Source organism: Elgaria multicarinata, chromosome 23 (assembly GCF_023053635.1).
Source record: "Elgaria multicarinata webbii isolate HBS135686 ecotype San Diego chromosome 23, rElgMul1.1.pri, whole genome shotgun sequence".
Classification (NCBI taxonomy): domain Eukaryota; kingdom Metazoa; phylum Chordata; class Lepidosauria; order Squamata; family Anguidae; genus Elgaria; species Elgaria multicarinata.
This window is the reverse complement of record NC_086193.1, coordinates 2993340-3276426: the sequence shown is the minus strand read 5'-3', so window position 1 is coordinate 3276426 and position 283087 is coordinate 2993340. Positions and strand designations below refer to the sequence as shown.

General features: G+C 48.9%; 10 protein-coding genes and 2 non-coding genes across 15 annotated transcripts in view; 9 read left to right on the top strand and 3 right to left on the bottom strand.

Annotated features, from left to right (window-relative positions):
- UHRF1 (ubiquitin like with PHD and ring finger domains 1) overlaps positions 1-3140 on the bottom strand; it is a 25035-nt gene extending 21895 nt beyond the window's left edge. Inside the window, exons 1-2 of the mRNA XM_063147039.1 lie at positions 3100-3140; positions 72-237 (exon numbers count right to left, since the gene is read on the bottom strand). Of these exons, the coding sequence (XP_063003109.1) occupies positions 72-224 (153 nt within the window). The 5' untranslated portion in view covers positions 225-237; positions 3100-3140. The remainder of the gene's footprint in view (positions 1-71; positions 238-3099) is intronic.
- A 15295-nt stretch (positions 3141-18435) lies between these two features.
- On the top strand, positions 18436-24318 carry ARRDC5 (arrestin domain containing 5). Its single transcript, XM_063147311.1, has 3 exons — positions 18436-18685; positions 20771-20979; positions 23839-24318. The coding sequence occupies exons 1-3, from the start codon at positions 18436-18438 to the stop codon at positions 24316-24318; spliced, it is 939 nt and encodes a 312-aa protein (XP_063003381.1).
- Positions 24319-31154: 6836 nt separating this feature from the next.
- On the top strand, positions 31155-43551 carry LOC134413182 (perilipin-3-like). Its single transcript, XM_063147310.1, has 7 exons — positions 31155-31281; positions 32763-32958; positions 34866-34948; positions 36824-37334; positions 39999-40198; positions 41740-41871; positions 42919-43551. The coding sequence occupies exons 1-7, from the start codon at positions 31234-31236 to the stop codon at positions 43549-43551; spliced, it is 1803 nt and encodes a 600-aa protein (XP_063003380.1). The 5' UTR covers positions 31155-31233.
- Positions 43552-48998: 5447 nt separating this feature from the next.
- TICAM1 (TIR domain containing adaptor molecule 1) lies at positions 48999-55327 on the top strand. Its single transcript, XM_063146904.1, has 2 exons — positions 48999-49097; positions 52774-55327. The coding sequence occupies exon 2, from the start codon at positions 52962-52964 to the stop codon at positions 54990-54992; it is 2031 nt and encodes a 676-aa protein (XP_063002974.1). The 5' UTR covers positions 48999-49097; positions 52774-52961; the 3' UTR covers positions 54993-55327.
- A 7455-nt stretch (positions 55328-62782) lies between these two features.
- On the bottom strand, positions 62783-65789 carry FEM1A (fem-1 homolog A). Its single transcript, XM_063147042.1, has one exon. It carries the CDS (start codon positions 65550-65552, stop codon positions 63609-63611), a length of 1944 nt encoding a protein of 647 aa, XP_063003112.1. The 5' UTR covers positions 65553-65789; the 3' UTR covers positions 62783-63608.
- Positions 65790-117806: 52017 nt separating this feature from the next.
- Positions 117807-117879, top strand: TRNAV-CAC (transfer RNA valine (anticodon CAC)). The gene has a single exon. It is a non-coding gene; the product is annotated as a tRNA-Val (tRNA).
- Positions 117880-118191: 312 nt separating this feature from the next.
- TRNAG-UCC (transfer RNA glycine (anticodon UCC)) lies at positions 118192-118263 on the bottom strand. Its single transcript has one exon. It is a non-coding gene; the product is annotated as a tRNA-Gly (tRNA).
- Positions 118264-119363: 1100 nt separating this feature from the next.
- On the top strand, positions 119364-172465 carry DPP9 (dipeptidyl peptidase 9). 2 transcript variants are annotated; one of them, XM_063147213.1, is made up of 27 exons: positions 119364-119563; positions 122692-122781; positions 127562-127818; positions 129054-129166; positions 131755-131928; positions 133153-133321; positions 134955-135068; positions 136438-136566; positions 137711-137772; positions 139377-139477; positions 140145-140322; positions 140878-141043; positions 142180-142259; positions 142701-142853; positions 145838-145973; positions 148031-148176; positions 150287-150433; positions 151724-151876; positions 153544-153686; positions 154260-154371; positions 162449-162592; positions 164413-164535; positions 165234-165392; positions 168893-169120; positions 169610-169778; positions 170684-170798; positions 172130-172465. In XM_063147213.1, the coding sequence occupies exons 2-27, from the start codon at positions 122726-122728 to the stop codon at positions 172227-172229; spliced, it is 3627 nt and encodes a 1208-aa protein (XP_063003283.1). In that variant the 5' UTR covers positions 119364-119563; positions 122692-122725; the 3' UTR covers positions 172230-172465. The 2 variants fall into 2 exon arrangements, with proteins under 2 accessions (XP_063003283.1, XP_063003284.1); XM_063147214.1 differs by lacking the exons at positions 162449-162592; positions 164413-164535; positions 165234-165392; ... (2 more) ...; positions 170684-170798; positions 172130-172465 and adding an exon at positions 155338-156862.
- A 5556-nt stretch (positions 172466-178021) lies between these two features.
- On the top strand, positions 178022-187798 carry LOC134413181 (procathepsin L-like). Its single transcript, XM_063147309.1, has 8 exons — positions 178022-178036; positions 178128-178268; positions 179190-179312; positions 181488-181646; positions 182713-182937; positions 184593-184758; positions 186702-186816; positions 187702-187798. The coding sequence occupies exons 1-8, from the start codon at positions 178022-178024 to the stop codon at positions 187796-187798; spliced, it is 1041 nt and encodes a 346-aa protein (XP_063003379.1).
- A 1509-nt stretch (positions 187799-189307) lies between these two features.
- EBI3 (Epstein-Barr virus induced 3) lies at positions 189308-199224 on the top strand. Of its 2 annotated transcripts, none has more exons than XM_063147038.1 (7): positions 189308-189447; positions 190148-190217; positions 192216-192458; positions 192927-193041; positions 194697-194869; positions 196534-196697; positions 198669-199224. In XM_063147038.1, exons 1-7 carry the CDS (start codon positions 189427-189429, stop codon positions 198819-198821), a joined length of 939 nt encoding a protein of 312 aa, XP_063003108.1. In that variant the 5' UTR covers positions 189308-189426; the 3' UTR covers positions 198822-199224. The 2 variants fall into 2 exon arrangements, with proteins under 2 accessions (XP_063003108.1, XP_063003107.1); XM_063147037.1 differs by having other exon boundaries at positions 192213-192458.
- A 2679-nt stretch (positions 199225-201903) lies between these two features.
- YJU2 (YJU2 splicing factor homolog) lies at positions 201904-212743 on the top strand. The gene is made up of 8 exons (XM_063147068.1): positions 201904-201974; positions 204153-204253; positions 204802-204946; positions 205700-205834; positions 207547-207728; positions 209363-209483; positions 211084-211237; positions 211821-212743. Exons 1-8 carry the CDS (start codon positions 201951-201953, stop codon positions 211946-211948), a joined length of 990 nt encoding a protein of 329 aa, XP_063003138.1. The 5' UTR covers positions 201904-201950; the 3' UTR covers positions 211949-212743.
- Positions 212744-241818: 29075 nt separating this feature from the next.
- Positions 241819-270226, top strand: SHD (Src homology 2 domain containing transforming protein D). Of its 2 annotated transcripts, XM_063146968.1 has the most exons (7): positions 241819-242202; positions 252127-252256; positions 254117-254344; positions 257963-258046; positions 261972-262155; positions 265414-265533; positions 270023-270226. In XM_063146968.1, the coding sequence occupies exons 1-7, from the start codon at positions 241873-241875 to the stop codon at positions 270207-270209; spliced, it is 1263 nt and encodes a 420-aa protein (XP_063003038.1). In that variant the 5' UTR covers positions 241819-241872; the 3' UTR covers positions 270210-270226. The 2 variants fall into 2 exon arrangements, with proteins under 2 accessions (XP_063003038.1, XP_063003039.1); XM_063146969.1 differs by lacking the exon at positions 257963-258046.
- The last annotated feature ends 12861 nt before the right edge of the window (positions 270227-283087 follow it).

Sequence of the window (283087 nt, the reverse complement as noted above, 5' to 3'; positions counted from 1 at the left end):
TGCTTCACGCAACACACAAATTTCCAGCAGGTGTAGGAAATAGTAGGATTGGGGAAATGGGGATGGGGTACCTGCTTGCCCCTGTAGAAGAGTCTTTGTCTATCAGGGGCCACCCTGAATACTTCGTCTATCTTCTGCCGGAGTTCTTCCACCTTGGTGAGCTTGGAAAGAGAGTCCACTCGATGGGTCTCTTTCCCATCCATGGTGCGCACTTGGATCCACATTGTGGTGGTAGTTCTGTGAAAGGAGAAGTACAGTCAACAGATTACAAACATGGGAAGGAAGTTGGGGCAGAAGGGGAAGGAGATGCAAGAGCTCTCCCTGCAGTCTAGTGGCACTGTCTCCCATCCTATTCCCAAACAAAACGCCCCAATACTGTTAATTTTATTTTAAATGGTTTTAAGACCACCTTTAATGCTTTCCTCGCCATCACTCACTCATCAACCCATCTCCACCTAAGCTCCATTTGCACTTTACTTTGCCTCTCGAACGGTTTATCCCACTCAGTTTAAAATAAAATTTAATTCTGCAACTTTTTTCACTCCAATACCACTATCCTATCCCCTCTCAATGGAAGACACACCACCATCTCTTCCCATCCCAATTCCAGAAATATGTCACCCTGTACAAACGCCATCCCAGCCCCAAACCCAGAGCAAAAGGGGGAGAACCCTCTCATTTCCCCAACGTAATCCTTGATAGCCTCAACAGAAGCTATCCTGACATATATCCCAAAAAATCCTATAAACATCTCTTTTCCTGCCACCCATTGCCCCTAATCTGGTGTCCTGATTCCAGAAACTCCTATCTCACCTGAAAAGTTTCCCTGCCACTTGGCCACTTCACGCCATGAACTCTCTCAACCCTGCCAACCCCAAGTAACCATGGACCACCACACCCTTCTTGCACAATCCTCTTTTCCTCCATCTTTTCCTCCATAGCACTCTGGACGCTCCCACCCAATCCATTTCTTTTCAATGAGAAACCCTTCCCAGCTTTACAACAATATTTTATAGAAGGGTAGGGCAGCTGAGTCAAGATTGTTTTAAAATGAATTAGTTGGGCTTTCAGCAAATTATTCAGCCCTTTTTCTTGGCATCTATTCCCCCCCCCCTTCCTGTGTACTATTTTTGCTTCTCTCTTTAGCTCTAAATGGAATTGTGGTCAGATACATGTATATTAAATTTTCATGGTGTCAACTTTGTCACCACTTTTAAGCTGCCCATCACACTAATACAAGGTTAATTACATAGAAGCAGGAATCCTTAAAATATAGGAAGTTTTTAAAAGCTGTTAGGTGGCGAAGAAAAAGATAACAGAAGAATTTTCTTATTATCTAGTGAAGGCATTGGGCTCATCTTATTTATTTTTCTGCCATTTTAAGGCCTCCCCCTTCTCACACATTGCCTACCAACTCATCCTCCCAGCCCTGTATTTTCTCACCTATGAGCCCCCTAAGACCTCACTCACCCAGCCTCCCACCCCACTTCCTGACCCTCAAGCCCCCCCCTCAATATTCTTATCCCTGAGCCCCCAAGGGTCCCTACTGGACCATCAATCCCTTCTCCCCCCAACCATTTGTCTCACCATCCCTCCAATACCACCACCCCCGGCTCTGAGGGTTTTCTGTCCCCCAATACCACCCCAGCTGTGAGGGTTTTCTGTCCCCCAATACCACCCCCGGCTCTGAGGGTTTTCTGTCCCCCAATACCACCCCAGCTGTGAGGGTTTTCTGTCCCCCAATACCACCCCCAGCTCTGAGGGTTTTCTGTCCCCCAATACCACCCCCAGCTCTGAGGGTTTTCTGTCCCCCAATACCACCCCCAGCTTTCAGGGGTTTCTGTCCCCCAATACCACCCCCAGCTCTGAGGGTTTTCTGTCCCCCAATACCACCCCCAGCTCTGAGGGTTTTCTGTCCCCCAATACCACCCCCGGCTCTGAGGGTTTTCTGTCCCCCAATACCACCCCCGGCTCTGAGGGTTTTCTGTCCCCCAATACCACCCCCAGCTCTGAGGGTTTTCTGTCCCCCAATACCACCCCCAGCTGTGAGGGTTTTCTGTCCCCCAATACCACCCCCAGCTCTGAGGGTTTTCTGTCCCCCAATACCACCCCCAGCTCTGAGGGTTTTCTGTCCCCCAATACCACCCCAGCTTTCAGGGGTTTCTGTCCCCCAATACCACCCCCAGCTCTGAGGGTTTTCTGTCCCCCAATACCACCCCCAGCTGTGAGGGTTTTCTGTCCCCCAATACCACCCCCGGCTCTGAGGGTTTTCTGTCCCCCAATACCACCCCAGCTGTGAGGGTTTTCTGTCCCCCAATACCACCCCCGGCTCTGAGGGGCTTCAGTCCCCCAATACCACCCCCAGCTCTGAGAGTTTTCTGTCCCCCAATACCACCCCCGGCTCTGAGGGTTTTCTGTCCCCCAATACCACCCCCAGCTTTCAGGGGTTTCTGTCCCCCAATACCACCCCCGGCTCTGAGGGTTTTCTGTCCCCCAATACCACCCCCAGCTGTGAGGGTTTTCTGTCCCCCAATACCACCCCAGCTTTCAGGGTTTTCTGTCCCCCAATACCACCCCCAGCTCTGAGGGTTTTCTGTCCCCTAATACCCCCCCCAGCTCTGAGGGTTTTCTGTCCCCTAATACCCCCCCCCAGCTCTGAGGGTTTTCTGTCCCCTAATACCCCCCCCAGCTCTGAGGGTTTTCTGTCCCCTAATACCCCCCCAGCTCTGAGGGTTTTCTGTCCCCTAATACCCCCCCCAGCTCTGAGGGTTTTCTGTCCCCCAATAGTTCCCAGCTCTGAGGGGCTTCTGTCCCCCAATACCCCCCCCAGCTCTCAGGGGTTTGTCCCTCCCAATAACCCCAGCTGCCTAGTTTGCACCCCCATTCTCTCCCCATCACCCACCCCTCCCAATTAATAGGGTCCCCATACTTGAAGGCCTCCCCATTTTTCCTTTCGCCACACGAACTCTCCATAGGTCAACAACACCCCCCCCACACACTCCATTTTAACGACTCCCTTCCCCCCTGCCGGTGCTTCTCCTTCCACCCCTTCTTCCCAACAAGCCCTTGGGGGGGGACCCATTTCTCTTCCCTCCCCACCTCAGCCGAGCCTCAAACGACCCCTCCGAGCCGGTCGACGGGCAAAATGCCACAGCGTGACCGCTCAGCCTAACTTCTCCTCCCCCCCTCCTCCTCCCGCATTTTTCCCCTTAGCGCCGCCTCCTGCCCCGCTTCGGCTTCCCCATTGGCTGCTTCCCCAGAACGGCGCCAGCGCTCATTGGCCGCCTCCCTAAAAACCTTCGGTTCCCTCTCAGCAAGTTTGTCTGCGCTCTTCCTCCGCTTACCTGAGGGAAAGTTTGCCCTCGCGGACCATTTGAGGCGCGCGCCACAAATTGAAATAAAAAAAACGCCCTGGCGCGAGGATTGGGAGGCGGAGCTCTCGCGAGATTATGCAAAAATTGTAGGGAGGGGCTGATAGGGAGGAGGAAGGAGCGATTTAAAAGAAAAAAAAGACTCCTTAAAGCGACAGGCTCCAAATTACGAAATGTTTGAAAGCAGAAAATAAAAATATTTGCATTTTAACAATCTTCGCACCGCTGCTTTGATTCTTTTTATATATATATATATATATATATATATATATATATATATATATATATATATATATATATATATATATATAGTAGTTTTAAACTTTAAAAATGCCATCTTGCATTTTATTGTTTTGAATATTTTTATGGGCTATTGGACCCATAATAAAATTATTATTATTATTATTATTATTTATTTATTTATTTATATAGCACCATCAATGTACATGGTGCTGTACAGAGTAAAACAGTAAATAGCGAGACCCTGCCACATAGGCTTACAATCTAATAAAATCATAGTAAAACAATAAGGAGGGGAAGAGAATGCAAACAGGCACAGGGTAGGGTAAAACTAACAGTATAACAGTATAAAAATGTAATGAGTAAATTATTAAATAAATAAATAAAAACAACCCCCCCCCCCAAAATCGTGAAGCACTCTCTGTGACACAAAAGACAAGAAATTAAAATATTTCAGCTGCAATACTAAACACTGAAAAACACCCTTTCCAAAATTGTATTTCTTTGCACGTAAGCATTTAAATCACTTTTAATCGTTTGCATTAATACCTGCAAGTCGAGCTACAATTAAAAGCGCTTTAAGTCCCATCAATTTGAAGCAAATAACGTAAATCATCGTTATTGTTTCTGAAACCCTGCTTTCACTCCCCCCCCCCCAAGAAAAAAAAGAAGGCTACAATCCTAGATGAACTCTTCTTGGGAGTAAGACTCATTGATCCCTGATAGGATTTACTCCTGAGCAAACAAAAGTCCAGTGGATTTCAATTACATTTACTTCCTAGTAGAATCATAGAATAGCAGAGTTGGAAGGGGCCTACAAGGCCATCTAGTCCAACCCCCTGCTCAATGCTGGAATCCACCCTAAACCATCCCTGACAGATGGTTGTCCAGCTGCCTCTTGAAGGCCTCTAGTGTGGGAGAGCCCACCACCTCCCTAGGTCACTGGTTCCATTGTCGCACTGCTCTAACAGTCAGGAAGTTTTTCCTGATGTCCAGCTGGAATCTGGCTTCCTGTAACTTGAGTCCGTTATTCCGTGTCCTGCACTCTGGGAGGATCGAGAAGAGATCCTGGCCCTCCTCTGTGTGACAACCTTTTAAGTATTTGAAGACTGCTATCATGTCTCCCCTCAATCTTCTCTTCTCCAGGCTTATGTGCAAGGAGATCAGACGCTTCGATTTATGTTTTAACTAACCAACCTTTATAGTTATGTCACGATCTGGACAAACCGTCCTTAGTCTTAACTACGGCTTTGGGAAGCCAGCCAGCTTCAAACCAGCTTCCATAAACCGCGAGTGGGGAAGCTTTAGGTCTCCAGATGTTGTTGGGAGTCCAACTCCCATCATCTCCAACATATACACTAAGAACGTAAGAAGAGCTCTGCTAGATCTGACCAAAGGTCCACCTTGTCCAGCTTTCTGTTCAGTGGGAACCCACAAGGACACGAGTACAACAGCACCCTCCCACCCATGTTCCCCAGCAACGCAGGCTTACTGCCTCTGATATTGTAGGTAGCACACAGCAATCAGGACTAGTAGTCATTGATAGCCTTCTCCTCCAGGAATTCATCCAACCCCCTTTTAAAGCCATCCACATGGGTGGCCATCACCACATCTTGTGGCAGTGAGTTCCACAGTTCAACTCTGTGCTATGTGAAGAAGTCCTTCCTTTTCTTTGCCCTGCATCTCCCACCAATCAGGTTCATGGGATGACCCCTGGTTCTAGTATTTTGACAGAGAGAGAAAAATGTCTCCCTGTCCACATTTTCCATACCATGCATAATTTTGAACACCTCTATCATGTCTCCCCTCAGCCTCCTTTTTTCCAAGCTAAACAGTCCCAGCTGTTGCAACCTTCCCTCACAGGGGCGATGCTCCAGCCCCTGGATCGTTTGAGTTGCAATTTTTCCAGCTCTGTAATATCTTTTTTTAGGTGCATTGACCAGACCTGTACAGTCTTCTAAGTGTGATTATGCAGAAGATTTTAAATAAGGGGAATATGATCTTCGCAGCTTTATGTGAGACTATTTTTGAAAATAAAACAGAACCACTGAACATTACTGCCCTTCTTCTAAAAATTTAGCACGTTTCCAGTCTGTCCTGTAACGCCCTTAAGAACAGATGTGCCCAGTTGGAGGTTTGGACTCTGGTGTCCAATGTCAGTATCATCCTAGGAGAAGCAGCCCAGATATGAGCATGACGCATCTCCCTGGCAGAACCCTGACATTAAAAACAGGGTTCTGGGTATGAGGCACCAATAAGATCAAGCTTTAATTACAGCTTTCCTCCGGAATGTCATTGTAAATTGCAGCTTACATACATTGGGCTGTTCACGTTGTTGCTTTAATTCCTGCTCCCCAAAGAACTTCCAGCTGCAGTCAGAAACTTCTCCTGTATAAAAGCCCCTAAGCCAAGTTTGCATCACTGCTTGGCACCGCGTTTAGATTTGCACCGTGCGAACAGTGTTTGTATTTTATCATTACACTTCTATCCCGTCTTTTTACCTCTTGCAAGGTAGTTTACAAACTCTCCGTTTTGTCCTCACAACAACCCTGTGAGGTAGGTTAGGCTGAGAGCCAGGGACCAGCCCAAAGTCACCCAACAGAGCTTAATGGCAGAGTGGGGAATAGTACCTAGTCCAAGACTAACCATTACACCACACTACACTCAACAAACCACTGTCCCTATTTATTTCTAACTCACCTTTCCCCCTACGGACCTCAAAGCAGCAGACGTAGACTCCCTCCACACGTTTTCCTACCAAGAACCCTGTGTGGTAGGCTAGACCGGGAGGGGGCAACCGGCCCAAAATCACCCAGTGAGCTTCACAGCTGAGTAGGAGGGATTTGAATCCGGGTCTATCCATTCATAGAATTATAGAATCACCATATGGGGAAAAACTCCCCTGCTTGATAGCACTGCATGATAACACTCTTCAAATACTTAAAAGGTTGTCACACAGAGGAGGGCCAGGATCTCTTCTCGATCCTCCCAGAGTGCAGGACACGGAATAACGGGCTCAAGTTAAAGGAAGCCAGATTCCGGCTGGACATCAGGAAAAACTTCCTGACTGTTAGAGCAGTACGACAATGGAATCAGTTACCTAGGGAGGTTGTGGGCTCTCCCACACTAGAAGCCTTCAAGAGGCAGCTGGACAACCATCTGTCAGGGATGGTTTAGGGTGGATTCCAGCATTGAGCAGGGGGTTGGACTCGATGGCCTTGTAGGCCCCTTCCAACTCTGCTATTCTATGATTCTACAAAGAGGTTCTTGGTCACATATAAGTTTCTAGTCCTCTTGATGAAAACTTCCCTGCAGTGGCTGCATTCTAAAGAATTCTGGCTTGTTGTAAACAAGCCAGTGTGGAGCGGCTAAGCAAACTGCAGGCTTCCATCCGTGGTTTGTTTGTGAGCGCTCTCCTCGGACAAGCCAGAGTCTTTAGCCAAGAACAAACCATGGTTTATAACGCTGGCTTGTCTGGGGAGAGACAAGCCACAGTTCCTGGTTCACACTTCATGATAAACAAACCACGGGAAGAAGGCTTGCGATTTGTTTAGCTGCTCCCAAATCGGAGCCATCGAGCAAAATTATTTTAAGTATCAAGACACAGCCAGCAAAGTAATAGCCCTGATGTCAGATTCTGAAACACAAACCGCCCAGAGAGCTTCAGCTATGGGACGGTATATAAATGTAATAAATAAAATAAATAAATAAACCTCCCATTGCGTTAGCTGCAGATTAATGATTACACCTACTACACCATCAGTGTACAGCAATATCCGTCAAATGATCAAGAAACAGATTCTCAAAACGCGTGTCCCAGGACTAAAATGTCTAATGACTGCTCTAGGATACTATCAATAATCCTATGCATGCAAAAAAAGTCCTACAGCTCCAGCATCAACATGCTAAACAAGCCCAGGGCCGGGCGTTAGTTGCCAAAGCATAAATGGACTTACAAAATATTCAAAGGTCACCAACTACTTAGACAGTCATAAATAACAGAGGAAAATAAAAGGCATAAAACCTACAGTAGATCTTTCGTCATCACAAATTCATAGCACGGGGTGGGAGCGTAAAATCAGTTTATTTCAGGAAATTCTTAAATTACACCCCAAATGGTCTCTTCAATTGGTGTTAATGGAAGTTTTTCTTCCAAGCTTAATTGCATAAGGTGGGAGGGGACAATTGTCCTTTAGAAGGGAGAAATGGGAGAAAGGCCAGTGAGAAATTCCAAATTAATCTCAACTGAAGAGGAACTATGGATTTGGAATGATCTCGGATGCATTGCAAATTAACCGGAAGAATTTATTTGCGGTGACCTGGATGCAAAAATAATTTGCTGGCTGTGCCTTCGGTGAAATTTAAATAAATCCCACTGATAATTTCTGAATTGTCATACGCAGATGCAAACCTTATGCAGATGTGCTATCTTTGGGCCTGGGCTGCTAGCCGGGCAAAGGAAAATCTCCTGTGTATTTACATTAAATAGTTCCCAGGTTGCAGATTTATCAGTAGTCAGACTTGCCGCCTTAATGCCTCTTTGTTCTGTTGGGGCCTGCAAAAGGGCAATCTTGAAGGACCAGTTCGGCTGCTAGCCGCTCCCAACATCAGTAACCTATAAAGGACTCACGTGGGAGAGTGTTGTGCTTTGAAAGCCCGTAGACAGGGATGCAAAGCACATCCGCTCCGTGCCGGTGGGCATCTGTAGCCACTTTACCATTCCTCCAAGGAATTCAAGAGTGCAATTCATGGGAATTCGGGATCTTATCGTACATTAGCCTCACAACAACCCTGCAAGGTAGGTTGGGCCAAGGAGGAAAGGGAGAGGGACCATGCGCAGGCAACTTTATGTCTCTCTCCCTGAGAAAGTGGTGGCCAGCCCAATGTTGATGGAGTCAAACTCCCATCAGCCCCAGCACGTACGGCCAATGGCATTGGCAGTCCCAAAAACTCTGGAGGACCGACCACCAGTTCCCCTACGCCTGCTCTAGACGGAGACAACTGGAAGATTCCAGAGAAATCTGAAAGGGATAATGAACGATTACGGTTTGTAAACGCAACGAGAAGAAAACCGTGGCGGGGGTAGACTACCTGTGCAAGAAGCCAAGGAGATCCGCCGGCGCTTAGATCTTCATCAGGGCAGTATAAGAAAAGATCACTCTGTATTCTCCAGTAACAAGGGAGACTGGCAACAAAATATTGCGGCATGGAGTGCTCCTGTTCAGGGTTCCAGCCAGCCGGCTGGCCATGCCCATTTCCCTGTATGCCATTCCCACTTTCCCTCTCTGCAGTTTTCCAACGCCTTCCTTCCAACTGTAGCCCATAGAGCTGTTTGTTTTTCCCCTCCCCAACCTTTTGCAAGGGCTGGTGTTTCCTCCCTCTTGTGCATGTGCAACACAGTGTGGGATACAGAAAGCGCTGCACTGAAGGAATGAGTAAACTATTAGTATACACCGTATCCCACACACTGGAGTACGGAGAGCATTTTGGTCTAACAGTGCCCCCGAACGAAGAATCTAATTGAAATAGGTTGAACCTAATCAAGTATATATTTTTGTGCCCTTGACAAGGGGGTCTCCTCTTCTACGCAAATGTAAATAACATGCCGTTTCTCTGCAATTGGGAAACTTCTGAATGCTGTTTCCAAGCTCAACCAAGCTCAGCTCACTGTACAGCACCATGTACATTGATGGTGCTATATAAATAAATAAATAATAATAATAATATCACTGCCAGTCCTATACATCTAGGATTGGGGCCTTGAGCCTAGAGGCAGCCTGGAAAAAGGAATTATTTCCTGGAAGAGCACACAACTAGTTGGTGGAAGAGTCTGTTCATATTGAATTTGAGCCATTACTTTGCTTTGCTGTGTTAGGGTGCTTTTTTAAAACACGTTTCTTGTAAGCGCCATTTATATACAAAAAGAAGAAGCAGAAAATTAAAATGCAGATGGAACCAGCGACCTAGGGAGGCCGTGGGCTCTCCCACACTGGAGGCCTTCAAGAGGCAGCTGGACAAGCATCTGTCAGGGATGCTTTAGGGTGGATTCCTGCATTGAGCAGGGGGTTGGACTCGATGGCCTTGCAGGCCCCTTCCAACTCTGCTATTCTATGAAATACTTAAAAGGTTGTCACACAGAGGAGGGCCAGGATCTCTTCTCGATCCTCCTACAGTGCAGGACATGGAATAACGGGCTCCAGTTACAGGAAGCCAGATTCCAGCTGGACATCAGGAAAAACTTCCTGACTGTTAGAGCAGTACGACAATGGAATCAGTGACCTAGGGAGGTTGTGGGCTCTCCCACACTAGAGGCCTTCAAGAGGCAGCTGGACAAGCATCTGTCAGGGATGCTTGAAGATGGATTCCTGCATTGAGCAGGGGGTTGGACTCCATGACCTTAGAGGCCCCTTCCAACTCTATGATTCTATGGCTAGAATGTAGATCTCCTGATGTTTTGGACTTCAACTACCAGCATTCCTGACCATGGCCATGCTGGCAGGGGCTTCTGGGAACTGAAGTCCCAAAAATCCGGAGCTCTACCTTCTGCCAGCCCATGAATTAAAAAAAAATTGTTGACACAATACATAATTTTAGATTGTAAGCCTGTGGGCAGGGACTGTCAAAGAATACTTTTGTAAGCCGCCGTGAGAGCCTTTTTTGGCTGAATGGCGGCATAAAAATCCTTAAATAAATAAAATAAAATAAATACATAACCGTGGCCGCCAGTCCTCATGGTCACCCCACAAAGCAACCGGATTGCTTTGAGATTGAGGTGTCTTACTACCCCAAGCCACATTCAAAGGTATGTCTTCGAAAATATAAAATGTCCCAAAACCTGTAGCAAAGGTAGAAGAAATCTGCTTCCCTCTGCTGGTTTCTGTTGAAAAATGCTATGGGACATTTTTTTAAAACCCGTTCTTTCAACATCCGGCTGGGACAAAAAGCCCGCCCCCAGCAAAAAAATTCTTGTGGGGTAGCACAGGCTCCTTTTATTTCCCCCCATGAAAACTCAGCTTGGACGCTCTAGTCTGCCTTCCAAGATCAGTGCTTGAAGGAAATATCTAACCCCCGAAACGTCAGATCAGCAGAGAGAAAATCAATAATCATCCGTCAACCAAGAACTCCACTGGGAGGATGGGGGGGCATTTTTTATTATTATTTTATTTTGCCCCAGGGACTTTTTTGTGTAGGGACAGAAAACTCTCAGTGGTAAGTGGCTGAAATTTGGAGGCATCAACCAGGTTTGCCCATCGGCTGGGTTGTCATGAACGTGATTCCCGCCACTACTTTGCGAACGGTATGTTTCTCCATGGCGGGAACGGATCAGAAGGGGGGAACCATATTTAAAAACCCCAAACCAGGCCTCTTCCAGCTTGCAGACGGAAAAAGGTCCCAGGAAGACTACGCTGAACGTCTACTTCTGCGGAAATTCTGCAATTCAAAGTGTGTTTGTGTGCGGGGGGGGGGGGGGATATTTATCCGATGCACTTGGATCTAGTTCAGAGAATGACACACATGCTTAGCAGTGTAAGCTCCACTGAACTCAGTGGGGCTTCTCTCTCAAGTAAACCTGCATGGGGTTGCACGGTTAAAAAAGGATTGATTTATTTTATTGCATTTCTATTCCGCCCAACAGCCAAACCTCTCTGGGCAGTTCAGAATTAAAACCGCAAAACGCCTCTTGAAATACAAAATAAAACGCAAGCGCTTAAAACGACAATATTCGAGATTAGATCTTCCAGATGGGTTGGACTGCAACACATCTGGCACTGGACTCCAGCACACCTGGAGGATAGCCGGTCGGGGAAAAGCAAGATTAGACAGTCCCATAATCTTTACGTTTGGAACTGTTTTGAATGCAATGGTGTGTGTGTGTTTTTATAGTGTGTTTCCTATCGTGGTTTTGAGGCGTTCATCTTTTGTAAACCACCCAGAAAGCTTTGGCTATTGGCCGGTGCAGAAATGTAATTACTACTACTAATAATAATAATAATAATAATTACTAGAAGCACATCAGCAGTCATTAGCTATGAATTCTCTGAAGCAAACCTCCCTCTTCAGTGGCTGACCCGATGTTGGGTAACGGTGGTGCCGGAAGGCCTTGCTCATCCCTGGGCGTTTAAAAAAGCATATATCCCATCATGCCCGATCTTAAACCCCATTCAGAGCCATGAGGGGCACATGGGATTCCTTCACCTGCAAGACCGGCTTCTTTGTCCCAGCAACCCTGAAATACACCTGCACCTACTCCCTCACCTGCTGAGTCGTGTCCTGCTGCTAAAAAATGTCCCTGAAAGCTTCTGTCCCACAACAATGGCATCCTACAGAATAGACCAAGTATAGCCAATAGTGGCCCCGTTCAGAAGACACCTTAAACCATGGCTTTAACCACAACGGTTAAGCCAGAAAGCCGGGCCGTGTTCAGAAGACACCTTAAACCATGGCTTTAACCACAGTGAATAAGGCTTTTTGCTTTATGCACCACGGTTAAAGCCATGGTTTAAGATGTCTTCTGAACACAGCCCACCTTTCTGGCTTAACCACTGTGGATAAAGCCATGGTTTAAGGTGTCTTCTGAACACAGCCCACCTTTCTGGCTTAACCACTGTGGATAAAGCCATGGTTTAAGGTGTCTTCTGATCACAGCCCACCTTTCTGGCTTAACCACTGTGGATAAAGCCATGGTTAAAGGTGTCTTCTGAACAGGGCCATTGGGTTTCAGGCAGGAGTCTTTCCCAACGGTGTCTGAAGAAGCCAGCAATACATTTATGTGACTGCTGAGCTACAGCCTTCCCTTCTGCCTCAGAAATAAAGTATGTTTCTAGTCCTCAAGGTTCTTAAGTTAAGAGATAATTCAAACAAGAACATCAGAAGCTCTCTGGAGTGGCATTATAACCTTTTAGAATGGGAAAACGCTGAAGAAAAGCTGGTAAGCGGACGAACAATTGGACAGGGAAATGGGATGAAAACGGTTGGGGGGCAGAGAAATGGGATGAAGCCGGGGAAGGGGGCAGAGAGAGAGTGAGAGAGAGCCATCTTTCCCCACCCTACAACCCAAAGATGCCAGCAATCAAACCTGGGACCTCTGGCATATAAAGCCTGTACTTTACCACTGAGCGAATAATTCTTTAACTTATCTGAACTGCTACTTTCTTGCTGGTTTCATTTATATTTATTTGCTCTGTTGTATTGATTTAATTGCTTGGATCATTATTATTGTGTGTATATTAAGAAAGGGCACCCAGAGATCTAGTTGGCTACAGAACAGCACCACCCTATATAGGTCTACTCACAAGTAAGTCCCACTGAGTTCCGAAGTGAGTATAAAACCGCAGTTTAACTATGTATAGGACTGCAAGCTATTAGATTGTAAGCCTATGCGGTAGAGTCTTGCTATTTACTGTTTTACTCTGTACAGCACCATGTACATTAATGGTGCTATATAAATAAATAAATAAATAAATAATAATAATAATAATAATAATAAAGAAATTATAAAAATAAATTGTTCTTGTGCCAAAAGGGCTTTCAAAGCAACTCAGCACGTAATTGATTAAAAACCACTCTCAATTTGTTTAGTATGTATGTTTATGTATTATGGGGGATTATTTTATATTGTATTGTTTGGAAGTTTGGTTAATAAAAAATTTAAAAAACGGGGTGGGGGGGGGGGAAACAGGCTGGCAATCTAAAAAGCCACAGCAGGAAAGGAAAAAAGGGATGGGGAGGGAAGAGGAAAAAGGAAAGCACGTGATCTTTGAGCAGGGCTGGTGGAACAGCTGCTGCTGGTGACAGTTGTGGGAGGAGCCAGAAGCAGAGCATAGATCCTGTGCATATTTATTTAGAATCAAGTCCCACTGCACAATTTGGGCACAATCCTATGTATGTTCAGACAGAAAATCCTACAATCCTATGCATGTTTAGACAGGGGGGGGGAGTTCTACAACTCCTAGCAGTGCTGGTTGTGGAATGCTGGAAATTGTACGCTTTTTTAATGTCTAAACATGCAAAGGATTTCACCCTTAGAGAGCAATCCCACGCAAGTTTAGATAGGAAAAAAATCCTACATTCTGTAGCCAGGGAATTCTGGGAGCTGTAGGACTTTTTTCTGGCTAAACCTGCATAGGCTTCTGCCTTGAGAGTTTATACGTACATACTCCACCGAATCCTATGGGACTTGTGTAGGATTGCACTTGGGAGGCTGAAATCCTATATGCCCTTACCTGGGAGTAAGTCCCATTGAACTCAACGGGGCTTACTTCTGAGCAAACATGCCTAGGACTGCACTTTAAACCTGCCTGTTTAGCTTTCGCAGGACCAAGCTTTGCAAAGGTGACGATCCTATGCGCTCTGACTCAGGAGTAAGCCTCAGTGAACCCAGGTGGTCTTCCTTCTGATTAAACATGCAGCCGATCCACCCATCCTGTGCCACAGAGTCTACTTGGAAGTAAGCAAACCATCTGTCAGGGATGCTTTAGGGTGGATTCCTCCATTGAGCAGGGGGTTGGACTCGATGGCCTTGTAGGCCCCTTCCAACTCTGCTATTCTATGATTCTATGATCTTCCAAGTAACAATTGCTATTGCATAATGCTGTTCTATGGATTTTGTAGCCTTTTTAAAAAGCATTTGTTCTTAGCTGCTCTGCACCCACTTACCTGGGAGTAAAACCCATTGCACTCAATAAGGGTTACTTCTGAGTAGACATGCAAAGGGATTGCATTGCATATATACACCCTTCAACTGAAAAACAGGCTATGTCTAGGTTTTAGGCTGCAACCCAAAAAAAACATGCTTTCCTCGTAGCCCCATTGAATTAAATGGGATTTATTGCGGGGGGGGGGTTCAGTGGTTACAGGATCCCATTTTTAAGTGCAATCCTATCCACATCTACTCAGAAGTAAGCCCCACTGAATTCAATGAGGCTGACATCTGAGTAAACCTGGATAGGATGGCATTATAGCAGTGGGATCCTATACCGTTTACCCGGCAGTAAATCCCATTCCATTCAACAGGGCCGACTTCTGAGTAGCCGTGCACAGGATGGCGCTTATAAACAACATCAAAATAGTTTTGCAGCCTGAAAAAAAAACAGAAGCTGGAGAAACGAATAGAAAAGTGCAATAAACAAATTGTATTGTTTATTTATTTTCCTTGTTCTTCTGTACCCTTACGGGGGTAGGGGTCGTTTTTCCCCCCAGTACAAACATGGCGGACACCCTCCCCCCAAAACATTGCAACTTCCCTGGGCGTAAATCTCACTGCACTCCTTAGGGTTTACTTCTGAGTAAAGACATGCCATTAAGACCTCATGCAAGGGATTTTTTTTGGGGGGGAAAGGGGGCTTGATATTGAAAGACACTCACCTTTGCAAAAAAAAAAAAGCCAACTTTTTCTGCTTTTCTCCTTTTTCCCAAATCTCTTGCAAATCGGAAGGTGGGGGAGGAAGCGCCTTCCCAAAACACAAAATACTAGTAGTAAAAAATATAAAATTGCACTTCAATCACTTCCACAGGCTCAATGCAGATCTGGCGCGGAGATCGGGGGGGAGGAAATACAGATTTATATTATTATTTTATATGTAGATCACGAAGCCGGGCTGGAGAAGCGATGCGCGCCCAACGCAGCCCGCGCGAAAAGCGAGATCTCTTTTTCCCCCTTTGCGCCTCCCGGCTTTGGAGTTTGGCGGGGAAAATCGCAGGGTGGCGTTCGGAGCCTCCTGATTGGCTGGCGGTGGCGGGAATTCCGAAGAGGGGGCGTGGTCCGCTTGCTGCTCCGCCCCCTTGGCCGCAGCTGGAGGGCCGGCCGCGTGGTGCGCAATGAGGCATGGCGCCTTGCACAGGCAAATGCAAATGCGCCCTGGTGGCTCAGGATCGCCTGGTCTCCTGCCGGAAACTCTTGGTTTTTCCTGGCAGCCTTAAATAGGGTGACCCTATGGAAAGGAGGACAGGGCTCCTGCACCTTTAACAGTTGCATAGAAAAGGGAATTTCAGCGGGTGTCATTTGTATATATGCAGAACCTGGTGAAATGTCCTCTTCATCACAACAGTTCTCCAGCAAAGGAGATTGTTACCTTGTCATGGTGCTGGATGCCGTGAGCTAAACCGTGAAGGGACACCCAAGACGGGAAGGTCATGGTAGAGAGGTCAGACTAAATACGATCCCTGGGGAAGGTCATGGCAACCCACCCGTGAAAACTAAATGGATCAGTACAACCAGAGATATGTCGGTATACCATCGGAAGATGGGACCCCCCATGGCAACCAGCTTGATTGGTAACTGGCAAATAGAGGGAGAAAACGTGGAGGCAGTGACAGACTTTGTATTTCTGGGCGCAAAGATTACTGCAGACGCTGACTGCAGCCAGGAAATCAGAAGACGTTGACTGCTTGGGAGGAGAGCAATGACAAATCTTGATAAAATAGTTCAGAGCAGAGACACCACACTGACAACAAAGGTCCGCATAGTTAAAGCAATGGTATTCCCCGTAGTAACCTATGGCTGCGAGAGTTGGACCATAAGGAAAGCTGAGCGAAGGAAGATAGAGGAAAATTCTGAGAGTGCCGTGGACTGCAAGAAGATCAAACCAGTCCATACTCCAGGAAATAAAGCCAGACTGCTCACTTGAGGGAATGGAATTAAAGGCAAAACGGAAGTACTTTGGCCACATAATGAGAAGACAGGAGACCCTGGAGAAGAGGCTGATGCTAGGGAAAGTGGGAGGCAAAAGGAAGAGGGGCCGACCAAGGGCAAGATGGATGGAGGATATTCTGGAGGTGACAGACCTGACCTTGGGGGAGCTAGGGGTGGCGACAGCCGACAGAAAGCTTTGGCGTGGGCTGGTCCATGAAGTCACGAAGAGACGGAAGCGACTGAACGAATAAACGACAACATTTGTATATATGGAGAACGTGGTGAAATGCCCTCTTCATCACAACAGTTAAAGCTGCAGGAGCTATGCTAGAGTGACCAGATTTAAAAGAGGGCAGCTTTAACGGTTGTGATGAAGAGGAAATTTCACCAGGTTCCCCATATATACAAACAACTCCTGCTGAAATTCCCTTTTCAATACAACTGTTAACAGGGCCAGTGCTACCACAGAGGCCATTCAGGCGCCTAGAGCGCCAAGCACAGTGCAGCACTCATGCGCGTTGGCTGTTAGCCAGCCCGGCCTGAGGATTCAGCTGGGCCTGGGCGGGTGAGATGGCAGCATGCGCCCGCCCAGCCGAAGCAGAATGCGTCCGGAAGAGAGAGAGAGAGAGAGAGAGAATGTATGGGTGAATGGGGTGCATGGGGTCTTTGAGTGAATGCATGTGTTCATGCGTGTGTTTGTTTGGAGTGAGTGATGCTGAGTGTGTGTGTGTGTGTGCACGTGTGTGAGTTGGGGGGGATGATTTGGAGGTGATATTCCTATTAAATAATACATTTTAGACCCATAGACATTCCTTTCCAATTTGTTTGCTATAATTGGCATGACGTATTTCTTGCACTTTAAAATAAATTTAGCAGTTTCAAGTTTTGTGTTTATTTTTTCCAGGAAATTGATGTTCTTAAAAATCAAAGTTGGCATTTTTGGGGGCCGGGTGGTGAAAGTAGCTCACCTTGCCTAGGGTGCAAAATAGTCTGGCACCGGCCCTGACTGTTAAAGTAGGGTGACCCTATGAAAAGGAGGACAGGGCTCCTGCATCTTTATCAGTTTCATTGAAAAGATAAATTTCAGCAGGTGCCATTTGTATGCATACAATCTCCTTTTAAAGCCGTCCAAATGGGCGGCCATCACTACATTTTGTGGTAGTGAATTCTATAGTTTAACTATGCAGTGTGGGAAGAAGCGCATAGATAACTATGGAACTCTCTGCCACAAGAGGTAGTGATGGCCGCCAATTTGGATGGCTTTAAAAGGGGGTTGGGTAAATTCCTGGAGGAGGAGGCAATCCATGGCTACTAGCCCTGATGGCTATGTGCTACCTCTGCTATCTGAGAATACACCCTCCAGGTGCTGGGGAACCCTGACGGATGATGGCCCTGCAACCAACTCCCCCGAGGACTCAGACTCCTGTGGGTCTTGGCCTGGCGAGCCCCGGGCTTCTGGGGTCTCTGAGGACGACTCCTCAAGTGATGGCTTGACATACCTCTACCTGCCCCACGTCCAGTTCTCTCTACCCATTCAGGAATATCTTTTTGACCTCCAGAAATCCCTAAGCAGTTCACGTTTCAATATTAAAACCGCATTTTAAATGTAATGATTACAAACACAACGTTAAAAAGAAGTCCAATTGCAATCGAAAACGGGACAATACAAGCAGCAGCAAGATGGAGCTGCATGATTGATTTAATTACAAGCTGGGGAAAGCCTGGGTGAACAAGTGCATTTCCAAAAGGCATTTTGAAGGATGCCGCATTTTCTCCCTCCTAAACTGCACCGGGAAAGGGTTTTCCAAACTGCACCGGGAAAGGGTTTTGCCAAACTTCAACGGGAAAGGGTTTTCCAAAGTGGATGGGGAGAGGGTTTTCCAAACTGCATTGGGAGACGGTTTTCCGACCGAGACAGCCCGCCATTGAGGTATTGTACTGCATGGCACCATTCTGCTATTTTCGGAATGTCCAAACTTCCGGTAACCTCCACAGCTAAGGATTTGTAGGTAGTTCAGTGACACCCCTGCAAGCTACTGCCCTTCTGAATGTTTTCTTGAAATATGCACGCACAGTGGTGATGTCACAAACCCTCTGACATCAGCCAAAGCACCAGCGTCATAAACACAAGCCCTTAGGGGGAATCCCAGCTCGTGGAGATGATAGATCCTGAACTCCTCGGAGCCCCCATCCATGTCGGTGGTGAAGTCTATGCAGCTGGTCATCCCGAAGGAGGTATATGTGGCCGGCTCCGACGTAGTTGGGAAATTGGTACTGAGCCTTCACAGCACGCTGGTGGACCCTCTGATCAAGGTGGACCTCATCGGAAGGGGCTACCTGGAGTGGACCGAAGAAGCTGACGTCAAGAAGGATTACAGCCAGCCAGGGACCTGCGTCAACAAGGCCGATTACGTCCACAAGACGAAAACCTTCAAGATTGAGCGTGAGGGCAAAGAGGGTTCCTACTGCAGCTTAACTGCAACTTGGGCTAGATCATAGAATCATAGAATAGTAGAGTTGGAAGGGGCCTACAAGGCCATCTAGTCCAACCCCCTGCTCAATAGGAATCCGCCTTAAAGCATCCCTGACAGACGGCTGTCCAGCTGCCTCCAGAAGGCCTCTAGGGAGGGAGAGCCCACAACCTCCCTAGGTCACTGGTTCCATTGTCGCACTGCTCTAACAGTCAGGAAGTTTTTCCTGATGTCCAGCTGGAATCTGGCTTCCTTTAACTTGAGCCCGTTATTCTGTGTCCTGCACTCTGGGAGGATCGAGAAGAGATCCTGGCCCTCCTCTGTGGGACAACCTTTTAAGTATTTGAAGAGTGCTATCATGTCTCCCCTCCATCTTCTCTTCTCCAGGCTAAACCTGCCCAGTTCTTTCAGTCTCTCCTCATAGGGCTTTGTTTCTAGACCCCTGATCATCCTCGCTGCCCTCCTCTGAACCCGCTCCAGCTTGTCTGCGTCCTTCTTGAATTGTGGAGCCCAGAACTGGATGCAATACTCTAGATGAGGCCTAACCAGGGCCGAATAGAGAGGAACCAGTACCTCACGTGATTTGGAAGCTATACTTCTATTAATGCAGCCCAAAATAGCATTGGCCTTTCTTGCAGCCCTATCGCACTGTTGGCTCTTATTCAGCTTGTGATCTACAACAATTCCAAGATCCTTCTCGTTTGTAGTATTGCTGAGCCTAGTATCCCCTATCTTGTAACTGTGCATTTGCTTTCTAGATGTAGAACTCGGCATTTATCCCTATTAAATTTCATTCTGTTGTTTGATAGACTCCAGCCTATCAAGATCACTTTGAAGTTTGTTTCTGTCTTCCAGGGTATTAGATCGACACAACTGCTTTATAGCTGTGTTGAAGTGCGCTGATAACTGTTGGAGCACAGGACCCATTCCATACACCGTTTTCATAGTGTTATTTCCTGCTTTTTATTCCACATTTGTAATGATTTGACTCAGTGTAGATCTGGCCCTAGGACACTGCAGTTTTGGGGTATTTATTTGTGAAAGAATGAATGGCCTACAACGCTTTAAGAAGATATTTTGAACCTTGGACCTGATCCTGAACAGGACATACGCTAACCAGGGGGTTGGATTCCACGGCCCCATTTCCAGTGCTATGTTTCCATTTTCACCATTTTTATCTTCCCCAATTAACAACGTCCTCTAGGCAGTAAACCGTAACCCACCCAAGTGTGGCAAATGCCCCCACCCCAAATTGCATGGCACAACAATAAAGGCAAATGTGCCCCTAAGCATGGGCAGAGCGACATTCCTTCACGGCTGGGAAATTGCCACAACGGGCCCTCGCTCGGACGCTCTGGAGGCCATTCCAGCCAACAGAGGGTAGATGGACATTGGGTGCTGCCCTATATGGAGTCAGTCCCTTGGTCCACAAAGCCCAATATTTTCTACACCAAGGCTGGAGAACCTCTTTCAGCCTGAGGCTGAAATTGAATTTCAGAGGAGCTCTCAGGTCGCGTTCCAGGGGTGCGCGGAGTGAAAGACAAAAGGGCAAATCAAATAACTAAATAAATATCCGACAGATAACTCCTCCCCCTCCGCCCCCTAGTTCAAGGTCTGCCCGAGAGGCCCTTCCGTATGTCCCACCACCAAGAGCTGCTGGGTTGGCAGGAAAACAGGACAGGGCCTTCTCTACGGCGGCCCCCGATTGTGGAAAACTCCCCCTGCAGAAATTAGACTGGCCACATCTTTGTGTAGTTTTAGGACGGCTGTTAAAACCTTTAACAGCATGGCTTTCAAACGATCACAAACACATTGACCGCGCTCTCCATTTTAAAGAGGCTGCACGTGACGTTTTCCCAGTTTCTAAATTGCTTTCGGGTTCTAAACCCTAAGTCACCATGGGGGCCTATTTGGCGGGTGGGGGGTCGACTCAGAAGTGCCTCGATAAATAATAAATACAATAGATCCGTTTCCCTGACCTCATCCTGGGCTCGCGACCCAAAGAACGCTGTGTGCGAAAGCGAGTAAAATTGAGCGACGTCTCTTTCTGGCTGCAGGGAGTTGGCTTGGTCCAGGTGTCCACACGTTTGACTTCCACTTCGTCTTACCTCCCAGGATCCCGTCCACCTTCACAAGCCGGGTCGGCCGGATCTCCTACTTCCTCCAAGCCATCTGTGCTACACGGGAACTCATCCTTGGGAAGGAGAAGAAGTATCTCCTGGTTCAAGGGACGTCCGTCTTCCGGCAGGACACTCTAGAATCCGAGGTAAAGCCTTGCAGTAGCAGCCGGCCACTCCCTCTCTACAGGTGTCTCTTTTATGCACGTAAAGAAACAATGTTTCACAACATACCTCCAATTTTACACACACAGTTAAGGTATCTAGAGAGGTAGGAAAAGGAAGGAAAGGAACCTTTCGCTGACGTTTTCTTGGCAGGCCTTATAGCGGGGTGGTTTGCCGTTGCCTTCCCCGGCCATTATTCCCTTTCCCCCAGCTAACTGGGTACTCATTTTACCGACCTCGGGAGGATGGAAGGCTGAGTTGACCCGAGCCGGCTGCCGGAAACCAGCTTCCGCTGGGATCGAACTCAGGCCGTGGGGAGAGTTTCAGCTGCAGAAACTGCTGCTTTACCGCTCTGCACCACACGAGGCTCACATGAGAGGTAGGAGATAACCCAAAAATAATGATCCAAAAATTGGGCATTTATGGCACCAGTGAAAAAAATCATATGTGGAGTCAGAATCGTAGATTTGGAAGGAGCCTCTAAGGCCATCGAGTCCAACCCCCTTCTCAGTGCAGGAATCCACCCTAAAGCATCCTGACAGATGGCTGTCCAGCTGCCTCTTGAAGGCCTCTAGTGTGGGAGAGCCCACCACATCCCTAGTTCATGGGTTCAACTGTTGTACTGCTCTAACAATCAGGAAGTTTTTCCTGTTGTACTGTCGTACCGCTCTAACAGGCAGGACGTTTTTCCTGATGTCCAGCCAGAATCTGGCTTCCTGTCACTTGAGCCCGTTATTCCATGTAGTCTCTCTTAAGTAACTTAATGGAGTCTCTCTAACAGTAACGTCCTGACTGTTAGAGCAGTACGATAATGGAATCAGTTACCTAGGGAGGTTGTGGGCTCTCCCACACGAGAAGCATTCAAGAGGCAGCTGGACAACCCTCTGTCAGGGATGCTTTAGGGTGGATTCCTGCATTGAGCAGGGGGTTGGTCTTGATGGCCTTGTAGGCCCCTTCCAACTCTGCTATTCTATGATTCTATGATTCTAAGTTGCAGAGATCTACCCAGCCCTGTTTCTTAATTGTGTCCTGTGAGATCAGACATGTGACCACGGCTATGTTCGGGTGGACATGCCCTGTTGGGGCTGGACACGCCCCCTAGTGGTGCAGACATGTTGATGGGCATGCCCCCTTGGGAGCCAGCCATGTTGTCCTCCTTTTCGGTTTCCAAAATATGGTCACTCAACGTTTCCTTAGACAAGGGACGCAGCAAACAAAGTCTCGGAAGGCCTGCTCTGTGCTGAGATCCAGAGTTCTGTTTTGCTTCTCTCCGTAGTCACCGCAGCCTTCTAAAATACCAGAAGCCCGTAAACAAAAATGGGTTGGACTGGACTCTACTTTCTCAAAAATGGGTTGGACTGGAGTTTTGGGTGACCCTATGAAAAGGAGGACAGGGCTCCTGTATCTTTAACAGTTGTATTGAAAAGGGCATTTTAGCAGGTGTCATTTGTATATATGGAGAACCTGGTGAAATTCCCTCTTCATGGCAACAGTTAAAGCTGCAGGTGCCCTGCCCTCTTTTGAATCTGCTCAGTCTAGTATAGCTCCTGCAGCTTTAACTGCTGTGATGAAGAGGGAATTTTACCAGGTTCTCCATATATACCAATGACACCTGCTGAAATTCCCTTTGCTATGCAATTGTTAAAGATACAGGAGCCCTGTCCTCCTTTTCATAGGATCACCCTACTGGAGTTTCAAATACTTGAAAGGTCGTCACACAGAGGAGGGCCAGGATCTCTTCTCGATCCTCCCAGAGTGCAGGACACGGAATAACGGGCTCAAGTTAAAGGAAGCCAGATTCCGGCTGGACATCAGGAAAAACTTCCTGACTGTTAGAGCAGTGCGACGGTGGAATCAGTTACCTAGGGAGGTGGTGGGCTCTCCCACCCTAGAGGCCTTCAAGAGGCAGCTGGACAACCATCTGTCAGGGATGCTTTAGGGTGGATTCCTGCACTGAGCAGGGGGTTGGACTTGATGGCCTTGTAGGCCCCTTCCAACTCTGCTATTCTATGATTCTATGATAAAGAATAGAGTAGGCCAGAAGTCAACATGCATCATCATCATCATCGTTATTATTATTAGAGTCCACCTTTCCTGCAGGTTGCTCATGGTTCGGCTCCCCCACCCCTTTTATCATCCTAACAACCCTGTGAGGTAGGTGAGTGGGAGAGAGGCACTGACCAGCCCAATGGGGATTTGAACCCGCTCCTCTCCAGTCCCAATCTGACCACACTAATAACAACATCGCACTGGCCCTTGATAGAAGATAAGTACTAGGCTAGATGGACACAGTGCAGACTCCCTATTTGGGAGTGGAGGGCACTCCTCTGTGAGTCTGCCTTCTCACCGACGGTTCTTCCTCCTCCTCTTCTTCCTCACCATGGCCACCCCTTGCTTACTTGACCAGAGAGCCAGGCAGACACCGCCACCGTTGTCTGGGCCGGAGCGAGAGCTAACAGAACAAGCTGGTTGCAATGGTGGAAGTGGAGGAGAAAGTCCAGGGGGATCTGGTCAGTGGATCCCTTCTGGGGTGCCATCCCTCGGCGAGTGCCCCACCACGCCCGCCCTTGACGCCAGCCATCGAAGCTGACCCAGTGGACTGGAATCCCTTCTGTTTCCTGTATTGATGCAATGCATTTATACTGCCCTTTCCCCAAAGGAACGTACATAGGTCTCCCCTGCCATTTTTCTCCTCACCATCCTGGAGATTGGGATTGGCCTATGGCCGCCTGGTGACCTTCCCGGCAGGGTGGCGGGATTCAAACGCTCCTCTCCGAGGCCTGGCTCCAACATTCTCACGCCGTGTGTGTCCTCTCTCTCTCTCTCTCTCTCTCTCCTCCAAGTACCCCTTGGTTGTGGAAGTCCAAAAGATCCTTCTGTACAACTGCTGTCTGAGGAGCGCGCCCATCACCTTGCGCATCTCCCTGGGTAAGAGCGTCTATGCGCCCGGCGACGACGTGCCGTTCACGACGGAGATCAGCAACCAGACGGGGAAGCCCGTCAAGAAAGTGGTCTTCGCCTTGCACTCCGTCGTGGTGTACAAGGCCTTCAACCTCCGGGCTGAGCGTTGCACGCTGCAGCAGCGCGAAGAGATGATGCGCTTGGAGTCGCACATTGAGCGGGGCGCCTGCGAGGTCACCCGGATCCACAGCACCTTCGCCCTGCCCCAGGTCCTGCCCGTCAGCACCTCTTCCAGGTCCGATGACATTATGGACGTTGGCTACGAACTCACGGGCATCGTCCATTTCCCCTGGTGCATGAGCACTGTGGTGGCGAAAATCCCCGTCGTGGTTAGAAACGACGTGGCCGAACCGAGAGAATGAAGGAACGGAGAGAACCTCCCGCACCTTTCAGCCCAGAGACGTCCTTCGCCAACCCAGGGAGTTTGTGCATAAAGGCAGACATCCCGGTGCGTCGGAACAATCCGGATGAATTAAAAGTTTGGTATTCGTGTACATTTCGAGGACTCTGGTTTTGATTTGTGCCGGCAGGGGTGTTGCTAGGAACTGAAAACATTCGGGGGCCTAGGCCCGCATGACACGAATCTGCATCAATTCTGCATAGGCTATGTATGCAGATTCAGAACGATTCACTAGTTGTTGTTTTTAGATTTCACAGGAGGCAAAAACCAGCCGATTCAGGTCTCATCCAAATGGCCTCACATCCAGTCCTTCAATTAATTTGTCCCCCTGCCCCAGATCATCCCAAAGCAATGGATTTTTCCTGTATTGCCGTGCACGGAAATATGGAAGGGTGTTGCAGCACGTCAGAAGGGGAGAATTAAGCCTTCCCCCGCTTTGAATCTTGCCCCCTGCACGGCACCAATAAGCAGCAGAAGAAAAGTTTTATTAGCACTCAGGGTTCATAGAATCATAGAGTTGGAAGGGGCCTCTAAGGCCATCAAGTCCAACCCCCTGCTCAATGCAGGAATCCACCCTAAAGCATCCCTGACAGATGGTTGTCCAGCTGCCTCTTGAAGGCCTCTAGTGTGGGAGAGCCCACCACCTCCCTAGGTAACTGATTCCACCGTCGCACTGCTCTAACAGTCAGGAAGTTTTTCCTGATGTCCAGCTGGAATCTGGCTTCCTTTAACTTGAGCCTGTTATTCCGTGTCCTGCACTCTGGGAGGATCGAGAAGAGATCCTGGCCCTCCTCTGTGTGACAACCTTTTAAGTATTTGAAGAGTGCTATCATGTCTTCCCTCAGTCTTCTCTTCTCCAGGCTAAACCTGCCCAGTTCCTTCAGTCTCTCTTCATAGGGCTTTGTTTCCAGACCTCTGATCATCCTGGTTGCCCTCCTCTGAACACGCTCCAGCTTGTCTGCGTCCTTCTTGAATTGTGGTGCCCAGAACTGGAAAGCAGGGTCCCTTTCTCCCAGGTTGATGTGTCTTGGCGTGCATCATGCGCACACCTAAGTGTCATACCCATAATAAATGTGACAACGATCAAACACATATTCTGAGCCTCACGATTGCCGCCTCCAATCAAACCATTCATCCTCCATCTGACATGCTCTGGCTTTGCGCATGGCCTCCCTTTCCTGGAGGCTTCTGGGATAGATATCCGCTCTCACCTAATCCCAGAATCCAGGTAGCAACAGAAGTTAGACGCCTGTCGGCAGTTTCGAAACATGCCCTTCCTTCGGCTTTCGCAACCGCCACCTCCCTGTCGCCTCCCCATTGGCCAGAGGAAAGAAAGATAATTCCTTGGTCTTCTTCCACCCATCACATGCTTAGCAATTACCTATATTAGCAGGTGCAGGCGAAGCAAGTCGGCACAGGATTCTGTCGTCGGAGCCAGGAGAAGAATTACGAGGAGACGAGAAAAGCGCAGGTAGGAAAAGCTGGCGTGAATCGTGTCGGGATGAGATGGAAGCTCATGTGTTTGAAGAATCCTTTCAAACCCCGCTTGGGGAATTTGAGAGTTCCTCTACATCGAATCGTTCCGGGGAAGGGGCGGCATGGCACGGGAAGCTAAGCTGGGAGGCCCGGTCAACTCCTGGATGGGTGGCCGCTTGGGAACCCCACGGCAGGGAATAAAAGGGCAGAGGAGGAGCCCTGCTGGATCTAGTCCAGCGTCCTGTTCACACAGTGGCCGGCCAGCTACCCATGGAGGCCCTCAAGCAAGATGTGAGTGGGAGACACAACACACAAGGAAAAACAGATGGGGAGGGAAAAGGAAAAAAATAATGAAGTCACATTTCAGAATCAGTAAGCGATTCTGCTGGCACCATGGCCGATGGCTGGTCAGCCAGTGTGTGAACAGAGTGCTGGACCAGATGGACCCTCGGTCTGATCCAGCCTCACGGCTCTTCTGATGTTCTTATGACGGCTCCCTTAGATCACCTTCTGAATTCTTGTACCGCATCTCCCCTCCCTCTGATATTTGGCAAGTGTCCTACACGACACGGGGCCTTCTAAGTGGTAGCGCCTAAATCCGATAGCATGTTTTCACCCCACTACAGGTGTTAACTAGCTCGCGGACGCCAGGCTGTTCGTTGTCATCCACACTGCTCTGCGAATGGTCACTGTACTTATTTCGCCTCTATTTACGCTTTGACTTCGTCGTCACAGCTGGTATTTTGTCCGTTGCGCCTCATGCGTACGCCCATTTCCCCCCTCTTTCTCTCTCCCCATCGTGTGTAGATATAAACCTGCTGACACTTCACGCATCTGAAGAAGTGGGTTTTGGTTTATTTATATACGTATTTATTTCAAGGATTTTAAAAAAGGATTTAAAGTATTTTTAGTTTAGTCTCTAAACGCCGATAATAAATTTGGTAGTCTTTCAGTGGGGCGTCTGGCTGGCCCCTATGGGAACTGAACGCCAGACTAGATAGCCTTGGGCCTCATCCAGGATTGCTTTTCTGGTGCCTTCCTCGCCCAGCCTTCTCCTTCACCTGCTACCTGGTACTTTTGAAAACCGGTTATTGCAAAGATTGTATCTGTGACAACCTGTCTCTCCCGGCCGTTGCTATTTTATTGTGTGTGCAAGAGAGTGAATGTAAAGGTGGATACCTGTAGGCTTGCGTGCCGCAGCCTCTCCACGCCGTTGTATAAGTCCAGGTACGGTGTGTGGTCCGTGTGGGAATCCGAAGCGTCCTTGGCCATGTGCCGCTAAGGCTCGGTCCAGATCTTTCCCAACTGTCCGCCCATTTGAGTCACGCTAAATATAGCTGTGGCAACCACCAGCCATTACAAGGTTGCACGATACGGCTCTTGCATTCCCCTGGGTTGCCCAGACTGCCCACGCATGAAGTTGGGCAGTAGGGGTGGCGCTTCTAAGATGGACAGAAACCCTGGTCGGCGGGGCGGGGGGGGGGGAGAGGAATGCAAGTTTCTTTCCTATGATGAGAGATTTATTTATTTATTATTGCATTTATATCCCGCCTCTTTTTCCTCCGAGGAACCGAAGGCAGCGTACATAATCCTTCCATTTTATCCTCACAACAACAACCCTGCGAGGCGGGTTGGGCTGAGGGTCTTTGACTGGCCCAAAGCCACCCAGTGGGTTTCCACGGCCGAGGGGGGGGACTTGAACCCGGATCTCCCGACTCCCAGTCCGACACTTTAGCCACTAACTACACCACACTGGCTCTTACACCACACTGGGTGTAAGACGGTGCTGCCCAATGGTTAGCAACACCCTGCAGATCGTAAGACGGTAGAAACATAAGAAATGCCATGCTGGACCAGGCCAAGGGTCCATCCAGTCCAGCACTCTGTTCACTGCTGTTGACCAGGGACCCACAAACAGGGCATGGGTGCAATAGCACCCTCCCTCCCATGTTCCCCAGCAACTGGTGTATATATGCTTACTTTCTCTGATCCTGGAGCCATCAGGCCTAGTGGCCTTGTGGCAATGAGTCTTGCAGTTTAACTCTGCACTGCGTGAAGAAGTCCTTCTGGCTGGGCTCCCATCCGCCCCAGCTAGCACAGGGATGATGGGAGCTGTGGTCCTCCAAAGCCTTGTGGAAATAGAAGAATGCTAACCAGCACACAACTGCTAAAATACGAAATGATGTCAAAAGAACCGAGGTAAACAAACATTTTATGTGAACGTATTAATTGTGCCGTCTCACACACCAAGCGCAAGAATATAATAATGGTTTGCAGAAACTAAACAAGTTGTTTACAATAACCGAGCATAAATAGTTTACAAAGACTGAAGGATTAACTGAATAGTTTGCAATAACTGAGCAATTACAGGCCTCCGGCTTCCCCCCACCCTGCCTGTTTCGCAAATGCTTCATCAGAGTCAGAATAGCAGAACAATGTCACAATGCTTGTGGGGGAGGAAAGGGGAGGATTTGTTGAATACGTGCCTCAGATTCAAAATTGGCAGCCAGTGGAGTGATTTTAATGTTGGGGTAATATGCTCACCCCTAGATGTACCGGTGACCGACCTGGCTGCCGTATTTTGAACTAGTTGAAGTTTCCGAACTAGGTACAACGGTAGCCCTATGTAGAGCGCATTGCAGAAGTCAAGCCTTGAGGTTACCAGCGCGTGCACGACCGTCTTCAGGTCTTCCGACTCTAAGAAGGGGCGCAGCTGGCGTATCAGCCGAAGCTGATAGCAGGCACTCCTGGCCGTCGCATCCATCCGGGCTGTCATTTGGAGTGACGGATCCAGGAGCACCCCCCAAACTGCGAACCCAGTCTTTCAGGGGGAGTGTAGCCCCATCCAGAACTGGCTGACACACCTCCGAACCTAGGTCAGAGCCCTTGACAGCAAGCACCTCTGTTTTGCCTGGATTCAGCTTCAGTTTGCTTTTCCTCCTCCAGCCCATTACCGCCTCCAAGCATCCATTCAGAGGAGACACACTATCCTTAGCTGATGCTGTTATTGAAGGCATAGAGAAATATATTTGGGTGTCATCAGCATACTGATAGCACCCCGCCCCATGCCTCCGGGTGATCTCTCCCAGTGGTTTCATGTAGATGTTAAACAGCATTGGGGATAGGATGGCACCTTGTGGTACTCCATACAACAGCTCCTCTTTTGAGGAGCAGCTATCCCCCAGCATCACCATCCGGAATCTACCTGAGAGGTAGAACCGGAACCACTGCAGCACAGCGCCCCCGATTCCCAAACCCCTCAGGCGTTCCAGAAGGATGCCCTGGTCGATGGTATCGAAAGCCGCTGAGAGGTCCAAAAGTACCAGCAGGGACACGCTCCCCCTGTCAATATTCAGGCGTAGATCATCCGCTAAGGCAACCATAGCTGTCTCAACTCTGTATCCCACCCTAGAGCTGGTTTGAAATGGGTCTAGAAAATTTGTATCATCCAAAACTGCTTGGAATTGGAAGGCAACTGCTTCTTTTAAACATGATGGAAAACTCCCCTCCCTGAGAGATGCATTAATAATATTTTGTAGTTGTAGACTAACTGCTTCGCCTCCTGGGCGACCAGCCAAGAAGGACAGGAATCAAGAGGAAAAGTTGCTCCTCCTTACTCGTCCAAACAGCTTGTCCACATCCTCAGTATTCACCGACTGAAACTGATCCAGTGTAATCCTACTCACAGGGTTGCTGGACACCTCAGCTTCAGCTTCTGTTATAACAACAGCGTCTAAATTGGCTCTTATCCGAGAGATTTTATCTGTGAAATGAGCGTTAATTGCGTCACAGCAAACTACCGAAGGCTCTAAAACTGGGTTCAGGGGAGGAGGTGCCTGGGTTAGGTGCCCCTCACCACCCTGAACAGTTCTGCTGGACGCGAATTCGCAGACGCGATGCGGGCCGAGAAGAAAGCTTTCTTCGCTGCACGCATTGCCATCCCATAGGAACGAAGGTGTTCTCTATGACGTGTCTTGTTATAAGCCACTCCGGGATTTTGAAAAAGGGGAAACGGGATATAAACAGCCTGAAATAAATGAAATCAGTTATGCCCGTTCCTGGGAAGATCAGACCTGCCCATGGTGACACATTCATCCTCGTTCAGGGGTAGGCGACCTGGTGCCTTCCAGAGGCTTTGGACTACAATTACCATGGTAAATCCTCCAGACAGGTTGACCTACTCCAAATTGCCCATCTCTGTTCTATTGTCTGTTCCAGCCTTCTCCAAGTTTCCCCCACAATAAATGTGTCGGACTACAACTCCCTCAAACCCCAGCCGGCATGATGGGGGTTGTAGTCCAACACATCCGGATGGCGCCAGGTTGAAGGAAGAACCCAGCTCTTTCGACGTGCCAAACCGGTGTCCTCCCACGGAGCGCCAGACCTGCAGTCATTGACCACTACAAAAATAAACGTATACTTTGCAACCTCATGACATCCTTGGAGTGCAAGCATGCTGCAAAACAGGATGCCTTTCCCTGTGTGTGTGGGCGATTTAGGCCATGGTGCAACCCTTTTACGTGCCGCATAAATCCATAATCCTCTCCCTGGTCCCTTTCCCGTAGGTTTTCAGGTGTCTATAGCCAAGCGAGGTTCTGTTTTCGAAGATAAAGATCGCCTCTGCATTAAGGGGAAATCGTGTTGCTTACCCTGGGCTTTGTGCTGCCTGTTTCTTTTGAGCGATTGTTCTGGGCTGCATTACACGGGCGGCGAGGGGCAACCATGTGCTTTGAATACTTCCCCTCTAAGCATACTCCATTCAGTTCTTGAGACAGCGCCATCTAGAAGCAGAAGTCCCTGCTTTCCCCCCGGATTATTACCACATTAAACGTGGTTCTTTTAATAGCAGGATTTCCAAGGGATAGTATGGGAGAAGTCCTGGTCGTTGACGCCATCGTATAATGGACCCACAAACTTCCGTGAGTGGCCAATCGTGGGCATGCAATAAATCACTCATTTAGAGGAGCCCAAAATCTGGAGGTATGACAGCCCACGGGCTTAGACAAGTGTAGAAATGGATTAGCCAGATCCATATGGATCAGTGGCCACTGCCCAGGATAAATGTGGCCCGTGACAAAACGCTGAAGCATTCCTGCTTTGCATTCCACCCTTTCCAAGGAAATGCCAAAAGTACAGACGGTGACGGTGAAGTTTAACTATATCTAAATAAGCACAGTGACAATTCAAGAAGCAGTGTGTTGACGATGACACAGACATTCTGGCATTGGTAAACGAATGAACCCACATCATGTGATAAAAAGCCATTACCTTGATTCAGGCCAAAGGAGATACAACCGAATTCCGTGAGAAGTTGCAATCCAGCAGCTTTGGGCTGAAACCGCCCTTTGCTAATCCGTTTTCCTGGGTTTTGGCTCCCTCTACAGTTGTGCTGGACTTCGCCATGGCCACGGATGTTAAAGAAGACAGCCCTGAGGCTCCAACGACAGAGGTAGGTAGAGATTTATTTATTTATTTATATATTATGGCATTTAATTTTATTTATTTTATTATTTTATTTATTACATTTCTATACCGCCCAATAGCCGAAGCTCTCTGGGCGGTTCACAAAAATTAAAGCCATCATAAAACAACCAACAGGTTAAAAGCACAATTACAAAATACAGTATAAAAAGCACAACCAGGATAAAACCACGCAGCAGAAATTGATATAAGATTAAAATACAGAATTAGAAGAATAAAATTTAAATTTAAGTTAAAAATTAAGTGTTAAAATACTGAGAGAATAAAAAGGTCTTCAGCTGGCGACGAAAGGAGTACAGTGTAGGCGCCAGGCGGACCTCTCTGGGGAGCTCGTTCCACAACCGGGGTGCCACAGCGGAGAAGGCCCTGCTCCTAATAGAAACCTGCCTCACTTCCCTTGGCAGGGGCTCACAGAGAAGGGCCCCTGTGGATGATCTCAAAGTCGGGCAGGTACATATGGGAGGAGGCGTTCCTTCAAATAACCTGGCCCCAAACCGTTTAGGGCTTTAAATGTTAATACCAGCACACCTTTCCCCTTCTAAGGAGCCCAATGAGGTGTACATAATCCTCCTCTTCCCCATTTTATCCTCACAACAACAACCCTGTGAGGTAGAGGTTGGGCTGAGAGTGTGTGACTGGCCCAGTCACCCAGTGGGCTTCCATGGCTGAATGGGGACTAGAACCGGGATGTCCCGACTCCCAGTCCAACCACTACACCACACTGGATCTATGCACTTGCGACCATGCAGTATAAATATGGCCCTGAAGCAGAGATGGTGCTATGCCTGTAGAACTCCACAACGCCATTGTCACCATCTGTTCTTCCTCCTCCTCCTCTTCCTCAACATGGCTCCTTCTTGCTTGCTTGACATACAGAAAACTGGGGAGCAAGGAGACCTGCTCTTCCTTCTCTGCACCCCTGTTGTCTGGGCCAGGGTGAGAGGCAGGTACCCACACACACCTGCCCTTTGCACCACCCCTGTCTAGGAGAGTTGTCGCTTCAGCGAAGAGGCACAGGAGACCTCAGGTTTCTGGCCTGGCTGGGCTAAACCCTGATACTCTGCCAGGAGGCAGGTTGGATTTGGGGAGTTGTTAAGGGCAGCCCAACGGGCAAATTTCACCCGGGTGGGGGGCGCACACAACTCACGGGGAAGTGGACAGTTCACGCCCCATTTTTGGAAATGAACGAACCGTTGCACAAACCTGTGGGGCGTCCGCTCCTGGAACGCCGTGTTCCGTTCCGGTCGCTGCGTCTGCAACAGCATATTGTAAAGAGTCAGAAATCCCTGGACACTCAAGTTCCAAAATGAAACAGAATTTTAAAAAGTGAAAAATTGAAATTGGGAAACAGTCACAGGCATCATCATCATCATCAATTTATTCCTTACCCGCCTCGTGGATCGTGTCCTGGCTGAGCCTGAAATACTTTCTCTTCTCCGTTCTCCTCAGAGCGTTGTGACCAGAGTAACCAACCTCCCTTTGATCAGTTCCGCGTACGACATTTGCGCCTCCATGTACAACTACGTCAAAGAGAACCACCCACTCATCAAAAGCACCTTCAACGTGGTGGAGGTGGTCGCAGCCGTGGTGGTCGGGAGCGTGGCCGGGGGTGTCCGACCGGTTCTCAGCTATCTTGGGCCCCAGGGTGAGTACAGAAATGCTGCCACTCGTGAGGGGAGAGGTGGGACAGGAGAACGGGGAAACGCCTTTAGTGGAATGCCTCATGCCTCTGGCATTCCGCTCAAAACGTGGCTCTCAGCGTCCAGTGTCTGGATTACTGCAATGCGTTATACGTGGGGCTGCCTTTGAAAACGGTCCGGAAACTTCCACTGGTACAAAATAGGGCAGCCCGTTTACTAACAGGGACTGAGCAACGAGACCACATCACGCCAGTCCTTTTCCAGCTTCATTGGCTGCCAGTCCAGTTCCGGGCCCGATTCAAAGTGCTGGTATGAACATTTAAAGCCCTAAATGGCTTGGGGCCAGGTTATCTGAAGGAACGCCTCCTCCCATATGTACCTGCCCGGACCCTCATCCTCAGGGGTCCTTCTCCGCGAGCCCCTGCCAAAGGAAGTGAGGCAGGCGGCTACCAGGAGCAGGGCCTTCTCTGCTGTGGCACCCCGGCTGGGGAATGAGCTCCCTAAGGAGGTTCGCTTGGCACCTACATTATATGCTTTTAGACGCCAGGTGAAGACCTTTTTATTTTCTCGGCATTTTAACAGTCTAGCCACTTAATTTTAACTTTGCTGTTTACAATTTGCATTTTAAATCTGTCTGAATTTCTGCATTGCGGCCCGGTTTTATCCTGGTTGTGTTTTGAGATTTTATTTTAGACTATGCTTTTATACGGTTCATTTTATATTTTGAATGGTTTTTGTGGTTTTAATTTTTTGTAAACCGCCCAGAGAGCTTCGGCTATTGGGCGGTATAAAAATGCAAAAAATAAATAAACAAATCAATAAATGTTGGGCGCTGAGACCCGGTGCTCATTCCGAAGACTGCTCAGGTTTCTAGACCTCAGGGCTGAGACAAGATATTTGCAAACGTGCATGTAGGGCTATGCCTTTACACCTGCCACTCACTGAGTAAAAGGCCCCCAAGTTTAAGGCCGTTCATATATTCCATTTTATGCCAAACGTGCTTTTGAACTACTCAGTACTGTTTCCAACATGGTTTTATTCTTAGTTTTGTTAGTTTTATTCCGTGAGCTGTGTTCGTGTCTTTTTATATGAAAAAGGTGGGATATAAGTGATTAAAAGAAGCAATATCAAATAAATGACAGTTATTACTTTTTTTAAAAAATGTTCCACCTTGTATAGGGTGACCCTATGAAAAGGAGGACCGGGCTCCTGTATCTTTAACAGTTGCATAGAAAAGGGGATTTCAGCAGGTGTCATTTGTATATATGGAGAACCTGGTGAAATTCCCTCTTCATCACAACAGTGAAAGCTGCCCTCTTTTAAATCTGGTCACTCTAGTATAGCTCCTGCACTTCAACTGTTGTGACGAAGAGGGAATTTCACCAGGTTCTCCATATATACAAATGACACCTGCTGAAATCCCCTTTTCTATGCAACTGTTAAAGATACCTCCTTTTCATAGGGTCACCCTACCTATGGGCACCAATGGGCCCGTGGGAATCTTCCTGGGCACGGTCTAGGGTGACCGTATGAAAAGGAGGACAGGGTTCCTGTATCTTTAACAGTTGCATAGAAAAGGGAATTTCAGAAGGTGTCCTTTGTATATATGGAGAACTTGGTGAAATTCCCTCTTCATCACAACAGTTAAAGCTGCAGGAGCTATACTAGAGTGACCAGATTTAAAAGAGGGCAGGGCTCTTGCAGTTTTAACTATTGTGATGAAGAGGGAATTTCACCAGGTGCTGCATGCATACAAAGGACACCTGCTGAAATTCCCTTTTCAATACAACCGTTAAAGATACAGGAGCCCTGTCCTCCTTTTCATAGGGTCACCCTAAATGATTTATGAATGAAATAATTTGTGAGAGACAGGCCAGGAGCTTTAAAATCTGTCTTGTTTACTTCTGGCTAGTTAACACCGTGAATAACTTTGCCTCCAAGAAACTGGATAAACTGGAAGAAATCCTTCCATGCCTTCATCAACAGAGTTATGAGGTAAGCGCACCTTAGCTAGACATTTCTCAGCAGAAATGCTTAATTGTGTGTTTAAAGGAGGGGTGTTGGATAGCTTTAACACGCCCAGTTGTTATTTTAATTTTGTATTCGTTTTATATGTTTTTAACCAGTTTTATGCATTTTATTGTGATGTTGTATTTAATGTTGTCCCCTGCCTCGATCCACAGAGAGAGGTGAGTAAGAATAAATATTCTATTCTATTCTTTAAAAGAGGGTTGGAAAAATTCCTGGAGGAGGAGGCTATCCTGATGGCTACGTTCAACCTCCAGTATCCGAGGCAGTAAGCCTGTGTGCACCAGTTGCTGGGGAACATGGGTGGGAGGGTGCTTTTGCACCTGTATTCTTCCAGTGCAGCCTTCCTCAACCTGGGGCGCTCCAGATGTGTTGGACTGCATCTCCCAGAATGCCCCAGCCTGGGGTTTCCTTGTTGATGGCTGGTGGGCCACTGCGTGAACACAGTGCTGGACTAGATGGGCCCTGGGTCTGATCCGGCATCAGGGCTCTTCTGATGTTCTTATGTTTACAGTGCAATCCTTTGCGTGTCTACTCAGAAGTAGGTCCCGTTGAGTTTTATGGGGCTTACTCCCAGTGAACTGCGTAGAGAATTTCAGCCTTTGTTAGGTAGCCCAATCATGTATGTATATATATATATATATATCTCCACTCAGAGATTCTCAGCTATTACACAGTACAAAAATGCAATAAAAAAATAAAAATGAAGAAGTTTATTTATTTATTTATTTATTTATTTATTGCATTTTTATACCGCCCAATAGCCGAAGCTCTCTGGGCGGTTTACGAAAATGGGGTAGGATCCGCTCCTCATCATGCTTAGAGTAAACCCATTGAAATCAACGGGGTGTTGCGTAGCCGTGACTGACTTGCCCCATTGCTGTTAATGGGTCTAGGGTCTAAAACTGAGTTACTGGCAATAAGAGCTTCAAGCTACGATAGGCCGGTATATTCTGTATTTTGGCCCCACCCTCTTTTGGTTAGCCCCGCCCCCGTTGCGTTCAGCTCCGCCCACCGCTGGATTGCAGCCCCTGAATCCCACCATCTTTCATACCACACACACAGATTTCTTGCACAACAACAGCAGGGAGGTAAGAGCCTGTTCCTGTTCCACACAGCCTTAAGGGACAGTGCTGTATGGTCTTTACATAAGAAAATCTGCGGGGTCAGACCCAGGGTCCATCTAGTCCAGCACTCTGTTCACACAGTGGCCAACCAGCCATCGACCAGCGATGAACAAGCAAGACATGGTGCAACAGAACCCCCCCCCACCCATGTTCCCCAGCAACTGGGGCACACACGCTTACTGCCTTGGATACTGGAGATAGCACACAACCATCAGGGCTAGTAGCCATGGATCACCTCCTCCTCCTCCTCCTCCTCCAGGAATTGATCCAACCCCCTTTTAAAGCCATCCAAATGGGTGGCCGTCACTACATCTTGTGGTAGTGAGTTCCATAATTTAACTATGTCTTTGCCTGCCAAGAGCCTCGTGTGGCGCAGAGCGGTAAAGCAGCAGTTTCTGCAGCCGAAACTCTCCCCACGGCCTGAGTTCGTTCCCAGCGGAAGCTGGTTTCAGGCAGCCGGCTCGGGTCGACTCAGCCTTCCATCCTCCCGAGGTCGGTAAAATGAGTACCCAGTGAGCTGGGGGAAAGGGAATCACGGCCGGGGAAGGCAACGGCGAACCACCCCGCTATAAGGCCTGCCAAGAAAACGTCATCCCTCCAAGAGTCAGTAATGACTCAGTGCTTGCACGAGAGGTTCCTTTCCTTTCCTTCCCTTTGCCTGCCACCTCAATTACTTTCTGTTGCCTATTGGTTTTCCTCCTCCACCTTCTTCTAGATCATTGAAGACGGCGTCACCTTGACCAAATCGGTGGTTAGTTCCACAGTCAACACAGCCTTGGACGCCGCCACCGGCGCCCAAAAAATCGTGACAAGCAGAGTGACTGAAGCAATAGATCTCACCAAAGATATTGTCCAGGACAGCCTCACCTTGACCAAGTCGGTGGTGGACACCACCGTCAACACCGCCGTGAACGCCGCCAACGATGCCAAGGTGCTAGTGTCTCACAGGGTGGCTGACGTCGTCAACCTGGGCAAAGGGACGGCTCAAGACACCGTTGTCTTGACCAAAGCGGTGGTTAACTCCACGGTCAACACCGCCCTCCAAGCTGCCCACGGGACAAAGGATCTCGTCCTGACCGGTCAAGTGCAGAATTGCGGGGCTGTCCAGGAAGGTCGCGAGATGACCAGTCTCATCAGAGAGGCGTTGACAACTGGGATGGGCGCCATGTTGAATAAGACAGAAGAGTTGGTGGATCACTACCTTCCTATGACAGAGGAAGAACTGGGTAAGAATGGATTTTGATGCTGCAACATATATATTTTTTTATAAGTTCACTTTTTTCATTATTCAGTGTGGGGTAATTTATTGAAGGGGGATTCATTACAATTTGGTTCAGGATTAATTAATTAATTACAAATACAAATCTTATTCACGGCTACCCTGAATGGGTTTTAGCCGAACACATATTATCACACACATTATTACATAAAAAATTAAAATGAGCCGAACTCTGGACAGCAATTAATCCCATCAGCACACATCTTCTACAGTAAACACATCCCAATTTATTTGTTTTATTTATTTATTTTATTTATTTATTACATTTCTATACCGCCCAATAGCCGGAGCTCTCTGGGCGGTTCACAAAATTTCTCATTGTACTCTGTATATCTATGGTATATCTATTGTTTACAATCATCCACCTGAACGTGTTCCTTCCTAATTTTTGCAGCTCTTACTACAAAATAGGCCAAATTCAGTAGGGTCGATTTCTCTGCCGTTAGTCGGTAACCTAATTTCGTTTGGTCTGTTAAATGCACCATAGGGGCCAAATACCTAGCTAAATATTTATTCCTAGGGCCATTGTATAATCTGCAGTATAATACATAGTGAACAGAGTCCTCCACCTCTTGTTCTCCACAACAGCAAATTCTTTGATCTCTGGATATATTATTAAATCTTCCTTCTCTACAATTCGTCTGCATGGTCTGCATTCCCAGGCTTGTAAGAGCTTTGCGCAAGACTGGATTCGTAATTTCAATTAGGCATTTTTCTTCTCTGTGGTTTAATTTTATGAATGGATAAATATTGGAGAATTTGGAAGCTTTAATTGCATCAATATCAAGAATATCAAGGACATCAGAAGGGTGGATTCCTGCCTTGAGCAGGGGGTTGGACTAGATGGCCTTGTAGGCCCCTTCCAACTCTGCTATTCTATGATTCTATGATCTAGGGAGGTGGTGAGCTCTTACTAGAGGCCTTCAAGAGGCAGCTGGACAACCATCTGTCAAGGATGCTTGAGGGTGGATTCCTGCCTTGAGCAGGGGGTTGGACTAGATGGCCTTGTAGGCCCCTTCCAACTCTGCTATTCTATGATTCTATGAAGAGCCCTGATGCTGGATCAGACCGAGGGTCCATCTAGTCCAACTCTCTGTTCACACAGGGGCCAACCAGCCGTCGGCCAGGGATGAACAAGCAGAACATGATGCAACAGCACCCATCCACCCATGTTCCCCAGGGATTCATTAATTAATTGCAGGGGGTTCATTAAAATTTGGAGCAGGATCTGGGTGGGAATTGGGAAATTAATTGGGCTGATCCACCCCCTCTTGGTTTGCGTTTGGGTTGGCACTCCTGTCAATTTTTTGAAGCTCTGATGTTGCTATTTTTAGGCGTGCCTGAGAGCTGGGGGAATCTACCAACCACTATTTTTTGCATTCCCCCCCCCCACAAATTAATTTTAACCGCAGAGGAACGACTGATTTGGGGTGGGCTATAAATTAATGGAAAACTTTATTTTATTTGAGACCATTTGGATGAGCAATTAAGTGCCTGGCTTTGCCATTTAAATAAATCCGAGTTATTATTTCTCCCTAAATATGAAATCTATAGGTATGAAGTGGCACATGCAAACTTTATGCAAATTCATACCCTATGGGCGTGGCCCCTGAATCATTTCAGTGTCTAGCAAGGGCCCTTCTAATAGCTATCTCAATTCTGCAAGTGCGGATAATGAAGGATCCAAACCAGTACGAGAAAGGCTTTGGGGATTATTTAAACCAGCGTTTGCAGGGCTACAAATAATCTTTAGGGGAAAGAAACACTAAGTGGCAGATGGGACCCTCAAAACAGCCTAGTGAGGAGGACTGACAGTATGAATCAGCGACAGAAAACTGGGTAGAAGAGGGAATGCAATGGAGTTGCCTGCAGGAGGGCCTGGCTGGCTGGAACCCTGAACAGGAGAGCTACACACTGCAACACTTGGTTAGAAAAAAACCCCATCCCAAACACACCCAAACTTACCATCATGACGACAATGTGAAATTTATATTTAAAATATCAACTCACCAACGACATAGAAGTTTTTACATCTCTTGTACTTCCTTCCTTCCTTTCTTAAATCCTCAAGTTTTACATGAACACAATATAACAAAGTAATGGTAGAGATCGCCTATAGTACCAGGGGGTCGCAACTATGTTGGCCTCGTGTGTGAAAGCTGGTTTTGTGGGGTGGGGGGGGTGTCCAGGGGGCACTGAGTAGGGAGATGCACAGACACCTACTGGGGGGGGGGGGGGTCACTGAGTAAAGGAGGGGGCTGGAAACTCCTCATGCTCCTAGTGCCCCCTAACATGACCGGTCAGGAATCAGAGAGAAGGGATTCCTTTGGTTATCTCCATCTCTCATTGGAGATAACCAAATGTCTGGCAGACTGTCAGAAATCGTTTGGCGGGCCACAGGCGGCCCACGGGCTACACCTTTTGCACCCCAACCTCTACTGCACGGTACACGTCGGGGGTGATTCTCTCCGCCCCTTTCTCCAACCAGATTAATCCAAGCCCTTCAACGCCGCCCATAGCACCACTTTCGTTTTTGTTTTTAAATACAATTTGGGAGAATCTGTCAGGGGAACACTGGCTTACGCTCTCCTGTTGTCAACTTTTCCCTCAGTTAAGCTGGCCGCGGAGGTCCAGGCCGGCAGCCCAGCTTCCGTCGACGAGCAGCAGCAAAACCAGAGTTATTTTGTCCGCCTGGGTTCCCTCTCTAGTAAAATCCGCCACCGGGCCTACCTGCATTCTCTGGACAGGCTCCTGCTCATAAAGGAAAACACTCAGAATATACTGTCCCAGCTCCAGTTAGTCATCAACCTGGTAAGTCCGGCTTCTTCGCCAATTCGTGCAGTCCTAGCATGCGCCCCGGTTATGTGACCATGTGCCCCGTTTTGCACATAAAAGCATCAGAAGAGCCCTGCTGGATCAGATGAAAGGCCTATGTAGTCCAACGTCATGTTCACACAGTGGCCAACCATTTGGGAAATCATTTTGAGGACACTGAAGAGTGGCCAGGGGAGAGTGACCAGGTTGGTGAGGGGTCTAGAGACCAACTCCTGTGAGTAATGGCAGAAAGAGTTGGGGACGCTTAGCCTGCAGAAGAGGACATTTAGCCCGGAGAAGAGAAGATTGAGGGGAGACATGAGAGCACTCTTCAAATACTTGAAAGGTTGTCACACAGGAGGGCCAGGATCTCTTCTCGATCCTCCCAGAGTGCAGGACACGGAAGAACGGGCTCAAGTTAAAGGAAGCCAGATTCCAGCTGGACATCAGGAAAAACTTCCTGACTGTAAGAGCAGTACGACAATGGAATCAGTTCCCTAGGGAGGTTGTGGGCTCTCCCAATTACATTTTTTTTAGTTTGTTCAATTAAACATAATTGATGAACTTGATCCAGTGATATCATCTTTTCAAAGTCTGATAGGCATTTAGCAAGAATATTAGATATCACATTTAGTAACTAGGGTAGAGAGTACCTCACTATTCTGTAAGTTCTTAATGTGATGGATGGGCTTGATGAAGTGATACCAGTTTCCCAATGTCTGGTTTCAAGTCACTTAACATGAGTCTTAAATCACCACGTTTAGTAATCTGGAGTCGATTTCTTTGCTTGGAGAGAAGTAGGGAGACCACGCTAAAACCACATCCCACCAAATATGATGATGGAAATGCAACCAGGAGCTTCTGAATCACTCTCCATAGTGCAGGGTAGTGATCAGAAATTTCCTTCTGTAACCAAAACTCCTGGTACGATTCCTTAAACTTTGGCTTCAGCTCAATGTCATTTTGTAGCTCAATTGGCCCCTCTAAATGGGAAGCACCCGCCATAGAGAGAGCACCTCTGTTTTGCAGCCAGCATGGCGGGGCACACCAAGCAGGGTATGTCTCTTCATTAGCGTTTTGGTGCTTTTGAAACATTTCAACTCACCGTTAAAAGGACTCTTCTTAAACGGTATTAATACATGTGTGGATTCTTCCCCTATATGGCTTGGGACCAAACTACCTTCTCCCATAAAAATGTCCCCGGGTTTTAAGACCTTCTGGAGAGGCGCTTCTCGGAAAAAAACACCTCTCGAGTGCCCCCCTGCCGCCCCCTTGCCTCTTAGCGCCCCCCAATGCAATCCCACCACCCCAAAGGGGGCAGTATCACCCATTTTGGGAACCACTGATTTAGACGCACAGGGATTCGGCCATGACCAGCCTGGATTTTCGGGCTGCTGTAGACACGGCCTAAGTTTTCAAATAAATAAATAAATAATCAATAAATGCAAAAGTAAACCAGTGCCGTTGCAGAAATGGTTGGTTGTTTTCCCACACTCTTTTGCTTCCTCCCCACCTCCACCCCCACCCCCCCTTCGCAGGTTGAACACCTCAAGGAAGGTGTGGGGCAGAGATTTCAGGAGGCTCAGCAGAAACTTAACCAACTCCTGTCTGAGTGGTTCCAGACAGAGCCGGGAAAGAGTCAGGACACAGGAGGAGACACACCGCCAGAGGTAAGCCCTCGCCCCTGTAGTCTTCAAAAGCAGTCCTACAGGAAGGCCGCCATCTTTAATAATAAAAAAAGGGGTGCGTCTGTCTGTCCGCCCGCCAGCACCAGGCCGTGAAACCGAGACACCTGTAATCTGGCACGCACGTTAAGGGGATCGGAGGGGCATGTGCACCTCCGTGTTAGTTTGACGTTAAAACGCATTGCGTAATTTTAATTTCAAATGGAGCTATACATACTAAAACAAAACAACTAACCCATGGAAAAGTATTAAGAAACACTGGGTAACGTGGGAAATGTACGAAGTCCTTGAACGACGCAGACGTCAGCAAAAACTAGGAGTATCGTTCCTACTGATAAAACTTGGCACACCGCCATGCCTTGAAAAGAATATCAAGAAGGTTGAGCCTTGAAAGATCAAATGTGCATAAAATAACCATTGTAACCACAGAACGGGGCTCATACGCCCTTGCTGGTATGGGCCTGAGGCAATTGCATCAAATAAACGCGTTTTGGGAATCTTACCCCACTTCTCCATCTCAAAATTGACTCTCAGCTGGGCAATGAACTTCCTCCAAAGACAGAACCGGTCTTTAAGGTGGAATCCTGCATTGAACAGTGGGTTGGACTTGATGGCCTTAGAGGCCCCTTCCAACTCTACTATTCTATGACTCTTCCTGCTCTTACCACAGTAATATAAATATTTAAGACTTTAACAAACGCATAAAATTGAAATGCAAACTAAATCGTCCACGAACAGAAAACATACCGCTATCCCAAATGCGTTTCGACCCACAGGGTCTTCGTCAGTGGGATATATATATATATTTACAGCATTCTAGCCTCAAATACAAAAGATTTTAATTAACTCAGCGATTCCATTTGGACCCAGCGTTGGTTCCTGTGAACCTTATCTGTGTCTGTCGGCTTGAGGATGAGTCCGAAAAAAAACGGGGGACTTAACGTTCCCTCCAAAAACCAGGCGGCAGCATTGTCTATTTATAATAATAGCAATAGCAGTAGTAGCAGTGGTGATTTTGCGTTGTCTCTGCAGGTGGAATCGCGCGCCCTCGCTATGCTTCGCACCATCACTGAAGACCTGGCTCCGGCCTACGTGCAGCTGGTATCAAGGATCGGGGGGTTGCCCAGCCACCTCCACAAAAGGATGGACAAAGCCATCTCCAACGTCCGCCAGCTCCACGCCTCCTTCTCTTCCGTTTCGTCCATCCAGGACCTGCCTTCCGGCGTCCTGGCTCAGAGCAACGCCAAAATCGCCCAGGTCCACGAAGCCCTGGACACGCTGGTGGACTACATCGTGCAAAACACGCCCCTGAACTGGATCGTGGGGCCTTTCCGGCCCTCGGCAACGGAGACGGAGGATTGCCAGACAGGCCCGCGGGAGACGCCGACGGAGCCGGGGGACGCGGGCGGAGCGACGGTCACAGCGTCCGAGGTGGTGGAGGAGTGGGTCACGGCGCCCAAGCAGATGAAGGCGGTGCGCAAGTCGGCGAAGAAGAAAGAGAAGACCAGGGAAGCGGAAGACGCCGCCAAGGCGTTCCCGGTGGAGGAGTTCCCGGAGTGCCACTCGCCGAGGAAAGCGAAGAAATTGCTAGAGGTCGGGGAGGAGGCGAAGGCGAACAAGAGCGCGCTGAACCAGATCTCTGAAGTTGCCGAGAAGGAGCTTTAGGAAGAGGACTCCGGAGTCCTTCCCAGACATTCCTCCAAAATGACTCCACCGCCCTGAACCCCACTGCTTCTGCCTGCCAGTCCGCACAAAAAGAAGGGCTTGGGTTTCGCTGCCGTGGGGGAAAACGGCTTCTGGGCGAGGCCGTTCTCCTGCCTCTTTCAGGGGCTTTTGGGGGGGTGGGGGGGGGTGGCTTTCATATTATGACCTGGCTGCGTTTTCCCCACACTTCTTCTGCCTTTTTTTTTCTGATCAGGAAAACAAGGCATCAAGGAGGAAAGGATGGAAGAGCTGCGTGAGGCCTGTGGTCGGCAGCACTTGGAGGCCGCTGTTGAAGGAAAGGAAAATAACGTAGGGTGCTTGGAGCCCAGACTAGCCACTCCCAGTAGAGGGTGCCTTCTGCGCACTGAACACGCCTCCTTCCAGTCAGGACGGGGCTTCTATGAAAAGGGCTGGGTCCAAAGGTGTAGTGGCAAAATTTGGAGTGCAGGAGTTCGTCATGATAGCCCTCATAGCCACACCCCCAAGGAAGCCGCCATAGCCACACTTCCAAGGAAGCATCCAAAGCCACGCCCCCAAGGAAGCATCCAAAGCCACGCCCCCAAGGAGCAGCCATAGCCACGCCCCCAAGGAAGCAGCAATAGCCACACTTCCAAGGAAGCATCCAAAGCCACGCCCCCAAGGAAGCAGGCATAGTCACACCCCCAAGGAAGCAGCCATAGCCACACCCCCAAGGAAGCAGCCATAGCCACACCCCCAAGGAAGCAGCCATAGCCACACCCCCAAAGAAGCAGCCATAGCCACACTTCCAAGAAAGCATCCAAAGCCACGCCCCCAAGGAAGCAGCAATAGCCACACTTCCAAGGAAGCATCCAAAGCCACGCCCCCAAGGAAGCAGGCATAGTCACACCCCCAAGGAAGCAGCCATAGCCACACCCCCAAGGAAGCAGCCATAGCCACACCCCCAAGGAAGCAACCATAGCCACACCCCCAAAGAAGCAGCCATAGCCGCACTTCCAAGGAAGCATCCAAAGCCACGCCTCCAAGGAAGTAGGCATAGTCACGCCCCCAAGGAAGCAGCCATAGCCATGCCCCAAGGAGCAGCCATAGCCATGCCCCCAAGGAAGCAGCCATAGCCATGCCCCAAGGAGCAGCCATAGCCATGCCCCCAAGGAAGCAGCCATAGCCACACCCCCAGGATATATATTACTTCTTTTCTATCGTTCATATTAAAAGGAGGTAACCCTCTGGGTTACCACGCCCCCAAGGAAGCAGCCATAGCCACGCCCCCAAGGAAGCAGCAATAGCCACACCCCCAAGGAAGCAGCCATAGCCGCACTTCCAAAGAAGCATCCAAAGCCACGCCTCCAAGGAAGCAGGCATAGCCACACCCCCAAGGAAGCAGCCATAGCCGCACTTCCAAGGAAGCATCCAAAGCCACGCCTCCAAGGAAGCAGGCATAGTCACGCCCCCAAGGAAGCAGCCATAGCCATGCCCCAAGGAGCAGCCATAGCCATGCCCCCAAGGAAGCAGCCATAGCCACACACCCAGGATATATATTACTTCTTTTCTATAATTCATATTCAAAGGAGGTAACCCTCTGGTTAAAAAATTCAGTCGTAAAATGCCAGCATCCTAAACAAACGAGGCAACCACAAATCTCACAATTACGTTCACGGCATGACTACAGCTCTGTGTGCTGTTACCTGGGAGGAGGCCCCGCTGAGCTCAGCGGGGCTTACTTCTGACGGCACCATTTCAACTTGGCCTTGAGCTGTAACAAATGCCCTTCAGCCAGCTGAAATGCAGCCGTTCGCTTTGAACGAGAAACGTCAACGAACTTGCAAAGATGTTCCCATTTAAGCATTAGTGCGAAGTAGGGGCTCCATCAAAGAAAAGCAACAAAGTATCTAGCCTCTGCTGGATTATTTTTCCTCATTCTCCGGCTTCTCAGCTCCCGGTTTTGGAGGGGTCTTGGGCAAGGCACCCCCATGGGTGCCCTCCCTCAGTAAATCCTCCATACCGCCATTATCACCAGCTGCTCTTCCTCTTCCTCCTGGCTACCACTTGCTTGCTGAGCAGGCAGAGAGCCAGTGAGCAAGTGGGCCGTGGCGTCTCCTGCTCCTTCTTCTCACCACCTCCGGGACACCCCTGGGCGGGTCGTTGCACATTCTAAAAGGAACTCTTCTCGGGTGTAGGGCTGCAGCATGGCGCTGGTTTTAATTCAGAAACCAAAACCCAAAAAATGTGTCGGCTACCCCAAGCTTGGAAAGCACTGATTGAACTAGAGTAAGCGATATCTTGCGCAAGGACTGCTCTTTCTTTTCTGGGCTGATGGGTGTTTATTTATGTTAGAGAGAACTCTGCGTCCGGATTGTCCCCTACCCCGGGCCCCTTTATGTGAAGCCTGTGGCTGTTTAGCTATAAGCAAGTGGTGCTTCTGTCATCCATTCTTGCAACCCACCACGGAAGGAACTGGGACAGAGTGGAATCCGAACTCACCCTTCCTTGAAAACCGAGCGTCCTCATCAGTGCAGAGCTCAGCATGGAAACCAAATGGAAGGCCGAGTGTTTTCGAGCGAAAGGCTTAGCGGAAAAGGCCGGTTTGAGAAGGGATTTGAAGGTGGGGCCGCGCGAAAGCAGCGCTGTTCCGCTGTTCTAGGGAAACAGGTGGTGTCTGGCTATGCTGGACTCCGGTGAGCTAAATAGCACGGGTTCAAGTCTTCCGTGTAGCTCCTTGTCTCTCTCCCTTTGCCCTGCAGGAAAAAATAAATAAACATAAAATATATGCAGATTCCCTTCCTTCGTGTAATTCATTCCGTTTTTCGTAGTACAAAGCTGTTTTTCTTTGGGCACACTTGCATTTCTCCCTTGTTTTCAAGCACATAAACAGGTCTAGCAGGAGGAAACTTGTAATGAAATCTATGCAGATTTATTAGCCGGAATAAACCTCTGCTTAGCCCACCTGCCTACACGCTCCTCTTGCAGCCAAGAAGAAGAAAAACGGCCCACTTATAAAAAGTTTCTCTCCCTATTCACCCGGAAGTAGTTTCTGCTCGCCATAGGCAACTAGGAGTCGTTTTTTACCAATCTGGGTGGGAAAGAGTGTTCAGCGAGGCTCTTGTGTTCAGCAAGCAAAGTTTTTTAGCACAGAAACTCAGCGTGTGTGTGTATGTGTTTTAAAAAAATATGCAAGTTTCTCGCCATTAAGTCAAACCTGCCTGCGGTACAGTCCTTCCTCGATTGTACGACTTCAAATTGCCGGCGAGAAAAAAGCGTGTCTAAATATTTTCTCACGTGTATTTTCATTTAGTTACTTACCCCATTTGTGTCCTTCCTACTGGAACCCATGGAGATAACTGCTCCTTTTAAGCCTCCTCACAACAACCCTGTCAGGTAGGTTAGGCTGAGACTGTGGAATTGGTGCACACTCACCTATCACGTCTGAGCAAGGATTTTAACTCAGGCATCACGGCTGGGACAGGGACAGGAACCAGGAGGCACGGAACAAGCCAGGAGACAGTACCAAAGGCAAACCAGGCAGCGAGATTGAAGCCAGGCAGCAGAAATGAAGAATAAGGTAGCCGTCTCCAACTTCAGGCCCTCCAGATGAGCTGAATGAACGTGGGGGGACATCAAAGACGAACAACCACGTCATCTGCTCCTAAGAGATACCCAAACCGTTCAGTGGGCATTTTGATAGCAAATAATCAACAACTGGGAAGTATAAGAAACCAATCATTATAAAGGGAGCAATTCATTTTTGTGAACCGCCCAGAGAGCTTTGGCTATTGGGCGGTGTAGAAATGTAATAAATAAAATAAATAAATAAAATAAATAAATAAAAGACACAATTCTTAATCAAGGGGGGCAATTCATAAAAAGCAATTCAAAGTAAAGGGGGCATTTCCTGAAAGAAGCAATTCATAATAAAGGGGGCAATTCATAAAAGAAACACTTCGTAATAAATGGGGCAATCCCTGAAAGAAGCAATTCAAAATAAAGGGGGCAATTCATAAAAGAAACAGTTCGTAATAAATGGGGCAATCCCTGAAAGAAGCAATTCAAAATAAAGGGGGCAATTCATAAAAGAAACAGTTCTTAATAAATGGGGCAATCCCTGAAAGAAGCAATTCATAATAAAGGGGGCAATTCATAAAAGAAACAGTTCGTAATAAATGGGGCAATCCCTGAAAGAAGCAATTCAAAATAAAGGGGGCAATTCATAAAAGAAACAGTTCGTAATAAATGGGGCGATCCCTGAAAGAAGCAATTCAAAATAAAGGGGGCAATTCATAAAAGAAACAGTTCATAATAAATGGGGCAATTCCTGAAAGAAGCAATTCATAATAAAGGGGGCAATTCATAAAAGAAACAGTTCGTAATAAATGGGGCAATTCCTGAAAGAAGCAATTCATAATAAAGGGGGCAATTCATAAAAGAAACAGTTCGTAATAAATAGGGCAATTCCTGAAAGAAGCAATTCATAATAAAGGGAGCAATTCATAAAAGAAACAGTTCGTAATAAATGGGGCAATCCCTGAAAGAAGCAATTCATAATAAAAGGGGCAATTCAGAAGAAAGGGAAGCACAAGGAGCCCTGTGCGCACACCACAATATCCAATCATTTTGCTGCATTAGGAACACAGAAATTAGCGTTACCCCAAGTTGGGGCATCAGTCCATATAGCCTACATGGACTGCCAAGACTTCTGATGGGGGTCTTTCCCAACCTCCCTGGAGATCCAGGATGTCGCTTTAATTCAAGAACTGCAATTTTGCCATTGTAATATTTTACAATGAGGACCATGAGGACAATTCTATGAGGACAATTCTAGTCCTCATGGTTCTGTAAAGGGCCAATTTAAATAGGAACACAGAACACTAGAATTATACTTATTGGCCTGCCCAGATCAGTAGCGTCTACACGACTGTTCGCAAAACCCTCAGTTATCAGCCCTCGGTTAGGTGGGCCTGCTCAACCCCGAGGGGGAGGGACGAAGCACAGTTCCCAGATGCCACACCACAAACCATGGGTTATGGTTTCCCCAACCCAAAAGGATTCTGGGAAGTTTGTCTCAGCGAGAACTCTCAGAATTTGGTTAGCTAGTCTCCAGCCCAGCCTTGGCCAAGCTGGCAGCCTCCAGATGGGCTGGACTATAACTCCCATGGTTCCCAGCCGGCACTGGCTGGGGACCATGGGAGTTGTAGTCCGGCCCACCTGGAGGCCGCCGGCTTGGCCGAGCCTGGGCTGAGAAGTCACATCCGAGCCAGGAAATAGAAACTTAAGTTGAACTTTGAAGACAGGAGACCCACGTGGCGTTTTGATCCTCTTTCTTCCTGCTCTATTTTGGTTGGCTTTACTCCTCCCTTGTCCATCGTCAGGGGGAGGAGGAACAGGCTGGCTGGGTTTCTGTCTTTTGAGAGTGACGCTTCCGCCTCTCAGTTCCTCTTCCTCCTCTTCCTCCAGCCAAGCTGCTTTCCCAGGCACTGTGAGGCACTGCTGCCAAAGCCAGCTCAGAATTCTGCAACTTTTCTTTGGCGGCCGAGGTAAGCCGTGACACTCAGAAGGGGCCTGGGTTGTTCCTCCACAGCTCTAGGAAAGGGAGCTGGGCTATTTGGAGCTCAGAGAGAGAGAGAGAATAATCCTGTGGCTGAATGCATTGTTTGCACACTAAAGGTTCAATGTATGGCACCTCCAGATAAAACTAGCAAAACACGGGGAAGCAGTTCCTTGGTCCAAAGACCAGTGACCAAATCAGGTCCTACTAAACGACGTGTACTCGGGGTCTGACCGTGCCGGATTCCTATTTCGATCAGGCTTTTCTTCAGAACTATGAGGAGTGGAGTCTTTGATGTTAGGGGAAGAGCTGTGACAAGCCCGTCCCACGGCACCTCCAGGTAGGAAAAGACCCTGCCCTGAAACCGAAGACAGCCGCTCAGACATGTTTTGGACAACAACTCCCATCACGGCTATTCTGGCTAGGGCAGATGGGAGCTGAAGTCCCAACCACCTGGAGGGCACCAGGTTTGGGGAGCAGAGAAGCTGAGCTGGTACTAAGCTGCTTCCTGTGTCCGCCCGGCGTTGCTCCGGTGCCCGCCCAGCACCCAGGATCGCCGGAGATATCCACCACTTCCTCCCCGGCCCACCAAAGTCCGCTGTCTCCAGCTACGGACAGCCTAGCTGTTCGCCCATCAGGGCTATAGTAGTAGCCACGATGGTGACAGGATAAAAGTTGTGCAGCTTTCCAGTTCCAAGTTGGAAAGAGTAATTCCGAAACTTAGAATCATAGAATCGCAGAGTTGGAAGGGGCCTACAAGGCCATCGAGTCCAACCCCCAGCTCAATGCAGGAATCCACCCTAAAGCATCCCTGACAGATGCTTGTCCAGCTGCCTCTTGATGCCTGGAGTGCATAGAATCATAGAATAGCAGAGTTGGAAGGGGCCTACAAGGCCATCCAGTCCAACCCCCTGCTCAATGCAGGAATCCACCCTAAAGCATCCCTGACAGATGGTTGTCCAGCTGCCTCTTGAAGGCCTCTAGGGTGGGAGAGCCCACAACCTCCCTAGGTAACTGATTCCATTGTCGTACTGCTCTAACAGTCAGGAAGTTTTTCCTGATGTCCAGCTGGAATCTGGCTTCCTTTAACTTGAGCCCGTTATTCCGTGTCCTGCACTCTGGGAGGATCGAGAAGAGATTCTGGCCCTCCTCTGTGTGACAACCTTTCCAGTCTTTGAAGAGTGCTCTCAAGTCTCCCCTCAATCTTCTCTTCTCCAGGCTAAACAGGCCCAGTTCTTTCAGTCTCTCTTCATAGGACTTTGTTTCCAGACCCCTGATCATCCTGGTTGCCCTCCTCTGAACACGCTCCAGCTTCCAACTTGATAGATGGCTTCCAATACCTGCAATCCTGGCGTGCAGAAGACGGGGCAGAGTGACCTCCTGTTGCTCCAGGGGGAGGACTAAAACCAAGGGGTGGAAACGCCAAGGAATGTAAAGTGTTTCAGGGTGGAGCAGGAGGCAGTGGGTTCTCCTTCGCTGGAGGTGTTTAGCAAAGGCCGGGTGGCCACCCACCCAGGGACTTGACTTGCCAAAGGGTTTGCTTCAAAGTAGCGGCACGTCATCGACATGATGCAGCCGCCATTATGAAGCCATCCGGGGGCAAACCCCGGAAACTCTGCTGAAAAAAAGTCGGGCACTTACCCCAACTTTTTTGTCTGTGGAGGCGTGTCACAGCTGACGGTGCCCTGACTGGTTGCCATTAACTGGACAGGGAAGGGGGCGAACCTCCAGGAGCTCAGACGAGCCCTGTGCCTCCTGGTAAATAAAATAAAAAATAAAAACCGGGGGGGGGGGGGGAAGGAATAAGCAGCCAGAAGGAGGTCAGAGAGGTGGTTCGGGTGCCCTGCGTCCCTCTCTCCGTTCTCATCTGGCTGCCTCGTTCTTCCCCCTTCCCTCCTGGCGCTCAGCGCAGCGGCAACTCCGCACTTGCGTTCCTTCCCGTGCAGATGCCAGGAAGGAGTGCAAATGTGGGAGTGCGACGCCTCATGGCACCAAAGTGCCGCTGTGAAGACGGGGGGCCAGGATGCTAGAGCTGCACTTTGCATTGCAGCGGCTGCATCGCATAGGGGGTCAGACTACATGACCGCCAAGGTCCCTTTTAACTTCACGATTTAAAATTTACATTCCACTAACTTGAATGTTTGTTTCCCCCTTGTCAACTTTAATATTACCAGTTCTGGATCCTGTTATCTTTAGGGAGCTCAGAAGCCAGCAATAATGTGCGTGTGTGTGTGTGTGTGTGTGTGTGTGTGTGTGTGTGTGTAAAAACACACACATCTAGATAGAGAATTTTAAAAAGTGATACTTAATATTGCCTTAAAATCCATCCAGAAAGAGTTAAAACCAGGGCGTGTTTCATTTTCTAAACAAATCCTTCCAAGGTAATGTTGACAAAAGACACACACTCAATGTCAAATTCTGAAACGCAGCCAACACGTTTCATTTATATTTGCAGTGGGAGGAGGAATAATTTTGGATTACGAGTACAGAACTAAGCAACAGGGGGGGGGGATTTTAGGGAGATGCCCCCCTCCCAGTTTTACATCATCTGCAAATTTGATGAAGATTCCCCCCACTGTCCTTCTTGGGTGGGTGTGGTGTAGTGCCATTTTCCAGCTACGTAAAGACACACATTTGAAGAATGTTAGAAATATAGGTGTGGAAGTAAATTTATAGCTGAGCTTGAGTCAGCAGTGTGAGAAAGGCTAACGCAGTTCCGGGCTGCATTAGAAGAAGCCTTGCATCAAAGATGTGCAAAGTCCTTATTCCTTTCTACGTGACGCTAGTGAGACCACACCTGGAGTATTGTGTACGATTCTGGGCACCACCTTTCCAGGACATGGACAGGGTTAGAACAGGTTCAGAGAAAGGCAACAAAGGTGATACAGGGGCTTCAGGACAGACTGAAGGAACTTGGGATGTTCAGTCTGGAGGAAAGAAGACTGAGGGGAGACGTGTTAGCAGTGTTCAGGTACATCACAGGATGCCACAGGGAAGTTGGTGAAGAACTATTTCCCATGGCCACAGAAATTAGGACCCGAGATAATGGGTAGAAGTGACAGCTACTTAGCTTTCGATTAAATAGATGGGGAAACTTCCTGACGGTAAGATTTGTACAACAGCGGAGCAGGGCTACTTAAAAGATAAGGCCTTGCCCTTCCGGCTCAGAAATCTAAAAAGCCACGACACAAAAGTGATGAGGACGGAGGAGGAAAAAGCAGCAGCAGCAAAGTTGGGCGCCAAAATGACATTTGCTATAATGACCAGCGGAGATGGAAAAAATACCAGGAGCAAGGAGGAATGGCTGGCGCAGGGTGATTGTTGGGCGGGGAGAGCCAAAGGTAGCTGTTGTTTCAGCAAAGGCGATGGTGTGGCCCTAGTAGAGCTCTCTCCCTCTGCTCCGCAGCCTGATGGGGAAAGGAAGAAGTCGCTCCACCCACATTGGTTCTGGCTCCTGCCATGGTTGGTGCTAGCCTTTGTGGATCAATGCCCCCCACAGAAAACATGATTCCCCACCCCTGGTCTATGGGATGCTGGAATAATTCATCTAGGGGGGTCTGACGGGAGTAGTCAGTATTGCATCTTGAATCCCGTTCCGTCACGTGGGTTGCCCAAACTCTGCTAGAGCTGTGTTCAATATCCCTCCCCTCCTTTTTAATTTGCAGATCTGCAGAGCACCAAACGAACGAAAGAAGGCAGACTCGCCCTGCCTGGAAGGATTCGTGAAGATCGAAGCAACAAGACAGAGAAAGAGTTCTTGTTTGGGAAAGGGTCGATGATTCATCATGCCTAGCCTCAAATCTCTTGGCACTGTGTCGAGCCTCTCCCCTCTGTACCGCTGCCACTCCAGGTCATGACATGCCCTTCCCCTGGGGCATCGCCTTGCCGGCCGTTTCGCAAGATGGCAGAGAGCGCTGAGGCACGCCCGAGCATGGAGGGGATTTTGGGAGTCTTAGCCCGGGTCCCGGAAGACCGGCTGATCCGCTACAAACACAAGCTGAGCTGCATGCGGCAAGACCGAAGGAGCTGTCAGCTCCTGCACGCGATGATCCTGTTGACCCTGAGACGAGAAGCAGATGCCCGGGTGAGCCTGGAGGCTTTTGGGGATGATGCCGCTGCGGCCTGTATCTATCGGAGCCGCTGGGGCAGCCGTGAAGCAAGCAGGACCAATCCCATTCCCCCAACAGAAGAGGCAGGAGTGGCACTGGCCGTGGCTCGGATCTACTCGCTTCTGGTAGACGAGAAACTCTGCAGTCCCCGGACTCGAGATGGGGCCTACCAGGAGGCCTTCAAAGCCTACCAAGTGAGCGGCATCCAAGGGGCCAAGTTGAAGAGCCTTTCGGACGAAGCTCAGGAGAAGTGCGGGCTGGATTTTATGCTGACGGTGGCGAGCATTCAATTTGGCGCTCCAGGATCCGGCGCAGAGGGGCCTCTGCCTCGGGCAGCAAGGACTCCTCCCGTGCCGATTAACACATCCTGGGATCCCTCGGATCTACGATCCACCGGCAGCCCAACCTCCCTTCTCAGCCACCTAGAGATCAGCCAGTCCTTGACGGGGCAGTTCCTCACCGACGTAGTTGACCACTGCGGCATCCCCGAGACTGGCAACCCCTGTGGAAGTCCTCCCAGTCCCTCAGCGACTGTTGGTGAACAGGGAGCTGGTTTTGGCTCGCTGGGCAATTGCTACCCCGAGAGCCCGGTGCAATGCCCCGCACAAGCCAGGCAGCCCCCCCAAAGGGGGGCCACTGATTTCTATGGCGGCCATTCCCATGTGTCGGTTCCGACTCCCGTTAAAGTTGTGCAGCCTCTGGAGGCAGTTGTTCAGCATCCCGTAAAATGCACGGAACTCCCAAGCACGGGACAGCAGGATCTCGGAGGAAGCGTACCCTCAAATCGGCAACCCTCATTGACATCGCGATGCGGTTCCGGAGCAGGTGACCTCCAAAGGGGTGTAGGGGAGTCCCCTTCCCCGCCACAAAGCACCGGCCCCAGGGGACAGTCTCCTTCAAGCTCTGCTCCTCCTCCTCGTTCGGCAGACCCCTCGTCAACAGATCCGCCATGCGCCGAACAACCCTTTTTCACTTTCGTGGTCTTGCACGCCTCTGAAGATGAGGCCATTGCCTGCCGGGTGAAGGAGCGGCTGGAGACCATGGATGTCTCCAACGGGGCAACATTTAGCGAGGATTTCCTCGTCCCCGGGCACGGCCAACTCAACTGCTTCCAGGACGCTTTGGACAACGCAGCCTACACGCTTGTGCTCCTGACGGAGAACTTCAAAGGGCATCTCTGCGCCTACCAGACCAACGTAGCCTTGATGGACTCCTTCAGCCGTTTCATGAAGAACCACACGGTGATTCCGTTCGTGCCCAAGGAGAACCCCATCAAGCGAGCGGAGATGCCCATCCTGTTGGCGGGGCTGGTGCCGCTGGACGAGAACTCGCCCGTTTTTGCCACGAGGGTCAAGAAAACATTTACAGCGGCAGCAATCCGAGAGAAGAAACGCGCGTGGAGTTTGATGAGACAAATCCAGGAGAGAGAGCGATTGCAGGAACAGCAACGCAATTACCTGCAGGCGCTCCATCGCCTGGCTGCACTCAACGTCAACCTACCGGGCTTTGCTGGATTACAAGTTCCCCCTGGTCACGTCCCGCAACCATTTTCCCCTCCAACATTCACTGCTCCTGGGATACCCCAACCTGCACCTGACCTACCCTCCCTAACTCAACCACTGATGGTCTCCATGTCAGGTGGTCCTCAGCCCCATCTCATCATCCAGCACGCCCAAATGGTTCAAATCGGAGACTACAACCACATGCAAGTGGAGAGGACCAATGCGGTGCTAGGCACCGACGGTCAAGAGGCTGGCGAGGACTGGCGGATGTAAGACTTGAAAATGCCCCCTTGATTATCAAGTCCTTAAGCTCCATCCAATGAGCGTTTTATTGCCTGCTCGTTACTGGGCACTCATGAAGTTTGCTCAGGTCCCTCCCATGATGTTTTCTGCCTCCCGCGTGCCTTCCGCCCCTTCTGGCCTTCCTCGCACGACAAAAAAACCCGTGGTTAAGTCCGATGTATTTTTAAACTCGGAATTGCTGCTCTCTCTTGCTGTGTGCAGGAGAAGTAGCGCCATTAGAGCAGTGGACTCAATGGGCCTCATGCTCTTTGGGTACTTCCCCGAAGTAACTGAGGAATGAAAACATGGACGGAGAAGCGATGGTAGGGAGCGTGTTTCCCCCGGTGTGATGGAGCTCCTTATAAAAATAATAAAAATAATAATAATATACAAGTAAAATCAGTTCCGCACGCCCTGTCCCTAAAAGGGCATTGCAGAGCTGGGAGAGAGGAAACCAAAATGATCAACAGGTTTGGGGATCAACTTCGGTATGGGGAAAGGGAAGGGGATTTGGGATTTGTTTTTGTTGTTTTTTTAGAGTAGGGGAAAAGATGTAAAACGCTGGATATTGTTGAGAAGATATCGTCTCTCTTTGGTTTTCCATCCCTGATCAAGCCAAATACATTTAAAAGTTGACCCCGCACGCTTTTAACTTTTTAAGGCGGGAGGTGAAGATTTAAATCCCCAATTAGTCATCATTCAGAATAAAAAGGGTTGCGTTATGTCAAGGGGGCAGGACGACTCCATCTTGTTCCACCAACGTCAACCAACAAGAGTCCAGGGACTTAGAAGGTCTGATCTTTGAATACGGAGGTAACCGGAACATGCATCTCTTAAGAATTTACTGTGATACGATCCGTTAAACGTTGTACTTGAATGTGAACATGTGTGCCGCGATCACTGTGTAAGTTTGCCACACTCTTTGGGGGGGGGGAAGCAATAAAAAGCTGCTCTGATAAAGGATATTGTTCCTCCTATTGCACAGGTCTTGTTCTGGGGAGGCCTAAAAGATCTGGCACCAGTAGGTGGCCTGAAAAAGGTACGAGTGCCCAATGGTCTAAGGACGGCGACATCGATCCAATGGCCCTTAGGCAAATCTATGGTGTGACCAGACTTAGAATAGTGTGCAGTTCTGGTCATCGCACCTAAAAAAAAGATGTTGTAGAGCTGGAGAAAGTTTACAAAAGGGCAAGTAAAATGATCTAGGGGCTGGAGCATCTCCCTTACGAGGGAGGGTGACAACAGTTGGGATTGTTCAGCTTGGAAAAACGGAGGCTGACGGGGAGACAGGACAGAGGTATACAAAACTATGCGTCGTATGGCGAATGCGGAGAGGGAGGCATTTTTCTCTCTGTCGCATAATGCTAGAACCCAACGAGGTCCTTAGCCCATGAAACTGATGGGTGGGAGATTTTGGACAGGTAAAAGGAAGGCCTTCTTCACACAGCACAGAGTTAATCACTTCCACAAGTTATGGCCGTAAATGAATTTGCTTGGAAGAGATTGGATAAACTGGAAGAAACCCTTCCAGACCTCCATCGTCAGAGTTAGGAGACACAGCACCTTAATTAGACATTTCTCAGCAGAGATGCTTAATTGAGCGTTTAAAGTGTGTGTGTGTGTTGGATGGTTTTAAAAGTGGACTGGAAAATTCCTGGAGGGGAAGGCTATCAAGGGCTACTAGCCCTGATGGCTGTGTGCTACTTCCAGGGTCAGAGGAAGTAAGCCTGTGTGCACCAGTTGCTGGGGAACATGGGTGGGAGGGTGCTGTTGCACCGTGTCCTGCTTTATGGGTCCCTGGTCGACAGCCGGTTGGCCACTGTGAGAACAGAGTGCTGGACTAGATGGACCCTTGGTCTGATCCAGCATCAGGGCTCTTCATTTGTTCTTAATTAATTAATTAATTACATTTTTATACTGCCCAATAGCCGAAGCTCTCTGGGCGGTTCACGTCTTCAATAAAAGGCTCGTTCTAGAAGCTCCCTTTCGGTACTGAATTCTTGCATTCGGCGTGTGCTCAGAGGCACCGTGCTCCTTTAATTCAAAGTGTTTGTCTCTGCCCCTTAAACGGGGTTCAGGGTTCTCTCAGCCCAGGTGCTGAATACCATTTTGGAGAAGCACCCTGGCGCCTCCAGGGTGGGCTAGGAAAATGTCCCCTGTTAGAAACCCTGCAACCAGGCTGCCACTTAGCACAGGCAATATTGGACCGGGTGGAAGACACTTCAAACATGCTGCTGCACGGACGCTTAGGCCCACCAGGGCTAAGAGGGCCCTGGAAGGACGTGCTGTAGCAATTATGTCTTTCTTTCATTGAATCCGCTGATAGGATGAGTGCCATATCTGAAAGACATCTCAAAGTCTATCGTAGTACAAGATTCAAGGTGCCATCCTATGCATGTTTAGAATCATAGAATAGCAGAGTTGGAAGGGGCCTACAAGGCCATCTAGTCCAACCCTCTGCTCAATGCAGGAATCCACCCTAAAGCATCCCTGACAGATGGTTGTCCAGCTGCCTCTTGAAGGCCTCTAGTGTGGGAGAGCCCACCGCCTCCCTAGGTCACTGGTTCCCTTGTCGTACTGCTCTAACAGTCAGGAAGTTTTTCCTGATGTCCAGCTGGAATCCGGCTTCCTTTAACTTGAGCCCGTTATTCCGTGTCCTGCACTCTGGGAGGATCGAGAAGAGATCCTGGCCCTCCTCTGTGTGACAACTTTTCAAGTATTTGAAGAGTGCTATCATGTCTCCCCTCCATCTTCTCTTCTCTAGGCTAAACATGCCCCATTCTTTCAGCCTCTCTTCATAGGGCTTTGTTTCCAGACCCCTGATCATCCTTGGTTGCCTTCCTCTGACCACACAAAGTCGTCTACATATAGAGGTCATAGCTGGCTGGTGCATGCTGGGAGTTGTAGGACCTTTTCCGGTCTAAACAAACCTAGGATGGCGCTTTAAATGGACGCTTGTTCTGATTCTGCAAGGCGCTTCTGTCTGTCTGTCTGTATCCTGCTTTTCCACGGATACGAAGATCTGGAGAAATGCGTATTCCACCCACCACCACCCCCATGCAAAGGAATCTCCATTCCCATAAAGCCACCTTCCTCAACCTGCCCTCCCCCCAGCATCTCAGACTGCAATTCCCATCATTCCCAGTCGGCATTGTAGCCCAACACAACTGCAGGTCAGCAGGGGCAAAATCCACCGTAAGTCCTGCTTGGAGTAAACCCATTAAAACGAATGGGACGTAAGTGAGCCATGAAATAAATTCCTTTTATTTCTACTCTTAAGTAGGGTTTACGTTGCGTTTTGCCCCAGTTTGGGGAAGGCAAACGCCTCCCCCCCCCAATCCCACATGCAATAAAAAGACACTGAGGAGGATTTGTGTTTTTAGCAGCAAGACTTTCTTTTTCCCCTCCTTGTTCTTTCCCCCTTTTCTTTTTGAAGTCTCCATTTATTTCTTCCAAGTCAGGAGTGTCAGCTCACAAATTTTTACACATTCCGCTTCTGCAAGGTCACGTTTCCGCCCAACCTTCGCTGAATTACGCCCTTTCCCTTCGCAGCGGAAACGAAAGCAGCACACGCAGACACGCAACGAAACCCGCCACCTGAAACCGGGGCTTTATCAATCGGACTCTCAAACGGTTGTTTGCTTTTAACGCTGCAAAAAACTAAAACAGCAATGGCATTCCTCAAAGACCGCCCAGGGGAAATATATATATATATATATATTGTGGAGGCTTACGGTTCAGTACAGCTCTTGGCTGATGCGTTCCCCAACCTGGTGCCTTCCAGAACTTGTTGGAGAACCACTCCCAGAATTCCTGACCATTGGCATGCTGGCTGGGCCTGATGGGAGTGGAAGTCCGAAAGATTTGAAAGGCACATTCAGGGAAGCCCGGCTGTGCGGAGAAGCGCACGGCGCACTGCCCAAGGGCTTTCAAAACTCTCTGCGTATTCCGCCCCCTTCTCCTCCGGCGCTAACCTTCTCCGCTCACGTACCGAAGTCCTTTGCGGCCGCATCCAACTGGAGCCAAACTGGATTTGCGCTTTCGGCGGCCAACGCAGAGGTAGCGGGGATGCCCTTCACCTTGCCTGCCTACTCGCGCCGTGCGTTCACCTGAGCTCCTAAATGACAAAGAACGAAGATGGATTCAGATGACTCCTACCTACCCTGGAGTCCTCCCCCAGTGTACGCTGAGTTGCGTGGTAAACGCACTTGGTGGATCACATGGAACTGGGGTTAACCTCTAAACCCCACCTAAGGCGCCAACGAGCCAAACAGCATTTGCCAAATCAGTCTTGGGTGACGGAAGGATCTGTTACTGACGGTGAAACGCCGCTGGTGTCTTTCCTTGCCTTGGCTCACTCCCTTCCTAGCAAATACCAGCCACCTCCTAGAGCTGAGAGGGCTCAAAGACCATGTAACCAGGGTGACCCTATGGAAAGGAGGACAGGGCTCCTGTATCTTTAACAGCTGTATTGAAAAGGGATTTTCAGCAGGTGTCCTTTGTACGCATGCAGGACCTGGCGAAATTCCTTCTTCATCACCAGTTGAGTCTCCCGCACTAGAGTAATTCAAGAGGCAGCTGGACAACCCTCTGTTAGGGATGCTTTAGGGTGGATTCCTGCATTGAGCAGGGGGTTGGACTAGATGGCCTTATAGGCCCCTTCCAACTCTGCTATTCTATGATTCTATGATTCTATGTTTAGCCTGGAGAAGAGAAGATGGAGGGGAGACATGAGAGCACTCTTCAAATACTTAAAAGGTTGTCACACAGAGGAGGACCAGGATCTCTTCTCGATCCTCCCAGAGTGCAGGACACGGAATAACGGGCTCAAGTAAAAGGAAGCCAGATTCCGGCTGGACATCAGGAAAAACTTCCTGACTGTTAGAGCAGTACGACAATGGAACCAGTGACCTAGGGAGGTGGTGGGCTCTCCCACACTAGAGGCCTTCAAGAGGCAGCTGGACAACCATCTGTCAGGGATGCTTTAGGGTGGAGTCCTGCATTGAGCAGGGGGTTGGACTCGATGGCCTTGTAGGCCCCTTCCGACTCTGCTATTCTATGACTCTATGAAGCTGCAGGAGCTCTGCAATCTTGACCAGATACAAAAGAGGGCAAGGGCTCCTGAAGCTTTAACTATTGAGATGAAGAGGGGATTTCACCAGGTGCTGCATGCACACAAAGGACACCTGCTGAAATCCCCCTTTCAATACAACTGTTAAAGATACAGGAGCCCTGTCCTCCTTTCCACAGGGTCACCCTAGTATAACAAGCGGCAAAAGAACACCGGTGAGGTTAGGAGCCAGGAGATGTTGTGACCGCTGGTAACTGCCCTCCAAAACACTGCAGGCCGTGGTTCCGCTCATGCGCGCCTCTCTGCAACTGTGCCCGTGGTTTGCTGGAGCATGGCGGTGTATGCTCTGGAACAGGGGGTTCCTCCTTCAAGAGAACCTCACCGAAGTGAAGACCAAAGTCATTCCACGGCCAACTTCACTAGTCCTCCACCCACAATCTAAAACTTCACCACCACCCTTTCCCTTTTAAGATACAGCCTAAATTCCAAACATAACAACACGTCACGCCTGGCTCTTTCTTCTTCACAGATCTGAGAACGGGACTCTAAAAGGAATCAATTCGGCTGAGGAATATGTCAAGCCTGCCGGCTGCAGACGCTTCTTCTTGGGGTGAGACTGTGTGTGTGTGTGCATGTAGGGGGTGCCCTTGATTTGGTTTGGAGCCCACAGGGGCAGAGGCCGCACACCCAAGGCGGCACACACTTTTGGAGACGGCTTCTTCTGTTTCCCGGGGGGTCTTAAAATCAGCATTCCCAACTTCGTTCAGTAACTTCACTAGCGCCATGTGCAGCCATGGCTGTATTTGGCAGAAAAAAAGAAGAAAAAAGGGGGGGGCGGGAATATTTGTTTAAAATGACCAGATTAGCGCTAAATGAGTTTGCTTGTTTTAGAGCTCTATTTGATGCTTTCGTGGAGTGCTAAAAGGGTCAAAGGTAGCTTCAAAACTAGCACAATTTGACCAGTTTAGTGCCCTGTAGTGCTAAAATGGCTGTTTGAAAAATAATAATAATTTTTCCAGCACCCCAGACGGCAGCCTGCAAGGGGTGGTCCATGGGGTGAAAATGGCCCCCAGAATGCCCCCCACCCCATGGTTGCCCATCCCTGACTACAGGAAGTGGCTGCACAGAAGGAGCTGACCCAGGCATTAGCCGCTCTAGAAGACACAAACACCCACAAGAAATGACCTGAATCTCCCAAAATATTTCTGCTAAAAGGATGGAGCTACTTTAGGGTGACCCTATGAAAAGGAGGACAGGGCTCCTGTATCTTTAACAGTTGTATAGAAAAGGGAATTTCAGCAGGTATCGTTTATATGCATGAAGCACCTGGTGAAATCCCCTCTTCATCACAACAGTTACAGCTGCAGGAGCCCTGCCCTCTTTTGTATCTGCTCACTCTAGTATAGCTCCTGCAGCTTTCCTTCTTCATCACAACAGTTACAGCTGCAGGAGCCCTGCCCTCTTTTGTATCTGCTCACTCTAGTATAGCTCCTGCAGCTTTCCTTCTTCATCACAACAGTTACAGCTGCAGGAGCCCTGCCCTCTTTTGTATCTGCTCACTCTAGTATAGCTCCTGCAGCTTTCCTTCTTCATCACAACAGTTACAGCTGCAGGAGCCCTGCCCTCTTTTGTATCTGCTCACTCTAGTATAGCTCCTGCAGCTTTCCTTCTTCATCACAACAGTTACAGCTGCAGGAGCCCTGCCCTCTTTTGTATCTGCTCACTCTAGTATAGCTCCTGCAGCTTTCCTTCTTCATCACAACAGTTACAGCTGCAGGAGCCCTGCCCTCTTTTGTATCTGCTCACTCTAGTATAGCTCCTGCAGCTTTCCTTCTTCATCACAACAGTTACAGCTGCAGGAGCCCTGCCCTCTTTTGTATCTGCTCACTCTAGTATAGCTCCTGCAGCTTTCCTTCTTCATCACAACAGTTACAGCTGTAGGAGCCCTGCCCTCTTTTGTATCTGCTCACTCTAGTATAGCTCCTGCAGCTTTCCTTCTTCATCACAACAGTTACAGCTGCAGGAGCCCTGCCCTCTTTTGTATCTGCTCAGTCTAGTATAGCTCCTGCAGCTTTCCTTCTTCATCACAACAGTTACAGCTGCAGGAGCCCTGCCCTCTTTTGTATCTGCTTACTCTAGTATAGCTCCTGCAGCTTTCCTTCTTCATCACAACAGTTACAGCTGCAGGAGCCCTGCCCTCTTTTGTATCTGCTCACTCTAGTATAGCTCCTGCAGCTTTCCTTCTTCATCACAACAGTTACAGCTGCAGGAGCCCTGCCCTCTTTTGTATCTGCTCCCTCTAGTATAGCTCCTGCAACTTTCCTTCTTCATCACAACAGTTAAAGCTGTAGGAGCCCTGCCCTGTTTTGTATCTGGTCAAGAGGGCTACTGCAGCTTTAACTGTTGTGATGAAGAGGGAATTTCACCAGGTGTTGCGTGCATACAAATGACACCTGTTGAAATTCCCTTTTCTGCGCAACTGTTAAAGACACAGGAGCCCGGTTCTCCTTTCCGTAGGGTCACCTTAGGCTACGACGTATAGGATCATCTTTCACTCATTTTAAAGGAGTCCCGTTCTTGTCTGCAAACGTAATCAAAAATGCTGCCCTATCTCTCTTTTCTGGAGGCCAGGAAATAAGAGATTGGGATGACCTGACTTCAGGGCCGTACATGCTGGACTGGAAAGAAAACAAGCAAACATCCACCAATCTTTAAAACAGGCGGCAAAATCTTCGCAGGCGATATGTGGCCGTTCAAAACAAGAAACCAAACTCGGGAACACAATCAAACCGCACTCGGCTTGGTCAACCGTGCAAGCAGCAACTAAATCGCTTTCCGTTGAGCAGCGGGCAACCCGTCCTCTCTGGCTGATTACGGAGCTGAGCCCCCCCCACCCCCCGCAAAAAAAGAGGAAAGAGCAACTTTTAAGACTGTCCGCGGGGGGGGGGGGGGTTGCCTCCTTAAATCCTCACTTCTGCTCCTAGGTTTTCAAGGAGAAGTGGAGAGGGAAAGGAAAGGGTGCAAAACGTTGCAGCTCCAACCGGCTAAATTTCAGGAAGCGGAGCCAAGAATTCGCGCGTGTTCTTTCGAGGGTGTGGGGTCCCAGGCTGCCTGCCCCCTGGGCTCTCAGTGCTGGTTGGCAGAGGACTCTGCCACCTACGAGGTCAGGCTAGGCTGGGATTGGGGAGGGGGGGTTCTTCTGGGAAACGCTAAAGAGTGACTAAATGTAGCTGCTTGGCGTGCCAGGTCAGGGGTGTGTGGAAAGAAAGGGGGACTCAGGGCAAACATCTGCCAAAATGACGGGGCCTTGGCAACTGGCCGTCGATGCCGGGTGTTGGTGCCAGTCCTGGGTGGAGCAAAGAACAGCCAGGAACTTTTGTAAACGGGGGCGGCTAAAGGGAGAGAGGCTGCATCACCCGACCCAGCGCAAATGCAAGCTTTTAAAATGCAGATTGCAAGAAGACCGTGAGTCCCAGTCCAACCCCCCCCCTCCTCGTTCCCTTATTGAGATCCGGGAAAGGCTGCCGTGGCTCCTTCTAGTGGAGTTCAATGAAGGCTTCCAGCTCTTCCGGGATGAACCCCTTGTAGGGTATCTTGTGTTTATCCAGCGCTCGGGCCGCAAGGCACTGTAAGGTGATGTAATTGAAGGGCTGCATCATGGCCTTGGTGAGCAGCTTCTCGTCCAAGAGCTCGTAGGCGGTCTGCTTGAAGGCGTTGGTGGCGTCCATGTGGGCCCCGGCCTCCATGAGGGCGCTCATGATGAGCGGGCAGTTGTTCCGGGCGGCCACGTGCAGCGGCGTGTTGTTGTCGTAGTCGCGGCTGTCGGGGTCCGCGCCGCACTCCAAAAGGAGGTTGACCACGTGGAGGGAGGGGAACTTGCCCACCGGGTAGCGGCCCACGGCGGTGGTGTCTTTGTCCACCGCCATGTGCAACGGGGTGAAGCCGTTCCGGCCCCGGGGCCTGCACTTCAGCAAGCGGTAGATGGTCTGACGCTTCTGGTGCTCTTGTTCCGGGGCGCACTCCACTTTCTCCAGGAGGAAGACCAAGTGGAGGATGATGGCCAACGCCTTGGTGAACTGGGCGGAGTCGGCCACAGGGTCCTTCCGGTGCAGCAGGGCCCGCTCCACCTCGCGGACGCCTTTGCTCAGCACCCCCATGAGGTCGCAGAAGCCCAGCTGGGTGGCGAGGGTGCCCTTGGAGCGGTCCTGCAGCACGTACGAGAAGAGCTCGGCGAAGGACAGGAAGCTGCTCGCCGTCATGGGGCTCAGCGGCTCCAAGTTGCCCTGCTGCATCTCCAGCGCGTATTTCCACAGGTTGATGCAGCGCTCGAAGTTGCCCGAATCGGCGTAGACGGCCCCCCGGTAGCGGATGTAATACGAGGTGTCCGGATGGGACGGGCCGAGGACACGCTCCCGGATCAGCAGCGCTTGCATCCGCATCTCATCCGGGTCGGTCACCAAGGAGTCCAGCTCTTCCATGGTGCTCACCTCCCGGGAGTAGTCGTAAGCCAGCACCAACTGCCGAGGCTCGGGCTTGGAGAGGTATCGCCCGTCCTGGTGGCGTAGGCCCATCGCCCGCCTCCAGTGCTTGAGGGCCCCGAGGAGGTCGCGCCTCTTGTCCACGAAGGTGGCGCCCAAGAGCTCCAACGCTTCCACCGCCGCCTCCCGGGTGCAGTAAACCTGGGCCCGGCCGCCTTCGTCTTCCTCGCACCCCGCCTCGCCGGCTTCCTGCCTCGCCTCGGGCTGCTCCCCCAGCGCCCCCTCTATGAGGTATTCCACGATCGCGGTGTGGCCGGTCACGCTGGCGGCCAGCAGCGGGGTCATGCCGTAGCCGTCCTTCTCCATGCGCGCCTTGGAGCCCAGCAGCAGCCGCAAGATCTCCAGGCTGCCCGACTCGGCGCAGTCGTGCAAAGCGGTGTTGCCCTTGACGCTGCGGCGGTTCACGTCCGCCCCTCTCTCCAGGAGGTAGCGGGCGATCTCCGAGTGCCCTTTGTAGCAGGAAATCATCAGGCAGGTGTGGCCGTGGCGGTTGGCCACCTCCAGGTCGGCGCCCCGCTCCCCGACCAGGTAGCGCACGATCTCCAGGTGCCCGTCGAAGCACGCCGCCCGCAGCGGGGTGGAGTTGGTGAGCGTGGTCTGGTTCACGTAGGCCCCCCGCTCCAGCAGGCTGCGGACCACGTCCAAGTGGCCGGCGGCCGAGGCGGCCCACAGGGGCGGTGCGCCCTCGATGGTCTCCCCGTCGAAGTTGACCGAGCCGCCCGCGTCCACCCGGGCGCCGCAGTGGTCCAGCAGGTACTCCACCACCTCTCGGTGGCCGTGGCGGGCGGCGATGAGCAGCGGGGTGCCCCCGGCCCCTTCCCCGCCGCCGGGCCCCGCCGTCAGCTCCTCGAGTTCCTCGCGGCTCCGGCTGCCCAGCAACTTTTGCAGGAGCTTCAGCTTCCCTTCGCGGGCGGCGTTGTACACTGCCAGGCGGAGGTCCATGGTGGGGGCGCTGGGCACGGGGGCCACCCTGTCCCCATGGGCCAGCAGGGCTGCTCTTGGGCTAGCCCCTGTCCCAAGCCCCCAAATAGCTTTGGGGGCTCAGGCAAAGGCGGCTGCTGTGTGCCTGTGTCTCTCTATCAAGGCCTAGCAGGGGCCTTGTGGCCTGGTAGCCTAGCAACGCAGCCTCCTCCTTCCTGCCTGGCAGCTGCACCAGCAACCTTCAGCCTATTGCTCCCCACGACGCCATCTTAGGCGCAATCGGGCGAAAACAAAATGGCTGCCCCGGCGCTTTCTAGCTCTTCAGTGGGGCACGCTGGGAGTCGTAGTTTCTTTCCGTCCACCCGGCCCGTCGGTTTCAAGGCGGAGTTGGCCATCGGGGACTACGTTTCCCAGAAGCGGCAGGGGCAGCGGCGGTTCGGAAAGGGAGGTTGGGAGCGGGGCGCGCAATGGCGGCTGGGGAATGCGGTTCGGTAGCGGCGCTGCGAGCAGATTGGCTGCGGAACGCTCGCGGGAAGAGGCTGCGTTGGTTGGAAGGGAGGGGGACGGAGAGCAAAGGTTCCTGGGAAAGGAAGAGAGAGAGAGAGAGAGAGCTAGCGAACCTGGAGGCTTCTGGGAAATGTAGTTTAGCTTTACAGTATAACTAATTACCTTCTCCAACGTGGCGCCCTCCGGAGGTGTTAGACTACAAACTCCCATCACCCCCAGCCAGCTGGCTGGGGGTGATGGGAGTTGTGGTTCAACACGTTGGAGCAGGCGGATGAAAAATAAAACAAAGATTGGAGCCATAAAAGGCAAGAAATGAGAGAGCTTCGGCTATTGGGCAGTATAAAAATGTAATAAATAAATAAATAAATAAGAAATGCAAGTTTACTCAGAAGTAAGTCCTATTGAGTTCAATGGGGCTTACTCCCAAGTAAATTGGTATATAAGATTACAACCTTTTTTTTCTTTTCTTTTTTTTTTAAAAAAAAGCCATATAAAGTCACACAACCATCATTCCATTTTGTGGGTTTTAAACATTCCATTATCAAACCATTTAATTCTGCAACATTGTATTGTATTCTACAATACGGAAAGACCGTATTCTCCCTTAGGAGCCTGCCCTTGCTTTGAGATCTTCTGGAGAGGCCCTTCTTTCAGTCCCACCATCTTCACAGGCGCGCCTGGTGGGAACATGGGACAGGGTCTTCTCGGTGGCTGCTCCAGTGCTCTGGAACTCTCTTCCCGGGGAAGCTAGACTGGCTCCCTCCTTGGTGGGCTTTCGGAAGCAGGCTAAAACTTCTTTCTTTGGTGATTAATCTGGGCCTCCGTCTGCGCTAAGGACTTTTAAAATTATGTGTTTTAAGTGTATATGTTTTAGATTTCAGGCCATTCTTTCCCCTTTTTCCTACTCCCTACAAGAAAAAACAAAATGGTCAGGCAAGGGGGAACAAGCTATTTAGCCCCACTCCAAAATGTAGTGAACCTTTGTTGTTTATTCTTCGTGACTTCATGGACCAGCCCACGCCAGAGCTTTCTGTCGGCCGTCGCCACCCCCAGCTTCCCCAAGGTCAAGTCTGTCACCTCCAGAATATCCTCCATCCATCTTGCCCTCTTCCTTTTGCCTTCCACTTTCCCCAGCATCAGCATCTTCTCCAGGGTATCCTGTCTTCTCATTATGTGGCCAAAGTACTTCCGTTTTGCCTTTAATACCCTTCCCTCAAGTGAGCAGTCTGGCTTGATTTCCTAGAGTATGGACTGGTGTGATCTTCTTGCAGTCCAAGGCACTCTCAGCATTTTCCTCCAACACCCCAGTTCAAAAGCATCTCTCTTCCTTCGCTCAGCCTTCCTTATGGTCCAGCTCTCGCAGCCGTAGGTTACTACGGGGAATACCATTGCTTTAACGATGCGGACCTTTGCTGTCAGTGTGGTGTCTCTGCTCTTAACTATTTTATCAAGATTTGTCATTGCTCTCCTCCCAAGAAGTCAACGTCTTCTGTTTTCCTGGCTGCAGTCAGCGTCTGCAGTGATCTTTGCGCCCAGAAATACAAAGTCTGTCACTGCCTCCACGTTTTCTCCCTCTATTTGCCAGTTATCAATCAAGCTGGTTGCCATAATCTTGGGACTGCAATTCCCATCAGCCCTTGAGCTAACAGAACCAGTGGGGGCTGGGGGCTCTGATGCCAGGGGAGCTGTGGAACTGCTCTGGGTTTCAGTCAGAACTCTAAAGAGAGCTATCCTAAGTGCTGAACCCTATCTCCAAAATATTGGATTCCGTGGACTTTTTCGTTTCTTTTCGTTTCTGGAATTTTACAATTTCAAAAAATACATTTTTTAAAAAACACCTGACCAAGAACGCATATGTCTCCCCATAAATTAAGGCGCGAAAATGCACATTTTGTGAGGAAATTGGCAGATTTGGGGGGGGGGGTCTGGAAGTGCACATTTGCATAGGTTTTGGAAACTGAGAAAAATCCGATTCTGTCTACGAGCCATGAGATGGAATGCAAAGTGCCTGCCAATCCACAAAACGCAGATGAAACGGTTTTAAGAAAACCTGTACACAGGAGTCCACCATACCCTGCACAGGTTATCCACCAGAACAACCAATTCATTTCGGTGCCAACCGCAGGCCAGAAACCAGATTGAAATAAATTTCCCATCATGGGTGTCAGCGAAGAATGTCAGGTGTTGTTTAGCGTCCACCTGCACAAACACCTGGTCCCCAAATAGGCCAATATTGGGGCAAATTGTACTGCACTCGTGCTCTTAGGGACTGTGGGAGAAGCAGAAATCCCGCAGGGAAAACTTCACAGCTGTTATGCCTAGCCCTGCTCCCCCTGGGTTGGAAAAAGGTGTTTCAGGTGATCAATCTGAATCAGACTCTAAAGTAGAGGAAACGGAGGCAGCTTTCACAGGCTCTTCATCAGCTGGGAATGAACCAAGGGTAAACAACACACAGTCAGTGGGAAGCCAGTATTCTTCCAAGGGGAAGGGCACACACGCTGATCCTAGAGTATGCTGCAGACTAAAACAGGCGGAGCTAAAGAAAGGTGAGAGAAAGTCAGCCCGGCTGGCATCTCGTCAGAAGCTGCATCACAACCAGTCTCCCTGAAGTTAACGCGTATTGGGAAAGAGCTTTCCATTCTTCTTGAAAGGACAATTGTCTCACTTAGCTTGCATAGTTTTGCTTAGAAGAAAGTTCCTAGAGATTAGACTCTCTTCAAGTGGGAAGTGAATATTGCTTGAATAAAGCTTTGTGGATTACTTAGCAGGCCTCGTTATTATTTGCCAAGAAGGCGGGAGGTCTTGGGAAACACGACAACAGTCACGGCCATCCCAAGAACTTTTGCTGCTTGAGGCAGAGTAGCAAAGAGACCGCATTGCCCCGGGCCAAGTCAAAGTGCATTGTACCTAAGTTTGGCCAAGTTATTTTGTCACACAAGGTAGAAAAATCCCACAAGCACATCCCTAACATAAAAATACAATAAGAACAAAGTCAACAAGCAAACCCTTGAATAACAAATTGCCGCCCCTTCATGATAGCCAAAATGTGCCGCCTGAGGCCACTGCCTCACCGTGCCTTAAGGCAGGGCCGGCCCTGTGTGCAGCAATCAGGTACGCTTCACCCGCCGGAGCTCTGCTTGTCCTCCTGGTAGAGAAGGCACGAGAAAGGTGATCCCTCTTGAGAGCGTGGCTTTGAAGTGAAAGGCACCCTGGTGATGGATTGGACCATGTCATGTTGCTATGGCGCCCAGAGATGCTTTGACATTTTCATCTGAAGTGTCCATTAGCGAGAGACGAGCAGCAGGCTCCTTTCATTCACTTTGGTGCATCGGAGACCTTTTTCCAGCCTGCAAGGCGATCTAGATGTAGCTATTGTTATGCTCCCACAGCACAATCCATCAGAAGGATGGATTGTGGAGGTTGTGTGTGTGTGTGTTTGCGTAATCTAGATATGGTTTCCCAAATAATAGGGTGGGGGGGGGAAATATTCCGTCTTCAAAGCTCTGGAAAAGGTACGGGAAAATCGTCATTGGCCGCTATCGGCAGATGGGGAACGAACACCTCTATGATTTCTGTCCAACTTTCTGGGTGAATGTGAGACCCAAACCTGGCTGCAAAAGGGCTGCAGAGAATTAAAAAACCAACAACCCACCCTTGAGTGTTCGAGGGAGCATAAGGCGTGTGCCACGGAAGGTGAAAATCAACCGCTTTGACACGACTGCCAGACAGGAGGCTTAATTTCTTTCTCTAAATTGCCACCCATTTTCCGTCACTGACAGGAAGAGCAATTTCTGTGTTGGTTTGATGACTGCCGGGAGCAGTTAACCGACTCCCCCCCACTAGCCGACTGGACTTCGATTTGACACCTTAGGTTGACGCTTCGAGAATAACCGTACGGGGCTAAAGGAAGCCCGGCCTGACGAGTTTAGAAACCTGTCTTGGCAGTAGCTAGTTAATTAATTAATTTATTACATTTATATACCACCCCATAGCCAAAGCTCTCTGGGAGATTTACAAAAGTTAAAAAACAATGAACATTAAAAACAGATATACAAAATTTAAAACCACCAAAAGTATAAAAACCAACAACGTCCATTTAAAATAACTATTCTCAGGTCAGTTAAAAACTCAGCCTATTCTGTTAAATGCCTGGGAGAAGAGAAAAGTCTTGACTTGGCGCTGAAAAGATAACAATGTTGGTGCCTGGCGAGCCTCATCAGGGAGATCATTCCAAAATTGGGGGGCCACCACCAAAAAGGCCCTCTCCCTTGTTGCCATCCTCCAAGCTTCCCTCGGAGTAGGCACTCGGAGGAGGACCTTAGATGTTGAGCGCAGTGTATGGGTAGGTTCATGTCGGGAGAGGCGTTCCATCAGGTATGGCGGTCCCAAGCCATGTAAGGGTTTATAGATTAAAACCAGCACCTTGAATTGGGCTCGGAAACGTACAGGCAGCTAATGCAAGCGGGCCAGAATCAGTGTTATATATGTTTGTACCCTCTGGTTCCAGTTATCAATCTGGCCGCTGCATTTTGCACAAGCTGCCGCTTCTGAACCGTCTTCAAAGGCAGCCCCACGTAGAGCACATTGCAGTAGTCTAATTTGGAGGTTACCAGAGTATAGACAACTGAAGCCAGGTTATCCTTGTCCAGATGGGGGCGTAGCTGGGCCACCAAACGGAGTTGGTAGAAGGCGCTCCGTTCCACCAAGGCCACCTGAGCCTCAAGGGGCAGAGATGATTCTAGGAGAACCCCCAAGCTACGAACCTGCTCCTTCAGGGGGAGTGCGACCCCATCCAGAACAGGTTGAACACCCTCCATCCGGTCAGAGGAACCACCCACTAACAGCATAGTTAAGTGGACGGGATGTGGAAGGAGCAATTTGTGCCCCGTTACTTCATGAAGGACATAGGCGTGCACACAGCATGTTTCATTAGGATGTGTACCCAGGGAATTTTATTTTATTGAATACTCAATCATAAAGGACATTTTTGTGTTCATTTTATTTAACACTGTGGACACAGATGCCTTACACTGATGCTGTGTTCAGCTTGCCTGACTGTGGGAGAGCCATTGCAGGTGAGGGGAGGATCGAGGAGATGGTTATTGCTTCAGACATTAGGGTGTGCCTGGGCACACCCGGCACACCCCTTGCGCACACCTATGATAAAGGAATGCACAAAGCGGTGGATGCAGGTCTTGACCTGACATTTCAAGGATTTCTTTACCATCAGGGTCTCCAGGGGGAAAGGGTATCATGGTTGTGAGAGGGGAGACACTGAAGACTGCGCAGAAAGGAGACCTCAGGGGAAGTCACGCCAATAAATCAATGCCGGCCCTATCGTTGGGCAGAGTGAGACAGGTACCTCCAGTGGCCCACGCTGGCATAGGGCATGGGTGGGGATTTTATTTTATTTATCATTACATTTATATCCTGCCTTTTATACCCTTTGCAAGAAACCCAGGGCAGCTTACCAGGTCTGCTTCCTCTCTAGTTTATCTTACAACACCCCTGCGAGGTAAGTTAGGCTGAGAGGCCGTGATTGTCCCAAAGACACCCAGTGAGCTTCATGGCCACGTGGGGTTCTCGAACCCGGATCTCCCAAGTCCCAGTCCAACGCTCTAACCACAATGCTACACTGGCTCCCTGGTGTATGGTGCCGGTAGTGCCATTTTGGCTACGTAACGATCGGCACATGCCTCTGTACGCTGCTGTTAACAGGAATTATATAGATACATATGGAGAAACGTCCCATTGGAAAGCTCAGCCCCACCTGGGCTAACAGAAGTGCTGGCAACGATTCCGCTTAAATTAAGACACTCGCACAGCGTGGCCTCATGTTTGTGCCACGTTGGCTTGCTCCTGTTCATCTGGAACGAAGACGTCGAAGCTGATCTCTGAAAAGCGCACGGTCCTCCGACTGCAAATCCCGGCCGCTAGGTGATTTCGGTATTGATGGTCTAAAACAACAACCTGGAGACACAAGCAGCGTGTCCCATCTATTTCCCAGCTCTCTGTGGGCGCTGTTGCCCTCAATTTATGCGATAAATAAAACATTGAGGTCATGGCTATGTGGAGCATGGAGAAGGCCTTCAAGCTGGAGAAGAGGCTGGCGCATGAGACACAAATGCACGCTGTCAGCCAGTGTGCGTAGTGGTTAGAGTGTAGGTGGGGAGATCCAGATTCTAGTCCCCACTCAGCTCACTGCGTGACTTTGGGTCAGTCCTAGACACTCAGCCTAACCTACCTCTCAGGGTTGTTGTGAGGATAAATTAGGGAAGAGGATTGCGTATGTCCTCTTGCGATCCTTGGAGGAGAAAGCTATCAATGGCGCTAGTCTTCATATGGCTATGTGCTACCTCCAATGTTAGAGGCGGTATGCTTATGTACACCAGTTGCTGGGGAACATGGACAGGAGAGTGCTGCTATCCTGCTTGCAGATTTCCCGTGGGCAGCTGGATGGCCACCATGTGAACAGGATGCTGGATGAGATGTACCCTCGGTCTGATCCGAAGGGCTCTTATGATGTAAAGGTGGGATATAAATGAAATAAATAAATCAGTATTTGAAAGCTGCAGATAATTGGACAAACGGATGATTCCCAATACAGGCAATAAAGGGCTACATGGACCAAAGTTACGCGTAGTTAGATTTACAAAATGCTAAGGAAGATTGAGACGTTATTCAAACGAACAGGATTGACAAAATGGTCCACGTGAGAGAAAATGGCCCCAAGTTTCAGCGGCTTTGTATACGTGGCGGCTACACAAGTACGGGTTATTTATTTATTTTTATTTATTTATTTATTACATTTATATACCACCCCATAGCCGAAGCTCTCTGGGCGGTTTACAAAAGTTAAAAACAGTTATGCATTCGATGATTTGTGCATGCGAACGTTTGATGGGCATGGTGTTCCTAGGCGGCACATTTCTCATCCCACGGGTGAAAACGATCCGGGATAGAACCTGGCGTGAACCAACATGTACGTTTTTTTGCAGATTCAGACCTTTCTTGAACTAATCCGGTCATCTTAGGGCTGCATTCTAGAAACACACTTACTAACACGGCGACCCAACGGGAAGGAGGGCAGGGCTCCTGCATCTTTAACAGTTGCATTGAAAAGGGAATTTCAGCAGGTGTCATTGGTATGCATGCAGCCCTGGGTGAAATCCCCTCTTCGCCGCAACAGTGAAAGCTGCAAGAGCCCTGCCCTCTTTTGTAGCTGGTCACTCTAGTATAGCTCCTGCAGATTTCACTGTGAAACACACTTACTAACACGGCGACCCAACGGGAAGGAGGGCAGGGCTCCTGCATCTTTAACAGTTGCATTGAAAAGGGAATTTCAGCAGGTGTCATTGGTATGCATGCAGCCCTGGGTGAAATCCCCTCTTCATCACAACAGTGAAATCTGCAGGAGCTATACTAGAGTGACCAGCTACAAAAGAGGGCAGGGCTCTTGCAGCTTTCACTGTTGCGGCGAAGAGGGGATTTCACCCAGGGCTGCATGCATACCAATGACACCTGCTGAAATTCCCTTTTCAATGCAACTGTTAAAGATGCAGGAGCCCTGCCCTCCTTTTCATAGGGTCACCCTACTTACTAAGGAGGAAAGCGCCGTTGAACCCAGCAAGACTTAATTTTGGGTAAACGTTGATAGGATTGGGCTGTTGCTTGTTACTGCTGCCTGAAAGAGTAGATCCACCTCCTGCAACCTCACCCGCCCAGATGTGTTGGGCTGCATTGTTCCCCGCCAACGGCCCTTCTGGCTGGGAGTGATGGAAGCTGTAGTCCAGGACCTGGTGTTCACGGAGTTGAGTGCCCTGATCCAGAACCCCTTTAGATGCCTTCCCCCAAGGCCTGATGAAACTGGGGAGTCCATCACACCCCACTCCGTGTCACTTGCCTGATAGTAGAACCCCCTTGGCTTTCAGGTCAGATTGTGTGTGTGTGTCTTTAAGAAGGAGCGATCCCAGGCACAGGGAACTGTAGCGGTGTTGGGATGAACTGGACTGGGGAGGACATAAACCAACCTCCAGGTTTTGTCGGAGCAGGACGGAGGTCTTGAGAACACGACAAGACAACTGCTGTCCTACCTCTTTGACTCTGAAAGGTAAACTTGCACAACTCCCGTCAGCGAGCCAAGCTGCAGGTAGCAGCAAAGATCTCCAACACAGCACCGCCTTCACCAACTGACCAGCCGTGATTTCATTGGAATTCTCTCTTTTTAAAAAAATTAAAATATGATAATTTTGGAAGTGGAGTTTTATTCTTTAATCTGGTCTCTTGTATCTTTTTATTGTTCACCGCCCCGGTAGTTGTGGAGAAGTATATAAACGTTGTAAATAAATAAAGGAATAAACAAAACCCCTAGGCATGTTTAGACGCGGGGGTGGGGTGGAGGTCTGACGACTCCCATCACGCCCCAATATCCATCTATTCTGCGTCAGTTAAAAACTCAACGTATGCTGCTAAATGCCTGGGAGAAGAGAAAAGTCTTGACCTGGCGCTGAAAAGATAACAAGGTTGGCGCTAGGTGGGCCTCGTTGGGGAGATGTTTCCATAATTGGGGGGCCACCACTGAGAAGACCCTCTCCCTTGTTGCTCTCCTCCGAGCTTCCCTTGGAGGAGGCACCCGGAGGAGGACCTGAGATGTTGAGTGTAGTGTACGGGAAGTACGTGTAAGGCTTTATAGGTTAAAACCAGCACCTTGAATTAGGCTCGGATAGCTTAGCCTCTGGCCAAGCTTGCCTTGTGGAAAATCCCTTCCTAAGCCTGGTTCATTTTACTCAATCGGCCTCCTCTATCTTGACGCCCTTCGGACGCGGTTCCCCCGGGAAAGGATGCTCTGAAATGGTATACAGCCTCCCGTCCATTTCCCCTTCTGATGTCCGCCGATTTATTCACATTTTTATTTATTTCGTTCTTTTGTGCCCGGCCTGTAAAAAAAAAAGCAAACCCACCCCCAAAAGCAAGGCAATACAATGGCGGTTGAAACACAACGGCCCATTTGGGACGTCAAAATAAAATGCAGAACCTGTTCAGACGACACGCAAAGCCACGGTGGGTACGCATTTTGAGCTGAACGATACGGTTTAGCGCAGCCTTCCTCAACCTGGGGCGCTCCAGATGTGTTGGACTGCATCTCCCAGAATGCCCCAGCCAGCTGGGGCATTCTGGGAGTTGTAGTCCAACACATCTGGAGCGCCCCAGGTTGAGGAAGGCTGGTTAGCGTGTCGTGTGAACCTTTCTCTTCTCCCAGGCATTGAACAGCATACGCGGAGGTTTTTTAACTGACCCCAGAATAATTGTTTTAAATGAATATTGCCTGTTTTTATGCTTCTAATGCTTTTTAATTTTGCATATATGTTTTTAATGTTCACTGTTTTAATCTTTGTAAACCGCCCAGAGAGCTTCGGCTATGGGACGGTATATAAATGTAATAAATAAATAAATAAATAAATAACCATGGTGGCTATATAACCACGGTTTAAACCGCCCAGAGAGCTTCGGCTATGGGACGGTATATAAATGTAATAAATAAATAAATAAATAAATAAATAACCATGGTGGCTATATAACCACGGTTTAAACCGCCCAGAGAGCTTTGGCTATGGGACGGTATATAAATGTAATAAATAAATAAATAAATAAATAAATAACCATGGTGGCTATATAACCACGGTTTAAACCGCCCAGAGAGCTTCGGCTATGGGACGGTATATAAATGTAATAAGTATATAAATAAATAACCATGGTGGCTATATAACCACGGTTTAAACCGCCCAGAGAGCTTCGGCTATGGGATGGTATATAAATGTAATAAATAAATAAATAAATAATAACCATGGTGGCTATATAACCACGGGTTAAAACGGCTCACTAACCAGTTCCTACAAAAGTGTTAGTGGACAAACCATGGCTTAAGGTGTCGTCCGAACAGGTCTGATGCCTTTTTACCTCAGGTAATGGCGCCAGGATAGGTACGTGTTTTGCAGGGTGCTACATATTAAAAAATAAAAATAAAAATCCCAGCTCCCCAAACCCAGAACATTGGGAATGTCCATGTTATTCGACGTAATTGCACAAGACGCTGGTATGGCGGAACCGGAAGTGGCGTCACGGTGGGTGGCGGGTGCAAGTTGCTGAGAGGGAGTAGGTGGACCCGTGCTGGATGGTAGGCTGTGATTTGTTGTCTTCTTTGTAAGTCAGAACAACAAAATCACTAGTCTTCCAATCAGAAGCAGGCCAAAAACGATCCTGGCGTCCTTAGCGTCCTCTTCAGGTCTTGCTCCACGGCCTTCACTTCCTCGTAGACGGGGCTTCTTTCTGAAAAGAAAGTTGATGAGCTGTTTGAATCGGAGTTGGAAGGGGTCCTTAGCATAGGTGTGCACAAGGGGTGTGCCTGGTGTGCCGAGGCACACCCTAATATCTCAAGCATAGTTATGCTTGAAGTTATGGGGTTATTGAGTTGGGATCCAGGCAGGGAACCAGACACATTAGGAACAGACCTCTGACTGCTCTCACCTCCAATGGCCCTCCTGCATTCAAGCAAGCCAAACGCTTAGTAGGGCGTCAGTGTCTACAGTGTTTAAGAAATAAATGGATAAAAGAATGGCCTTTATGACTGAGCATTCAATAAATGTTTGCCTTTGAAAAAAGATCACTGGGTGCACATCCTAATTCTGTGCACACCTATATCCTTAGAGGTCTTCTAGTCCAACCCCGCTATTTGACGCAGATGCATCCCTGACACAGCGGAAATAGCTCCACCAAAGGAGAGTATTGTGTACAGTTCTGGGCTCCACAATTCAAGAAGGACGCAGACAAGCTGGAGCGTGTTCAGAGAAGGGCAACCAGGATGATCAGGGGTCTGGAAACAAAGCCCTAGGAAGAGAGACTGAAAGAACTGGGCATGTTTAGCCTGGAGAAGAGAAGATGGAGGGGAGACATGAGAGCACTCTTCAAATACTTAAAAGGTTGTCCCACAGAGGAGGGCCAGGATCTCTTCTCGATCCTCCCAGAGTGCAGGACACGGAATAACGGGCTCAAGTTAAAGGAAGCCAGATTCCAGCTGGACATCAGGAAAAACTTCCTGACTGTTAGAGCAGTACGACAATGGAACCAGTGACCTAGGGAGGTCGTGGGCTCTCCCACACTAGAGTCCTGCACTCTGGGAGGATGGAGAAGAGATCCTGGCCCTCCTGTGTGTGACAACCTTTCAAGTATTTGAAGAGTGCTCTCATGTCTCCCCTCAATCTTCTCTTCTCCAGGCTCTCGTGTCCTGCTTTGTTGGTCCCTGGTTGACAGCTGGTCGGCCACTGTGTGAACAGAGTGCTGGACTAGATGGACCCTTGATGGACCCTCATCCAGCATCAGGGCTCTTCTGATGTTCTTAAGTTGTGTAATTTCATCAGAAATGGATCCACGCAGCCCTGCGATCCAGGCCAGGGGAAACACTCTGTTCATCCAAGATGCTGAAGAGGCTCTCGCCTTTCGTGCCATCAAGTTATGCGTGTCTTATATCAGGCCGGAACAGATCACCCTAAAATCATCAACGCTGCAAGTGGGTCATGCACGCAAGTCAATGGCAGAAAGTGTGCAACTCCGACATGTGGGCCCAGCGGTAGGACAACTGGCATTTCCGCGGCAAAGAACCCAGACCCCATGCAAAGCAGGTCACTCGAGAAAATGAGCCAAGCCGCACGCTTCAGAGCAAGTGAGCCTACGGCAGAGAAGACAAAGCGGATGCAAAGTGGGTCGCTCGAGGAAGTGAGCCAAGTCACACGCTTCAGAGCAAGTGAATCTACGGCAGAGAAGACAAGGCGGATGCAAAGTGGGTCGCTCGAGGAAGTGAGCCAAGTCACACGCTTCAGAGCAAGTGAATCTACGGCAGAGAAGACAAGGCGGATGCAAAGCAGGTCGCTCGAGGAAGTGAGCCAAGTCACACGCTTCAGAGCAAGTGAATCTACGGCAGAGAAGACAAGGCGGATGCAAAGTGGGTCGCTCGAGGAAGTGAGCCAAGCCACATGCATAAATCAATTGAACCCGTGGCAGAAAACTGAAAAACAACGCAAAGCCGGCAACACAGGCCAAGCGCTCCACCTCTCTCATACATGAACATACCGTACGCAACTCTTTCTCGTAGAAATCCGAAGCAGCTGAGCAGCAAAGACGCAAACTCCTACACAACCCAGCATCTGGGCAACTCACACGTAACTCAATCATCCTCCCTTCCACCCCAAATGGAGATGTAGGATTTTGAACTAGGACTCCTGATGTATCTTTTTAAAGATAAAAAAAAAAAATCTGATCATAAAAATATCCCACATTTTCTTTGTTTTGGCTCTCAAACAGGAGAGCCCAACTTTGTGAATTCTCCCCGCCTCTGCTCAGCAGCGCTGGCTGGGAGCTGCCGGATTGTTTCGCTGCTGAGAATCCGCGGGGATGAACACAAATCCCATGCGGAGCGCGTCGCTCGAGGAAGTGAGCCCAGCTGCGTGCTTCATTTCATCGGCTGCCTGGGACCGGGGGTTTAAGTGGCTCAACTCAACCCACGGACCAGGCTAGCGCTGGTCCCATCATGTAAAAATCTCTCTCTGCAGGTGGGTGGCTTGGGGATTATGGGAACTGTAGTCCCACACAACTGCAGTGCCCCAGGTTGGAGAAAGCGGCCCGATTCTATTGCCAGGTCCTTTGTCCCATCTACCCGCAAGTTCCACAAAGAGAATGCAGAATAATAATAATAAAATGTCATCAGTGCAAACGGTGCTGCTGTTCATGAGACTTAATTGCTCTCAAAGAACCGGCTGGCAGCTACTCAGACACTTTGCGGCGAAAGGGTAGGGGTGGGTTTTTTTGGCCTTTTGACATATTATTGACAGGCACTTAATAGTTTCTTTTGTCAAAGAGCAATTTTATCCTTTCCAGTCTACAATTTCCTACTTTTTCCTTCTCTTTCTTCTGTCTTCCCCCCCCCCCCCTTTGGGGGAGCAAAGGAGAAGAAGAAGAAAAAGAGTTATTTTAAAATAAAGAGGCAACCTGGGAATGAACAATGGCCGGGCCATTTGCCTGAAAACCTGATGACCGTTTAGTGCGGTGGCTGAAAAGTGTTCCGAAGCCAGATCTATGATTTTGACCAGAATGGGATACAAGAGCCCAGATGCTGGATCAGACCAAGGGTCCATCTAGTCCAGCACTCTGTTCACACAGAGGCCAACAAGCCATCGGTCAGGGATGAACAAGCAAGACACGGGTGCAACAGCACCTTCCCACCCATGTTCCCCAGCACTCTGATACTGGAGGTTGCACATAGCCATCAGGGCTAGTAGCCCTTGATAGCCTTCTCCTCCAGGAATTGATCCAACCCTAGGGTGACCCTATGAAAAGGAGGACAGGGCTCCTGTATCTTTAACAGTTGTATTGAAAAGGAAATTTCAGCAGGTGTCGTTTGTATATATGGGGAGGAAAGGAAAGGAACCTCTCGTGCAAGCACTGAGTCATTGCTGACTCTTGGTGGGACGCCAGCTTTCGCTGACGTTTTCTTGGCAGGCCTTATAGCGGGGTGGTTTGCCGTTGCCTTCCCCGGCCGTGATTACCTTTCCCCCAGCTAGCTGGGTACTCATTTTACCGACCTCGGGAGGATGGAAGGCTGAGTCGACCCGAGCCGTCTGCCTGAAACCAGCTTCCGCTGGGATCGAACTCAGGCCGTGGGGAGAGTTTCAGCTGCAGAAACTGCTCCCTCTTCATCACAACAGTTAAAGCTGCAGGTGCCCTGCCCTCTTTTAAATCTGGTCACTCTAGTATAGCTCCTGCAGCTTTAACTGTACGACAATGGAATCAGTTGCCTGGTGAGGTTGTGGGCTCTCCCACACTAGAGGCCTTCAAGAGGCAGCTGGACAAGCATCTGTCGGGGATGCTTTAGGGTGGATTCCTGCCTTGAGCAGGGGGTTGGACTCGATGGCCTTAGAGGCCCCTTCCAACTCTGCTATTCTATGATTCTATGAATATAAGAGGCTGACTTATACTGAGTCAGATCATTGCTCCATTATTTATTATTATTAATTAATATTATTTATATATCACCATCAAAACAACCAATCCGTCTAGTTAAGTGTCTGTACATTGGCTCTCCAGGGTTTCAAAAGGAGGGTTTTTCCCCCCAGCCTGAACTGGAGACGTTGGGACTTTCTGAATGCAAAGCGAGGACTCTACCACTGAGCTACAGCCCTACCCGGATCATCTCAGCCTACACGTGGAGCCTTCGTTGCTTTGCAGTGTTTAAAAACAATCTTCTGCTGTTAACTTGACCTGCTCTCTCCCTCTAGGCAGCGCGACCAGAAAAACACTGGTGTATGAATCCGTAAGACAAGATGTAACATAGGCTATCCAGCAGCGAACGGAAACGCAGTCAGCAGAACCTACCTAGAGGACCTTTGAAGTCCCTTCAGCCCGATAGGTAGTATCCAATGTCAGTCCTATGTTAGGGTGACCCTACGAAAAGGAGGACCGGGCTCCTGTATCTTTAACCGTTGCATAGAAAAAGGAATTTCAGCAGGTGCGTGGAGGCAGTGACAGACTTTGTATTTCTGGGCGCAAAGATTACTGCAGACGCTGACTGCAGCCAGGAAATCAGAAGACGTTGACTCTCCTTCTGAGGGAGGAGAGCCATGACAAATCTCGATAAAATAGTTAAGAGCAGAGACACCACACTGACCACAAAGGTCCGCATAGTTAAAGCAATGGTATTCCCCGTAGTAACCTATGGCTGCGAGAGCCGGACCATAAGGAAGGCTGAGCGAAGGAAGATAGATGCTTTTGAACTGGGGTGTTGGAGGAAAATGCTGAGAGTGCCGTGGACTGCAAGAAGATCAAACCAGTCCACACTCCAGGAAATAAAGCCAGACTGCTCACTTGAGGGAAGGGTATTAAAGGCAAAACTGAAGTACTTTGGCCACATAAGGAGAAGACAGGACACCCTGGAGAAGAGGCTGATGCTAGGGAAAGTGGAAGGCAAAAGGAAGAGGGGCCGACCGAGGGCAAGATGGATGGAGGATATTCTGGAGGTGACAGACTTGACCTTGGGGGAGCTAGGGGTGGCGACGGCCGACAGAAAGCTCTGGCGTGGGCTGGTCCATGAAGTCACGAAGAGTTGGAAGCGACTGAACGAATAAACAACAAAACATTTGTATATATGAAGAACCTGGTGAAATTCCCTCTTCACCACAACAGCTAAAGTGCAGGAGCTATACTAGAGTGACCAGATTTAAAAGAGGGCAGCTTTAACGGTTGTGATGAAGAGGGAATTTCACCAGGTTCCCCATATATACAAATGACACCTGCTGAAATTCCCTTTTCTATGCAACTGTTAAAGATACAGGAGCCCGGTCCTCCTTTTCATAGGGTCCTCCTACCTATGTAGAGTGAGGGCCACCCATTCGGATGGCTTGAAAAGGGGGTTGCATGCATTCCTGGAGGAGAAGGCCCTGATGGCTGTGTGCTTATCTCCAGTATCAGAGGCGGTAAGCCTGTGTGCACCAGTTGCTGGGGGACATGGGTGGGTGGGTGCTGTTGCACCGTGTCCTGCTCTGCGGGTCCTTGGTCAACAGCTGGTTGACCACTGTATGACCAGAGTGCTGGACTCTTGGTCTGATAGGAAAATAGGAAGCGGTTGCATGATACCAAATTAGTCCATCTAATCCAGTATTGTCGACACTGACCGGCAGCATCAGCTCTCCAGGGTTTCAGACAGAAGGTTTTTCCTGCCCTACCCGGAGATACCTGGAATCGAACCTGGCACGGGCTCAGCAACTGAGCCACACAGCCTCCCCTGATCCCACAGGACTCTTATGTTCTTAATTTAAAAGCTTCTTCCTTTCTAAATGAGGCTGCTTTAATTCAAAGAAAACAGGACGAATGCTAAGCTCACTTTCGGTATGTTTATTGATTGATTAATTGCATTTTTATACCGCCCAATAGCCGAAGCTCTCTGGGCGGTTCACAAAAACTAAAAAGCATTCAAAATAGAAAACAAACAGTATAAAACATGATACAAAACACAATATAAAAGCACAACCAGGATAAAATTAGCAGCAGCGGAGAAATACAAATTTAAAATACAAATTAAAAACGGCGAGGTTAAAATTAAATTGATAGACTGTTAAAATGCTGAGGGATTGAAAAGGTCTTCACCTGGCATCTAAAAGCGTATAATGTAGGTGCCAAGCGAACCTCCTTAGGGAGCTCATTCCACAGCCGGGGTGCCACCGCAGAGAAGGCCCTGCCCCTGGTAGCTCCCTGCCTCACCTCCTTTGGCACGGTTATACTGAATTCTTGCACTTGGCACATGCTCAGAGGCACCCATGCTCCTTAACCCAAAGTGTCTGTCTCTGCCACCAGAACATTCCAGTTCTTAGAACAGACACATTGAAATGAGCAGGACTGAAGTCCGTTTCGGTGGGTCTACTCTACATAAGACGAAGATTGGATACTACCCTCTGATTCTAACCTGCAATCCAAAGGGGGTACCAACTTTTTCTTATTTTTCCTCCACTCGCAAGCACGGATTTGTCTTTGTGAGGCATTGGAGCCTCACAACGAATTATCTTTCGCCCACATTGGTCAAGGCCTAAATCAAGCCATCTTTTCCTCCAGCGTCTTGACCACAGCGAGGGATCGGATTTCGTTCCTCCGCAGAAATATTGCGTTTTTGCTGTTTAATGACCCCCAGCTGGAACCGCTGGGCCTCGCCACCGGCGGAGGACATTTTAAACAAGTTTTCCTCCTCTCTTGCCGGACAGACGCTCGCCTCACCAATCCCAGCATGACGGGAGCTGGCTCAGCATTGTAACGCTCGAATTAAGACGCTGCCGCCGGTGTTCCAGCAAACATCCACCGAGGCATGTGGGAAGTAACTGTCCTTAAACGAAAGGTCCTTCGTAAAAATGAAAACCTGTACCTGGACACGGAATAACGGGCTCAAGTTAAAGGAAGCCAGATTCCGGCTGGACATCAGGAAAAACTTCCTGACTGTTAGAGCAGTGCGACGGTGGAATCAGCTACCTAGGGAGGTTGTGGGCTCTCCCACACTAGAGGCATTCAAGAGGCAACTGGACAACCATCTGTCAGGGATGCTTGAGGGTGGATTCCTGCATTGAGCAGGGGGTTGGACTCGATGGCCTTGTAGGCCCCTTCCAACTCTGCTATTCTATGATTCTATGACCTCTCTCTCTCTGCGTGTGCGTAGAAATCCTAAAGAATGTCTTCCTTGGCTCGGATCTGGAAAAGCGAAAGAGCTGAGGATCCGACACGCCAAGACAACTAGGTGCCATCTGCAATGGCCCTGTTCAGACGACACACGAAGCCACGGTGGCGAAGTGTTTTGAGCTCAGCTTTAGGACTTAGAGTGTCGTGGGAACCATGACTTAAGTGTGTCGGGTGAGCCGTTCCTAACCATAGTGGTTACATCACCGCCACCATCGTCATCGAAGGCCAAGGAGCAGGGCCTTTTCTTCTGTGGCACCCCAGCTGTGGAACGAGCTCCCTAAGGAGGTTCGCCTGGCACCTACCCTATACTCCTTTAGCCGCCAGGTGAAGACCTTTTTATTGAACTTAGGAAACATCGGGGCCCGCTCCAGTTGGACTCCCCTCCTTCGGGAGCAGGACAATCCCATCAGCCCTTTTCCCAGTCCACTTAATTTCTCTCTCTCTCTTTACCTCTTCCCTCCTGAACTCCTTTTCCTTGTGTGTCATGTCTTTGTTAGACTGTAAGCCTGAGGGCAGGGACTGTCTTTTTTGCTAAGTGTAAGCCGCTCCGACAGCCTTTTTTGGCTGAGGAGCGGGGTATAAATATGATAAATAAATAAATAAATAAATAAATAAAAATATTTTATTTCCTCAGCATTTTAAGAGTCTAGTAACTTCATTTTAGCTTTGCTGCTTTAAATTTGTTTTAATTTCGGCATTGCTGTTCGATTGTATCCTGGTTGTGTTTTTATATTGTCTTTTATATTATGCTTATACATTAATTGTTTTATATTTTGAACGTTTTCTGTGGGTTTTGATTTTGGTAAAATGCCCAGAGAGCTTCAGCTATTGGGCGGTGTAAAAATGCAATAAATAAAAATGCAATAAATAAATAAATCATCATTATTATTATCGTTATTATTATTACTTTTCTATACCGCTCTGGCCTTCCTTCTTCTCACATCAGTCCGTTGGTTTCTGTTCACCACTCTGCCGCAAAGATCATCTTCTTGGCTCGCCGCTCTGACCATGTTACTCCGCTTCTGAAATCTCTTCATTGGCGTCCAATTCACTTCAGAATCCAATATAAACTTCTCCTGTTGACCTTCAAAGCTTTTCACGGTCTAGCTCCTTCCTATCTCTCCTCTCTCATCTCACACTATTGCCCCGCTCGTGCTCTTCGCTCCTCTGATGCCATGTTTCTCGCCTGCCCAAGGGTCTCCACTTCCCTTGCTCGGCTTCGTCCGTTTTCTTCGGCTGCCCCTTACGCCTGGAACGCTCTTCCAGAACATTTGAGAACTACAAGTTCAATCGCAGCTTTTAAAGCTCAACTAAAAACTTTTCTTTTTCCTAAAGCTTTTAAAACTTGATGTCGTGCGGACTTTATACTGTTAGTTTTACCCTACCCTGTGCCTGTTGGCATTCTCTTCCCCTCCTTATTGTTTTACTATGACTTTATTAGATTGTAAGCCTATGCGGCAGGGCCTTGCTATTTACTGTTTTACTCTGTGCAGCACCATGTACATTGATGGTGCTATATAAATAAATAAATAAATAAATAATAATAATAATAATAATAATAATAATAATAATAATCTGAAGCTCTCTGAGTGGTTTACACAAGATTAAAACATTAAAAATCGATATACAAAATTGAAAACCATAAACTGGTAAAACAGACAGCATATGAAGAAAACATACATTTAAAAACAAATTTGAGTTCTCAGCCAAACCGAAATATCTCTCTCTAAGGAGCGATTCAACATATGCTGCTAAATGCCCGGGAGAAAAGTCTTGACCTGCAAGCAAAAGGATTACAATGTTGGCACTAGGCGGGCCTCATCGAGGAGATTGGTCCATAATTCAGGGGCCACCACAGAAAAGGCCCTCTCCCTTGTTGTCGTCCCCCAAGCTTCTCTCGGAGAGGGCATCCAGAAGAGGACCTCAGATGTTGAGCGTAGTGTACAGGTAGATTTGTGACGGGGAGAGGCGTTCCGTCAGGTTTATACACGGTTTAAACACTCTCACTAACCATTTGCAGCTTAACCATGGCTTAGCATGTCATCTGATCGGGTGGAGGGTGTTCAACCTGTTCTGGACGGGGTTGCATTCCCCCTGAAGGAGCAGTTTTGTAACTTTGGGGTTTTCCTAGAACCATCTCTGTCCTTTGAGGCTCAGGTGGACTTGGTGGCACGGAGTGCCTTCTATACTGTTAGCTTCACCCTACCCGGTGCCTGTTTACACTTCCCTGTGCCTGTTTGCATTCTCTTTCCCTCCTTATTGTTTACTACAACTTTATTAGATTGTAAGCCTATGCGGCAGGGTCTTGCTATTTACTGCGTATAATCTGTACAGCACCATGTACATTGATGGAGCTATATAAATAAATAAATAAATAAATAATAATAATAATAATAATAATTCTACCAACTTCGGTTAGTGGCCCAGGTCCGACCCTATCTGGATAGGGATAAACTGGCTTCAGTTGTCTATGCTCTAAAGCTAGATTACTGCAATGTGCTCTACGTGGGGCTGCCTTTGAAGACAGTTCAGAAGCTGAAGCTTGTGCAAAATGCAGCGGCTTGATTGATAACTGGAACCAGAAGGTTTGAGCATATAAGACCTACTCTAGACTGCTTGAATTGGCTGCCTGTATGTTTCCAAGCCTGATTAAAGGTGCTTACATGGTTCGGGATCACAATACCTGACGGAATGCCTCTCCCATACACAATACTCAACTTCTAAGGTCCTCCTCCGGGTGCCTACTCCGAGGGAAGCTCGGAGGATGGCAACAAGGGAGAGGGTCTTCTCAGTGGTGGCCCCCCAATTGTGGAAACATCTCCCCAATGAGGCCCACCTAGCGCCAACCTTGTTATCTTTTCAGCGCCAGGTCAAGACTTTTCTCTTCTCCCAGGCATTTAGCAGCATAAGCTGAGTTTTTCACTGACCCAGAACAGATGGATATCGTATGTAATCTGTTTTTAAATTTTGTATATGTGTTTTCAACAATCCGTGTTTTCATCTTCGTAAACCGCCCAGAGAGCTTCGGCTACGGGGCGGTATATAAATGTAACAAATAAATATCTGAACAGGTTCCACTGACTGGCGTTTAAGCGTTTGGAGGTTTCATTGCAACCCCGCTTGCAAGCTTTCCTTGCAAGGTCGCCAGGGCCGGTGTCAAAGGTCAGCATGGTGTGGGAGCTGCCGGGGGCCACGCCGAGCAGGGCCCTGCTGAGAAGATTCCCCCTGGCATTGTTCCTCCTGTTCTTCACTGGAATGTCCACTATGGCCTGGAATATGGCGGTGGTAAGAAGCAGGAGACGCCGCAGCCGGCTTTTGCTCGCCGGCTAAGCCAACAAGCGCCGTAAGAAGAGATTTCTACGTCTCTATTCTTTTCGGAGCATAAAGCCAAAATGAGAAGCACCTTGCAAGTTTTGATCCCCTCGCTAAACAGTTCTGCTTTACTAATGCGCTAATCCTAAATAAGCTTACTTTAGATTAAGGTTGGGTTGAGCCCGGCTTAATCGTAAGAAGGTGTGGGGTCGGAGTGGGCGGGTCACGACCCCACGGCGCAAACCTCCGCAGACGGCGGACGAGTAAATCGGCACTTGAGGTCTGCACTGGGGTTGGGGAGGGGCATGGAAGAAAAAACGGGCAATGAAAATGTCCAGACCTGTGGATAAACCTTTCAGAATTCAGATTTGAATTTTTTTGGGTGGCGGTGGTATGGCATCAGTCATAGAATCATAGAATAGCAGAGTTGGAAGGGGCCTACAAGGCCATCTAGTCCAACCCCCTGGTCAATGCAGGAATCCACCCTAAAGCATCCCTGACAGAGGGTTGTCCAGTTGCCTCTTGAATGCCTCTAGTGTGGGAGAGCCCACAACCTCCCTAGGTAACTGATTCCTTCTAACAGCAAACCCCGTGGTGAGTGCCAACAGAAACAGAGCCAAATTGGGCCCAGGGTGAAACAAACTCTTTACCCACTCGCCTTCTCGTCCCCAGGCTAAATAAACTACGGTGCCATTGTGAAGGAGCTGGGAAAAATGCAGGAAACGGCGGCTCAGATAATCCAGGGATTGGAGCAGCTCCCCGACGAGGGAAGGATACAACAGCTGGGATTGTTCAGCTTGGAAAAACAGAGGCTGAGGGGAGACATGATGGAGGTGTACAAAATGATGCATGGTATGGAGAATGCGGACAGGGAGACATTTTTCTCCCTCTCTCAAAACACTAGAACCCAACGGGGTCCTCCCATGAAGCGGATGAGTGGGAGAATCAGGACAAATAAAAGCAAGGACTTCTTCACACTGCACAGAGTTAAATTATGGAACTCACTGCCACAAGATGTGGAGACGGCCACCCATTTGGATGGCTTGAAAAGGGGGTTGGATCAATTCCTGGAGGAGGAGAAGGCTATCCATGGCTACTAGCCCTGATGGTTGTGTGCTGTCTTCAATATACAAGGCAGTAAGCCTGTTTGCACCAGTTGCTGGGGAACATGGGTGGGAGGGTGCTGTTGCAATGTAGACACGGAATAATGGGCTCAAGTTACAGGAAGCCAGATTCTGGCTGGACATCAGGAAAAACGTCCTGACTGTTAGAGCGGTACAACAATGGAATCAGTGACCTAGGGAGGTTGTGGTCTCTCCCATACTAGAGGCCTTCAAGAGGCAGCTGGACAACCATCTGTAAGGGATGCTTTAGGGTGGAATCCTGCATTGAGCAGGGGGTTGGACTGGATGGCCTTGTAGGCCCCTTCCAACTCTACTCTTCTAGGATTCTATGTGTCTTGCTAGTGGGACCCTGGTCGACAGTTGGTTATGGTGGTAGTGATGAGGAAGAGGGGGAAGAAGGGCAGCTGGTGGAAATGGTGATGAGACGGTAGCCCACTGAGGGACTGAGACCCAAATTTGATTTTTTGGGGGAGAGGGTATATCGTCAGTCCTTCTAACAGGGAGGGTGTTTCCTCGAGGACTGGCCAGACATGTATCCAGTACTGATAACGAGGAAGAAAGAAAGGGAAGAAGAGAAAGCGGGTGAATGGAAGGAAGAAATAACGTAAAACGGAGCTAGAACTAACCATCAACACGGCCGCGGAGCAATTTTAAGCCACCGTGGGGGGTCCGTTTGGGGTAACAAGATTTAGACCATGTAAACGTTTCTTGCTTTTGTCGCGGAATCATTTATACCAGCCTTGCATGTAACCACTCGCTCGGTCGCCATAGGCGATAAAAGAATTATATGCAGGCGAGTGGAATCAGGAAGGGGCTGAGCTTGCAGAAGGAGCAGCGCCCAACTTAGAAATCAAACCAGCCATTTATTTCTTGCAAGACCGCATTTTTACTCATAAAAAGAGACACACACGCACCCCGCCAGCTGTTCTTATGAATAAAACACTGGCTAGCTATTATTATTATTGTTATTATGATCATGATGCAATAATTAGTATTTTACGTATTTTGCAGGCTAGTAACATTTCTGAGCTGCTTGAGAAGGCTGAATTTATATCCTGCTTTTCGACGTACAATAAACACCCATGGCGCTTTTACAGTTAAACTTCATCCCAACAACAACAAACTCAGTTAAGAAAACCTTGAAAAATTATTATTATTATTATTATTATTATTATTATTATTATTATATTAATGATAATAATATAGAGCACTAGCTGAAATGAAACATGGAATAGCCTCCCCCCCGCAAATGATGCAGAGACAAATTCCCTTCTCGACGCTACGTAATAACTTTCCGACGCAGCGCAATGGACAGTTAAGCATGCTCAAAGCTGCCATCCTATGCGCACTGACCTGAGAGTAAGCACTATTGAACAGGGTGGGCGTTACTTCTGAGTAAACACGCATAGGATGACAGGCTCAGCTCTTCATGTTCCACCATACATGAAGGATCTGGGTCAGCCTTCCTCAACCTGGGGCGCTCCAGCTGTGTTGGACTACAGCTCCCAGAATGCCCCAGCCAGCTCTGGCTGGGGCATTCTGGGAGGTGCAGTCCAACACATCTGGAGCGCTCCAGGTTGAGGAAGGCTGATCTGGGGTGGTAATATGCAAATGAGGAGGTGGGGCTAAGCAGATGAGGAGGGCGGGATGCACATGGCGTTCTTTTGCACCTGTCCGTCCTAAGTTCAATGGACGGGTTTATTGGGGTTAGGCGTAATTGTGTCCCCACCCTTCTCCAATAGGTAGACCGACAAGCAGAAAAGTGGGCACTGCAGCAAAATGTTGCAGTTCAGCATCCCAGCCAGCCATACTCTTCTTCACGATACTCCATTTCGTTCCCTTTCCTCGCTCCATTTTTCTTTTCTTTTTTTTTCATTTTTGCTACAACAGTCAGTGACATTTCGTAGCCAATACTCAGACCTTCAGTGGGCAGGTTTTTGGTTGGGGGTGTTGCACCCTCATTCCCCCCTCCACTCCAGACTTTTTGTACTTCTGCAAATCTTGGGGCTCCCCTGAACTCGGTGAGCCCTCCCTCCTGGGCATGGGTGGTGCAGGTTTCGTCTCACTCAGCCTGAACGCCAGGCGAAGACCTTTTTATTTTCTCAGCATTTTAACAGTCCACCAACTTAATTTTAACTTTACTGTTTGAAACGTGTATTTTAATTCTGTATTAATTTCTGCGTTGCTGCTCGGTTTTCTCCCGGTTGTATTTTATATTGTACAATATAGTATGCTTTTAAACTGGTTGTTTTATATTTTGAATGGTTTTTATGGTTTAAATTTGTGCAAACCACCCAGAGAGCTTCTGCTATTGGACGGTATAAAAATGCAATAATAAATAAATTTTAGTGAACCGCCCAGAGAGCTCTGGCTATTGGGCGGTATAGAAACGTAATTAATTCATAAATAAAATAAATAAATATAAATAAATAAATAAATGATAGGAGGACAGATACATGTATTTATTTATTTAAAACATTTGTATCCTGCCCTATATCACTAGGACCTCAGGGCGGCGTAGAGATAAAATTATACAATATAATAAATGCACACAGTAGAGGTTGGTGGCTCCGATTTTGGTGGGTCTGTGAATCTATTTCTGGGTTTTAGTCAGAATTCTAACAGACCTATGCAAGGTGCTCAACCCTGCTCCCAAAATAATTTCAGCACCTTCGATCGCTCCTAAAGAGTTCTGACTGAAACACAGAACAGATTCACTCCTCCACTGAATTCGGAGGCCTCCATTGGTTTCAGGTGCTCATTTTATTATTTGGACGTGAAAAAAAATTATTCTCCTTTCCTATGACAAAAAGAGGGCTTATTCCCAAGTAGATGGGTTTAGGACCAGGGCAGCCGGAGCAAAACCCATTTCATTCCCAGAGCCATGATTTGGGCCAGTTTAAATTGCACACGCTCAGGGTATGCCTTTTCTTGCTTTTAAATCAGGGCTGGTACATGGTTTGCTTGATTCACTCTAACATATGAGGAACGCAGATGCAGTTGTAAGCCATGGACAAAGTTGTAAGCCATTTGGAGGGAGGACGAAAATGTTCATTTGCGTGCTTCACAATTACTCTAACGGCACTCACGGTTCACGGATTCGAGTTTCCTGTTGGAGCTCTTCACTGAAACGGAACGGATTTGTAAATTTGCCGCTGTCGGATCGGCTGAGGTTTCAGGAGCATGGGTGCCAGGAACGGGGCCTTTTCGGTTGTAGCACCAATGCTCCGGAACACCCTCCCGAGAACCACCCCATACGGCCCTGTCGCTTTAGGACGCCTGGCACCCCTGTGGGATGGTGAACCGCTAATCTCGTCTTAACAGGCTTAATCGTTACTGAAAGCATCCTAATTTATAAAGACTGACCTCTTCCGGCAGGCCTTCCCAGATGTTTTTTAAGATGTCCAATTGTTATTTTAATATTGCATCAGTTTTATATGTTTTTAATGCGTTTTATTGTGATTTTGTATTTAATGTTGTTCTCCACCTCGATCCAGAGGGAGAGGCGGGTAAGAAATAAATATTCTATTCTATTTCCTAGTTTTGCGCTATTAGCCTCGTTGAGTTCCCGAAATGCACCCTTCCCAACCTGATGCACTCCAGATGTTTCAAATTTTTAACTCCCATCATCCCTAACATGGTCATTGGCCAGGGATGATGGGTGATGAGGTCCCAGATCTGGGGAGGGGGTGAGGTTGGGGAACTGCCCCTAGTGAAAGAAAATATGGGACAGATTTCTAATAAATAAAATCTTTGCTGGTTTCTTCATGTGCCAAAGAGACTCATTTAGCTACAGGACAGGAGTTTGTTCCAGGGAGCCAGACCTGTGCACAGAAAATTCCAGGTTCGATCCACAACATTTCCGGTGGGACGGATCCGGTCCCGGGTGGTGGAGAAAGTCCCTTCTCGGTTTGAGACCCCTGGAGTGTCTCTGCCCATCAAAGAAGAGAATATTGGGCTGAATGAACCTGGTCTAAACTAGATTCTGCTTTAAATAAACTCCCTATCCTGGACCCAGAGGACTAGAAACTTACTTTATTTTTAGAGGAAAGTCCAGCGCTCAGCAGCCGAGACCCGTCTTTACATGGGCATCTCCGGTTAAAAAGACCTGGAAGCAGGTGATGGAGAAAGACTTAATGGCAGAATCGTTTTTACTGCTTTTAAATTCTATACTGGTTTTAGCTTGATTCATGGTTTAATTTGTTTTTAGCGGTCTATATTTATTGTTGTATATTGTATAATTTTATCGGCACGCTGCCCTGAGATCCTAGTGATATAGGGTGGGATACAAATGTTTTAAATAAATAAATAAATAAATAAATAAAATAGGAAGGTGTCCCGACGTCCCGTACCAACTCAGAATGTTGGTCTACATACAGAATTTGACCGGAATCGCAACTGAATCTGCATCACTGATGGAACAACGTCTCTCGCTATACTTGAGAGTAGCAGAGTAGATTAGTGGGGACAGAACAGCCTAACAGAAAGGATTCAGGGAGAAGGGGGGTCTGCTGCCGCCCCCCAAGTACCTGCCGCCCGAGGAAGCCACCTCACCCTGCTGAATGGTAGGGCCGGCCCTGTAAACCCGGGCATGTCCACGCCAGGAAATTTGAGCCGCGTTTCTAAGGATTATCCAGATACATATTTCGAGGGGGTATATATATATATTTTAATCCTGATGGCATTACTCCACCCCAAAGTATCACCTCTGCTTTGGTTCCACTTCTGGGAAAAGAGAGGAGTTGCTCGATCGAAGCCTCTCTCTCTGCCTAAGATTTCTAGCGTCCTGATGTATTTCTGTAGCCTCTGATGTCTTTGTTTGGGTGGGGGGGGTCTCCCTTTGGGGTCTCTCATTTTTGGTGGAGTTGAGGGTCGCCTCTTTGGGTCAGAGCTGTTTCAGGGCCCGCAGAAGAAGAGAGGCAAATAAATGTTTGTCTGTAATTATTATTATTATTATTTTGGAGCTGTTCTTGTTAGGGTTACCGTGGCTTTCGGGCGGCTGCAGAACCCTCCGTCAAGTATAGTGGTTGATGAGGAACTTGAGGCTGAATATGGTCTTGATCCAGCCTTCTGAATTCCCCTGAGGGGCACAGTTTTTTATTTACTTCCCCCCCCCTTCTAAAAATGCCTTTCCAAAGCCTCAGTCCTTGGCAGTAAAAGCCTTAAACTAAAATCTGTTGGTATTTGACGCTCTGTCCCTTTTGCATTTCGACGCACTGCGGGCTGAAAGAGGTTCCAGCACCCCTGTTATAAAGCCTCCTTTAGGGAATGAGGTGTAGTGGTTAGAGCGTTGGTCTGGGACTTAGGAAAGCCGAAGTTCTAGTCCCCACTGGGCTATGGAAGCTTGCGTGGTGACTTTGATCCTGACCCTGACTCTCAGCCTGACCTACCTCACAGGGTTGTTGTGCAAATAACATAGAGAGGAGGAGAGACAGGTAAGTCACCTTGGGCTCCTTGGAAGCCAGGCAGGCTAGAAACATAACGAATGAATGAACAAAACAAACCCAATTATCTTAAGTAGATCTCCCTGCTGCATCCTAGGGATCTACTTTTTTCTTTCTTTCTAGAACTCCAAGATCCACTAACCAGGGCCAGGACACTTAGAATTAAGGGGCAGAGTGCCCCTGAGCATATGCTCAGCCCAAGAGTTTGTGAACAGCACCAGAACCCAGATCATGCATTGCCAAAAACCCACTCCTCAATTCCCCGCAAGGGTCTTTTCCCTAATTTGGGGAGGAGGAGGAACAGAGGAAGCTTTTAAATTGCTGCTACAGTACCCTGGGAGTACGGTACATTCAGGGTACCCAGGGAGTACCCTGGACTTTTATTATTTATTCTTTAAAAATACTTAAAAAACCCAAAATACATGTTTGTAGATTTTTTTTCCTGATCCATGTACACAAAGGCCTGTCTGGGTGAACAGTATTAAGGCAGTACCGTATGTGGAAGTGGGTAATTAGATTGTAAGCCTATGCGGCAGGGTCTTGCTATTTACTGTTTTACTCTGTACAGCACCATGTACATTGATGGTGCTATATAAATAATAATAATAATAATAATAATAATCATCATCATCATCATCATCATCATTTCAGGACATACGTGACACACGCATACTTTCCGCTTTATAGGTAGTGATTGATTGATTTATTATTTTTAATTCTTATTTTTCGTTTTCATTCATTTTTAAATTGGTTTTGTATGCCTCATCCTAAAATAAATTTCTCTAGACGTCGGGCCGTTTAAAACATTACCACAATGATACCAATAAAACTCCAGTGAAAACAAGCAAAGTCACGACTGATAAAACATGCCAACGCAGCACAAAATATTGTATCAGGGAGAAGAGGAGAAACCCGCATGGCCGGGGACTAAAGCAATAAAACACTGAGCTATTGAAATATTTGGCGGAAGCCTGGCACTGAAAGGAAAGCAGTACGGGAGCCAGGCAAGCGTCCCTCAGGAGTGCAGGAGGGTATTGGAGCCAACACCAAAAAGGCCCTCTCTCCTGGTGCTGCCCTCCAAGCCTCAGAAGTAAGGGGGACTTGAGAAAGGGCTTCTGTGGGTGACCATAAAGCAGAGGTGGGCAGAAGCTAGATCTCCAGATGTTTTCGACTCAACTCCCAGAAGCTCTGGCTGGGGCATTCTGGGAGATGCAGTCCAACACATCTGGAGCGCCCCAGGTTGAGGAAGGCTGCTCTAGATGGTGGACTACAATTCCTATCAGGCTGATGAGGGCTGATGGGAGTTGTAGCCCAATATAACTGGAGACCACCAACTCTCTCTCTCTCTTCCACCCACAGAGATTGGGAGCTGTCCAGGGTGCTGAAAAGAATAGCATGAACACTTACCTGAAGAATAAGCTGCATTGAACAACCGCTGGATTTACTTGTGAGTAAACATATTACAACTTTGAGCTATTCTGAGTTCTTTTGAAAGAGAGATATACACATAATAATAATAATAATAATAACTGTTCATCTGTATCGTGCCGCCAATATACAATATATAATAAGCATCCACGGACGAGATACTTGTGTGAATACTGTTATTCACTGCCCTGGAATCCTTTTGATGATGGGGTGTTAAGAAATATTTTAAATAACACCAGATCTGTCATAATCAATCTCAACTAGATCTGACGGACTCAAGTCCAAAAAAGCTTCTGCCAGAATTAATCTGCTAGCCTTTGGGGTGCCACAGGACTCTTTTTTTCCAGGGCAGGATTTTCATTTTGTTGCCATGGTCTAATTTGGTTAGACTCAGAAATTGGGTTCGAAAGACAGACCCCTGCCCCAAAGACCATACAATCTTAAAAAAACCCAAAGCTGGTGCCTTCAAGGTGTTTTGTACTACAACCCCGCAGTGTACCTGACCATCGGGCATGCCGGACGGGGCTGATGGGAGATGGAATCCAAAACATCTGGTTCGGGAAAGATCTATTGGGAGGGGAGAAACATGGAAGATGGGGGAGGCACAGGTGTTTCATCCAGACACAGGTTCTGACATTTAGTCACAGTCGAACTGCCTCCTGCCAACCTAATGCTCTCCAGATGTTTTAGACCACGGGTGAGCAGAAAGTAGATCTCCAGGTGTTTTGGGATTTCAATTCCCAGGGTTCCTGACCCACGCTGTAAGCAGGACGGTGGTGTCTCCTATGGTTTCAGCAATGGACCGAAGATATACGTATCTCCACGGGGGTTGCACTAGAAGCTTTCAGAAGTCCCTTCCAACTCTTCGTTTAGGGCTCTCTATACCAGCTTTCCCCAACCTGGTGCCCTGCAGATATTCGGGACTTGAAAACCCAGCAGCCCCCGCTGGCATAGCCAATGGTCAGGACATAGGTGTGCGCAAGGGGTGTGCCGGGTGTGCCCAGGCACACCCTAAAGTCACAAGCAATAAGCGTCTCCTCGATCCTCCCCTCTCCTGCAATGGCCCTCCCGCAAGCAGATAAGCCGAACGCGGAGTAGGGCATCAGTGCCTACAGTGTTTAGTTAATAAATGAATAAAAAATGTCCTTTATGATTGAGTATTCAATAAGTGTTCACCTTTAAAAAAAATTCCCTGGGTGCACACCCTAATGAAATGTGCTGCGCACGCCTATGGGTCATTGGGTCAGCCACCTCTGTTCTAAACCTCCACCGGGCATACCTTCTGGGGTGTCCAGGGCACCAGAGGCTGCCGTCCGGAGATGGGTCTGAACGCTTGATTTTATGAAGCGGTTTTAAAAATAATCACAATAACGGGGCAGCGCCTGATCTCCCGGGAAAGCATGCGGAGGTGCAGTGGAGGGCTCCAATCCCCTCTCACGCTCTGATTTCTCATAATAATAATAATAATAATAATAATAATAATAATAATAATAATAATAATAATAGCAGAGGGACTAACATGAGGCTAGGAGTAGTCACTAGCAGGGCTTGTGCAGCAAGCCGTCTAAGACCGGAATCAAGGCCTCACCCCGCTTGTCCAGAGAAGCCTGAGTGAGACGTACGAAAGGGGAGAGAAACACAGGTAGAAAGTGACCAGGAGAGAGGAAGGTGGACAAGGGTCCCTGTGTGTCCAAAGAGGACAGTCTCACAGAACAGAGATGGGAGGCCGGGGGGGGGGGGGTAGGGGAGAAAGTAGATGGGGATCAACAGAGAGACCTCTGGGTGATCTCTTTGTAGCAGAGGGGGCAGGGGATCCGTCCCCCCACCCAATGGTTCAGCAGAAGCAGCCACAAAATTGCTTCTCCCCCCCACCTGCCGCCCCCAGCCCCTAAATCAGCCTCCCCCAAAACTGGTTGCCTTCCAGATGTACTGGACTACAACTCCCAGAATCCCTGGCTGGCTGGGGGATTCTGGAAGCTGTAGTCCAGTACATCTGGAGCACACCTGGTTGGGAGGGGAAGCCTGATCTCAGTGGATCCCCTAAACCCTTAACTTCTCAGTGGATCCCCTAAACGCTTCTCAGTGGATCCCCTAAACGCTTAAATCCTCAGTCGATCCCCTAAATGCTTAAATCCTCAGTGGATCCCCTAAACGCTTAAATCCTCAGTGGATCCCCTAAACGCTTAACTTCTCAGTGGATCCCCTAAACGCTTAAATCCTCAGTGGATCCCCTAAACGCTTAAATCCTCAGTGGATCCCCTAAACGCTTAAATTCTCAGTGGCTCCCCTTAAACGCTTAAATTCTCAGTGGCTCCCCCAAACAAATCCTCAGTGGCTCCCCTACATGCTTAAATCCTCAGTGGCTCCCCCAAACAAATCCTCAGTGGCTCCCCGACATGCTTAAATCCCCAGTGGATCCCCCCAAACGCTTAAATCCTCAGTGGATCCCCTACATGCTTAAATCATTAGTGGATCCCCAACTGCTTAAATTCTCAGCGGATCCCCCCCCCCAAAAAACGCTCGACTTCTCAGCGGGTCCCCCAAAGGCTTCAATTCCAAGTGGAACCCCTAAATGCTTGACCCCGACGCGGATCCCCCCTTTTTTGCGCCACCCTCTGGCAAAAAGAAAAGGCGTGGGGTGTGGGGTGGGGTGGCGTGGGGTGTGGGGGGGGAGAGCCAGACCCTGCGAACCCCGAAGTCCGCCCGCACCCCCGGTTGCCTTGGAGAAGGCGATCCAGCCAGGCGGATGCACCCCCCTTTCCCTGCCAGCCCCCCACCCCTGCCTTTAGAGGGGGGGGGCGAAGAGAAAAAAAGCAGCCGCCCCGGAACCCCTCACCTGTCTCTCCAAAGTCGGGGTTCGGGGGCCATCCGGAGCTCCAGAAAGCTGCCTGGACTCCGGGGCTCCTTTCTTATAGACTCCTAGAGAAGCGGGAGGGGAGGGAGGGAGGGAGGGAGGGGCTCTCCCCCCCCCGTTTTAGTGCAACCAATAAGTTTCTTCCCCCCCCCTCTCCTCTCCACGCTCGTATTGTGGCCCAGGCACCCGATTACATCATAGATAGTAGCCTCGGTTTCAGAATAAGAGTCCACCCCCCCACCTGGGAGAAAGGAGGCAGCTGGCAACAGGTGCCCCCCCTCCCCGGGGGGGGCGAGGAGGAAGGAGAGTTAGAGACGCGGGGGGGGGCGAGAAGAAAGATGGCCAAAGGCAAGCGCTGCCTCATCCCCTGGGGTGACAAACCTCTCACCACTGCCCCCCCCCGGGGACCCCCCCCACACACACCTGTGCCGTTTGGTGAACTTTGGATCAGCACACGCGCTCTCCCTCCGCCCTGTCTGTCCATCTATCTATTGCATGTCCACCCCCCTCCTCTTTCTGTTTGCCCACATCTACTGCATATTCCCCCCTTGTGTGTATGTTAGGGTGACCCTATGAAAAGGAGGACAGGGCTCCTGTATCTTTAACTGTAATGTAGAAAAGGGGATTTCAGCAGGTGTCAATTGAAGAGGGTGGAATTCTCTCGTCATAGAATCATAGAATAGCAGAGTTGGAAGGGGCCTACAAGGCCATCTAGTCCAACCCCCTGCTCAAGGCAGGAATCCACCCTAAAGCATCCCTGACAGAGGGTTGTCCAGCTGCCTCTAGTGTGGGAGAGCCCACAACCTCCCTAGGTCACTGATTCCACCACAGTCAGGAAGTTTTTCCTGATGTCCAGCCGGAATCTGGCTTCCTTTAACTTGAGCCCGTTATTCCATGTCCTGCACTCTGGGAGGATCGAGAAGAGATCCTGGCCCTCCTCTGTGTGATGACGTTTTAAGTATTTGAAGAGTGCTATCATGTCTTCCCTCCATCTTCTCTTCTCCAGGCTAAACATGCCCAGTTCATTCAGTCTCTCTTCATAGGGCTTTGTTTCTAGACCCCTGATCATCCTGGTTGCCCTCCTCTGAACCCGCTCCAGCTTGTCTGCGCCCTTCTTGAATTGTGGAGCCCAGAACTGGACGCAATACTCTAGATGAGGCCTAACCAGGGCCGAATAGAGAGGAACCAGGACCTCACACGATTTGGAAGCTATACTTCTATTAATGCAGCCCAAAACAACACAGTTAAAGCTGCAGGAGCCCTGCCCTCTTTTGCATCTGGCCACTCTACTATAGCTAGTGTAGCTTTAACTGTTGTGATGAAGAGGGACTTTCACCCACTTCAATTGACACCCGCTGCAATTCTCTGTTCTACATTACTGTTAAAGATACAGGAGCCCTGTCCTCCTTTTCATAGGGTCACCCTAGTGTATGTCCAGTGAGCTATTGCATGCTCCTCTCTCTGTCCCGATCTATCCATCTATTTTGTTTCTTACTCTGTCTATTTCCACATGGCCTATTTCTCTGTGTGTGTATCTATTGCACATTCCTCTCTCTCTCTCTTTCTCTTTGTGTGTTTGCCCACATCTACTGCACATTTTCCCTAGGTGTGTCCGTCCATCTATCTATTGCATGTTCCTCTCTCCCCTTATCAATCTGTCTTTTGTGTGTTTCTTAGCGTATTTATATATGGTATGTTTCTCTCTCTCAATTATCCCTGTCTATTTCACGTTTTGCCGTCTGAGTGTTTATTCATCTAGCTGTTGCCTAATTCTTTCTCCCCCTGTGTATCCATCTACCTCATGCATGTTTCTCACGGCATCTGTCTATCTATTTATGTACGGCGTGTTTTCTTCTCTTCATCTATCCATCTATCTATTTCACATTTCTCTCTGTGATTGTTTATTCATCCATCTCTTACATAGTTCTCTCCATCTATCTCTTGCATGTTTTTCACTGCATCTGTTGCATGTTTCTCTCTCCCTATTTATCCATCTATCTGTCCCATATTTTTCTCTCTCTGTTCATCCACTTATCTATTGTAATTTTTCTCTATGTGCATCCATCTATCTATTGCATGTTTCTCTCTATGTGTGTCCGTCCGTCTACCTATTGCAATATCCATGTATCTCTTCAATGGTTCTTACTTCGTCTGCCTACCTGTATATGACGTTTCCCCTCTCTCTCGCCAACTATCTATTGCATGTTTCTGTGTGTGCTTATTCATCTACCCATTGCATGTTTCTCTCTGTCTATCTATCTTTGGGTACTGAGAACCATACTGCTGTGACCCTCGAGGGAAAATATAGCCATCACTACCAACAGTCATTGATAGACTTCTCTTCCATGAATTTATCCAAACCCCCCTTCAAAGCCATCCATGTTGGTGGCTATCACACCACCTTGTGGCAGTGAGTTCCATAGTTTAACCATGCACTCTGTGAAGAAGTCCTTCACAGGACTTCTGAATCTCCTGAATCTCCTGTTGATCTGCCTCATGGCATGACCCCATTTGGGTTCTAAGATTATGAGAGAGAAGGAAAAAAGTATTCTCTATCCATGTTCTCTGCACTGTGTATCATATTTAAATACCTCCAGAACAAATGTGTTAGCTTTTAAAGTGCCACAAGACTCTGTCGTTTTCACTGAAATAGACTAACATGGCAACTCTTTGGAAAATGTCCCCCCTTCCTCACCTTTTTTCCAGGCTAAACTGTCCCAGACGTAGAAACTTTTCCTAAGCCCGGAGTTGCTCCAGCCCCTTGATAATTTTAGTTACCCTTTTCTGCACCCGCCCGACAATATCCTTTTGAGATTCAGTGTCGAGGACTGCACACGGTATTCCAAGAGTCGTCACACCAGCCCAGAATTTGCTGTTTTTCACAGCCGCTGCACGCTGAGCTGACATTTTTATCAAGCTGTCCACCTCAACCCCAAGATCTCTTTCCTGGTCGGTCACCATTAGCACAAATCCTATCAAGTTATACTTGAATTATTATTATTATTGCCCCAACATGCAACATTGGATGCCCATTCTCCCAGCTTGGAGAGATCCTGTTGGAATACTTCGCAATCCTTTTTATTTTATTTGAACCACTCTAAATAATTCGGAGTTATCAGCGAACTTGCTCACTACTAATTCCAGATCGTTTATGAACAAGTTGAAAAGCACTGGCCCTGATACAAATCCTTGTGGGACCCCACAGTTTACATGCGTTCATTGGGAGAATTGACCGTTTAATTGTGCTTTTCTTCTTTAACCAGGACTTCTCTCATGTCTGCTAAGTTTGATCAGGAGCCTTTGGTGAGGGAATTTGTCAAAAGCCTTTTGAAAGTCCAGGAAAACAACGTCTACTGGTTCACCCCTGTTCACATGTTTATTGACACTCTCAAAGAACTCTAAAAGGTTAGTGAGACAGGGCCTACCTTTGCAGAAGCCATGTTGACCCTTCTTCAGCAAGATTTGTCCTTCTGTACGCTTGGTAATTGTATCTTTAACCGTGCTTTTCACCAGGTTTACCCAGAACAAACATTAAGCTAACCGGCCTGTAATTTCTTTGACTCCCCTTTGATCCTTCCTTAAAAATTCGCATTACGTTGGACATTTTCACCCTCTGGTACAGAGGGTGATATTACGGACAGGTCACATATGTTTGTTAGAAGTTCAGCAATTTCACATTTTGAGTTCTTTAAGAACTCTAGGGTGGATACAACCTGGGCCGGGCGATTTGTTAGCTTTCAATTTTTCAAGAAGGCCTAGGAATCCATCACCTCTATTTGTCTCAGTGCCTCAGACTTCCTGAAAATATCAGTTTGGACATGGATATCTGTCTTATATCGTCTGCAGTGAAAACAGACACAAATAATTCATTCATAATCTCCTCCTCTTCCTTTAGTGCCCCTATAACTCATCCGACGCCATGCCAACTGTCTCCCTAGCCCAGCCTTCCTCAACCTGGGGCGCTCCAGATGTGTTGGACTACAACTCCCAGAATGCCCCAGCCGGCTGTCAACCAGGGACCCACAAAGCAGGACACGCGAGCCTGGAGAAGAGAAGATTGAGGGGAGACATGATAACACTTTTCAAATACTTAAAAGGTTGTCACACAGAGGAGGGCCAGGATCTCTTCTTGATCCTCCAGAGTGCAGGACACGGAATAATGGACTCATGTTAAAGGAAGCCAGATTCCAGCTGGACATCAGGAAAAACTACCTGACTGTTAGAGCGGTACGATAGCACAATAGGGAAAATGTCCTGACTGTTAGAGCAGCACGACAATGGAACCAGTGACCTAGGGAGGTTGTGGGCTCTCCCACACTAGAGGCCTTCAAGAGGCAGGTGGACAACCATCTATCAGGGATGCTTTAAGGTGGATTCTTGCCTTGAGCAGGGGGTTGGACTTGATGGCCTTGTAGGCCCCTTCCAACTCTACGATTCCATCCACAGCCTTGCGTCTGCATCCCCAATGGAAGCAAAACCAAGGAGGACTCAGACAGGTGCGCATACGGGCACGCTCAGGAGCGACATCCGCGGGCAGCCTGCGTGTGCAGCTCCTGACACGGGCAAGGGACTCCAAAGCTGGGGTGGACATGTGAGGCCTTGGTGATGCTGGGCCAGTTAATCCTTCCCAACCTGGACAGAAGGCTCAGGTTTCGGAGCCACAACAGATGTGTAAATTTTAACCCTCCTTTCTAATCCCCGCCAAGCTCCAAATCCCAGCCTGGACGGTGAAAACATGAAACTCAGGTTCAGGTGGGTTGGAGGCCACCATCTGTCTTTGCAACCCTGTCTGGTAAACACTTCTAATAGCAATATTAGCGTCTCTATAGTAACAGCAGAGGAAGTGAGAAAGGGAGGAGGGCGCGTTCGCCACCGCTGGAGGTGGTAAGGGTTTCCTGCACAAAATGCGGACGTTTCGGGAGCAAGGGTTTTAAAAAAATAAAAATAAAATCAACAAACAATCCCCAATCCGGCAGCTGTATTTCCGTAGGCTGATCCTATGAAAAGGAGGACCGGGCTCCTGTATCTTTAACAGTTGCATTGAAAAAGGAATTTCAGCAGGTGTCATTTGTATATATGGAGAACCTGGTGAAATTCCCTCTTCATCACAACAGTTAAAGCTGCCCTCTTTTAAATCTGGTCACTCTAGTATAGCTCCAGCAGCTTTCCCTCTTCATCACAACAGTTAAGCCCTGCCCTCTTGACCAGGTACAAAAGAGGGCAGGGCTCCTGCAGCTTTAACTGTTGGGATGAAGAGGGAATTTCACCAGGTTCTCCATATATACCAATGACACCTGCTGAAATTCCCTTTTCTAGGCAACTGTTAAAGATACAGGAGCCCGGTCCTCCTTTCCATAGGGTCACCTTACTTTACCGTTCATTTGCACAATGAGGCCTAGCGTGATGTACTGTGGCTGTGGAGATCTGGGTTCGAATCCCTGTTTGGACGCAAAGCTGGTTTGGGTGCCTTTGGCCCCTTCCTTGGCGTCTCTCAATCGCCCAGAGAGCTCCGGCTATTGGGCGGTATAGAAATGTAATAAATAAATAAATAAATAAATAAACCTCGCAGGGTTGTTTTGTTATTTTGTTAAATTTCTACCGGTCCTTTCCAATCGATGTTACTCTTTTTGTATTGATTGACCAATTGGTTACATTTCTGTTTTGCCCGTTAGCTGAAACTCTGCAGCCTGTTCACAAAACATAGGCTGCTAATGACAATAAAATACACGTCAAAATATAAATGCTTAAACAAACAAAAAGGTAGGTCAACACACGATAAAAAATGAGTGCAGCTGAACCTCTGCCAAAATCATGAACCCAGCCAAGCCCTAGATCTGAATTAGCCACTGTTTGAAATTCAAATCCGACTTTCAAACCCAATTTGGGTTGATTGCTTTCTATGCTAAAGAGCTGATAAATGCCTGGATTTAACATCTCCAGGGTGCTTTTTGAAAAGCAAAATATTCCGATCAAAATAGCCTGGCTGTATTTGGATTCTCTCTCTGGCTTCCCCTTGAAGCTCGGAGAGCCAGAGACCCACTGGATCCCGTTGACAAATCCTTCTCCTTCAGTTCCTCCCCGATTCTCGTTGGTAAAAACAGAAAAAAAAATGGGAAAGGCCTGCCTTGCAGGGTTGTGCTGAAGATGAATCGAGATCACAGAATCACAGAATAGTAGAGTTGGAAGGGGCCTATAAGGCCATCAAGTCCAACCCCCTGCTCAATGCAGGAATCCACCCTACAGCATACTTGACAGATGGTTGTTCAGCTGCCTCTTGAAGGAGGACTGGGCTCCTGTATCTTTAACAGTTGCATAGAAAAGGGAATTTAAGCAGGTGTCATTTGTATATATGGAGAACCTGGTGAAATTCCCTCTTCATCACACCAGTTAAACCTGCAGGAGCTATACTACAGTGACCAGATCAAAAAAGGGCAGGGCTCCTGCAGCTTTCACTGTTGTGATGAAGAGGGAATTTCACCAGGTTCTCCATATCTACAAATGACACCTGCTGAAATCCCTTTTTTCAATACAACTGTCAAAGATACAGGAGCCCTGTCCTCCTTTTCATAGGGTCACCCTAGGTTTGGGGTCGAAGTTTGGATCGGGGCTGGTTCCGAAAGAGAAAGGCCTCCCCTCTCCCAAGAGAAGGCCAGCCATCTACGGTGGCGAAAGGTCAGGGTTGCACATTTCATTATTTCTGAGTCGTTTTCTGCATGGATCCCTTTTTCCTCCTCCCTCCTCGCTTTTGTATAATTAGCAACCGAAGCTGTGTTTGGGGAAGAAGACGTGTGTGTGTGTACGGGCAGGGGGGGGGGGGGCAAGTCGGACTTCGCCCCTTGCTGACCTGGATCTTACAACCTGTTTGATTAATTCCCCGGCTCACATGACAACCGGCAGCAACGTCTTCCTGCGCTTTGCCGGTTGCCAAGGGAACCGTCTCAGCATCCAGAGTAACAAGGCCCTCGAGCAGAGGCGATGGCCATCATCGAAAACCCAGCCAAGGAGTCTCACCTGGAAGGGGAGAAACTTTCCCCCCTCAGGGCACCTTCCCCCCATTTACGGTCTTTTCCATACCAGGCGGACACCGTTTTATTCATCCGGGCCTTTGAATCGACACCGGGACGTTTGCTATTTCATTTATGAATTAAACCTGAGGTTTCCAACGCCTTTATTTATTTCATGCATTTTTAGACCGCCCAACAGCCGAAGTTCTCTGGGTGGTTTACAACCACGGAAACCATTCAAAATATAACACAACCGGTCTAAAAGCACAATACAAAATACAATATAAAGACACAGCCGGGATAAATCGAGCAGCTATGCAGAAATTAAGACAGTTTTAAAATATGAATTTAAAACAGCGAAGTTAAAATTGGATTGCTAGACTGTTAAAATGTTTGCTGGCGTCTAAAAGAAGATAGTGTAGGTGCCAGGCGAACCTCCTTAGGGAGCTCATTCCACAGCCAGGGTGCCACAGCAGAGAAGGCCCTGCTCCTGAAGGACACCACTGCACCCGCAGATACACCTCCGGGCACCCCACCAGGGTCCCTGCTGTTCTTGCTTTTTATTTTAATTCCTAAAGCTTTTAAAAATCTATACCTACAGATTTTATAAAGTCCACTCCGTGTGCATTTTGTGGGTTGCCAGTTGCCTTTCCGTTGTGGCCAGAGTGGTGCTGTTCATCCCTTGCCGCTGATGGTGTCTTGGCCAAAGCATCCATCACACATGGAAGAGTCATGAATTTTGCTACTACTGCCTCTGGGTTCTTTCCCCCATTTTGCAAAGGAAAGGGTGACTGTCAAAGCTTCATCCAATGGAGGTGAGGTAGCACCCTCTTGACACACCCCTTTCCCAAACCCCATCCTAACTAGAGTGAGTTTAGTTCAGGCCAGCCACCCTCCGGTTGGACTGAGAAAGGGGGTTGACTAGATGACCTTTGAGGACCCCTTCCAACTGCACGCCTCTATAATCTCTGGGGCATTCTGGGAAAATAACACGGCGTGGGCTGCCGAAACCAGTTCTTCTGCCGCCGGAGAAAAGTCAACCCCCTGCATGAATGACGAACAGGGATAAACAACCACGAAACCCCCCCCGAACTTCTGTTTTTATTCACGACGAAATCAACACTCCATTTGCAACACCGACCGACGGGCATGAGGCACCGATGCCCTTCTGACCGGCTCCTCTCTCGTTCCCTAACCTTGTTTTCTTTTTCATCTGTGGCGTTTTATTCCTCCCTCCCTCCGCCTTTTTTTCATTTTCATTTTCGGCTGCTGTCCTTCTTTCGTTTGCTGCCATCGCAACCTCCACTCAAGCTCAAACGCCAAAGTCTCTCTTTTCGGGGTGGGGGAAAAAGATAATATATACATACAATAACGTCTCTTGTGATGAGTGCGCTTCTCCCGTCCCCCCCGCCCTCTGGCAGAGACTCTCTGTTCATTATGGTAATGGTCTCCATTTGGGGACGCTATCAGTGACACTCCAAAAGAGAAATGGGAGATACTTTAAACCATTATCTCTATTCTTCTTTTGCCAGCCGCTGCCCATCACGCTTCTGACACGGCGGCCGGGCCCTAATAACTGTTGCCTCTCCGAAGGAGCCTTGTGTGTGAGTTGACAGCATCTCATGTGCCGATGGCCCCTTCGATGGATCCAAACATAGAATCATAGAATCATAGAATAGCAGAGTTGGAAGGGGCCTACAAGGCCATCGAGTCCAACCCCCTGCTCAATGCAGGAATAGGAAGAGCCCTGCTGGATCAGTCCCTCTAGCCCAGCCTTCCTCAACCTGGGGCGCTCCAGATGTGTTGGACTGCATCTCCCAGAATGCCCCAGCAGAGCTGGCTGGGGCATTCTGGGAGTTGTAGTCCAACACATCTGGAGGTTCCCCAGGTTGAGGAAGGTGGCCTAGCCCATCGCCCTGTTCCCACAGTGGGCAACTAGCTGTCGGCCAACGAAGCAGGACATGGTGCAACAGCACCCTCCCGCCCATGTTCCCCAGCAACTGGTGCCTCTGATACTGGAGGTTGCACTTAGCTATCTGGATTAGGAGTCATGGATGGCCTCCTCCTCCTCCAGGAATTTTTCCATCCCTCTTTTAAAGCCATCCAGCTTGGCGGCCGTCACTACGTCTTGTGGTAGTGAGTTCCAGAGTTCAACTCTGCGCTGTGTGAAGAAGTCCTTTTATCCATCCCGAATCTCCCACCCATCGGCTTCATGGGATGACCCCGTTGAGTTCTAGTATTTTGAGAGAGGGAGAAAAATGTCTTCCTCTCCACCTTCTCCACCCCATGCATCATTTTGTACACCTCTATCATGTCTCCCCTTAGTCTCCTCTTTTCCAAGCTAAACATTCCCTGTTGATGTCACCTTCCCTCCTAGGGGAGATGCTCCAGCCCCTTCATCATTTTCGTTGCCCTTTTCTGCACTTTTTGTAGCCCTATAATATCCTTTTTAGCGTGGTGACCCTAACTGTACAGAGTATTCCAAGTGTGATCTCTATTCTTCCTTTGCCAGCCCCGTTTCTTTTACCCTAGGCTGCACCTCGACTTCTTTAAGCTGCTCTGTTCTTTCTCGGCTCTGGCTGGCTTTCTCACTCTTTTATACCCTCTTTCCCCAAAACAGAAAATACTTTTCCCAGTTTGAAGAAATGGAAGTTAACCAGGGAAATTAACTGGAGAAATGAGACTATTCCTCTCAGGGATACCCGCTCCCAACAGAAAATCTCCAGATCTCTAAGGCCTGCCTCTTTCACCATGCCTCTGTAAGCCTCAAATCTTCACAGTGCTCTACCACTGAACTATAAGTGTAAAAGCCCTTTTAAATCCCACCCTCCTCTCCAGGAGCACATAGTAGGGTACTTTGTGTTCTTCCCTAACCTCCATGTCCATTTACTCTTCACAACAGCCCTGTGAGGTATCTCGGGCTGTGCCTACATTCAGCTTGGCGAGGTAGCTTGGGCTGTATCTACATTCCCCCTCCTCCCTCTTATCTGCTTATCTCTGAGTGCTTGATAAAACCCATGTTCCATATGCCAGCCATACCCCTTTCTGATTGACTCCATTCCATTTCCCCTCCTCCCTCTTATCTGCTGACCTCTGAGTGCTTGACAAAAACCCATTTCCATCTGCCAGCCATACCCTTTTCTGACTGACTCCATTCCATTTCCCCCTCCTCCCTCTTATCTGCTGACCCCAAGTGTTTGATAAAACCCATGTTCCATCTGCCAGCCATACCCTTTTCTGACTCTATTCCATTTCCCCCTCCTCCCTCTTATCTGCTGACCCCCGAATGCTTGATAAAACCCACATTCATTCTGCCAGCCGTACCCTTTTCTGACTGACTCCATTCCATTTCCCCCTTCTCCCTGCCTGGTTTTCTGTTGTTGCCTTTTACAGTGGACACTGAGCACACCCAATCCTCACAGCGATGTTTTGGGGTATGCGTGTGCTGATACGTCCCCTGTTGTGTGTGTGTGTGTGTGTGTGTGTGTGTGTGTGCAACACCCTTTAGACCACATAATCAGCGACACTCACTCCCAGGACATCGGAAATAACGAGGATTGGAGTCAACGGCTTTCAGAGCCACAAAATTGCTGCTGCCGGGGGATGCTTCCTTTCTCCCTTCAGCTTCAGGGCAGGAGAAGGAGGGCAGGCAATTAGAAAAGCTTAGATGATTGTTAAATTAATTCCCAGCAGGTACAAAGCGACCCTCCTTGAGAGCTCTCAACGGAAATGGAAAAAAGACCCTCCCCTTTCCCTCCCTTACCCACAATTGCAGCTCCTGTACTACAATTCCATTATCCTTGAGCACCATTTGTGTGTGTGTGGGGGGGTAAACACTCGGATACAAAAAGGTTGCCACAGGTATGGTATCCAAAACGAAGTCCTGCTGAAAAAGAGGGCCTCTGCCTTTCTCTCTGCCCTCACACATTTGCCCATGCCTGGCGTTTGCACCCACTAGCTGCAGAAACCATACAGTGAAATTGTATCCCTGAGCTCCTCCGCCTCGCTTTTTTTAAAAAAATTATTGTGAATACTATTTGGGCAAAATGAGAGAATCCCATGGAATCGCTGTCGTTCTATCTGAGTTTGTCATTTCACGCAGTCCTTTGGATTGATCGGCAGTTTATCCGTTTACATTTGTTCCCTGTGAAAAGGATTGTATATGTTCAAGCCGGCGTTTCGTGTTTGACGTAAATTCCTAGAATCTAATCTGGGTAATTTCGGTTCGTTGCGAGCTTGCTTTGCTTCCTTGCGCATTATATTTTAAACGCAAAGGCCTGGGGCCGTGGCAAATAAAGGCATCTCAATTTGTTTGCCTCTGGTTTTATTCTCGGAGGCCTGAAAGAATAGCCTAGAGGCCGAACGCCCTGTACCCAAAAGGAGAGAAAAAATCTCAGGACGCTGTAAACAAATCTATTTTAGAAAAGCCTGACGCATTTTGGCCTCTTGCTTCTGATTAGGCCTTCTTCAAGGAGCTATAACAATACATATATAAAATATGAACGAGACAACACAGAACTAAATAAAAAAATACAGTTAGAAGAGCACATTGCAAGCATGGCCTGGGCATACAATAAAAAAAATTCAAAACTACATATAAATAGTTCTTAGGGCACGTTGCACCTGCCTTGCACCCTCGGAGCAGACTGTACCACTTCAGAGTGCAAGATCATAGATTCATAGAATAGTAGAGTTGGAAGGGGCCTATAAGGCCATCAAGTCCAATCCCCTGGAGGGTGTGTGTAAAATCATGTTTTTGACTATATATATAGATATTGCTGATATGTGGCAATGTGTGCCAAGGAGGTTTTGAGCTATGAGAAGAACTTCGTAGGTTGGAGGTTCCGAGCTATGAGAAGAACTTTGTGTGGCTAAGCAACAGGATATATAAACACAGCTGGAAGCGGGGAGGGGAGCAGCAGGGAGGGAGGAGCCAAGAGAGGAGGCTGGGCATCTCACCGACATGCGTGTGAGCCACAAACGAGATCTCGGCTGCTGATGCTTCTCTGGCTGATGGAAGAGGCCGGTGTCTGCAGTCTCAGGGAACTGTTGGTTAAAAAGCAACAGAACTCCTCACTTGTAGAAAATTGCTAGAAGAGCCTAAGTGGGGGGGTGGGAGAGAGATACCATTTTATATCTTGGGGGAAACTCTCCCTACGGCCTGAATTCGATCCCAGCGGAAGCTGGTTCTCAGGCAGCCGGCTCGGGTCGACTCAGCCTTCCATCCTTCTGAGGTCGGTAAAATGAGTACCCAGCTAGCTGGGGGAAAGGTAACCGCGACTGGGGAAGGCAACGGCAAACCACCCCACTACAAAGTCTGCCAAGAAAACGTCAGCGAAAGCAGGCGTCCCTCTAGGAGTCAGCAATGACTCAAGTGCTTTGCACGAGAGGTTCCTTTCCTTTCCTTTTCCTGTCTTTCATCATGGATCGTGTGGAACTTAACTTAATCAATAATATGTGTGTGTGTGTGTGTGTGTGTGTGCAATTATGGTGACGCTATGAAAAGGAGGACAGGGCTCCTGTATCTTTAACAGTTGTATAGAAAAGGAAATTTCAGCAGGTGTCATTTGTATGCATGCAGCACCTTGTGAAATCCCCTCTTCATCATCTTTTGTATCTGTTCAAGAGGGCAGGGCTCCTGCAGCTTTAACTGTTGTGATAAAGACGGCGTGTCAGCAGGTGCTGCGGGCATACAACTGACACCGGCTGAAATTCCCTTTTCAATGCAGCTGTTGAAGATGCAGGAGCCCTGTCCTCCTTTCCATCGGGTCACCCTAGTGTGTACAATTGCAAGAAACTGGTGCAACAGCGACAGAACGCAGCATTTGCAGCTCAAGAGAAGATGCTTGAATCGCTAGCTTTCTTCTCTTTGCACCTTGGCCAAGTTTGGAGGCCTGTGTGCTTCCGTTGCATGCTTGTTCCCCATTTCATTCGGCGTGCAAAGCCCGAGACAGGCAGGTTTTCCTGGTGTCTGTCTGTCTGTCTTGGCTTGGGCCACCTGCTGTATCTTATTACCACCTGGACATCTTCAGCACATAACCAATTCCCATCGCAGTCAGGAGAGACAACAGACCTGGCTGAGGACCACCCGCGAGGAGGCAAAGAAAGTGTGATATCAGGTATGGGGAAAAGAATCAACTCCGCACACACACACACACACACACTTCAGTCCTTTCTCCCAAATAGTCATAATTAGACTTCCCATTCACTTTTTAGCAAAAGGTCCTAGCCACAATAGGCGTACGCAGCACATTTCATTAGGGTCTGCGCCCCGGCAATTTAATTTTTTTAAAAGGTGGACGTTTATTGAATACTCAATCACAAAGGACTTTTTAAAAATCCATTTATTTATTCAACACAGTAGACACTGATGCCTTGCTCCGCGTTCGGCTTGCCTGACTGTGGGAGGGCCATTGCAGGGCTGGGGAGGGATCGAGGGGATGGATATTGCTTGGACTTTAGGGTGTGCCTGGACACACCCGGCATACCCCTTGCGCACACCTATGGTCCTAGCTCGTAAGGACTTGTGGGAACAGAAATAAAAGTTCAGCATCTCCAGGGCTGGATCGGCAGCTCATGTCATATTGGTACGATCCCATCCTGGTGATGCTAAATCCAACTTGTGCAGTTTGACGACGCGGCGCCCGCAATGTCATCTCTTGTGGTTTGTAAATCTTTTCCTTCGTTAGCACGAGTGAGTATAAGATGGTCATCTGGTGGTAACGTCCCCTCAATCACGTGTTCTGCCTCAAATCTCATGTTGCGGCACCAATTCTTTGAACATTTTTTTGGTGTCTGCACGTCTGCGCATGTGTGAATGGATGCTGTGATTAGGGGTGCGCGCTTGTGCGCAGCTGTGCAGATAAAAGCCATTTTTTTGTTTTTAAATAAAGCAGCTAGGAAAGCATTTTTGAACTCTGCATGAAACAGTGGGAGGGTGACCGTATGAAAAGGAGGACAGGGCTCCTGTGTCTTTAACAATTGTGTAGAAAAGGGAATTCCAGCAGGTGTCCTTTGTATGTATACAGCACTTGGTGAAATTCCCTCTTCATCCCAACAGTTAAAATTGCAGGAGCCCTGCCCTCTTTTGTATCTGGTCAGTCTAGTATAGTTCCTGCAGCATTAACTGTTGTGATGAAGAGGACATTTCACCAGGTGCTGCATGCATACAAATGGCACCTGCTGAAATTTTCTTTTCTATGCAACTGTTAAAGATGCAGGAGCCCAGTCCTCCTTTCCATAGGGTCACCCTAGTGTGCATAATTACAAGAAAATAGTGCAATAGGGACAAAACGCAGCATTTGCAACTCAAAAGAAGATGCTTGAGTTGCTTTCTTTCTTCTTTCCTCCATTGCCAAGTTTGGAGGCCTGCACTAACTGTAACCCTTGGTGAGCCCTGTTGTGTAGGCTGCAATTGTCTGTGGACACTCACCTGGGCGTTGAACAAAAGTCAGGCTTACTTCTGAGTAGCGTCTTCTTCTTTTCCCCTTTCAGTAGGGGTTCCGCAAAGCTCGGTGCTTGGTCCGTTGTTGTTTTCTTTATACATGTTGCCCTTGGGTAATCTTATTCAATCTCACGGCCTCCAATATCATCTGTATGCCGATGATACACAATTATATCTTTCATCTCCGGATCTTTCTCCTGATGTTCACGATCGTATCTCGGCATGTCTTTCAGATATCTCCGCTTGGTTGCTTCATCGTCGTTTGAAACTTAACATGGCAAAGACTGAATTGCTTGTTTTTCCTCCGAAACCTTCTCCTCATCTCTCATTCTCTCTTACTGTCAATGATGTTACGCTTACTCCGGTCAAGGAAGCTCGTAGTCTTGGCTCTATATTTGATTCCTCGTTCTCCTTTATTCCTCATATTGAGGCAGTAGCTAAATCCTGTCGTTTTTTCCTGTATAATATTGCCAGGATTCGACCATTTTTGTCTGTCTCTTCTGCCAAGACTCTTGTTCATGCATTGGTTATTTCTCGGTTGGACTACTGCAACCTTCTTCTCACTGGCCTTCCTTCTTCTCACATCAGTCCGCTGGTCTCTGTTCACCACTCTGCTGCTAAGATCATCTTCTTGGCTCGCCGCTCTGACCGTGTTACTCCACTTCTGAAATCTCTTCACTGGCTTCCAATTCACTTCAGAATCCAATATAAACTTCTCCTGTTGACCTACAAAGCTTTTCACGGTCTAGCTCCTTCCTATCTCTCCTCTCTCATCTCACACTATCGCCCCGCTCGTGCTCTTCGCTCCTCTGATGCCATGTTTCTCACCTGCCCAAGGGTCTCTCCTTCCCTTGCTCGGCTTCGTCCATTTTCTTCCGCTGCCCCTTACGCCTGGAACGCTCTTCCAGAACATTTGAGAACTACAAGTTCAATCGCAGCTTTTAAAGCTCAGCTAAAAACTTTTCTTTTTCCTAAAGCTTTTAAAACTTGATTTTGCTCTGACTTTATACTGTTAGTTTTACCCTACCCAGTGCCTGTTTGCATTCTCTTCCCCTCCTTATTGTTTTATTATGATTTTATTAGAATGTAAGCCTATGCGGCAGGGTCTTGCTATTTACTGTTTTACTCTGTACAGCACCATGTACATTGATGATGCTATATAAATAAATAAATAAATAAATAATAATAATAATAATAATAGCGCTGCGTAGTGATTTATGGACATGTTTATTCCTTGACCTCCCAAACAGCAACTGTTGTTTTTTCTTCCCAGGGCAGCTTACAAATAGATAAAACGTTAAAAAAAAAAACACAGCTTAGCAAGACAAGAAAGTGGAACAGACCTCCACTGTTAAATCTGCTTTATTAAGTGTGTGTGTGTGCTCGACGCCTCAAGGGGCACTTCTGCCAGTTAGCTTGTGCTTTTCGACGGCCCCGTCAGCTCTTGCGAAGGCAGAGGCCTGGGCTGCTAATACGCGCTGGCGCACTGAGGGCATGGAGCGGGAAACGGCCTCTTCCCACGGGACTGCGGGTCTGCCGAGAGCCAGGCCTGTGCGGCTGCTGCTGCCGTGCCGATGCTAATCACCCCTGTGGAAAGGAGAGCGGGAGACTTGCCTGGAGCTTGCTTGGCTCACTTAACAGAACGAGAAAAAGTTGTGGCGGTGGCAGTGGTGGGGGTGATGGCCTTTTCGAAAAGAGGCCCGCTGTGCACAAGGCCGGAATATTCTCGTGGCAAATCCCGTCGGGTGTCAGAAGGCGACAGCGTTCCATTGGGGTTGGGGCGGCCCTACCACCAGCTGGAACGAGGCAGTTGCCTCAGGCGGCAGATGTGGTGGGCGGCAGCAAGACGTTGGAGGCTTGCTGCTTTCAGGGGATGAGGATGCCATGCCATTGCCAGCGTTGAAGAAGGATTCAACCGCCAGCCCAGTCGGCTTTTGTCCATGGAATGAGAGGGGGCGCCATCTTGTCCTTTGCCTCAGGCGGCAAAATGTCCTGGGCTGCGTGGCGCCTTGTGTGCGGTCAGAATACTCAGGAGCTCCTCACGAAGGGCTACCACTTATCACGGATTGTGACCCTCAACCCACGTCTTCAGAGACTCCTGAGGCCACGTCCTCTCAGGAAGAAGTCCTTGAGACAGTGCTGGGTTTAGGAAGAAACCAAGTAAGCCATGAGGCTTAAGGCCTCGTATTACGAGGGACCTCTAAATACATTGGAGATAACTCAGTTGTAAGATAACTAAGATGATCAAGGTGTCTCCCCTGCCAGGTAAGTATTAACTAAGATGAAATCACTTTGGCTTATGTATGTTGGAGATTCTGGTGTGACCTACACCTAGGGAAAAGAACCAATGATTTTGGTAGGCTGGAGTGCTGGGCTGAAAACAACAGAATGAAATTTAAGCGGGATAAATGCCAAGTTCTACATCTAGGAAAGGGTTCTACATCTAGGAAAGGCAACGGCCGACAGAAAGCTCTGGCGTGGGCTGGTCCATGAAGTCACGAAGAGTCGGAAACGATTGAACGAATAAACAACAAAAACATCTAGGAAATAGAAACCAAATGCACAGTTACAAGATGGGGGATACTTGGCTCAGCAATACTACAAACGAGAAGGATCTTGGAATTGTTGCAGATCACAAGCTGAATAGGAGCCAACAGTGCGATGCGGCTGCAAGAAAGGCAAATGCTATTTCAGGCTGCATTAATAGAAGTAGAGCTTCCAAATCGCGTGAGGTGCTGGTTCCTCTCTATTCGGCCCTGGTTAGGCCTCATCTAGAGTATTGCGTCCAGTTCTGGGCTCCACAATTCAAGAAGGACGCAGACAAGCTGGAGCGTGTTCAGAGGAGGGCAACCAGGATGATCAGGGGTCTGGAAACAAAGCCCTATGAGGAGAGACTGAAAGAACTGGGCATGTTTAGCCTGGAGAAGAGAAGGTGGAGGGGAGACATGATAGCACTCTTCAAATACTTAAAAGATTGTCCCACAGAGGAGGGTCAGGATCTCTTCTCGATCCTCTCAGAGTGCAGGACATGGAACCATGGGCTCAAGTGACAGGAAGCCAGATTCCAGCTGGACATCAGGAAAAACTTTTTTGCATGTTTTGTTAGGGAGTGCATTCAGAGAATTTTATTTTTTTGAACATTTACAGAATACTCAGTCATAAAGGACATTGTTATATTCATTTATTTATTAGACACTGACGCCCTACTCCGTGTTCGGCTTGCCTGACTGTGGGAGAGCCACTGCAGGTGAGGGGAGAATTGAGGTGATGTTTATTGCTTGAGACTTTAGGGTGTGCCTGGGCACATCCGGCACACCCCTTGCGCACACCTGTGGGAAGAGCTGGCTCTACTGCTTTGGAGACGTAGGGTGCAATCCCGTGCGTGTTTAGACAGGAAAAAGTCTGACAACTCCCAGTAGGACTGGTTGGGGAATGCTGAACATTACAGGACTCCTCCCCCCTCAGTGACTAAACCTGCATAGGGTTGCTCCCTTACTCCATTTTTTAAAAACTTACTTTGACTTTATGCGGCAAAAATACTTGTACTTTTATATCGTGGTTTTAAGCATCCGTATTTGATATTTTAGGCCAGTGGTTCCTAAAGTGGGCGGTACTGGCCCCTTGGGGGCGGTGGGATTCCACAGGGGGGTAAAAAGGTCTTTTCCGAGAAGCACCTCTCCAGAAGGTCTTAAAACCCAGAGACATTTTTATGGGAGAAGGTAGTTTGGTCCCAAGCCATATAGGGGAAGAATCCACGCATGTATTAACACCGTTTAAGAAGAGTCCTTTTAATGGTGAATTAGAATGTTTCAAAAGCACCAAAATGCTAATGAAGAGACATACCGTGCTTGGTGTGCCCCGCCATGTCGGCTGCAAAACAGAGGCTCACTTTTCCCTCCCTCCCTCGGCAAGCCTGCGGCAGGTGCTTCGTATTTTGAATAAATATTCAATTAATTGTTACTGTTTTGAATTTTATTGTTATTATCTTCTTTAGTGGGTCGTTGAAAACCACTATTCTGAATAATGATTTTTATAGTGTAGGGTAGGGGGCACTGGGCATGAGTTTGTGGAACCCAGGGGGCAGTGAGCTGAAAAAGTTTGGGAACCACTGTTTTAGGCTGTACCGTGCGGTTTTAGCTTTCGCTACTGGCAGTATAGAAATTAAATGAAATCAATCAATAGGTCAATGAATCCAAACATGTTGCCCGTTTTTGATAGAGCTCCGAATTCCAGCAAGCCTGCCGTGTTCCCATCACATCCGGAAGATCTGAAGAGGTGCGTCCTCCATGATTTCAGGGTTTTTTGGACTGCAGACTTCACAGCTTGGGAAAAATATTTCCAGAGTTCTTATGTTTTCTCTTTGCTTTAATTTCTCTGGATATTTGGATGTGTGGAAGGAAGGATGGGCTTTGGTACCCACGCTTTTCCTGACCTCTGGTGGTGAACGTTACAGTCTAAGAAAAGACAATTGTGTCCAGGCCTTACCTCGAAAGGCAACGATCCAATCGCAAAGGAGACCCACGCACCCTTAATATTTGTCTCTTCGGTTTGTCACAATCCGTTCCCCTGCCCGTCTTGCAAGGAACCTTTGGCCTACTTTTTTCCTTAAATTAAACAATCTTTATTTGTATCATTTACACAATTGTTATTTACAGTCAACAGGCCCTGTCAAGTGCAAGCATATTGATAAAAATACATGTTAAAAGAAAAGGATACAAAATTAGTCTGCTTCTCTTGGGCTGAGACCCTGACACTGAAAACAACAGTGAAGGAAAATAACTTTTTGCATGCTCGGAGGCATCCTGTTTTTATTAGTCTGCTTCTCTTGGACTGAGCGCTTGACACTGAAAACAACGGTGAAGGAAAATAACTTTTTACATGCTCAGAGGCATCCTGTTTTTATTAGTCTGCTTCTCTTGGACTGAGCGCTTGACACTGAAAACAACGGTGAAGGAAAATAACTTTTTGCATGCTCAGAGGCATCCTGTTTTTATTAGTCTGCTTCTCTTGGACTGAGCGCTTGACACTGAAAACAACGGTGAAGGAAAATAACTTTTTGCATGCTCAGAGGCATCCTGTTTTTATTAGTCTGCTTCTCTTGGACTGAGCGCTTGACACTGAAAACAACGGTGAAGGAAAATAACTTTTTGCATGCTCAGAGGCATCCTGTTTTTATTAGTCTGCTTCTCTTGGACTGAGCGCTTGACACTGAAAACAACGGTGAAGGAAAATAACTTTTTGCATGCTCAGAGGCATCCTGTTTTTATTAGTCTGCTTCTCTTGGACTGAGCGCTTGACACTGAAAACAACGGTGAAGGAAAATAACTTTTTGCATGCTCAGAGGCATCCTGTTTTTATTAGTCTGCTTCTCTTGGACTGAGCGCTTGACACTGAAAACAACGGTGAAGGAAAATAACTTTTTACATGCTCAGAGGCACCTACCCATTTTTTATTAGTCTGCTTCTTTTGGGATGAGATCTTGACATTGAAAACAACAGTGAAGAAAAATAACTTTTTACATGCTCAGAGGCACTCTCTTGACACTGAAAACAATGCTGAAGGAAAGAAACGTTTTATGTTCTCAGAGGCATCTACCTATTTTTTATTTTTAGTCTGCTTCTTTTGAGATGAGCCCTTGATACTAAAAACGTTGAAGGGAAAAATAACTTTTCACATGCCCAGAGGCACCCTCCTTTAAAAAAAAAAAATGTCTGAAACTAGACTGAATTAAAAAGTTCCAGGCCTAAGGGCGTTAGACTGGGATGCAAAAGCATTTTAAAAACACCAATGGCAAAACAGAGAATAGAATAGAAACTATAATTTAGAATATTTGATGCCAGAAGAAAGAGGAAACAGTTATAATATCAGGCAGCACGAAAAGCTTTTTAACATGTGAGTTTCCGTAGTGTAGCGGTTATCACGTTCGCCTCACACGCGAAAGGTCCCCGGTTCGATCCCGGGCGGAAACATAATTTTCCTTTTCTTAAACTTCCCAGTTTAAATTTTCATGAAGCCTTGCACGTCTCCTAGTCTACCTGAGTAAGATATATGCATGCAGTTATGGCCTTAATATTGGTGAACAATGATATAGCAGGGACAATAACGGTGAGTGCTTTGGGGTGAGTGTTTTGCAAAAAGAGCATTAAAAAGCATGGAGGAATTGGATGCATGATCAAAGAAATGCAAACCGTTTTAGACCTAGGAAAGAGTCATTAAATGTTAAGATGCTTTCTGAAATAATAAGGAGTATTAAGGACATTAAAGGAGGAAAAAAACTTTGTTGCGTTGGCCGGGAATCGAACCCGGGTCAACTGCTTGGAAGGCAGCTATGCTAACCACTATACCACCAACGCTACTGCTGAGAAGGCCGGGATTTTCCCATCCTATAAGAATGAACACCACAGGTGGGCCGTACCACCTTATAACCTAAGGGGGTGAGAACTGTTGCTTCCCAAATTTTTTGCTCTTTTAGATGCGTGAATAGCAGCACTAGCCATAGAAAGCGCTAAAAAGAAGAAGAAGAAGAAAGAAATAGGAGACAGCCGCCTTCCTTCATCTATTCACCCTCCCCTTTCGGGCGGGATGGAAGGTTCCACCCCTCTGCTTCCGAAAGTGGTTCCTTCCAAGCAAAGACGCGCCTCCTGTCTCTCAGCGATTGGAAGCACCTCTTTGTTCCCCCCGCCTACTTTTACGAAGTGGATCCTTCCTCCTCAACTAACCCCTCCCCTCCCCTCCCCTCCCACATGGTCCGTTCCCGTTCTCATAGCAACGCCTCCCCACCATTTTCCTTGGTTTCTTCCAACTCCTTTTTTTTTTAATTTTTCGTAGACCAAAGAAACTGCATAATAGCAGATACTATTATTATTATTATTTATTTATATAGCACCATCACATCTTTTTTTCATTAAAAAGATATAAATAGATTTTATTATATTACATATTTCATTTATGTGTTGTCCTATTTTTAATATATATATGTTAAATATATATTAAATATATATATATTTAATATTAATATATACACACACACGCAGCTATTTATTTTATCCCCCCCTGTGCTCCTGTCGAATGGTTCCTCCCAACCGCCTTTTCCAACCGCTTTTGTCACCATTCCCACCCCTGTCAAATGTCATCAAATGGCTCCTTCCAACTGTCACACAACAACACCCCCCCTCTTTTGACGCAAAATGGCTCCTTCCGCCCTAACATCCCGAGTCGCCGCTTTTCGTTTCCTCTCATGAGAAGAGATCTCGCGAGATTTCCCCCCCCCGCGAGAACGGCGGGGAGCGAGAAAAACTAAGCCCTTCAACCTCCCCTCCGTCTCGGCTTCAACATCTCGCGAGAGGCCGTGACGCGTTTGAGAGTCCCGGCCGCCTCTTTCCCTAACTCTCGCGAGACTTTGGGAAAAGCACCCACCGACGCAGCGACAGACGCGGCTTCCGGTTCCGGGTGGAAAGGTCGCGGTGGGAGGCTCGCAGAGGCCGGCGGTTTCCCTTTCCCCTCCTTCCCTTCCCCCGTTTCCGGCGCTCCTGAGCCCCCAGGAAAGGACATGGAGCGGGAGTGAAACCGCCGCGGGACCTCCCGACCCCTTCCCTCCCCCCTTTCCCCGCAGCGGAGGAGCCGCGGCCTGGCGGAGGCCGGCAAGCCAACGGAGTGAGTGATGGGCGGGAGGGAGGGGGCCAAGCAAGGGAGGCCCCGCCCCCTTTTGGGTGGGGTGGGTGGGAGTGGAGCCCCGCCCCTTTGAGGAGGTGTGGGAGCCCCGCCCTCTTCTGAATGGAGGGGTGGGTGTGGGGGCTTGCTTCGGCCACGCCCCTAGAGCGTGCATATGCAAATACAATGCGTTCTGGCCGCGCCCTTAATCGAGGAGGGGCTTCCCCTGACCCCGCCCACCCCGCTTCATTTGAGCCACGCCCTCAAATGAAAGGCTCCTCAGTTCTGGAGAAGGAATGGGCGGGGCACCTTTTGGCCACGCCCCCTCATGGAGGATGGGAGGGGCTTTTGCACTGGCCACGCCCTCCCTGCTGCCACCAGCTTGAGAAAGGAGGTGTCTGTCTTTGGCCCTCCTTCACGCCTCCCCACCCCTTGGATGTGGGCAGATGTGCAAGATTTGCCCACATCCAAGCATTGTTATGCTGCTCCTCAACCAAGAAGCCTCCCGTGTCGTCGATTTAACGAGGCAGCCCTTGCCTGCAGGCGTAGGAACTAAAAAAGGCACGATATACAAGGAAGAAGGAATGGGGAGGGAAGAGGAAGAAAAAAAAGAGTTCCAGTCGCTCTGCACGTCTTCCTATCGGGGTGTGTGTGTGTGTCTTGAGCAGGTGAATCTTGTCCTGGTTCTTCTCCAGGTATCTCCTGTGGGGATCATGCATATTCACCGCTATCACCAACAGGAGCCAGTGAGGTGTAGTGGTTAGCGTAGCCGTCTCCAATGCAGCGTCCTCCAGATGTGCACATCCTGTCATCCCCCCCCCCCAACATTTCTGCTGGGGGTGATGGGAGCAGTAGCCCACCACTGGTTAGGGAAGACCAGTGTCAGAGTCCAACGTGGGGGAGACCCAGGTTCAAATCCCCGTTCAGCGGTGGTGTTCTCTGGCTGACTTCGGGCCAGTCGCCAGCTACCAGTTATAACCTACCCCGTTGGGTTGTGGTCATGATAAATGAGGAAGGGCGAAGAACCGCGGAGGTGATGCATTGGGGTCCTTGGAGGAGGGGCGGAATAAAATTGCAGTTGGTCAATCGATCAATGCCATCTTTAGCTCTAAATAACTGAAAACGGTTTGGCTCTTCATGAAACTTTGCCACCAGACACGTTTATTGGGTCGTTGAGGTGGAACTGCAGAAGGTCTTGGGTTCTTGCTTCTGGAGAGACCGGCGCTCTCTTTAAGAGGAAATAGCCGGGGCCTGTCTGGACCTTTGCACCGAAGATAATAAATACAATATTGTAAGGGCCTCTAGAATAATGCTTCAAAGGCTTTCAGCCCATCCAAGACACTCCGGCCATATCTTGGGAGCTAGAATTATGCTCTGCACCCTTCTTAGGGGATGGAGAGTGGATAATTGCAGGGCGCCCTAAACTAGCAAATTCCAGAACATGGGGCTTCAAGATGAGGCTTTCTGTAAAATTCCTTTCTGAAGGAGGATCCAGAAGATGGGCAGTCAACTTGTAGCCCTCCAGTGGTTCCGGCCTGGGACTCCCCTAAGTCCTAGCCAGTGGGGAGGGATTATGGGAGTTGTAGGCCGCGACTTCCGGAGGGGCACACATTTCCCAGCCCGGTCTAGAAGTCGTTTCGGCTTCACACCCAAGGTGGCTGTGTCACTCTCCTCCTACCCGATCCTTGCATTGCACTCAGGCCTTCTGACCTTCCTTGTCCTTATTAGGGGCAGAACTGGGGTCGGGGGGTCGGAAAAGAGGCTTCGCTTAGTAGCATATCATGTGCAAAAGCTTCAGTTCTCAGCATCTCCAGGTAGGAAGGGGAATATCCCCTGTCTGAAGTGCTGAAGAACCGTTGTCTGTCTGTGACCTTGATGAACTCGTGTATCCTTGGGACTGTGCATCCTTGAGTCCATGAAAAGTACATTCCTTTCTGTGAGTGATGCAGCAACAGCCCACGGAGCAGAGCTTTTGGTATACTGAGTCCCCTGCCATTGGATATCAGGCAGCCTCTCTTGTTCCATTTCTGGCGACTTTTAAAGACATATTTATTTAAGCAAGCCTTCCCTGAGTAAAAGCAGCCGCGGTTTTATTACCGTTTCACGCAAAATATTTTAATCTGTTCATATTTTGCCTGCCCCCTGCCCTCAGCCATTGTTCACAGCTCAGGAACCTGTTTTTAGACGTAGAGCGGTTTATAAATGCTGTAAATAAATGAATGCATTTCTAAGACTCAGACTGAAAGAACTGGGCCTGTTTAGCCTGGAGAAGAGAAGATTGAGGGGAGACATGATAGCACTCCTCAAATACTTAAAAGGTTGTCACACAGAGGAGGGCCAGGATCTTTTCTCGATCCTCCCAGAGTGCAGGACACGGAATAACGGGCTCCAGTTACAGGAAGCCAGATTCCAGCTGGACATCAGGAAAAACTTCCTGACTGTTAGAGCAGTACAACAATGGAACCAGTGACCTAGGGAGGTTGTGGGCTCTCCCACACTAGAGGCCTTCAAGAGGCAGCTGGACAAGCATCTGTCAGGGATGCTTTAGGGTGGATTCCTGCATTGAGCAGGGGGTTGGACTTGATGGCCTTGTAGGCCCCTTCCAGCTCTGCTATTCTATGATTCTATGACTAGGAAGCGGAGACCGACCCTGTGTGGATAGAGAGAGGGTCTTTGAGCTCTGCTTCCAATATTGTAACACTGTGGCTCAGATTTTGGTGGGGGATTATGCATTCTGTCATTATAAAGCAGTAATGGGGGAGGGTTTCCTTCTAACATTGATATCATCGAAAACGTTTCACCAATCTTGCTGAAATTTACATGCGCTGGAAAGAAATGTTGGTTTTACATACCCTGAAAACTTCAAGAAGATTGGTGAAAGATTGAGGGAAGGAGGGCAGTTTAAAGTACAAAAGAGAAGGAACCTCTCTGAATCAAAATGTTTCTGGTAATATAGGGTGGCGATTTTTTTCTCCAGGAAATGTGGACTATTGAGACCCTTACCCATTAATCCAGTGGTGGGGTCTTCTTCCTCCTTCCTTCTAGTTGGTGGAATGTCTTAGCCAAACTGTGTCCAAGCAATTACACACCCTTTTCTGTTTGGTTCCCCACCCCTTTTCTTCCTGATCTAGTTTCTTATCCTGTCCAAGGCTCGCTTAGCAGTTGATGCAGAAAATAAAGAGGGCTCGGCTGGAAAACGAACGTTCAGGAAGTTGGAGAAGGTAACTTTCCTACGCCGACTTGGCTGGTCTTCGGAGAAGCCGGATCTGTTGTCAATTCAGGGGTTTCAAAAACAACCAACCAGGGCTGAACCTCTGGGTTTTGGGTCTGGGTCAAGAAACTTCAATTCTCTACTCTGAAATCATGCAGCTCTATAAGTAACTCTGCAAACAGGTCTCCTCTATGTAGCATAGAAGCGCTTCCTTTAAACGTTACGAGTTTGGCGGTTCTCTTTATCCTCCCCCCTTTCAGAATCTGGAGGGGCTGCTTGGCAAATCGTCGCGGCTGGTGAGGAAACACTTCGGGTGAGCTAGACCGGCCTTCCTCAACCTGGGGCGCTCCAGATGTGTTGGACTGCATCTCCCAGAATGCCCCAGCCAGCTGGCTGGGGCATTCTGGGAGTTGTAGTCCAACACATCTGGAGCGCCCCAGGTTGAGGAAGGCTGAGCTAGACAGATATTGCGTTCTTCCGCCCCCACCCCAAGTTGTGGGAACGTGGAGTTTGCCGAATCAAAGGCCTGAGTGTTCACCAGAGCAGTGGCAGGACATTTTGGTCCTTTATGAAAATCCAAACGCACCTCCTCATCCCTTCCACACACGCACACTCGCTCAGTGTGAAGAAAGTGGACCGAGAGAGGGTTGTCTCCCGCTTTCAAAAATTTAGGACTTCAGGTGGCAGGGGTTAAGGACAGACGAAAGCGAGGCCTTCAACACACAACGTAGGCGTTGTGTTGGATAATGTCCCAGTACAGTTTGCCTAGTGGGTCAGATTTATTTATTTTATTTTATTTTATTTATTTCAGCATTTTTATGCTGCCATTCAGCCAAAAAAGGCTCTCACGGCGGCTTACAAAAGTATTTCTTGACAGTCCCTGCCCACAGGCTTACAATCTAAAAGACATGACACAAAAGGAAAGGGGATTGGGAGGGAGGAGGAGGAGGGGGGAAAGGAAAGGAAATTCAGGCACTACAATCTTAGTTGCAAAGTTCAGCAGTGGCAGTTGGTAGGAGGAGGGAGGGGGCTCTGAGCTGGAGCTGGGCCCAGGCATGATGGAGAGTTGCCTGGCTGCTGCTTCCTCCCTCACTGGTGGCCTCTGCAGAGACAGTTGGTAGCAGGAGAGAGGGGGCTCTCAGCAGGAGCTGGGCCCAGGCACGATAGAGAGGTGCCTGGCTGCTGCTTTCTCCCTCACTGGTGGTCTCTGCAGAGACAGTTAGTAGCAGGAGGGAGGGGGCTCTCAGCAGGAGCTGGACCCAGGCATGATGGAGAGGTGCCTGGCTGCTGCTTCCTCCCTCACTGGTGGCCTCTGCAGAGCCAGCTCCTGTTCAGCTCTTAGTCGGAAGCGTTTTTGATGCCCACCAGCTGATATTCAGCATTTAGGAGGTTTGCCCCCTTGGCTCATGACCCGTCTGCTCTCTTGTGACATGTCAGCCTGTGTGGATCAGGGTTGTCCTTTGGAAGGAGCCAGCATAACACAGATAAGGCGATAAACGTTTTAGTAAATGAAGGCGGTACATAATCTGACTTTCCAGCTGAGCAATGGCGGCGGCAAAGGAAATTAATCAGGCTCTGTAAATAAAAACTTCTACCCCAACCTGGTGACTTCCAGGTATTTTGGACTTCATCCGCCCAATCCAGCATGGTCAGGAATTCTGGGTGTTGTAGTCCAAAACATGTATTTATTTGTTTATTGATTACGTTTGCGTAGTGCCCAATAGCTGAAGCTCTCTCGGCAGCTCACAAAAATTAAAACCACAAAATACAAATTGAATATAAAACGAAATGGCTTAAACCCGCAGTATTAGTAAAGTGCAACCGGAGCAAAAACCGGTGCAGAGATTTAAAATGCAGTCGCAGGTTTAAAACAGCAGAGCTGAAAACTGGAATGCCAAAATGCGAAAAATGCTTGGGAAAATAAAAGAGAAAAAGAAAAAGGGGGAAGAACGCCAACACAGTATACTGCATTTTATATTATGCTTTTATACTATTTGTTTTATGTTTTGAATGGTTTTTATGGTTTTAATTTTTGTAAACCGCCCAGAGAGGTTCGGCTATTTCATAGAATCATAGAATAGCAGTGTTGGAAGGGGCCTACAAGGCCATCAAGTCCAACCCCCTGCTCAATGCGGGGGGTATAAAAATGCAATAAGTAAATAAATAAAAACGTAGGGAAATAAATGTATCCATTTGGAATAACTGTTCACAACACTATTAACAAGAAGCAAAAGGGGGGAAAAGACTCAATGCTTCTGTTTCAGATATATACATGAATATAAGCAGTAAGCATCAAGGTGGAATTGATGATTGTGGGATATAGGGCCACATTTGCTGTCAATCCCCCACGTCATGGGAATATAATTTCAAATCCCTCGAACTGTTCTTAATGGGTTGTCTCAGCTCCCTGGACTCTTGAAAGGACCCTTCGGTTTTTCTTAAGAGGATTGTATGGCTGTCTGTTCCCGGAATTGCTTTAAAAAACGATCCTTTCAAAGGAGTTTTCTATAGAAGATTGAGGGGAGACATGATAGCATTCTGTTGAGTTATGGCTTTAGAAGCTGTTTAGTTATTGCAGAGACTGGGTTTCTGGCACATAACCTTTTGTGTTAAGTCTCTACAGAGACTAGAAGAGAATGCAGCGGTTCTCAGCCAAGTCAGCAAAGATGTGAATTAAGACAAAGATTCTTGTAGGTTGAAATAAACCTTTTACTGGCAAATAAATATATAATTTAGTTATGGCAGTACAGATACAAATACTTACAAACGGTCAGTCAATACAGCTCACATGAGGGACATGGAAGTTATACAGGAACTTGAAAATACATTTACTTTTATAGACAACCTGTACAATGACGCAACTCCTTGCAAGCCTTAATTGAAGACAATCAGTTAGACAATTATTCAATTATGACACTCAATGTCCAGGTGTAGAGTTGACCTTTAAGTTTCGGCTGAGTCCTCTGTTCCTCCAGATCCTCAGCAATTAACAAAGCAATGGAAAACATAACCAGGATCCATTCCAGGATCCAACACATTCTTCAAATACTTGAGAAGATGTCACACAGAGGAGGGCCAGGATCTCTTCTCGATCCTCCCAGAGTGCAGGACACGGAATAACGGGCTCAAGTTAAAGGAAGCCAGATTTCAGCTGGACATCAGGAAAAGCTTCCTGACTGTTAGAGCAGTATGACAATGGAACCAGTTAACTAGGGAGGTTGTGGGCTCTCCCACACTAGAGGCAGCTGGACAACCCTCTGTCGGGGATGCTTTAGGGTGGATTCCTGCACTGAGCAGGGGGTTGGACTTGATGGCCTTGTAGGCCCCTTCCAACTCTGCTATTCTATGATTCTATAGAAGAGTTACTGACGATGCAATGAAAAAAGATAAACTGAAACGGTCTTTTGCTTTTTGTTGCATCCTTGGTCCGTTAAAGGTGTGTATGCGTGTGGCCTTGAGACAGGCATGTGTTTAGCCGTGTTTGAACACTGACGCGGCTGGCCTTGAAGGCCCTGTCCCCGATAGGGCGAGATGGGGGCAGGGGTGGGTCTGAAGGCAATCCTTGTGTTTTTCTCAGTCGAGACGGGTCTTGTGTTGCCCTGGGTCCTTGAGCTTCTGTGACTTTCCCTTCCTTCCTGATCCCCGTTTTCTGTCGCTTTGGGATGAGGAGTTCAGTGCTGTTCGGCCGATGCTTAGTGTAAAATTCTGGATTTATTTTTTTCTGGACTCCGGACGGCCCATTCTCATGCCCTGCTGTCTTCCCGGCCCTCTCGGTGATTGCAGCTTGGCTTGTGCTGCCAGCGTTGTCTGGATCGTGAAGCCCGTTTTCCGCCTTCCGGACGTTCCGGAGCGGTGGGCTAGTTTATTCTGGAAATGCCAAGGTTTCGGTGGGTGCGGTGAGCCTGCGTTTCTGGCATCTAGGTCTGCTCCCTTTTCTTTCAGTCGTCTTGGATCAACCGCTGACTCCTATGCTTGTTTACTCAGAAGTAAGCCCCGCTGTGTTACAACGCGGCTTACTCCTAGGTAAGCGTGCATGGGGGTGCAGGCTTCGTGTGCTGTTTGGAGGGGTGTAACTGCGCTCTGCAACAGAATGTTGCACCGTTGAAGTGCTTCTCTTCCCAGATACTCCATTACATTCCCCTCCCATTCCTTTTCATAGAATCATAGAATAGCAGAGTTGGAAGGGGCCTACAAGGCCATCGAGTCCAACCCCCTGCTCAATGCAGGAATCCACCCTAAAGCATCCCTGACAGATGCTTGTCCATCTGCCTCTAGTGTGGGAGAGCCCACAACCTCCCTAAGTCACTGATTCCATTGTCGTACTGCTCTAACAGTCGGGAAGTTTTTCCTGACATCCAGCTGGAATCTGGCTTCCTTTAACTTGAGCCCGTTATTCCGTGTCCTGCACTCTGGGAGGATGGAGAAGAGATCCTGGCCCTCCTCTGTGTGACGACCTTTTAAGTATTTGAAGAGTGCTATCATGTGTCCTGCACTCTGGGAGGATGGAGAAGAGATTTATTTATTTATTTATTTATTACATTTCTATACCGCCCAATAGCCGGAGCTCTCTGGGCGGTTCACAACCTGCGGTGCTAGGTTTCCGCATGTGGGGAGGGTTTTCTAGATAGAGCTGGGCAGGGTTTCGATGCGATCCACCCACCTGCAGGCTGAATTGGTTGAAGATGCTTCGCCGTTCTATGAAGCGTAGAAGCTCCACGGTGAATGATCTCACTCTGCTTTTGTCCCCCTGCCTAATTTCTTCTCCCTCTCTCTGGCCTTCTTTCTCCTAGTTCCTTGACCAGTTCGGGAGGAAGGCCGAGGATGACGGCGGTGGACGCTCTGCCGGATAGTGCCGAGGGGGTGCAAATGGAGGACACGTCGGCGTCTTGTTTCCAGGTGGAGAAGCATTCGTGGGAAGGGCTGCGCGATATCATTCACGGCAGCCGGAAGTACACGGGCATGATTGTGAACAAGGCGCCCCATGACTTCCAGTTTGTCCGGAAATCGGAAGAATCGAGCCCTCACTCACATCGGCTGTATTATCTAGGTGAGACCAGCTTTGGGGCGGGGATGGCGGTGCTGTCCTTCGGGCTGGAGACACGCAAAGGTCCGGGTTACTTGCCGGCTCTGGAGAGTGGGCCAGTCAGAGGGAGGAGCAGCCAACTGGTTTCTCTGCATTTTCCATTTCTCCGTTCCCCTCCACCCCGCATCCTTTTCACTTTTTCACCGTGCAGAAGAATCGCAGCCGGGTGCACCACAACCGGCTGCACCCCTCCCAACCTGACGCCCTTCAGGCGTGCTGGAATTCCAACTCCCATCATCCCCAGCCAGGGTGGCCGTTTGTGGGCTGGGAATGATGAGCATCGCAATGCAACACAGGTCAGAAAAGGCTGGCCACGTGCATGAAGTTCTTCTCCCCTTCCTTCTTGACGTCACCTGTGAGCTTCCAGCGCCAACCCCCTGCTCAATGCAGGAATCCACCCTAAAGCATCCCTGACAGATGGTTGTCCAGCTGCCTCTTGAAGGCCTCTAGTGTGGGAGAGCCCACAACCTCCCTAGGTCACTGATTCCATTGTCGTACTGCTCTAACAGTCAGGAAGTTTTTCCTGATGTCCAGCCGGAATCTGGCTTCCTGTAACTTGAGCCCGTTATTCCATGTCCTGCACTCTGGGAGGATCGAGAAGAGATCCTGGCCCTCTGTGGGACAACCTTTCTAGTCTTTGAAGAGTGCTCTCATGTCTCCCCTCCATCTTCTCTTCTCCAGGCTAAACATGCCCAGTTCATTCAGTCTCTCTTCATAGGGCTTTGTTTCCAGACCCCTGATCATCCTGGTTGCCCTCCTCTGAACCCCCTCCAGCTTGTCTGCATCCTTCTTGAAGTGTGGTTCTCAAAACTGGACGCAATACTCTAGATGAGGCCTAACCAGGGCCGAATAGAGAGGAACCAGTACCTCACACAATTTGGAAGCTATACTTCCATTAATGCAGCCCAAAATAGCATTTGCCTTTCTTGCAGCCACATCACACTGTTGGCTCATATTCAGCTTGTGATCTACAACAATTCCAAGGTCCTTCTCGTTTGTAGTATTGCTGAGCCAAGTGTCCCCCATCAAGGTGGTGTACAGGAATTTAAAACAACATCACCTTAACGCCAATAAAAGCAATAACCATTAAAAACTGCGCATTTTAAAAGACCGGGCTGGAAAGACGGGTCTTCACACCCTTTCTAAAGGCTAAGCATTGGTGTCCTTCTTTCTCCTTCTTTCCTTGCCGCTTTCAACAGGAATGCCGTACGGAAGCAGGGAGAACTCCCTCCTCTATTCCGAGATTCCCAAAAAGGTACGGAAGGAAGCCCTGCTGTTGCTGTCGTGGAAACAGATGCTGGATCACTTCCAGGTGAGGGGTCAACGGGTCAGGTGCTGAGCTCCATGTTGCTTTGTCAGCGGAGTCCGGAATTGCACGCTCTTCCAACGAATACAAAAATTACACCCTTATTTTGCATTCAGACTAAATCTGGTCAACTCCGGCATGGAGCCGTGGGGACACAGTCTCCTTGGAATCCATTACCCTCCCCACTCCCACCCCTGTTTTTAAACCTTTTGCTAGTTTTTTCTTTAAAGTTTAAAAACAACAATGGGAGGTTAGTATGGTGTAACAGAAAGCAACAGACTCCAAAGCCACCCTTATTTCCAAGAATGTCTCTGTGTCTGCGTTCAGACAACACGACAGTCGGGGGTGGGGTAATATTTATTTATTTATTTATTTATTTATTACATTTCTATACCGCCCAATAGCCGGAGCTCTCTGGGCGGTTCACAAAAATTAAAAACATTAACAGTATAAAACCATCATATAAAATGCAATAAAAAAGCTCAACCCGATAAAAACAGCAGCAATGCAAAATTACAAATTTAAAACACCATGTTAAAATGTATTTATAGACTGTTAAAATGTTGGGAGAATAACAAGGTTTTCACCTGGCGTCTAAAAGCATATAATGTAGGTGCCAAGCGAACCTCCTTAGGGAGCTCATTCCACAGCCGGGGTGCCACAGCAGAGAAGGCCCTGCTCCTGGTAGCCGCCTGCCTCACTTCCTTTGGCAGGGGCTCACGGAGAAGGACCCCTGAAGATGACCTTAGGGTCCGGGCAGGTACATATGGGAGGAGGCGTTCCAAGCCTATGCGGCAGGGTCTTGCTATTTACTGTTTTACTCTGTACACCATCAATGCTATATAGCACCATCAATGCTATATAGCATTGATGGTGCTATATAGATAAATAATAATAATAATAATAATAATAACCTGGCCCCAAGCCGTTTAGGGCTTTAAATGTTAATACCAGCACTTTGAATCGGGCCCGGACCTGGACTGGCAGCCAATGAAGTTGTAGAAGGACTGGCGTAATGTGATCTCACCGGCCAGTCCCTGTTAGTAACCGTGCTGCCCTGTTTTGTACCAGTTGAAGTTTCCGGACCGTTTTCAAAGGCAGCCCCACGTATAACGCATTGCAGTAATCCAAACGAGAGGTTATCAGAGCATGGATCACTGTAGCTAGGCTACAGTGATATCAGCTAATAATAATTAATAATCAGCTAAACCATTGTATATCTAGCGGGTAGTCCCCACGCAACGTGATGATAATCAACCCTGGTGTGGATTAGGATCATTGTTGAGTTGACTCGCTCACCCCCCCCGCCCTCTCTTCCCCACTCAGTCCTCCTGCTAGTATCCCATCAGGCATTGCTGCCAAAACTCTGTCCCGCACTCTGGGCTAGAGCGGCAGCCATTTGCAGCTCTGTGGCCGACGAAGTAACCCATGGTGGCCGAGAAATACCGAACGGTGCCCTCCACACAACACGATAACCCAGGGTGGTTCAAATAGCGGACTCCGGACAGCGTTGGTTATTTGCCTTGGTTATTTCGGCTAAATAACCAACCGTTGGTTAAAACAAAACTGCCTCCGCACAGTAACCCATGGTGGGTTAAATAGCCAACCGGTGACTGTGTATTTATTTATTTATTTATTACATTGATATACCGCCCCATATCCGAAGCTCTCTGGGTGGGTTACAGAAGTTAAAACCAGTAAACGTTTAAAAAGTGTACAAAATTTAAAAATCATCAGAAACATAAAAACAACAGTATCCATTTTAAAACGACAGTTCTGGGGTCCGTTAAAAAACAAACGTAGCGTTGTTAAATGCTGTTAAAATGCCTGGGAGGAGAGAAAAGTCTTGACCTGGCGCCTGAAAGGTAACAGTGTTGACGCCAGGCGAGATCATTCCGTAATTGAGGGGCCACCACTGAGAAGGCCCTCTCCCTTGTTGCCACCCTCCGAGCTTCCCGGAGGAGGAGGACCTTAGAGGTTGAGCGCAGTGTACAGGTAGGTTCATGTCGGGAGAGACGTTCCATCAGGTATTGTGGTCCCAAGCCATGTAGGGCTTTATAGGTTAAAACCAGCACCTTGAATTGGGCTCAGAAGCGTATAGGTAGCCAATGCCAGTGGGCCAGAATTGGTGTTGGGGCCCTGGAGCGACTTCCTAGCTTGGCCACAGCGGCACAGGTGCTAGTAACCTCGAGTCTAGACTACTGCAATGTGTTCTACATGGGGCTGCCCTTAAGACTGTTCCAGAAGGCTTTATAGGTTAAAACCAGCGCCTTGAATTCGGCTCGGAAATTTATTTAAACTGCCATCGGTTATCGTGTTGTCTGAACCCAGTGTGTGGGTCTTGTATTCTTAGAAAATAAGGTGGCTAAATGCCCAGAAAAACAGGCCTGGTTCAGGGCCCGTGGGCAGCAGTGCCCTCGGCCCCCCACCCCTGCGGCTGAGGCCGCCCCCGCTCTCCAGGTGCGGAGACTGAAGCGTGAGCGAGCGCCGAGCTCGAGGTGACGCTGTAGCGCTGCGGCGGAGTTCTCGTGCGCCCGTTCTCTGCTGCGCCGCCCTCCTTCACCCTCTCTGGCTCTCTCCGCTTTCCCCCGCAGGCGACCCCTCACCACGGAATGTATTCCAGGGAAGAGGAGCTCCTGAGGGAGCGCAAGCGGCTGGGCGTCTTCGGGATCACCTCCTACGACTTCCACAGCGAGAGCGGCCTCTTCCTTTTCCAGGCCAGCAACAGCCTCTTCCACTGCCGGGACGGCGGAAAGAACGGATTCATGGTGAGGCACTTCGCCGTGTCCCGCCTCGCCCCCCCCCCCAAGTTCCAAGTCCGGAGCGGCCCCGGCGGGTGTCGCTTGGCGGGGTCTCTCAGTTCCACCCTGGGGCCCGATTCCGCACGGGTTTTCCGGGTCTTCTCCCGGCCCTGCCACGGACTCCTGGAGTGGCTTTGCACGTTCATAAGAACATAAGAGTATTGCATCCAGTTCTGGGCTCCACAATTCAAGAAGGACGCAGACAAGCTGGAGCGTGTTCAGAGGAGGGCAACCAGGATGATCAGGGATCTGGAAACAAAGCCCTAGGAAGAGAGACTGAAAGAACTGGGCATGTTTAGCCTGGAGAAGAAAAGATGGAGGGGAGACATGAGAGCACTCTTCAAATACTTGAAAGGTTGTCACCCAGAGGAGGGCCAGGATCTCTTCTCGATCCTCCCAGAGTGCAGGACACGGAATAACGGGCTCAAGTTAAAGGAAGCCAGATTCCAGCTGGGCATCAGGAAAAACTTCCTGACTGTTAGAGCAGTACAACAATGGAACCAGTGACCTAGGGAGGTTGTGATCCTCTCTCTCTCCATCCTACCTAATCCCATCGAATCATAGAAGAGTAGATCTGGAAGGAGCCTATAAGGCCATCGAGTTCAACACAGGAATCCACTTTAAAGCATCCCTGACAGACGGCTGTCCAGCTGCCTCTCGAAGGCCTCTCATGTGGGAGAGCCCACAACCTCCCTAGGCAATTGGTTCCATTGCCGAACTGCTCTAACAGTCCGGAAGCTTTTCCTGTTGTATTGTCGTCTGCTTTAACAGTCCGGAAGTTTTTCCTGACGTCCAGCCGGAATCTGGCTTCCTTTAACTTGAGCCCGTTGTTCCGTGTCCTGCACTCTGGGAGGATCGAGAAGAGATCCCGGCCCTCCTCTGTGTGACAAGCTTTCAAGTATTTGAAGGGTGTTATCATGTCTCCCCTCAGCCTTCTCTTCTCCAGGCTAAGCATGTCCTTTTCTTCCTTTTCCTTCCCCTTCCCCCTCTTTCTTTCTCTCCCTCCCCTCCCCTTCCTTTCCTTTCATAGAATCATAGAATGGGAAGGGGCCTCTAAGGCCATCCAGTCCAACCCCCTGCTCAGTGCAGGAATCCACCTTAAAGCATCCCTGACGGATGGTTGTCCTGCTGCCTCTCGAAGGCCTCCAGTGTGGGAGAGCCTTTGTGAGCATTCGCCTTCTCTGCCTTCAGGTGTCCCCGATGAAACCTCTGGAGATCAAGACGCAGTGCTCAGGGCCCCGGATGGACCCCAAGATCTGTTCCGCCGACCCGTCTTTCTTCTCGTTCATCAACAACAACGACTTGTGGGTGGCGAACATCGAGACGGGGGAAGAGCGCCGACTGACCTTCTGCCAGAAAGGTAGCCGCCTCGCCCTTGCGCCAACCGCTGAAAGGGAGGCTCGCTGACCTGTAGGCCTCCTCTTTGCTCTTTTCCGGCAGATGATATTTCCTTGCCGTATCGCAAGCGCTAGGCCCGCAGCCTTCCTCAACCTGGGGCGCTCCAGATGTGTTGGACTGCATCTCCCAGAATGCCCCAGCCAGCTGGCTGGGGCATTCTGGGAGTTGTAGTCCAACACATCTGGAGCGCCCCAGGTTGAGGAAGGCTGCAGCGGCTAGGGAGACGGCAGCTAGTTGGCGAATATGAGAGAGGTAAACGGTGGTGAAGTCTGGAGGGACCTGCGTGGGGCTGGGCGGCAGCTCCGTGGCAGAGCACGCTGCTTGTGTGCGGACGGTCCTGGGTTCCGTTCCCGCGATCTGCCTTTAAAGGGATCAGAGAGCAAAGCCCCTTCCCTGGAGATCCGTTAGCAGTCAGAGCAGGCCGTACAGAACGGTCTGCCCTAAGCCAGCTCCCTGCGTTCCTATTTCAACCACCTCTTTCTTCAGGACCATGGGGACTAGACGCTTTATTTAGGGGAAAGACCCCGTAGCCAAGAGGCAGAGCAACTTTAAAATCTCTTCACTGGCTGCCAGTTAGTTTCCGGGCGAAGTATAAAGTGTTGGTGATTACCTTTAAAGCCCTACGTGGTTTGGGTCCAGGTTACCTGCGGGATCGCCTTCTCCCGTACAATCCGCCCCGCACAGTCAGGTCCTCTGGGAAGAATTTACTACAGAGGATCTTTTCTTCTGCCACTCCCAGACTACGGAATGGCCTGCCAGGAGAGATCCGCCAGCTTAATGGTGTTTCTTAATTTAGAAAAGCTGTAAAGACGGATCCCTTCCAACAGGCCTACCCTGTTGAATTTTAAAGCGCCTTAAAAGATTCTAGGATTTTAATAATGTATTGTTTTTATGTTTTTAATTAGTTTTATGTATTTTATATTTTTGTATTCGATCCAGAGGGAGAGGTGGGTAAGATGATATTATTATTATTATTATTATTATTATTATTATTATTATTATTATTATTAGCGTGCTCAAAGGCCCAGCGTCAATCCCAGTGTTGGAGAAAACCAAGGGCTCTCGGACACTCTTTCTGGAGAAAATCTCTCATCCTGGGCCCTGGAGAAAGGGCCTCACCCACTGGTCCTGGGTTCGATTTCTGACCAATCTAGCTAGGACTGGGAAAAAACCCATCTGAAACCCTGGAGAACTGCCACCAGTCGGGATAGACGTGGCTGAGCCGGCCTGGCGTCTTCCTCTGCTCCTCTTTAAACCATCCCTTGATGCAGAACCATGCCTTAACTTTTATTTTTGGGTGAGGCAGAGCCCCGGCTTTGAACGCAGGAGGTCTCAGACCTAGTCCCTGGCATTTCCAAGCAGGGTGGAGGAAACACTCTTTGCCTCAAACCATGGGCAGCTGCTGCCGCTCGTCGTAAGCTAGAAGGACAAGTGTTTTGACTCTGTGTAAGACCGCTTCCTGTGTTATCGTGGAGAGCCGCTGCCAGTCAGAGCAAAGCATGCAGGCCTAGGTGGATCGGTGCAGAGGCTGGCATACGGCAGGCTTGTGTGTCCAGTGCCCTGGCCAAAGCTCTTCGCCTGCCTTTCTTCCGCAGGCTTATCCAGCGTGCTGGAGGACCCCAGGTCGGCAGGGGTGGCCACTTTCGTCATTCAGGAAGAGTTTGACCGGTTTACAGGGTACTGGTGGTGTCCCACGTCTTGCCAAGAAGGTGAGTGTTGGCAACGTGGCCTCGATGTCGAAGGGTCCGTTTTGTGGCTCACGGAGCGGCGGGAGCTGGGAACCTGAGCCGGAAAAGAATCTGGAGCGAGGCTTAGAGTAGGCAGAAGGCTAGGCGAAGGCCGACGGTCCGGTGCGTGGTGTTTCTATGGGGAAATTTCTGATACTCAATAGACTGCTGCGTGCCTGTTTCTGTCGTGTAGTGGCAAAACACCTGGAGAACATCCCAGGTTCAAGTGGGGGGAGAGAGGTGAGGGCAGGGTCTTCTCAGTGGTGTCCCGGTAGTTTTAGAAAACCCAACTACATTGAACTGGGCCCCTCTGCAGTGAAATAAGCAAAGCGCTGTTCAATAAAACCATGGGTAGTCTCCAGCGTTGTTGTATTAAATGTTCCCCGCCTCGATCCAGATGGAGAGGCAGGTAATAAATATTTATTGACGTTTCCAGCCTGCTTATCTCGCGAATGCCGGTGATTTACAACAGGAATGCCCAGGTGGACATCAGGAAAAACTTCCTGACTGTTAGAGCAGTGCGACGGTGGAATCAGTTACCTAGGGAGGTTGTGGGCTCTCCCACACTAGAGGCATTCAAGAGGCAGCTGGACAACCATCTGTCAGGGATGCTTTAGGGTGGATTCCTGCATTGAGCAGGGGGTTGGACTCGATGGCCTTGCAGGCCCCTTCCAATTCTGCTATTCTATGATTCTATGATTCTATGATTCCTCTTTCTTTCCCTTCCTCGCTCCTTCTCTTCTGTTTCCTGTCATTTTAGTCTGCAAGCCTCATGGCAGGAACCCCCCCCCCTCTTTTTATTGATCTGTGTGGCTTTGGGAGGCTATTAACTTCCTGAAAAGCAGGATAAAATTCAGTAAATAGCTAGATGAAGAATATGAGTTGAGCTTTAAACCGGCCTTTAAAACTCATCTGTTTTGGCAGTGTTTTCTCCGAAGACTTAATGCTACTGGTTTTGGAATCGCTGAGCTGTTCTAAATTGTCTTTGTGGAATGTTTCTAGCCTCTTTTTTTTTTAAGCTGCTGTTTTATAATTCTGTTAACGTTTGGTTGGTCTTCGTCGCCTTGCGAGGCAACCAAGAAAATAAATAAATTGCGCTTTCAAGGAGTCGACGGTGCAAATGTCTCCCTGTTTACGCCGCCACAAAGCATGCCTGCGATTCATAGAATCATAGAATCATAGAATAGCAGAGTTGGAAGGGGCCTACAAGGCCATCGAGTCCAACCCCCTGCTCAATGCAGGAATCCACCCTAAAGCATCCCTGACAGATGCTTTAGGGTGGCCGCCGTGACCGTTTGCGGGAGCTGCCTTGACAGCAGCAAATTTTCTCATCTTGCCTATTTGATTCTAGGTCCCGAGGACTGGAAAACATTCCGGATCCTGTACGAGGAGGTGGACGAGTCGGAAGTAGAGGTCATCCACGTCCCGTCTCCTGCGCTGGAAGAACGGAAGACGGACTCCTATCGATATCCCAGAACAGGTCAGTGGGATGAAGGCGAGGAGAGGTTTCTTTGAGTGGACGTCCGCTCTGATCCAGTTGGGTTCTTTGTACATCAGCGATGCCAAGCCCTCCCGGGGCCCAAATAGGGCGCGACCACACTTAGAACACCAAATCACTTCAGGGAGCAGGAGAATTAAGAATAAAACTGCTGGGATCATCTTGCCTTTACACAAATCTATGGGGCGACCACACTTGGAATACTGTGTACGGTTCTGGTCACCGCAGTTAAAAAAAAGGATATTACAGAGCTGGAAAAAGTGCAGAACAGGGCAACGAAAATGATGAAGGGGCTGGAGCATCTCCCCTAGAAGGGAAGGTTGCAACGGCTTGGGATTGTTCAGCTTGGAAAAAAGGAGGCTGAGGGGAGACGTGATAGAGGTGGACAAAATGTTGCCTGGTGCGGAGCATGTGGACGGGTTAGGCGTTTTTCTCCTCCTCCCATAATACTAGAACCCAACGGGGTCCTTATCCCATGAAGCTGATGGGTGGGAGATTCAGGACAAATAAAAGGAAGGACTTCTTCACACAGCGCAGAGTGAAATTATGGAATTCACTGCCAGAGATGGCCAGCAATTTGGATGGCCATAAAAGGGGGTTGGATCAATTCCTGGAGGCGAAGGCTACCCATGGCTACGAGCCTTGATGGTTGTGTGCTACCTCCGGTATTCAAGGCAGTAAGCCTGTGTGCACCAGTTGCTGGGGCACATGGGTAGGAGGGTGCTGTTGCACCGTGTCCTGCCTTATTGGTCCCTGGTCGACAGCCGGTCGACCACTGTGTGAACAGAGTGTTGGACTAGATCAGCCTTCCTCAACCTGGGGCGCTCCAGATGTGTTGGACTGCATCTCCCAGAATGCCCCAGCCAGCGGCTGGGGCATTCTGGGAGTTGTAGTCCAACACAACTGGAGCGCCCCAGGTTGAGGAAGGCTGGACTAGATGGACCCTTGGTCTGATCCAGTAGAGCTCTTCTCATGTTCTTCTCTCTCCTTTTTTTCCGTCTTCTCGGTTCTGTTTTCTGTTCTCTTCTCTTTCCTCTTCTCCTTTTTCCTTTTCTTTTCTGAAGGGAAATGAGGGTGGGAGCGTTAGAAGTCCAGAGCACCCACATTTCACGTTCCTCCCTTTCAGGCAGCAAGAACCCCAAGATCTCGTTAAAGCTGGCTGAATTTCAGACCGACAGCCAAGGGAAGGTAAGCAAACCTTTCCCATTTTAACGTTCAGATTGGGTGCGCGTGTGCGCTTTTAATTTCATTTTATTATCACAATCGATACCCTCCTTTTCTTTGCAAAGTGAATGCGAAACACCTCACATGATAAGAAGCATGATAAGAAACGGTATCCTGTATTCTAATTGCGAACTCATTCTCTGAATGTGGATCTTGACACAGCCCAAACAGGCTCCTCCTCGCACGAGAGGGAACTCTTAACACGCTCGGGGAAGCGTCACCACCCCGCTCCCGAGTTTTGCAAAAGTGTCTTTAGAAAAACTGAAGGGTGCAGCCGCAAAACTTCCCAATATAGGTGGAGCGTTCCCAGTTGCCATGGAATTCCGACTGGCTGGCGAGAAAAAAATGGAAAATTGGAAGGGCGGAGTAATGGAATGGAATACCCTCTGAAAGGGGCTGGCTGGCAAACACGCTCACCACCCCCAGACTGTCACTAACATAATGAAGACAAAGTATAGGAGGCAGGAGCAAAATAAATCACTCTTCTGTTGTTGACTTAACGTGTTTTTATTGTATTTGGGATGTATAATTTCGTGAATGTCCATTATTATTATTATTATTACATTTATATACTGCGCCATAGCCGAAGCATTCTGAGCGGTTTATAAAGATTAATGTCCATTGCTCTGGAAACCCATTTTTGTGAGTGAGCAGCACACACTCCGCATTCATCGGGATGTTTTTTGGGGGGGGGTCGCCCCTTCTTTTTGGAAAGATCTATCCTTTCCAACGTGTCACGCACCAACGGCCATGTGCTTCAACTTGTTATTAAACTTACGTGATCGTTATTAAACTTACGTGATCGTCTGGCTTGTCCCAACGTTGCTTTTAGTTGATTTTTTTTTAATATAATTTTTATTTTTTCTAAACTTCCAAACAATGCATTATAAAACACTGCCCCATAATACATAATACATAATAATACATACTAAACAAATTAATAAGCATATATTTTAACTTAATTCCATTTAATATGATCATTGATTAACATTAACGTGTTCCCCCAACCCTGGGATCTTATTCTGATTTCCAAAATCTCATTACTTCCTCCGGAGGTGTTTTAAAGCAGCAGTTTCTGCAGCTGAAACTCTCCCCCGGCGGAAGCTGGTTTCAGGCAGCCGGCTCAGGTCGACTCAGCCTTCCATCCTCCCGAGGTCGGTAAAATGAGTACCCAGCTAGCTGGGGGAAAGGGAATCACGGCCGGGGAAGGCAACGGCGAACCACCCCGCTATAAGGCCTGCCAAGAAAACGTCAGCGAAAGCTGGCGTCCCTCCAAGAGTCAGTAATGACTCAGTGCTTGCACGAGAGGTTCCTTTCCTTTCCCTTCCTAAAAACTGTTTCCGTATTACTTCAAAATCATTCCTTTTTATCATTCCTCTTCTGACTCTCATGTTACATGTCAATTTATCGTTAATAGCAATATCCCATTAGTTGATTTTAAGGGTGCAAATCCTATGCCTGTTGGTTCGGTTGGGGTTTTGCCAGCTGCTTTTTGGGGGTCGTTTTCAGCAGGAAGGCAGGCTGCGTAGAAATCTTCACGGGTGTTTCCTCCCCACTTCTGTTTGCAGATCGTGTACGCCCAGGACAAGGAGTTGGTGCACCCTTTTACGACGATGTTCCCCAGGGTGGAGTACATTGCGCGGGCTGGATGGACCCGGGATGGTAAATAGTAAGTAGGTTTTGTCCTGAGTTGGGGGACCTGGGGAAGTTGCCATCTATCAAGCCAGGCCCTTGCTCCATTTAGCCCAGTATCGTCGACACTGGCTGGCAGCAGTGTCTCTCCAGGGTTTCAGGCAGGAGGTTTCCTACCCCTACCTGGAGAAGCCAGGTGACCTCGGTGGCACGGAGTGCCTTCTACAAACTCCGGTTGGTGGCCCAGCTACAGCCCTATCTAGACAGGGATAGCCTGGCTTCAGTTGTCCACGCTCTGGTAACCTCCAAGTTAGATTACTGCAATGCGCTCTACGTCGGGCTGCCTTTGAAGACGGTTCGGAAGCTGCAGCTCGTGCAAAATGCAGCGGCCAGATTGATTTCGGGAACCAGAAGGTTCGACCATATAACACCTGCTCTGGTCCGCTTACACTGGCTGCCTGGATGTTTCCGAGCCCAATTCAAGGTGCTGGTTTTGACCTATAAAGCCTTCCACGGCTTGGGACCACCATACCTGACGGAACGCCTCTCCCGACGCGAAAGCTGGCGTCCCTCCAAGAGTCAGTAATGACTCAGTGCTTGCACGAGAGGTTCCTTTCCTTTCCTTTTTCCTGGTGGCCCAGTCTTGGTTTTCACACTCTCTGTCCCTCTCTCTGTCTCTCTCTCTCCCCACCCCCTTTGCTCAGTGCTTGGGCCATGTTCCTAGACAGACCCCAGCAGCAACTGCAACTCGTCCTTTTCCCTCCCGCCCTCTTCATCCCGGTGCCGGAAAGCGAGGAGCAGCGGCAGGAATTTGCCAAAGCCGTGCCCGAAAACGTCCACCCGTTCATCATCTACGAAGAAGTCACCGACGTGTGGATCAACGTAAGGGAACGGGGTGGGGGAGGGCTGGCTGGCAAAGGGACCATCTGTGTGCAAAGCGGACGCTCCAAGCCCCCCTCCGGGTCTGTCCCAACACCCTGCCTGCGCGAAATTCTTGGAAGAAAAGATGCTTCCTTACGCCAGGTCAGGCAGCAGATAAAGGGGTGTGTCATCCTAACGTTCATAAAATCGAAAACGTTTCCCCAATCTTCCTGGAATTTACATGTGCCAGAAAGAAAGGTTGGTTTTACATACCCTGAAAATTTTGAGAAGGTTGGTGAAAGGTGGAGGGAAGGGGGGCAGTTTAAAGTACAAAAGAAAAAAAACTGTATTTTGAGAAAGAGAGAAATGTGTCTCCCTGTCCACATTCTCCACGCTATGCATCATTTTGTGCACCACTACCATTCATACTTGGTTCCTATTACTAGTTGAGACTGGTGGCCTGAGACCGAACTAAGGGTTTGTGTTGGCAGGGGGGCTCCCCAACACCCCCCCCCCCGACCCCCAATTGCCCCGTGCTCTTTGCTCTAACGTTTACCTCTTCTTTCTCCTGGACAGGTCCATGACATCTTCTACCCCTTCAGCCTGCCAGAGGGGGAAGAGGAGGAGCTGTGTTTTATCCGAGCCAACGAATGCAAGACGGGCTTTTGCCACCTGTACAGGGTCACAGCCCTCCTGAAGCGGAGCAGCTACGACTGGACCCGGCCGTACGTCCCCAGCAAAGGTGAGGTCTCCAAAGATCCCGCTCTTCCTGGCCGTGTGAGCTTCCCGGGAGATTTCCCAGTTCATCTCAGCCGCTTTCCCAATAGCCAAACGCTGTTGAAACGATACATTTGATTAGATGTTTGCGTAGGGCAAACCCAAGTAAAGTACAATTATCACGTAATCCTATTTCTGTCTCAGTGAGCAAGGCTCGGAGCACGTGGGCACACTTAAATTAATTACAATTAATGAGAGCACTCTTCAAATACTTAAAAGGTGGTCACACAGAGGAGGGCCGGGATCTCTTCTCGATCCTCCCAGAGTGCAGGACACGGAATAACGGGCTCAAGTTAAAGGAAGCCAGATTCCAGCTGGACATCAGGAAAAACTTCCTGACTGTAAGAGCAGTACGACAATGGAATCAGTTACCTAGGGAGGTCGTGGGCTCTCCCACACTAGAGGCCTTCAAGAGGCAGCTGGACAACCACCTGTCGGGGATGCTTTAGGGTGGATTCCTGCATTGAGCAGGGGGTTGGACTCGATGGCCTTGTAGGACCCTTCCAACTCTGCTATTCTATGATTCTATGATAAGGCACAATCCTGAGCACATTTAGACTGGGGGAAAATGGTCCTACATCTCTCAGCTAGCCATACTGACTAGAGAATGCCGTGACTTGTAGGGCTTTTTCTTTCCTAGGAAAAGGCTCACATCCCAAGGTTCCCCTTAGTATGTATTCCAAATTTCCAGTGTCTAGATCTTACGATTTTGGGGTTATGGCGGTGATAGATGGATGGATGGATGCATCCTCTCGTATTATAGATTGATGGATTTGAGATTTGATGTGTATATAGAGAGAGAGAGAGACAAAGAGAGAGGGAGAGGACGGGAATCTGGGGAGAGAATTTCCGAGAGACCCCCGTCAGTTGCAACAGCAGCCTCTGGGCGTCTTCCTCCATTTCCTCCCGGCTTCGTTTTAAGGGTGCAAGACATAATATACATCGCACCAGCTCACAACGCGCGCCAGAAGAATCGGAAAATATATCCTGAGCCCATCCTGTCAGCTTCCACAGTCCGTTGTTAGTTTTATTCTGTTGTTACTCGTGATGTCTGGCCTCAACGGTGTTGCTGTCTTCCCTGCCCCAACTCTCTCTCTTCAGGGGACTTCAGATGCCCTCTCAAAGAGGAACTGGCCCTGACTAGCGGAGAATGGGAAGTCCTAGCCCGGCATGGATACAAGGTACAAGGGCCCTTCCTCACTGTCTCGTCGGTGAAGACGCTTGTCTCATCTCCGGTCTTGACTACTGCACTGTGGTTCCCTATGGGACTTCCCTTGTCTCACCTCCGTCTACTTCTCTGTTCTCTAGTTCTCTGCTGCCAAAATGGCTCAGTTCCCTTGTCGTCCTGACAGTCTCACTCCACTCCTCCAATCCCTTCACTGTTGTCTGGATGGATACTGATGCAGGGGGTTAAGGAGGGGCAAGTCCATGGGGACCCCTGAAGGACTAGATGTTTGTGCAGCATCCGGGAGGGGACAGCAGTGAACAGACACTGTTCACACCGAAAACCGGCACAAGCGAGAAAGAGATCATAACAATTAGGCCGTGCGCCCCATTGTTTCCAAATCTGAAAGCGATTTTCCTTTGTGCGTATGCACTCTGTTCCTCTCTCTTTGCTGCAGATTTGGGTGAACGAAGAAACCAAGCTTGTGTACTTCCAGGGCACGAAGGACACCCCACTGGAGCACCACCTCTACGTGGCCAGCTACGAGTCCCCTGGGGACGTGGTGCGGCTCACCACCCTGGGCTTCTCCCACAGCTGCTCCATGAGCCAGGTCTGTACCTTCAGTTCCAGAGGTCAAGAATTGTGCAGCCAAGGGGGGATCCCATGCCATATGGGTCTCCTCTTAAAAACACAACTCTCTTACGGGGCTCTCAGCAAAAAATAAACAAGGCAGAGCATTTTTCTATGTATCTGTGGGGGCGGGGGGGGAGAAACGTGGTTCTGCTCAGGGCGCTCTCCGTGGCGAGTCTTCTGCTGCCGTCTGGCAAGTGTGGTAGGAGGCTTCCTTTCCACGTAGCAGCAGTGTGTTCAAAAGTAACATTGGGGCCTGCTCCTGCTGGACTCTTCCCCCCCCCCCCACAGGGCAAACTGCCATCTTGGCCCTGTGGGGAAGAAGAAGGACCGAGGGGACAGGAGCAGGCAGAAGTAACATCGGGGCCTTCTCCTGCTGGACTCTCTCTCTCTCTCTCTCTCTCTCTCTCTCTCTCTCTCTTTCTTTCTCTCTCCTCCCTCCCTCCCTCCTTGACTCCTTTTCCTTGTGTGTCATGTCTTTATTAGATTGTAAGCCTGAGGGCAGGGACTGTCTTTTTTCCTAAGTGTAAGCTGCTCTGAGAGCCTTTTTTGGCTGAGGAGCGGGGTATAAGTATGATAAATAAATAAATAAATAAATAAAAGTACAGCCAAGCTAAGGGCAAGATGCTTTAAGGTGGATCCCTGCATTGAGCAGGGGGTTGGATTTGATGGCCTTAGAAGCCCCTTCCATCTCTACTATTCCATGGTTTTAGCCCTCTTCTACAGCTGGGAAGGAGAGCAAGGGGTAGGCAGCACCAAGCGGAGCGGTAGAACAGGATTTTGCTTTACACCTGGGTAAAGTACTTTTCTGTTTAGTCCAGTATTGATTGTTCTAACTGGCAAAGGCTCTCCGGGGGAGAAGGGCCTTTCCCATCACCGCCTCCCTGACCATTAACTGGAGATGCCTGGGATTGAACCTGGGACCTTCTGCATGCAAAACCGGGGCTCTGCCGATGAGCTACGGGTCCCTTCCTAGAATCCTGGCTATCGAATCCAAAAATAGTAGTCTCCTTCGTGATTATGATGATAGCGCTCCTACTGTATTTGGTATGTATTGATATAACGTCGCTTACGTACAGGGCACTTCACCAAGAAGGACGTAAGCGAGGCATCAGCAGTGGGCGGGGAGAAAGCTGCTGAGCCGTCCAGTCCTCCTTACTTCTGAGGCGTGTCATCCTTACTTCTGAGGACACAGGCTAAGGCTTGGTTTTTGGGGTGCGGCTCGAAAGCGCTGCTCGAGCGATTGAGTTCTGCCTGCTGCTGAGGCTTACCTTGCAGAGCCTTGTGCTGTTTGCTTGTGGGCAGAGATGCTGCTCAGGCTTACTTCTGAGTAGATGTGTAGAGGCGGGTCCCGCTTACTTCTGAGTGGGCTTAAAATGGGTAAGCATTGCATTTGGCCCTGCCTGAGGTCTTTGCTGGGCTGAAAAACGGTGCTCCACCCCTGGTGTAAGCAAAAAAAAAAGGCAGGTTCTCCTTTTGAGGAACTTGCAATCTATGTTTTGTGTAGAGGAGAAGACAGACAGGGAAGGAGAGGAAAAGGCACAGCAGCAACAAGAAAATAAAAACCTGCAAGCTGAGTTACATTTATTTAAGCTTAGTTTCTGTATCGGGCAAAGACCGCGTCCAAATAAGCAAAATTAGCGTGCCCGAGGATGGGATTTATTTACTCAAACATTTATATCCCGCTCTATATCACAGGGATCTCAGGGCGGCGTACAGATGAAATCCACACACATAAAATAGAAAAACAGACAATTCTAAAACAAATTAAATCATTAATATGTCAAAACCAATGTGAAATTTTGAAACAGTAGAAGCCAATTAAAACAAGACAGTGTGCGGGCTGGTGGATTTAGCCATCAAAGGCTTTGTTTAAAAGCCACGTCTTGGCGCTGGTCCGGCCTCCATGGGAATCATAGAATAGCAGAGTTGGAAGGGGCCTACAAGGCCATCTAGTCCAACCCCCTGCTCAATGCAGGAATCCACTCTAAAGCATCCCTGACAGATGGTTGTCCAGCTGCCTCTTGAAGGCCTCTAGTGTGGGAGAGCCCACAACCTCCCTAGGTCACTGGTTCCATTGTCGTACTGTTCTAACAGGCAGGAAGTTTTTCCTGATCATAGAATCATAGAATAGCAGAGTTGGAAGGGGCCTACAAGGCCATCGAGTCCAACCCCCTGCTCAATGCAGGAATCCACCCTAAAGCATCCCCGACAGAAGGTTGTCCAGCTGCCTCTTGAAGCCTCTAATGTGGGAGAGCCCACAACCTCCCTAGGTCACTGGTTCCATTGTCGTACTGCTCTAACAGTCAGGAAGTTTTTCCTGATGTCCACCCGGGCATTCCTGCTGTAAATCACCGGCGTTCGCGAGATAAGCAGGCTGGAAACGTCAATAAACAGTCCGAGGTCGAAAGCCAAAAGCATCCGTCAGAAACCGGGTCAGGAACCAAGGGCAAAGGCACAGAAGTACAACAGTTGCTTCCAGCACCGCTCAGTTGCTCTGCCATATCTTATATGGGGATGGTGGTGATTAAAGATTGAAGCCAGCTGTGTTGGCTTGCAGCCACCTTCTGCCTGTTCCTGTGAAGGGCCCCTCCTCACATGCTCCCAGGCTCAGCTGTTCCTCCTTCCCACTCTATCCCAAGCTGAGGCACAACAATTCCACAGCCGGGGTGCCACCGCAGAGAAGGCCCTCTCCCACGTCCCACCATAGAGTATGTCTTGCGTTGGTGGGGCACGGAGAAGGGCTCCCCTGACAGATCTCCGGTCTCGGGCAGGCGGCTATAGGGAGTGCAGCGCTCCCTCAAGCACCGAGGTCCCAAGCCGCTTAGGGCTTTAAAAGTCATCACCGACACCCTGAATTCCGACCGGCAACGTATTGCCAGCCGGTGCAACTCCTGTGCAAATTGAGAGTAAGTAAGGAGGAAGCCGGGTTAACATCGGTCAGTGCTCTTTGCCTCCCTGCAGAACTTCGACATGTTCATCAGCCACTACAGCAGCGTCAGCACCCCTCCCTGCGTCCACGTTTACAAGCTCAGCGGCCCCGACGAAGACCCCCTCCACAAGCAGCCCAAATTTTGGGCCAGCATGATGGAGGCTGCTAGTAAGTAAATCTCCTCCTCTCTCTGCTTCGCTGCTCTTCCGTTTCCCCCCGAGGCCCCGTTAAAAACCGTCCGGCCCAGCCCAGTTTTAAGCGTTGCGAATCCCTCCCCGGCGGTGCCACAAACTGCAGCTCTCAGGGTGTTCCGAACGGGTTTCACACTGGTTTAAAACCCACACCGTAGGCAGGGCTGCTTGAGGAATTCCATCTGTGCGGCTTCCGGCACGGAATTCTCCGCCAGCCTTCACCCTTTCCGGATGATGGGATACACGGCTTGCCTCCAAAGCCATATCGAAGTACATTTTGTTGTGAAAGGAGGACGTCCTTTGGGAAACAGTCTTCAAATGCAAAAGTTGGTGTGGATTTATTATTATTATTTATTTATATAGCACCATCAATGTACATGGTGCTGTACAGAGTATTTAAACAGTAATGTTTAAACAGGATTTAAACAGTAATGTGAGCCTCGCGTGGCGCAGAGCGGTAAAGCAGCCGTTTCTGCAGCCGAAACTCTCCCCACGGCTTGAGTTCGATCCCAGCGGAAGCTGGTTTCCGGCAGCCGGCTCAGGTCGACTCAGCCTTCCATCCTCCCGAGGTCGGTAAAATGAGGACCCAGCTAGCTGGGGGAAAGGGAATCACGGCCGGGGAAGGCAACGGCGAACCACCCCGCTATAAGGCCTGCCAAGAAAACGTCAGCGAAAGCTGGCGTCCCTCCAAGAGTCAGCAATGACTCAGTGCTTGCACGAGAGAGGTTCTTTTCCTTCAAACAGTAATGAATGCGGTTTGATGTGGAAATGGAACAGAACATCAGAAGAGCCCTGCTGGATCGGGGTCCATCTAGTCCAGCATTCTGTTCACACAATGGCCAACCAGCCGCCGGCCAGGGACCGACAAAGCAGGACATGGTGCAACAGCACCCTCCCACCCATGTTCCCCAGCAACTGGTGCACACAGGCTTAATGCCTCGAATACTGGAGATAGCACACAACCGTCAGGCCTAGTAGCCCTGGATAGCCTTCTTCTCCAGGAATGTATCCAACCCCCTTTTAAAGCCATCCTAGTTGAGACCTATGGGTGTATGCAGGTGACATTGATGAGGACCAGGTATCGATGGATGCCTGGCAGTTTCGCTTTCTCTTGCATTCTCACTGCTACAGAACTACGGTTTGTCACTCCTGCAAAGCAAACACACACCTGCTTTTTCTACCTTTCTGGGGCTATACCCTGAGACAACGGGCAGGCCTCTGCCAAATAACCAGGACCTCTGTCTTCGCGACGGGCTTTGAAAACTGCCCTTTTAAATGTTTTAAAATTGGAAGATATTTAAAGCCTTGTATATTTCGAACTTACCGGTTTTAAACGTAGACGTTTTAAATTGTGTGACGGATGTACAAAATGCCGGGAGAGATTCGTCAACAGTCTTCCGGATTTTAAGAAAGCCGTAAAGACTGATCTCTTCCGGCAGGCCTTCCCAGTGGGATTTTTAATAATGTGCTGCTTTTAGTAATGAATTAGTTGTAAATGTTTTAATCAGTTATATGTATTCTATGGTGTTTGCATTTGTGTTGTACCCTGCCTCGATCCGGAGGGAGAGGCGGGTAACAAATATTATATTGCCGCCTTGAGGCCCAGCACTGGGCAAAGGGAAAGGAAAGGGACCTCTCGTGCAAGCACTGAGTCATTACTGACTTTTGGAGGGACGCCAGCTTTCGCTGACGTTTTCTTGGCAGGCCTTATAGCGGGGTGGTTCGCCGTTGCCTTCCCCGGCCGTGATTCCCTCTCCCCCAGCTAACTGGGTACTCATTTTACCGACCTCGGGAGGATGGAAGGCTGAGTCGACCCGAGCTGGCTGCCTGAAACCAGCTTCCGCTGGGATCGAACTCAGGCCGTGGGGAGAGTTTCAGCTGCAGAAACTGCTGCTTTACATAATAATAATAATAATAATAATAATAATAATAATAATAATAATAATAATAATAATAATATCCATTGGTTGCTGATGTATCACGCGATGATCCCCAGAGTGCCTTCCCTACCCACCCTGTTCTGTCTTCTTGCAGGCTGTCCTGCTGATTACATCCCCCCGGAGATCTTTCACTTCCGCACCCAGTCGGATGTAGAGCTCTACGGAATGGTGTACAAACCTCACGACCTCCAACCGGGGAAGAAACATCCCACTGTACTCTTCGTCTACGGAGGGCCTCAGGTGAGGCTGGAGCCAGGTGTCGTAAACCACGAGCGTTGGGAGATAAGCAGTCTAGAAACGTCAATTAACAGTCCGTGGTCGTACGCCAAAAGTATCCGTCAGAAGCCGAGTCTAACGATTCTAGGTTCGGGAATGCACAGAAGAGTCATCAAAGTCCTTTCCAGAGTCGGGTTACAGTCAGGCAAGGTCAAGGTTGTTTATTCGTTCAGTCGCTTCCGACTCTTCGTGACTTCATGGACCAGCCCACGCCAGAGCTTTCTGTCGGCCGTTGCCACCCTTAGCTCCCCCAAGGTCACGTCTGTCCCCTCCAGAATATCATCCCTCCATCTTGCCCTTGGTCGGCCCCTCTTCCTTTTGCCTTCCACTTTCCCTAGCATCAGCCTCTTCTCCAGGGTCTCCTGTCTTCTCATTATGTGGCCAAAGTACTTCCGTTTTGCCTTTAATACCACTCCCTCCAGTGAGCAGTCTGGCTTGATTTCCTGGAGTATGGACTGGTGTGATCTTCTTGCAGTCCACGGCACTCTCAGCATTTTCCTCCAACACCACAGTTCAAAAGCATCTCTCTTCCTCCGCTCAGCCTTCCTTATGGTCCAGCTCTCGCAGCCGTAGGTTACTACGGGGAATACCATTGCTTTAACGATGCGGACCTTTGTTGTCAGTGTGGTGTCTCTGCTCTTAACTATCTTATCAAGATTTGTCATGGCTCTCCTCCCAAGAAGTCAACGTCTTCTGATTTCCTGGCTGCAGTCAGCGTCTGCAGTAATCTTTGTGCCCAGAAATACAAAGTCTGTCACTGACAGAGTATCAAACACAACAATTGCTTCCAGCACCAGCTCAGCGCCTCTGGCTTGCCTTATATTGGGATGGTGGTGATTAAGGATTGAAGCCAGCTGCGTTGGCTTGCAGCCACCTTCTGCCTGTTCCTGTGAAGGGCCCCTCCCCAAACACTCCCAGGCTCAGCTGTTCCTCCTTCCAGCTCTATCTCACAACACTGAGAAACTTACCCTGGCTGATTTTACCCACCATTGTATTTAATAATGTGCTTGGTTGCCATAGGCTAGCAGGAATTCTGTGTAGGCGAGTGAGCAGGCTGGTGCTTTCTCTGCCAGTCCGCTTGATTTCCACGCTGGCTGCAAAGGAAAGAAAGCCTGTACCACCCTGACCAGCGTGGAAGTCAAGGAGGCTGGGAGGCTGCACCGTCTTTATCTGAGTTCCAAAGATGGTTCTGGAATTCCAACCCCATCTCTGCCTTGGGCTGAGGTTCTTTTCCTTTCAGCCTCACCGTGGCAGCCATTTTTTGAATGGGCGAGCGTCCCCCGCATGTCAGCCATTTTGTGAGAGTGCCTGTGATATCCCTTCAGAATTCCAAATATGCCCATTGACACACACCCCAAAAAATGTTGGGGGTCCCTTGCTCTAGTAACTTTTCTAGGTTGTTTACAAGACTGAACTAAAACCCTTCCCTTTTTTGGATGCACAATCAAAAATGACAAGTCGGCTTTTTCCACCTGGCCAACCTTCGCTGCGTCCTGTTGTGACATAAATGGCGGCAGTCCAGTGTAGAGTGTCGGGGGGCTGGGTGGACTGAGGGGTGTGTGAGCTGGGAGCCTTTTGCGCACTGCACAGGTTTACACACTTCTCAGGGAGATGGAGCCACTCCTGGCTTCCTGGCGAATGTATTTCCACGGTTTATTTTTTTAAAGTAATTTTTTATCCCGCTCCTCAGCCAAAAAAAAAAAAGGGGCTCTCGGAACGGCTTACAACCAAAGGTTAACAAGACACAGTCCTTGCCCGCAGGTTTCCAATCTAAAACGAAAAAAAGGAAGACACGACACGCAAGGAAAAAAGCGTGCGGAGGGAGGAGGAACAACATGAAGCAGACATTCGGCAGGGATGGTGGAATGGCCCTGCTTATCCTCTCACCTGGTGGGTGGGGAGAAAGTCCAGCTGACGACATGCGTGTGTGTTTTGTGATGTTCACCCTCTGTACGTTCGGGAACATGGGTGGAAGGGTGCTGTTGTGCTCATGTCCTGCTTGTGGTCTACAAGTGGAGGAGTTCTTCCATATGGCTGCAATTCTTTTCCCCCCTTTCCCCTCTCTTCCTGCTAGGTCCAGTTAGTGAATAACTCCTTCAAAGGCATCAAGTACCTGCGTCTCAACACGCTGGCCTCTCTCGGCTACGCCGTGGTGGTGATCGACGGTCGGGGATCATGCCAGAGAGGCCTTAAGTTCGAGGGGGCTCTGAAGAACCAAATGGTAAGTTCTGGTTGTGGCACGTGCTTCCGTTTTCGTGTCCTGAATCTGACAAGAACCGCCCCCCCCAAATGCAAGAACCGCCCGCCCCCCCATGACCAGCGTGGATAGGCCTATCCAGATCAATGTCAAATCAAGGATTTTTAAGATGTATTGATTCCTGTTCTAATGCTGTTCCCCGCCTCGATCCAAAGGGAGAGGCGGGTAAGAAATAAATATTTATTATTATTATTATTATTATGAACCATCCCCCAGCACAAGAACCGCTCCCCAATCTCAGCATATCATAGAATCATAGAATAGCAGAGTTGGAAGGGGCCCATAAGGCCATCGAGTCCAACCCCCTGCTCAATGCAGGAATCCACCCTAAAGCATCCCTGACAGAGGGTTGTCCAGAGCATGCTCCCTTAGTTTTTTCCCTTTCCTTTAAAGAATTTCTTTACTTCTGCAAAACCTAAGGGTCCCCTCGTGTGTGCTGATTCTTCTTCTTCTTCTTCTTCTTCTTCTTCTTCTTCTTCTTCTTCTTCTTCTTCTTCTTCTTCATTTGTATAGCACCATCAATGCACATGGTGCTGTACAGAGTAAAACAGTAAATAGCAAGGCCCTGCCGCATAGGCTTACATTCTAATAAAATCATAGTAATGCAATAAGGAGGGGAAGAGAATGGAAACAGGCACTGGGTAGGGTAAACAGACACAGGGTAGGGTATAACTAACAGTCTAACAGTCTAAAGTCCGAGCAACATCAAGTTTTAAAAGCTTTAGGGAAAAGAAAAGTTTTGAGCTGAGCTTTAAAAGCTGCAATTGAACTTGTAGTTCTCAAATGTTCTGGAAGAGCGTTCCAGGCGTAAGGGGCAGCCGAAGAAAAAGGACGAAGCCGAGCAAGGGAAGTAGAGACCCTTGGGCAGGCGAGAAGCATGGCATCAGAGGAGCGAAGAGCACGAGCGGGGCAATAGTGTGAGATGAGAGAGGAGAGATAGGAAGGAGCTAGACCGTGGAAAGCTTTGAAGGTCAACACAGAAGATTCCACTTTTGTTTCGGGGGTGGGGTGGGGCGCTGTTTTGGCTCCATTTCTGTTGGCACGCACCATTCGAACCCGCCGCTAAAGAGGACTGATGATAGCCTTGAACAGGCTTTAATGTGGTTTGAATTACATTTTGTATCTACCGAATATGTTTGCATACGCAAACCATTATGCTTGTCTATTTTGTGTCCTTGGGGAGGGAGGTGTCCAAAACAGAGAAAATGACGCTTTCTCTCTCTCTCTCTCTCTCTTGGGGCCGTCTCCTTTCAGGGCCAGGTGGAAATTGAGGACCAGGTGGAAGGTTTACATTACGTAGCGGAGAAATACGGGTTCGTTGACCTCAGCCGCGTCGCCATCCACGGCTGGTCTTACGGGGGCTTCCTCTCCCTCATGGGCCTCATCTGTAAGCCCCACGTCTTCAAGGTACCGTTGTGGTTCGCTTCGGTGTGTACAGCGCCGTGGAAATCTCAAGGCGTTTTCGGTGCTTTGCCTCTGCGCAGTTGCAAAGCCCTTGCGCCCATTTTGCAGAGTCCTGACGACAAATCGTTTGCCCTTGGCTGAGGTGACTCAAAGCCGGGTCATCTGGGACCAGAAGGACTGAGACCAGAACACCGATTCTGGCCTGCTTGCACGGGCAGCCTGCACAGTTCTGAGCCGGATTCAAGGTGGCCGGTTTTGTCCTAAAAAGTCTGACATGGGCTTGATGCTGCAATACCTGATGGAGTTGCTCTCTTAGTATGACCCTCTCCGTATGCTATGATCAGCCTCTGAAGGCCTCTTCCAAGGGAGTCTCAGAGGATGGCAAGAAGAGAGAGAGAGAGAGACTTTTCAGTGGTATATTGAGAACCTTAAACCTACATGCTGAGCTGCAGCATTCTGCACTAGCTCCTCCTTCTACAGCAGCTTTAAGGGCAGCCCCACATAGAGGCGTATTATTTGGAGTTGAGCATGGGGTGGGGTTGAGACATTTTGCAAACCCTTCTACCCGGCTTCCCTGACCTGGTGTTGGACTGCATCTTTCGGCGTTCCCATGACACAGCGGCCTCCCACTTGGGGCTTGTTGCTCTAGGGTTCCCAATAATATTTTTTTGTTTTCTAATTTGCCATAAAATTCATAGAATCATAGAATAGCAGAGTGGGAAGGGGCCTACAAGGCCATCGAGTCCAACCCCCTGCTCAATGCAGGAATCCACCCTAAAGCATCCCTGACAGGTGGCTGTCCAGCTGCCTCTTGAAGGCCTCTAGTGTGGGAGAGCCCACAACCTCCCTAGGTCACTGGTTCCATTGTCGTACTGCTCTAACAGTCAGGAAGTTTTTCCTGCTGTCCAGCCGGAATCTGGCTTCCTTTAACTAGAGCCCGTTATTCCGTGTCCTGCACTCTGGGAGGATCGAGAAGAGATCCTGGCCCTCCTCTGTGTGACAACCTTTCAAGTTTTTGAAGAGTGCTTAAAAGGTTGGTGGGTCTGTTGTTAACCGTTGCTGTCTGAAACCTCACAGGTGCAAAACGTGTGGTGAGTACATCTATTTGAAGAGTGCTCTCATGTCTCCCCTCCATCTCCTCTTCTCCAGGCTAAACCTGCCCAGTTCTTTCAGTCTCCCTTCATAGGGCTTTGTTTCCAGACCCCTGTTCATCCTCTTCGGCAATCTCAGCTGCAATTCCCCTTCTGACCACTGCATGGAAGTATATAAGCTATCCATAGAATCATAGAATAGCAGAGTTGGAAGGGACCTATAAGGCCATCAAGTCCAACCCCCCACTCAGTGCTCAATGCAGCTGGCTGGGGCATCCTGGGAGATGCAGTCCAACACATCTGGAGCGCCCCAGGTGCTTCGCTCAAGCCGAATCCGTCATGCCGAACGCTGTGCAAATAGCGTAATTTACACGGGTTGCAGCATCCAGCTGTTCTTTGTGGGTTTAAGCAAACGGTGGCCCTGTTTGTGAGCCGCCCAGAGAGCTCCGGCTATTGGGCGGTATAGAAATGTAATAAATAAATAAATAAATAAAGAAAGAAAGAAAGAAACAGCCATGGAGGACACGTTGAGCTGCGCCTAACAGAGGCCCACTTCTGCCTTTGCCTTCAATGTCCCAGGTTGCCATCGCCGGGGCTCCCGTCACTGTCTGGATGGCGTATGACACGGGATACACCGAACGGTACATGGATGTCCCAGAAAGCAACCAGCAAGGTTACGAAGCAGGCTCGGTGGCCCTGCATGTCGAAAAGCTCCCCAATGAGTAAGGATCTGGGGGCTCTGGGGTGGCGGCCCAACAGCCAGGGCTCTCGGGCTTTCCCAGTCGCAAGTCAGAGATAACCTTGTTCCTTCCTCATAGGCCCAGTAGCCTCCAGGAGGCGGGTTTGGAGAACGGAGCACCCGAGGCCTCTGGGAAAGTTGCCCAGACCTCTGCGGGTCAGATAGGGAAACTCCGTGGGGCGGCCAGGCTCCCTCTCTGCCCCACGTGAACTAACAGCACACCCTGGAACGCCCTCGGCGCTTCTCTCTAGTTGCCCTTCGTAGGGGAAGATCGGGTGTGACGGACGTCTGTTTTCCCCCACGACGATCAGTCCGTTCAGTACCGTCTCCTCGGCCGCTTTGTGAAACACCATTTGGAAAAACATTGCAGTAGAGGAGCACGGCGATTTGTTTCAGATAATGAAACAAACACCCTTTCTTTCCTGTGCTGCTCTGTCCCGGCCTCTTTGCACCGGTCCCTTTCGTCGTCCCGGGCCGGGCCTCCCTGGTGATGCGGCTCCGAGGCCCGGCCCGCCTTTTCGTGGCTCTCACGCTTGCGTCCTTTTCTCCCTCCCAGGCCCAACCGCTTGCTGATCCTCCATGGGTTTCTGGATGAAAATGTGCACTTTTTCCACACCAATTTCCTGATCTCCCAACTAATCCGGGCTGGGAAACCTTATCAGCTACAGGTAGGTGACGGTGGTGGGAGCGAAGTCACCTGTTCGAGTCTTTCTCTTGGGTCTGGCGGCAAGGAATGGCAAGGGATAGAAGGGAGGCTAACGACATTCTCCTTACGAGCCCAGATACGCACAGGGCTATGCGTTAAAAATCGGTTCCGCCCAGTGTGAGTAAGAGAGCTGGTGTGGTGTCAGCGCTTCGGACTAGACCAGATTCGTAGCCCAGTTGAGACCCGAACCTCCCAGGGAAACCTTGAGACAGTCACTGCCTCTGAGCCTAACCCTACCTCACAGGGTTGTTGTGTGAATAAGTAGGGAGGGGAGAGCGTGGACGGCCCTCCCCTGGAACGGAAATGTAGCCAATGAATACTTTTCCGTACTCTGTACCGAGGACGCTCGACGATGGAGGATATTACGCAAACTTGCAGACCGAATCGCATCGATTCGGCTTCTGCTAATTTTGTCGGTTTCTACGATCGTTGATCTCTTTCTCGTTCACCTCCCTGACTTGTGAGACTTCGGACATTGTTAAATTACGTCTTTGCAGCCAGAAGCTGTAATATTTGCTTCTCTTCCCTTCCTCCCTTCCCTGCCATTTTAGAAGTATTTAACGTTTCAAAAGGCCGGCTGGACGTTTAACATTTAAAAAGGCCGGCTGGGTGTTTTACATTCATACGTTTTTAAATTGCTCTTATCTCCCCCATCCCTGGTCGGAGATAAGAGTGGGGATTCCCTGCTTAACGTTGAAGAAAGCCTCCGTTCTCTGGTCTGCCTCCGGTTCTTCTTTCTCGGGTCTTTTCCCCGCAGCGCGGCTGGGTTTCTGGGAAAAGCGGGGCCTGCCCAACCCGCAGCCGGGGGGGGGCGCCTGTGAGCTGCGTTGTCGGTTTTTTTTTAAAAAAAATTGAGATCTAGAAGCGGAGGTTTGCTTTGCGGCGAGAAACCGCCTTCTCTCATTTCTCTTTGGTTTGTTGCCCGCAGATCTACCCCAACGAGCGACACAGTATTCGCTGCCCCGAATCCGGGGAGCACTACGAAATCACGCTGCTGCACTTTCTTCAAGAATACCTCTGAGGGGGCGGACGTCCCTCCGCCCGCCCGCCCGCAAACCATTGTGGACGTTGACGGCTCACACCTCTGCTCCTGCTGCCTCCGTTTATTTTTATTTTCCGTTGTTTCTTTTGCCCCCTTGGCAGCCTTCGAACCCAGAGCACAAGGCGTGTCTCTCTCTCTGTCCCTCTCTCTCTCTCTCTCTCTCTCTGTCTCACGTCGCCCCAAATTGACCAGGAGAGCGGAGGCGGCCCCCTCTTTCTGGATGGCGCGGCTCTGAGGGTCCCCTTGGGGTCCCCCCCATCTCCTCCATATTTTGCTGCTACTTTCTTTGTGCTGGGAATAAAAGACAGGCCCCTCCCATCCTCGCCTCCGCCCTTCTCTCTCCTGGCTGCTGTGCTGTGTCTCTCTCTCTCCTCCACCCCCCTTCTCCCTGTTTTCTCTCTCTCCCTATCCCCCGTCCCCTTGTGAGAGAATCCCCCTAGTTGCGACCCTCCCAAAACGTCGGCAGGAGGAAGCCAAGAAACGGCTGCAGACGTCCGGCGCCTATCAGCTGCGATGCTCTCGGAAGCCATTCACTGGAGGGGGTCCGTTTCGAAGCAAGAGCTGCCGATGTGTCAGCTGCCCCCCGACCCCGCACTCGGGCAACGTCGTTTCGGAAGGGGCGGGCAGCCCAACACTGGCCTCTGGGCAAACGGCAGAAACGTCTGATGGATGTCTGGTTTTGTGTGTGTTTTATTTTATTTCGTTGCAAGGTTATTTATGCAAAAGTCGGCCCTTTCCTCCTCTCTTCTCGGTGCTGTGTCTTCCCCCCCCCCCCCCCCGTCCCTCAACCCTCCGTCTTTTCTGCCTCCAGTTCTCTGCAGGTCAGCGACTGTATTCCTCCGCCCCTCCCGTTCTCACCCGTGTGTATTTCTCCGTTCTCCTCTTCTCCCGGCCTTCTTCCTTCTTTAGACCAACCTTTCCCAGCCTCCGGCGCCCTTCTCCTCGTTCTCCAGACCGCAGATCCCATCATCCCCAAGCTGGAGGCGATGGGAATTGTTAGTCCACCACCTCTGGAGGGTGCCAGGTTGGGAGAGCGTTGCTTTAGGTTTTACTTGGTCAGCATGAATTGCAGTCTTTGTGGGGTCGGGGGGGGGGGGAAAGAGGTCGGGGTCCACCACGTTTTGCACCTCAGGGGAAAAAACGCCCTGCCCACTTCTTCAAATTCCTCCCTTCCTTCCCCCCCCCCCCGGTTCAATTCCCACCCCCCCTTACCCCGGTTTCCTCCTTTTGGGGCGGGGCGAAATTTAGCAAGAAGAAACTTCAACTTGCCATAAAACCCACCTGAACCACAAATGACCTGCCCGAGTATCTTTAAGTGCGTATTATGAAAAGAAAATATTTTTATGGATTCTTATTCTTTTATAATTATGAGTGGTAAGATGTAGTGACTCATTAAAATATTGGAAACCTGCACGCTGCTGCTCTCCCCGGCAACCGTGGCTTTATTTGTTGAGCTGCAAGAGGATGTGTGTGCGGGGGTGAACGCTTGTGTGTGGAGGGTAAAAGATCTTGAAAACTGGGAGAATTTGAGTTTTGTGATATGGAATAACGGGCTGAAGTTAAAGGAAGCCAGATTCCAGCTGGACATCAGGAAAAACTTCCTGACTGTTAGAGCAGTACGACAATGGAATCAGTTGCCTGGTGAGGTTGTGGGCTCTCCCACACTAGAGGCCTTCAAGAGGCAGCTGGACAACCATCTGTCAGGGATGCTTTAGGGTGGATTCCTGCATTGAGCAGGGGTTGGACTTGATGGCCTTGTAGGCCCCTTCCAACTCTGCTATTCTATGATTCTATGACTCCAGCTGCCTCTTGGAGGCCTCTAGTGTGGAAGAGCCCACAACCTCCATAGGTCACTGGTTCCATTGTCGTACTGCTCTAACAGTCAGGACGTTTTTCCTGATGTCCAGCCGGAATCTGGCTTCCTTTAACTTGAGCCCGTTATTCCGTGTCCTGCACTCTGGGAGGATCGAGACGAGATCCTGGCCCTCCTCGGTGTGACAACCTTTCCAGTCTTTGAAGACTGCTATCATGTCTCCCCTCCATCTTCTCTTCTCCAGGCTAAACATGCCCAGTTCTTTCAGTCTCTCTTCCTAGGGCTTTGTTTCCAGACCCCTGATCATCCTGGTTGCCCTCCTCTGAACACGCTCCAGCTTGTCTGCGTCGTTCTTGAATTGTGGAGCCCAGAACTGGACGCAATACTCTAGACGAGGCCTAACCAGGGCCGAATAGAGAGGAACCAGGACCTCACGCGATTTGGAAGCTCTGCTTCCATGAATGCAGCCCAAAATAGCATTTGCCTTTCTTGCAGCCCTATCGCACTGTTGGCTCCTATTCACTTCGTGTGTAAGCCCAACCTGTCTCGCAAGACCTGCAAGGCTGAGTCTTGTGGTTTGTGGCTGTTTCCCCTAGAAGTGGCGTTGTGTAAACCAGAGCTGGAAGAGGACGTTGGGGCGGTGGCGGCGTGTGTGTGTAGTTGAAAGGAAGTTGCGTCCCTTGGGGGAGCCGCTTGATAAGAGGCACTGATGTTTTTCCACTTGCAGAAAAAGACGGACAAGACCTGAGATCTTTTCCTCTAACCTTTTCTGCTGGAAAGAGGTAGGTTGTGGGTGGGAAGGGACCATAGCCCAATGGTTAGAGCGCCCGCGTTGCATGCCAATGCTCCCAGTTTCAATGCCTGGCACCTCCGGGTAATGATCAGGGAGCAATCTGCTATCTGGGCAGAGGTTAGATGGACAAATAATTAATAACGCAGTTTTCTTTTTAAGCTGGTCTGTATTTAGAACGATGAGGACTAGAATTTTACTTGATATTTAAGGGAAGCGCCATAGCTCAGCAGTTTATGTAGCAGGTCCCGGATTCAATTCCTGACATCTCCAGGTAGCAAGATCAGGTAGCAGAGAATGCTGCCGGCCTGTGTAAAAGCACCAGGGTTTGACCTTCTGTTATGCGTGAGAATGGAAAATCATCCGTTACTGTGGGGGAAGACGTGTCTGGGTGGTCCTCCAGCGGAATCAAAGAAAGACACAAAACCACGACCGATGGGGAAGGCTCTTTGACGTGGGAACGGTGCAAAGAGGGCAAAATTAAGATCAACTGCTCGAAACGCAAATGTGGGTTGGGCACGTGAGTTCCTTGGCCGGTGCAAAACGCTAACAAGCTAACCCTGTGGATGGTTGGGTGGCAGGAACAACAGCAGCGTGAATGATGATCCTGTGGAACTCATTGCTGCAGGATGTAGAGGTGGCCCAGGAAGGGCAAAAATGGCCCAGAAGGAAATAATAAATAGGTACTGTGTATGGTGTGTGTGTGTGTGTGTGTACATCTTATTGCTGACTGTGCAATAAGTGATAGCTTTAGTCTCCGCTGGTGCATCTGAGCTCCGCCTAGGCCCATGACCTAATTTCACAGGGACCATCTAGAAGCCTCTGGGAACCCCACGAGCCGCGGCTTTGCAGCTGGTATTGAGCGGTAGGCTGCTGCAGCCTGTGGAGGCTTGATTCAGCCATCACGCCCAGTAGCCATTGATCGATTGCGCCTTCGTGAATTTGCCCCAACTGGCGGCCATCACATTTTCAGCCAAGATGGTTTTGTAAATCCAGTGGGGGTTGAAGTCCAAAAGCTCTCAGGGGGTGGAGCCAGCTGAATGGGCGTGGCCTTCTGGGGAACTCAGGAGGGGCAGATTTACCCCACCCTACCCCCAGGACTGAGGTCCCCAAACCTTGCTGTAAATGAATGATCGGATATGACAACTGGATAGAGCCGGCCTGGTGTAGTGGCTAGAGGGTTTGACTGGGAGTCAGGAGATCTGCGTTCTAATTCTCCCCTTGGCTATGGAAGCTCACTGGGTGACTTCAGGTTGGTCACTGCCTCTCAGCCCAACCTACCTCACAGGGTTGTTGTGAGGATAAAATGGAGAGGAGGAGGATTATGCACACCGCCTTGGAGCCTTTGGAGGAAAAACGGTGGGATATAAATACAATAAATTAATAGGACACTAGGTTACCGTGATGGAGGTGTTACGAATGACGCTGAGAGAATGGTCTATTGACGGCTGAATGGAGCCTCCTCTTTCAGGGGCACTGGACCTCAAAATGCCAGCGACCGGGGAGCAAAGCACAGGCAAAAGTTCCTAATAACAGCATGTTGGATGAGGTGGTCCCTTTCCTTCACTCATCAGGACTTTTTTATTTGCATTTTTTGCTCTGCAAAGCGATGCAAGGTTGGTTGTTCCAGTATTATCCAATAGCTCAGGGTGAACAATCACCAGGAAAGGGCTTTTTTAATGAGCCCTTTGGGAGGCTGTGGAAAGTTTCATTCTTTCTTCTTTTTAACAGTGGTTTTTTCCCCCCCTGGCGCTGTGGTTTTTGCAAAACGTTCCTTTCCACATCCTCTCTTACGGAGTCCTGTGCTGTCGTGATGGGGCAAGATTAGGGTCCACCGTGTGTGTGTGGGGTGTGTGTGTGTGTGTTGCGGGGTAGGGGGGAAGGAAGGGGAGGTGATTTGCAAAGGAAAGGTGACGGCATCATTTCCTGGGGACTGAGAAGGTTCTTGACTTATTGGGAAAAAACTCAAGGAGTTTTAACGCTGCAGGTAAGAAGGAGCCCTGCTGGATCAGACGGCGACGAGCGGAACGTGTTGTCAGGAACGCGCTCATCGGCGTGCGCAGCACATTTTATTAGGGTGTGCACGCAGGGAGTTTTTATTTCTTTTTAAAGGCAATCGTTTCCTCTATCACAAGGGACATTTTTAATTCATTGATTTATTAAGCGCTGGTGCCCTGCTCCACATTTGGCTTGCCTTGACCGCGGGAGGGCCGTTGCAGGTGAAGGGTGGGGGGAATAAGGAGACGCTCCTTAAGTCCCAACGCTGGCCTCTTTGAAGCGTGGATCCCAGCAAAGAGGGTTACAGCAGAGTGATTCCTTTTCGCTTCTGCTGCTGGGAGCAGGGGCAGTGGAGCAGCTGCAGGACCATTAACGCTGTGTCTGGATCCCTACTCAATGGCCCCATCAATTCGGTGCTTATTGCTTGAGATATTAGGGTGTGCCTGGAAACACCAAGCACACCCCATGTGCACGCCTATGCTTTCACTCGGAAAGAGAAAAGGGGTGGGTCTTTTCCTTAGCAGCAGAAACAATTTCGCAGTACAGAAGAAGCAAAGAGACTCTTATCAGCTGACTCCGCTGCAGTGTGTGGTCTGTCTTACGGATAAATAAAAGCCGTCTGGGCAAGAGAGCAACCGGAGTCATGTTCTGAAATTCCACAACTGAGTGTTAGATCTAACTGAACGTCCTGTTTCCTGCAGCGGCCAACCAGCAGGAGTGTGTCTGCACCTCGCCTCATGGGGCCTCAGTGCTGTTTCCAATAGCCCCGGATCTGTGGCTGACAATTGAAAGTTGGGTGTGTGTCCCCCCCTTTCCAGCTTAATTGCCATTAAGCTGGAGGACAAAATTATGAGGGGGGGGATTTTTAAGTGAGATCGCAGCTGGGGAAAGAAGGTTGAACCGTACCCCCGCTTCCCGGCATGACAAACTTATTTATTTAATTTATTAATTTATTTCTTTATTACATTTCTATACCGCCCAATAGCCGAAGCTCTCTGGGCGGTTCACAAAAACTAAAACCATAATAATACAACCCACAGGTTAAAAGCACAAATACAAAATACAGTATAAAAAAGCACAACCAGGATAGAAACCACGCAGCAAAATTGATATAAGATTCAAATACAGAGTTAGAACAGTAAAATTTAAATTTGTTAGAATTAAGTGTTAAAATACTGAGAGAATAAACAGGTCTTCAGCTGGCGACGAAAGTAGTACAGTGTAGGCGCCAGGCGGACCTCTCTGGGGAACTCATTCCACAGCCGGGGTGCCACAGCGGAGAAGGCCCTCCTCCTAGTAGCCACCTGCCTCACTTCCTTTGGCAGGGGCTCACGGAGAAGGGCCCCTGTAGATGATCTTAGGGTCCGTGCAGGTACATACGGGAGGAGGCGTTCTTTCAAATAACCTGGCCCCAAACCGTTTAGGGCTTTGAATATCAATACCAGCACTTTGAATCGGGCCAGGACCTGGACTGGCAGCCAATGAAGTTGTAAAAGGACTGGCGTGATATGGTCTCGCCAGCCAGTCCCTGTTAGTAAACGGGCTGCCCTGTTTTGTACCAGCTGAAGTTTCCGGACCGTTTTCAAAGGCAGCTCCACATATAACACATTTGCAGTAATCCAAGCGAGAGGTTATCAGAGCATGGATCACTGTAGCTAGGCTATCTCTGTCCAGATAAGGGCGTAGTTGGTATATCAACCTATGCTGATAAATGGTGCTTTTTGCCACTCAGTTCACCTGTGCCTCAAATGACAGTTCTGGATCCAAGAGCGGCACCCCTCCCAATGGGTGCTTCTGGAGAGCCCACAAGGGGGTGCTTGTCTGGTGCCAGCTGGCATGAAAGGTAGACTGCTCCTGAATGTGGTGTCATGGCTGTTCTTGGTACTGTCTTCCTCCTCCCTGAATTGTTCTTTTAAAGACACCGACGGGAGCAATGTTTGTAAGACCCCGGACTCAGTTGCTTGTGATCATCTTAGGCAGAGGCGTTTCCCCTTCCTCCCACTTCACATTTTTTTGTTAGAAGGGCTTTTCTTTTTTTTTGCACGTCTAGGGATGGCGTTTTGGAGGGAGAGGGAGAAAGACTCAAAAGGCCTTGTATTCTCCTGACTTCTCCCATTCCGAGGTTGCGTTTCTGACTCTTTCCATGCTGGTGGGGAGGAGGAAGGGGGCGGATCTCCGATTCCCCGCTCCGAGGTCGGAGAAGAATCTCCAACCTCGGAGGGGAGACAGTGGAGGCTGGTGGCGCTGGTGTCAATGGGACGGTGAATCCGCTCTAGGCTTCAGTCAGAGCTATCCAAGGTGCTGGACGCGTCTTGTAGCAGGGGACAGATGTCAAGAGAAGCCTCAAGGGTCACCGCTGGAGATCCCAGCACCTGACAAGGTTGCTGTTCGTCTAGGCGGCTGCAAACATGCCTCCCCTCTTCACGGTGACATTGACCTGGCTGGTTTTCCTGCGGACGTTCTCCGGCGCCCTGGATCTGGCCCTGGAGGGAGCTTGGAAAGGGTGGAAGGAACTCCACGGCAAGGATTACCAGGAGGAGGTGAGTATGCCACGGGAGTCACCGGAATCGCGGTTGCTTCTTGCTTTCTGAAACCACCGCTCTGCTCTCGGGTTGATCCGTGCCCAGCCCGCCATATTCTCCTGGCTCAGGCGAAATTGGAGAACAAGGGTCGAGTGGAGCTATCCATGCTAAAATAAAATAGGAAAAGAAAGGAACCTCTCGTGCAAGCACTGAGTCATTACTGACTCTTGGAGGGACGCCAGCTTTCGCTGACGTTTTCTTGGCAGGCCTTATAGCGGGGTGGTTTGCCGTTGCCTTCCCCGGCCGTGATTACCTTTCCCCCAGCTAACTGGGTACTCATTTTACCGACCTCGGGAGGATGGAAGGCTGAGTCGACCCAAGCCGGCTGCCTGAAACCAGCTTCCGCTGGGATCGAACTAAGGCCATGGGGAGAGTTTCAGCTGCAGAAACTGCTGCTTTACCGCTCTGCGCCACACGAGGCTCAAAATAAAATAACTAATCCATAAAAAGTATTAAGAAACACTTAATGTAAATATTTAATGTAAATATTTAATGCGATAACAAATACATAAAATTGAAATACAAACTGAATGGTCCACAAACCATATATTTCTTTTATAGCATTCTAGCCTCAAATACGAAAAGATTTTAATTATCTCAGTGATTCCGTTTGGATCTGCAAAGCAGAAACTCAAACAAAAATGGTTGATAAAAGTGGTATTTGACGCTAGACTGCTATAAAAAAATTTATCCCATTGACGAAGACCCTGCGGGTCAAAATGCATTTGGGATAGTGGTATGTTTTATGTTGGTGGACCATTCAGTTTGTATTTCAATTTTATGTATTTGTTATAGCACTAAATATTTACATTACCAAGTGTTTATTAATACTTCTTATGGGTTAGTTATTTTATTTCATAGAATCATAGAATAGCAGAGTTGGAAGGGGCCTACAAGGCCATCAAGCCCAACCCCAGCTCAATGCAGGAATCCACCCTAAAGCATCCCTGACAGATGCTTGTCCAGCTGCCTCTTGAAGGCCTCTAGTGTGGGAGAGCCCACCACCTCCCTAGGTAACTGATTCCATTGTTGCACTGCTCTAACAGTCAGGAAGTTTTTCCTGATGTCCAGGTTGAATCTGGCTTCCTTTAACTTGAGCCCATTATTCCGTGTCCTGCACTCTGGGAGGATCGAGTAGAGAGCCTGGCCCTCCTCTGTGTGACAACCTTTTAAGTATTTGAAGAGTGCTATCCTGTCGCCCCTCAATCTTCTCTTCTCCAGGCTAAACATGCCCAGTTCTTTTAGTCTCTCTTCATAGGGCTTTGTTTCCAGAGCCCTGATCATCCTGGTTGCCCTCCTCTGAACCCCCTCCAGCTTGTCTGCATCCTTCTTGAATTGTGGAGCCCAGAACTGGACGCAATACTCTAGATGAGGCCTAACCAGGGCCGAACAGAGAGGAACCAGTACCTCACGTGATTTGGTAGCTATACTTCTATTAACGCAGTCCAAAATAGCATTTGCCTTTCTTTTAGCATGTATAGTTCCATTTGAACCTTGAACATTGTATTATGCCAATTTTCTTAAACCCTTTTTGTGTTTTTGGATTGACTTTGGTTTAAGAAATCACTTTTTATAATATTGAAACTGGGGGACATCCCAAAGTACCCCTTGGGATGAAGGGACAACATCTCAGAACGTGGAACCACACATTACGGTTGTATCCCTTGAAGTAGCCCCACACATTTCAGCCCTCTACCATGTATACGGGCTTTTTTCAAGGGAGCCGTGTGTTTACCCATCATCCATAACCACGAGATGGGTGTTGTGCATGCTTGCAGGAGGAAGAGGCCTTCCGTCGGGATGTCTGGGAGAAGAACCTGCAGCGTGTCGAACAGCACAACGTGGAGGCTTCTCAGGGGAAACACACCTTCCAGTTGGCCATGAACCACCTGGGTGATTTGGTAACTGGGATCTGTTGTATTGCACTTAGGGCAGGGAAATCTCCAGCACTGATTGGCCGGGGCTGGCGCGAGGTCACGGAATGTTCACATTTGATCGCTGGTGGCTGGGGAAGGGCCCCAGCTCTGTTTTGCTTGTAGGACACTCAGGTTGAACCAAGGAAGACTCCTGTCTGAAACCCTGGGGAGGTGCTGTTAGAATGTTTGCAGTCCTGCGTCTTTGAGGGAATGGGGAGAGGTGTTTGGTCAATTTGGCTAGGGGAGGTGAACTCTCTTGCGTAGGCCCTAGGAGGCAGGAGTTGTTTGTGGGGCAGATTGAACACAGGGAAGAGAGATGTGGGAGGGGGGGAGAAGCATGGGGCAGGGAGCAAGCTGGTTGAAGAAGGGTGGGTTCAAGAAGAGGCAGTGGTTGAAAAAGAGGAATTGTAGGTGAGGGGGGAAAGAGAAGGAAGGAACTGAAGCCAGGAATGAGCTCTTGAGTCATCGTAGTTTATTTCCCTCATTAAGAGCCAGCAGAGGGAACTGTTAAAAACAGATAACAATGGCTGAAATAAAAGCTAAAAGCAAAGGATAAATGCATCCACTCTAGGACCAAAATATTTCCTCTGCCTTTCTACGCTACTGGACCACCTCTTGGTTGGGTGGGGGGGAATAGGATCCGGAATTAGAAGAACGTTAACACTGCTCCCCGCCCTTCCCAGACGGATGAAGAGTTTAACCAGATGTTGAACGGCTTCCGTCCTGAGCGGGCCAAGCCCCGTGGTAAGGATGTCGCCTTGTTCCAAGAATCGGCCACTCTGGTGGCTCCCAAGGAAGTAGACTGGCGGGCCAAAGGTTACGTCACTCCAGTGAAAAACCAGGTGAGTCGAGAATGGCAATCCCAAGTCTGAGATTGAAAAAAAAAAAACCTTACCAAAAATCAAGTTTCTAGTCCCCATAGTTGAATCGTTTTCTTGGATGTCGTGGCACCGTTTCAAGTTGAATGTGGTGAAGATTCAGTGTTTGATTTAATGGTTGCCGTTTGCAAACTCTCTTTGTTGGAGAAAATGGTTGGGAAGCTTGGAGGATGGCGAGAGGGCCTTTTCGGTGGTGGCCCCCTGACTGTGGAATGATCTCCCCGATGAGGCTCGCCTGGCACCAACATTGTTATCTTTTCGGCGGCAGGTCAAGACTTTTCTCTTCTCCCAGGCATTTTAACAGCATTTAACAATGTTAAGTTTGTTTTTAATGGACCCCAGAACTGCTGTTTTAAATGGATACTGTTGTTTTTATACTGTTGTTTTTATGTTTTTGATGATCTTTAAATTTTGTATACTTTTTAATGTTTACCATTTTTAACTGTTGTAAACCGCCCAGAGAGCTTCGGCTGTGCGGCGGTATATAAATGTAATAAATGAATAAATAAATAAATACTGTTTTTTCTGGCGTATAAGACTACTTTTTAACCCAGGAAAATCTTCTCAAAAGTTGGGGGTCGTCTTATACGCCCAGTATAAGATGACTTTTTAACCCAGGAAGATCTTCTCAAAAGTTGGAGGTCGTCTTATACGCCCAGTATAAGATGACTTTTTAACCCAGGAAAATCTTCTCAAAAGTTGGGGGTCGTCTTATACGCCCAGTATAAGATGACTTTTTAACCCAGGAAGATCTTCTCAAAAGTTGGGGGTCGTCTTATACGTCCAGTATAAGATGACTTTTTAACCCAGGAAGATCTTCTCAAAAGTTGGGGGTCGTCTTATACGCCCAGTATAAGATGACTTTTTAACCCAGGAAGATCTTCTAAAAAAATTGGGGGTCGTCTTATACGCCCAGTATAAGATGACTTTTTAACCCAGGAAAATCTTCTCAAAAGTTGGGGGGTCGTCTTATACGCCCAGTATAAGATGACTTTTTAACCCAGGAAGATCTTCTCAAAAGTTGGGGGTCGTCTTATACGTCCAGTATAAGATGACTTTTTAACCCAGGAAGATCTTCTCAAAAGTTGGGGGTCGTCTTATACGCCCAGTATAAGATGACTTTTTAACCCTGGAAGATCTTCTCAAAAGTTGGGGGTCGTCTTATACGCCCAGTATAAGATGACTTTTTAACCCAGGAAGATCTTCTCAAAAGTTGGGGGTCGTCTTATACGCCCAGTATAAGATGACTTTTTAACCCTGGAAGATCTTCTCAAAAGTTGGGGGTCGTCTTATACGCCCAGTATAAGATGACTTTTTAACCCAGGAAGATCTTCTCAAAAGTTGGGGGTCGTCTTATACGCCCAGTATAAGATGACTTTTTAACCCTGGAAGATCTTCTCAAAAGTTGGGGGTCGTCTTATACGCCCAGTATAAGATGACTTTTTAACCCAGGAAGATCTTCTCAAAAGTTGGGGGTCGTCTTATACGCCCAGTATAAGATGACTTTTTAACCCAGGAAAATCTTCTCAAAAGTTGGGGGTCATCTTATACGCCCAGTATAAGATGACTTTTTAACCCAGGAAGATCTTCTCAAAAGTTGGGGGTCGTCTTATACACCCAGTATAAGATGACTTTTTAACCCAGGAAGATCTTCTCAAAAGTTGGGGGTCGTCTTATACGCCCAGTCGTCTTATACGCCGGAAAATACGGTAAATAAATTTGTCATTGGTGAGGCATGAAACTAGGGTGACCATACGCCCAGATTTGCCTGGATTTGTCTAGGTTTTAGTGCTTGCCTGGGGGGGTGTTAATAGGCCTGGGGAAACAGGGCCACTGCTGCTACATGAAACCTCAAAACCATTTTCGATTCTACTCTTCCCTCTGACTCCTTCCCAGCTTGTTAACAGCTTCTTCTGCCTTCCCTCTTTTTAAAAATATGTTCAAGATCTGCACATGAGGAAGGGCAGGATTGGGACCAGGGTGGAAGAGGGACATGTGTGTTATGTTATGGCTTTAGTTTTAAAGTTGTTGGCTTGGATACAGATTTTTTTTAATTAATCTTCCCCCCCCTTTTATTGTGCATTTAACAAAACAGAAAACAAATCGTGAAAATGAAAATGAAAAAAGAACACGGAATTACATGCATAGAAATATCAATATTCCATGAAGTACAACATCCTTTAAGTTTCAAGAAAAGCAGACCAAATATCCACGTATTTATCAATTTGCGAGTGGCGCCTATATCTCACCCATTCAAATGTTGATAGCATTGTTAGGTCCCATTGCACTGTGGAAGGTGAACATTTATCCTTCCAATGTTGTAATATCAGACTTTTGGCTCTCATAAGGGCTTGTACAATCCAGATTTAGTCATACTTAGATTAGACCTGTTGAAATCAGTGGGACGGTAGTCATGCCTGACTGAAATCCTATTGATTTTAGTGGGCTACGCTAAGTATGATGAAATCTGGATCCAAGCTGATCTTTTTAATTAGGGATAACAGCTATATTATTATTATTTTCTCTTTTTCTCGCTCGTGGAGGTTTTTCTAGATGGACATGACGGGTTTTGCCAAGTCCTGCTGTCTTTTACAGATTCAGGAATTTCCTGACAATTGAGCATGTTTTAAGTATGACTGCTTTCTGGATGTTGGTATGGATGGATTTTGGTAGGCCCAGTTTCTGAAAGTTTTCTATATAGTTTTTTGATGTGATGCCGGTGACTAACCTGACTAATGGAATATTTGTGACCTTTTCCTGTTGCCATAGTTCTTTGACTTCCATGGCTAGTGGTGTATATTTTCTCTCTTTTCCTCTCCCTCCTCCTCCTATTATTATTGTTGTTGTTGTTGTTGTTGTTGTTGTTGTTGTTGTTGTTATTATTATTATTATTATTATTATTATTATATCATCATCATCATCATCATCATCTGTACTGCCCTGGGCTTCCTTTGGAGGAAGGGTGATACAGTGATGATTATAATAATAGGTGATGATCAAAATGAAAATAAGTCATAATACCGTATTTCTTCGATTCTAAGACGCCATCGATTGTAAGACGCACACTAATTTCAGTACCACCAACAGAAAAGACAGCTTTGATTCTAAGAAATAATAAACGCACCCGCGATTCTAAGACGCACCCCGTTTTTAGAGATGTTTATATGGGGGGAAAAGTGTGTCTTAGAATCGAAGCAATACGGTAGTTTATGACAAAAATAGTAACGGCAAATAATGAATAAACACCAGATCATTCAGAATTGGTAAGAAGGGAGGAGAATGGCGAAGGGAGGTAAAGGAAGAAGTTGGAGGGAGGTGGAAGAAGGGGGAATAAGAGAAATGGCAAATGAGACATTTGCCCAAGGATGCTCTTGGGCAAATCTGAAGCAAGATCAGAGGTTCACTTAGATGGACATACTGTGATGTGCTCCAGCAAGGCTCTTCTCACGTCCCCGTGTTTCCAGGGCCACTGTGGAGCGTGCTGGGCATTCAGCGCTACCGGAGCTCTGGAGGGTTTGCTGTTCAACAAGACCAAGAAGTTGGTTCCGCTGAGTGAACAGAACCTGATTGACTGCTCCTGGAAGCTGGGTAACCAAGGATGTCACGGGGGTTACATCACTCGGGCCTTTCAGTATGTGCGGGATAACGGAGGCATCAACTCGGAGCAGGACTACCCCTATGAAGGGGAGAAGGTATGAGAGATGCGTAAGTCTCTGTGTATGGATCCTGCACGGTTTCAGTTAGTGTTTGTTTACACGGCCCTGCATTGTTGATTTCAGAGCTGAGACACCCATGGCCTCCAAACGTGGTCTCGCAGACTCCTTCATGCTGGGCCAAAACAGGGACCCCCACAGAGGAAGGCCAGGATCTCCTCTCAATCATCTCACAGTGCAGGACATGGAATAAGGGGTTCAAGTGACAGGAAGCCCGATTCCGGCTGGACATCAGGAAAAACTTCCTGACTGTTAGAGCAGTACGACAAGGGAACCAGTGACCTAGGGAGGTGTTGGGCTCTCCCACACTAGAGGCCTTCAAGAGGCAGCTGGACAACCATCTGTCAGGGATACTTTTGTTGGATCCTGGAATGGATCTTGGTTATGTTTTCCATTGCTTTGTTAATTGCTGAGGATCTGGAAGAACAGAGGACTCAGCAGAAACCCTTGCTTGCTGCTTTTCTGCAGGAGGAATCTGTGTGCCATTACAACCCCCAGAACCGAGTGGCCAACTGTACTTCCATGGTGAGGGTTCAAGAAGGGAGCGAGGCAGCCCTGGAGCAAGCCGTGGGGATGGTCGGGCCGGTTTCTGTGGCCGTGGATGCCAAGAACTTTCCGTTCCATTTCTACAATTCGGGTAATACTCTCATTTTGGGGGTCCCTGCCTCTCCAAACATGTGCTGGTGGCTTAAAATTGGATCATGCTATGTAGTGAGTCAGACTATCTAGCTCAGTAACAACCTCTTTCAGCCGAGGGCCCAAATTCGATTTCAGGAAAGCTCCTGCATTCCAGGAGTGGCCGGTGCTGAAGGGAAAATGGGGCGGGACCAAAGACAAATGGGCGGGGCCAACACGCCCCCAAAATACCAGCCAACTTTGAGCACCAGCTTTCAGTTTCATAGTTTCCTGTTTTCCCGCTACATAACCTGTAGGTGGCAGTGTGGTATAGTGGAACAGTGCAAATACACATGTGGAAACCGCGTTTTCTTTCACTTTCACAAATAATGCCGCATTTTGCCAGCTCTAAAAAAATACTTCCTAAAAGTGCTATTTAAAACAGGAAGCCAAACGGGAGGGTCATGTCGCCGTCTGAAAAACCCGTAAGCAACCAGGAGTAGGGAATGACAAACACACAATAAATGCTTTGTTTAGAAAAGCTCTTGAGCTGAACGCTTTTATTATCAACACTTAAGTTTTAGGGAGGGCATTTGCAGCCGACCTACGGTCCTTCCTCCCCGATCTATTTCCCTTTACGACGTTTCCCCATTAAGATCCATTTTTATCAGTCTTGAAAGGAATAAAATGAGCTTTTTCTTTCATGCGTGTTAGAGCAATGCCAGAATTCTTGCATGCTCTTTCGTGACCTTGAATTGGATTAATACGTGTTTTGCCCTAACATGGATTTTGGCACTTTCCTCCTGGCCAGCCTTTTCTTTGCACGGATTTCAGAGTGTCGGTTGGAGGCTGCGTGTGCCTGTCTGAGCTCACAAACTCTTCGTTTTGTCTCCCTAACCTCTTCTCTGCCCCCAAACCTCCGTCCAGGTGTCTTTTCCAGCGTCTGGTGCAGTCAACTGGTCAACCACGCCATGCTTTTGGTTGGGTACGGCACCTCCCAAGACGACGGAAAGAACATGGATTATTGGATCCTCAAAAACAGGTGACAGAGAGGCACAGGAGGCGCCGGACAATTTCACGGCCCTTGTCTAGACGTGAAACGCCAGTCGCAACAGCGCCAGCAGCCAGCATGGTGGGGCAAAGGCAAGGGCCCCTGGATGTTCAATTAAACAAATGACACAAAATTGGGTGGGATAGCGAATACCCTGGAAGACAGAAACAAACTTCAAAGTGATCTTGATAGGCTGGAGCGCTGGGCTGAAAACAACAGGATGAAATTTAATAGGGATAAATGCCAAGTTCTACAACTAGGAAATAGAAACCAGAGGCACAGTTACAAGATGGGGGATACTTGGCTCAGCAATGCTACAAACGAGAAGGATCTTGGAATTGTTGTGGATCGCAAGCTGAATAGGAGCCAACAGTGCGATAGGGCTGCAAGAAAGGCCAATGCTGTTTTGAGCTGCATTAAAAGAAGTATAGATTTCAAATCGTGTGAGGTGCTGGATCCTCTCTATTTGGCCTTGGTTAGGCCTCATCTAGAGTATTGTGTCCAGTTCTGGGCTCCACAATTCAAGAAGGATGCAGACAAGCTGGAGCGGGTTCAGAGGAGGGCAACCAGGAGGATCAGGGGTCTGGAAACAAAGCCCTATGAAGAGAGACTGAAAGAACTGGGCAGGTTTAGCCTGGAGAAGAGAAGATTGAGGGGAGACATGAGAGCACTCTTCAAATACCTAAAAGGTTGTCACACAGAGGAGGGCCAGGATCTCTTCTCGATCCTCCCAGAGTGCAGGACAGGCTCAAGTTAAAGGAAGCCAGATTCCGGCTGGACATCAGGAATAACTTCCTGACTGTTAGAGCAGTGCGACGGTGGAATCAGTTACCTAGTTCTGGGCTCCAAAATTCAAGAAGGATGCAGACAAGCTAGAGTGAATTCAGAGAAGGGCAACCAGGATGATCAGGGGTCTGGAAACAAAGCCCTATGAAGATAGACTGAGAGAACTGGGCATGTTTAGCCTGGAAAAACTTCCTGACGGTTAGAGCAGTACGACAATGGATCCAGTGACCTAGGGAGGTGGTGGGCTCTCCCACGCTAGAGGCCTTCAAGAGGCAGCTGGACAGCCATCTGTCAGGGATGCTGTAGGGTGGATTCCTGCCTTGAGCAAGGGGTTGGACTCGATGGCCTTGTAGGCCCCTTCCAACTCTACTATTCTATGATTCTATGGGAAGAGCAGATTGAGGGGAGACATGATAGCACTCTCCAAATACTTAAAAGGTTGTCACACAGAGGAGGACCAGAATGGGGCGGTATAGAAAGGCAATAAATAAATAAATATATCTGGCCTTACTTCCTCTGTTCATCTCTCCATACAGCTGGTCTGAGAAATGGGGCGAAGGAGGTTACATGCGACTGGTGAAAGGGGCTGGGAACCGCTGTGGTGTGGCGAACCAGGCCAGCTACCCCACCTTGTAACTGGCCGCCGTGGGGTGGACTCAGGTGCCTTTTCCCACCACCTTCCCAGCTTTGAATCCACTGGCGGTCGTGCTGTGGCTTCCGGCATCGGCTTCTCTACAAGATTGTGCCACTCTGCTGGCCTTCTGGCCTCTCTTGCGGCTCTAAAATCACCCCGCTGTTCCTTTCGGCTGCTTTCAGCTGCCCGGGCAAAACGGCACATGCAGAGCCAATAAAGATTCTGTGTTTGCTTTTTCTGGTTCGTTTATTTATTTATTTTCCCTCCGGGGAAGATTTTGGATCACGCGTGCCTTTCGAAAGCGCCGGTGGAGGCTGGTCGCTCCTCCGGCTTTGGTGGGTCCGTGAATCTATTCTGGGTTTTAGTCCGACCAGCCAGAACTCTAAGGGAGCTGTTCGGGGTGCTGAAACGTATCCCCAGTGCAGCGGGTCCCTGCCGGGCGGTGATGATCACTCACAGGCCTCATTGGGAGGCAGCCAGCTATTACTGGCCCCAGGGCTCAAGGCCAGGGGGTCGGAAACGAGGTAAACTGAGGCAGGAACCAGGCAGAACCTGGTGGGTTAAACCAGCAAGGAAGCTTGCCAGTTGAGGGTGAAGAGGTCCGACAGTGGTGAAGGCTGCAATCGGATACACTGGGCCAAGGGTCTCTCTCTCTCTCTCTCTCTCTCTCTGGCTGTATTCCCTCAGGGGTAAACTGTCTGGAACTGCACGGGTATGGTAAGGAAGTGGTAAGGAAGCCAGAGCCAAACGTGGTGGCCTCATCCCTCCTCTCTTTCTGCCACCCTTTCGCTCTCTGTGTCTCTGTGTGTGCCTGTGTAAGGGCATGCATGTACCACCCCTTCTCTCTCCCCCCCTCTGCCATCTCTCTCTCTCCTACTCCCTTCTCTCTCTCTCTCTCTCTCTCTCTGGCACTCCCTTCTCCTCTCTGGCACTCCCTTCTCTCTCTCTCTGCTGCTCCCCCCCTCTCTCTCTCTGGCACTCCCTTCTCTCTCTCTCTCTCTTTCTGGCACCCCTTCTCTCTCTGCTACTCCTCTCTCTCTCTCTGCTACTCCTCTCTCTCTCTCTGCTACTCCTCTCTCTCTGCTACTCCCTTCTCTCTCTCTGCTACTCCTCTCTCTCTCTGCTACTCCTCTCTCTCTCTCTGCTACTCCTCTCTCTCTCTCTGCTACTCCTCTCTCTCTCTGCTACTCCCTTCTCTCTCTCTCTCTGCTACTCCCTTCTCTCTCTCTCTCTGCTACTCCTCTCTCTCTCTCTCTCTCTCTCTCTCTCTCTGCTACTCCTCTCTCTCTCTCTGCTATTCCTCTCTCTCTCTCTGTTACTCCCTTCTCTCTCTCTCTCTGCTACTCCCTTCTCTCTCTCTCTCTGCTACTCCCTTCTCTCTCTCTCTCTCTCTCTCTCTCTCTCTCTCTCTCTCTCTCTCTCTCTCTCTGATACTCCTCTCTCTCTACTACTACTACTCCCCCTCTCTCTGCTGCTCCCCCCTCTCTCTCTGATACTCCCTTCTCTCTCTGCTGCTCCCCTCCTTCTCTCTCTTTCTGGCACTCCCTTCTCTCTTTCTCTCTCTCTGATACTATCTATCTATCTCCAATGTTTGTCCTACATACAGTTAGACCCACTGAAATGAAAGGGACTTAGATGACTCATGACAAACTTAAGTCCCATTCATTCCAGTGGGTCTACGTGACTAACACTGGCTAACTGCCCTAAGAATCCTGATGGTTTTGGGCTTTCAGAAGGACCCACTCCCAGTTACCTGCCTGAACACAGTTTGACCTGCGAAAGAAATAAGTAAAGAAATAGGAGTCTCTCCCCGCCTCCTCCTCACCTCTGTCTTCCTCTTTCGTGTACTCTTTCTGTGGCCCCTGTGTCCACGTGACCACAGGCTGTTTCATAAAAAACCACATGCTTGCAACTCAAGAGGCAAAATTCTGCAGTGACACCAAGAGTTGGAAATACCTGCCTATGGGTGTTGCGCTCCAGATCCCGGCCTTTGGGGGGTCACAGAGGTCTTTCCACAGCAGCAACAGAGGATGGGGAAGAATGCGATATCCTAAGGAAGCCGGTATCCTGTGAAAATAAAGCTCAGCACTGTCTGATCTGGCAGGAGATGATTCTGATGGCCACCAACTTGGATGGCTTTAAAATGGGGTTGGATAAATTCCTGCCCAGGATGGGGGTGTGGAAACAAAGCCCGGTGAGGAGAGACTGAAAGAAGTAAGCAGGTTTAGCCTTGAGAAGACTGAGGGGAGACATGAGAGCACTCTTCAAATACGTGAAAGGTTTCACACAGAGGAGGGCCAGGATCTCTTCTCGATCCTCCCAGAGTGCAGGACACGGAATAACGGGCTCAAGTTAAAGGAAGCCAGATTCCGGCTGGACATCAGGAAAAACTTCCTGACTGTTAGAGCAGTGCGACAATGGAACCAGTTACCTAGGGAGGTTGTGGGCTCTCCCACACTAGAGGCCTTCAAGAGGCAGCTGGACAACCATCTGTCAGGGATGTTGTAGGGTGGATTCCTGCATTGAGCAGGGGGTTGGACTCGATGGCCTTATAGGCCCCTTCCAACTCTACTATTCTATGATTCTATGAGAAGAGCAGATTGAGGGGAGACATGATAGCACTCTCCAAGCACTTGAAAGGTCGTCACACAGAGGAGGGCCAGGGTCTCTTCTCGATCCTCCCAGAGTGCAGGACATGGAATAACAGGCTCAAGTTAAAGGAAGCCAGATTCCGGCTGGACAGCAGGAAAAACTTCCTGACTGTTAGAGCAGTACGACAATGGAACCAGTGACCTAGGGAGGTGGTGGGCTCTCCCACACTAGAGGCCTTCAAGAGGCAGCTGGACAAGCATCTGACACTTGAAGAAACTCAGATTGGAGACTAAAATTCATAAGACGTTAGAAACACTTTAACCGCGCGGAAGATGCGGTGAGGCGTCAAACCTTCACAGAGCGACCTTATCAAGGATGTGGTTTTGCTTTGATGAGGGTTTGACATCACCAGACTAATATCATGACTTTGAGATGCCATTTTCTGAGATATTTCGGGGAGATCTATATCATTTCTGAAGAAATGAGACAGATCTGGTTAATTGTCGGGAGAGGATGCAGGTGTGCGCATCTGTATACGTAGCTCTGGGCTTATAAAAGATGCAACCGGCTTCTCCATCTAACAATTACCTCTTCGATTTGTGTGGATAACGTCCCTGGGAATTAAAACCACAGCTGTCTATGGTAATGTATAAGCTAGGCAGGATCCTGCGTTTACTTCTCTGTTTGAGTGACTTCGTGCCAGAAAGTTTGTTGGTTTTTTTGTTTGTTTATAGCATTTTCGCCTTTCCTTTAAGACAAAAAAGGCAACCCCTACCCCGCTGCTGAGCGTCTTACAAAGATTGATAATTACTCAGTCCCTACTGTTAGGTTTATAATCTAAAAGACCCGACACAAGAGGAAGAGGGATTGGGAGGGAGGAGGAAAGAAATGCAACTCAGGCACTGGTTCTTGGTTGCAAAGTTCTGATGGGCATTCTTTCTGGCAGAGAAGCTGAAACGAGCTAATATATGGGTTAGCTTGATCTCCCCCTTGCTGTGATGTTGTTACTGGGAGTCAAGGGCTGCAGCCTTTCAGAGGGTTTAGAATCAATGTGGCTCTCTGGGAGAAAGGAAGAAAGATTGGGGGAATCAGAACTGAGTTTTTTTTGGGGGGGGGCATGAAGAAGGACTATGGATTCTGTTAGGTCTAGTGAACCGCCCAGAGAGCTTCGGCTATTGGGCGGTATAGAAATGTAATAAATAAGTAAACAAATAAATAAATATTATTCAGAAGAAATTCCTGGGATCAGCAATCTTTAATTCTGAGTGTTCATCTTTCGCACCAGGCTCCTGTTTGTGGATCATGGCATTCCAGATAAAACTCCCCAAATTGGATTCAACAACCCAAATGTCTGCTTGCTACTGAGGCTCATGTAAATTTGCAGGAATTGATTTTTTTTTTGGCATAATTAATTACGGTTATTTAGTTATACAAGCCCAATACAGGTGCTTCTTTAACTACAATTTCCCAATATCTATCTGAAATGGTTAAAACAACACTCCTAACAACAAAATCTATGCCTTAGCTTCCTGTTCCATAATTATACATCTTGACTATTTTCCACAGTGTCATATTCCTTTGTACTGCCAGGAAGCTGACATGCAGCAGTGCTTAGGATTTTGATTTTGATTTTTGGAAACACCATTAAACTAATCGGGGGAAATCCTTGAAGAGATTATTATTGTGTTTTTATATTGTATTTTTTATTATGCTTTTGTGCTGGTTGTTTTATATTTTGAATGGTTTTCGGGGTTTTCATTTTTGTAAACCGCCCAGAGAGCTTCGGTTATTAGGCTGTATAAAAAGGCAATAAGTAAATAATACACAAATAAATAATTCTTTTTAAAAAAAGAAATGAAAAGAAAAAAGGGCAAATGGTTGAATTTTGAATAGCTGATGTCAGACTTCTAGTTCTTAGATTTTGGTTGTTAAATTTTGAAACCAAAACACTCACAGTTTGGATCTCGGTTTCCCCCGCGGAATACTGTACCATGAAACATTTTCTAGAGATGAATCGCAAGCAGTAGAGAGAGAGGTTGAGTAAGAATTAATAGGGCTGTGCAGCCACCCACCCCCCATCTGCCTTGGAGGCTGGTTCGGAGCCCCTGAAACAGCCCCGGTTCGGCTTGGCGGAGGCAGAAGTTGGAGGCAGCAGGTAAGGGAACCGCTGAAGGCTGGCTCCGAAGTGCTGAGGCGGCCCGAAGCTTCAGATCCAATTGGCTTCAGCTTCGGACTGCCTCAAGCTTTGCCAGAACTGCCTCGGAACCGAGCCAAGGCAGGCCAAATAGGCCCGCGTTGGCTTGGATTCGGGTCCTCGGTCCGAGGCGGAGCACAGCCCTAAGAATTAAGGCTACAATCCAATTTGTGTTTAGACAGGAAAAAGTCCTAGAGCGCCCAGCATTCCTTAGCCAGAAAAATGAACTACAACTCCCGGCATTTCTTAGCCAGAAAAAAACTTGTGCAGATCCCAGCATTCCCTACTCAGTCATCTTTTTTATTATTATTATTTATTATTATTTATTTATATAGCACCATCATCTTGGTTGGGGAAAGCTAGGAGTTGTAGGACTTCCTGTCTGAACACACATAGGATTGCGCCCTGAATCTAAACCTCCCCCCAAATTAACTCTCCCTTTTCCCAAATAATCAGGTGCAGTGGAAAGCATGTATTCTACAATTGCTTTTTGGAGGCAATATGGGATGTATCTGTAATCAAAGCGTGTGCCTGTCTGTGGAAATTGTTAGGCTTTGAGACTGTAGGATGCAGAAAGGGGGGGAGGTATGAATCGTATAACCCCCCTGCAGAACTCCTTGCCACAGGATTTTGGACTTGCAATGCGAAGACATTTTTTTTTTAAAAAAAAAGTTAGATGCCTACAGTTCAACAGAAATTGGGCTTATAGCAGGGCTCTGAGCCCACGATGGTCGACCTGCAGCAGGGGTGGGGTGGGGAAAATTTTGGGCCAAATTTGCCCCACCTGACACACCCCTTTCCCTCCTGATCATCTTTGGTTCGGTGGTTTTGTGAAGTTCTGCCCCCACACTAAAAGGCTGAAACGCATCTCCTAAGACTTCGTTTCTTGCAGTGTTATGGGCTGGTATTTTGGTTGTGCCCTTCTATGCCATTGGCTTTGCCCAATGTGGATCGCGCCCCCCCCCCCCCCAAGATGGAATTCTGCCCTCAGGATGAAGGAGAATTCCCATGAGAATTCCCAGGGTACGAGACAGCGGGGGCTGATAATGGGAAAACTGGTTTGGGAGGCCCAAAGAGATACCGTGACTCTCACGGGGTGTCTTCACCCGCCTAGGCTATGACCCTGCTCCGGACCTCGGTGATGGCATTGACCTGGCTGGTCTTCGCGAGGAAGACTCTGTCTGCACCGCTGGATCCGACCCTGGAAAGGATCTGGAGGGATTGGAAGAGCACCCACGTGAAAAAATACCTAGAGGTGAGTTTGTCGCATTATAAACAGGGTTGGCACTTGCTGGGCATGTTCAGTTTGGCTCGTAATAATTGGGATTGGCAACTGCAGTGTAGTGCTCCTGAGCATGTACAGATTATCGTTGTGGGAGGGCAATGATTGAAAGGATCCAGTGGGATATTACGACTATAATTGCCTCTCTTTTCTCAAGCCTATGCGGCAGGGTCTTGCTATGTACTGTGTTATCTGTACAGCACCATGTACATTGAGGGTGCTATATAAATAAATAATAATAATAATAAATTTTTCTAGACGGACATTATGGGTTTTGCCAAGTCATGCTGTCTTTTACTGATTCACGAATTTCCTGACAATTCAGCATGTTTTAATTGTGACTGCTTTCTGGATGTTGGCGTGAATGCGTTTTGGTAGGCCCAGTTTCTGAAGGTTTTCTGAAGGTTTGATGTGATGCCAGTGACTGCTGTGACTAACGGAATAATTGTGACCTTTTCCTGTTGCCATAGTTCTTTAACTTCCATAGCCAGTGGTGTACATTTTTCTCTCTTTTCCTATTCCTTTTCTACAACATTCTTGTCATTACATATTGCTATGTCAAAGAGGTAAGTGTTTTTCTTTTCTTTTTTGTCTGTAACTGTTGTCTCTGGTCGATTGCAAGGTATTATCTTGTCCATATGAATAGTTCTGTTCCCGTATATTTTATGATCTGTATTTTCTAAGTATTGTATAGTGTAGGTTGTTTGATGATGTTGAATTTGATGGCCAGTTGTTGGTGAATTATTTTTGCAGCTGTGTTGTCTTTGTCCTTATAGGGGCTCTGTTTGGGAATTGTGTCTGTGCGTGTACAAAATGCCTTCTTTCAGGAGAAGGAAATTATTTTCCGCAAAAATCACGGCCCTGTCTTTTCATGACCGAGTGCCTTCCTTGCAGGGGGAAGACGCCTTCCGGAGAGCCGTCTGGGAGGAAAATCTGCAGATGATTGAACAGCATAACCGCGAGGCTTCCGTAGGGAAACATACCTATTGGCTGGGCATGAACCAGTTTGGCGATTTGGTAAGTGAATTCTGGCTCGCATCACAGATTTCGCTGCTAATTGGGTTTTCCTTAAGCCAACCACAACAGCTGATTGGTTGTCTATGCAACAGGCTTCAGTCTGTGCTTCTGTACCTTGGACAGCTACTTTAGAGATCTGGCTCATTCTGGCTGAAACCCGGAGCGGATCACCGCCCCACTGACACTCCATGCTCAATGCAGGAACCTTGCAACTGCAGCACCCCTGATGAACGGACATCCAAACCTCTGCTAAAAATCCTGTAGTGAAGTTCAACCGACCGGCTCCCGATGGAATTTATTTCACCCCCGAAGTTCTCATACCTCTAGGAAACATCTCCTGCCTAGCCAAAATCTCCATCCCTGCCATTTTCCACCCGTTGCTTCTCGTCCTGCTTTCTGAAGTGACACATAGGCATGAGCGGTAGGGCTGTGCTCAGCTCTGATTCGGATCGCGAATACGGAGCGGAGTGACCCGATCTGCCTCTGCCAAAGGCGGATCCGAATCGGGTCGGGGAGCTGCGGATCGAGGCGAAGCGGTTCGCCTCCATCCGGATCTCCGAATGCAGGTAATTGTGGGGGGAGGGGGCTCACCTGCCTCCATTGAAGTCTGCCACCAGCTTCAACTGAGGGCCAGGCCTCAAGCCGGAAGAGCCTGCGCTGGACCGCGACGGAGGCAGGTAAGTGGGGAGGAGGGGGGCTTAACTGGCACCGCTGCTGCCGCCGCAGTCTGTACAACGATGGCGGCAGAGCCAGGTAAGGGGGCAGGGGGAGGGGGGCTCATTTGCTCCCCATTTTGCCCCCCCTTACCTGCCTCCACCATCTGCCGCGGATGCAAGTAAGTAGGGAAGGGGGGGCAAAATTTCGATCCGCCCCTCCGGATCTCACTCCGTGGAGTGTAGTCAGATTGACCCAAAGCGAATCGGCTCGATCCGAAAGTTGCGGATCGGGCCACGAAGCGGTTCGGGTTCCCCCCCCCCCCCATGCACAGCCCTAGTGAGCAGCACATTTCATTAGGGTGTGCACCCAGGGAGATATATAGATATAGATATAGATATAGATATAGATATAGATATAGATATAGATATAGTTATATTAATGGCAAACATTTATTGAATACTCAGTCATAAAGGACATTATTTTTATTCCTTTATTTATTAAACACTGTAGACACTGATGCCTAGTCCGCTGTGTCCGCCGTGCAGGTGAAGGGGGAAATGAAGAGATGCTCCTTAAGGCTCAGCATTGGTGGGGCTTTGTGCTGACACAGGCCGGAGGAGGAACTTACAATGCGATAGTAGTCCTCGGGGGCCCTCCTCCTGGCCTCTTTGAAGCACGGCTCCTGGCAGGGAGGCTCCCAGCAAAGCGATTCCTTTTCGCTTCTGCTGCCGAGAGCAATGGTGCGCTCTTGGAGGCAGTGGTTCTTTGGCAGGGTGGCGGAGCAACCGGAGGGCAGCCAGAGGACTGTTCCTGTTGCGTCTGGATCCCCCTCTGGATCCCTACTCATTGGCCCCCTCACTTCGGCACTTATTGCTTGAGACGTTAGGGTGTGCCTGGGCTCACCTGGCACACCCCTCGTGCATGCCTATGAGAGCAACTCTGCTTCATCTTCTCAGCATCATGGTTGGGGAACCTCCTGTCATGGGGCACATTCTGTTGTGGTTAATCTGTCAGGGCCACATGCTAGAAGTGCACGGGATCAGGGCCAAAACACGCTGTTTTTCTCTTTGTCGTTCTTCCACTTCCTTCTCAGTCTCTCTCTCCCTCTGTCTCTCACTCTTTCTGCAGACCTTTTCCTCCATTTCCCTCTGCCTCCTTCCCCTGGCCTGAAATCAGACCGAGGGCCGCAGGTTGTACACCCTAGTTCTATTTTTTATTTGTTTCTTTATTACATTTCTGTACTGCCCAATAGCTAGAGCTTTCCGGGCAGTTCACAAAAATTAAAACCACATTATACAACATTTAAAAAGTGCAAAATATAAAAGCTTAAAACCACGGTATGAAAAAGACAACCAGAATAAAATCTAGCAGCAATGCAGAGCTTTAAAAAAAAACAGTCCACCGCGAAGTTAAAAGACGATTATGCTGGGAAAATAAAAACGCTGGAAAAAGAAAAAGGTCTTCACCTGGTGCTTGAAAGTCTAGAACTTGACTCGCTAACTCTGCTTCTCTTCCTAGACGAATGAAGAGTTTAACCAGAGGCTGAACGGCTTCCGTCCTCACCTGGCTGGACAAGACGGGAGCAATGTCACCTGGCTCCAAGAATCGGCCACTATGACAGTTCCCAAACAGGTGGACTGGCGCACCAAAGGATACGTCACCCCAGTGAAAGACCAGGTGAGTCCAGAACAGGCCTGGTAAAACTGAATGGTCAAGCCTAGATGGTAACAAGGTGATGCGAACATCGTGATTGTTAACAGGGACTGGCCAACGAGAACACACTACACCAGTACTTTTCCAGCTTCACTGGCTGCCAGACCAGGTCTGAGCCTGATTCAAAGTGTTGGTATTAACATTCAAAGCCCTAAGCGACTTGTGGCCAGGCTATCTGAACCCAGTTTGTGTCATCTGAACCCAATCACTAGGATGTAGCTGTAGCGAAGACCTGTGGAACTGGATAGAGACAGGCTGAATGCAGGGCACCGAAGAGCAATAAGTTAAGATGTTGTTTCAGCAAAGACCTGTGGATCCGGCTAGAGACAGGCAAAATTCAGGGCACCAAAGAGCAATGTTAAGATGTTGTTTCAGCAATATCTGTTGAGCTGGACAGAGACAGGCTATGTAAGAGCAGATGCTAGGATGTTGCTTCAGCAGTGACCTGTAGATCTGGGTAGAGACAGGTCGAATGCAGGGCACCCAAGACTAGTAAGCCGGGATGTTGTTTCAGCAATGATCTATCAGGCGGGACACAGACAGGTCAGACACAGGGCAGCCAAGAGCAGCAAGTGAAGGTGTTGCTCTAGCAATTCCTGATGCCAAGTTAGTATTTCCAGCTCTGCTTTCTCTGAGGAAACGGTTGCGGCTTGAAGGGCCTTATTTTTCAGACTCTGGGGTGCTTCTTGCTGCCCTGGAGGTGGTTTGGGAGAAGAGAATGCTCTCATACTCTGTGGAAAGTTCTGAAGAGGAGTCAGAGGTGCTGATGAAGAGCAGGGTTTCCTCCTTGGGGCAGGTGGAAGCATCACTGGCTCTTGGAGGCTACCGTCTGGTGGGACAGCGTCAAACTGGGGGTGGGTCCTACCTTCAAGGGGTTGCCGCTCTCTTCTGACAGCTGGGGCCTGTCTCTTGGGCTGTGATGTGCTGACCCAGCCTAACTCACCCAAGGCCACACAGTAATTCTGTGCAGGAGGTGGGGCTTGGATCTAGAGCCTGCTTGGTGGATCACACCGGTCCTCTTTTCCCGCAGGGCAACTGTGGGTCTTGCTGGGCCTTCAGTGCCACCGGTGCCTTGGAAGGCTTGCATTTCAAGCGGACCGGCAAGCTGGTCTCACTGAGCGAACAGAATCTCATTGACTGCTCGGATAAGCAGCGCAACTATGGGTGTGAAGGTGGGAACGCGAGTCGGGCCTTTGGCTACGTGCTGGCGAATGGAGGCATCAACTCCGAGCGATCGTACCCCTACAAGGGAAAGGTAAGATGGGGAACAGGCAGTGCAGGGTAGTGGTTAGAGAGTCGGACTGGGACTCGGGATCTCCGGGTTCGAATCCCCGCTCGGCCAAGAAGCTTGCTGGGTGGCTTTGGGCCAGTCCTGGACTCATAGGGTTGTTGCTGGGAGAATTAAAATGGACAAGGAGGACCATGCAAGTCAGCTTTGGCTCCTTGGAGGAAAAAAAGGTGGGATATACCTGTAAATGTCACAAATATTCCGCGCACGAGCGTCTCGATCGTTCTGCGTGCGATTGAGACACGTGTGCGCGGAACGCATTTTGGGTAGGAGTGTCAAAGTAGCCAATCGGAGCGTTCGCAAAGGCAAAACCTCTTTTGATCGGTGGTTGGCAAGGTGTGTGTGTGTGTGTGTGTGTGTGTGTGTGTTGGAACATGGAGCTGAATGGACCAGTGGATGAAAGCTTTGTTTGCCCTGATCTTCAAATGGCTTCCATTGCTGCCGCTTCGTCTTCCTCTGCTCCATGGTCCCCAAAATTAAAAAAAAAACTTAGGGTTGTTGAGAGCTCTTGGGAAATATCTCTTCTGTGTCTCCCCTTCCTCTGTGGGTCTGCCTTCTCATGAACTGGTCTTTGCTCCTCCTCCTCTTCCTCATCATGGATGCTACTTGTTTGGTTGGAAGGCCGAGAGCCAGGGAGCAAGTAGGTCATGGCGTCTCCTTCTCCTCCTTACCACTGCCGCTGTCAGGGCCGGAGCGAGAGGCAGGTGAAGAAGCAGGCTGCATTGGGAAAGACCCTTTATCTGGACAGAGATAGCCTAGCTACAGTGATCCATGCTCTGATAACCTCTCGCTTGGATTACTGCAATGCGTTATACGTGGGGCTGCCTTTGAAAACGGTCCGGAAGCTTCAGCTGGGACAAAACAGGGCAGCACGTTTACAAACAGGGACTGGCCGGCGAGATCACATTACGCCAGTCCTTTTACAACTTCATTGGCTGCCAGTCCAGGTCCGGGCCCGATTCAAAGTGCTGGTATTGACATTTAAAGCCCTAAACGGTTTGGGGCCAGGTTATTTGAAGGAACGCCTCCTCCCATATGTACCTGCCCGGACCTTAAGATCATCTACAGGGGCCCTTCTCCATGAGCCCCTGCCAAAGGAAGTGAGGCAGGTGGCTACTAGGTGGAGGGCCTTCTCCGCTGTGGCACCCCAGTTGTGGAATGAGCTCCCCAGAGAGGTCCGCCTGGCGCCTACACTGTACTCCTTTCATCGCCAGCTGAAGACCTTTTTATTCTCTCAGTATTTTAACACTTAATTCTAACTTACATTTAAATTTTACTGTTCTAACTCTGTATTTTAATCTTATATCCATTTTGTTGCATGGTTTTATCCTGGTTGTGCTTTTTATACTGTATTTTGTAATTGTGCTTTTAACCTGTTGGTTGTTTTATTGTGGTTTTAACTTTTGTGAACCGCCCAGAGAGCTTCGGCTATTGGGCGGTATAAAAATGTAATAAATAAATTAATAAATAAATAAATAAGAGAAGGAGCCACTTCTATCAGTGGGCCCCTTCTGGAGTACGGGGCCTTAGAAGATGCCCCACCATGCCAAACCTCATTGCCGGTCTCGCTCGCTGCCACACCCACCTCATAAAATACTCCCGCCTCTTCTGTTTCTCTGCAGAAAGGAGAGTGCCGTTACAACCCAGCCCAAGTAGCCGCCAAGTGCACCTCCATTGAAAATGTCCCGAAGGGGAATGAGAGAGCCCTGGAGCAAGCGGTGGCGAAATTCGGCCCTGTTTCCGTCGCCCTGGATTCTAGGAGTAAACAGTTCCAGTTCTACAAGTCAGGTGAGGAGCGCTCTGGAGAGGGAGGAGGCCCTCAGCCGATCCTTCTGAAAACGCGATGTCTTTCTTTTCACCCACGCAAAAACGAGATGATTAAATCACCGCTTCCAGAGAGTGAAGACTCAACAAGAGGTGTTGTCACAGCCTACCTTGGCTAGGACAACACGCGTGTGTGTCTACAGAATAGGATAAGATTACAGAATGGGATAAGGAACTGCCAAGAGAGCTTCGATTATTGGGAGGTATAGATCACAAGCTGAATATGAGCCAACAGTGCGATATGGTTGCAAGAAAGGCAAATGCTATTTTGGGCTGCATTAATAGAAGTATAGCTTCCAAATCACGTGAGGTACTGGTTCATCTCTATTCGGCCCTGGTTAGGCCTCATCTAGAGTATTGCATCCAGTTCTGGGCTCCACACTTCAAGGACACAGACAAGCTGGAGTGTATTCAGAGGAGGGCAACCAGGATGATCAGGGGTCTGGAAACAAAGCTCTATGAAGAGAGACTGAAAGAACTGGGCATGTTTAGCCTGGAGAAGAGAAGATGGAGGGGAGACATGATAGCACTCTTCAAATACTTAAAAGGTTGTCACATAGAGGAGGGCCAGGATCTCTTCTCGATCCTCCCAGAGTGCAGGACACGGAATAACGGGCTCAAGTTAGAGGAAGTCAGATTCTGGCTGGACATCAGGAAAAACTTCCTGATGGTTAGAGCAGTACGGCAATGGAACCAGTTACGTAGGGAGGTTGTGGGCTCTCCCAGACTAGAGGCCTTCAAGAGGCAGCTGGACAACCATCTGTCAAATATGCTGTAGGGTGGATTTTTGCATTGAGCAGGGGGTTGGACTCGATGGCCTTTTAGGCCCCTTCCAACTCTACGATTCTATGATTCTATGAAAAGTAATAAATAACAAATAAATAAATAAACCCAGCAGCTATCTTTCTGAGAAGATCTGTCCTTTTTCTTTTCTGTTTCTAACGCAAGTTTCTAGTCCTTAAGTGTGCGGGCAAGTTTTGGCGAATCTGTGTCCAGTTGTGGGCATTGAACGTTAGAAGAAACATCTTGACAAGAAGAACTATCTGACAATGGAGAAATTTCCTAGAGAGTGGGCTGGGTCTCCCTCGCTGGAGATATCCAAGCTGTGGCCATTTACTGGGAATGCTCAACCTTTTTGGTGTCATTGGGAACATTTGGAATTTTGAGAGAATGTGGTGGGCACTTTCACAAAATGGCTTCCTGTTGGGGTAGGGCTTGCCCATTCATAAAATGGCTGCCATGGCTGGCTACAAAATTGGCTACACATCTGGAGCGCCCCAGGTTGAGGAAGGCTGTCTTAGAGTCTTTAGTACTCTCTGTGTTTAGAGTACTTAAGTTCTGGGAAATTTGAGGGTCAGTGTAGAGAGTGGTGTCTTTGGAGTGTGGTGTGTACATAGTTGATGTATATAATCAATACAGATAATAAAGGAAGCTCAAGAGTGATTGTGTGAGAGAAAGGAAAGCGTGTATGTGAATGAGTGGAAGGATTGGATGAAAGGTTTCAAAAAGGTTTTTAAATGTTTTATTTGAAACAAAGCTTGGGAACTTTTAAAAATAAATTTTAATCATTTTGTTTTTAACTACCACGACAATCCCACCGCTGCCACCACTTACTATGCCACGACACAGGCTCTGTGTCGGGGCATAGCACATATAACTCACAGTGTTTTATTTTATATATTGAAATCCTTCTCCATTTAACCCCTTTCTCCACATAGTTTGGAGGAAGGTAGTTTTCATCCCTTGCCTCAGGCGTATCAAGCGGTGGGGCTTGGCTTGAGCAGGTAGTAGCCGCGGCAGGGTCTGTTGTTCAGAGCCTGTGTCGTGGCACCCCCCTTCAAAACCCAGCAAGATGAGGACTGAACTTGCACAGCAATTGCAAAATGTCGAGCGTTTCCCCTCTCCAGGAATCTTCTACAGCCCCTGGGGCGGCGATGTGTTGAACCACGCCATGCTGGTGGTCGGATACATCACCTCCCGGAAAGGTGGGAAAAGTAAAGATTACTGGATCCTGAAAAACAGGTGAGTGGCTATGCTTGCATGTGTAGGAATTAGGGGTGTCGGAGAAATTCGTGATGAATTTGGATTTCTAGAGATCCCGAACCGCGGATTTCAAAGCAGACCGCCGTTTCCTGAGTCGCACAGATCCCCCAAACTTGCGCACCAGTTTTTTTTTTAAAAAAATAACTTTCGAGAATGTTACGCAAATTTAGTTGTAGAAAATGAAGTAAAATAAATAAATAAATAAATAATAATAATAAAAAAACCAAAGCATCAAGGGGGTGGATTTGCACATTTGGGGGTGTGCAAATTTGCGCACATTTGGGAAATTGGGGGGGGGATCTGATTCTGCCGAGGAGCGGGCGACAAGACAAAAGGACCTGACAATCGGCAAAATGCAGAGGGAATGGAGTTTACAAAGCCCGTGCTGGTGGGAATGGAGTTACCATGAATATGGAGTGTGCAGAGGGCGGTAGGGACATAGAATCCTAGAATAGTGGAGTTGGAAGGGGGCTATAAGGCCATCTAGTCCAACCCCCTGTGGAGGGGTGATCCTAGCCATTTGGGGGGGGCATTGGGGGCCAGTCTCGCTGGGACGCACCCCAGATTTTTTGGTTATCAGCGGGGATGCTGAAGTCAGCAGTCTATCCCCCCCCGAATTCCCTGCCCCTTCTGGGTTTAGCTGTTGGTTGGGGGAAATGGGCGTGGTCTGGGAAAGTGGGCGTGGCCACTTGTGGAATACAGGAAGTTCCCCAAACCTGGCACAGATTCATCCTTGGTTTAGGATGAATTCTTCCCCCATCCTTTGCAAATCCTCGTCCCCTGCAAATCCCAAATATCTGCCCCTCCAGCCCAGACTCATTTTCTCTCTCTCGCTCTTTCTCTCCATGTTGTCTTCTCGCACAGCTGGTCTCAAAACTGGGGCGAAAAGGGCTACATGCGGCTGGCAAAAGGGTCGAACCAGTGTGGCGTGGCGAATGGCGCGTGCTACCCCACCCTGTAACCTCTTGGAGCAGCCCCCCCGCCCCGTCTCCCAGACCGTTGGACGACTACGACCCCCTCCAATTTCTCCCCAAGGCAGCCAGAATGCAAATTCCAGATTTTGCAATGTGGCGAAAATCCTTATGCATTTCATGAAGCTTGTTTATGGGGGTTTGGGGGTGGGAAATAGCGTCCAGTGGGAAGAACAAGAGATGCTAATTAACGTTGGAATCAGTTACCTAAGGGACGTGGTGGGCTCTCTCCCACACTAGAGGCCTTCAAGAGGCAGCTGGACAACCATCTGTCAGGGATGCTTTAGGGTGGATTCCTGCATTGAGCAGGGGGTTGGACTTGATGGCCTTGTAGGCCCCTTCTAACTCTACTATTCTGTGATTCTATGATTTATGAAATTGAAATGTTGCTTCTCACCACAAAGAGACCTTGAAATGACTTGCGCAAACACAGAGGTCACAGGGTGACCATATGTCCGGTTTGGCCCGGACATGTCCGGAAACAGCAGGGCCAAACTGGGTCCAGAGGAACCCCCCCCCACAAATCCCAATCAATATCAACCATAATCAGCACGCTGATACGAATACAAATAATCACCCTTAAAAACCGAACCTAAAAACAATACAATATGAAAAGTGTTTATCTGCAATACACCATTCTCTCCTGCTCTGCTCGCAGCCTAGAATGAACATCACAAAGACAGCCTGCAACAATTGGGCCGTGAGTAATGTCCAAATGCTTGGGGAAATAAATACATCTTCACTGGGTGCCAAAAAGAGTGCTAGGCTTAGCGTTCCGTATTTCCATGAACCGTTCCCAACAATGGCTACAGAAATAGATAAAACTATTTAAAGACAGTAGGAAAACCTAGATTTAAAAAACCCCTTAAATAGGCAGGGTTAAAGAGAAAGGGTAATTAAATTTAATTTTTACTGTTTTAACTCTGTATTTTAATCTTGTATCAATTTTGCTGCGTGGTTTTATCCTGGTCGTGCTTTTTATACTGTATTTTGTAATTGTGCTTTTAATCTGTTGGTTGTTTTATTGTGGTTTTAATTTTTGTGAACCGCCCAGAGAGCTTCAGCTATTGGGCGGTATACAAATGTAATAAATAAATAAATAAATAAATAATTAAGAGTCTTGCTCTTTGCGTTTCGAATATCCACCCTAAAAGCAAAAATACGGTGTAGGCTAGAATTTGGTGTTGTTGTTTTTTTAAAAAAATCTGGCTAGGTAGCCTTCCTCACAGGGTTGTCGTGAGTGTTAAACGCAATCAGGGGGTTGTTAAGTCCCTTGCTGATTTAAAAGTGTGACATAAAATATTAAGGGAGAAGAAGGAACATGCCCCCCACCCCCACTCAGAGGTGTCTCTTGAAGCGTTTGTTTTCGCTATTCCGGATGTCCATGTCAGGGGTGTGACAGAGAGAGGAAATCCGAGACAGCAAAGCTTTGAATGTTCCAACCCATCTCTGGGAATCCGCTGTTCTGATGAGGAAAACTTCCTGAGCCAAACTGGGAGAGGAGGTAAAGGGTGAAGAAACGAGAACGCCCGTGGACGAAGGCAAAATTGGATGGAGACCCGGTTTTGTTTTGTTTTTCTGAAGAGAGGCAATAATTTCTTATCGTGGAAAATCTGTGATGGCAGATTCTTTGCTTCTGGTGAGTTCTTCTCCCTTTTGTTCCCCTTTTAAAAACAAAACAAAACTTTGAGGTCTGTTTAATGTGGTGATGGTGGTGATGATGGTGATAATAATAGCACCATCAGTGTACAATACAATGATCAGCATACAATGCAGTGGAAAACTGGGGGTATATAATCAAATGAAATTCGACAGAAACAAATGCAGAATTTTGTGTTAGACCAAATCAATAAATTCAGCTGTGCAGCTATGGGGTGGGAGATACCTGGCTTGCCAGGAATACATGTAAAAAAGACTTTGGGATTGTAGTGGATTACAAACTGAACACGAGGCGGTGGTGGGTTTCAGCAGGGGAAAAGGTGAATGTGAGTTTAGGTGCCGCAGTAGTCAGTAGGGCTGTGCTCCGCTTTGATTCGGCTCCCCGAATCGGGAGCAAAGCGACCCCATCTGAACCTGCTAAAGTCGGATCCGAATCAAGTTGGGGGAGCTGCGGATCAAGGCGAAGCGGTTCGCTCCGCTGCGGATCGCTTCGCCTCGATCCGGAGCTCCGGACGCAGGTAAGTGTGTGTGTGTGTGTGTGCGTGCGCAAGTAGCTCGCCTTGCCTAGGGCGCAGAATAGTCTAGCACAGACCCTGCATAGAGCAGAGTAAGCTTTTATCTGTATTAAACACAAGCTGAGGTTTAAAGAGCTTTTCAAACCTTTCTTCCTAATGTTAAAGATGGTGTGGACATTGATCCTTGGCTTTGCCCTACCGGCAAATGACGCCGGCGGACTCCTTGAAGAGGCAGGTATGAAGTGTCCCCTTTCCAGGGGGTTTGGCTACTTGCTTCACGATGCCAAAGTCACGTGCAAATTTCCTAAAGCTTCATGAGGTCTAGCACCTTGTTTCCTGGGCCGTCTCTTGCCATATCCTCCAGTTTACACTTTTCACGCACGCAATGATCTTTCGCCGTCAAGACTAGGGTAAGATGGCGGGCATCCCAAGAGCAGAACAGTTATATCGACCTGTCACATGGCAGCCATCATGCTGGGAGCCTCTGGTTGGCCATTTGGGGGAAAGGATGTTGGACTAGGGTGACCCCATGGAAAAGAGGACCAGGCTCCTGTATCATTAACAGTTGCGTAGAAAAGGGAATTTCAGCAGGTGTCCTTTGTATGCATGCTGAAATCCCCTCTTCATCACAACAGTTAAAGCTGCAGGAGCCTTGCCCTCATTTGTATCTGGTCATGCTAGGCAGGGCTCCTGCAGCTTTAACTTTTTTGATGAAGAGGGGATTTCACCTGGTGCTGCATGCATACAAATGTCATCTGCTGACATTCCCTTTTCTACACCACTGTTAAAGATACAGGAGCAATGTCCTCCTTTCCATAGGGTTGCCCTATGCTGGATTAATCCTCTTAAAACGGGAATAGACACAAATGCGTCTATTTTATGGCCTTTAGTTTTGAACCCTAAAGGAAAGTGCCGCATTCAAAGCAGTAGACTCCTAAATGAGATGTCAGGAACCTCAGGTTTGTGCGATAATAATAATAATAATAATAATAATAATAATAATAATAATAATAATAATTTCTTACCCGCTTCTCTCTCTGGATCGAGGCAGGGAAAAAACACCAAATACATAAAACTGATTAAAAACATATCAAGTAATATATTATTAAAAGGCATCTTAAATTTCAACTGGGTAGGCCTGCCGGAAGAGACCAGTCTTTATGGCTTTCTTAAATTCCGGAAGACTGTTAAGATGACGCATCTCCTCCGGCAGGCCATTCCACAGTCTGGGAGCAGCAGAAGAGAAGGTCCTCTGGGTAATACCTGTCAGCCTTGTTTTTGTTGGCTGGAGTAAGTTCTCCCCAGAGGACCTGAGTGTGTGGGGCGGATTGTACGGGAGAAGGCGATCCCGCAGGTAACCTGGACCCAAACCATGTAGGGCTTTAAAGGTAACAACCAACACTTTATACTTCGCCCAGTGGAGTGATTTTAAAGTTGGTATAAAATGGTCACCCCTAGGTGTACTGATGACTAACATGATTGTTAGAAACGCGATTTGAAATGAAGATTTCTTGGACAAAATGGTGAAAGTTAACACTCTGTTTTATTAATCCAAACTTGCAAGTCTGGGTGTCTGAGCAAGGTAGGCACACCCACCAGTTAATGCAAAGCCATTTTATCCTCTAAGCCCGGCCGAAGCGGTCCCTCCCCTGTTTCTCCATTGGTCAGAGACTCCAGGGATTACAGCCTATCCCGGTACGCCTGATAGCTCCTCCTCCATTTACCTCCCTCCCTCCCTCATTTGATAGTCCACCCACTCCTGTTTACTTGCTTCTATATTAGGCCTTAATTCCCTATAAGCAAGCCCTCTTAATTATGCCCCCCTCCCATTCTTCTAACCACAAAGTCATAAGTTTCGAAAGTTAACAGAGGTGTTTCAGTTCCTCTCCCATTAGTCCAACCACAAAGCCATAAGTTCTGAAAGTTGACAAATGTGTTTCAGTCCTTGCTGAGTTTATCTAACTCTTCTGACCACAAGTCTGACCACAAGTTCTGTGTTGTTCTTACTAACTGAAAAGTCCTCACACTTGCTGTACTTTCTTGCTTAACTATAATGCTCCCGTAGCTATAATATTGCCTTGAACTGACCAGCCCCCCATAGTATCTTTAATAATGCATTTAGCCATTAATTATTATATTCTCCCTTATGCCAAGCATTGCAATATTGAAAAAGCAACATATTTATCCATTTCTCACATGATGATGATGATGATGATATTTATTGGCACAGCAGGCCCCACTGAACAGCACTACGCCAACCTTGGGGTGCCTGAAGTGGTCTTCTCATGCCCCCTCCCTGAAGGCCCGCCTGCGGTGAAGTGGAAAGTGAACGGCACGTCGCCCGGCCTTTCGACACTGGCGAGAGGAGACGGCAGCTTGGCCTTGCATAACACCAGCCTGGACCAAGAGGGGGAATACACCTGCCACGAAACCGCCACGGGGCGGGTGCTGCGACGAGTCCACCTGAAACTGGGCTGTGAGTGGAACTAACAAAGAAGCAACTCTTACCTCCCGTTGTCGGCTGTGCGTCTGTTCTTGCTCTTCGAGCTGTATTTCATCTGTGTTAGGGTGACCCTATGGAAAGGAGGACTGTCACTTTAACAGTGGCATAGGAAAGAGAATTTCAGCAGGTGTCATTTGTATATATGGAGAACCTGGTGAAATTCCCTCTGCATCACAACAGTTAAAGCTGCAGGAGCTATACTACAGTGACCAGACACAAAAGAGGGCAGGGCTCCTGCAGCTTTTACTGGTGTGATGGAGAGGGAATTTCACCCAGGGCTGCATGCCTACAAAGGACACCTGCTGAAATTCCATTTTCTACGCAACTGTTAAAGATACAGGAGCCCGGTTCTCCTTTCCATAGTGTCATCCTAAACAGTGGAGACCATGTTTAGGGAGAATCACCTTCACCATTATTATTATTTTTGTTCCTCTCCTGCAGACCCGCCTGAGAAACCGTCAGTCCAGTGCCGTTCCGCCAGCTACCCGTCCGTCAACTGCGCCTGGAGTTTGGGAACTGAGCCGCACCTGGACACGTCTTTCTTCTCCACGTACAGGTAAAAAGCTGGAGCATAAAAGAAGGAACAGTGTCGTCATCTTCATGGGCCTTTAGCCCCATCCCTCCTCTTTAACTGTGTTCGTTTAGCAGTAGCCCTGCTCACCTGAGCCTCTGCCATCTCTTTGTTTATTTTACTTATTCAAGGCATGATTGGATCCTTTTCTTCAGCCTCGAAGGATCCTGGAACGGTCTATGTACAATCCATAAAAACGAGACAGTCCTCTGGTGGAACTACCAAGAACGCTTCTTTAGAAGATTTCAGGGGTCGATTTGGCGTATATAGAGGAAGGCAGTTGGCTAGGTACCCAGTGTCTTGTTTCCAGGCCAGCAAGTGCCCAGGTATAAACAAAGAGAGAAGCCAGTCCAGTCCAAGGTCATATACAGGAATCCAACAGCATAGCAGGAGAAGGCCGGAGTGAGATCAAAAGCAGTCCAGAGATGGATCTACAGAAGTCAGTTGTGCCAAGCATCAAAGCCAGTCAGGGGGTGTCCAAGACGGTAGTCTAGGTGGGTCGTCGAGGGTCCAGTAACTGCTGGCTAATTAGGTCAGCGTGTCGCTTTTAAAGGAGGCCACACGCTATGGCCTCTTCTTTGCTTCTCTATTACTCACATCTGAACCTATCCTGTTCGGAGGGATCATAGAATCATAGAATCATAGAATAGCAGAGTTGGAAGGGGCCTACAAGGCCATCGAGTCCAACCCCCTGCTCAATGCAGGAATCCACCCTAAAGCATCCCTGACAGGTGGTTGTCCAGCTGCCTCTTGAATCATCTCTGGCTCTGCCTCCTACATTTGGGGGAGTCCATGAATGACACTGGAGGGGCCAGGCTGCTCTTCTAATGGAGGGGCTCCACTTGGAGCCCACTGTACTGACTCTCCCCCTTCCTCTTCCTCATCCGGCAAATCCTCCTCCTGGTAAAGCATGACACCCAGGTTCCAAGTTGTTTAGAGCTTTGTAGGACAGCAGCAAAACTTTAAACAGAGCTCGGTAGCAACCGGCGCAGCTGTTTTTATGCAGACGTAAGACGGATTTCCTTAAATCCATCTGTCTTTTGCGGATTGTTGAGCGTCTTCCATTCCGTTGTCTGCCCGTCGATGAAATCTGATTATTTTTTTTCATGTCGGTATGAGAATTTCCTCGCCGTTGCGCAAACGCACGTCGGTGCCAATTCACGCTTGCACCGATGCGCAGTAGCGCGAGTGCGGATTCGCCCGAATCCTCCTCCGAAGTCGAAAACAAGGGTCCACGAATCTGCACGACTCTGGAAAAAGCCGGTCCGCATGGAGTTCCCAGAGGGGTGTTGCGGAAATCTGGAGTCGTTTGAATCGGTTGCGGATGTCCGCGACGTCGTTGCCTCGTGAGCATCCTAGTTACTACGTTCTCCGCTAGTTGAAGCTTCCAAACCGGGCCCAAGATTTGCCCCACATCCGGCGCATGGTGGTAGTCTAACCTTGTGGCAGCTTGAGGCAGAAGGAATGGTCATTCCCAAGGGAAAAGATAAATGTCCTTTATCGCCAGGTTACCGGTTCATAGATCACTGTGGCTAGACTGTATTTGGTGCACCAACCGAAAGTTGGTAATGGGGGCTTCAGGGGTTCTTAGTTGCTGGATGGGGAACGCTATGCTGACCATGTGCCTCTTTGTGAAGCAGGCATGGCATAGAAGGAGAGGTATCTGAGTGCGTCCAACCCTTCTCAGGGGCCAACAGCTGTTCCATTGCCAACATGGAGATGTTCTCTGTCAGTCCTTACATACTGAACGTGACCGCCGTGAACCCTCTGGGGACGACAACCAGCCTTTTCATCATCTTCCTGGACCAGATCCGTGAGTTCCCGCAGCATCTCTACGCTCCCACCCCACCCCTGGATTTCCCCAGACTTCCCGACGGAAGCAAACAGACTTATTCCGGGCCCTCTCAGTTTCGTTCGAGAATGAGCTGTCCTCCAGCGGAGGCAGAATACTCGGGTTCTGTGACCAGTTTGCTGGGACAAATGGCTATTTGGAGAGCAACCTTACTCTGTACAGCACCATGTACATTGATGGTGCTATATAAATAAATAAATAAATAATAATAATAATAATAATAATAATAATAATAATAATGTTTTTAAATGGATTGTTGTTTTTAAATGGATACTGTTGTTTTTATACTGTTTTTATGCTTTTGATGGTTTTTAAATTTTGTATACTTTTCATGTTTACCATTTTTAATTGTTGTAAACCGCCCAGAGAGCTTTGGCTGTGGGGCGGTATATAAATGTAATAAAATAAATAAATAAATAAATGTGCAGGACTACAACCTCCCTTGCACCCCCCCCCCCCGCCTAGGGTGACCATATGGAAAGGAGGACCGGGCTCCTGTATCTTTAACAGTTGTATCGAAAAGGAAATTTCGGCAGGTGTCATTTGTATATATGGAGAACCTGGTGAAATCCCCTCTTCATCACACCAGTTAAAGCTGCAGGTGCCCTGCCCTCTTTTAAATCTGGTCACTCTAGTATAGCTCCTGCACCTTTCACTGTTGTGATGAAGAGGGGATTTCACCAGGTTCTCCATATATACAAATGACACCGGCTGAAATTTCCTTCTCAATAGAACTGTTAAAGATACAGGAGCCCTGTCCTCCTTTTCATATGGTCACCCTACCCCCGCCAACAGAGACAAGTCGGGAGTTTATTTTATGACTTATTTGTTTTATTTATTAAAACGAAAGAAAGAGGAATCATAGAAACATAGAATCATAGAATAGCAGAGTTGGAAGGGGCCTACAAGGCCATTGAGTCCAACCCCCTGCTCAATGCAGGAATCCACCCTAAAGCATCCCTGACAGAGGGTTGTCCAGCTGCCTCTTGAAGGCCTCCAGTGTGGGAGAGCCCACAACCTCCCTAGGTCACTGGTTCCATTGTCGTACTATTCTAACAGGCAGGAAGTTTTTCCTGATCATAGAATCATAGAATAGTAGAGTTGGAAGGGGCCTACAAGGCCATCTAGTCCAACCCCCTGCTCAATGCAGGAATCCACCCTAAAGCATCCCTGACAGATGGTTGTCCAGCTGCCTCTTGAAGGCCTCTAGTGTGGGAGAGCCCACAACCTCCCTAGGTCACTGATTCCATTGTCGTACTGCTCTAACAGTCAAGAAGTTTTTCCTGATGTCCAGCTGGAATCCGGCTTCCTTTAACTTGTGCCCGTTATCCCGTGTCCATTTTGTTTTTTTGTTGCTTGCTTGCAAAAAGGCTAGCAACCTGCATTTCCATGTTGCCCATGGAGGAAAGGAAATCCTCTCCTCTTAGCAGACTAGTAAATATTTCTTCAGTGGGCTAGTTGCTTTTGTGCTTCTTTGGAAAACTGAGTTCCGCCAGTTTCCCCCTATCCTATGCAAGTATTCCTCTTTCCCTCTTGTTTGCAGTCAAATCCTTCTCGGTTGCTCGGTTGTGTTTTTGCCCAATTCCCTCCTCTCCGCCTTGTCTTTTTCTGTTTTTTGGTTCTAGTCAAGCCTGACCCCCCGGAAGACCTGAAGGTCTCTCCGATCCCAGGGGAGAGGAAGAAATTGCATTTGGAATGGAAGCCACCCAGTTCCTGGCTGCTCCTCGAATATTTTCCCCTCAAGTACTCCGTCCGGTATTGGAGGTTTGGATCCCGCAGCAGCAAAACGGTGAGAATCGGGGCCGTGAAGGAGACAAGGCACTGTCGCCTTTAGCCATAAGCGTGCGCAGCGTATTTCATTAGGGTGCGCACCCCAGGCAAACGTTGATTGAATATCAATCATAAAGGACATTATTTTTATTCATTCATTTATTAAACACTCTCGGCGCTGATGCCCTACTCAGCAGCCAGAAGGCAGTCGGAGGACCGATCCCACTGTGTTTAGATCCCCAAATGGATTCCTCCTCAAAGGCCCACCTCAATTCGCCGCTTATTGCTTGAGATGTTAGGGTGTGCCTGGGCACACCCAGCACACCCCTTGTGCACGCCTATGCCTTTAGCGCAGGTTCTTGTATTCAGCCCAGGTCAGGCTGTTTCGTGAGGCAAAGAGGCCCTCGATTTTGTGCCAGCGGTTGGGAATGCCCAGCCCGCAGCCCGCTTGCAGCCTGTGGAGAGGTCTAATGCGGCCTACCACTTTCCCAGGCCCTGTTTCCTCTTCCCTGACTTCAAACCCGTTCATTTGGTGTGTCCCTGTGGAGAGAAAGGGGGAAATGGGTGGGGCATGGGCAGATGCTGCAGTTCCGTGGTGGAGCACGTGGTTTGCATATTGAGGGTCTCAGGTTCAATCCCTAGTGGATCCAAATGCAGCTGGAAACACTCTGGTCTGAAATGCTAGACAGGTGCTGCCGGTCAAGGTCGACAGTACTGGCTGCATGGGCCAAGGGTCTGACTCAGTCGAAGGCAGCTTGAGATGCTCAAATGAGGGGAGGGTCTTCAGGGCAGAGCACCAGCCCGCTCATGTCATCTGGCCTGCAATCCAGCCCCTGGACCAAAAATGGTTCCCCATGCCTGCTTTAAGAACAGAAGAAGAGCCCTGCTGGATCAGACCGAGGGTCCATCAGACCGAGGGTCCGTCGTTGGGTTCTAGTATTATGGGACAGGGAGAAAAAGTGGAGCCTGGTTGTTCAAGAGCACCCCCAAGGAAGAGCTCCGTCTGAAACACGTATTTGTTCAAGACAAATACGTAAGAACATCTGAAGATCCCTGCTGGATCAGACCAAGGGTCCATCTAGTCCAGCACTCTGTTCACACAGCAGCTGACCAGCTGTCAGCCAGGGACCCACAAGCAGGACACGAGTGCAACATTACCCTCCAACCCATGTTCCCCAGCAACTGGTGTATGTAGGCTGATACTGGAGGTAACACTTAGCCATCAGGGCTAGTAGTCATTGCTAGCCTCCTCCTCCAGGAATTTATCCAACCCCTTTTTAAAGCCATCCAAATTGGTGGCCATCGCCACATCTTGTAGCAGTAACTTTCCTATTTTGGGCGCCGGGTTTAATTAATAAGACCATCTACATTGCAGTCCTGCATTTACCAGTGACGTCTCTATTTTGGGTTGGGCATCATTTAACAGTTCCGCCCTAAAGTTCCTCCCGTTTCAGGCTCTTGTTAAAACTCAGAGTGAGGATGGGATGCGTTCATTTATTTACTGTATTTATATACTGCTCCATTTCTAAAAGAAATTCTGGAGCGGTGAACATAGGAATGAAACAGTAAAAAGATTGAAACAGCAAATTAAAAGTCTCCAATTTAAAACAATAAAAAAGTGGCTCAAGGAAAGCTTCCTGAAACAACGTTTTCAGGAGGAGGCGGAAATAACACCATATTGGCGCCTGCCAGACCTCCAGAGGCACCGAATTCCAAAGAGAGGGGGCCACCACATTTAAGGCTCTTCTCCTGGTGGACGTCCGTCGGGCCATAGACCCACGTGGAACCACCAGGAGCACGCCCTCCAATGATCTCAGTGCCCGGGCAGGTTGGTGAGAGAGAGAAGGCGCTCTCTCAGGTATCCTTAGCTTCCACTGGCCAGAACCGCTCTGTTCCATTACTGCTTTTTGCTTTTGAACTGGCCAGACAAGATAGACCTTGAAATAACTGTGATGAAATGACATCTCTGGCGCTGGTGCCTCTCTCTCAGACCAGGGCAACCGAAGAGACCTCCCTTGTCTTGACCGGCATCCGTCCTGGAGGAACGTACCACATCCAGGTGGCAGCCATGGATTTCCTCGATAACGGCGAGTGGAGTGTATGGAGTTCTCCAGCAACTGGGACACCCTGGATGCCAGAGTGATGGGCTTTGAAATCCAGGTCCTAGGACACAAGGAGGTCTTTTGTATCTCATCACCCCTCCACCCTAGTTCTGTCTTCTGTGACTCCGTCAGTGTGGAAATCACATAGAGCCTGACTTGGGAAAACCTATGGTCAATTTCCATGGGGAAATTGACCGCAATCTCATTCTTTTTCTGCCTTTTCACCACCATCCCGTTTTTGTTTTGATAAAAGCAAGTTTCTATCCCCTATTGTGGCAAGGATAGCTTTTTCAAAAAAACAGAAAACAGAAGTTGTGCCCATGAAAGTTCTTTTGAGTCTTCGGACGACTGATAGCCTGTTACCAGTATGTGGAACTGCAGAATTCCATCATCCATTATAGGGTGCAAATCTACCCTTTTCTTCTTTTGAATGAAATAAATGTTTTTCAACCACTTTGAATCAAATGTCTTTGCTTTCTTTAATTTATTTTTTTAAAAAACTCTCTTCACTGGCTGCCAATTAGTTTCCGGGCGAAGTATAAAGTGTTGATTATCACCTTTAAAGCCCTACATGGTCTGGGTCCAAGTTACCTGCGGGATCGCCTTCTCCTGTACAATCTGCCCTGCACACTCAGGTCCTCTGGGAAGAATCTACTCCAGTCAGTAAAAGTTAGACTGACAGGTATTACTCAGAGGATCTTCTCTTCTGCCGCCCCCAGAGTGTGGAAGGGCCTGCCGGAGGAGATTCATAAACTTAACAGTCTTTTAGCACTTAAGAAAGCCTGGAGAAGAGAAGATTGAGGGGAGACATGATTTCACTCTTCAAATACTTAAAAGGTTGTCACACAGAGGAGGGCCAGGATCTCTTCTCGATCCTCCCAGAGTGCAGGACACGGAATAACGGGCTCAAGTTAAAGGAAGCCAGATTCCGGCTGGACATCAGGAAAAACTTCCTGACTGTTAGAGCAGTACGACAATGGAACCAGTGACCTAGGGAGGTGGTGGGCTCTCCCACACTAGAGGCATTCAAGAGGCAGCTAGACAACCATCTGTCGGGGATGCTTTAGGGTGGATTCCTGCATTGAGCAGGGGGTTGGACTCGATGGCCTTGTAGGCCCCTTCCAACTCTGCTTTTCTATGATTCTATGAAAGCCATAAAGACTGATTTCTTCCAGCAGGCCGTTCCAGTGGAATTTTAGGATGCTTTTAGGATGTTTTTAAGGATGTTTTAACAATGTGTACTATGTTTTTAATCAGTATTTTATGTATTTTATACTTACTGCTGTTCCACGCCTCAATCAAAATCGAGAGGCGGGCAAGAAATAAAATAATAATAATAATAATAATAATAATAATAATAATAATAATAATAATAATATAGGTGAGGTAGTATTCAAAAATGCCCCCTCTCCCCTCTGGACTGTACCACTTCATTCTGTGGTGTGTGAGGAACCAGGTGTGTGAACACCTTGTTCTCAACTAGAAAAAGCCCTGCCCCTGTTACCAACACAGCCTTGCATCGGGAGGTACAGACAGACATCCAAATTTGAAATTATATTATACAAGTATTCCCCATCTGCGAGGGCCATAGCTACTGTACTTAGTAGGGTGAGGCTGAGGTGCAGGTCCCAGCCTCTGAAGTATCCTTAGCCAACCTGGTGTCCTCCAGCAGTGTTGAATTGCAATTTGCATGATTCCCAGCCAGCATGACCAAGTTGACTGGGGATGATAGGAGTTGCAGTGCAAGACAGCTGATGGGGTGCCAGGTTATTTATTTATTATTTATTTCATTTATATCCCACCTTTTTTTCCTCCAAGGAACCCAAGGCGACGTACATAACCCTCCTCCTCTCCATTTTATCCTCACAACAACAACCCTTTGAGGTGGGTTGGGCTGAGAGTCTGTGACTGGCCCAAAGTCACCCAGTGAGTTTCCATGGCCGAGTGGGGACTAGAACCCAGATCTCCCAACTCCCAGTCCGACAATTTAGCCACTACACCAGTCTAAAGACTACCCCAAAAATATATCATTTTGTGTGTGTGTGTGTAAGAATGCTTTGTTCTCTCCCAGGGGGAAAGAATTCTGCAATCATCAGGGACACTGCGCCTTTGGTTTCTTTTCGGAAGGGTTTTCTTATTCGAAGATCAACTTTGCACATGCTCAGAGGCACTCAGCCTGGAAATTAGCCGCCTTGAGGCCCAGCATTAGGCGAAAGGCAGGATACAAATAAAGGTAATAATAATAAATTGGTTTAAGGACTTTACTCCCATTTAGGGGGGGGGAGAAAAAAGAAACTCTGTACATGCTCAGGGACATTTCAACCTTGGATCGTTTTTTGGAGAGGTTATTTTTCTTTACTGTTAGAGGGAAAGGAACTCTGCAGTGCTCAGAGGCGCTTGGTCCATGGATTCTATTCTATTTGAAATACTATTTCCTCTCTCATTTCAGAGGGGTGGAACTTTGCATATGCTCAGAGGCAACTTCAATGAGTCCCCCCTATCAAATAATAAGCAGTACTAATTGTTCAACAGGGTTCAGCCCTGCTATTGGAAACGCATTCCGGGTCTGAGCCCCGGCACCCAATTAAACCCTGCATCCACCCAGCTAGTGGAGGCTGGTGGCTCCGATTTTGGTGAAGCTGTGAATCCATTCTGGGTTTCAGCCAGAACTCTAATGGAGCTATCCAAGGGGCTGAAGCCAAGCCTCCAAATAGGTTCAGCAGCCTGGATTGCGCTTTTAGGGTTCGGGCTGAACCCCAGAATGGATTCACAGCCCCACCAAAATCGGAAGCACCAGCCTCCACTGCAGCCCATCCTTTCTTAGGCGGCGTCTTGAGTCGCTGTCACCCACACTTTACCCCGGAACCATTAGTGCGAGGGCTTCTGTTGCATCGACGGACCACTTTTAAGGGAGGACACACGTCCTTACGCACGCTCTGTGTGGAGACGCTACACGGTACCGCGTTTGGGGCGGGGCGTATCTTTGACTGACCGCTACAGGACCCAATGAAGCCCCGCGAAAGCTAATAGACGGCTACAGGAACCAATAGAGATGAGGGATAAGCGCCGGACGGAGGCACCGCGTCCAATAGCAGAGGGAGAAGGCGAGGCGGAGCGGGCTTGTCAATCCCGGAAGCGGAGAGGAGAGGGAGCGTCGGCGAAGAGACAAAATGTCGGAGAGAAAAGTGTTAAATGTTAGTGAAAGGTGGGGCGGGGGTGGTGCAAAGGAATGTGGGCTGTAGGGGGGCTGGCGCTCCGTTCTGGGGGGAACTTCCGGTTGGGTGACAGCGGTCTACCTCGCAGGGTTGTTGTGAAGACAAAATGGAGGCGGGTTGTGGGGGGGGCAAGGCGTAAAACCTCTCCTGGGACCAGGAAAGAGGCGATAAACAAATCAATGATGGGCACAGCTTCCCCCAAATTGCCCCCTTTCAGGCCTGTTGGGACTACAACCCCCATCATCCCCAGCCACGCTGCGTAGAGACGACGGCTGTGCCACGATGTGCCCAGCGCCCACCAGATGCGTCAGGACTACCGCCAGATGTGTTGGAACGACTACCTCCATCATTGGGGATGATGGAGGTGGTGGTTCCAACACATCTGGGGGGTGGGGGGTGGGGGTCAAGTTGGGGGGGAAGCTCGGCGGGGGCTTCGTCAGCCCTATAACCAAGTCGTGGCTTTGCTTGTCCAGCTGTTTTCAGATGACAACCCAGCATTTCTGGCCGGCCTGGGGCTGATGGGCTTTGATGTCTAAGACATCCGGAGAGCACCCAGTTGTAGAAAGTTGGGTTACGGGGAGAGCGGGTAGGCAGTTTCGTGAGCTTTAGATATAGGAGCTAGAGAGAAGGGCTGAGAGCTTAATTAACGATGGGGATCTTCAGATGGGGACAGAGGTTGCTGGGGAACATGGGTGGGAGGGTGCTGTTGCACCGTCTCCTGCTTTGCTGGTCCCTATTCGACGCTGTTTGGCCCCTGTATGAACAGAGTGCTGGACTAGATGGACCTTTGGTCTGATCCAGCATGTACATTGATGGTGCTATATAAATAAATAATAATAATAATAATAATAATAATAATAATAATAATAATCAGGGCTCTTCTGACGTTCTCATGTGGGGCTGTGATTGGGTTATTTAAGGTTGGGTTTGTTTGAGTCCCTTGGGATGTGAATGAATGAAATCTTTATTATTATTATTATTATTATTTATTTATTTATATAGCACCATCAATGTACATGGTGCTGTACAGAGTAAAACAGTAAATAGCAAGACCCTGCCGCATAGGCTTACAATCTAATAAAATCATAGTAAAACAATAAGGAGGGGAAGAGAATGCAAACAGGCACAGGGTAGGGTAAGCAGGCACAGGGTAGGGAAAAACTAACAGTAGAAAGTAACAGTAGAAGTCTGCACAACATCAAGTTTTAAAAGCTTTAGGAAAAAGAAAAGTTTTTAGTTGAGCTTAAAGCGATAAGCCATCACAGTTTGATATAATTAGAAAGATAGAATACGAGTAAGAAGGTGAGCTAACGCAAACACAATAACAATAGTGAGGATTAAAATAAAATGAAAAGGGTAAACAAAAATACGGGAATGTGAAAATGAAGAATCACAGTAGCATAACTTAAGAGCTGCCCTATGTGGGGTGGGGTGGGGTGGGATAACTGAGTACTAGATCATATGAAACTGAGTACTAGATCACATGAAGAAGATGCTATGTGGCCCATAGATCCTATGTCTTTTTTGCTAAGTGTAAGTCGCTCCGAGAGCCTTTTTTGGCTGAGGAGCGGGGTATAAGTATGATAAATAAATAAATAAATAAATAAAATAGATCCTAGGTTTAAACTCTAAATCCAAAAGACTCAAATCCAGGTGAGAAAATCCAGTCAGAGCAGACAGTATTTGGCCATATATTTGTATCCTGTGTATGATAACGTTTATTAAATTTATGTATTGTAACAAAGATTACATGTATCTTATATCCCGCTTTTCCTCAAAAGAGCTCAAAGTTTTGTATAGGGTTCTCCCCACTACTCCTTTCCATTTTACCCTCGCAACAATCCTGTGAGGTAGGTTAAGCTGAGAGATGGTCGTGGACCCAAGTTCACTGAGAGAGCTTCATGGCGGAGTAAGGATTTGAACCCAGGCCTTTCTAGTCCGACAGCTTAACCATGACCCCGTACCAGTGGTCCACTCTAGTCTCTGGCTGCTTCATATGCCTCTATAGGTCACACACCTGGTGTCTGAATTATGGGAGAAGGGGCCCGATTCTGTGAGCTATGACTCCTGGGCATGGCCACACTTTGAGTTGTTTCCGGAGTGCCTGTGCGAAAATGTCTTACTCTTTTAACTGACCCATCTTTCCTTGCATCGTAGAAATACTACCCCCCGGATTTCGATCCATCTAAAATCCCCAAGCTTAAACTTCCGAAGGATCGTCAGTATGTGGTCCGGCTAATGGCTCCTTTTAACATGCGGTAAGAAAAAGACTTCTTGGAACTGTATCAGACCCATTTTTCCGATGAGAAAAATCCGATGATTTTTCCGTGTCCTGCACTCTGGGAAGACCGAGAAGGGATGCTGGCCCTCCTCTGTGTGTGACAATCTTTCAGGTCCTTGAAGAGTGCTATCATGTCTCATAGAGTCATAGAATAGTAGAGTAGGAAGGGCCCTCTAAGGCCATCCAGTCCAACCCCCTGCTCAATGCAGGAATTCACGTTAAAGCATCCCTGACAGACAGCTGTCCAGCTGCCTCTTGAAGGCCTCTAGTGTGGGAGAGCCCACCACCTCCCTAGGTCACTGATTCCATTGTCGCACTGCTCTAACAGTCAGGACGTTTTTCCTGATGTCCAGCCGGAATCTGGCTTCCTTTAACTTGAGCCTGTTATTCCGTGTCCTGCACTCTGGGAGGATCGAGAAGAGATCCTGGCCCTCCTCTGTGGGACAACCTTTCAAGTATTTGAAGAGTGCTTAAAAGGTTGGGGGGGGGGTCTGTTGTTAACCGTTGCTGTCTGAAACCTCACAGGTGCAAAACGTGTGGAGAGTACATCTACAAGGGCAAGAAATTCAACGCCCGGAAGGAGACGGTCCAGAATGAATCGTACCTGGGGCTCCCCATTTTCCGGTTTTACATCAAATGCACCCGTTGTCTTGCAGAAATCACTTTTAAGGTTAAAGCTCTTTGGGTCTCTCTCTCTCTCTCTCTTCCCTGCTCAATGCAACTGGCAAAGAATAAGTTGACATGATCTGATTATGTCCCCCAATATCGCATGTAGGTACACAGACGGGAATAAAAATGCATAAAAAAAGGATAAAAAACCTGTAAAAATGCTAATCCGTCGATTTAAAGAAATGATCAAGCATCCATCAGTGGTGGAATGAGAATAGCCAGATTCAAGTTTGGCCACTTCTTGCGTAATAGGCTTATTGGTGCCTTGGAGTAAAATAATCCTAAGAGACTTGGGAGAGGGGCCAGGGAAACACTGTCTAATACAGCCTTCCTCAACCTGGGGCGCTCCAGATGTGTTGGACTGCATCTCCCAGAATGCCCCAGCTGGGGCATTCTGGGAGTTGTAGTCCAACACATCTGGAGCGCCCCAGGTTGAGGAAGGCTGGTCTAATAGGACATATTAGGTTTTTCCAGCCCTCTTGATAATAACTGCAGTAGAATAGAACATGCAAGCTAGACTTCTCTGCAGAAGGCTTCAGCTCATCCAGAATCGTCGTCAGTGGACAGTATTGGATCGGTCCGTTGACTGGAGTCTCTAACCCAAAGCAGGACACGATCCTAAAAACACCCCCCCAAGGTTCCCTCGTGCACTCTGCTCGTCATCTTGCGGGCCAGAGGCACCCAGGCAGAAAGCATCTTGTAGTTTGCGTGTCGCGTGCTAACAGTTCCCTCTTGTTTCCCGCGCCTCCCTCAGACGGATCCGGAGAATACAGACTACGCCATGGAGCACGGGGCAACCCGGAACTTCCAAGCCGAAAAGCTGCTGGAGGAAGAGGAGAAGCGGTTACAGAAAGAGCGAGAGGACGAGGAGCTGAACAACCCTATGAAGGTCTGTCTCCGTCTGCCTTGCATTCTCCCAAACAGATTTGGGTAGAGCAGGGGACAGATTTTGGGGAGAGCGGGAAAGGGAACCTTAAGGTAACGGGTTTTAATCCAGTTCAGACATTTCTCCGAATGTCTAGCTGAAATCCGGTTCAGACATTTCTCCGAATGTCTAGCTGAAATCCGGTTCAGACATTTCTCCGAATGTCTAGCTGAAATTCGGTTCGGACATTTCTCCGAATGTCTAGCTGAAATCCAGTTCGGTCTTTTCTCCAAATGTCTAGCCGAAATCCGGTTCAGACATTTCTCCAAACGTCTAGCTGAAATCCGGTTCAGACATCTCTCCGAATATCTAGCTGAAATCCGGTTCAGGCATTTCTCCAAACGTCTAGCTGAAATCCGGTTCAGACATCTCTCCGAATATCTAGCTGAAATCCGGTTCAGGCATTTCTCCAAACGTCTAGCTGAAATCCGGTTCGGACATTTCTCCAAATGTCTAGCTGAAATCCGGTTTGGACATTTCTCCGAATGTCTAGCTGAAATCCGGTTCGGTCTTTTCTCCAAACGTCTAGCTGAAATCCAGTTCAGACATTTCTCCAAATGTCTAGCTGAAATCCAGTTCGGACATTTCTCCAAATGTCTAATTGAAATCCAGTTCAGACATTTCTCCGAATGTCTAGTTGAAATCCGGTTCAGGCATTTCTCCGAACGTCTAGCTGAAATCCGGTTTGGACATTTCTCCGAATGTCTAGCTGAAATCCGGTTCGGTCTTTTCTCCAAACGTCTAGCTGAAATCCAGTTCAGACATTTCTCCAAATGTCTAGCTGAAATCCAGTTCGGACATTTCTCCAAATGTCTAATTGAAATCCAGTTCAGACATTTCTCCGAATGTCTAGCTGAAATCCGGTTCAGGCATTTCTCCGAACGTCTAGCTGAAATCCGGTTTGGACATTTCTCCGAATGTCTAGCTGAAATCCGGTTCGGTCTTTTCTCCAAACGTCTAGCTGAAATCCAGTTCAGACATTTCTCCAAATGTCTAGCTGAAATCCAGTTCGGACATTTCTCCAAATGTCTAATTGAAATCCAGTTCAGACATTTCTCCGAATGTCTAGCTGAAATCCGGTTCAGGCATTTCTCCGAACGTCTAGCTGAAATCCAGTTCGGACATTTCTCCGAATGTCTAGCTGAAATCCAGTTCGGACATTCTCCGAATGTCTAGCTGAAATCCAGTTCGGACATTTCTCCGAACGTCTAGCTGAAATCCAGTTCGGACATTTCTCCGAATGTCTAGCTGAAATCCAGTTCGGACATTTCTCCGAATGTCTAGCTGAAATCGAGTTCGGTCTTTTTTCCGAATGTCTAGCCGAAATCCGGTTCAGACATTTCTCCGAGTGTCTAGCCGAAATCCGGTTCCCTGGTCTTTCCCACCCATTGGTTCCAGTGCTGCCCTTCGAGCAACGCAGAGCAGGCCAAGCGTTCCTGAGCAGAACCGGCAAGGAAGCAGGAAAGTCCTGCTTGGCTTCCTTCATGTTTTTTTTTTTATTTTTTTTATTTTTATTTATCATACTTATACCCCGCTCCTCAGCCAAAAAAGGCTCTCAGAGCGGCTTACACTTAGGAAAAAAGACAAAAAAGACAAAAAATGTTCCCCGCTCCGGGGCTGCCTCCTGCCACCCAAATCCTCCCGCTCCTACCGGGCCTTTCTGCTTGACTTGCCAGGTCCTGGAGAACAGAACCAAAGACTCCAAGCTTGAGATGGAAGTTCTGGAGAACCTACAGGAGCTGAAAGACCTGAACCAGCGCCAAGCCCACGTGGACTTCGAGTCCATGCTGCAGCAGTACAAGGACTATGAGGAGCAGCAGAAGCAGCGGGAATTGGAGGAGGATGAGCAGGAGATGAAGTGAGGAGGATGAATTGGAGGGGATGAATTGGAGGAGGATGAGCAGGAGATGAAGTGAGGAGGATGAATTGGAGGAGATGAATTGGAGGAGGATGAGCAGGAGATGAAATGAGGAGGATGAGTTGGAGGAGATGAATTGGAGGAGGATGAGCAGGAGATGAAGTGAGGAGGATGAATTGGAGGAGATGAATTGGAGGAGGATGAGCAGGAGATGAAGTGAGGAGGATGAATTGGAGGAGGATGAATTGAAGGAGGATGAGCAGGAGATGAAGTGAGGAGGATGAATTGGAGGAGATGAATTGGAGGAGGATGAGCAGGAGATGAAGTGAGGAGGATGAATTGGAGGAGATGAATTGGAGGAGGATGAGCAGGAGATGAAGTGAGGAGGATGAATTGGAGGAGATGAATTGGAGGAGGATGAGCAGGAGATGAAATGAGGAGGATGAATTGGAGGAGATGAATTGGAGGAGGATGAGCAGGAGATGAAGTGAGGAGGATGAATTGGAGGAGATGAATTGGAGGAGGATGAGCAGGGGATGAAGTGAGGAGGATGAATTGGAGGAGATGAATTGGAGGAGGATGAGCAGGAGATGAAGTGAGGAGGATGAATTGGAGGAAATGAATTGGAGGAGGATGAGCAGGAGATGAAATGAGGAGGATGAATTGGAGGAGATGAATTGGAGGAGGATGAGCAGGAGATGAAGTGAGGAGGATGAATTGGAGGAGATGAATTGGAGGAGGATGAGCAGGAGATGAAATGAGGAGGATGAATTGGAGGAGGATGAATTGGAGGAGGATGAGCAGGAGATGAATTGGAGGAGGATGAATTGGAGGAGATGAATTGGAGGAGGATGAGCAGGAGATGAAGTGAGGAGGATGCGCCTCTGGACGCTTACTGATGTCCCCCCCCCAACACCTCCTGGGGCGCCCTGCCGTGCCCTACGGGTAGCGGTGGTCGAGGTCTTTATTTTTATCACCTTAGAATCACCTCCCTCCTTTTTTCCCCTTCTAAAGAACCCATTGTTGTTTTTTGCTGCTTTTTGGACAAATCCTCACCCTCCAAGCAGCTCACAGCAATTTAGAACCCGATTCGCGGTGGTGCTGGCAGGCGGATGCGAAAATAACGCAGTCCCGAAAAAACACCGTTTATACTAACCCACCTGGTTTCAGGCTGGCCGTCCCTTGCTGGTGCTCTTGCCGGGGACGAGGGGACGCGTCCGTCCCCTCACCTCTGCCGTCGCACCAATTCAGGGCTGTTTGTCTCGTCTTAAGTCAGACGTGTGAAACGTTCTTTTCCATCAGACGGGTGAAGAGCTCCAAATTCTGTGGCCGGCGACGCCTGCCCTCCGTCACCTGGGATGGGAGTTGAAGGCCGAAACGTGGGGGCTTTCCCCGGTGTCGAGGGGGGGGGGAAGAGAGAAAAAGGCGTAAACAGTGAGGTCGCCAGGAAACGGAACGCAAAAGATTCAATTCGTGAAGGGAGCAGGACTTCGGTGGCAGGCAGATGAGAACGGAGAGATCCACACGAGGCCGTTTGAAAAAAGCGGAGCGGCGCTGGGGCAGCGCTGGCCTCCACGGAGACAGGGACTCCCGTCTGGCTGCTGACGCGTCCTGTTCTTTTCTCTCTCGCCCAGAGCGATGCTGGAGAAAGCCCAGAGCCGGAGGTTGCTGGAAGATTCCGATTCGGATGACGACCCTGCGCCGGCTCCCGCAAAACCCTTTGTGAAAGTGAAGCCCACGGATATCCTGCAGGAGGTACGCGGCGAGGGGGCGGGGTATAGCCGGAGGGTTTCACTGTAGAAAAGGGGGATGCCCCATCACAGAGGGGTGCTTCCCTAGGGTGGGTGTGGGCCTGGGAGACTCCTGACAGACCCCTGCTGTGGGCCTCCTTTGTGATGTATTCACACCTGGCCCGGTTATCCTGCACACGCCGGATTGCATCCGATTTATTTATTTATTACGTTTCTCTACCGCCCAATAGCTGCAGCTCCCTGAGTGGTTCGCAACGATTCCAACCACGAAATAACGCTATAAAATGCCATATAAAACGCGCGAACGCTTAAAACGGCCGTATGAAACGCGCAAAGCAAAATCAAAGCGGCAGAGTAAAACACAACAGCCGATTTAAAACGCCAGAGCGAAAGGACTTAAAACGCCGACAAGGCGTTCTGCTCGCGCGGCAGCCGACCAGCTGCTCATGGGGACCCCCAAGCAGGACATGAATGCAACGGCACCCTCTTCTAAAAAGAACTGGGCGTGTTTAGCCTGGAGAAGAGAAGATTGAGGGGAGACATGATAGCACTCTTCAAATATTTAAAAGGTCGTCACACAGAGGAGGGCCAGGATCTCTTCTCGATCCTCCCAGAGTGCAGGACACGGAATAACGGGCTCAAGTTAAAGGAAGCCTGATTCTGGCTGGACATCAGGAAAAACTTCCTGACTGTTAGAGCAGTACGACAATGGAACCAGTTACCTAGGGAGGTAGTGGGCTCTCCCACACTAGAGGCCTTCAAGAGGCAGCTGGACAACCACCTGTCAGGGATGCTTTAGGGTGGATTCCTGCATTGCGCAGGGGGTTGGACTAGATGGCCTTAGAGGCCCCTTCCTTCTCTGCTATTCTATGATTCTATGATCCCGCCCATGTTCCCCAGCAACTGGTGTACAGAGGCTTATTTGAACCTGGTACCTCCTATATGCAAAGCGGAGTGAGCTGCTGACTTTCCTCAAAAGGGGCGGTGGGGGAAAGACGGCAGTTTGTGAAGGGTGCAATCTTGGAGTCAATTATTATTAACATTCTAATTATTTATGACATTTCTCTCCCGCCCCACAGCCGAAGTGCTCTCGGCGGTTGGCAAAGATTTAAAAGCCATTAAAAATACCGCATGCAAAGTTTCAAAACGGTTCACGTAACGACAGGCAGTGCACACACAGGCACCCTATGGACCTGTGGCCCGATTGGCGTCCACCAGGAGAAGAGTAAAAATATACTCTAAAAATATATATACAACAACATATATCTAAAAACAACTTTTAAGCAGTCAGGCATCAAACAAATCCAGGACCGGATTCAAACTCATTACATGCTGCAAAATGCCTGGGAGAAAAGAGACATTGAAACGATAACAATGTAGGCGCCAGGCAGGCTTCGTTGGGGAGGTCGTTCCATCAGTGAGGGGCCACCACTGAAAAGGCCCTGTCCTTTGCTGCCCACCTTCCTAGCCTTCCTCGGAGGAGGCACCCAGAGGGAGACTTTAGATGCTCAGCGTAGTGTCGCCCAACCGAGCCGTGGAATGTTTTAAGAAACTCCGAGGGTGCACGTGAAACCGGTTTGCTCCTTCCCGTGACCCCGTCTTAGGTTCCGGAGCCGGAAGCCAAGAAGCCAAAGCTGGAGAGTTGGGAGAGGAGCGTGGGCAAGCTGACCCACAAGGCCAAGCTATCGGGACTGGTCACCACCGCCAAGAGGAAGCCGTCAAACGGAGCGGGAAGCCGGGATGTGCCGTCAGGTCCAGGTGATGGAGGGAGGCAGGGAGAGGTGGAGGAGAGAAAGGAGAAGACCTCAGCAGGCAGAGGACCGGCTGATACACTCGGCTTTAGAGCAGTTAGAAGGGCCTTAGAAGGTGAATGAAAGGTTGCGCGCGTCAGGAGCGGTCAGATTACTTGTCTGTCCGGCGCAGTATTCTCTGTTCTGATTGGCACCAGCTTTCCACAGGCAGAGAGAGAGAGAGAGAGGCCTTTCCCATCACCCAAATCCAGCCCCCTGGGGCCGCCCAGAAAGCCACGCCCTTTCCTTTGGCTCCACCCCTTCCTCCCCTGACACCGATCACCCTGAAAGGGGATTCAGAAAAGACGGGAGAGGCACGTGGGAACGGATCCTCTCCTCGGACAGCATCTTCGTTTTCTCGGACGGTCCCAACCTTGGGTCCCCAGATGGTGTTGGACTGCAACTCCCATATGCCCCAGCCAGTGTGGCCTGTAGTCCGGGACAATGGCACCTGCTGTCCAGCATCACCGGAGGACCACAGGTTGGGAATGGCTTGTCTAAACAATCTCCCACCGTCTACTGACTTTCGCTTTGCTTCTGGCTGTTCCTAGGTGCTGGGAGTCGGAGCGCAGACACCATCTCCGGGGACGCGGCGCTGCCGTGCGGTTCGAGGACGGGGGCCTCCTCCCTCAGCCTCCTGGGGGCGTACTCTGACAGCGAGGACAGTAAAAGCGACTGATAGTCCCTGGGTGAAGCAGCCGGCGTCCCCAAGATTTACCCGGTACTTTCTCAGGAAATGAACGCTGTATCGTGGAGGCCGTCAGCCTCTCCGCCGGAAGACACTTCCCTCCAGTCACCCTACGAACCCCCCCTGTAAACGAAATCGGCTGCTCCCTCCCATGGACCATCAGTTGCGGTGTTTCTTCGGATGCGATTGCTCCTGGAGTGGTTGGGTCACCCCACCTTTCCCCGTTCCACATGAGTCAAACTCCTCCTAGGTTCTTGCGCCAGTTTTCCAAGGGGGGGCGAGGAAGTTGAGCGGCTGACATATGTCTGGTGCAGCCCTGGACCGGGCCTCTGTTTCAGAGCCAGAAAGCAGACTAGAAGGGAGACGTCCCCCCTCTGGTCCACTCCATAGACCCACCTTCCCATCCTTTGCCATTAGCGGGGACGGGACCCAAGACGCAGTTGGGCCAGCCGACGGACTGCCTGGGTGTGTGGGAAGGACGGATCCGCCCACGTTTCTCCTGCTCCCCGCCCCCACGACCGACACAACAAGGGCTCCCAGTCTGGAGATCCGTTGGAGATTCTTTGAGTTGACGGGAGTTGGGAGTTACATTTATCGGGGCATCTCCTCATCGCAAACTTAAAGTGTGTGCTAACATTGTCCAGCTTTATCCATTCATAGGTCCATAGTTTTGGATTCAACAAAAAGACTAACCCATCTCTCATTCTGTCTTTGTCTCTCTGTATCTCTGTCTTTGTCTCTGTTTATCTCTGTCTTTGTCTCTCTGTCTCTGTCTCTCTGTCTTTGTCTCTTTATCTCTGTCTTTGTCTCTTTATCTCTGTCTTTGTCTCTCTGTCTCTGTCTCTCTGTCTTTGTCTCTTTATCTCTGTCTTTGTCTTTCTGCCTCTGTCTCTCTGTCTTTGTCTATCTCTGTCTTCATCTCTCTGTCTTTGTCTCTCTTTCTCTGTCTCTCTGTCTCTCTGTTTTTGTCTCTATCTCTGCCTTTGTCTCTATCTCTGTCTTTGTCTCTCTTTATCTCTGTCTTTGTCTCTCTGCCTTTGTCTCTATCTCTGTCTTTGTCTCTCTTTATCTCTGTCTTTGTCTCTCCGTCTTTGTCTCTGTCTCTGTATCTTAGTCTCTCTGTCTCTCTCTCTCTCTGTCTCTCATGCCCACAAACACACACAGTGTATCTGCCCGTTGTCTGATAGGGACTTAGAAGGAAGTGGGTGGGGGAAGTCACCACATTCTTTCATACTTGTCGGTTTTGCTCAGGCTGGGTGGGAGCATTGGACCATGGGCGAGCCTTGCGCGCTTGGTTTTCACTTACTCAACAGCGGCCGCTTGTAGGGGTGTGTGTGTGCCGGGGCAATGCAGTGACGGCAGTGGGCTGAATCCTCCCCTCTCCCCCTCCCTAGGGCCCCCATCCAGACCTCTCCTACAGCTGTTCTTGAGTAGCCTTGCAGGTGTAGCTTAGCCCCAGCGACTGCTGGGCTTGTGTCAGGGCTGAGTCCCTCCTGGAATGCCTGCACGATCGACCCGCCATCAGTGTAACTTAATAAAGGGTAGAAGCAAATTTGTGCTCCTTTCCCCCCCGTCCTCCGCCTGTTCTAATTTATATTTTTATCAATTTGAAAAACCCCGCAAAGCCGCTTTTCCTCTGCTTTCTCTGGACCATCCACTTGGTTTCCACGGCCTTGATAGATTCATGTGGCAGGAGGTGACAGGAAGGAGAACGTCTGGGAATCTCCCCAGCCCTTCCATGCGCGCACGTGCGTGCCTCCGCACCCTGTTTGTGAAATCGCCTGGTTTTCCCCCGGTCATTTGCTCCCGACCCGACCATCTTGTCGTCAGTTCTCCTTGCAGCCTGCTGGGGGCATCTTGTGACAGTGAGACGAATCGACGTGGTTTTCCTGGGGGTGGTTGGGGGCAGCTGGGGAGGCAGGCCGAGCGAAGCTAATGGCCCGCCGTTCTGAACGCAACGCTCCGTTTCCCCGGAAAGCGCATCCCATTAGAGGAACTGGCCTCCGTATCGCCGCGGAGGCTTTGCCAGAGTTCCCGGCCCATCTGTCTGCGCCTGCCTCGCTGGAAATGCTTTGCCAGGAACGGCACATGGAACGATTCAGTTCAGAACGGAGAGGGTGAAGCAATCTGGTTTTACTCCCGCAGAGACGAAGGAGAGATTCTTATTTAGGAAAGGTGAAGGCGGTCAGGAATTTTCTAGCATTTAATACAAGCGGACCTGCAACGAAATGTTGCAGCGTGGAGTCTTCCTTTTCCGCTCTGCCAGCCAGCCCTTTTTCGAGACACTCCATTACATTCCCTTTCCAGGATACTCCATTTTCTTCCTCTCTCCAGGTTTTTCCTGTTTCTCGTCTCAATAGTATTCTATTGTCCCTGATCATGCTGGTGGGCTATTTTTGCGTGTTCCCTCCCTTTAATCCCCCCCTTTAGAAGGTTGTGGGTTTTTTTGCTACTTCTGTAAAACCTGGGTTTCCCTCGAACCTTCTGCCCCCTCTTTCTTGGGCGTAGCTGGCGCTTTTTCCTCTACCTAAGAATCGGCGCTCTCCGAAATAGCATCTAGGATCATTATCCTTTCTGAAACGCTTAAAGCTACCAGGGCACTGAATTGTTTCAGATTTCAAACGTTCCAGAGCCTGAGTCTCCAAGGTTGGTGTTCCGAATTAATTAATTCACGTTTGCAAGCTGCCTTTTCGGATAAAAGCCGTCCCAAGGTGGCTTCGGACGTCGAAAGTGTCATTTTAAAAACGGAAGAAGCCGCTCCGTCAAGCGAATGACCCGTAAGCACCAGGAATAACAGTAGAACAACAAACGCAGCCCAGTAAAACCAACAATGAAATCGATAAATAATTGCAGCAAAAAAATACATCACAGCTCCGATAAAACCCTGCTAGAGAAAGCTGTAATAAATAAATGTGTCTTTAGGGACCGGTTAAAGGACTTCTGTTCCCTCGTGACCGCTGGTGCAATTGTTCTCGGAGGCGGCTAAGTTGTACGACCGCTTCCCCCATCCTGCTGGCCTCCAGATGTTGGACTACACCTCCTATCAGCCCCAGACAGCATGGCCAATGGCTGGGGATGATGGAAGTTGTCCCCAAAACCTGGAGAGACACAGATCCTCCGAGTGCAGGCATGGCTGATAATGGGTGCAGGGTGAAAAGGCAGGCCATGGGAGACGGACAAAACAGATGGGCTCTGAGTCTGTGGTGAGGGAGGCGAGGCACTCTACAAATGCTCAGAGGTGCTCTTTCCCCCTCCCTGTTTGCTCACTCGTTGAAGACGGATTGCAGTGACACTAATATCTTGGAAGACAGAAACAAACTTCAAAGTGAACTTGATAGGCTGAAATTTTATGGGGATAAATGCCAAGTTCTACATCTAGGAAAAAGAAACCAAATGCACAGTTACAAGATGGGGGACACTTGGCTCAGCAATACTACAAATGAGAAGCATCCTGGAGTTGTAGATCACAAGCTGAATAGGAGCCAACAGTGTGATGTGGCTGCAAAAAAGGCAAATGCTATTTTGGGCTGCATTAATAGAAGGAGAGCTTCCAAATCGTGTGAGGTCCTGGTTCCTCTCTACTCTATTGCATCCAGTTCTGGGCTCCACAATTCAAGAAGGACGCAGACAAGCTGGAGGGGGTTCAGAGAAGGGCAATGAGGATGATCAGGGGTCTGGAAACAAAGCCCTATGAGGAGAGACGGAAAGAACTGGGCAGGTTTAGCCTGGAGAAAAGATTGAGGGGAGACATGATAGCACTCTACAAATACTTGAAAGGTTGTCACACAGAGGAGGGCTGGGATCTCTTCTCGATCCTCCCAGAGTGCAGGACACGGAATAAGGGGCTCAAGTGACAGGAAGCCAGATTCCGGCTGGACATCAGGAAAAACTTCCTGACAGAGCAGTACGACAATGGAACCCATGACCTAGGGAGGCCAGGGGTTCTCCCACACTAGAGGCCTTCAAGAGGCAGCTGGACAATCATCTGTCAGGGATGCTTTAAGGTGGATTCCTGCAATGAGGAGGGGGTTGGACTGGATGGCCTTCGAGCCCCCTTCCAACTCTATGATTCTAAAAAAGAGGAGAAAAGAAAAATTCTCGAACTGGAACCTTCTTTCCTTGGAAGCTATCCAACCCCCCCTCTCTCCGCGTGGCTTGCTGCCCTCCCTCTAAATACTCCTCCAACGGGGTCGTTTTCTCCCCTGCCTCAGTGGTGAGTTATGACGAGAGCCAGCAAACCGTTACACAGGGAGATGAATCTCCATTAGGCCGAGACAGGCGCTCCGTCCTCTCTGTGCTCTTCAACGGATTCCGAGACGGTTCCCTCGCCAGCGTTGGTGGGGAGGGGAGGCTGGACGCAGCGGCTACTGCAGCCCAACCTGGCTTTGCCTTTTGGTGGTCAGAGGTCGGCGGGTGTTGCCAAGATGCGTCACGCACCATTTCTCCGAAGCCGCCTCATCAGTCGTCTAATGAAGGGTGCGGTAAAGTTACCCAGATTTCTCTCCCCCTCTCCCTCTCCTTTTTAAAAAAGAATTCGGTGTTTGAAATACCATAGCAGCAGCAACAATGTGGGCTCTGCAATAAAATAGTAGAGCTGGGGGGTACGCCGAGGTCATCTAGTCCTACCCGCTTCCCCTGCAGGAAATCTCACTGCTCACAGTTTACAGTGCCCCTGATGACTGCGGTATGCCTCCCCCCCATCCTGGAACAGGAGCTCTGTGATGCCGTGAAGGCCTCATCAGGAAGGGGGGACCTTTTCTCTCCTCTTGCCCCCCATCCACCTTCTCTTCCAACATTGGAGAGTTCTAGAGCAAGACGGCTTGAAGCTCTTTTAGCCCCAGAATTCCAGTTCTGCAAAGCTCGGGGGCAGAGTCAAAGGTGAAAGAGGCGTGGCCAACAACGCCAGCATATTTTAGTGTAAAGCCTTCCCTGCTAGTCGCTAAGCCGTAGAAGAAGCCGTTCAAGCTTTCAGTTACAATTTTCAAGATGGGGGATACTTGGCTCAGCAATACTGCAAGCGAGAAGGATCTTGGAATGGTTGTAGATCACAAGCTGAATAGGAACCAAAAGTGCGATAGGGCTGCAAGAAAGGCAAATGCTATTTTGGGCTGCATTCATGGAAGTAAGCTTCCAAATCACCCGAGGTACTGGTTCCCCGTATTCGGCACTGGTTAGGCCTCGTCTTGAGTATTGCATGCAGTTCTGGGCTCCACACTTCAAGAAGGACGCAGACAAGCTGGAGCGTGTTCAGAGGATGATCAGGGGTCTGGAAACAAAGCCCTATGAGGAGAGACTGAAAGAACTGGGCCTGTTTAGCCTGGAGAAGAGATGACTGAGGGGAGACATGAGAACACTCTTCAAATACTTGAAAGGTTGTCACACAGCGGAGGGCCAGGATCTCTTCTCGATCCTCCCAGAGTGCAGGACACGGAATAACGGGCTCAAGTGACAGGAAGATGGATTCCGGCTGGACATCAGGAAAAACGTCCTGACTGTTAGAGCAGTGCGACAATGGAACCAGTGACCTAGGGAGGTTGTGGGCTCTCCCACACTAGAGGCCTTCAAGATGTAGCTGGACAGCTGTCTGTCAGGGATGCTTTAGGGTGGATTCCTGCATTGAGCAGGGGGTTGGACTCAATGGCCTTGTCGATCAAAGCCAAGCCAGACCCCAATCCCAGAGTTTGACCCACGTTGGCAACAGTGCGTCTCGCCACCTTGCAGCCCTCAAAAACAGGCTCCTGGTCTGTTTCTAAGTGCTGGCGTCGATCCTACAGGGGCTAGGGACCAGGATCCGTGAAGGATGGAAAGGCAGCGTGGTGCATTGGTTAGAGTGCCAGGCTTCGGGCGTGGGAGTCCTGCGTCCCCTACTCAGCTGCGAGGTTCTCTAGATAATCCCGGGCCAATCGCTGCCTTTCAGCCTAACCAATCCCACAGGGTGGTTGTGAGGATAAAATCCCCAAATACGTTTTAAAGGAGTCACCAGTACTGGCCCAGTATCATCTCCTTGGCATAATCCGAGGCCTCTTTTTAAGAACATAAGAACAGCCAGGCTTGATAACCGAGGGTCCATCTAGTCCAGCACTCTGTTCACACAGTGGCCATCCAACTGTCAACCAAGAAACCACAAGCAGGACCCGGTGCAACAGTACTCTCCCACCCATGTTCCCCAGCAACTGGTGTATAACCCTCCTCCTGGCCTCTTTGAAGCATGGCTCCCAGCGGAGCGATTCCTTTGTCGCTGCTTCTGCCGGGAGCAAAGGCACGCTGTCGGCAGTGAAGCAGCCGGAAGGCAGCTAGAGGATCATTCCCTCTGTGTCTGGATCTCCCTCTGGATCCCTACTCCATGGGCCCCTCAATTCAGCACTTACTGCTTCAGCACTTATTGCATTAGGGTGTGCCTGGACACACCCGGTACACCCCTTGTGCACGCCTATGGGTCTGCATAGCTGGGGGTATATATACAGAGGCTGGGCGGTCCTCTGTGTCCAATTCTATGGCTCTGGGTTCCTTGCCTCATGCAGGGGCTTGTTTAGATGGCCTCTTAAATACTCTAAATACTCTGGGATTCTCTGAGTCTTCTCGCATCTTTGGCAAGGGAGCCCTCAGGAGTGATCCTTGCGAAAGCCAAGCCTGCTGCTGCTTAGTATGTGCGGGAGGGAAGCGTGCCCCATCTTCATTAGGAAGGAGCATGAACGAAATTGCCTTTAACGGAGACGGAGTGATTACATTGATCACCGACGGGAGAAGCCGCTGAGCTCCGGCGGACGGATGGAAGACCGGGGCATCCAGCTGCAGGAAGAATGTTTCTCTGGGCTGCCCCTGATGGCCCTGGATTTCATAGAATCATAGAATAGCAGAGTTGGAAGGGGCCTCTAAGGCCATCCAGTCCAACCCCCTGCTCAATGCAGGAATCCACCCTAAAGCATCCCTGACAGATGCTTATCCAGCTGCCTTTTGAAGGCTTTTAGTGTGGGAGAGCCCACAACCTCCCTAGGTCACTGGTTCCATTGTGGTCCTGCTCTAACAGTCAGGGAGTTTTTCCTGATGTCCAGGCTGGAATCTGGCTTCCTTTAACTTGAGCCCGTTATTCCGTGTCCTGCACACTGGGAGGATCGAGAGGAGATCCTGGCCTTCCTCTGTGGGACAACCTTTTAAGTATTTGAAGAGTGCTATCATGTCTCCCCTCCATCTTCTCTTCTCCAGGCTAAACCTGCCAAGTTCTTTCTATCTCTCTTCATAGGGCTTTGTTTCAGACCCCTGATCATCCTGGTTGCCCTCCTCTGAACACACTCCAGCTTTTTTGTTGTCCCTGCTATGTGATCCACACGGGGCGGAGGTCCAGCCCTGGCATCTCTGGCTTAGAGGATCAGTCAGCAGGAAAGGGGAAAGATCCCGGGAAAAAATCTGCCAGAGATCCTGGAAAACTGCTACCAATACATTGCTAGATGGACCCGGTGCAACAGTATGGACCTGGCCTGACCTGATGCAAAACAGCTTCCAAAGTTCCTGTTAAAATTAGCCCCTCATTCAGAACAATGAGGACTAGAATCGTACTTCCATCTTCAATGGAGATCAAGAAGAATTAACAGGGTTTTCCTTGTGAAAAGCATCTTCCTGTACTCCTATTTAAATTATTGCCCCCTTGCTCAGAACAGTGAGGACTAGCCTCTTGCTTCATCTTCAAGGGAAACCCGTAACTAGCCCGAAATGGGTCTGGATAAAAAGCATTCACTAAGAATGCCTGCATGAGTCTGGGATTGAGTGTTCGCAGGCTGCCCCAATCGTCAGCGCAGTTTATCCCGATTTTGAGAATCCTGAAGTTTGCATGGAACTCACGGCTTTCGCGTGCATTTCGTCTCTAAAGCATGGAGTTCCTTGTGGTGTTTTGACTAGTAAACGCAAGCTTTTTGCAAGCTGTGTGCTGAACATCCCTGCATTTGGGGGTGTTGTATTCATGAATGCACCCCCTTTTCTATGCGCTTTCCCCTAATCTAGATATTTGCACGTATTTTGGATCAGAGAACCCCGTTGCGAAATTTGGAGAATTTTGGAAGGTGACCATGATTCGGCCAGGCAAGCTTGCACTGAGATGCGGACCAGCCGATTCCTCCTTCACCTCTACTTGGGGTGGAAGGGTGCACGAACCAGTAAAAAACGGAGTTCTTCAAAGTTTGTTCTGACTTGAGAGCGTATCAAGACGGAGAACTTTGTCTTCTTCTTTTCATATGAAAAGGCATGTGTAGTTTCCTGTGTTCTTTCCCAAATGTATGCGTCAATTGTACTCATTTCTAAAATCTAATTTTGACATGTTTGCATTTTTTGAAATGTACTGATTTTGAAGTGTATGCCTTTTTGAAATGGACGGATTCTTCTCACATGCCTAAAGCGTAGATGTGCACATCTTTGAAATGCATGCATTTTTAAATGTACATCTTTGAAATGTATGCATTTTTAAATGTACAACTTTGAAATGTATGCATTTTTAAATGTACATCTTTGAAATGTATGCATTTTTAAATGTACGAATACAGCTTTGAAATGTATGCATTTTTAAATGCACATCTTTGAAATGTATGCATTTTTAAATGTACAACTTTGAAATGTATGCATTTTTAAATGTACGAATACAGCTTTGAAATGTATGCATTTTTAAATGTACGAATACATTATTATTATTATTATTATTTATTTATATAGCGCCATCAATGTACATGGTGCTGTACAGAGTAAAACAATAAAATAGCAAGATCCTGCCGCATAGGCTTACATAGGCTTAAAAATGTATGCATTTTTAAATGTACGAATACAGTTTTGAAATGGATGCATTTTTAAATGTACGAATACAGCTTTGAAATGTATGCATTTTAAAATGTACATCTTTGAAATGTATGCATTTTTAAATGTACATCTTTGAAATGTATGCATTTTTAAATGTACATCCTTGAAATGTATGCATTTTAAATGTACAAATACATCATTGAAATATATGCATTTTTAAATGTACATCCTTGAAATGTCTGCATTTTAAATGTACATGTACATCTTTGAAATCTATGCATTTTTACCATGTATGTACTTTTGAAATGTACTCATTTCGAAACGCATGCATTTTCGAAACCTACGCATCCTTCCCCCATGATTCAAGCGCATGTGTGCAAATTTTTGAAATGTACGCGTGCCGCTTCGCGCCTGCGTGTTTGTGTCCACAACTCACTTTGCAAGCTCAGAAACGTGCGGACTTCAACCAAGGGTTGCGTCGAGTCCGCGTTTGGACAGGAAGATGCGAACTTGGTAAAACCCTGACGAAAAATGGACTGAATTGAATTTCTCGTGCAGCCCTCCTTGGGGGTATTTCCCCCCACTGAGCACAACGGGACTTAATTCCGTGTTGGTGTGTATCAGATTGTGGTGTCAGTCTCAGGAAGACCTGATTTCCCATGAGTCTCCCTGCCTTGGCTGGCGGCCCTCCTCACCAATGAGGTCCCGTGACCCCCTTGTAACATCCATTCGCCTCTTCCTTATCCTGATTTCTGGTTCGGCCTGCTTGGCTCTTCAGTGCCCCCATCCGTCATCGCTTGTCTCTCTTGATTTCTATCATCCTCGTCCGCTGCGTCTTGCCAAACTTTATCTGGGATCCCTTCTGTCGCAATCATCGTGCACCCCTTTCCGCCCTGAGAACTCGCCGTCTTACGCTCGGCGGTTGCGGGTAATTGCTTCAGAGTTGGCAGGTTTAAAAATTCCCCAGCGAGGAAAAGCACGCACGCTCGTTTTTACTTTAGAGGAAAAGGTGACTGAAAGGAGGGGAAATGCTACACCAGCCTTCCTCAGCGAGATGCTTTGGACTGCAGTGCCTATCATCCTTGATCATTGGCCGTGCTCGTTGGCGCTGATGGGAAGGGTAGGCTGAAAGGACGAGAGGGCACGAGGGTGGAGCTGAGTGCGACGGAGAGAAAGAATGTCCTGCCGGTTTCCAAAGAGGAGGCTGCGATATGGATGGAGGCAGATGTCTTGTCCGGCTCAAAGCCAGAGGGACCCGGAATGCTGTGCAACTCAAAAGCCTGCGTGCATCAGACATAGGGTGGTGGGTTTTTTTTAATTGTCTGCACACCACAGACTGAGGACTCCAAAGAGGCCCAGAAGGGTCCGTTTCTCTCGCTGTGCATTTCCAGTCCAGTCCTTCCGGCCGCGAGAGAGTGTCGCTCTGGCAGGGAGAGGCAGAGAACGCCTGTCGCCCGCAGAAGATTTATGCCAGGAGGAATGCGAGGCGACACCGGCTGATTAAGTCACTTAGTTCATCCAGCGGTCAGGATGGGCGCTTTTAACGACGGTTCGTCTGGCTGCGTTTCCCAGCAGAGCGGCTGGTCTCTTGCCTTCGCTTCCGAAAGGGAGGATTGTGGTGTGTGTGTGTGTGTCACTGGGAGGAAGGTCACATGCACACGCAGAGGCATACATGCACAGAGACATAAACACACACACAGAGAGATACACATGCATAGACACACATATGCATACGCACACACAGACACACATGCAGGTACACACATGCAAGCATACACACACGGACACACATGTACAGCCATGCATACACAGATGCACAAACGCACATACACAGGGAATGTTATGCAATCAGAGGACAGTCCTCTAAATCAGGCATGGACAACTCCAGGGTTTGGGTGGCAGCATTTTCCCTCCCCCCCCTCCAAGACCCCCCTCCAATGCCCCCCAAATGCCTGGCATTGCTGCCTTTGCCACAGCAGCTGCAAAAGGTGTGTCCCCCCCCACTCCGTTTGAAGGTGTCCTCTTTTCACAGGGCCATCCCATCCAAATCCAGTTTAAAGATCAAGAACCCTAAGAAAGGTGAGCCCAGGCCTTGGAGTTCCCCATTCACAGGTAGCAGCACCATCTTTCAGGGCTGCTTTAAGGTGGAGTCCTGCATTGAGCAGGGGGTTGGACTGGATGGCCTTAGAGGCCCCTTCCAACTCTACTATTCTATGATTCTATGAGAGCGACAGACTGAGAAAGGACAGAGCTCCCCTCCTCACCGTTTTCCCCACGAGAGTGAGAGGGGTTGTACTTTTATTTTAATTATAGCATTTCCATCCCCATTCACACTTCTACATCTATATCAGCACATGCAAAAGTTCTGCATATCTGCAACCTCTTCTGTTTGGGTAATTCAAAATACCTACTCCCCTTTCTACCTATTCAGAATCACGAGACAGCTGGACAACAAGATGAAATGACACGAATGACATGCAGAAGAGAACGCCTCCAACCTAAAAGTGCCAAGTTCTTCGCTTAGGAAAGAGAAATCGCGCACGCAGATAGAAGGTGAGGGCAGGCCTGGCTCGACGGTAGTCCATGTTTCTTGGAGTTGTCATTGATCACGGGCTGAATATGAGCCAGCGGCGTGACGTAGCTGCGAAAAAGGCAACAGCAATTTTCGGGTGCGTCAATCGAAATACAGTTTCGAAATCACGGGATGTAATACTGCCACTCTGCAGCTGGACATCAGGAAAAACTTCCTGGCTGTTAGAGCAGTACGACAATGGAATCAGTTGCCTGGTGAGGTGGTGGGCTCTCCCACACTAGAGGCCTTCAAGAGGCAGCTGGACAAGCATCTGTCAGGGATGCTTTAGGGTGGATTCCTGCATTGAGCAGGGGGTTGGACTAGATGGCCTTGTAGGCCCCTTCCAACTCTGCTATTCTATGATTCTATGGTCAGACCTCACCTTGAATACTGGGTCCAGTTCTGAAGACCACACTCGGGCCACTTCGGACAGCACTGGACTTACCTCCCTCTCCCCGGCTGCTGCATCTCTTCCACCATCGCCACCACGACCAGGAAATGCAGCGTCCTCTTAAGAGCCAGGCCATGATTTCACGATATTACAGGGCTCTCTTTAGTACATCTACGTCCACAAACTATGGTGGCCACAAAGGGCCATTTCCTCTTTACGGCTGCCATAGTTTGCGGCCCAGAGACCCCGCGGTATCTTGTTTTCCTGGTTGCGGCAGCGATGGCAGGTAAGCGGGAAGAGGGAAGTAAGTCCAGTGCCATCCGAGGTGCCCCGAGGTGCCCTGAGGCTTCAGTACCAATCCGTTTCGGCCTTGGGCCACCCCAGAACAAACTCGGAACCGAGGCGAGACGAATCAGCCTGCTTCGCCTCGGATTCGGCCCGAGGCGGTGCATAGCCCGACTAAATGGGGCCCATAGTCATGGACAAATAAACGTTTTTTCCTGTATAATATTGCCAGGATTCGATCATTTTTGTCTGTCTCTTCTGCCAAGACGCTTGTTCATGCACTGGTTATTTCTCGGTTGGACCACTGCAACCTTCTTCTCTCTGGCCTTCCTTCTTCTCACATCAGTCCGTTGGTTTCTGTCCACCACTCTGCTGCTAAGATCATCTTCTTGGCTCGCCGCTCTGACCATGTTACTCCACTTCTGAAATCTCTTCATTGGCTTCCAATTCACTCCAGAATCCAATATAAACTTCTCCTGTTGACCTACAAAGCTTTCCACGGTCTAGCTCCTTCCTATCTCTCCTCTCTCATCTCACACTATCGCCCCGCTCGTGCTCTTCGCTCCTCTGATGCCATGTTTCTCGCCTGCCCAAGGGTCTCTACTTCCCTTGCTCGGCTTCGTCCATTTTCTTCGGCTGCCCCTTACGCCTGGAAAGCTCTTCCGGAACATTTGAGAACTACAAGTTCAATCGCAGCTTTTAAAGCTCAGCTAAAAACTTTTCTTTTTCCTAAAGCTTTTAAAACTTGATTTTGTTTTGACTTTATACTGTTAGTTTTACCCTACCCAGTGCCTGTTTACCCTACCCTGTGCCTGTTTGCATTCTCTTCCCCTCCTTATTGCTTTATGATTTTATTAGAGTGTAAGCCTATGCGGCAGGGTCTTGCTATTTATTGTTTTACTCTGTACAGCACCATGTACATTGATGGTGCTATATAAATAAATAATAATAATTTGGTCAGGAATTGAGTGGTCTGCATTCCACACCTCTTCCGACTTGGTGTGAGCATTTGGCCAGCCACCACCTCTGCATCCCTGCCGGTAGCCTCTCTTCCGGGATCCTCCCGCCTCTCCCCCTCACCCCTGGCGGTCTGGGTTACCGCTGTGCCAAACAGCGCTCTCTCTCTCTCTCTGTTCTATTCCCTCTGCGGCATGGCTTCCGGCAACTTAGCACGCCGCGTAATAAACCTGTATATGTTCTGAAGGATTTTGTGTGTGTGTGCTGTTGTTTTTTATTGTGTCGGCTGGCGGAATTACATTAGTCCCTGTTAAAAACGGCTGGTGGCGGGGTAATAAATTGGACGTGTCAGCCCCGTTTGCTTCTTCATCTCCTTTCATTACCTTGAGCGGTAATTTATTTCTCCGGGCGCCTGCGGTGGCGAGGACGGGAGGCAGGACAGGCTGTTCAGGGACACGGGGGATTCGGGGCGAGGAGGGAACGAGGGACCCCTGGAAACCTGTCTACAGGTGCTGGTCTGAAAGGAGAACTGCGGCAGCTTTGCTCGCCAGAATTCAAATGCAGGTCCTCATTCGCCATTCGGTTACCGCTCCTAATTGCGGATTCTGTTTGATTTAGGGCTTTAAAAAGAGAGAGAGAGAGGGAGCTGGGGGTGGAGGAAATCAAGGTGAGAGAATCTCCCATTTGTTAAGCTCACAATTCACGCCGTCGTCTTAAAACACGTATCCGCAATACTTAACCCCCCGGAGCTGGCAAAAAACCACTTTGCTAAGGAGTGGTTCTATCACAGGTTGGAAAACCACGATTTCTCTGTTCCGAGGGAATAGCGACACAGGGATGGCGTCTGGGGTCTGCGATGACCCCGGGGTTAATTACTGTGGGGTCTGGCAGACCCCCGGATGCCTTGTTTTATTATTAGGTTCCCTTGGCTCTTACCCTTGGGAGAAATTTCCTAAAGGGAAGAACTGTGGACCGGACAAATTCAGAAGGTGGTGGGTTCTCCTTCACCGGAGATTTTTTTAAGAGGGCCTGGATGTCCTCAGAGATACTGCAGTTGCAAGATTCCTGCACCAAGCAGGAGGTTGGTGAGATGACCTCCGAGATCCTTTAATCTCTATGATATTATTAGTATTATTGTCATTATTAGTCTATTGGGCGGAATTGAAATAATAATAATAACAATAAGCTTGACTCATGCAGACTATCTGCGTGCTAATACTTTATTGCTCAGTATCATACTTTTCTGGCTTTTCCGCAGGCGCTTGGAAAAGCCGGGAATGAGGCTGACCAGCCCTCCATTGGACTCCCTCCCGCTCCCTCCCAGCCCCTCCCCTCCCAAGTGAGTTTATATATACTGTTGCTTAGCCACACAAAGTTCTTGTCATAGCTCGGAACCTCCAGGACACAAAGTTCTTCACATAGCTCGGAACCTCTAGCATGTCATAGCTCACAACCTCCGTGCCACACGTCACCTTAGCGTTTTATGTATAGATCATGTTCATGCTCATCCTGCCATTCCTCCAATGTGCTTAAGGTGCGACAATTTCTCCCCGCCCCTGTTTTATCCTCACAACAACACTGTGAAGTAGATTCGGCAGAGAGGGGCGCTTGAGTGCCCTTCGTGGCTTGAGTGGTGGGATTCGAACCCATGTGTCCCCCAGCCTTAACCCATCGGTGGTTTCCCATCCCTAGGGAAACCACCGAATGATTGGGGGCGGAACCAGGAGAAAGGGGCGGGGCCATTTGGGGGTATCCGAATGGGGCGGATTTGGTCTGCTCAGCAGCGTGCAAGGGCCAAGCCTATTAAGAAAAGATGACTCAGGGAAAAAAGGAGCTGTCTTAAAAACAAAACAAGGAACGCCTCTGAAGGAACGCCTCCTCCCATATGTACCTGCCCGGACCCTAAGGTCATCCTCAGGGGTCCTTCTCCGTGACCCCCTGCCAAAGGAAGTGAGGCAGGTGGCTCCCAGGAGCAGGGCCTTCTCTGCTGTGGCACCCGGGCTGTGGAAGGAGCTCCCTAGAGGTTTGCCTGACACCTACGTTATACTCTCTTCGATGCCAGGTGAAGATCTTTTGATTCTCCCAGTGTTTTTAACAGTTTACCTTCTTAGTCTTTTAACTTGGCTGTTTTAAATTTGTATTTTAAATCTGTCTTCGTTTCTGCATCGCTGCCTGATTTGATCCTGGCTGTGTTTTTATACTGCCTTTTATATTATGCTTTTATACTGCTTGTTTTATGTTTTGAACGTTTTTTGTGGTTTTAATTTCCATAAACCACCCAGGGAGCTCCGGTATAAAACTGCAATAAATAAATAAATGAAACGCACACACAAATGAATAAGAAAACCGCTCCTGCGAAGTCACAAGCCGCAGTAAGAAAAGGCAAGTGCCTTGTTCTCATCACCGCCACCTTCTCGGTTTGCAGTCCAAGTCCGCCCCCAGACACACACCTTGCTGTTGATCCTAAATAGGGTGATTGACGGGTCATTGCGACGCTCCGAAAACGCGATCCTCCTGCATTCGCCACTCAAAACGGCCTTGTTATTATGTTTCCCCAGAACTGGAGATCAATTAGTCGTGAGCGTCACAACGGCCGGTTCCACCCCAGCGGGAAATGATTTTAATGCCTTTTATTAATATTTTGTATCCAATTGTGAAAGCAAAATTAAAACAGCGGGGGGTGGGGGAATTCGAGACGGCATTCTTCAAAAACAGGATGCCATTAAGATAAAATTCATACTTGCCGAGACGGAATTCCATCGTGTTCATCCTTTCGGCTTTCGTAACACTTTTTTTTTCCTCCGGTGCAATGCAGATTTTTTTTTTGCTGCTCCTTCTCAAATCAACTTTGCCGGCACAGACCAAGGAAAGTCCATTCAGTCCAGCGCCCGGTTTCCCACGGACATCCTGGAGAGCATGGAGTCAACAACCCTTTCCTGCCGTTGCTCTGGAACAACTGCTAGTCACAGCTAGACTGCGCCTGACACTGGAGGTTCCATTGGACCAGCATGATGAAGACCCATTGATTGAAGGGATGGCTAAACAGGTTCCCTCTGGTTCAGGGGGATGCAGGAACTCAACCCAGGGGCCCAAACCCGTCAGTATGACCTTTGAGCTACAATATGCTGGGATTTGGGGGATTTTGGCAACCCCCGAGAAATTTCCTGAAATGGGGTGAAAAGCCTGGGCTGAAAAGCCTGGGCAGAGAGATCTGGACCTATAACAGGCTTCTGTTTGGTCTCCCAAGCTTGGGGCCCTGGAACTCTCCATGGTTCTGAAATATCTGGTGTGCTTTGCCCTGGGGATGCAAATTAGGACCTTGTTTTAAGGTGGCTTCCTGCACTGAGCAGGGGGTTGGTCTCAGTGGCCTTATAGGCCCCTTCTAGCTCTACTCTTCTATGATTCTATACCCTCTAAACAAGCAACAGCTGATGGACCTTAAAGCGTCAAAGAGTGCAGGACACAGAAACATGGGCTCAAGTTACAGGAAGCTCGATTCCAGCTGGACATCAGGAAAAACTTCCTGACGGTTAGAGCGGTACGACAATGGAACCAACACCCTTGGAAGGTCATGGGCTCTTAAAGGCCTGCAAGAGGCAGCTGGACAGCCATCTGTCAGGGATGCTTTAAGGTGGATTCTTGTACTGAGCAGGGGGGTTGGATTCGATGGCCTTAGAGGCCCCTTCCAACTCTATACCATTCTATGATTCTGTGACTCTGCCCACCCAGTTTGGCCATCGTGTCCTACTGGGCAGGAAAGATTGCAGTTGGGCGTCCTGTTCCAGCTGACCCTTGCTGGAACAACAAAGTCTCTTTGATCCCTGAAGTGTTCCTTGCTTCAGTTATTCTTCCATCTTAGAATCATAGAATAGTAGAGTTGGAAGAGGCCTACAAAGCCATCGAGTCCAACCCCCTGCTCAATGCAGGAACCCACCCTAAAGCATCCCTGACAGATGGTTGTCCAGCTGCCTCTTGAATGCCTTTAGTGTGGGAGAGCCCACAACCTCCCTAGGTAACTGATTCCGTTGTTGTACTGCTCTAACAGTCAGGATTTTTTCCCTGATTTCCAGCTGGAATCTGGCTTCCTTTAACTTGAGCCCGTTATTCCATGTCCTGCACTCTGGGAGGATCAAGAAGAGATCCTGGCCCTCCTCTGTGTGACAACATTTTAAATATTTGAACAGTGCTATCATGTCTCCCCTCCATCTTCTCTTCTCCAGGCTAAACCGGCCCAGTTCTTTCAGTCTCTCTTCATAGGACTTTGTTTCCAGACCCCTGATCATCCTGGTTGCCCTCCTCTGAACACGCTCCAGCTTGTCTGCGTCCTTCTTGAATTGTGGAGCCCAGAACTGGACGCAATTCTCTAGATGAGGCCTAACCAGGGCCGAATACAGAGGAACCAGTACCTCACACGATTTGGAAGCTATACTTCTATTAATGCAGCCCAAAATAGCATTTGCCTTTCTTGCAGCCATATCATACTGTTGGCTCATATTCAGCTTGTGATTCTTGCCATCCTCCGAACCCCCCTCAGAGGAGGAACTCACATGACAATTGGTAGGTTCCTACTGGGAGAAGCGCTCCCTCAGGTGTTTTGACCCCGAGCTCTGTAAGGCTTTGTAGGTCAAAACCACCACTTTGAATTGGGCTTTCACACAAACGCAGGCATCCCCTGTGGGTGCAGTAAGTTGACAGTATGCTAGACTTAGGCTGATATACGCACTGTGTCCTTATCCAGACAGAGGTAGCCTAGCGAGAGTTATCCGTGTGCTGGTAAACTCGCGTTCCAGATTACTGCAAGGCGTTATACATGGGGCCACCTTTGAAAACAATCCGGAAACTTCCAACTGACTGCTGGTCCATTTCCGGGCCCGGTTCAAAGCGCTGGTAGTAACATTTCAAACCCCTAAATGTCTTGGGGCAGGGTTATCTGAAGGATCATTTCCTCCTACATATACCTGCTCAGAGCTTAAGATCGTCTTCAGCGGTCCTTCTCCGGGAGACCCTGCCAAAGGAAGTGAAGTGGGTGGCTACCAAGAGCAGGGCCTTTTCTGCTGTGGCACCCCAGTTGTGGAATGAACTCCCCAGAGAGGCTCCCCGGGTGCCTACATTGCTCTCTTTCCAGCTCCAGGCAAAGACTTTTATATTTCCCCAGGCATTTGAGCCTTTCACTTGCTGTCGTTTTAAATCTCCGGCTGTATTTTAAAACGTTGCCCAGCCGGTTTTCATTTTAGGCCGCAGTTTGTATTTTTTTCCACGTAGTATTCGATGCTTTTAATAGTTCTGAACCACCCGGAGAGCTTTGACTTTGGGGCAGTAGAATCATGCAATGACTAAACGCATCAAAACAGCCAAAGCATTATTTGACACTTGCAACACGGAGACGTTTTTCCGAGTCCGCCATCCGGAGCGGTGCTCCAATGCTCCGTCTGCTCAATAGCCGGGCTGGATTTGCGGGCGGAATCGACCCGGAGCCGTCGATGCGATCGAGATACCACATCGACGCTCAGCCGTCTGGAGGTCTGGGTTCAGATCCCGCCTTCCCAAAGCGAGTCTCCCGTTTTCTAATTAACAAGCCGGGTTATTTATTTTTTCCTCCTCCTTAAAAACAATCAACCCCCAAACTAATTAACCTCCGTGTTCAAAAGAAAGAAGAGAAAAGCCCTGGCACGCGGAGACCCCTTTGAGTAGCAATTTACGAAGAACAGAGGCGATAAGCTACTCTGGGGATAAGATGGTGGATACGTTAACTTCTCACGTTTAAAGGCCGGGGAGGGGTGGGGGAGGAAATGAGATGCCTTCTTGATTTCCCCGTTAGCCAAACGATTAACATTCCTGGCGTACAAATTATAATTAGACCTCTTTTCAAATATTCATGCTTTAGAAGTTGCGGTATTTATACAAGGCCTGGCATTTATATTTGATGAGATCTGTCAACAGGCAGCAATTCTTTCTCTCTTTCTCTCTCTCTCTCTTTCTTTCTTTCTTTCTTTCTTTCTTTCTTTCTTTCTTTCTTTCTTTCTCCCCCTCTCAAACTCATTTCCAGCAGAGCACATAAAATAGAACAATTAGCCCGCTTTTACGGTTTATTCCCTTTAGAAAGGCGCTTAAATGCTGCTTTGGCTGTTGTCGATCAGCGGGAAAAGGCGGTGGGTTGGATCTCTGTTCACATCAAAAGAAAGCAGGGTGGGGGAAAGGAATATATTATTGTCCCGGGGGGTGGTGGGGGGTGTAGAGATGTCTGACAGGCAACGGCGTTCTTTTATGAATGTGAAATACAAAAAGCTACATGGGGGTCACAACTGAAGCACACGGCAGCCAAATGGCTCAAAGGGAAATTGGGAGGAGGGGGTGGTGGTGGAAATATATTCTGAACAAAAAGCATTGTGACTTTCTTTTTTAAAAGCAAGAAAGGAAGAAAGGAAGGTGAAATCTCTCCCTTTAAAAAAGAGAAATAGAGCCCTGAAAGACGGGATATTAAATAATTAAAAAAAAAAAACTATTCTGAACACTGTTGCAAAGCGAGCGTCTCTTGTTCTGATTTAATTTTAAAACCGTCGTCGATCGAAGGCTTTATTTGCTCGTTAAAATAATCATAATTGGTTATTATGGTTCACGTCGCCTGGTTCGTGGCTAAAGGAACGGCAGTATTCTGGTTTATTACAGGCTGTTCTCAGCAGGCCGCATCGTTCGTCCTTTGCGCCGCTGAGACGGACGGAGAGTTAGTTTTTGCGTGTTCAGGATTTAGCCCCATCAGGGGCCAAAGGAATGGCTAGTCTCGTCGAAAGTTATGAATGAAATGTTGTCAGGGATGTCGCTGTTCTGTTTTTAAACAAAAGAGAGAGAGATTTTACCGGGCCAGGCTGAGGCATCTGGGAGGCTGGGGAGATGAGATGGCGGTTCATACCCAGGCTGGCGACTCCGATTTCAGTAGGGCTGTGAATCCATTCTGGTTTTCAGTCAGAACCAAACGGATCCCTGAAGGAGCTGTAGAATCATAGAATAGTAGAGTTGGAAAGGGCCTATAAGGCCATCAAGTCCAACCCCCTGCTCAATGCAGGAATCCACCCTAAAGCATCCCTGACAGATGCTTGTCCAGCTGCCTCTTGAAGGCCTCTAGTGTGGGAGAGACCACAACCTCCCAAGTAACTGATTCCATTGTCGTACTGCTCTAACAGGAAGTTTTTCCTGATGTCCAGCTGGAATCTGGCTTCCTTTAACTTGAGCCCGTTATTCCGTGTCCTGCACTATGGGAGGATCGAGAAGAGATCCTGGCCCTCCTCTGTGGGACAACCTTTCAAGCATTTGAAGAGTGCTCTCATGTCTCCCCTCAATCTTCTCTTCTCCAGGCTAAACCTGCCCCGTTCTTTCAGTCTCACCTCATCTGTCGGGAATGCTTTAGGGTGGATTCCTGCATTGAGCAGGGGGTTGGACTCGATGGCCTTGTAGGCCCCTTCCAACTCTGCTATTCTACGATTCTATGATTCTATGATTCATAGGGCTTTGTTTCCGGACCGCTGATCATCCTGGTTGCTCTCGTCTTAACATGCTATCCAAGGTGCTAATTTTGGGGGGTAGGGCTTAGCACCCCAGAGAGCTCCTTTGGAATTCTTGCTGGTTCTGACCTAAACCCAGAATGGATTCACAGCCCCGGCGAAATTGGATCCACCAGCCTCTGCCCATCTGTTCTTCACAGCAAGGTCTCAACTGTGAGATCATCTTGGGCTGATGTGTTGTGTGGGTTGAAAATACCAATAATAATAATATGGTGGGTTTTTAAAAATTATTATTATTATTATTATTATTATTATTAGCCGTGAGCTGCCTCTTGCATCACTTCAGAAATATAAAGGGAAAAGGCACTGCTGAAATCTTTGAACAAATCAACAGGCGCGAAATAACTGGGTTGGTCACTGCACCACAGGAAAAGCTAAAAGCCACCACTGCTGCGAAAAACCAATTAGCCCCAATGTGCTATCTGGTGGCAGCCAAAAAAAATCTATCAAAGATTTCAGAGCTGAAATCAGGTTTCTTACCCCCCCCCTTCTTCTGGGAGCATATTTGAAGTAACTACATTCGGATTCCAAACCCCCCCCCCACTTCTCAAATGTATGTGAAATATCTAAAACTGTGGCAAATGTGAGAAATACATGCATGAGATGGAACGAAACATCTCACAGATGTTTCCAGCCAGAATTAGAAGCTGTCCCAACGTGAACATGGCCAGGAAGGTCATTGAGGTAACATGCCTGGAGTGCAAAGTCCTGTTGAACTGAAACTTGCTCAGGGGAAACCGCGTGTCGGATCGGGTCTAGCGACCCTGAACGTGGCAGCGGAGGCTGGTGGATCTGCTCCGGGGTTCACTCGAAACCAGTCAGAACTTCCAAAGTGCAGAAGCTATTTTTGGGGACTTGAGTTCAGCAACTTGGATTGCTGGTTTGTTCTGACTGCAACCCGGAGTGGATTCACAGCCCCGCTGACGTCAGAGCCACCAGCCTTCACTACCTGGCGGTTCCATTCTTGGGGGGCAAATCGACCTCTGTGAAAATATATCACACTGGGGCCCGTCACAAGAACCCTGTGGCAGTGAGTTCCTCAGGACTTTTTGTCCATCCTGCCTGCTTTGAAATTAATTTTGGGACCAGGCTGCCTGAGCGAATGCCTTATCAACTTGTCCAGTCCCTGCAGTCATCTGGTGGTTCCGCATGGAGTCCACTCGGAGAATGGCCTTCCGTGTAGTGGCCCCCTTCCTACGGAACTCCGTCTCTGGAGGTCAGGCAGGCGGCAAAACTGTTGGTTTTGGTGTCTCCTGAAACCAGATCTTTTCCAGGAAGCCTTCCTTGGCAGAACAACCACCCTGTTGCTGTTTTTTTTTTTAAAAAAAGAATAATTACAACATGTTTTATTCTTTTTATCTTTGGTTCATTTTAACTCTCGTCGTTCCATGTTCAGGAATTATCTGGGTGTGGAGCGGTATTAAAATGTTGTTGATAAGCCAGACAATAAATAAAAGACGAATTTCCCTCTGCCCCTTCTCTCCGCCACCTGTTTGGTGATTCGTTTTATTTTTGACGCACTGATCATGCACTGGTGGTTTTTTTTAATGAACTGGGAAGCTCTTATGGGGCAAAAGCCCTGCACAGAACGTACGACATCGACCCGGCGCAGAGAGTTGAAATGCTTTGGATACTTTTCCAGCTTACTTTTCCCCCTTTGCTTTGCCGGTATGTCTTGCTTCAAGCTTTGACGTCTCTCCATAAATCACCATTTGCCACTTTCCCCTCTTATGGGCATCATGCTTTTCGTTCTCAAAGGAGATGACGTGGTTTCTGCTGGCTGGTGTGTGTGTGTGTGTGTGGCTCAAAATGTGAAAATATCTTTGCAGGGCTTTAACTCAGAGAATCGTAGAGTTGGATGGGAACCTAGAGGTCATTAAGTCCAACCCCGTGTCCCATGCAGGGGTGTTGCAATGACAGATGACCGTTCAGTATGTTCTCCAGTGAAGAACCCACCACCTCTAACCATTAGGAAATGTCTCCTAAAGCTGAAATGATCCTTCCTTAGAGCATCAACAGCTTCTGAAGTACACTTATAATCACCAGCCTGTCTTTGTTCTCCGACAGCCTGGCTCTTTAGGCTGAGGGCTCTTGATCGCGCGCAGAGTGCATCTCCCACCCACCCCTGAAAGAAATGAAGAGGCTTTCCGCACCAAAGGCCACATTTCCTTTGGAAATGCAAAGATCGCTTTGTCTTTTTGATGAGTGGCCGATTGTATGAAGAAAATTCACGCATGGACAGGGCGCCGTTGATTGAATTTATTCTGGCAATTTTTACGTTGCCCTGTAGTTACATCATCATCATCATTATTATTATTATTTATTTATATAGCACCATCAATGTACATGGTGCTGTACAGAGTAAAACAGTAAATAGCAAGGCCCTGCCGCATTGGCTTACAATCTAATAAAATCATAGTAAAACAATAAGGAGGGGAAGAGAATGCCAACAGGCACAGGGTAGGGTAAGCAGGCACAGGGTAGGGTAAAACTAACAGTAGAAAGTAACAGTAGAAGTCTGCACAACATCAAGTTTTAAAAGCTTTAGGGAAAAGAAAAGTTTTTAGCTGAGCTTTAAAAGCTGCGATTGAACTTGTAGTTCTCAAATGTTCTGGAAGAGCGTTCCAGGCGTAAGGGGCAGCCGAAGAAAATGGACGAAGCCGAGCAAGGGAAGTGGAGACCCTTGGGCAGGTGAGAAACATGGCATCAGAGGAGCAAAGAGCACGAGCGGGGCGATAGTGTGAGATGAGAGAGGAAAGATAGGAAGGAGCTAGACTGTGAAAAGCTTTGTAGGTCAACAGGAGAAGTTTATATTGGATTCTGGAGTGAATTGGAAGCCAATGAAGAGATTTCAGAAGCGGAGTGACATGGTCAGAGCGGCGAGCCAAGAAGATGATCTTAGCAGCAGAGTGGTGGACAGAAACCAACGGACTGATGTGAGAAGAAGGAAGGCCAGTGAGAAGAAGGTTGCAGTAGTCCAACCGAGAAATAACCAATGCATGAACAAGAGTCTTGGCAGAAGAGACAGACAAAAACTATGGGTTGCTCACATCCCAGGACTGTAGATGCCGAACTGTGCTTGTATCCTTCAAATTACTGTGGTCAGAGGAAGATTTGTTAAACCAGAGTTGGATGCCACATCTGTACCATTGATGTAATCGGGAAAAGGAGACCATATTTCATTGATTCCAGATGGACATCAGGAAAAACTTCCTGACTGTTAGAGCAGTACGACAATGGAATCAGTGACCTAGGGAGGTTGTGGGCTCTCCCACACTAGAGGCCTTCAAGAGGCAGCTGGACAAGCATCTGTCGGGGATGCTTTAGGGTGGATTCCTGCATTGAGCAGGGGGTTGGACTTGATGGCCTTGTAGGCCCCTTCCAACTCTGCTATTCTATGATTCTAAGATGTGGTGACGGCCCCCAGTTTGGATGGCTTTAAAAGGGGGTTGGATAAATTCCTGGAGGAGGAGAAGGCTATGAGTGGCTACTACCCCTGATGGCTGTGTGCTACCTTCAATTTATTTATTTATTTATTACATTTCTATACCGCCCAATAGCCGGAGCTCTCTGGGCGGTTCACAAAATTTCTGAGGCAGTAAGCCTGTGTAGACCAGGTTGCTGGGGAACATGGGTGGGAGGGTGCTGTTGCACCATGTCCTGCTTTGCTGGTCCCTGGCCGATGGCTGGTTGGCCGCTGCGTGAACAGAATGCTGGACTAGATGGACCCTGAGTCTTATCCAGCAGGCCTCGTCTTATGAGGGAGCCCCAATGGCAACTTATTCCACACGTGTGGGGGCTACCGCAGAGAAAGCCCTGTCTCACGTAGCCACCCACCTAACTGCTCTCAATGGCGGGCAAATGAAAAGAACCTCTCGCTGATTTTAAAGTGCCTTCAGGCTGAGAGAGGGGCAACTGTTTGCTTGAGCTACAACCGCCTCTGTTTCAAGGAAGCCATTTTTCCGTATTCCTGTCCCTAGGCCAGCGTGGGCCAGGCTGGGGCAACTTTCCCAGGGTCAACAGCCTCAGGAGTGCCCCCCCCCCCAAACCCAGTCCATTCAGTTCAGCCTTCCTCAACCTGGGGCGCTCCAGATGTGTTGGACTGCATCTCCCAGAATGCCCCAGCCAGTTGGCTGGGGCATTCTGGGAGTTGTAGTCCAACACATCTGGAGCGCCCCAGGTTGAGGAAGGCTGATTTAGTTCTTCCTGCTGGCCCCTCAAACCTGGCCTGTGTGTCAGGGACTCCATTCCGAAGAAAGAAAATGCCCAAACCACGTCCTCCGCACTCAAGACCGTTGTTTCTTAATTCCAGCCAGTTCCATTCTTCCTCCTCTTATTCCCTTCACCAACCGTTCAGGGCACCTTTCTCCATCTGAATTCGCCCCTGCCATCTTTCCTGTCTACACTTGCTTTCCCCCCCACCCCTCTTTTCTTTTTTACAACCATCCATCTATCCTTCCTCCTCCCTGCTCCTCCTCTCAGACGTAATTTCACACCTCCATGGAGCAAAATTTCCTCCGACTATAACCGGTGACAGCCTGTCCGTGTACGTGTGTGCAGAAGCTGTGTGTGTGTGTGTGTCCATTTCGAAGGTGCTATAAGAAAAGAGATGAAGGTGGAAAAAGAGATTTATCAACCCGGCCTTCTCCTCCTCCTCTTCCTCCTCCACCACCTCCTCCTCCTAATGCATCTACACACACAAGCAACTTTTCCATCCCCTGGTCAATAGCTTCGGGGGAGATATGCAAGCTACAAAATTAACTACAGTACACTTAAAGAGAGGAGATGGTGGGAGAGAGAGAGAGAGAGAGAGAGAGAGAGAGAGAGAGAAGGCAAGTTTATTCTCCAGGGTTTAGTGTTAAGGCAGGAGAACAGGGGGGTGGGAGAGAATGAGGCCCTACAGTCCAATCAATACCCCCCCCTGCTTTTTACCTCTTTGCAGATCAATTTCGCATCCGTCCTTAAAGCATATAGGTCAGATTGCTGGAGAATGTGATGCCTCTCTGTCTTTGTGGTTTAAGGAGGGGGATATTAATATTTTTTAAAATATTTGGGTGGGTGGGGGAATTGCCACACTCCCCCCCCTTGCAAACTGCGCTCACGCGCAGACAGACACAGACCAAGGGTGAGATAGGAAACCACAAATGAATGTTGAGGATGAAGCCTCTTCAAAATGCAAAATGCAAAACTTTATTACACTTTTTTTGGGGGGGGGGAGATGTTTCATTCAAACCACGTCAATTCAGCGATTGATTGAGGAGTACGGTTTTTCAAGATCTGCTCTCTCTCTCTCTCTCTCTGGGTTAATTTCCTCTGGTTTCCCCCCTCCCAGACATTTTCACTAGCATCAATCTCTCCGCTTTCTTACCCTCCAGGAATCTAAAAGCTTCCAAATGGTTTTCCCATCAGTAGGTAAGTGATGGGGAAATATTCCTTCTCCCCCTCTTGCAAAATTAATTGGAGAGGGGAGAGAGACGAGGAATGGGGGGGGGCACTTTCCCCTACTTATCTATAATATAAAAAGTGGGGAGCAAAAGACCTTGCTGCAATGGATAAATACATGAAAACGCAACCTCCTTAAATCTCTCTCTCTCTCTATCTCTCTCTCTCTCCCCCCCCCATTTTTCTCCTTCTCTTTTAACATTGCAAATATTTTGCAGTCGCTCCATATAGGAACAGATAGATTTGGCTTCTGTCCCCCCCCCTCCTCTTTTAAACTGGGGGGGGGGTGCAGAGGTGAAACTGACAGTGTAATCCTTTGCTAGTTTACTCAGAGGTAAGTCCCTTTGTGTCCGCTGGGGGTTTACTCCCTTGTAAGTGTACCCAGGATCGCAGGCTAAAGAAAGGATCTGTAATCTTTGGAAAGGATGCTTTTTCAGATAAAGGGACAACAGGACCCTATGTCTTCCTAGGCAGCCTTTAGAATAAAATCTATGGCAGAAACACAACATAATTGGGAATAGAGGTTGAGTGCTGATTCTCTTTCTCTGGCTCTTTTTCCAAGCACTGAGGCTGAAGGAGTCTTTAACCTCCCCCCCACCCCCCCACAAATAAGCCAAGAACACACACACACACACACACACACACACACACACACACACACACACACACACACACACACCCCTTGGAGTTATGTGCTCCAGTGATGTGCCAGAACAGCTTTCTCCTGGCTGCATAAATGGGTTTACATAGCTGCTCAACCCCCTCTTCCAATTTTTTTAGCCCCTCCCCATATCCTCCCCCTTTTTAAAAAATAAATCCCAACAACCTGTAAATCCGTCTTTGGAGCCTCCAGTTTCTTCCCAAAGATTCTTGCAAGGGAAAGAAGCGGAATGGTCCAGGAGACGTTGGAGAGAGATGCGTGCGTAAGTATCATGCATTCCTTCTTTTTCTTCTTTTCCATTCATTCATCCCTCTCTCTCTTTCTCTCTCCTGCTTTGCAGGCGAGCAGTGTTGACAAGCTTGGGTTTCTTTTTGTGAGCCTGGTTTCCCCCCCACCCCACCCCCTGTGTGTGATGTGGGGCGCGGGAGGGGGGGGGTGAGAGAGAAAGGAAAGCATCTCTTTGGATTATCCCCAATTGAAGTGAAGCTTTGAAAAACATAATCAAAGATTTAACACAGGAGGCAGCCAGGAAAAGGCGATGAAATTCAAGCCACCAAGAGAAGAGGCTGGAGGGAAAAGAAGAAGAAGAAGAAGAAAAAGAGGAGGCCAAGCTGTTCAGGAAAGTTCTCCATTTCCCTTTAAAAACGGAGGAGGAGAACCTCAAAGCATGTAGAAAGGGTTGGTTGGACATCTTTTTAATTTTCTCTGCCTCCTTTTTTATTTTCTGTGTTTCTAAAGAAAGATCTCTCTCTCTCTCTCTCTCTCTCTCTCTCTCTCTCTCTCTCTCTCTCTCTCTCTCTCTCTCTCTTTTTTTTTTTGCAACAGATCAATGGAGCAGCAGTCTTAAAGTAGCAAAATTATGGGATGGCGCGTGCCTGCTCGCCTTTCTGCCTATGGAGAAGGGGACGTTGCGAATTCTCCTTTTGTTTTGTAACAGATCGGCTAGATGAGATGTTGAATCCGTCTTCCTTTGGGGGGGGGGAATAAACACCCCAAATCAAAAAAAACCCACACATCCAGTATTATTACTACTAGCAGTGGAAATAAACACATCAGGAATTTGCGTCTTCTTTTTTTTAACTGCAGAGGCAAACAAAGAAGGCGCAACTCTGTGGTTTCGGTCGCCTCTCCAGATAAATTGGGCTGTTTTTCCCCCCCTTTTCTTGTTCAAAACAAAACACTGAAGTTTGGTGTTTTGTGAAAAACAAGGAAAGAAAAAGAAAACCAAGCAAGGCTGTACATGGCCCTTGGAGGAGACGGATGGAGTTAGCAAGCTATGGATTCTGGATGGTTTGGTAGATTTTTATTTCAAAAATGTGATTTAAATATATATATATATAGCCCAGAAAATCGCTTTGGGTTGAGTAATTCCCCACGGTTCCCTGCAGAAGAAACTGGTGATTTTAATGTATCCCCCCTCTCTCTTCTCCCCTCTCTTTAGAACAGTTTTGACTCAGTGCGAGTCTACGTCTACTCAGAAGTAAGCCCCATTGAGTTCAACAGAGCCTACTCTCAGGTAAGTGGACTTAGGACTGCAACCTCAGTGTCCTTTTTTTTTTTAATCCACATGTTCGCAAGCTTAAAAAAAAAAGGACTGGGTTTTTGTGTGTTTACCTTTTGCACTTGCCTTCTTACCTGTGAAATTTTAATTTAGGCATGTTTACTCTGGAGTAATCCCAACTGAGTCCAATGGGGAATACTCCAAGGGAAGCATGTGCAGAAGGACAGCAGCTTTCGAAAGGGTGTAGGATTTTCTGACTGTCTCTATTAATTGCCTTTTCAGTTAGGATTGAATGGGGGAAAAACGCCCCCCCTCCCAACTCTAAAATCTTATTCTTTGGACTTTTATTGGGGTGGGGGCTTTGTCTAAGACAGGCAATATGGAGATGTCATTTTATATTTTGCAGGACCCGGGAATGCGTGTCTCCAGCGAGGGAGTTAGCGATTAAATCCTACATTGCGATTAAATGCGAAATAATCCCCTCCAAATCTTCCTACCTCTGCCCTTTGGGCTGTAAGATGTAAAAAGCCCAGAGGTTCAATTCTGTTCCCCGTAAAATCCATTGATGTTAAATGGATGATTTGTGGAGGAGAATCCCTTTTCGAATAATAATAATTATGATAATCATTTATTTATTTATTTATTTCCTGCCTCTCCCTCTGGATCGAGGCGGGGAACAACATTAAAAACAATATTTATTTATTTATTTATTTACATTTATATACCGCCCCACAGCCGAAGCTCTCTGGGCGGTTTATAATACCTAAAACTAGTTAAACTAGTATTTATAAAGTGTTCAAAGCGCTGTGTATGTGTTGACTTGTTTGTAACCCTCCCCCACAACAGCCCTGTGAGGCAGGCCAGTAGATTATCCCCATGACGGAAGAGCAGCTTGTCCCAACGCAGGGTTCGGTTAACATCTGACCCTCCGGATATTGCTGGACTACAACTCCCATGATCTCTGACCGCTGGTCGTGTTGGCTGGGCAGATGGGTTTTGTAGTGTGTCCCCCCCCCCCCCCCACGGACTGCTGCAGGTTCCCCGCCCATGTCCCAGTGCAACCAGGAGAAATATTGACAGAGGTAAGATTTGAACTCTGGATTTCCTGGAAAAGGAATCTTCAACGCTCTTATATAACCCAGAAGCGTTTTTCCCAAACCTAGAGCCCTCCACAGGTGTCAGACTACAATTCCCATCAGCCATGCTGTCTGGGCATGATAGAGGTTGTCGGTGTGGAGGGCACCAGGTGGTGGTGGGGGAGCTGGCATGGCGATTTCCAGATCGGTTTGTTAGTTCCGTATCCCTCACAACGGCCCGGCAAGGGTAGGTCAGCGCATGGCTTCCCTAAATCTGCCCTCTTGAGTGGGTCGTGGAGGTGGGATTCGAACTGGCCCCTTTCTGATGTGTAAGTCGCTAATCCCAGTGAAGTTCTGGATGTTTTCTCTTCACCCCAACCCCGGGCTGTGAGTAATTTATTTCAAGAGCTGGCATCATGTGAACTCACACGCACGGTACACAACACAGAGCGAACTGAGCAAGGCTTTCAATCGGGCGTATTATAGGATAAAGTAACGCCGCTCTGTTTCCCTTTCCCCCTTCACGCCTGGTGTAGCGAAGGAAAAGACGGACGACTCCTAATTTGGATTATAAATCACCTTGACCCATGAAGGATTATCGGCTCGCAGTCTGAGTCTCTGTATCCCTCTCCCGGACTTGTGCTTTCGAGAGGTTTCCGCGGCTCGGCCGTCCCTGGCGTTGGGTAAGGGGGACCGATGGCCAAGTGGCTGAAGGATTATTTGAGTTTTGGGAGCAGGAGGTCTCCTCCTCAGCCCCCCAAGCCAGATTACACAGAGAGCGACATCTTAAAGGCGTACCGGGCGCAGAAGAGCCTGGATTTCGAGGATCCCTACGAAGACGGGGACGGCAAACCAGACCCCGATCCCGGAGGGTCCCCGAACAAGGGGGTCACCGCCAGCGTCAATTTGGAAGGGAAGTACGGCTCCCCCAAACACCGGCTGATCAAAGTGGAAGCTTCCGACCTGAACAAGAGCAAAGCCCTCTTGGCCACCGCCGGCGAGGAGGTTTTAACCACGTCGGATCAGGTAGGTACCGGCAACTGGTACAGCCCTCTCCGGGCAGATAAATACCCCCCTTAATAAGCACTCCCCCAAAAAATTCATGCCATTTTTTTTTTTGCAGTTCCCCAGAGGCCCTTTAGAGCAGTTTTGTACGTCCTAAGGAAGCCCAGAGGTTCTGAACTGTTTGTTTTAACACTGAAGTTTCTAGCCCCTGTGACGTCAGAAGTACTTTTGAAAAAGACGTGGGGGGGGGAGTGGAGGGGGAGGGAGGATGAATGCTGAATTTTGGAAGCCCGGAGCTGAGCTGTCGGACGAAATCTAGGCAGTTTAAACCTTCAGGGTAGGTTTAAAGGTCTGACCGCACGTTCCCGGAACACTTGAATGTGTGAACTATTTTTTTTTAAAAAAAGTGGTGATGTTCAAGGTCTCCTTTGTAGATTTTAACCTGCATTGGCTCATTCAGACATGCCACTTGACCCTCCAGTCTTCAAGTGAGGTCTGCACAGGTGGGAACTGGCCCTAGGATGGGCGGCTGAAGTGGTGACTTATTCATGATTCTAGACCTCATTGTAATAGCCCAGAAAACTTTGGAATTGTAGAGCTGATGTACTATAGCAGCTAAGAGTCTGGGCTACAAATCTCGCCACCGCCACAAACTTTAAACAAGCCTCTTTCTCTCTCTGTCTCTCTTATATGGGAGATAATAAGGCTGGCCTGCCTTGCAGGGTTGTTGTAAGGCTAAACAGCTCTAATCACGCACGCAAAGAGGTTTGCACGTTCGCTGTTGAAATGTTAAGTATCGTGATTTCATAAAGTCCTTGGGTGTCCACAAGCGCTGAATTTAATTTGAGCTGGGGCTCTCCCTGTGCTGAACCCCCAAACCTATTTCGAAAGCCAGGCTTAGTTAGCCCTGCTTCATAGAATCATAGAATCATAGAATAGCAGAGTTGGAAGGGGCCTACAAGGCCATCGAGTCCAACCCCCCTGCTCAGTGCAGGAATCCACCTTCAAGCATCATAGAATCATAGAATAGCAGAGTTGGAAGGGGCCTACAAGGCCATCAAGTCCAACCCCCTGCTCAATGCAGCCAGGAATCCACCTTCATGCATGTGTGTGTGTGTGAGTGTGTGTGCCAATGGACAGGGGTTATGGGAAATGTCGTCCAAAGCATCTGGAGGGTACTAGATTTGGGGCTTATTGGAATTGTAGTCCAGAGCATCTGGAAGACATGAGATGGCCCATCTTTTCTTCTTTGAGGGACCCCCCCAAAATAACGGTTAAGCCAGCTGGACTCCAGCTTCTATCAACCCCAGGCGGCACAGCCAATGATCAAGGGCGATGGGAGTTGAAGTCCAAAACACCTGTAAAGTACCAAGTGCCAACAGCTCTCTAGGTTTTTTTAGATGGGGCGGGGTCTTTTCCTAGCCCCACCTGGAGACGCCGGGTGATTGAACCCAGGATATTCTGCATAGCAACGTGTGTGTACTACGGTACGTTTACGGTACGCATGCAAGCTGTAATACCGCCTCTGCCACTGAGCTCTGGTCTTTGCCCTCAAAATAAAGCACAATTCTAGTCCCCATGGTTCTGAAAGAAGTGCTGATTTCAATAGGAGCATACGAAGCTACGATATACCGGATTAGATCATTGATACTTCTACTGGGCCCGGCTGTGGATCGTCAGGGTTCAGACTAAGTCCTTAGCCCGAAGGTTGGCTCTGGAGACATGTGGACCTCCAACTCCCATCAGTCCTAGCCCACAGAGCCAATGGCGAGGGATGATGGGAGTTGTAGCCAAATGGCCCGGCTTCACCTTCCGCGGAGCAAACGAAGCTACATCTTTGCCTTCTGTGGAACTGCAGCTCCCAGGATCCCTTTGGCTTGGAGCCTTCCTGGTTCCGCAGGTCTGCAAGCGTCTTTAGGATCTGGGCCGCAAGGGCACGTGGAAATCCCTTGCCCTGCTCCAGAAGGGACATTCCTGAGGCTTGAAACGGCAGACCAGGAAATAAGGCGGTGTCAGGCTTCACACGTGGGGCAGGACCGGAAATCAGTTTTCCAGACGTCTTGGACTTCAGCAACAGGTGTTCCTGATGGTTGGCCATGCCGGCCGGGGCTTCTGGAGGTTGATGTGCTCAACATCTGGAGTACCAAACACCTAGAGATCAACCTTAATCCTCATCTCTGGGTCTGGAGTACACTGAGACGCACCCCCCTGCCAGCCCGAAACTGAACAGCGAGAGAAGTTCCGGAGAGACAGATCAGATTATCTGGCCCTGAATGCAGCATCTAGCCATCGGGAAGACAAGCTGATCATCTTGTAATAGGGTGGGGGCATTTGGCATTCCCCCTCCTTCGCAAGCGCATAACTGGGTGCGCACGAGCAGGCGGTAAACACCAGTGCTCTGCCAGCGGCCGGCCTTCCGCTCCCGTCCTCGTCGCCGCTGCTTCAAGGCACCACTGTCCTATTGCATCAGGGGCCCCCCTGGTGACATTCAAACGTTCTCTTCATCGGTCCGTGAACCGTCCTGAAACGCCGTCCGTTGTTTTGAAGGGGAAGTGTTATCGGCGGTCCGTTTAGGGCAGGTTGGCTTCTCCCCACCTGGTGATCTTCGGACTACAACCCCCATTCCGCCCAGCCAGCGGTGGCTGGGGATGATGGGAGGGGTTGTAGTCCAACACGTCTAGAGGGCTGGAGTGGGTGCTAAGGAGGCTTTGGCCGTGGGCGTGATAGGAGGTGGCAGTTGGGGTGGAAATGTTCTTGGGTTGGGATAAAGGCGCCCCTCTTTCCGTAAGGGCTGCAAAACCTGGGTTATTGATCCAGTGAGCCCAAAGCCGTCGGCTTTCTGATTTCTGCTTTCCAGGCCTCCAAGACAGCAGAGGGAGACTTTCGTTCATTCCTGGCATAGAGTTCCCCTGTGTCCCCCCTACACAACTCTAGGACTCTTTCCCCTCCCCTCCAAGTAGGAGTAGCGTTGGCATTCAGTAAGTGACTGCGGTGATAACGAGGCTTTCAAGTGTGTGACAAAGCAGGGTTTGGTCGATTTAGGGTGCAATCCTATTGCAATGATTTTAGGCCTCTGATATCAGAGGCTTACGGCCATCCTATGCAGGGCGGGAGGAGCGTCGGAAGCGATCGCCTTCCCATCCTGCATTTTTGCTAGATGGGCTTGTTTTGCCCATCTAGCGAAAGCATCTTGGAGGGAAGGAGGCTGGAGAGGCCTTTGGATAACTCATACCCTGGCCTCTCCAGTTTCCTCACTTCCTTGTCCAATGAAACACCCCTTTCCCCCTCTCTCTGGGGTCGTATTCCCAACCTTGGAGAGCAACTGGCTGAGAAAGGGAGGGGGGGTTGCAGTTCTGATTCTTAGCTGTGTGGTCAGAACTCCAAACCTCCTCCCCACTCATAGAATTCTCTCATGGCTCCTCAGATGCTGTCTGAGGGGCATAGGATTGTTCCAGAAGATGGCTCCCTTAAATCCCAGCCAGCACAACTGGGGATCATGGGAGTTGGCATCTCAAACATGTGGAAGACACAACGTCAGAGAATCAGGGACATAACCAAGCAGAAAGCTTTGGATTTGTCTTTCCTTTTCTTTGATGGCATCCCTACTTCGTGCTTGCGGTTGAAACCATCTCACCTTTGCGAGATGTTTGCATTTCTCGTTAGAAAGTTCACAGCTGCATTTCAACTGCAGGCGTTTTCTATGTTGAACCTATGCTCGGTCAGAAGTAAGCACCGTTGAGTTCAGCGAGGTTTTATTCGTGTTTTGTTTGTCGCCTTGTTTTGGATGACTGCTTCATGATCGGGTTTTGAATCGCAATGGGAGAGTCGCTCCTGAGAGTAAACCCTATTTTAATGGAGATGCAAGTGGTTGATCTGAGCATCTTTTTTTTGGCATGCAAATCATGTTCCCAGCCAAGGAGCTACTTCAACCTGTGCCTAGTTGGCCTTGCAGATACGCACTGCCGCGCTTTCACGCTAGCGCATGTACCATAAGTCAATTTTTACACCGGGAAGGCTTGACGAAATAACGTCACCCAGGCTCGTCTCTGGCAGTCAGTCCCACAACGACACCTGGATCGAACTGAGTTGCGTCGCGCATCGGTGCGCACGGGGGGGGGGGGGACCCAACCCGCTTGCTTTCCTCTCCCGAAGCACAGTTGCATTTCAGACAAGGCGATCAAGGCGACGGCGTCGGCCAGGTCTGACCCCAGGAGAGATGTGGCGTTGTACATCGGTATGCGCGAGGCAGAGAAATTGCCAATTAAACTACACTTCTGGTTTCTCCTTGTTCTCCCAAGTGCACACTTTCAGGTCAGCTGCATACAAGTGATCCACATGGAGGTGCTAATTGCCCCGGAGAGATTTCGCACTCAGCGCTTCCTCCCTCCGTTATAGCTCTGCACACACACCTTAACCCCACAACCCCCCCCCCCCCCCGGATAGGTGGAGGCTGCTGTTTGACAAAGAACATCACATCCCGGTAACAAGATCACAGGTTCGTCTTTGTACCTTCTGCCTGCGTGTTTCTGACACATTTCTTCTCTTCTTTTTTGGGTTGGTGCTAAATTTAAATAAACCCCGCTGCGGAGAGTGGTTTGTGTGCACAAGCTGGGGGAGGAATAACCGAGAAAATTGCAGTGAACGAAAAAGGGCTCTGTGTGTACGTGTGTGTGTGGGTGAAATCCCCGAGCAAATTCTTCAAACGGATGCGTCGCCCAGAATCGCGAGTTGCCGTTCCCCCCTTTCAAACGGCTGTCGCGATATTGGCAGCGCGGTGTAGCGGCTAGAGCGGTGGAATTTGGGATTCCTTGGTTCAAATTCCGGCACGTTTGTGGGGCGGACAGGCCTGATGGCGGCCGGTGGGTGGGGGGGGCGATCTTTAGATCAGGGGTGTCTGATCTCTTTCAGCTTAAGGCCAAATTCTGTTTGGGCGAAGCCAAAGGCAAAAGAGGGCGGGGCTAAAAAGACCAGCCTATTGCAGCTTAAAGCTTTTTCAGCCTTCCGAGAGGTATTTCAACTTCCTCGAATGGGGGGAAAACGGCACAAAAGCTGGGAAAACCCCCAAGTGATGGTTGGGTGGGAGAAAGAGGGCGGAGTCAGGGCAAGGAGGCGGGACCACTTGGGCAATCACGGAAGGTCGAATTTGACCCAAGTTTCTGGGATAGGATTGGCTCCCTGGTGTCACCTGACTGCTGGAGGATTCTGGGATGTGGTGCTGCCAGCTGTTCTAGCTCTGGTGGCAAAGTGTGAGTGTGTGTGTTTGTGTGTGTGTGTGCCTGGTTCATAAACTCCCTGGTTTGTATCTTTCGGCCTAATCTACCTCGCAGGGTTGTTGTGAGCATAAGAATGCTGAAATGCGGGGAGTGGAGATTTCTGGGCTCGTGTGCACAGCTCATTCAGTTCTGCTTGACACCCGTCCTCCTAGCCCAAGTAGCTCAACAAACCACACATTATTTGTGTAGTGCAGGGCTCCGAAACTTCAGGGGATTTGTGGCCATTTTCACCCCCAGACAACAATCCCCCCCCCGGTTGACGAATAATAATTCTTATAAACGTATCCATGGTGGTTCCAGAACTCCAGAAGTGTTAAAACTAGCTTGTTTGCATGTTAAATTTGACTCGTTTAGCATCCTGTAGCTGCTACAGAGTCCCAAAAGTGTCCAAATTCGCTTGCAATTTTCACCACTTTGGCCCTCTGTAACCCACGATGCACACCTTCTCGCTCCCTTTTTAATTTTGTCTTGAATCAATTTGGGTGTGGGGGGGTGAGGGTTCAGCAGCTATGGCCTGGAAGCCGTGTGTCGTTTTAGTGTGTTGTCCCAACTCAAGATCCCGGCTCCAAACAAGCCAGGATCCGTAAGCCACGAACAAACCCCGGTTAACAGATCCCGGCTTGCGAAGGGGGCGGCAAGCCAGGATCCCGGGTTGGGATGTCGCACTGAACGCAACGTTGAACCGGTTACGCCAGTGGAAACGAACTGCATGGAAGGGTTCGTCTTCCCCAAGTGGACATGTTTCATAACGTGAACTTCCCCCCCCCACCACCGAAAAAAATCTTATGAGGAGGCTGGAGTCCTTTCTTCAATTAAATTGTCGGCAGAGGCCCTGTGTGCTTTGCTCCTGACAGTTAATTCGTCGGTGATAATAGATTAGCAACACCTCATATAAATGGGGATAAATGTATTCTCAATAGCGGAGCTAGGCAAGCGTATCCCTGAGCTGAGGGCAGAGGGGGGTTATTGGGGGAGGGAAGAAAAAACCCTGAAACGTGATCTGGCGGAGAAAAAAGCTCTGTTAAGCGCTCGGTGGCCTGTCTTTAGCCCTTCTCTTTGAAATGTCTGATCCTCTCTGTAGGAGTACGCCAGGAATTCTTTGTCGAAAGGGAGGGAGGGTTGGACTGGGGAGGGTCTCCTTGACTTTTTCCTGGAAGCCCACAATCCATCGACTTGGGATGGATGGATTTTGCAACATCTGTACCATCTGTGTTTCATGGATTGCCATTGGCGGAATCGGATGTTTTCGAATTTGCGCAGATTCGCCCTTGCGCAGATTCGCCCACAAAGCAAATGCACAAATCCTACCTCCGCCAACGTGCGATTCCTCCCCAAAAGACACACGTCCCCCTCAAATGCACGTTTCATACTTTCGCTTATAGGGGGAACGCGCATTTCAGCCAGTGATTTTTAAAACGTTGTGTATTTTGCGACAACTAAACTTGCGTAAAATTCCGGAACGTGACAAAACCGGTTCGCAAATCCGCAGGATCCATGACGCTCGGGAAAGCCGGTGGGCTGCGAAATCTCTGGGTCAGATTCGTACAGGTCTGAACCCATTTGGTTCCGTTGCGTAGTTCTCCGACATCCAGGGCCTGGGGCAAGAAAGAGATCACCATCTTGTGGCGGTGAGTTCCATAGTTTAACTCTGTGCTGTGTGAAGAAGGCCTCCTTCCTTCTATCAGTCCTGATAGCTTCGTGGGACGATCCCGGCTTCTAATATTATGAGCTAGGGAGGCGAACGTCTCCGCTTGTTCCACAACAGGCCTCGTTTTGTACGATTCCATCAACTGCGTTTTAAAATCCTGTCGAGTCGGCGTGAGACTCCGGGCGAGCTACCGACGTCCACCGAATTCCTCATTTGTCGGGTTGGAGACCCGCCGCGTCTCCCTGCGATGTCGCCCGGAGAGGCCCGCATGGGGAGATGAGTGCCTGAAAACAATCGCTGTCATTTTGCAGTCTAAACAATGTGCGGAGAAAGCATGGGGGTGTGTGGATTGGCAGAGAGGAGAGAAGGGGGGATGCGTCTCCCCCCCTCCGCGCACGCACCTGTCAATCGAGTCCCGTTCCGCGGCACTCAATTGGCCCGCACCAAAGGGGAGAAGCAGGGTAATTGCTTTGTGGAGAGTCTGATGGCTGCTTTCCATATTCCCGTCTCTTTTGCTTTCATGCGGCCTCTCAAAACATTTCCTCTGCGGGCTGTTTGAGCGCATCTCATGCGCCGTCGGAGGGGAGACAACAGCAATTAGGGCGAAGGCGGAGCGCGCCGGGGTGTGTGGGGGGGGGATGGGAAAGAGAGCGGGACACTGATATAAAATCAAAAGTGGTGGCACTCAAGGAGAAACCGCGTGTCGTTTCGGATTGACGGAGAGGGACTGGACTGGGTGGACGCACCTGCGCCCGGCGCACCTCCCGCTGGGATGCTGTCCTGTCTCATCAGCCAAGCAGCACCCGCCTCGCTTGAGCGCCGAGGTGGCCAGCTCCCCCCCCCGCTGCTACTTGGCGACGATGCGCCTTAAATCCGGCGCCGCGCGTGCTGGGGCCCTTGGCGTGTGACGGCGTTCTCCCTGAGAGCAGGACTCCCCTGCTGGGCTTGTTTTTATTATTATTATTCCAAACTGGAGGGGCCGCGTCTCTCTGGAACACTCAAAACGCTTTGCTTTGAGAGGGTGAAAGGCGACGGGTCGCCCAGGCTTAGAAGCCGCCGGTCCCTGGGGAGGGTTGGTTTGTCGTTACCTGCGTGAGTCGCTCTTCTGGATGCGGTTCGCCATCAGGCTGAGCAACTCCTGATATAGCGGGTCAGTGACTCACACAGAGGGTCAACAGGCAATCTCGTTAGGAGAGCACGTCTTTCTGCTACCCCGTTGTATCGGGAGCGATTCAGTGCTCCAGTTCCACGGGATGCGGCACCCAGGGCAAAATGACCTGCCCCCACCACGGCCAATGTCAGTTGGAAGGCAGCATAGCCAGACCAGTGGATCGTTCAGAGACAGGCTATGCAACCTCCTCTCTCAGTGGACGCCAATCTCTTCTGTGGGGATGGTTTTCTGCCGCTTTGTTCCATTGGGAGTGCTCCAGTACTCCGGCTTCACCTGATGCAGCACCCAAGGTAGAATTATCCAGCACCCCTGGCAAAAGTTGGACGGCTGCATGGCCAGAACAGTGAATCATTCAGAGATGCACCATGCAACCTCCTTCCCGAGGGGCAGCTAATCTCTTCTGGGGGTGCCATCTTTTGCCACGTGATGGCATCGGGGTGATTTAGTGCTCTAACTCCAGCTGATGCGGCGCCCATTCCAGAATTACCCCTGTCAGAAATCGAGAGGAAGGCCGCACGGCCAGACCAGGGAATCATTCAGACACCTGCCATGCAACCTCCTCCCCGGCTTTGGACTCATGGCGTCTTTTAGATATTTATTCAACTCATTTTGCGTGACCCTGTGGCAGTTTGCTCATGGCACAGCGGAGTAGTTGGACCCCACAGGGGATGAATCTAGACCACTGTTTCCCACAGGGAATCAGTGTGGTCTAGTGGTTAGAGCAAGGATAGATTAATTGAAGCAGAAACTGCAAGGCATTTGGTATGCTATCTTTAAACAATGTAATACCTCACAAATGTTTTGGAATACAATGCCCATCATGCCGGACCATTGGTCATGCTTGCAGGGGCTGATGGGACTTCTAGTCTGAAACATCTGGAGGGTGCCTGCTTTGCCTATGAGTTCAGGGATGGGTCTTGGATACAGAAGACCTGGGTTCTAATCCCCATGAGGCTCTCTGGGTGATTGTGGGCCAGAGAGCTTCAGCTGAATAAAAATAATGTCCTTTATGAATCATAGAATCATAGAATAGCAGAGTTGGAAGTGGCCTACAAGGCCATTGAGTCCAACCCCCTGCTCAATGCAGGAATCCACCCTAAAGCATCCCTGACAGATGCTTGTCCAGCTGCCTCTTGAATGCCTCTAGTGTGGGAGAGCCCACAACCTCCCTAGGTCACTGGTTCCATTGTCGTACTGCTCTAACAGTCAGGAAGTTTTTCCTGATGTCCAGCCGGAATCTGGCTTCCTTTAACTTGAGCCCGTTATTCCGTGTCCTGCACTCTGGGAGGATCGAGAAGAGATCCTGGCCCTCCTCTGTGGGACAACCTTTTAAGTATTTGAAGAGTGCTCTCATGTCTCCCCTCCATCTTCTCTTCTCCAGGCTAAACCTGCCCAGTTCTTTCAGTCTCTCTTCATAGGGCTTTGTTTCCAGACCCCTGATCATCCTGGTTGCCCTCCTCTGAACATGACTCAGTATTCAATAAGTGTTTGCCTTTAAAAAAAACACACACCCTGAGTGGACACCCTAATGAAATGTGCTGCGCACGCCTACGATCTCGGCCCTTGTGTTTATCTCTCGCGTTTGTTCGTCACCTTCATTGAGCCAAGTTCCTTGGCATTCAGGGTGGATTCCTGCATTGAGCAGGGGGTTGGACTAGATGGCCTTGTAGACCCCTTCCAACTCTGCTATTCTATGATTCTATGATTTATATTTTGTGACACGGGGCTAGGGGAAGGGCTGAAAGAAGAAGTTGTAAAGTTGTGGTGGGTTTTTTTTTATTACTAAATTGGATGTAGCTTTGCTGACCCTGATGTGGGATGTCGAATAAACAGAAATGCTTCCTTGTCTGTAGCCGCCAGGGGAGAGTGAATATTCGGATCCTTTTGACGCCCACCGGGAGACGAAAGAAGACCCGGAGGAAGAGGCCGGCCTGGAAAACAACGGTTACATGGAACCCTACAATGCTCAAAAAGTGGTGGCCGGTGAGTTATGGGATGTGTTGAGAAGGGATTGGGGCCGGATACCGAACGGTGGATATTTGGGGTTGCAGAACTGGATTTTGGAAACACAAGAGGGCACCTTGTAGCTGCTTTCCCGCAAGAATACAGAACATGGCAGCGGGCGCAGACGTCAGCTCACGAGGACTTCTCGGCTTCTGTTGGCCCCCAAACCGACCAAAGCCAAGCCCCTGGTCCCTGTGGATGGGAAGATACACTTGAAACGGTGATAGCCGTGGCGACGGGGAATCTCAGAAGCCAGACGGCTCTCTGGATAATAATTGTGTGTGTGTGTGTTTTCAAAAAAGTCATTAAAAAAAGCAGGGAATAAAAAGATGGCAACCCCTCGTGGGCACATGTCCAGCCGGTTTGGGATGGGACGGGGGCAGCCATCACCAAAAGGGAAAATGCACTCCAACGGACACCATGGATTTGTTGAGCCAAGATCAAATACTGCCTACTTCGGATGTTTTATCACATTTTTACTTTAGCTTTCTTTCTTCTTCTTCTTCTTCTTCTTCTTCTTCTTCTTCTTCTTCTTCTTCTTCTTCTTCTTCTTCTTCTTCTTCTCCTCCCTCTCCTCCTCCTCTTTATTTTATTCCAAATTTTTATCCCAGCTTTCATTATTACACCAAATTTTTATTCTAGCGCCTCCTCCTTGTCATAGAATAATAAAATCATACAATCGTAGAATAGTAGAGTTGGGAGGGGGCCATAAGGCCATTGAGTCCAACCCCCTGCTCAATGCAGGAATCCACCCTAAAGCATCCCTGACAGATGGTTGTCCAGCTGCCGCTTGAAGGCCTCTAGTGTGGGAGAGCCCACAACCTCCCTAGGTAACTGATTCCATTGTCGTACTGCTCTAACAGTCAGGAAGTTTTTCCTGCTGTCTTCTTCTTCATCAACATCATCATCATAAGAACATGAGAACATCAGAAGAGCCCTGCTGGATCAGACCAAGGGTCCATCAAGTCCAGCACTCTGTTCGCACAGTGGCCAACCAGCCATTGGCCAGGAACAAACAAGGCAGGACATGGTGCAACAGCACCTTCCCGCCCATGTTCCCCAGCAACTGGTGCACACAGGCTTATTGCCTCGAATACTGGAGATAGCACACAACCATCAGGGCTAGTAGCCCTTGATAGCCTTCTCTTCCAGAAATTTATCCAGCCCCCTTTTAAAGCCATCCAGATTGGTGGCCATCACCACATCTTGTGGTAGTGAGTCCCATAATTTAACTCTGCGCTGTGTGAAGAAGTCCTTCCTTTTATTTGTCCTGGATCTCCCACCCATCAGCTTCATGGGAGGACCCCCTTGGTGTCCTAGTATTATAAGAGAGGGAGAAAAAGTCTCCCTGCATAATTTTGTACACCTCTATCATGTCTCCCCTCAGCCTCCTTTTTCCCAAGCTCAGCAATCCCAGCTGATGTAACCTTCCCTCCTAGGCGAGATGCTCCAGCCCTTTCATCATTTTCGTTGCCCTTTTCTGCATTTTTTCCGGCTCTATAATATCCTTTTTTAGGTGTGGTGACCTCATCGTGAAAGCTAGGACAAAATCCTATTATTTTATCATCATCCTCATCCCAAATTTCTATCCTAGCTTTCATTATTATTGTTATCTTTGTTGTTGTTATTATTATTATTGAAAGCCAGGATAAAAATTTGGGATGATGATGATGAAATAATAATAGTATTCTGCATGTGGTTGTTTGTTGTTGTAGACTTTAGGGTGGATTCCTGCATTGAGCAGGGGGTTGGACTAGATGGCCTTGTAGGCCCCTTCCAACTCTGCTATTCTATGATTCTATGACCCTCCATGTTTTAAACTCTTGGTTTGGCTTCCAGATTTCCAGCGCAAGACTGACTGGGATGAGGGGAGGGTGAAAAAATCCCGGATTGGCCTGCAGCTCTACGACACGCCCTACGAGGAGAAGGCGTCCGAGGCGGACCCGGAAGCCCCGGCCATGGACAAACCCCGTGAGAGCCGGCTACCCCAGGACGATGAGCGGCCGGCTGACGAGTACGACCAGCCCTGGGAGTGGAAAAAGAACCACATCTCTCGGGCATTTGCAGGTGCGAGTGCTACCCGCGGTGGTTGCTGGACCTTGTGTCTGTCTGCTTCAGGTGTCTGCCGGAACGCGGCGTACGTGTCACGGTCTCTGGGGAGCCGGGAGAGAACAGCAGAGCCTGTCCTGTTCTCGTATGCAGAATTTAACTTCTTTTTCTTTAAAGCAGCAACGCAAGTTTCTAGCCCTCACTATTTTTAAAATCACAGCAAACATAGAGATGGCGGGTTATGTAAAATCAAATTTCCTGAGAATTACCTTCGTGCTCACGTTTAGCCTGGAGAAGAGAAGATTGAGGGGAGACATGATACCACTCTTCAAATCCTTAAAAGGTTGTCACACAGAGGAGGGCCAGGATCTCTTCTCGATCCTCCCAGAGTGCAGGACACGGAATAACGGGCTCAAGTTAAAGGAAGCCAGATTCTGGCTGGACACCAGGAAAAACTTCCTGACTGTTAGAGCAGTATGACAATGGAACCAGTTACCTAGGGAGGTTGTGGGCTCTTTCAAACTAGAGGCCTTCAAGAGGCAGCTGGACAACCCTCTGTCAGGGATGCTTTAGGGTGGATTCCTGCACTGAGCAGGGGGTTGGACTTGATGGCCTTATAGGCCCCTTCCAACTCTGCGATTCTATGATTCTATCTTCTGCCCCTCTGCCTCCAGACTTCCTTGTTCCCTCTGAGCTGAGGTTCAGTTGTCACAACAGTTGGGAGAAAATGCGTTTTTCCAGCAATGACCTGCTTTTCCTTGTTGTCATGCCGAGTATTTGGGGGTCACTTGTTCTCAAGCGGGCAATCAAAACTGGAGATGGATGGATTTCATAAAATCTGTCCCATCTGCATTTCGCCTATTGCCTCGGGCCTTTTGTTCCATCCTTCACTCACTGGCAGAATCCATTCCCTCCCCCCAAGTTTCCCGAATTAGCGCAACTTCGCATTTGCGCAACTTCGTGCTTGATAAAATGCAAATGTGCATTTTCACGCTTAAGCCTTGGGTGGAAATGCGCACTTTGGAGCAACGTTTTCTTTAAAATTATTATTACCATTTCACATATTCTTTTTCATGACTACGTTAGCGTAAAAATCCTGGGATTTAAAAGAAAATGGTCCGCAGGTCCGCGAAATCCGTGCGGCTTGGGAATGGCTCCTTCTCTGCCAGAATCCACGAGTCACATCCTTAGAAATCGAAACTCATTTCATTCAATTGCGGATTTGTCTTATATCCCTAATTAAGACCCAGTCGCTTTATCAAAGACCTGCTCCCGGAGGGGATGAAAACCGCCACAGCTCGTTCCTTGATAAAGATCGACACAGCTGCCTGCGTTTCGGGCGTCTCCTTGGGGACGTGGCGATGGCGACTGCCACGCTGAGCATGTGCCCTTCCGAATTTGCCGCTGCATCGCTGCAAAACCCCGAATCTCTCCATCCTCCGCAATCGGCCCCCGAATCGAAAGACGCAGCCGTTTAAACTCTGCTGTCAATCTCTGTGTTTTCAGGACCGTTCTTCAAACGTATCCCTCCTTGTTCTTTATCTTGCCTCCTGACTTATCTTTCCCTCCCAGCGTCTTCGCCTGCTCCTGCCTTTATCACAGCCAGTCGATCGATTCTGCTCCACACCGTTGTTTGGAGAAGCATAAACGCCAGTGAATAAAATAATTGGTGCAGCAGGGCCATCTGGGACTCGCGTGTGAGTCTCCCCGCTGTTTCTCAGCTTCGGTTCTGCTGATTGGCGGCCGCTACTGAAGGTTCGGGGGAGATCTTCCATCTGACCGAACAGTTCCTCGTGGTCTTGGTGGCGTGAATCCTGACGCGAACCCCCCAAATTTCTTTCAAGAGGTGGCAAATCAGAGAGTACCGGAATTTCATCGGCGCTCCTGAAACCGTCAAGCACGCCCCGTTTGCTACCGCAAATGTAGGCCCCCGAAAAAGTCCCCAAATCCCCAAATGCGCTCTCTCACCTGAAACGTTTCTGGGAAAAAGCGGTTTGAAATGGCGCCGTGGAGCGCAAATTTCGCGCTACCCACCATGGGGGGAAAGTTGCACGACTTTGGGAAATACTTGCGGTTTGGGGCACACAGCGACCACAGGGGTTCATGGAAATCGATTTTTAAAAAACCTTTTCTCTGTTTCTTCCAACTGGGATCAGAGTCTTGGTCAAAACTCTCCCTGGGAGGGATGCCGCAGACCAGCTTCCCAAGGAATTCCACAGGAAGTACCGTGTTTTATTATTTTTATTCCATTTTGTATCCCGCTGTTCTTCAAAGCAGCTCATAGTGCCATGCAGGGTTCTACCCCTCTCACAACAACCCTGCGAGGGAGGCCGAGATAGCAACTGGCCTGAGGAACTGAGCGGAGATTTGAACCCGGGCCTGCCTCAGCCTAGTCTGGCATGCTAACCCAGCCTTTTCTGACCTAGAGACGTGTTGGACTACAACTCCCAACGGCCATGCTAACTGGGAATGATGGGAGTTGCAGTCCCATAAATTCAGAAGGCTCAAGGTTGGCGAATGCTGCTCTAACCACTGCACCACACTGACTCTCCCTGATAAGCACTGATCTCGGCCAGTATTTTTCCATTCCACCCTTCCTCAAGGGGGCACCCCCAAATGTTTCTGCTTTCCAAATACCATCATTCTTGATGGATTGTGCTGGCTAGGGGGTAATGGGACTTGCAGTCCCAAACATCTGGAGGGCACCATATTGGAGGACACTGCTCTAACCACTGCACCAGGTCGACTTTTCATGGTAAATTCATCCCCCTACATAGTTCGACTAGGAGAGAAATCCCCAATGGTGAGTTCAGCTGTTTCAGCCTAGAACAGGTGTGGGGAACCCTTAGCTCACAGGCCTAATCTGTTCTGCAGTGTTTCCTGGGTTTGCCAGGCTGGGGGAAGGAGTTTCTGGCGATCAGTCAGAATCAGATTCTGAAGCAGACGAGACAGCGCCAGAAACGTACCAGCCTACACAGGAAGTGGTGGTGGTGGGATGATTCTCACGGGCTCGTCACCATCTGGGGATGAACCTTCGCCAGACCTTATCACTGAAAACGTTAACAACACTCAGTCTGTGGGAAATCAGTATTCTTCAGACAGGGAGGGCACTTCAGGGCTGGCTGATCCTAGAGTCCGCCGCAGACTCAAATGGGCGGAGCTAAAAGAGGACGAGAGGCGATCAACTCAGCTGGCTTCTTGCCAAAGGCTTCTTCAGAGGAATCCTCCTTGAAGTTAAAGGGGGCTTAGGGAAAAGGCTTTCCCTTTTGTTGAAAGGTCAATCGTCTCGCTTAGTTTGCATAGTTTTGCCCAGAGGAATTTCCTAGACGTTGGACTCTCTTCAGGTGGGAAGAGAAGTTCATTGCCTGAATAAAGCGTTGCAGATTACATGGAAGGCCTCTTTATTGCCTCCCAAGAAGGCGGGAGGTATTGGGGAAACACGACCGTCTGTAGCCTGCCTCCCCTCGTCTGTCTGCCATTAAATCTTTTCTTTTTACCATGTCGGTTTTGTCTTCCCCTTCTTCCCCCCTTTCTCATCTCCTCTCCTCTTGCTTCTCATGAACTTCCCCTCCCCTCCCCACAACCTTCTCCTCCCCCCCCCCCCCGGCTCCCATGATGCCTCCCCTCCTGCTGCAGTAGACATTAAGGAGAATAAAGTTCTGCCCTGGCCACCGCCTGTAGGACAGCTCACGGGGACTGAGGAACCCTTAGATCCAGAAGGTGATGTCTTGTTTTAACCCGCCTCCCTCTCTCTCCCGGTTTGCCATCAGCCCGTCTTCCCCCTCCCCGAACCCTCTCCTCCCCCTCTTCCTACTTGGGCAGAACTTCGACTCTCTCTGGGGCTGCGGTTTCTGGCCTCTAGCTTGCTCTATAGAGCGAGGTTTCAACCCGGCGGGCAGAAATTCAACAGGTGCTACTTCCCCCATCAGTTTGCCCCAGTTCATTTAGATCCCAATTCTGCAACTTCAGTGCGGCCTTCCCACCACACCACCCCCACCCTAAAAGGTTCAAATCCTCCTGGCAGGAAGATGTCCCAACTGCAATATGCTGGTATTTTTTTAAAAAATACTTTGACTCCGCCCCTTTCCCCCCTGGCAGTCCGCCTTCCACCCACCACTGTAATGTGCCGAAAGCTTTTCAGAAACAGAATTCAGCCCCTGTGCCGAAAGAAGTCCAACCGCCCCCTTGCCGATTTAAGCCCACAAGCTGCACCCGTTGAATTTTGCCTGTCTTTGATGCACGTTAAGGCACGGAGCCTTGTCAATAGTATTGGCAGGCAGATGTGGCCCCGGCTGTGTGTGAATATGAGGTGGCTGCTCACAACAAGACATAAAAGTCTACGTGGCGGGGTTGGAATGAGATTCGGCAACCTGAAAATCCCGGCATTTGCTTCTCAAAGAAGCTCGTCCTCATGGGTCCGGAGAAGACCTGAGGCTTGAAATCAATCTGATTGGTTTGTTGGTTTTAAAATGCCTTGTTTCGACTAATTTTTCCAGTTTGAGACATTGTGGACTGTCTATTTCTTCGTATGAAGAATACAGAAGTCCCTGCAGATATTTGGTTGATGTTCTCATTGCTGGATTGAAGTGTGCATTTATATCTGGGCCCATTGGGGAGGGCGGACAGGAAGAAGGGACCCCACACATCTGAAGGTGTGCGGAGGGAAGGTGGGCGGATCTTTAAATACCTGTGGTACATGCAGGGAGAATTCGATCCTGAAATGTCTCCTAAATTGGAAGTCTTGATTTCCAAAACTGTTTCAGGATGGGATTGAGATGTGACGTCGTACCAGCTAGCAGCCTAAGGTGTTATCAGAAGAAGGGATGTTGGAGGAATCCACACATTTTGGCTGGACGTTGTCTAATTTCCACGAACTGTGCCTGCCGTTTGCGCCGGTTTTGCAAACAGCCGCTGCGATTCGCGGAACTTTCCGTTTACGCAATTTGCACACAGAAACAGAAAAAGTTCCCGGGTGTCGTGAAAAACCCGATTCGGCTCGCAAATCCAAACCGAGCCAGAGGTGCAGCACAGACCCAGCAAGAAGGAAAAAAGGGCTGGATTTCAGGCGACGGATATCGCAAGTCGGAACAAAGAAAGAGAGGACTTAGAGAATCAAACGGAGAATGTTCAGTTTCCCAAATGATGGATTTTAAGTTAGGTTGGTTTAGCCTCACCTGCAAAGTTTAAACATTGGGGATTTGAGCGTAGGTGTCCTCTCCCGAATGTATTCAGCAGAAGGTCAGGGGAGCAGAAGCCTGCTGTCAGCAGGGGTTGGATAGATGACCTCCAAAGGTCCCTTCTAACCCTATGATTCCATATACCTATTTCCTCATGTACTCCTCTTCCTCTTGTTCTCCCCCCCACTCTCATCCTCTTTTTCACTTCTCTCCTTCACTGTTCCTGTGTGTGTGTCACATTTGTGGCATCCGGGTTGCATGTGGATGCGTGACTCTGGCATGTTCGAAGCGCCGCTGGGCCCCCGTGCATTTCCCGTACTCCGTCCCCAACCCTTCCTGAGAATATCCTGCTTCATATGAATTTGAATAATTCGATTGTAGCAATGTCAGGAGGGTGAGAATGTGTCCTGTTCTGTGTTTCCACAAGGTTCATGGGGGAGGCTAATGTCATTTGACAGGGTCAGATCTGGGTACGGAGATCCGGTCTGTGTCCAACCATGAGGTAGGCAGAGTCCAGTCAACGTAAGGCACAGCAACACCAGCAAATGCTGCTCTCTTGTCTAAAGAGCTGCAATCAGCACCATGGATAGCTCAGAGGGGATTTTGCTGGCTGGGTCTCCTATTAGAAACATAGGGAGATGTTGTCTTAGCAAGGAGCTGGCAACAACTCAAGATTTATAAGTGTGGTCAGTTTCATCCCTCCTGGAGGAACTGACCAAGGGCCTTTGCATGATTTTGTAGCCTGAAAGGATTATGGGAGGACTTTGTCTTCTGACTGAAAGGGTGCTGAATAAGGCACTGACTGACCTTCTCTCAAAGAAGTAGCCTTTGTCTAGTCTCCAACAGAATCCTTTGCTGTACACTAAAATCTCAGTCGCTTCTCTGTCACTGAGAAGTTGCTTTTAGATCTGTTTGATAGGAATAATGTTATTTCTACTGGTGTTTGCTCCCAGGTAAGTGCATGTAGAATGAAACAGGGATGTTCTTTATTCCTCTCCGAAAGCGAGAGAGGGATGGAGTTTGGTCTATTAGACCTCAAGGCGGTAGGGGTTTTATTTATTTATTCATTTCTAGAATCATAGAATAGCAGAGTTGGAAGGGACCTACAAGGCCATCGAGTCCAACCCCCTGCTCAATGTAGGAATCCGCCCTAAAGCATCCCTGACAGATGGTTGTCCAGCTACGCCACCCATTAGTTGAAATTTCCAAGACAGAGCTTAAAGCCATAAAATACAATAACATATTCAAACATAATATAGAACTGTAAGTTTACAACAGTTTAAAAACAGAGTAGTAATTTAGATGAAAGCCAAAAGCAGTGCAAAGATCTAAAAACGGACGGGTGAGATTTTTTAAAAAAACTGCAGAGCTAAAAACCCTGGAAAAATAACATCTTCACCTGGCCCTGAAAAGACCATGATATAGGCATAAGGTGAGCCCCCGCGCACTCTCTCTCTCGCACACAGCCTTACAAAAATGCTCTCTCTCACGCAGCCTCACAACACCCCTGTAAGGTAGGCTGGTGTTATTTGCTCCGTTTTGCAGTCGGAAAAGCTGAGTCTAAGAGATAATGGCTTGCCAAATGCCGTACCAAGAATGAAACGGAAGTCAGAGCTGTGCTGGGTCTGACTGAAGACCTGTCTGCTGCAGCATTCTGTCTCCGCAGTGGAGTTTAGGGGGAAAAGCGAGTGAGAGGAAGCATGTTAGAAGTGAACAAAATTAAGCACAGCGTGGGGAATGTGGACAGAGAAACATTTTTCTCCCTCTCTCAAGACACTAGAACCCAACGGGGTCATCCCACGAAGCTGGCTGGTGGGAGATTTGGGACAGAACCAAGGAAGGACCTCTTCACCCAGCGCAGCGTTAAACTGCGGAACTCACTTCCACAAGATGTAGTGATGGCTGCCAATTGGGATGGTTTTAAAAGGGCCTTGGCCAAATTCCTGTAGGAGGAGGCGATCAAGGGCTACTAGCCCTGATGGTTATGTGCTACCTTCAATGTCAGAGGCAGCAAGCCTATATACACCAGTTGCCGGGGAACATGGGCAGGAGGGTGCTGTTGAACCTGTATTCTTCTGGTGCAGCCTTCCTCAACCTGAGGCGCTCCAGATGTGTTGGACTGCATCTCCCAGAATGCCCCAGCCCTGGGAGTTGTAGTCCAACACATCTGGAGCGCCCCAGGTTGAGGAAGGCTGTGGGTTCCTAGTCGATGGCTGGTTGGCCACTGTGTGAACAGAACGCTGGACTAGACGGACCCTGGGTCCGATTCAGCAGGGCTCTTACGGTCTTATACCCCAGTGAGAAGCCTGCAAGCAGGACATGAGCGTAATAGCACCCTCCCACACAGTCCCCCAGTTTACTGCCTCTGATAGTAGAGGTAGCCTTGATCACTGTATTCTCCTGTCCCGCCCTATCTCTGGCTAGGAGTCAGTTTTCTGCTCTCATCTCACCTTTTCTCGTGCCCACAGTGCAATTTGAGAACCCGGACTGGGAGCGGACATCTTCTGCCTCCTCTTCCTCCGCACACAAAGAGCGCTGGCGTCAACAGAAGCCCCTGACAGGGAGCTCCAAGTTCGTGCGGTCGCAGAGCCCCGACCCCGGCCTTCCTGCGGCTGAACGTTTCGACCCCTTGCTGCCGCTGGAAAATCAGACGTAAGTGATGGAGGGGGCAGTCAGGGTGTGTGGGGCAGGAAGGAGTAATACAGGATGCCAGCAAGGCGCAACACCCATGTAAATGGCTTGTGTATGCCGACGCCCTATGTCCCCTCTCTCTGGGAGGGAATTCCAGGAAGAAGAGGCAGCAAGGGAGAGTAGGCAGGGTTATTTCGAGAAGCGGGAGGTCTCTGGGCCTTTGAGAGGGAGGTCCAGGCAAAAAAGGGTAGCGAGGGAGAGTGGGTAGAGCCATGTAAAGGAGCCGTTCTGTGGGGCGCTGGGAGGGGGAATCCAGGTATAAAGGGCAGCAAGGGAAGACGGGTGGAGTCATTTAAAGGAGCGGGAGCGCTACAAGGAGCTTCAGGGATAAAGGGCAGTAAGGTAGAGTGGGTAGCATCATTATTTATTTATTTATTTATTTATTTATTTATTTATTTATTTATTACATTTCTGTACCACCCAATAGCCGGAGCTCTCTGGGCGGTTCACAAAAATTAAAAACATTCACAGTATAAAACCATCATATAAAATGCAATATAAAAGCTCAACCAGATAAAAACAGCAGCAGTGCAAAATTACAAATTTAAAACACCATGTTAAAATGTATTTAGAGACTGTTCAAATGCTGGGAGAATAAAAAGGTCTTCACCTGGCGTCTAAAAGCATATAATGTAGGTGCCAAGCGAACCTCCTTAGGGAGCTCATTCCACAGCCGGGGTGCCACAGCAGAGAAGGCCCTGCTGGTAGCCACCTGCCTCACTTCCTTTGGCAGGGGCTCGCGGAGAAGGACCCCTGAGGATGACCTTAGGGTCTGGGCAGGTACATACAGAAGGAGGCGTTCCTTCAGATAACCTGGCCCCAAGCCGTTTAGGGCTTTAAATGTTAATACCAGCACTTTGAATTGGGCCCGGACCTGGACTGGCAGCCAATGAAGCTGGAAAAGGACTGGCGTGATGTGATCTCGCCGGCCAGTCCCTGTTAGTAACTGTGCTGCCCTGTTTTGTCCCAGCTGAAGCTTCCGGACCATTTTCAAAGGCAGCCCCACGTATAACGCATTGCAGTAATCCAAACGAGAGGTTATCAGAGCATGGATCACTGTAGCTAAGCTCTCTCTGTCCAGATAAGGGCGTAGTTGGTATATCAACCTAAGCTGATAAAAGGTGCTCTTTGCCACTGAGTTCACCTGTGCCTCAAGTGACAGTTCTGGATCCAAGAGCACCCCCAAACTACGGACCCGATCCTTTAAGGAGAGTGCAACCCCGTCCAGGACAGGGCAAACATCACCTCGCCGGACAGATGAACCACCCGCTAACAGCACCTCCGTCTTGTCTGGATTGAGTCTCAGTTTGTTAGCCCTCATTAGAGGGCGTTGAATAGCTAGGGTGCTTTGGAAGGGTTCGAGGCATGTGGGGCAGCAACGGGGAGACATTTAATGGAGAAAGAGGCTTTGAGGATACTGAGGACCGTAAAGATGCAGGCACCAAGGTCTCAAACAAGGCTTTAAGAGAAGGGATTTAATTCCCATGCAGTGGTTTCAGTGGTAATGCTCCTTTCTCGTTCTCTTATTTTTCTGCCTAAACACGCGCACGATTGCGGCTTAAGTCAGTATGGGGTTATTGCATTTGGCAGCAAGGGGGTGGTGGCTGTTCAAAGATGATCAGCCCCAAATTGCCCCGGGTTTACCTAAGCTCCTCAGCACCTCAAGGACTAGAAACTTAACTTTTCAAAAACCACGTTTCTTTGGAAGTGGAATTCCGCCATCAATTTGGCTGCTGTTCAAAGGTGATCAGCCAGAAACTGCCCCGGGTTTGCCTATGCTTCTCAGCACTGCAGCTGAAACTCTCCCCACGGCCTGAGTTCGATCCCAGCGGAAGCTGGTTTCAGGCAGCCGGCTCAGGTCGACTCAGCCTTCCATCCTCCCGAGGTTGGTAAAATGAGTACCCAGTTAGCTGGGAGAAAGGGAATCACGGCCGGGGAAGGCAACGGCGAACCACCCCGCTATAAGGCCTGCCGAGAAAACGTCAGCGAAAGCTGGCGTCCCTCCAAGAGTCAGCAATGACTCAGTGCTTGCACGAGAAGTTCCTTTCCTTTCCTCCCTTCAAGATCATTTTACGTCAATCCAGCATTTCTTTCCCTTTCAAGCGAAGCGCGAAGGATATTATTCTATGATTTTTATCGACTGATCAAAAGTCGTTACTATTATAATTCTTTCGAAAAATTACTGTCAGGGCCCTAGAAACTGCTGATGTTTTAATTATTATTTTTTTGTCCATGTAATTTTTCTCGTTAGCCGCGATTGATCCAATTATTGGGATAGCGGCACATAAACGGGCTTCAGTAAATTGTCCTTCTACAGCCACAGAAAAACAGCAACTGACAGCCAAGGGACTGAAAGCAGATATCAATTTTCCCTTGCCCCTCCTTCCCACGATCAATATCTGGAATCTCACTTTTATTACAACCATTTGAAACAGTCCTGGAACAATATTTTCATTTCGCTGGCCACCTGGAGGGTGAGGGATTGAAATGATAGTGGTAATAAAAGTTTTCTTTTAAAAAATATTATTATTATTATTTAATAATAATAATAATAATAATTTTATAATGTACCTTTGTATTTTATGGTTAGAATTGTTGTGAACCGCCCAGAGGGTATCAGTTATTGGGCGTAATAGAAATGTAATAAATAAATTCAAGAAGGACGCAGACAAGCTGGAGCGTGTTCAGAGGAGGGCAACCAGGATGATCAGGGGTCTGGAAACAAAGCCCTATGAGGAGAGACTGAAAGAACTGGGCATGTTTAGCCTGGAGAAGAGGAGATTGAGGGGAGACATGATAGCACTCTTCAAATACTTAAAAGGTTGTCACACGGAGGAGGGCCAGGATCTCTTCTCGATCCTCCCAGAGTGCAGGACACGGAATAACGGGCTCAAGTTAAAGGAAGCCAGATTCCATCTGGATATCAGGAAAAACTTCCTGACTGTTAGAGCGGTACGACAATGGAATCAGTGACCTAGGGAGGTGGTGGGCTCTCCCACGCTCAAGGCCTTCAAGAGGCAGCTGGACAAGCATCTGTTAGGGATGCTTTAGGGTGGATTCCTGCATTGAGCAGGGGGTTGGACTGGATGGCCTTAGGGGCCCCTTCCAACTCTACTATTCTATGATATCGGAATGTCTTTGTGAGAGCTGTGGCTGCAAATTTAGAAGTGGAAGGGACGAGGGGTGTCCTAATCTGCCTCTGTTTCCCCCCCCCCAAAGGTGGTTTCACGGGGCAATTAGCAGGGCTGACGCGGAGTCCGTCCTCACCCTGTGCAAAGAAGGGAGCTACTTGGTCCGGAACAGCGAGACCAGCCACAATGACTACTCGCTCTCGCTCAGGTAAGAGGGTTTCCATATGTCCCCATTCTCACTGTGTCTGCTCTTAATTAATTAATTAATTAATTACATTTATATATCACCCCATATCCAAAGCTCTCTGGGCGGTTTACAAAGATTACAAAGATTCGATTAAAAAGACAACATTAAAAACCAATATGCGACATTTAAAAACAAAAACGTAAAACCGTCTAACATTTAAAACAACATGCATTGACCACAAACCTGTTCCCCTCCGTGTGGGTGGCGTCAGCTGATGGGAGCCGGGGAGAGGGCAGCGTGGTACAGCAGTTACAGGCTCAGGAGTGAGACACCCGTCCTTCTGCCCCATCAAGGCAAATCTCCGCTTAGCTGCAAAGTTTACTGGAGAACCTTGGCCCCATCATACTAGAAATGTACAGAATTTGGGAAATCCATTCCGTCTGTGTTTTATTTATTTATTTATTATATTTTTATACTGCCCAATAGCCGAAGCTCTCTGGGCGGTTCACAAAAATTAAAACCACGAAGAACATCATAAAACAACCAACCATCTAAAAACACAAATACAAAATACAGCGTAAAAAGCACAACCAGGATAAAACCACGCAGCAGAAGTTGATATAAGATTAAAATACAGAATTAAAACAGTAAAATTTAAATGTAAGTTAAAATTAGTTGTTAAAACTAATGTCAGGTGCCTTTCAATCTGTCATCTGCTTATTGACGGAATCGGGGTTTTTTGTTTCCTCCCCCCAAATTTCCCCGAGTCCTGCATTTTTTATTTATTTATCGCACCTCTGTAGCGCCCAATTGCTGAAGCCCTCTGAGCGGTTCAGCCATAAAATACAACATCATTTAAACCACAATATAAGAGCACGACCAGAATAAAACCGGGCAGCAGTGCAGAGAGAATTCAAACCCAGATTTCAAACAGAGAGCTAGAAGGCTCGGATGGGTCCAATGTTAAAATTCGCATTTGCGCAAGTGCGCAGCTGCGGAAACGTGCAAATTCCACCCCCCCCCAATGGGCGAATCGGACCCAAATGTGCATTTTCGTGCTTTCGAGCTCAAAATCAGACCCTCCGTCAGGTTTATCTGCTGACAAATCCTACTACAAACGAGAAGGATCTTAGAATTGTTGTAGATTGCAAGCTGAATATGAGCCAACAGTGCGATATGGCTGCAAGAAAGGCAAATGCTGTTTTGGGCTGCATTAATAGAAGTATAGCTTCCAAATCACGTGAGGTCCTGGTTCCTCTCTATTCGGCCCTGGTTAGGCCTCATCTAGAGTATTGCGTCCAGTTCTGGGCTCCACAATTCAAGAAGGACGCAGACAAGCTGGAGCATGTTCAGAGGAGGGCAACCAGGATGATCAAGGGTCTGGAAACAAAGCCCTATGAAGAGAGACTGAAAGAATGGGGCATGTTTAGCCTGGAGAAGAGAAGATGGAGGGGAGACATGATAGAACTCTTCAAATACTTGAAAGGTTGTCACACAGAGGAGGGCCAGGATCTCTTCTTGATCCTCCCAGAGTGCAGGACACGGAATAACGGGCTCAAGTTAAAGGAAGCCAGATTCCAGCTGGACATCAGGAAAAACTTCCTGACTGTTAGAGTAGTGCGACAATAGAATCAGTTCCCTAGGGAGGTGGTGGGCTCTCCCATACTAGAGGCCTTCAAGAGGCAGCTGGACAAGCATCTGTCGGGGATGCTTTAGGTTGGATAACTGCATTGAGCAGGGGGTTGGACTCGATGGCCTTGTAGGCCCCTTCCAACTCTGCTATTCTATGATTCTATGATTCTATGCAGCCGATTGTTCCATCCGGGCGGATATCTGTGTCCCACGGCAGGGAGAGAGGAAAGCAAAGCAACAGCCGAATGATAATCCCATGGCGAAAAGCTCTGTGCTCTTCCGTTTCCTCCTTTCCCCTCCCTCCCCCTCGGAGGCCTCTGGCGCTTTGATCACGCGAAGCGGCGTTGTCAAAAGCCACGGCTTGGCCTTTAATCTCCTCCCTGCTCTGCCAGACTCGGAACACGAAAACCCTCTGCCCCCCTCCAGCGCAGCAGCGTGGATTCCTGCTCTGCCTTGTGATCCCAGGGTGGGCGCGCTTGGGAGACAGTGTACATTTCCGGTTGGCACAGCTCAAGGAAGACGGCGTGCAATTGGAGAAAGGTGCAGGGAAGGACAACCGGAATGATCAAGGGGCTGGTCCTGGGGGGGTCCTGCAATCCCCTGGAGGGGGATTTACAATGTCCAGGACATAGAAGAACTTGGCTTAGAAAAGAGGTGTGTCAGGGGGGCGTGACTGAGGTGTGCAACACAAGCACTGGAGCAGGCAAAGCGGAGAGGAGACATGTTTCTCCTTCTTTCATAATACGGGAACCCCGAATCAGTCATCCCACGAAGGTGAATGGTGGGAGATTCAGGATGGAGAGAAGGACTCAGGGCGTATGGAACTCCCTGCCACAAGATGTAGTGATGGCCACCGATTTGGACGGCTTCCAAAGGGGTTGGATCAATTCCTGGAGGAGAAGGCTATCCAGGGCTACTAGCCCTGATGATTGTGTGCCATCTCCAGTATTCGGGGCAGTAAACCTGTGTGCGCCAGTTGCTGGGGAACATGGGTGGGAGGGTGCTGTTGCACCATGTCCTGCTTGTTCATCCCTGGCCGGTTGGCCACTGTGTGAACAGAGCGCTGGACTAGATGGACCGTCGGTCTGATCCAGCAGGGCTCTTTGTATATTCTTATCCACCAAAGGGTCTGTCTGTCTGTCTGTCTGTCTGTCTGTCTGTCTGTCTGTCCTTCCTTCCTTCCTTCCTTCCTTCCTTCCTTCCTTCCTTCCTTCCTTCCTTCCTTCCTTCCCTCTCTCTCTCTCTCTCTCTCTCTCTCTCTCTCTCTCTCTCTCTTTCTTACACTTCGATACCACCCAGTAGCCAGCACTTCCCGGCCAGTCCACAAACAATTAAAACCATCAACGAAAACAACCCGACACCATCGAAAAGTTTAAAGCTGCAGTAGAAAATCGAAATCTAAACCGCAGCAGCAATTCAGAGATCGAAAACGCCATCACAGATTTAAAACGACAGACGTGGAAAGACTAAAACGGCTGGGGAAATAAAGTCTTCCCCTGGCGCCGGAAGGAGCACAACATAGGTGCCAGGTGAAACTTTCCGGGAAGTTCATTCCACCAGTGGGGTGCCACAGCAGAAAAGGCCCTGTTCTTGGTAGACACCCACCTCAATTCCTTTGGCAGGGTTTCCAGGAGAAATGACCTTAGGGTCCAGGAGGGGAAAATATGGGTGCCAGAGAACAGGAAATACATAATTAAAACCTACCTAGACTCCTAATGGTTCTTAACCAGGGACATTCTGCATTTTTGGAATCTGCCCCTGCCATACACATGCCCACTCAGGAGCTGTGTGATCCAATTTATTTATTTATTACATTTCTATACCGCCTAATAGCCGGAGCTCTCTGGGTGGTTCACAAAAATTTAAATGGTTGGAAATTACCTTTTCAAGCCTGACTTGAGTTGGGATCTGGAAGCTCAGAGAAACACCTGTAGACCTTGGTGGAGTCTCTCCACTGGGTCTCCCCATCATTAACTATTTTCGACTATTGGACGACCCGCAAGTAGAATTAATAAATAAAAAAAATGAGGTGAAGTGTATGTCAACCGGGAACTGGAACGGGACCTTTTTAGTGGTGGCATCGTCAGGGTTGGAATTTGGGACACACTGAGCAGAAGGAACAAGAGGCCCCCCCCCTCCCAAATGCAGCAGGGCTAACCACATTTTGAAGCAAGTGATCCATATTTCAGGACGTATTAGGAATTCGTTTTTGTTTACCTTTGATCAGGATTTCACCCGGTTCGCATCTTCCAGACTGAACGCGGACTTGAACGCGCTTTATGGCCGACGTCCGTGCATTTCCAAACTTGCGCTGTGATTCGAGTGGGAGGGGGGGAGAACCCTCCCAAAACGCGTCCATTTGGAAAATGCGCGTTGAGAAGTTCGTACTGATACGGAGTTGAGTTGGAATGTGTTTTGAAATGGAGAATTTGGGCGAACATGTTTTTTGTTGATTCGTACGTTTCTAATGGGGGGTTGTAAGATATTATGTCCAGAACCTAAAGTTACCTAACTGCAGGTGCCCCATTTCTGGAAACGTGGGGAGGCAATGTAGTGTGGCCACGTAAATTCCTTTTCAGAGGACTGCCCTCCGTTTCTAGATGTCCTGTATTTGTAGGGCTGTCCATCCGTGTGTTCTGGTTTAAACATCAAGAACCCTTTAGAAAGGAGACCAGAACCTTGGTTGCCCATCCACAGGTGAGAACACCTGAGCAGCAGGTAGGACAGGTACACAACTCACCTGCTCCCTGTCTTTCCTGCTACGCCCTGGCTACAAAACGCCCTGCATTTCAACCGTAACAACTGTGATACGTTCTCAGTTGACCTTGGCGAGCCTCTGAATTAGCAACTGACTTCAGTTCTTCCCTTTCTCCGTTAGGAGCAGCCAAGGGTTCATGCACATGAAGTTCACCCGGAGCAAGGAGAACAAATACGTCCTGGGCCAAAACAGCGCCCCGTTTGACAGCGTCCCAGAGGTCATCCACCACTACACGGCCCAAGAGCTGCCCGTCAAGGGAGCGGAGAACCTGTCTTTGCTCTACCCGGTGGCCGTTCAGACTCTGTAGCACGGCCTCCCGCCTGCAGGGGGCAGCATGGCTGGATTTGATCCAAAGAGACCGGCATGAAGATTGTCTGGGCAGCCAGAGGGGTCTCGTTGAGGTGACTCGCAGACAATCTCTCCCCGTTCTTTCGGGGTTCTCGCATTGGAGGGCGTGGGCGTGCACACACACTCCCCTTCTCCTGTTTTCAAGCAATAACGGTGCCAATTCGATGCCGAACCGCCAACCCATCTTCCTGACGTCACCGGTCCTCCTCCGAGCTCACGGGAAATCTGGCAAAGCGCCCCTCGTTGGCTCGTGCAGCTTTGCTCTTGCGTAGCTGATCTTGTTTGCATAAACTGATGGGGGAGCTGAGCTTTTACAAGGTGCCCTGGAGTGGTTGAGGGGCTCTAACAGGGGGGCACCCGTGGGGGGTGTGTGTGAATTGCAGGGGCTGCATGTTGCCCATTCCGCCCACGACACCCTGTTCTCCCAATTTTTCTCCTCCGGAACTTTTAGTACGGGGAAGGAAACCCGCAGTGCATTCAGGGCGAAGGAGATGCTTCCCCCCGTTACTAAATGTGGAGAGGAGTCCGATTCACATTAACATTAACACTTCCACGGATCCTGGACGAGTTGTGTCCCTCCTCGCCCCTTCGTCTCGGCGATTCTCCTCTTCCTTGTCACCTGTTTACTTGGGCGTCTGTGCGTGAGAACTTCCCCTCCGTCTGTCCTGTGTCCTGGTGCAATATAACCCTCCTTGTTTCCTTCACCGCGACGGTGTCGGCTTTGCATTAAACTCCACAGTCCACATGGCTGCATTGGTCTCTTTCTTCGCTAGCCTGTGGGGCTGCTATTTTTTTTCCTTCTGTACGACATGTGGGACCTGAGAAGAATTAAAGCGTCGCTTTGCGATCCCCCAAAGCACAGCTCATATGTGTTTGGTTCCTGAGCTTTCACAGACGCTCAGTTTTTTTCATGTCATTCTTAAGGTCTAGCTACTTGCCTCTAAAAACTTGATAGAACGTGTGCTTTGCATAGGGTAACCCTATGAAAAGGAGGACAGGGCTCCTGTATCTTTAACAGTTGTATTGAAAAGGGAATTTCAGCAGGTGTCATTTGTATATATGGAGAACCTGGTGAAATTTCCTCTTCATCACAACAGTCAAAGGTGCAGGAGCTACACTAGAGTGACCAGATTTAAAAGAGGGCAGGGCTCCTGCAGCTTTAACTGGTGCGATGAAGAGGGGATTTCATATGGTCACCCTAGCTTTGCATGTCGGCCCAGGTCTTGTCCCTAGCATCTCCAGTTAAAAGGATCAAGTACAGATGGAAAAGACCGTTCATTGCCTGACACCGGGGATTTTTTATTTGCGCAAATCCCGATTTGCGCAAAATTGCAGCTCGGAATATTTATGGAAATTGGGAGTTGCGCAAAACTGAAGTGGCAAATATTTATTGTATTTATAGCCCGCCTTTTTCCTCCAAGGAACCCAAGGTGGCATACATAATCCTCCTCTCCATTTTATCCTCACAACAACAACCCTGTGAGGTAGGTTGGGCTGAAAGGCTGTGACTGGCCCAAAGTCACCCAGTGGGTTTTCATGGCCGAGTGGGGACTTGATCCCGGATCTCCTGACTCCCAGTCCAACACTCTAGCCACTAGGCCACGCGGGCTCACCACGGAGCAATTTGTGCAAAATTGCAGGCAGAAATGGTCTTTAACTCCTGAAATTTTACGCAAATTGAGCACTTGATGAAATATTCCCAGCCGCGATTTTGACTCTGACGCCATCCACCGCTAGCCCTGTAAGGAATATGATTCTCAATAGGAAAAAGTTCCCTACCACTGGTTAGCAATGAAAGTTCTGCTGTAGTTTCTCTCAGAATGGGGTTTAAGGATGAAACAAATACGCCTTTGCCACATGGACAGTGGTGTGGCGGTGCCAGGTAGGCCAATCCCCCCACCCCCTTACCTGCGTCCGTCGCAGTCTGTCGTGGGCTTCAATTAAGGCCCCGTCTTGAAGCCGGAAGAGGCCTCAGCCTTCACTTCCAGCTTCAACCGGGGCCTCAATTGAAGCCCATGACGGACGCAGGTAAGCCTCCCTCCTCCCTGGCCCCTTACCTGGCTCCATCGCCATTGCCACAGGGACTGCGGCAGCGCCAGTGCCAGATGAGTCCCCCTCCCCTCCACTTACCTGCGTCTGGAGCTTGGGATTGAGGCGATCCTCTTCGCCTCGATCCGCAGCCCCCCGACTCTCTTCGCCTCCGCCTTTTCCAGAGGCGAATCAGGCCGCCTCACTACTGCTTCTGCGAACCGAAGAGAAGCGGAGCACAGCCCTATTAAAAATGGGTTAGGGATATTCCCATCATGCCTTGCTTGTGAAATCACAACCGGACTGGCTTCTGTGGGCAGGTGGGACTCTCTGAACTAGCTGTTAGAGCAGTGCGACAATGGAATCTGTGACCTAGGGTGGTTATGGGCTCTCCCACACTAGAGGCCTTCAAGAGGCAGCTGGACAACCACTGTCAAGGATGCTTTAGAGTGGATTCCTGCCTTGAGCAGGGGGTTGGACTGGATGGCCTTGTAGGCCCCTTCCAACTCTGCTATTCTATGATTCTATGGGCCTGTGTTCTGAGCCGACGGGGGAAACTCTTTCAAAAAATCAGTGCTGCGGTTCCACAGTCTCCATTTCTTCCCCCCTCTCTTTCGGCAGCCCTCCCTGGGGAAGAACTGAGGTCTCTCTGGTGTTAGGAAGCAGTAGCACAATGGGGCAGGGCAATGCCTTTATGGATTCGGCAATTTCTTTATCTCTTTCGAGGTCTCAACCGGGTGCTGTACGACCGGAATAATTTGACAGCTACCAAAACTGCCTTTTCTTTTCTTTCCTTTTGCACGAGAGCCGCCGTCTGACTCACCTCTGTGCCTGTCTCCGCACACACGCACGCACGCAAGTCACCCTGGCTCCATCCCAAGCCCTTCTCCTGGAGGACACCTGTCTCCATAGAAACCAGCGATTCCCCGCCAATCGCATCTCCTGTCACTTCAAGGTGAAAGAGGCAGAGATCAAAATTATGGCAAGCTTGGCGGTCCCTGGGCTGCAAATGCGCCACCGCCAATTGAGGTGGGGAGTCGTGCCTGTGCTAAAAAGCTTTCCCCAATACACAAACGCAGACGTCACTTTGTTGTTCACGTGAGCTGTGTGTTTTTTAAGCGCCCCCCCTCCTCCTTAGCAGCCAAATGGTACAATTTCCTACTGGAGGCCTGATAAAACTGAGGCCTGTAAGAGAACTGGTTAGTGACAAAGAGAGACAGAGGGTCAGATAACGAAGTCGCTGATACCGATGCCGCACGTGCCATTAACTCCCTTATTTTATTATTTTATTTATTATTGCATTTATATCCCGCGTTTTTTTCCTCCAAGGAACCCAAGGCGGCGTGCATAATCCTCCTCCTCTCCATGTTTAGCTTCACAACGACAACCCTGTGAGGCGGGTTGGGCTGAGAGTCTGTGACTGGCCCAAAGTCACCCAGTGGGTTTCCATGGCCGAGTGGGGGACTCGAACCCGGATCTCCCGACTCCCAGTCTGACATTCTAGCCACTACACCATGCTGGCTCTACACCACGCTGATCTGCAGCAAGGCGGTTGTAAGTCACCTCAACCGCGTTTTCCAGCCAAACTTGAAAGCTTCATCATCACCTCACCCGCCATGGTTCTAACCTGCTAGTAAGAAATGCAGGGCGTTTCAGCTGTTTGGAGGGGGCTCTTTGGAGGTCAAAAATGAAGGGCAATTTTGTCTGTTTGGAAGGAGGTATCTGAAACTGGTTGATGTACTATCGTCCTCCCAGGTTGGCAGCTACCATTTTATTGTTGCAGAATGATGCTGTTTTCCTATTTGGTGGGCAGAAGCAGAAGGATTTGTCCCATCACTCCTGAAACCCAGACCACTCCTGCCCCAAAAATATGACAGAAGGGGAAGCAGACTCATCCCCCTGTTTCACTTTAAACCACCTCCCCCCAAAAACTGTTCAGACTGACCGTTCTCAGTTGCTACTTTGACCCCGATACAAGCACTAAGTATTTTTTTTTTATCCATCTTAATGACTGACCGTTGACTGCTTAATTTCTGTGGCAGATGAGCCTCGATGCTTGAATCTGCAAGACCCAGACGTGGCAGTCCCCCAAGCGTCGAAGGGGAGAAGGCACTCTGGATATGCTCAGATCTTCTCTTGACTTTGTTTTGCACCTCTGACATTTTGGATGTTAATATAATTCCCACGGCCGGGCCTTCTAGTCGGGAAGCATTGCTTGTGGCAAAGGTACTGTTGAGGAAACAAAAATTTTTGCAGAAACAAAGCCCTCTGAGGAGAGACAGAAAGAACTGGGCATGTGTAGCCTGGAGAACAGAAGACGGAGGGGAGACATGATAACACTCTTCAAAGACTTGAAAGGAGGGCCAGGATCTCTTCTCGATCCTCCCAGAGTGCAGGACACGGAATAAGGGGCTCAAGTTACAGGAAGCCAGATTCCGGCTGGACGTCAGGAAAAACATCCTGACTGTTAGAGCAGTACGACAATGGAACCAGTGACCTAGGGAGGTGGTGGGCTCTCCCACACTAAAGGCCTTCAAGAGGCAGCTGGACAATCATCTACCAGGGATGCTTGAAGGTGGATTCCTGCATTGAGCAGGGGGTTGGACTTGATGGCCTTAGAGGCCCCTTCCAACTCTACTATTCGATGATTCTATGTGCGGAGTGCCATCTTCCACCCACTGGACTAAACTCACAGATTTGAGGGGAGAAAACCAGATAGGGTGGATCTTCCTTTTTAATCTAAGAGCACTGAAATGTTGATTTTAAAGGGGTGTGTGTGTGTGTGTGTGTGTGAGCACTCTGCTTAATTTTAAGAGGCCGGAGACGAAAGGTGCTGCCATCAGCAAAACCAGCCAGGACCTATTTACGATCCCCCTGAGACAGAAGTCCAGCTTGAGGGAAGGTGGGGGAGAAACAGAGAGAGAGGTAGAGAGAGAACCAGAGAGAGAGAGAGAACCAGTCAGTGGTGGAGGCTCCATTGATTTCTCGGGACATAAAGCACATTTTCCGTAAGCCTGAATAGCTTGACTCAGCCTTTTCTACTCTGAATATATTGACAGTAAACAGTCGCGCAGGGGTGGTTTTTTTTTGGTGAGGATGGGAAATCAGTAGATAAAAGATGCGAAGCCCTGGGTCTGGCCAAAAATGGGGGTGGGGAGGCTTAGATTGCAGCGTCGTCATTATTTTAAGGCTTAGGTCACCACCACCACCACTGTTACCATCTCTTTCCTCGCTCATGACGGTTTTTCCACAAGAACATGACGGCCTTTGCCAGGTCATGCGGTCTTTTCCTGATTCTGGAATTTCCTGACAATTGAGCATGTTTTAAGGAGGAGGAGGAGGAGGAGGATCCCAGCAAGAGTTAAGAGGTACCGTCCATACCATCTTCTGCGTCTCCAGCTATCTCCCTTGTCCCGTGTCCGTTACAATATATTAATAAAAATCACGTAGGAAAACTGCTAACGAACAATACAGATTAGAGTAGACCGGGTTTTACAGTGTGGAGTAAGCCCCCGCCCCCACTCGAAGCCTGGCGATAACTCTCTCTCGTATTTAGCTGCAGAAAGATCAGCACGCACAACCTGGACGTTGAAAATAGAAGGAATGATTTGATTTTAACACCTAATTTATTTATTTATTTATTTTTAAAAGAATACACCTCCCACCTCCAATCTATATGGAAGATAGACTAACTAATTCATTGAACTCACTGCCACAAGAAATGATGTTAGCTACTAGCCCGGAGGAAAAGAAAAGAGTAATAGAGAAATTCACGGAAGGCAGGTCTCCCAGAGGCTGCGTGCCGTAATGGTTGGTTGGAATCGTACAGGTTTGAAATGGGCAAACCAAACTTCGTGGCTTTGTGAGTGTCCCGTAGGTATTTGGCTGACCACTGTCGGAGACAGGGAACGAGGGAAGGGTGCTACTTCGCTTTTCTACCCGCCAAAGTGTGTTCAGATGGCTCTGTATGTAAAGGAGGCCGTCTCCCTAATCCGGGATTAGGAGGGGACAGACGGCAGCGACCTTCGAGCAGATTCTCACCCAAAATCTCTCTGTGGGCTTGGAGATTAAACCGCGAGTGCGCCGGCCTTTGCCAACCCGGTGAGAATAAGGAAAACGGAGAAGAATGTGAGAAAAGTTTTGCTGGATTGGGCCAAAAGGTCTGTCTAACCCAGTATGTTGTCTCCAACGGGGGGTAGCCAGATGCCCCTGAGAAAGCTCACAAGTACGAAGATGATTGGCGGAAAGGGGGCATGGCCTAATGATTGGTGGAAAGGGCGTGGCCAGGGGAAGGGGCACGGTCATCTGTGCAAGCCAGGATCTGAGGTTGTCCACCCCTGTTTTAGCAAATGGCCGTTGCCAGGCGTATCCGCTTCATCTAACGCCCTTTTAATTTTGGCAAGAAGAACCCGTTGCAAGTCAGCGAAGGACGTTGTGGCTTGCCAAGGAGCAAGGCGACCCTGTGCCGACTGTGTGATGCAGCGACTAAAAAGGACATGAAAGCACTCTTCAAATACTTAAAAGGTTGTCACCCGGAGGAGGGCCAGGATCTCTTCTCGATCCTCCCAGAGTGCAGGACACGGAATAACGGGCTGAAGTTACAGGAAGCCAGTTTCTGGCTGGACATCAGGAAAAACTTCCTGACTGTTAGAGCAGTGCGACAATGGAATCAGTGACTTAGGGAGGTGGTGGGCTCTCCCACACTAGAGGCAGCTGGACAACCCTTTGTCAGGGATGCTTTAGGGTGGATTCCTGCCTTGAGCAGGGGGTTGGACTCGATGGCCTTGTAGGCCCCTTCCAACTCTGCTATTGTATGATTCTATGAACCCCTGTAGTTTCCAGAAGGCTCTCGTCATTTTGAAACTGGGCCAGGTTCGGATCGCAAAGATCTCATCTGGGCCTGCTTGACGAAGTGAACCTCTGGGGAAGGCACAGTTGCCGGTGCTTCCTCCTCCCTGGACCATCAAGGATGCAGCCAGCCACCCCGTTCCCCTCCCCACTGCTGTGTTCCCCCTTGTTAGCCCCCGAAGCGCCCTGAGATGCCCCCGCGGCCCGGATCCCCTCGCCCGCCGCCGGGGTCGCCTTTTGTCGGCTAATTGGAGCTGAAAAGCAGTCAGAAGGCATCGGAGCTGAGCCGCGGGTATTTTTAGTCGAGCGCCCCAGTTGTGGGGCGACTCGGGGGCCCCAGCTGTCTGATCCATTATTAATCCGACATGCTCCAGCACTTCTCCGGCCTGAATTATTGATAGGCTCAGGGGCTCATCTGTCTGTAACAATTAGCTTTCCTCCGCTCAGAACGCCGGTGGTGGTGGTGTCTCCGGCCATTCCTCCTTCTTGGCTTGTTTTGATCCTGCATCCTTCCATGACGAGATGTATTCCCTTTCACTCCCTCTTCCTCTGCTTCTCTTCCTGCATACTTGGGCTTTTCTGGATGGGACTATCTATCTATCTATCTATCTATCTATCTATCTATCTATCTATCATCTATCCATCCATCCATCCATCCATCCATCCATCCGTCATTACATTTATATCTCACCTTTCTTCATAGAATCATAGAATCATAGAATAGCAGAGTTGGAAGGGGCCTACAAGGCCATCGAGTCCAACCCCCTGCTCAATGCAGGAATCCACCCTAAAGCATCCCTGACAGATGCTTGTCCAGCTGCCTCTTGAATGAAGGCCTCTAGTGTGGGAGAGCCCACCACCTCCCTAGGTAACTGGTTCCATTGTCGTACTGTTCTAACTGTCAGGGCGTTTTTCCTGATGTTTTGTCATACTGCTCTAACCGTTAGGGCATTTTTCCTGCTGTCCAGACAGAATCTGGCTTCCTGTCCCTTGAGGCCATTGGTCCGTGTCCTGCACTCTGGGAGGATCGAGAAGAGATCCTGGTCCTCCTCTATGTACTTGAAGAGTGCTATCATATCTCTCCTCAGTCTTCTCCAGGCTAAACATGCCCAGTTCTTTCATAGAATCATAGAATAGCAGAGTTGGAAGGGGCCTACTAGGCCATCTTCACGTACCCGAAGACGGTGTGTATGGTTCTCCTCCTCTTCATTCCATCCTCTCCACAGCCCTGTGAGGTAGGTCAGGCGGAGGGTCGGTGACCGTCCCAAAGCCGCCCAACGAGCTTCGCGGCCGACTCGGGATTAGAACCCGGGTCCCCCAAGTCCCAGTCTGATAGCTGTAACCCCTGGGCCACAACAGATGCACCCTGTCTTGTTTTAATTGGATTTTGCTGTTTTTAAATTTCATACTGGTTTCAACATCTGAATGGTTTCATTTGTTTTGTAATTGTCGATTTACTGTTCTATTTTATACGTATGGTTTTTTCTGTATGCCACCCTGAGATCCTTGTGATATAGGGTGGGATATAAATGTTTTTATTAATAAATAAATTCTAACTTGAAAGCCCTGAGTAGATTGGAGTCAAATTGCTGGGGATAAATAATAATAATAATAATAATAATAATAATAATAATAATAATAATAATAATGAAGAATTGGAGCCAGCCCTAATTTTATGTGTCATTTGTTTATTGATTGATTGATTGATTGATTGCATTTTTATACTGCCCAATAGCCGAAGCTCTCTGGGCGGTTCACAAAAATTAAAACCATAATAAAACAACCAACAGGTTAAAAGCACAAATATATTTATTTATTTATTTATTACATTTTTATACCGCCCAATAGCTGAAGCTCTCTGGGCGGTTCACAAAAATTAAAACCATAATAAAACAACCAACAGGTTAAAGGCACAAATACAAAATACAGTATAAAAAACACAACCAGGATAAAAACCACGCAGCAAAATTGATATAAGATTAAAATACAGAGTTAGAACAGTAAAATTTAAATTTAAGTTAAAATTAAGTGTTAAAATACTGAGAGAATAAAAAGGTCTTCAGTTGGCGACGAAAGGAGTACAGTGTAGGCGCCAGGCGGACCTCTCTGGGGAGCTCATTCCACAACCGGGGTGCCACAGCGGAGAAAGCCCTCCTCCTAGTAGCCACCTGCCTCACTTCCTTTGGCAGGGGCTCACAGAGAAGGGCTCCTGTAGATGATCTTAAGGTCTGGGCAGGTACATACGGGAGGAGGCGTTCCTTCAAATAACCTGGCCCCAAACCGTTTAGGGCTTTGAATGTCAATACCAGCACTTTGAATCGGGCCTGGATTGGCAGCCAATGAAGCTGGAAAAGGACTGGCGTAATGTGATCTCGCCGGCCAGTCCCTGTTAGTAAACGGGCTGCCCTGTTTTGTACCAGCTGAAGCTTCCGGACCGTTTTCAAAGGCAGCCCCGCGTATAACGCATTGCAATAATCCAAACGAGAGGTTATCAGAGCATGGATAACTGTAGCTAGGCTATCTCTGTCCAGATAAGGGCGCAGTTGGTATATCAGCCTAAGCTGATAAAAGGTGCTCTTTGCCACTGAGTTCACCTGTGCCTCAAGTGACAGTTCTGGATCGAAGAGCACCCCCAAACTACGGACCCGATCCTTTAGGGGGAGTGCAACCCCGTCCAGGACAGGGCAAACATCACCTTGCCGGACAGATGAACCACCCGCTAACAGCACCTCCGTCTTGTCTGGACTAAGTCTCAGTTTGTTAGCCCTCATCCAGTCCATTACCGTGCCCAGGGACTGGTTCAGAACAGTCACTGCCTCACCTGGGTTTGATGAAAAGGAAAGGTAGAGGTGGGTATCATCCGCATATTGATGACACCTCAGTCCACATCTCCGGATAACCTCCCCCAGCGGCTTCATGTATATGTTAAACAGCATAGGGGAGAAGATAGAGCCTTGCGGAACCCCATGGCTTAGGAGCCACGGCACAGAGCAATATTTATTTATTTATTTATTTATTACATTTCTATACCGCCCAATAGCCGGAGCTCTCTGGGCGGTTCACAATAATCCCCCAGCACCACCTTCTGGAATCGGCCATCCAAGTAGGAGCGGAACCACTGCAACGCAGTACCTCCAACTCCCAGCTCAGACAACCTATCCAGAAGGATACCATGGTCGATGGTATCAAAGGCCGCTGAGAGGTCCAGAAGAACCAACAGGGTCGCACTCCCCCTGTCTCTCTCCCGGCAGAGGTCATCCCACAGGGCGACCAAGGCAGTTTCCGTTCCAAAACCAGGCCTGAAACCCGATTGAAATGGATCTAGATAATCCGTTTCATTCAAGAGTGCCTGGAGCGTTCTGTTGTACAAGGCCAGCTTTGAGATTTTAGGGGCCTTGTTCTGACAACTCTTCTTCAGAGGATTTTTGTCCATACGTTCTAACCATCTTTGTTGCTTTCCTCTGTTCTAATTTGTCTGTGTCCTTCTTAAAGTGTGGCGTGAAGAACCACACACATTCCTCCGGATGAGGTCTGATGAATGCAGGACAGAGCGGAACGATTCCTCCCAGGGGCTTGGAAGCGGTGTCTCTAGAAATGCGGTCTGCAATCGCATTGGCCTTTTTAGCAGCTGCACCACGCTGCTGGCGCGTGGGAATCGTCACACCGGGTGCTGTTGCGCTCATATTCTGCATGTGGGCTTGGTGCCGGGACCTGCATGGCCACTATTTGAACAGAACGTCTGAATTAGCAGAGATTTTGTTACGTTTGGAGGTGATCCGGCTGGACATCAGGAAAAACTTCCTGACTGTTAGAGCAGTGCGACGGTGGAATCAGCTACCTAGGGAGGTTGTGGGCTCTCCCACACTAGAGGCATTCAAGAGGCAGCTGGACAACCATCTGTCAGGGATGCTTTAGGGTGGATTCCTGCATTGAGCAGGGGGTTGGACTCGATGGCCTTGTAGGCCCCTTCCAACTCTGCTATTCTATGATTCTATGATCTCTCCAAGAGTGCCTCTGAGCACATCTAAATGGCTTATCTCTTACTCCTGAGAAATCACAAGCTGAAAACCTCTATCCAAGCCCGTTTGGGATTTAGGGGGAGGGACGTCCACATCAGAAGGTGTGACATCTCTAAACCCCAGCACCCATCCCTTTAGAAAAATAACCAGTACGACCCACTTGGTGAGAGCCTGCCTGCAGACTGCACATTTGGGCTGTGGGTTTTCTTTTTTCACTCGCCACATCTGACTGCCATCTTCTCCGAATGAGCAGATGATGTTGGCATAGCAGGAGGAATGAGAAAGGAAGAAAAGTGTGTGTGTGTGTGTGTGGAATTAATCATTCCAAACTGGCATCTGTTTGGTCCCCTTTGGGAAACCAGACGCTGAAAGGAAATGTCGCAGTGGGGTGCCATTGCAAGCGATTTAAAGCAATTCATTAGAGGGGAGGGGGAGAAATCTCCCTCCCTCCCTCCCCTCCCTCCAATCTTTTCTGGAGGGGGGGGGAGATCTTTCTCCCTGCTCCATCCTGCCTAATTTTCACATTTTGATTGCTAGTAAATGAAAGCGAGGGAGCGCACAGAGCTGTTTGCAAAGGGATGGAGGGAAAAGAGAATTTTGTCATTGTCAGAAATACAAAGCGCAGATCAATCCCTCCGGGGGCTCAGTCTGTTACAGAGCAGCTGGTCTAATCAAAATTGTCGCCAACACGGCGGTGGGAGCGGATATATATCTACACGGGCCCCGTTTTGGAAAAGCGGAAAAAACCGACCCTTCGGAGCCTTTGAACACGGGTTGGAACTTGCCAGATGAATAAAACAACGGCAGCAATTGGGAAGAAATGAATTGCAGGTGTTTTTTAATTAGTTCCGAATCTCATCAGCACTCCGTACGGGGTACGCTTTGGAATTCAGCAGTTGGCGGTGGGGTGGGGAGGAGAGATTTGGGGGAGAGGGAAAAATCTCAGCAAGGTGGGAGGAAAAAATGTTAGACATTTTATTACAGTGCCTTATAACACTTGGATCTCCAACGTGGCACCCGTGGGCACCGATGTGCCCGTGGGCACCTCTTTCGGTGCCCACCAAATTCTCTCCCCTCTCCTGTTTCTAATTTAATTCTCTTTTTTTTCCCTATTACACTTTATTTATTTATTTACTAAATAGAAATGAGTGCTGTAACTAAAAGGTCTCCCCACCACCACCATTCCCGTTCAATTGGATAGAAAAGAAATGGCTTTCGAAAAGAAGCTGAAAGTGAAGAACGTTTCGGAGGAATTCTCATGGACTGCGTTCGAGGTTCTTGTGCTTCCCTTCTTTGGGAGGTGGCTGAAGAATGTGTCAGACTCTCCTGTCTTTTATTGTACAATCGTCTCTCTTCCACCCTCTCCCCTAACCCCTTTCTCTCTCTTTGCCACCCTTCCCCCTCTCTCTTTCTGCCACATCCCTCTCTCTCTCTGTGTCATCCCCTCTTCTGTTGCCCCCTTTTCTCTCTCTTTGCCACCCCCTCTCTCTTTGCCACCCTTTCCCCCCTCTCTCTTTCTGCCATCCCCTCTCTCACCCTTTCCCCCTCTCTCTCTTTCTGCCACATCCCCCCTCTCTTTCCCCCTCCTGCTCCAATTAACAGGGCCTCCTTCCCTCCCTTCTCCCATAATTCCCTGGAACGATGCTGGGGTATGTGGTGGATGCGAAATGGGGGGCAAAATGGGCCTCATGCATTTCCTGCTATTGCCGCTTGCAGAGGCAGTACAACCGCCGCCCGGACCGTGATGGACGCAGGTAAGCCCCCCTTACCTGACTCCGCTGCCGTCGCCACATGAACTACAGCAGCGGCGGTGGAGCCAGGTAAGCCCCCCTCCCCCCACTTACCTGCATCTCTAGTGGTCCAGGTGGTGGCTTCAACTGAGGCCCCTCCTCAAGCCGGAAGTAGGCCGTGGCCTGCTTCCACCTTAAGGCCTGGGCCTTAG

Coding starts and splice junctions, on each gene's coding strand:
- YJU2 (XM_063147068.1), top strand. CDS start 201,951: ATGTCGGAGAGAAAAGTGTTAAAT. Junction 205,835..207,546: donor AGCTGAACAACCCTATGAAG/GTCTGTCTCCGT, acceptor TTGACTTGCCAG/GTCCTGGAGAACAGAACCAA. Junction 211,238..211,820: donor GGATGTGCCGTCAGGTCCAG/GTGATGGAGGGA, acceptor GGCTGTTCCTAG/GTGCTGGGAGTCGGAGCGCA.
- EBI3 (XM_063147037.1), top strand. CDS start 189,427: ATGGCAGATTCTTTGCTTCTG. Junction 190,218..192,212: donor CGGACTCCTTGAAGAGGCAG/GTATGAAGTGTC, acceptor TTATTGGCACAG/CAGGCCCCACTGAACAGCAC. Junction 193,042..194,696: donor TCTTTCTTCTCCACGTACAG/GTAAAAAGCTGG, acceptor TTTGTGAAGCAG/GCATGGCATAGAAGGAGAGG.
- TICAM1 (XM_063146904.1), top strand. CDS start 52,962: ATGACATGCCCTTCCCCTGGGGCATCGCCTTGCCGGCCGTTTCGCAAG.
- SHD (XM_063146968.1), top strand. CDS start 241,873: ATGGCCAAGTGGCTGAAGGATTATTTGAGTTTTGGGAGCAGGAGGTCT. Junction 252,257..254,116: donor TGCTCAAAAAGTGGTGGCCG/GTGAGTTATGGG, acceptor TTTGGCTTCCAG/ATTTCCAGCGCAAGACTGAC. Junction 262,156..265,413: donor CTGCCGCTGGAAAATCAGAC/GTAAGTGATGGA, acceptor CCCCCCCCAAAG/GTGGTTTCACGGGGCAATTA.
- LOC134413181 (XM_063147309.1), top strand. Junction 181,647..182,712: donor TCACCCCAGTGAAAGACCAG/GTGAGTCCAGAA, acceptor CTTTTCCCGCAG/GGCAACTGTGGGTCTTGCTG. Junction 184,759..186,701: donor GTTCCAGTTCTACAAGTCAG/GTGAGGAGCGCT, acceptor TCCCCTCTCCAG/GAATCTTCTACAGCCCCTGG.
- FEM1A (XM_063147042.1), bottom strand. CDS start 65,552: ATGGACCTCCGCCTGGCAGTGTACAACGCCGCCCGCGAAGGGAAGCTG.
- LOC134413182 (XM_063147310.1), top strand. CDS start 31,234: ATGGCCACGGATGTTAAAGAAGACAGCCCTGAGGCTCCAACGACAGAG. Junction 34,949..36,823: donor TTCATCAACAGAGTTATGAG/GTAAGCGCACCT, acceptor ACCTTCTTCTAG/ATCATTGAAGACGGCGTCAC. Junction 37,335..39,998: donor TATGACAGAGGAAGAACTGG/GTAAGAATGGAT, acceptor CTTTTCCCTCAG/TTAAGCTGGCCGCGGAGGTC.
- DPP9 (XM_063147213.1), top strand. CDS start 122,726: ATGCAGAAAATAAAGAGGGCTCGGCTGGAAAACGAACGTTCAGGAAGT. Junction 151,877..153,543: donor GTAAGCCCCACGTCTTCAAG/GTACCGTTGTGG, acceptor TCAATGTCCCAG/GTTGCCATCGCCGGGGCTCC. Junction 164,536..165,233: donor TGAACCACCTGGGTGATTTG/GTAACTGGGATC, acceptor CGCCCTTCCCAG/ACGGATGAAGAGTTTAACCA.
- ARRDC5 (XM_063147311.1), top strand. CDS start 18,436: ATGTCGGTGGTGAAGTCTATGCAGCTGGTCATCCCGAAGGAGGTATAT. Junction 18,686..20,770: donor GAAAACCTTCAAGATTGAGC/GTGAGGGCAAAG, acceptor TTCTGGCTGCAG/GGAGTTGGCTTGGTCCAGGT. Junction 20,980..23,838: donor AGGACACTCTAGAATCCGAG/GTAAAGCCTTGC, acceptor CTCTCCTCCAAG/TACCCCTTGGTTGTGGAAGT.